General features: G+C 37.2%; 13 protein-coding genes and 3 long non-coding RNA genes across 34 annotated transcripts in view; 8 read left to right on the forward strand and 8 right to left on the reverse strand.

The window, feature by feature from the left end:
* Positions 1-2,943: 2,943 nt before the first annotated feature.
* On the reverse strand, positions 2,944-10,785 carry LOC310720111 (uncharacterized protein). Its single transcript, XM_083530456.1, has 7 exons — positions 10,586-10,785; positions 9,955-10,056; positions 9,742-9,867; positions 4,503-4,539; positions 4,333-4,412; positions 3,409-3,510; positions 2,944-3,306 (listed from the first exon to the last, which is right to left on the reverse strand). The coding sequence occupies exons 1-7, from the start codon at positions 10,655-10,657 to the stop codon at positions 3,175-3,177; spliced, it is 651 nt and encodes a 216-aa protein (XP_083386582.1). The 5' UTR covers positions 10,658-10,785; the 3' UTR covers positions 2,944-3,174.
* Positions 6,480-9,580, forward strand: LOC310719975. The gene is made up of 2 exons (XR_014531617.1): positions 6,480-7,134; positions 9,547-9,580. It is a non-coding gene; the product is annotated as an uncharacterized lncRNA (long non-coding RNA).
* Positions 10,786-12,186: 1,401 nt separating the features above from the next.
* Positions 12,187-21,224, forward strand: LOC310719425 (uncharacterized protein). Its single transcript, XM_083529121.1, has 18 exons — positions 12,187-12,522; positions 12,779-12,822; positions 12,913-12,983; positions 14,023-14,153; positions 14,657-14,714; positions 14,815-15,013; positions 15,100-15,177; positions 15,260-15,328; positions 15,431-15,601; positions 16,024-16,418; positions 16,990-17,271; positions 17,446-18,021; positions 18,256-18,859; positions 18,972-19,042; positions 19,511-19,672; positions 19,795-19,955; positions 20,093-20,183; positions 20,285-21,224. The coding sequence occupies exons 1-18, from the start codon at positions 12,499-12,501 to the stop codon at positions 20,368-20,370; spliced, it is 3,273 nt and encodes a 1,090-aa protein (XP_083385247.1). The 5' UTR covers positions 12,187-12,498; the 3' UTR covers positions 20,371-21,224.
* A 22,568-nt stretch (positions 21,225-43,792) lies between these two features.
* On the forward strand, positions 43,793-87,990 carry vipr1b (vasoactive intestinal peptide receptor 1b). The gene is made up of 13 exons (XM_083530186.1): positions 43,793-44,056; positions 57,820-57,910; positions 59,177-59,290; positions 71,680-71,780; positions 73,603-73,700; positions 78,732-78,867; positions 81,607-81,760; positions 82,362-82,422; positions 82,671-82,743; positions 84,755-84,846; positions 85,347-85,476; positions 85,970-86,011; positions 86,421-87,990. The coding sequence occupies exons 1-13, from the start codon at positions 43,997-43,999 to the stop codon at positions 86,616-86,618; spliced, it is 1,350 nt and encodes a 449-aa protein (XP_083386312.1). The 5' UTR covers positions 43,793-43,996; the 3' UTR covers positions 86,619-87,990.
* A 21,180-nt stretch (positions 87,991-109,170) lies between these two features.
* sec22c (SEC22 homolog C, vesicle trafficking protein) lies at positions 109,171-114,260 on the reverse strand. Of its 2 annotated transcripts, XM_083529661.1 has the most exons (8): positions 114,048-114,260; positions 112,786-112,940; positions 112,380-112,594; positions 112,086-112,249; positions 111,680-111,859; positions 111,170-111,288; positions 109,862-109,927; positions 109,171-109,770 (listed from the first exon to the last, which is right to left on the reverse strand). In XM_083529661.1, exons 3-8 carry the CDS (start codon positions 112,559-112,561, stop codon positions 109,570-109,572), a joined length of 912 nt encoding a protein of 303 aa, XP_083385787.1. In that variant the 5' UTR covers positions 112,562-112,594; positions 112,786-112,940; positions 114,048-114,260; the 3' UTR covers positions 109,171-109,569. The 2 variants fall into 2 exon arrangements, with proteins under 2 accessions (XP_083385787.1, XP_083385786.1); XM_083529660.1 differs by lacking the exon at positions 112,786-112,940 and having other exon boundaries at positions 114,048-114,258.
* An 838-nt stretch (positions 114,261-115,098) lies between these two features.
* On the forward strand, positions 115,099-133,761 carry nktr (natural killer cell triggering receptor). Of its 6 annotated transcripts, XM_083530135.1 has the most exons (17): positions 115,099-115,173; positions 118,917-119,000; positions 120,341-120,415; positions 121,133-121,240; positions 121,756-121,800; positions 123,511-123,598; positions 124,676-124,705; positions 124,812-124,957; positions 125,485-125,701; positions 125,832-125,990; positions 126,482-126,569; positions 126,787-126,935; positions 127,428-130,196; positions 130,336-130,419; positions 131,338-131,394; positions 131,583-131,675; positions 131,770-133,761. In XM_083530135.1, exons 2-17 carry the CDS (start codon positions 118,943-118,945, stop codon positions 131,831-131,833), a joined length of 4,230 nt encoding a protein of 1,409 aa, XP_083386261.1. In that variant the 5' UTR covers positions 115,099-115,173; positions 118,917-118,942; the 3' UTR covers positions 131,834-133,761. The 6 variants fall into 6 exon arrangements, with proteins under 6 accessions (XP_083386261.1, XP_083386262.1, XP_083386265.1 ...); XM_083530136.1 differs by lacking the exons at positions 115,099-115,173; positions 118,917-119,000; positions 120,341-120,415 and adding an exon at positions 120,989-121,052 and having other exon boundaries at positions 121,085-121,240; XM_083530139.1 differs by lacking the exons at positions 115,099-115,173; positions 118,917-119,000; positions 120,341-120,415 and adding an exon at positions 122,096-122,123 and having other exon boundaries at positions 121,194-121,240.
* On the reverse strand, positions 121,925-122,353 carry LOC310719937. The gene is made up of 2 exons (XR_014531611.1): positions 122,314-122,353; positions 121,925-122,274 (listed from the first exon to the last, which is right to left on the reverse strand). It is a non-coding gene; the product is annotated as an uncharacterized lncRNA (long non-coding RNA).
* A 2,747-nt stretch (positions 133,762-136,508) lies between the features above and the next one.
* On the forward strand, positions 136,509-156,911 carry zbtb47b (zinc finger and BTB domain containing 47b). 6 transcript variants are annotated; one of them, XR_014531477.1, is made up of 7 exons: positions 136,509-137,163; positions 147,115-148,111; positions 150,525-150,672; positions 151,343-151,458; positions 151,925-152,069; positions 152,168-153,750; positions 153,813-156,911. XR_014531477.1 is itself a non-coding variant. In XM_083529123.1 (6 exons), exons 2-6 carry the CDS (start codon positions 147,356-147,358, stop codon positions 152,491-152,493), a joined length of 1,491 nt encoding a protein of 496 aa, XP_083385249.1. In that variant the 5' UTR covers positions 136,509-137,163; positions 147,115-147,355; the 3' UTR covers positions 152,494-156,911. The 6 variants fall into 6 exon arrangements, 4 of the variants coding, with proteins under 4 accessions (XP_083385249.1, XP_083385248.1, XP_083385250.1 ...); XR_014531478.1 differs by having other exon boundaries at positions 136,509-136,823; XM_083529123.1 differs by having other exon boundaries at positions 152,168-156,911.
* A 662-nt stretch (positions 156,912-157,573) lies between these two features.
* klhl40b (kelch-like family member 40b) lies at positions 157,574-160,913 on the reverse strand. Its single transcript, XM_083529346.1, has 6 exons — positions 159,531-160,913; positions 159,124-159,284; positions 158,936-159,043; positions 158,661-158,846; positions 158,425-158,574; positions 157,574-157,983 (listed from the first exon to the last, which is right to left on the reverse strand). Exons 1-6 carry the CDS (start codon positions 160,653-160,655, stop codon positions 157,872-157,874), a joined length of 1,842 nt encoding a protein of 613 aa, XP_083385472.1. The 5' UTR covers positions 160,656-160,913; the 3' UTR covers positions 157,574-157,871.
* A 413-nt stretch (positions 160,914-161,326) lies between these two features.
* hhatlb (hedgehog acyltransferase like, b) lies at positions 161,327-169,794 on the reverse strand. Of its 5 annotated transcripts, XM_083529349.1 has the most exons (15): positions 169,676-169,794; positions 169,440-169,603; positions 169,256-169,358; positions 168,602-168,641; positions 167,741-167,879; positions 167,107-167,174; positions 166,902-167,015; positions 166,552-166,746; positions 165,135-165,344; positions 164,778-164,949; positions 164,548-164,692; positions 164,425-164,460; positions 163,514-163,715; positions 162,447-162,588; positions 161,327-162,277 (listed from the first exon to the last, which is right to left on the reverse strand). In XM_083529349.1, the coding sequence occupies exons 5-15, from the start codon at positions 167,844-167,846 to the stop codon at positions 162,075-162,077; spliced, it is 1,593 nt and encodes a 530-aa protein (XP_083385475.1). In that variant the 5' UTR covers positions 167,847-167,879; positions 168,602-168,641; positions 169,256-169,358; positions 169,440-169,603; positions 169,676-169,794; the 3' UTR covers positions 161,327-162,074. The 5 variants fall into 5 exon arrangements, with proteins under 5 accessions (XP_083385475.1, XP_083385476.1, XP_083385473.1 ...); XM_083529350.1 differs by lacking the exon at positions 169,440-169,603 and having other exon boundaries at positions 169,680-169,782; XM_083529347.1 differs by having other exon boundaries at positions 169,440-169,768.
* An 861-nt stretch (positions 169,795-170,655) lies between these two features.
* On the reverse strand, positions 170,656-179,387 carry gars1 (glycyl-tRNA synthetase 1). The gene is made up of 17 exons (XM_083529345.1): positions 179,083-179,387; positions 177,573-177,674; positions 177,253-177,355; positions 177,014-177,155; positions 176,750-176,838; positions 176,040-176,116; positions 175,356-175,501; positions 174,229-174,378; positions 173,992-174,154; positions 172,904-173,068; positions 172,699-172,807; positions 172,464-172,608; positions 172,302-172,387; positions 171,748-171,857; positions 171,573-171,666; positions 171,305-171,495; positions 170,656-171,116 (listed from the first exon to the last, which is right to left on the reverse strand). Exons 1-17 carry the CDS (start codon positions 179,347-179,349, stop codon positions 170,991-170,993), a joined length of 2,265 nt encoding a protein of 754 aa, XP_083385471.1. The 5' UTR covers positions 179,350-179,387; the 3' UTR covers positions 170,656-170,990.
* A 1,659-nt stretch (positions 179,388-181,046) lies between these two features.
* On the reverse strand, positions 181,047-186,444 carry spag6 (sperm associated antigen 6). The gene is made up of 11 exons (XM_083530408.1): positions 186,322-186,444; positions 186,074-186,169; positions 185,703-185,869; positions 184,873-185,056; positions 184,150-184,355; positions 182,961-183,134; positions 182,636-182,788; positions 182,249-182,440; positions 181,754-181,870; positions 181,508-181,653; positions 181,047-181,397 (listed from the first exon to the last, which is right to left on the reverse strand). The coding sequence occupies exons 1-11, from the start codon at positions 186,344-186,346 to the stop codon at positions 181,334-181,336; spliced, it is 1,524 nt and encodes a 507-aa protein (XP_083386534.1). The 5' UTR covers positions 186,347-186,444; the 3' UTR covers positions 181,047-181,333.
* A 4,428-nt stretch (positions 186,445-190,872) lies between these two features.
* Positions 190,873-230,321, forward strand: ctdspla (CTD (carboxy-terminal domain, RNA polymerase II, polypeptide A) small phosphatase-like a). Of its 2 annotated transcripts, XM_083530198.1 has the most exons (8): positions 190,873-191,093; positions 215,327-215,484; positions 216,483-216,515; positions 222,287-222,388; positions 226,328-226,384; positions 227,813-227,905; positions 228,792-228,977; positions 229,731-230,321. In XM_083530198.1, the coding sequence occupies exons 1-8, from the start codon at positions 191,018-191,020 to the stop codon at positions 229,854-229,856; spliced, it is 831 nt and encodes a 276-aa protein (XP_083386324.1). In that variant the 5' UTR covers positions 190,873-191,017; the 3' UTR covers positions 229,857-230,321. The 2 variants fall into 2 exon arrangements, with proteins under 2 accessions (XP_083386324.1, XP_083386325.1); XM_083530199.1 differs by lacking the exon at positions 216,483-216,515 and having other exon boundaries at positions 190,890-191,093.
* A 561-nt stretch (positions 230,322-230,882) lies between these two features.
* On the forward strand, positions 230,883-232,983 carry LOC310719979. The gene is made up of 2 exons (XR_014531621.1): positions 230,883-232,524; positions 232,569-232,983. It is a non-coding gene; the product is annotated as an uncharacterized lncRNA (long non-coding RNA).
* Positions 232,984-234,660: 1,677 nt separating this feature from the next.
* Positions 234,661-244,655, forward strand: vill (villin-like). 2 transcript variants are annotated; one of them, XM_083529756.1, is made up of 20 exons: positions 234,661-234,835; positions 236,300-236,382; positions 236,464-236,538; positions 236,805-236,998; positions 237,087-237,195; positions 238,033-238,143; positions 238,262-238,467; positions 239,633-239,711; positions 239,803-239,901; positions 239,991-240,144; positions 240,223-240,323; positions 240,445-240,582; positions 240,691-240,849; positions 241,314-241,490; positions 241,599-241,744; positions 241,851-241,995; positions 242,362-242,550; positions 242,692-242,760; positions 243,012-243,263; positions 244,327-244,655. In XM_083529756.1, exons 2-20 carry the CDS (start codon positions 236,311-236,313, stop codon positions 244,438-244,440), a joined length of 2,589 nt encoding a protein of 862 aa, XP_083385882.1. In that variant the 5' UTR covers positions 234,661-234,835; positions 236,300-236,310; the 3' UTR covers positions 244,441-244,655. The 2 variants fall into 2 exon arrangements, with proteins under 2 accessions (XP_083385882.1, XP_083385883.1); XM_083529757.1 differs by lacking the exon at positions 244,327-244,655 and adding an exon at positions 243,462-243,829 and having other exon boundaries at positions 234,687-234,835; positions 243,012-243,369.
* Positions 244,656-247,510: 2,855 nt separating this feature from the next.
* The window catches only part of plcd1a (phospholipase C, delta 1a), a 28,961-nt gene continuing 24,943 nt past the window's right edge, over positions 247,511-251,528 (reverse strand). Inside the window, exons 13-16 of one of the 2 annotated variants that reach the window (XM_083530163.1) lie at positions 250,880-251,015; positions 250,635-250,784; positions 248,372-249,291; positions 247,511-248,244 (exon numbers count right to left, since the gene is read on the reverse strand). In XM_083530163.1, the coding sequence (XP_083386289.1) occupies positions 249,194-249,291; positions 250,635-250,784; positions 250,880-251,015 (384 nt within the window). In that variant the 3' untranslated portion in view covers positions 247,511-248,244; positions 248,372-249,193. Of the gene's footprint in view, positions 248,245-248,371; positions 249,292-250,634; positions 250,785-250,879; positions 251,016-251,528 lie in introns of those variants that run through there. The other variant, XM_083530164.1, reaches the window with a different exon arrangement.

A 251,528-nucleotide genomic window follows, 5' to 3' on the forward strand; every position in this document is an offset into this window, starting at 1 on the left:
TAACACTGATTATCTCTTCATCGTGGCACCTGTTAGTGGGTGAGTTTTATTGGGCAGCAAGTAAACATCCCCAAAGTTGACCTATTAGAAGCAGGAAAAATGGGCGAGTGTAAGTATTTTTGTGAGTTTGAACAGGGCCCAATTGTGATGTCAAAACGACTGGGTCAGAACATTTCCAAAAATGCAGCTCTTGTGTGATGTTCTCAGTCTGCATTGCTCAGTCTCTATCAAAAGTGGTCCAAGGAAAGTACAGCGGTGAACTGACGACAGGGTTGTTTGTCTCCGAGGCTCATTGATGCATTTGGAAACTAAGGCTGGTACGTGTGTTCATCCAACAGATGAGCTCCTGTAGTTCAAACTGCTGAAGTAGTTAATGCTGTTTATGCTCGACGAGTCAGAACCGTTTTAGCAGCAAAAGGGGGACCAACACAATATTAGGCAGGTGGTTTAAAATGCCTTTTTCTCCAATACACATTCAAGCACAAAACCTCTCTGTGTGGGTTTCTGTGGTGTCTCAATGAAAGTATTCACTGGGTTCGTCTTGGGCATTGGGTGTCTTTATTCTTCAAAATTCCAGCTGTCTTTCGTCATCTAAAGACTTGTAAAGACTCTGTTGAACATCATCACCACCCTCCAGGACCTGCAAAACAAACTCACCAGTGGCCAAATCATTTAAAGAATAAGGGCTTTATGTGTATTTTGGTGGAGCTAAGTGTGTTTCCTTTGTACCTGACCTACACAACTGTATATTGTAGGATTTAGCAGTGAAGACATTAGTAGTTTTTCTGGCGTTTCCTCCACATTAGTCTTCATCTGCAGTTTTCCCAAACAGTCATTATTATTAATTAATTAATTATTAATAGGATCCCCAAAGTAAACCTCTCCAAACTAAATGCCTTTTCCTGTATAATTACAGCTTACTAAATGCATATGACTTTAAAACCACATGAAAAGTCAAGTGTCCCAACATTTTCATCCATAAAACTAGTAATATAAGAATAATTGGTAAAACGTGAACCTTCCAGAATCTCAGACCAGCCCAGAAACAAACATTGGATTGTTTTATTTTTTTGTTCCTTAAGAAATAGAAAGCAACTTAGGCAAAGAGTGAAATCCTGCAGACATTGCAGGTCCAGTTGGTCAGCGATTATGATGATTTAAGCCTTTTTAATGTGGAAGTGATGTGGAAAAAAACCAAAACACCAGAGCTCAGTTATTTCTTTCACGAGGAGTAATGGCGCATGTTTTTCAACCTTAATTGTTTATCTGTGTGTAATCGTCTTAAACTACACTTCCATTTTTTGTACCACCTGCCAAACACCACATGGTTATGTAGACATGCAAAAACACCATGTGACCATCAAGCAACTGCAATTTGAATTGCAAAGTAACAGCTAAATTTTTTATTATTATTTATTATAGTAAATCCAAAAATAAACAGAGAAGAACAAATTACATCAGTATTCCCAGTAATTTCCACCATGTCTGTTAAAAAATAATCGACTATCTGTAGTCACTCATGACTCATGTTTTCAGTTTTTGTGTTTGTCAGAAAAAAAAACTCAATACTTTTCAGTTCCTTAACTATCACTGAATGCACATTCCGTGATTAATAACACTTTAATAAATAAATAAAGTAAATATATGATATAAATCCAAACCCAATCTCAGAGCCAGAGAATGTTAACGAATCTGTACCAGTTCACTATTCAATCTATTATATATCTTTTTAAATTAAAGCAGATTTGTGACCTTTGACCATCTTTCCTCTGTTGTATGGGGCCGGAGATTCGTACTGTTTTTACTGAAGGTCTGCTACACAAGTGCCTGTGATTAAGTTGTTAGTTTTTCTGATCTTCAGATTATGGAATTCATTGCTGTGGTATAAAGAAATCCTTTATGGATTTACTGAGCAACTTTGGAAACTTTGCTCTCTGTGTTTCCATGAAAATACGATGTTCAAACAACAACAAAAAATGCTGACACAAGTTTGTTGGTAAAGCATGTGGTGATGAGTTATAATGATTTAAGCTGTTTTGGCAGGAGACAGAAGGATGTGGAAAAACCCCTTAAAATACACAAAACCTTTTACAGATTGCTGCAGTGACCACTAACCCTTTCGAGAGCATTATTACTGCCATTATTACTGTAGCTTTTATCAACATGGATTAATAAAAATATTTACAATAAAGCTTTAAGCAAATCTACAGTCAACACACATTTATAGATTATTTGTTATATGTTTCTATGTATTTTTCACAAACACTATCAGGACAAAGGGTATTGTCACACACGACTTTTCCAGTCATATGTGGTTCTTCCCTAAACTGTTACCACAACGTTGGAAGCATACAATTGTATAGAAAGTCTTTGGATGTGGTAGCACTAAACATTTTCTGTCACTTGAACTATAGGAGATCCAATGTCCCTGTGCACAAATGTACATGTTTAAAGTAGAAGTGGCCTGCTATATTTTGATTTCCCTGCTATAGAGCTCTGACCTCAACCCTGTTAAACATGATTGTTGGAACAGTTGGAAGGCTGACTGCACCCTAGGCCTCCTCACTTGTTTGAATGATCACAAATTTCCACAAGCACACTCATACTAGTGGAACATCTTTCCAGAAGAGTGGAGGGTTAATATAACAGAAAATGGGAACTAAATGTGGAATGGGATGTTTAAAAAGCATATACAAATCTTATGGTCATGTGTCTACAAATCTGTTTCTAAAAAGTGTACCAACGTCACCTCTGTGGTGATGGTAAAGTCTTAAAAAGTATTTTTTAATTGGGATAACCTGCACACCCTGGGGTATGGAGTAAACAAATAAAATACACTTAATTATAATATAATTTTCTACTCACAGGATTGAGTTTGTCAACTAAACGTAATTATATTTATTTTCACTTTATTATTTCCAAATGAACACATTCAAACCATGGTCATGTTTTTAAGTGTTTATTTTTAACTTTCAGTTTATTAGTATGGAATTTTTCAAGACACATTTTAGAAACTGAGAAAAAAAAGTTTAGTATAATTTGTAAATGACTGACATTATATGGCTGTAGTTTTATATTTTAAGTGAATCTGATATGTTTTACAAACTCAAACTCATTGGTTGTTTATAAGTGTTAGTGCTGTTTCTATGGTTTCTTTTTCCCTCAATCGTGTATCTATTCGAAGTATTCGATGGGGTCCTGTTCGGATTTCTGTGTCTGTATTCCAGAAAGTTCCAGTTTTTCTCCAGCATGAGGTAACATCTTATAGACACGGAGGTGAACAAATTCCTTATCACCCACGTGGACCTGCAAAAAAAGAATTGGCCAGCAGCTATCAGATATAGAATTGTTTGAATATATATTGCTTCATGTCTATTCAGCAGGAGATTGAGTGGGTTTGTGTCCAACCTTGATGAAGTAGTTTGTTCCAGCTACCACCTGTGTTTTGTAGAATTTAGCAGTGAAGACATCAAAATTTCTTCCAGTTTTTTTCTCTGCATGAGGTTTCATCTGCAATTTGAAATCCATCTTTAGTAATTAGACATTCCAATTTAATTTACAAATCAGTTTCTTGACTTTTAACCTCTAAATATAACCACGCTAATTTATCTATCAGATGCAGAAGTCATGGCACTTTCACTCCTAAAAATCTTTACACAATCAGCATTTACTGAAACATTACAAATCTAAAACACAAGACATGTGGCTTATGTTTACAACAATGATCTTAAAAAACATTTCTTTCTCCCTCTTCTAGAAGTTAATAAGACCAAAGACGCAGCTTGTCATGTTACTAAATAACCAGAAACCAGAAACTTCTGTCTTGAAAACTTTCTCCTGAGGGAAAACGTTCTGAATTTTTCAGTGCTGAGAAATAAATGGCTCCATATGAAAAATGTCAATATATCAAATCTTTTATTGATCTTTGTAAATGAGCAACATGTTCATCAATTTATCATTACATTTTGTAAAACGTCAGACATAGAAGTCCCCCAAAATGAGACGTCTGAACATCACAGACCTGAATCAATCAGCATTGTGGAATAAATGCAGGACAACATACAACTAAAAAATATGAAGATGAATAATGAAGATGGATGATGATGGGTTAAATACTAAGTTTGCCCAAGACTGAAATCCTAAATAGTTTTAATAATATTGTTTTCCTGGTTGATAAGGATCAGAAAACTGACCAAAACTTGCTGGTAAAGCAGATCATTTTTATTGATCTGAGTTGTTGTAGCAATAGAATGGGAGATGTCATTAAATAAATAAATAAATAAATAAATAAATAAATAAATAAATAAATAAATAAATAAATAAAACACTGACCTCATCACAGATTTGCTGCAACTCAGCATTGGCATCGGTCACCTCAGAGAGCCCTCCACAGAAGTCCATTCTTATTGTAGCTGTCAAAAATGACCTCATATTTAATAAAACTGAATTTGACACACAATTTAGCTAAACACAAAGCATAAACCCAAAATAGTAACACTTACCAATATGTCCCAAAGTGCAGAGGATAAAACACAAGCACTTGTATATATATATAACTTATAAGACCCGCCCCTACACCCTGGCCCTGTTATTGGCTTCATTTTACATGTGCTCTTTGGTTCTTCAGCAGCTTAATGCATAAATCATTGATATCATGAAATAATCTGCACAGTGCATTGAGAAAGTAACCAGACCAGGGATTCAGAAGTGAAAACATCAAAAGTTCTTCCAGTTTTTTCCTTTGCACGAGGCTTCATCTGCAATTTGAAATCTATTGTCAGTAATCAAAATTTTCCAATTTAATTTTTAAATCAGTTTCTTGAGGCTATAAGTTAAGAAACTGATGTTCAAATTTAATTGGAATCATAAACGAGGTCCCGCCCCCAAAGATAATTATTAAGGTTGCTTTGTTTCTGAAAGAACGTATAGTCACTGCCACAGCGTGCATTTCACACACATTACATATAAACAAACAAATTAATAAATCAGCTTCATTTTAATCCATCAATTATATTATTGTGTTTTAATTTTAATAACTTCAGTACTTCAGTCTGTGTATTAAATAAAAAGTGTGATTTTGTTCAAAGCAGTATTATTTAAATCTTTTATTTGGAATAAAAACAAAACTTTTTTTTTTTTTAATTGCCGTAAGGTTATTGTACTTGTGAAACATATTTCAGAGTAACAGTCAACTTTTTAATGATTATAACTTTCTTTCGGCTTCTCCCATTAGGGGTCGCTACAGTGGATCATCCGTATTCATGATCCGCATGTTTGATTTGGCACATGTTTTTACGCTGGATGCCTTTCCTAACGCAACACTCCCCATTTATCCGGGCTTGGGACGGGTGTTGTGCCTAATTCAAACCCCCGGTCTGAAATCAACCCCCCTTCGCGTGCACGCGGACAGTACCGTCGTATTTCCTGTAGATGGCACTAAAAACCCGAAAGGTTGGGTCAAATGTTTTCTTGGTCCTAACGCCAAAAGATGAACTTGAAGAAAACGTATACAGCTTCATGTAAATGGCAGAATAAACTCAGGAATGTAATAATTTGCTTTTAAAACCACCTTAGCAGTGAAGACATTAAATGTTCTTCCTGCTTTTTCCTCCACACGGGGCTTCACCTGCAATCCAAAAAATAGTCTTATGTAATCAGGAAATCCATTAACTCTTACGCATCTACTATTTGTGCAAGTCATGGCAGCTTCAATTAATTAATGGGTAATTCACTGCATTTGTTCTGCTATATTATATTCATTCATTCATTCATTTTCTCCCGCTTATCCGTAATTCGGGTCGCGGGAGCAGCAGTCTAAGCAGGCCCCCGCCTTCGACTGCTGCCCAATCCTCTCAGCACCGTCCCTTACGGTCCCTCCTGCAGGTGGTGAGCCCACGGGAAGGCTCATCTCATCTCATCTCATCTTAATCCGTAATTCGGGTCGCGGGGGCAGCAGTCTAAACAGATTCCCCAGACACTTCTCCGTGTCCAGGGATCGGGCTGTCAAGGCCCCCGCCTTCGACTGCTGCCCAATCTTCTCAGCACCGGTCCCTTACGGTCCTTCCTGCAGGTGGTGAGCCCACGGGAAGGCTATATTATATATTTAAAAAAAATTATAATAAAAATAGTTACTTCACAGTTGAATATTAGGACCAATAATATTACTCTATATTGCACATTTTAAAGTGTGTTAAACTACTGAAAACGCTGTATTTTGGTTTCATTTTGGGAATATTGTTTTCTTTCTTTATACACCAGTCACTACTTTGTTTAAAAAAGCCAATGAACTATAATATAAAGTGTCTGCAGTTATATAGACAAATGTGTGAAACGTCCACCTTTACTGTTAAAATAGTATGGTGCTGTGAATAATTAACTCACAATATCACAAAGAATTATTTCGTCATCGACTACAAGAAAAGAAAGAAAGAAGAAAAAAAAGAAAGAGACATACGTTTCAGAGAAGAGTTCCGTTCATTAGACAGAAGCCTCCATTATTAGAAAAAATAACAGCATCTATCCTAACCTTGAGATGGTCCAGAAATAATATAGATATGTTAAAATATTACCTAAAGTCTTATTGCTAGGCAAAAAAACTAATACAATAATTTGATATATCCAGAAACATCTCAGAAATTTTGACATATCACATGTGGTTAATATATAGTTAAGCTGTGACTGTTTATAAATAATGTAGTTGTAGTACCATAAATGAGGTTTAATAGTCTTTAGGAGAACAAACACAAGCCAGGAAGTAACAGTACCGGAAAATGAGTATAGGCCTTAGTAGTACCGGAAACCAGATATAGTCGTTTGTACGGGTAGTTCAGGAATGATCTCCAGAGTGAATTGTAGAACGGACGGTGAGTGAGTGTGAACGGAAGCTTTAAGTGGGGGAGAGATGATGGGAAGTCCAATTACATTTACTTAAAGTTTTATGTTGAAAGAAATATGGTTAAATTAACATATTAATACCAGAGGCCCGGTATCAATGTTTATTTTTTTTACAATACCTTGACATTTAATCTGAAGTATTGCATTTGAAATGAACATACAAACATATAATAAACACATCAGACACCAAATAATCTTTATGTTCTCTTTAATGAGGAATGTGTATGACAAAAAAAAGTAGTTTGAAAATATTTACTTTTCAGTTTATTTGATTATAGAAGCAGATGATTTTTGTCAGTTATAAACGTGTAAGTGTAAGTGGGTGAGATCCAATACATATTAGAAATTTTAAGTAATTGCTTGTTTGAGTGTTAGTGATTTTTCTATGGTTTCTTTTTTCCTCAAGACATTAAATGTTCTTCCTGCTTTTTCCTCCACACGGGGCTTCACCTGCAATCCAAAAAATAGTCTTATATAATCAGGAAATCCATTAACTTTTACTCATCTATCATGTGCAAGTCATGGCAGCTTCAATTACGCAACCCTTAATGAGCCAATACTCACTAAACAACTCACTTTTGTCAATCCGCCCTGATTATGTAATCACTACTACATGTTTATTTTCATTTTTATTACACACACCAGGACCGAAGGTGTACAATATTTCTTGTAAAATCAGAATCGGCACATGGAAAATACATTTATTTTACCTTTAGTATGAATCTTTTTTCTAGAAAGTTGCATGCAAAAAAATAAACCTCCAGCAAAGTTCCAAAACACACCAACCACCTTCCACCATACACCAAACACCAACCTCATCACAGATCTTCTGCACCTCCTCATTGGCAGCCTCCACCGCACTAGGTCCTCCACAAATCACATCCATTTTCTATGTCTGAAGGCAAAAGTGAACTATATTACTTTAAGGTTCCTGAAGCTTTCCACAAGGTAACCAGACACCCTGTAGATCACAAACCACCACTCCCAAAATCATCTGACAGGAAATACGTACCAAACCAAACCAGCTCCAAACCTGCACACGTCCGGCTTTAGTTACCTAAAGCAAGCAAACACAGAGCAACCAATCAACAGTGAGGTTCCGCCTCCAAGTCGTATTATTATTAAAAAAAATTACAGCATCTACCCTAACCCTGAGATGGTCCAGAACATATAATATAGATATGTTTGAATATTACCTAAAGTCTTATTGCCAGGATTAAAACCTAATACAATAATTTGATATATCCAGAAACAACTCAGAAATGTTAAGATATCACATGTGGTTAATATATAATACAGTAAAGATAACTCCAAACCTCTACACTACAACCACAACTGTTCACCTACATCATCTGGAGCAGTTCAGAATCAATATTTGTCTACTAACATGACAAAAACATTCAAATGTAAATAAAATACAACCTACTCACCAGAGATGCAGATTTATAATCTGCACCGCTCCTCAGAGGCTGTAAGTCAGTGGTACCGCTTGTATTCACTGGTTTAGAAGTGGTGAACAAACCCTTTCCTAGGCTGAGACATGCTAGCTAGCTTCTGGGATGGCCGACTTCCTCACGATGTCTAGCTTTTCTTAAAATTCAATTTTTAAGTATGTCCGAGACCAAATCAATTTCTCTTCCTCTGTAATCTTAAAAAAAAATCTAACTTAGGTGTACTAATGTGTGCAGAGGTAAACACGTGTTTTGCCAGTCGAACTTGGCTGTAACAGTTTCACTCTGACCAACCAACAAGAGGACGAAAAAATGCTGATGGTATTCTAGGCCAGCTAGCTGCCCTGTGACGCAAATATGAAATCTAATTGGTTAAAGAAACAGACCTGTTGGTAATATTCTCTATGGTAAAAGGCCAGCAGTACTGACTCTGAAGGCCCTGGGCAGATTAGATTGACATGGCAGCACATAGAGGCTGAAATCTGATTGGACAAAAAATCGAACAACCACATACACGTACTGGAAGCAGTGCAGCCAAGAGAAACGCTACGAAATGAAGAGAATAAAGTGTTGGGAATAAATGAATACAATTTCATGGAACGAATATTAGAATTTAGGTTGTAAATGTAGGTCAGTGGTTCTGATGGTGTTTAGGCCAACAGAGAAGGCTTTGCTGTCCCTGACCTCCCGCCACTGCTGATTATAAATAATGTAGTGATCAGAGTATGAATAATGTGATAAATTCAGTAGTATTCAAAAACTCCTTCAGTTTCACATGTATTTATGAAAATCCAGTACATTTTGGGAATAAATTCTCACATTCTTGGTTTTTTGAATGTGTATTATATCATTTTTGTATATAAATATAGAAATATAATTTGGCAGTTATCCACAGCAACTTACATTTATTTATATAAGTGGGCGTCTGAGGGGTAGCTTGGCAGCTTGGGGATTTGAACTACAATTTAACAATCAGAAGTCCAATGACTTAATCTAGGAAAGTGTAAGTTGGTAAACAAATAACACACTGTAAAATGGATGATTGTGTTACCACAAAGTTTTTTGTTGAAAGAAATATGTAATATGTTGAGATATTGCATTCTTTGAAATGAACATACAAACATATAATAAACACATCAGACACCAAATACTCTTGTATTTATGTTCTCTTTAATGAGGAATATGTATGACAAAAAAATAGTTTGAAAATATTTACTTTTCAGTTTATTTGATTATAGAAGCAGATGATTTTTGTCAGTTCAGGAATTGAGTCAGAATAAACGTGTAAGTGTAAGTGGGTGAGATCCAATACATATTAGAAATTTTAAGTAATTGCTTGTTTAAGTGTTAGTGCTTTTTCTATGGTATATTTTTTCCTCAATAGAGCGTCTGTTTAGAAGTATTCGATAGCATCCTGATGGGATTTCTGTGTCTGTATTCCATGAAGTTCCAGTTTTTCTCCAGCATGAGGTAACATCTTATAGACACGCATGTGAACACATTCCTCATCACCCACCTGGACCTAGAAAACATACATGAAACATTTATATGTATATCAGAGGCTACTGAAAATATTACCTGAGCACATGTAAGTGTGTTTGTGTCCTACTTTGATGAAGTAGTTTGTCCCAGCTACCACCTGTGTTTTGTAGGATTTAGCAGTGAAGACATTAAATGTTCTTCCTGCTTTTTCCTCCACATGGGGCTTCAGCTGCAATCCAAAAAAAAAATAGTCTTGTACAACAATATGATTTATAATTCAATTTGACTGACTGATTGACACATACACACAAAATCATCACTTTAATATTCAGCTGCATTTTTGTTACAAAAAAAATTCCTTTTTGAAGGAAAATCCAATCCAGCAAGTTATTTATTCTCACACACATTTAAATCTCTACGTGATGTTCAATTTAAGTTTCTGTTTTTATTTTTCACTTTATTTGTAGTGAACAGATATGTGATTACAAATAATTATAACGGAATTGACATGAACCAGACCTGATGTACCACATGAAACTTTTGTCAATCCGCCCTGATTATGTAAATCACTACTACATGTTTATTTTCATTTTTATTACACACACCTGGACCTAAGTTGTACGATTTTTCTTGTTAAATCAGAATCAGGACATGGAGAATACATTTATTTTTTTCTAGAAAGTTGCATGCAAAAAAATAAACCTCCAGCAAAGTTCCAAAACACACCAACAACCTTCCACCATCCACCAAACACCAACCTCATCACAGATCTTCTGCACCTCCTCATCGGCGTCCTTCGCCGCGGTGGTTCCTCCGCACAACAAAGGCATTTTCTATGTCTGAAGGCAAAAGTGAACTATATTACTTTAAGGTTCCTAAAGCTTTCCACGAGGTAACCAGGCACCCTGTAGATCACAAACCACCACTCCCAAAATCATCTGACCGGAAATACGTAACAAACCAAACCAGCTCCAAATCTGCACACGTCCAGGTTTAGTTACCTAAAGCAAGCAAACACAGAGCAACCAATCAAGAGCGAGGTTCGGCATCACAAAGAGAAAATCCAGCCAATCAAAAGGCTGCTTCTTGTCCGGGGAAAAAAACAAACGCAATTTCATAGATTTCAAATTAAAGCACATTTTTAACACATCACTTTATAAATAAATAAGTAAATACATAATCAACTTTAAAGTTTAAAGAGGATAAATGTAATAATATATTTCCCCCCCCCCCCCTTTTTTCCCTTTCTTTCTTTTTTATTAGAAATTTAGATTTTTTTTCTTATTTCTGATATAGGTGGCATATGATTATGAATCCTCATTCATGACTTTTACTTAAACCATTTATCATTTTCTCTACTCACACATCTGTTATTTGGAATAAAAGCTAATTTTTTTTTTCAGAAATTGCCATCAGGGTGTTATACTTGTGAGAATATTTCAATGTAATAATCAATTTTTAATTATTGTGATTTTCTTAATCATTATACAATTCCTTACAGGCCTTTGTAACCCATGGGTAATCCATTGTTTTGCCATATTTCAGACTTTACAACAATAAAAATACATACTTATTTTATTTTGCAGTTAAGTATTGTGGCACATAATTTTATTCTATACTATGCTTTATCATTTACACTTTTATAAATTTTTTATTTAAACAAGTTTACAATTTAATAGACTATTGTTTTTTTTATACATTTTTATTTTGTTTAAACAAGTCAATATATTATATAAAGTGTCTGCATTTTTATAGACACTTGTGTGAAATGTCCTCTTTTATATATTTCCTTAAAGTTCAAATACTATTGTGGTGTAATTGATAATACACAATATTAGGGTTTTGAAAAGATTCATTGTGTTTTTATTTTGGTTAATCGCTGGTTTTCAGTGTTATTATAGCAAGAATGGAATTGCATTCCGTCGATGAGCCTTTAGAGGGCGCCAAAAACAAGATATGTGTAAATGTGCTTGTTTTATTAAGGGTTTTAATCCAATATCAGTAGAAACCATTAATGCACCCATTTCCGATTTAAGAGTACAACAAATACAAAAATCTACAGTTCTAAATTAAGATGGAATACACACTGCATTTCCTGGCACAATTAATTTCAGTATATATACTGACCACATTAGTTACTGAAAAAATGCATATATCTTAATTACGTAATTTATTATTTAATTAAAAATATTTTCATTATGTAATCTACCTACCTATCTATCTATCTATCTATCTATCTATCTATCTATCTATCTATCTATCTATCTATCTATCTATCTATCTATCTATCTATCTATCTATCTATCTAACAACTTCCACTCATGTCCGCTAGGTGGCGACAATATGTTATTCGTGTGCGCCAAACCAACAGCGCAGCGAAGAAGAAGAAAGAAGTGGACGCGGGAAATTGTGTTGACAAATGCTTAGCGCGTTAGCTTCTTTATCGTTCATTTAATATTTATTGTCTCTCAGGGGAAAATACGACAATATATTAAGTAAGACTATAGAACCCATTTATAAATAAGGGTTAAAAAAAATGTTAATTTTTATGTTGTGGTTGAGATTTTTTCAAACTGAGCCAGCTAATGTTTGCTAGCTAGCTAGCTAAAAACAACATTGCAGTCCACGGAATAAAGTCGAACCGGCGCTGAGGATTTTCTTCAACCGAAAGATGGAGCGAAAGATGATGAATTTGGTCAGTAGATGGTGTGATGAAAATGGATCTTTAGTTAGCTGTTGTGCTAATTTAAAGCGGGGTTGAAATCGTTAGCTTTGCTTTGAGGCGCTGGAGGAAATACTGATGTAAATGAAACAGTTCAGGATTCTGCAGGAGTAATATTTATTATTATATGATGCCAATTTTTACAGCCATTTGTTGTTTATTTTATTATGATGTTAATGAGCAGGTCATGTATAGATAAAGTGTGATTACTTGCACAATACCGTTTTAGGGACGAGCGAAGAAGAAACTCCGGTACTTTCAGCCAGAGGACAGGTCAGTAATCAACCCTCATTGAGTCTCTCTTTCACACACGCACTCGGTGAAGCTGTTCAATAAAAAAGTCTGTGTGTTTGTGTTTTCCAGCGCTCCATGTCAGCTGAAGATTAAAGATGTCTTTAGTATGCGGGACCTTGACAACATTTTTGACGACTTGGGTAAGTTGTTTTTGTTTCTTCTTCTCCCAAATTGTGATGTCTAGACGACTGGGTCAGAGAATCTCCCAAACTGCAGGTCTTGTGGGTTGTTGCCAGTCTGCAGTGCTCAATATCTATTAAAAGTAGTCCAATGAAAGAACAGTGGTGAACCGGTGACAGGGTCGTGGACGGCTTAGGCTCAGTGATGCACGTGGGGAGAGAAGGCTGGTCTATGGGGTCCGATCCAACAGACGAGCTCCTGTAGCTCAAACTGCTGAAGAGGGTAATGCTTGACGAATCAGGACTGTTTTTTCAGCAAAAGGGGGACCAACACAATAGGCAGCTGGTCATAAAGTTATGCTTTGTGTGTGTGTGTGTGTGTGTGTGTGTAAACAGGACACCAAATTAAACTTTTGCTATGTGTGCATCATGGGGGATTTTGGTGCTTGTTTAGAGACTTGGCACATCAGTAAAACAAATGTTTAGTAAATAAAAAGTATTTTTTAGTGGAGTTTTTATTTATTTATTTATTACTATATATCTGATTAAAGCAAGCACATTGTGAAAAGAATGTGTGCTAAGATTAAGGTTTTAATTTAATTGTTAAAATTGATTAGCTTCAACGTGTTAACGTTTATATATAACGTTTATATAAATATAAATATATATAAAAACATACAGCAGTCCCCAAATTATTCTTTTATTTTTTGCACCACAGACCAGTTTCATGCAGGACAAACACAAATAATATGATATGGACGTTATTGTGAAGTAATCACAATAACATACTTCTTATTACTGGAATACATATTATATCATTTAATTATTAAATATAGAATGAAAATGTAACTCAACTCACCATAATGCAGAATCAAAATGGAAATAAACATTAAATGTTTTTATTTTTTCTATGTGGCCTGGTACCAGTTTGCATCACCGGTGGTTTGGGACTCCTTCTGTAATGCATATGCAACAATTGAAAGTCTTTTTATTTCTTTGTTTTTTTTCTTTCTAATATCACAAGCATCTGTCATTGCCTGAAATCTCTGCCATGTTGTAGATTCAGATCCGGGGACGCCGCTCCTCTCGCCGCTGCCCAAGAGTCCAGAGTTAGACAAACAAAACAAAGGAAGCCAGTCGCCCCCTTTGAAGACAGACTTACATTTCGGAGGGGAGATCAGTCCTCTCAAGGTATGTTCGATTTTATTTGCTGAATTTGATTAGGTGGAAACATACAAGCCCCATTATTGAAAAAATAACAGCATTCACTCTAACCCTGAGATGGCAAAAGAATGAATAATATAATTGGTTTATTACAAATATGTTTGAATATTAGCTCTATAGAATTTAAGATCTTGTGGCCAGGAAGAACAACTGCTACAATGGATATATCCAGAAATATCTCTTTACATGTTATATGATTTAGTTTTTAAGTTAAGATGTGATCAGAGTTTGAATGATGTGATGCATTCAGTAGCACTCTTTCATGTTCATGGGTAATAAAAAAAAAAAAATCCTGAAAATCTGGGGGAAAATACTCATCCTTTTTGCGTTCCTGTGTGTGTTCATTTACGAAGACTAACAAACGACAACCGTATGTTGATAACTAATTATGAGAAACGAACACAGTATGCAAGTGTGCAGTATGTAATATTTGCCTAATGGTCATTTTTTATTTATTTTTTTATTCTCAGTCTTCTGACGTTTTGGCAGCAGAAGTTGGCATCCAGACGGACCATTTAAACTTCAAAGGTAACAGAATTGTTTGAAGCCACAGTTTAAAGGGCTGTAACTTGTCTGTTTGTGTCATATGGTTTTTACTTCTGTACTCATTGTATCTGTCCTTTATCAGGGAGCCCATTAGATGAAATTGCTCCTATTAAGACCTCCAGTCCAATTGAGCTGTTAGCAGTGGAAGTTGTTGCAGAGGATGGAGAAAAGTCAGAAACCTCTCCACTGCTCTTCGGCATTGAGGATGAGGAGCCAGTTGTGGGCGATTTGAGTAAACCACAGATAAATCGGAGATCAGAAAGCACAAATTGTTCTCAAGGGTGAGGATACCAGAAATGGCTTTTTGTAAATATTTGGTTAAACAGCACTTATTTATTAGTTTGTTTTTGTTTGTTTGTTTTTACAGAGACAGTCAATCCTTAGCATCTCCTCCAGCAAGATTGGAGTTTGGAAAGCCCACAAAACAGAATGATCCTTTAATAAGGTTAGTTAAATGATTCATAATACAGACTCAGGGAATTATAGATCTGTGCATGCAACACTTAATTTTATCATTTTTATTGCAGCTCAACACCGATAAAGTCACCAGAAAAGGTGTGTAAGAGATCGGCACCAGAACCTGAGGAGCCCCGAATGTGAGAACTAGATTTTTTTAAAAATGTTTAATTATTAAATAATAAGGTCAGTTTATGGCAGTTACATAACTTTTCTTCTCATAATCATTTTTTTTTTGTCAGGGATGGACACCTCTGTTTATCTCCTGTAGTTTTGATACAAAATTGTCAGCCTGAACCTCTTCCAGAGAAGCAAGCTAACAAACAGGGGCAGGAAGTGGCTGAAGAAGTTGGGGTTAAACAATCATTGTTCCAGAAAAAGCTCAGAAATTCTTTACAGCCAAAAGCCTCAGGGTAAGTTTACAAAGTTGTTGGTTATTTACAGAGAAAGACATTTTGCAGTAGGACTCTCAAATCCAATTTAATAATTTTAAGATTAATCTGAGTAGATATAAAATTTTACAGTATAATGAACAAATGTAAACATTAATGTAGACTCCATCTGAAGTGATTACATGGTGAGCAAATAATTTAAAGAAATCAGTAAACAAGTGTAAAAAAAAATGTTTAATTCTACCAAACAATGAGCTCATCCACATGTTGCAAATGATATGATTACATAATAGTATGTTTACAACAGATGTAACATAAGACCTTGTTGGTTTCTTTGTAATATCTACCATAGAAAAACAGTTTATATCAGAGTACATCACTCAGAAATACTTTTTTTGCCAGTGATATTTGATTTCTTTTGCTGTTTTCTTTTTAATATTTAGTTACAGGAAACAAGAAACTTTGAAGCAACCAGCTCGTGCTCCTTCTCCACATGTTCAGGAGGAAGACTTCATGATCTTGGAGGATGACAGCCCCATTCGCTTCATCATTCCCAGGAAAACTGAGATCAAAGAAAAATCCAAACCGGAGAACGGTCCTGTGGAGATGGATTTAAAAGAAAAAGCTTCTCCAAAGCAGACGAAAGAAGCTGAGAGCCACAAAGATGAACCCAAAAAGAAAACAAAGGCAAAGCGTGGAAAGGCTATTGATATGACTGTTAAAGACACGGTGGTTCAGTCAGTTCCAGAAGAGAGGGAGGATGAAGTCAATGAAGACCTGGCAGGTGGAGAACAGATCTGTCTTTCTCCAGACACCAATCAAGATGCTGATAAACCTGGTATGTGTGACTGTGTGATAGTCATCATCTACACTGCAAAAATATCCATCCCACACAGTTTTATTGTACAGTATGCAAATTGCCCCAAAACTATACCACTAGGGTAAGTGCCTAAGGAGTGTTTAAGGACACCTGAATTTGATAAGCTTAGATTGGGTTTATGGTGTGTATGAAAATAGTGTGGCTGAAATATGATCTTTTTTGTGTTCTGAAAAACGGGAACAAATTTCTGTAGAAATCAGGAAACGAGCAGCCAACACAGAGCCACAGTTCTATAAAAATGATTAAATTGTATTAGAAATAATTACATAATATTATGTTGTAATAATGTTGTAAATAATTTGACACAAATGCTCACAGCAAGTCTTAACACCTGTCCTCCCTCAAAAGGAAAGGCTGATATTATATTATCCAGTCTCAGTGCGTCATTCTACTAATTTTTGTGTGTGTATTAATTACACAGAATTCATAGCAACTTGTTTGACAGCTCACCTTTTTAGATGCCTGGTGACCACCTACTTAATAGGAAGGGTTTTTGTCATCTTTAGTCTTTATCAATTTTTCTTTATAGTTACAGGTAAACAAAGACCAAAAGGCAAAACCTTCAAGCCTCACCAGTATGGCAGCAAAGATGAAAATGATGAGCATACCAAAATTCCTGCTGAAAAGCCTACAGCTAAAAGGGGAACATATGATAAATTGACCACTGAAACAAATACAGGAGAAGAAGAACCTGTTTTGACTGTGCAGAAGAAACAGGCTAAAGAGCACAAGCAGGTATCCGAGGTGCAAAATCACACTGATATACCACCGGACCCTGCTGAACAATCAGAGGCTCAGAGCAAAAACACAGGTACGGGCAAAGAAAACAATAATATATATGTATTGTATCTTTGTTGTAAATTCACCAATATCTGTCCTTTTTAGTCTAAAGAGATTTATTGTCAATTTTATATAATGGCACGATGTAGACCGATTTCAAACCTTTTTTTAATATTTAGTGTTTTTTTTTTTTTTGCTGTTCTAGTTACTAAAGCAAATAAAGAGCCTGCATCTAAGCAGCGTGGTCCAAGAAAACCAGCGAAGGAGAAGATGACGGGGAAAACTAAAGAAGTCTTAAAGAAAAAGGAACTTCCTGTGCCTGAAGTTAAAGTATCTGAAGAGGCTTCTGCAACTTGCAAGAGAAAAAGAAAACCACCTGGGGATTGGTGGCTCACACAGCAGAATGAAAACAACATGCAGGAGCAACAAGAGGCCATTTGGTCATTACAAGAACTTAAAAAGAACAGGAAAACCCAGAGGAAATCTCCAGTTTTAACAGACTCAACTGGGCAAGAGTCATCTTTTGCTGCTCAAGTAATACAGAACGAGACGATTACTGTTAAAAAACTGCCCAAAAAAGGAAAGAAGTCTAATCCTGCTGATTCATGTAAAAAAAATAAATCAGCGGGTGGTCGTCGGAAACCAAAGTCAGGATCTAGAGAGCAGCATGAAATGATGCCAGTTCCACTGGTTGAAGAAGAGGCAATATATAATGAGGCTTCAGGGCAGCTCAGTCCAGTGATCTGTAGTCGATCTCCTCGACAGCATAGTTTAACTCCAGGTGAATGCACACAATGAAACATCTATAATTTTTTTTATACATATCTCAGATTAAGATATAAATGATGAATGCATGCTACATAATTTTAACATTTAGTTTTGAAGATTTGCTTCAGCCTGTCTCCATTTAACAAATTCCCTCATACTGATCTCTTGTTTAGTGTGGTTCCATGACTCGGTTTATCTTTATTTATACATTTCTATTAATGAAAACATATTGAATATTTTCTCACAGGAAATAAAAGGGTGTTTGACAAAATCTACACACGAGAAGGTCAAAGTGGATCGGCTCAGAAATGTCCTCCACGGTTATGTGATGAGACAGAGAGGGTTCCAGTAAAACGCCAGAGAAAACCACCCAGAAACTGGTGGGAGGTTCCACAGTCTCAGGAACATGCTGAAAGCTCTCAGTCTCCACGAAATTCTCCACAAACATCCAGGCCACAGATGGATCCTCTACAAAGTGCGTTTCATGGAATGTACAGTTTACAAAAGATGGTGGGGCGTGGCCAGAATAAAAAGAGAATGAACATGATCAACACACCAAAATCAGTCAGAGGATCGTTGGCCACATTTAATGCGATATATGACTCTGGGAAACCGGGCCCCTCTACAGAGAGCGGGCAAGGAGTCTGGCAGCAGGGTCGCAGAAACTTGCTGCACTCTCTGGAGGACCAGTCAGAGCATTCCAGTGAGCACCTTCACAATGACGATCAGCAGCAGGCTAGCGGCCATGCTACTTTTGACGTGTGTGTGAGTGGTGTTGTTCCAGAGTCCAGTGCTCTTTTGAGAAAAACTAATACTCGAGCATTAAGTGGATCCAACAGAGCATCGGATTAGTAAGTTGCCTTAAATCTAACAAATACCAAATACAGTGATGTTAAATAGTCTGTAATGAGGCTCATCTGAAATGTTTTTTTGTTTGTTTTTTTAAATCCCTCTGTGATTTAGTGACTTTACTTACAAAAGTGGTCCTTCATCACTAATCGAGCTGGAGCGATATGAAGAGCATGATGATGTTGGTAAGTGGTGAATAATAAGCCTGAATATTTATTTCACAAATCAGAGGTTATTAAAATATGGAATATGTTTGAGGAATGAAAAGGAAAAATTGTGGAAAAGGTCACGTTAGAACTGTCAACTTTTAAAATTTTTTTGTGTTTTCTGCTTCCAAAATCTTGACATGGGAACATCCTGTAATATACTTCTAAACAACTGTGTTTGAAAAAAAGCAGATGTGCCAATCAATTCCCCAATCTAACACTAGAATGTTTCAGCTTGTACTCGAATTGCTTGGCGCTGTCTGAGCTGTCTGAGTTTAGTTTACTGAAACCTTTTGGGCCAAAGATTTTTTTTTTAATGATAAATTTTGACCATTTAGAGCATGCGCTCCGAAAACTGTAAAGTTGGCCTGTTTACTTTGCGCTGAATGTTTCACCTAGGCTTATAATCTTTTTTTTTTTTATTAATGCATTATGCCCTGATTTCAGATTTGCCATCATCTCGTATAACTCCTGAAACGCGGTACACACCCCGTGTTCTCGCAGACTGTGATCTATGTGGTCCTCCACTGAAGCCCATTGTTCTAGATAATGAAGACTGGGATAACCTCTGTGTTTGGTTTACTCATATTTGGCCAACCACATCAAAAGGTAAATGTATGCATGTATTAATAATGCACTTTTGTTGGAACTGTTAGTGAATATATTATTTTTGTTACATGTTAATTCTCTTATAGTGGTTATTCTAACACAAGTGTGTTTTGCTCTACTAGATAGTAAAGGCATTAGTCCAGACGACTTCCATTGGCACTGTCATGCTGGACGAGCTATGGGTCATATGATCGACCTTCAAAACAACACATTCTCAAGTGGCAAGATTTTATTGGGCTCGTATATGAAAAAACCTGCGCAGTTGGATCTTAATGTAATTACTGTAAGTAGTGTGTGTGTGTGTGTGTGTGTGTGTGTGTGTGTGTGTGTGTGTGTGAAAGCGCTCATTAATAATGTTAACATACACAGAGTATGTTTGAGTATCTGGTAGAAAACAAAGTTTTCATTTTTTTTTTTAAGGTATTTAACGTGGCATCAAGTTGTGTGCGGGTGGAAATCGACGGCACCCAGAAGGTCTACAACTCGGGCTTAACATTTATGACACCTTGTGGTAATAAACAATAAAATCATTAATTAAGTTGTCCTTATAAACTTTTTTCTTTGTTTTTGTTTATATGCTGTTATCATATTTTTCTCATGTCTCTTCACCAGGGCAATCCTATAGCATTCACAACATGTGCCAAGAGCCTGCAGTTTTGTGGTACCACAGGATGTTAACAAATCGCACAACACGCTGACATGGAGGAAGCATCACTGCAGGAAATCATGTCCTTTGGTACTGGATATGATAAGACTAAGATATTGATATTGTAAAATGATGTAAATATATTGTTTTAAAAATCTTATCGATTTGATAAAGCCTAAAAGGCTTTGTGTTTTGTCATTAGAGGGACAGTTTTTGCTTGTCGCATTAAAAAAAAAATGTAAGTAGCATTGTTGCACCGTGATAGATTGAAAAGACGACATGTCTTTCATTGTTAAACTTGTTATTTAAACCATTGTGTCCTGTTTTCAGTGAAAGGCATACACTTTGGAGCGGTGTCCCTTAAAAAGTCAAATAAATAAACTTGTCAGTAGGGGGCATTGTATCATAATGCATGTCACCCACAGTACTTGTTTAAAAAAAAAAAAATACTCAAGATTTCTGGATATTTAGAGCCGTGCGTTGTGGTTGAACTTACAGTGGAGGAATCCTGATTACACACTGAAATCAATATTTGAAATGTCCTCACAACCTCACATGAACATTAGTATTTATCTCTAACATTATGCCTGTGATGAATCTTTATTGATGCATTCTATCAGAACTGATTGGAGCTCCACAGTCTGCTTTCTGTACTTGAGAACTGTCCATGTTCCATGGATCCATTGGGCAGAATGTGGTGTCTGCCTTTTTTTTTTTTCTTGATCATTGTGATTCACCTGCCATATGCTTTAATTACATAACATGCTTACCATTATACAACTTGCAAACCCAGCAATCAACGATAACATTTTGATCATCTTATTTACAAATAATTTAAATTTTGATGTAGGATGCATTTGCTGCTACTTCTGTTCACAAGTAATACAGATGTTTTCCAAAACTTCAGTTTTGTATGCACAGAGATATTCAGTCCTGTTATGGTCATGTTCAGCTGATTTCAACACTTTGTTTATGCTGACATTAAGCATGCTTAGAGATTGTTTGCTGTTCACAAGTGTTCAGACAAACATTGTTGAAAAGTCTTCTGCATCCAAAACTGATGGTGTGAGATGTAATACTGACACGCGTTATGGGATTTAAGTTAAGGTAAGCACACTATCAATCAGTGTCCATTTATTAGATTAAGATATGCAGAGTTGTTTATCATGTAAGACTTTTTGGTTCGGAAAAAAAAAACTCAATTCCACTTTTTGGCATTGTTGCAATTTAACACAAATCCTATGATTAATTGATGCATTTTTTTTTGTGTGAGCTAAATTGGACATACCATGCTGTTTCTTTAAATTTTAGTTATAATTATTTAAATATAAACTTGTTAGCCAATGGTATGTTTTTATAATATTTTTTTTTAAATCTATTTATAGTTACTTTTATGCAGATCTGTGACGTTTTTCTTTTAGCACTTTTGTGATAACATTTTGTCCCTCACAGACAAGTGCAGATTATCATGTTACCAAGAAAGCACAAAACCTTCTGCCTAAGACTTTTTTTTTTGTACTAGAAAAATTAAAAGGTAATATTTTTACAGCTGACACTGACGTTTAAAAAAAAAAAAAAAAAAAAAAAAAAAACCTATCGACAGATACACCATTTATGTGGCATGTCCACAATTTAAGTCCATGTATAAGTTGTTACCATAGAAACAATAAAAATGTTAGAGTAAGTTATACGAACATGGAAATTGATTTACTGCTGTCAGAGCTGCTGCTGTGCAAAATTAACAAAATCTGAACAATCAGAATTGAGAATTTTAAATCTAAAGTAATATCATGGTGAAGCACAATGTGTTCAAATGGTTTCCTATTAATTATAAGGAAATTATAAGTACTCTAATAATAAATTGTGAGTACTGATGAGTTTGGTTATGATATTTAGCATTCTGGCATTTATCGGGTTGAGTAAAAGGGATCAGAAAGATACGATCAGCTTGTGTCATTGATGCGTGTTATCTTGAAGCCTTCCTGGGTTATAGAGAAAGCTAGGCTTAGAACAGATCAGAGCCAAAGAAGGAGTAAATCTCTTCTCTTAAGTGAGTGCCAACTGGCAGCCTGGAGTCAGATACCGAATTGACTGAGCACTGATTTTACAGACTTTGTCTCCTGCCAGTCTGGATAAAGCTGATGCCAGTACAAACAGCTAACCTTTGAACCTCATTTGTTCACTCTAACCATGGAGTATTTCAAAGGTCATGTTGAAAATAATTTTGTAAACCGAAAAAAAGACCTTTTTGGACCTACGTGGTTACAAATACCTGCAGCTCATGCCATCTTGTTACATTCAGCTGGTCTGCATCTATGTTCAGGGAATAGTTTTGCTGTCTGTAATAGAGCACTTGAGCTCTTGATCAAGAGATCAGAGAAAAAAGAACGTATAATTTACTAAATCGATTTCATGACACAAACCTTAGCTGAAGTGTGTTCTTTGAGGTAAAGCAAAGCAGCATATTGCATTAAGTTACAGGCCCCTAGAAGCACTGATTAGTGTGTTCTCATTTTTAGAGAATGTGGCAGGAGGGAGTTCAGTGTGGATGAAAGCGATGGTAGCGGAGGATGAGAAAGTGGCTTAGTAAAGCAGTCGAGAAGTAAAAAAAAAATCACACCTCTTAAAAGAAGACACCACTTCTTTATCCTCCCTCATACTTTTCCATCTGTCTTTTGTGAGATCAAACCCAGGTACTCGGGCAGTAATGGAAAACATTATCATTTCATCCCAGGCTGAAAATAGTTACACTGAAAAAAAAATGCAGTTAATGTGTGGTAGGAAAATGACAAAAAATTTGGTCACGTCGATGTTTCCTACCATTATAAATGTGTCATGGTTCTGATTTTGACGGTTTCCTGACAATTTGGCATCAACACAGAAATATTCGAATGCTTATTATAAGGCTGCCGAGAGTTCTACACTATACAGCCAGAAATTTGACGACACCTAACCATCACTTAACACTTAAACACTTTGAAAAAAAAAAAAAAAAAAATATATATATATATATATATATATATATATATATATATATATATATATATATATATCTTTGTTGAGTTTGGTTTCATTAATAAGCATACAATTGCTTGAAGCATCTATAGTTGTTCATGCCCATGCTGATTAGAGTATTTAAAACTTGAAAAGTATTCATTCAAGGTAGATTTATAGCAGATAAAAATTGAGGTCCAGTTACCAGCGTGACAATTAAACAGTTAGTAGTCAGTGGCGGGCCTGCATTTGGTACCTGGGCCTTCAGTGGGGACCTACCCAACTTAATGCACCTCTTAATACCACCACTATCAAGTCACAATTATAGAAACCATCAATATTATACACGCAATATAACAACGTGTGTCATTACAGAGAGAGAGGCATTTCACATAAGAAGGGTGAATAAAATTTTATTAAAGCAAGAAACTCTCTTCCTCTGTAGGCGTAAAAAAGTCTAACTCGGATGTTATAATGTGTGCAGAGCTACACACGTGTGTTGCCAGTCGAACTTGGCTGTAACAGTTTCAATCTAACCAACCAATCAGAGGACGGAAAAAGCTGCCGCTATTCTGGGCCAGCTAGCTGCCCTGTGACGCGAATATGAAATCTTATTGGTTCAAGAAACAGACCTGTTGGTAATATTCTCTGTGGTAAAAGGCCAGCAGTACTGACTCTGAAGGCCCTGGGCAGATTAGATTGACATGGCAGCACATAGAGGCTGAAATCTAATCTAAAATGTAACTTCCACATACACGTACTGGAAGCAGTGCAGCCAAGAGAAACGCTACGAAATGAAGAGAATAAAGTGTTGGGAATAAATGAATACAATTTCATGGAACGAATATTAGAATTTAGGTTGTAAATGTAGGTCAGTGTTTCTGAAAGTGTTGAGGCCAGCAGAGAAGGCTTTGCTGCCCTGTAAAAAAGTGTAGTCAGCACTTCGACTTTTACCAGTCTCTTAAAACATGAGTGTGTATTTTTTCTATCTCTGCAAACTTTTAGCCATGCAGTTTGTCATTTTGTGTGACTTACACGTGTATACATGCATTATAAATTCCCGCCCTCGTTACTGTGAAGCAGCAGTGCGTTGGCATCTCCAAATGTAAATGTTATCACGCAAAACTGAACTTGACTGAAGTGTGCTTTGTGAGTTCCCTTTATTGTTTACCTTCGCCTTAAAGCCTCAGCCTGCAGCAGCCCCAGTCTATCACCCTGCTCGGAACTCATTAAAAGCATGTTAAGTATGTATGGACTCATTCCACTTATATATCAGATGTAAACAGCACAGCTCAGAACAAACAAAGGAAACGGGTAGGCTCATACCATAAACAGAGTTCATATGTTACAACGCTTGAAGCTTTTCTTAAAGGTGTGGTGAGAACTACAAAGGAAATCTGTTTCTCACATTAATAAATGACATGCAAGTATTCGGCCTGCCTTTAATGCCTCACTATTCTTTAGTTTTCGGCAATGTTCAGATATGCAGGTTTTGTAGCACTAACGCATCTTTGAATGCCATCTGTTACGTCTGTAGAGCGGACATGAATGTATATCTGGAGGTGATATACATAAGGTTGTACATGCTGGCAATAAGAGGCAAACTTCATTCAGAACTGTGTCCTTCCATGAAGGTCTTATTAGGCAGAAAGCTCACACGGTGTATTGAACATAGCCGTTAACTAATTAAAGCCGATTTTTCATTCATCTCATATACACAGTTTTATTTATTTTTTATTTTTTGTTGCTGGAATTACCACTCAGTTCTACAACTGCTATCACTTAATAAATGACAGGATTGGGAATTATGAAAATTAGACATTTTGGACTGTTGTTAATGAGCAATGCAAAAGGGCGTCTTTATCCCATGGCACTAGTGCAAACATTTCGACTGTAATTTGGACTCATTAAAATCACAAACAGCAGTGAGTGAGGATGAATATTCCCTCAGGTGTTTAAGTACTTTTCTACAGGACTTTGACGGAATTTCTAAGGAGATTAAAAGAGCACAGGGTATTTGTTAACCAAGGAACAGGCTGTATTACTTCCCCAGTATGACACTGAAAATATAAATGAAGCAAAGATTTGCGTAACATTTTCCACTCACACCCATAATAAGCGTTTCTTTGTCTATGTATGATCATCTAAAATGCGTTCTCCCATGCTCCTCAGTGTTCCATTATTAATGCTGTGCTGGAGGTGGTGCTTCTGAAGGAAGTGACTTTCTGGGCTAATCTCTGTTTTTTTTCCAAGGCTCTGGTGACAATCGATTTCCTTTAGCTGTCAGTTTCAAGCCTGCTGCTCAAAACCAGTGTGAAAGTCATGCTTGCGTTTGCTCTGACAGGCTTTGCATGTCAGAATCTCCCCAATTTGTTAACACGCTTCTTTTTTTTTTTCTTTCAGTAATCTCTACTGCTCCTCCTGATAAATTGTTTTCCAGAGCCTGTTTAGATTACTGGTCTGTCTGATACTGGGCGAGCACTTAGAGCCTGATAATGGGCACTCAAGATTTGTGTACTGCGACATGCCGGGGGTGATGAGACGTCTGACATGAACTGTCACTTTCATTAGCAGCACTCCAACCGTGGGTCCAGAGAACTTGGAGGACAGATGCATCTACTAGTATCCGCTTTGCCTGCTTCAGCGATCCCATCAAATGAAACGTCTGCTGTGATGTATGACTAGCCACAGGGGCAGCCGGGAAATGAGCATGTGCAGAGCAGGTCCTAAGGTTGGAGGAAGCACGTCCAGAATGTACAAACACACAATTATGGATTGGAAGTGTCACTGGATATGAGAGAACCACTCAAGAACATTTCTTCAAGTTTTGTTATTTTATTAGAAGTCAAACGTCTTTGAACCGAGTCATGTCAAGTCAAGTTTGTTTCTATAGTGCTTTTCAAAATGGACATTGACTCAAAGCCGCTTTACAGAATTTAAGAAAATAAATTTCTTCAAGAACTGAATTTAAAAAAAAAACCCAAATTTTTTTTTTAAAGTGAAATGTCATTGCACCATATTGCTTTTCATTTATCAGTAGAAGAAAACATGTGACACTGAAAAGCAAGAGCTTCATTGTATGTTGCTATGAAAATGGTCTTCATCTTGTCCATTAATCGGAAGTTATTGTTTTACAGTAACACAATAATTAGTGGAATATAACCTTTCATAGATTGACTGTTCATTTACATTTGATCATTTGGTGAAAAAACAAGTGTGGCAGAACATTCGGACTGTTCTTCCAGTAATTTAGATCAGGAGTAGGGAGTGTAGCCAATTCCAACCCTTGCAATATATGTCCAGTATAACAAACGTAGAGGTGCAAAGGTGGCTCAAGATCCTCTTGTTAAACAAACTCCTACACTTTTCTCTTTTTTTTTTCTTCTTCTTCCAAATGCCACATGTTTCAATACAGAGCAGTTGTACATGACCTGCCAGATGCGCTGCTCATTATTCAGCCATCCACAAATATTAGAATCCAACCTGACATCCAGCAAGATCTTATTCATGGAACATTTTTATCACACCTCCCCTGAGACCTGGGACATGACAGTATGACAGTTTTCATACATTCAGAGCTATTGCGTATTAGCATATCATTATAATTAAGATGTGTGTAAAACACAAAACCGAGATAACCCTGCATTCACACAGAAATTGTTTTTTTCTTGTGTCAGAAAGGATGATCACTTTTATGCATTTCTGATGTAATTATGGTTCTGCTAATAAATAGTGCAATGGATGCAATCTTTTCTGCTATAGGTGCATTTTTGCAGTATAGCTAATGCAGTATGTCTATAATAATTAGCCCATCTCTACGCCATCAGAATTTTCCCAACGATGCCGCACCAGATTCTAAACTAAGCCAATTAAATCCTATTGTATAATAGCCAATTCACTGATAACATCAGATATCAAACTCATCTTATGAATCATAATGGCTCTTATGGCTCTCATATAAGCGTCAGGATGGTATGAACTTTGCAGCTGTTTTTAAAAATAAGTCTTAGTTTATTTTTTGTGTACTAATGCTGAATTTAATGGTTTGGTCATGCTGAGTAATGGGTTAAGTAATGTCAGTTAATGGAACCTTGATCTCACACACTTTATATCATTAATCAATCAGAGGCAATGGGATTATCATTCGCTAATGAAGGACTCTTCCTGACTTATTGTCTCTTGTTAGAGCTCTTTATTGAAGGAGCTGTGATCATTATGGGAAACAGTGATCTGATTCCCACAAACACAGCCTGATATCTTTCCCCATCTGAATTTTTTATTAATAGTGAAATGTTATAAAGCCTCTGAGTCAGAAGGCTAGTGGTCAAAGGAAAGCTTAGAAAGCTCTGTTATTGAAGAAGTCCAGTATATCCCATGATACAATCTCTGCCTGTGCCCCCCCCCCCCTATATTTAATTTGTTTCTTGTCTCATTTAATTCCAGTGATGAGTTCAAGCAAGGAATCTAATTAACACACTTTTAAAGGAATTCATTTAAAGAGATAGACAGAATGTACAGGTGAGGCCTGAAGACTTTGAAGACCACACAAAGGCACATACCAGAGGGAATAAAATCAAATTCTAGACATCCATATCCAAGGAAACTTCTTTAAGGAAGTAATTTGTAAGTATTAGAGCTGTCTCATGTCTTCGAGGGAAAACTGCAACTGCTAATAGATCACTGACAAGCCATTTTCTGGCCTCCTCTGCTTTAAAGAAAACAGACAGAACTAAGCAGCTCTGTATGGTCTGGGGGTGGAGCTTCTGGGTCAGAAAATTGTAAACAGGAGTTCAATGTTGTGTTTTTTTGTGCACTTGTTTTTTGTTTTTACTTTCCAGTTGCGATGACCACTGTAGCCTCAGGTACCAAGAATGGAAGTTTTTTGTTATGGTGGTTATAAACATGGGTTATTTAAGGTACCATAGCCTTCCACTAATACTTCTCTGGCCTCTTTCTTTAACCAGACGTTTTCACCCTCCAGAACTTCTGCTCACTGGATGTGTTTTGTTAGCACTGTTCTGTGTAAGTTCTAGATCCTGTTGTGTGTGAAAATCCCAGGAGATCAGTGGCTTATAAAATATCCAGAACAGCCAGACAGTGTCTGACAGAAGCCAGTCACTGAGACCCCCCCCCCCCCCCCTTAACTCCTCTATCCTAATCTAACAGTGGATGTGAACTGAAGCTCTTCATCTGCATGATGTAATTTATTTCTCTGCTTTCACATGATTGGCTGCCTAGATTATCGCCGAAATGTGCAGGTGTTCTTAGTAAAGAGGATGGTGGTGCTTTACTTCTGCATATGGAAATGCATCGGTAGAAGACCGTATTTTAAAGGTAGTGTCTTTTTATTTGTTGTATTATACCTTTCCAACCCTTTGCCACATGCAAGCAGTCGATTTTTTATTGTCAAAGTGGCTAAATTTTGTATGCTGGCTGGGTGCCGTGTTCCTAATGCATTCAGCAGTCGATCTGGGAGCCTCTCAGACCTTAAACTGCACGTCCAATATCCTGTGTTCTTTGTGATCAAGCAGCCAATTAATGTAAAAGGTTTAGGGAACTTCTCACTGCAGTGAAAGTGACATCTTGCAGTGCGAAATGGAACACAGCCCATTATTGTGTTGAACAAGAGCCATGGGGCTTTTAAAGTGTTTCCTAAACTGATGAAAAGTAATGTGTGTGTGTGTGTGTGTGTGTGTGTGTGTGTGTGTGTGTGTGTGTGTGTGTGTGTGTGTGTGTGTGGTGACCGAGCCTCAGGTGGTACCTCAGCTGTGTTTGGATGTATGATGCAAGAGCTGATCCCACTCTCCACTAGTCTGGGATGAACGCGCCAGTTACTATTGCTCAATATATAGTAAAATACTTTAGGCTTAGTCTTGTTTTTGAGAGGGCAATAGTTGTTTTATATGTGCTTAAGATCAGTCATTAGTCTGGCGGCACTGTTTCCAAGAATAGCACTTCAAAATCCTTTCTAGTCCCGAAAAAGCGAGGGATTCACAGCTGGGTGGCAGAGGAACACATGCATTTTGTCAACCTAACAAGGCAGAAAAGACAAACAGCGACCTGATGTGGAACCGCCTTTACCTAAATCTTCCTGAGCCCCACGAGCTGGTGTTTGGCCCACTATCTGGAAACAGCAAGAGGTGAATCAAACATATTGTTCATCATCTATAATGCATGCAACCGAGGCCACCGCAGTATCAGGATGAAATAGCACATCTGGAAATATTGCTGATAAAGGAAACACAAAGTCGTAAATATTACCGCTGTGTCATTTTCAGAGGACTAAATTTAGCTCCAGCAGCTCCAGCACAGCATGTATCTGAAAATATCAGCATATTACTCAGCATAATCCCACAGCAGCGATGTTATCAGATTTCAGACGAGAGTGGAAAGAACGGAGATAAACATTCTGCCTGAGCAGACGGGACGTAGGATAAGATGAATGAAACATGTGCCCGGGGTGATTTTCTTTCCCAGATTTCAGCTTAACACCTTCCAAATGAATGTGTTGATAGTGGATCATGTCCTTTCTGAACTGAACTAAAGAAGTGCTGTAGTTTTTGGCTCTTGGTTCAGATATGAGGCAGCCTCAGATATAGAATTATAGAATAAATCTTCCGCCTGATTTTTCAGTTACTTGCAAGAGTTGCTTTGATTACCATTCGGGTCTTTTTTTAAGCTGTAGGGTCTTAAGAGTAACCTTGAGAGGAACCAGACTCAAAGAGGAACCAATCCTCAACTGAGTGACACCGAATATCCTTCGCTGTTGAGGCTATTAGCTGTTCAATGTGAGCAAATCTGTCCATGGAAATTGTAGCCCCAAACTATTCTTATTAATTACAGTCCAATGCCATCTTTATGGGTTCTCAGTGGAACCATCCACAGCAATATTGTGTGTTTTATGACTGTCCATCTTCAGCAGCATCAATTGGTTCACAAATAATGAGAATGCCATCCAGAGGTAGGGCATCAGTAGGCATCAGGCCTGGAGAGGGGACAGGACCACTGGGATCTCAGAAGCACGTGCAGCTCAACAGAGAAAAACAAGAGAGAGAGAAACACAGTTCATAGGGTATACTTGTGAAGATGCTTGTGAAGATGCGATTTTCCCTTACACATATACTTAACAAAAAATGCTGTGAATTCGAAAGCAAAATAAATCTTTTAAATTAGTTTTCATTGAAAGGTTGAAATTTTGGGGATAAAGTTTCATTAAGAGTACAAACAGAAATCTTTTTTTTTTGTCTACTGTAAGAATTCTTGAGCAATTCCAAAATAGATGAATCAGTCTGCACAACAGCTGAAAATTGCTAAATGTGATTTACTGGTAGATTTTCTTTTTCTGATGTTCACAGCACACTCCCGAATACAGAGTATGAAGATGAAAGCTTAACTGATAAAAATGAGTAAAAACACTGATTAGAACTATAATTTTTTTGAAATAAAAATCTCTACCAGCATGGTTCCCAGTGTGTCTAAGCCTTGCTGGGTTTCACATGATCTTGTCCTCCTTTTGAACTTTTGCTCTCTGCCCTTGAACCTGACCGTTCTTCATATCGCTAAACGTGCCCTAAAGCTCCCTTGCAAATCTCCAGTCTCCTTGACTTATTGATGTTATTTAACATGCCGAGAAAACAAACTGTCCTCCACCCTGTTCTGATGTATATGTCTTTTACGGTGGCATCTGGAGTTGTCAATAAAGTGGGGACATGCCCTAAGGAGAGGACACGCACTCTAGACGTTAAACCGGCTTGATTTGCAGCCAATGGCTTCCTTTCAATACTGGTAATGTACAGAGGTGAGGAAAGCACTCTACAAAAGGATTGTGCACCATAAATTCCAAGTTTATAATATACAGCAGTACACACACAGGCCATGTTTACACTATAAGCAATAAGTTGCTTTTCACATTAGTATGCAGTGAAAGACAACCGGAATATTTTGACTTCTCCTGACTATTTGAGGTTAGAAAAAATAGAATCCATTCGGAAAAATAGGATTGATAATATGGCTATGTAAATATAGAAACAGAAAAACACATTACTATACTTTGTTTTTATTTCTTTCAATACAAATACAGGCAAGAGTCCAAATATTTGAAATCATGAAAACATGTCCGAATGGAAACAGTCCAATTCCAATTCAGTCATGAATGCAGCATAATTGTGAAAGGATTATGAAAGAGAACTGCGACTGTGTACTATTTCAAGCATGAAATTATGCAAACCCCCTAGAAATAGGTTTTAATAAACGTGCACTAGATGGGCAAATGTTTATAGACACCTGACCATGCTTTTGCATTTTAGTTTTATAATAACTTCCATTGTTATGCGAGGATTTGGGAGTGTGGTTGTGGAGATTTGTGCTCATTCATGAGGAGACTTGGGGGCAGTCAGATTTCCAATTCATCCCAAAGGAGCTGAGGTCAGAGCTCTGTAGCAGGACCACTCAAGCTCTTCCATTTCAACCCATGTAAAATATCTTCATGGAGCTGGCTTTGTGCACAGGGGCATGGTCATGCTGCCTTCAAGAAAAGGGAAAATGTAATGTTACTGCATCCAAAGACATCCTACACAAATGTGTGTATTTACACTTGTGTGTATTTGTATTTGGTACCAGCTTGAAGAAGGAACTTGAGAGTCAGGTGTCTCTAAACTATTCCATATAGTCCATATAATGTACTGCATGTTTGCTCTATTGTCATTTTATAACAGGAAATATTAGAGCCATGTGATTTATTAGAATTAATCTCCCTTGCTTTGATGACAAATTTTGCAATAAATAGATTTAGTATGAAAAAGAAAAAAATGTAGACTTAGGATAACTTTCACCTGTTGTGGAAAACCTTTTCCTTTCAGGCCACAGTGTATCTAATATGTTTTGTACACTTTTCTGGATACAAGTTTCAGAATCCTGAAGGTTGTTGCAATCTTATGCATTTGCACTGTGACACTGAGCTTTTCCGTGCCATCGTGTCTTTAAAGGTTATTCCAGAGTTTTGCATGAAACAGTTAGTAGTGAGTAAATGTGGTTCTTTTTCATGTTGGTGGTGGAATGGTCCCTTCTTGTTAAAGCAGACGGTTCACCAAAATGTTTAGAAATGAAGGACTAGACTCTATTTTAAGCTAGACCGCTGTGAAACTAGCTGCGTAAAGTCATTCATACTAGTAAGTAGTCCTAGAACTGCCTATAATATGTAATAAATATACTTTTATTATAATCAGGTTTGATTTTAAAGTGCTACATACAGAGAATCATGATCCAATGTTTTAGACTACTGAATTTCCAATATTTGCTAACTGAGTCTATCTAACCTCAGCAGGCCCTTGGTCAATCAAACACCACTTCACCCTGACTAGCACATTTCTGACCTCATACAGATCTCATCTAACATCTAGCTTAGGTCCATAATTTATTCCAGCTCTCTCTGAAGTGCACAAACACCTATAAGTGCACATCTCTTGTCTGTAGTTTGAGAGATCTCTATGTTTTTTGGTTTTAGTGATGGATCGGACACTCGTGCTAATCTCAAAGTGCAGACAGGAACAATACATGCAATCTATTTTGGCTGATACACTTCCTAAAGCCATTCACTAGACCCATTTGTTTGTGAGCATTTGTGCATGTAAGCGAAGCCTGGATTGTTTCCTGGAACATCTTTTCTCAGAGGAATCAGCTCATCTCGGTGGACTTAATACGACACGTGTAATTCCACATTGATAACAGCAATCATAGCTGTATTTTGTTGCTCACGCCAGGTGACAATAGAGCTAAAATGATACTCCAGATGAGAGATTGATCATGACAGAGAGATTTGAAAAGAGACGCCGTCCTCAAGGTAGCGCCATTTTAATCACAGTTTTGGCCAAATCGACAAAAGACTCTTTATACTGATGAAGGGCTGCTAGCCAAAACTCCTCTTGTAAACAGTTGTGTTGCACTGTTGTATAATTTCAGGAAATGTTTTTTTAAAGATCTTTGTTCTACACCATGGCTCATTTTAGAATACATGCGAATTGTCAAATGAAACATTAATTATATCTGATATCCGAAATAATTATATCTTTCTTTGGCACAGTAATGCTCAGTAATAATCTACAATATAATATATATTAAATATATAATAATCTACAAATCTCTTTCACACTCTAACACACCTTTATTTATTTAACTAATGTGGTTGAACACATGTTCAGGATTTCTACACAGGTAAGAAGGCATGTTCTTCGATTGCTGATCATGCTCATGTTATAGAGCACGCTGTAGAGGCATGCTTGAATTAATGCTGATTGTCTTGGATTGTTCTGAACGACAGGTGAGAGAGAACAACACCCCCACACCCAGGAACGAATCAAATTTTACTCTCTAGACTCCTGGCTGTGGTGTCTATTGTATTCAAACTTGACATCTTCTGATGATGGGTTAATGCTTTTCTGTTGTGCCATGTAGGAGCTCCTACACCTAGTTTGTTAGTTCAACTGCTGTAGCCTTGTTACAAATATGCCACCAGGTTTGTTCCAGGTTGAAATGGGTCAGGCACATTCCTGTGGAAGATCTTCTGGAGAGATCTCACATAGGGCTTGAAAACCTCTGGGCTGAAGAGACAAAGTAAATGAATGAATGGGTTATGGTATTTTCTTTACATTTTCTTATTACTGGAGAATACAAATTCTGTCTAGTATTTTTAGTTCTCCTGAAATTTAAACCCGGCTTATATTAGACATTTATTTTTTACAGAATTGGTGAAAAATCTCTCATGATTTCTTTTTAAAAAGTAAGACACTGCAGTTCTCTGACATTTTGTCTAACAAGTCAAAGGGATGTGATGACACTTTGATTACTGTTGTGTTGTTGTTCTACACTAATATTTCAAATAAGAAACTGCCTCATATAAAGGTGTTTAATAATCTACTCTACTGAAGACATATTCATTATTGTCTGTCAAAAGATTTCCCTATCTATCTAAAGTAATATATAATGGTAATAGTAACCTTTCAACATCTAAATTACATAAAAGTCCGGTCGAATGCTTGAATCCGTTTGGTCAGGAGGTGTTGATTACATTTTTTAACAGCGGTAATGCGGCCTGTAATTATTATTTTCTTTGCTCACATTGCATAATGTCTATTCTTGCGTTAAAAAGCTGGACACATACCGATCTCGCATAGAAGCACCGTGGAACATCCATAGGATTAGTTAATATATACATTAAAATACATTCCACAGCTTGACAGCTGGTGGACATGGACCTCCCACCATGTCTATCTGTCTCTGGTGTTTCTCTAGAATAAATTGAAAACAGCACCGTCCACCCTTGTAGATTATCCACATGCAAATGAGCAAAGAAACATGACGTGCATTTGATTTATAGTAACAGACACTTTATAGCTAAAGAGGGCTGGGTTGGGAACGAGGAATAAAACATTCTAATGAATGCAAGCCTACTGTCACACATAGAGGTACAGCCTGAGAATATTGGAATATAGAAGGAGCAGTTAAGGAGAGATGTGACGTTTACTGTCCCAAAAAAAACAATCTTTCTAGAAGCTTTTTCTTGGGCAGACATCAAAAAGTTGATCAAACTATATGATATGGAAGAAAATAACTTTTGACCGAGTTGAGTGCTTGTTCTTATTATTGTTATAGTTCAATTTCAGTGTGGAAATGAGAAGAGATTACGTGCACACACCACGCACAAGGGAAAAATCCTGCTTCAGAATATGTTGGATTTGTTTCGTAGAATTCAACCGATACGTATTTAAAACCTGCAAACCCGTAAACAAATCCATCTCATTATCCAGAGCGCACTTGTCTAGGCAGTAATGTTGGATGGAAATAATGGCTAATCGTGTTTTGGAATAGATTAACTGCATCTATTGTGTTTGAAATGAAATGCATGGCTAATGAGGTGGCTAAAGAAGATTAAAAGATCAATTTCAGTGGGTTTTAGCTTTCAATTTATTGTTCCCATTGATGTTCTTAATATTAGCTTTAAATTGCTTTCCAATTTAAGACTGGCAGCTTTAATGGGGAACAAATTATATATCCAAGCAAAAGGCATTTTGTATGGCGTTATCTTATAAAGCATAATGCGTTTTCTCTCTCAGTACAGAATGCTTTGAAAGTTTGTTAATTATTATTAAGTCAGTAAGCACTTCTAATACATATCCAGTGCAGTGTTTTAAACATGAAAACATGTCAATGAGAACCTATAAGGCCACTGATGGGTTTTACTTAGATTTTGATTTAGAATAGAACTGCAGTATTATATTGTTCATTCTGTCATATAACATAGTCTTGGTGTGGACTTTTCAGTGTTACTTTTTTCGTGAAATTAATCCAACTCCCCTTTGCGTCTCGCTTAGTCACACTTAGTTACACGGACCACAGGGTGTCTGGCTGAGACGATTATGAACTGGAGAGAAGTGCAGTTAAAGTAAGTTCAGTAGCTTAATAAAGATATGTTCCACAAATGTATATATTTTTTTGTTATAATTGGTGAATGAAAAGGTAATTTTCAGCAGCATAAGGTTAGGGTTTACAAAAAGCTTTCTGGTGTGAACCACGTCTATTTCTGAACATGCCTAGTATGTGTGTATGCAATGTGCTGGGTTTTGGGCTGTTGTCGATTGAGGCAGCACAATTGTGTTTTGGATTGAGCAAGAAAATATCGAATACTACAAATACAGCAAGTACTACAAGTTCTTTAGCCAGACACAAGCTAAACAGCTTTAGGAAATATAACAATATTCTATTTGTGCTTTACAAACCCTATAAATCTGTGCCGTGTCCTTGAAAGTTTTTTCCCCCCATGTTCTGGATTCAGACAACAGATTTTCTGCTCTATTACAGCAGATGACTCACTTGGACTGAGACCCAACTGTGACTCCTTCACTCCCCTAGACAAACCCGTTTGTGTGCTGAATCTTTTACTTCTGTTGGACGTAAAACGGACTCAGTCTTTTTTTAAATTGGCGATTATTTTTTGTATGAATTTTATTTCGTAGTGCAAATTCAAGACCTTAACTGTTGTTTCCTCAGCTCAGCATCACATTCTCATGCCAGACATTCGTGGGCTTTATGTAAAGGTTGTCACCATGAGGGAGCATCAAGGTGAGCTGCCTGAAGAGCTTACAGTGGGGTTGTGATTGCTGAATCTCGTTATCAAAACACAGTTGCATTAAAATCATTCTGGTTGTCCATGATAGCACATCACAAGGCTATTTCATGGAGTATGTTATTTTTTATCGCATGCAGGAAGTCACACAAGACCTGCACTACTCTGGCAAAACTGTGTGACATTATTGGACACTGTGCCTTTGGAGGAAGGTGTATGTATAGTGCAAATGAAAAAAAAACACAACTAGATTTCAGTAATATTGAGGAATATTGGAGATATTTTTTAATTTTTTGCTGACCATTCCTTTGAACTTAACAGCACCACCATTTTGCTTGAGGATAAGTGACTTAGCTGTTAGCTCTATAAAGTGTCCCTGCACCGCACTCAACTTGTCAAGAGCAAACCTAATAGACTGAAGGCTTCAGGAACTACAGGGCTTGTACCCCTCTGTTAGCCTATTTATGGGCCTGCAAACTGCAAGGTTTTTCTTGTCGATCTCATAGATCCTTATATATGCAAAATATTTATACACTTATGAAAGATCAATGAACAAAATTCCTCTACATGAAAACTGTATGTCACTTATAGCCTGATGTCTCACACAATCCCTGACATCTTATTATCCATAATAGAAGGAGATCGTGGTTAAAATGTAACACATAAAACGTTTCTAATTGGTTGGTCCAGAGAGCAATATGTCATCTAAAGGGCGAGCTCAGCAGCAGGTGGTGAAGTATTAATTTGGTGTGATTCTATCAACCTTTATCATATTGGTGGGAAAATGGGCTTTTTATTCTTTGCTTTGAGATCTTATTAAAGAGCCATAAAAATAGGTTGTTTTTAAAGTGTACAGTCTGTTCATACACTCCTGCTGTCTACCTATCCTCACAAATCTCCCTAAGCCTCCGCATGTGAGCCCCCACTGTCCCTCCCTGTCATGCAGATCTGACCATATGCAGCCTCCAGCAGACCCAGGGTGGAAATCAACACAAAGTCATCTTAGATCACTCCAATCTGTGTGTTTCATGATGAAGGGAAGGACAAACATTTAAATTCAGTGAAAAGCAGAAAGGATATTTGAAAGGAGTAATGTATCATAGGATGTGAACCCATGAGCCATGGGAATGACTTTAAAGCCAATGAGGGATCAAACAAGCTTTGCCCTTTTGTGTAACGAAAATATTTTCGAGTGCTCTGTTCAAGATCACACTGAAAAGGTATGAGTAAGCACTTAATCATTTGCAGCCTGGGGGTCCTGCAGGGTGGGAAAGCCCTGATGAATGATGAGACTTGAGTTAAAAATGTGCATGTGTTTGAGATTTTGTATGTAGTAATGTGTTCACGCTTTAAGCCTCGGTTACTAGACAGGCTATGGACCTACTTTTTTGTCAATCAAAGTTTTGCTTGATGCTTGAACTGAAAATCGCAGCGAAAAATTACAAATGTTTTAGTAACAGTGATTTGCTTCACACTTACGTTTGTGTATTGATAAATGCCTCAATATGTCTCAGATTATACATTAATAAGCAAAATATTGATCATGTCATCAAATAGATTGTAACTAAAGTAACGAGTCTGGTTTGAAAATGTAAGAAGTAGAAAGTACAGATATTTGTGTAAATAATTTAGAGTGAAAGTAAAAATTTGTCCTAACAATAAATAGTGATGTAAAATACTGATACCAGAAAAATCTACTTGAGTATTTGTGTGAAAATTACAAATTAATATGAAAAAGTGTATTTTCATACACATTTTTTCACATTTGCAGAAGAATTTTGTCTTCAACAGCTACTTTTCTTTTAAACTGATAAAGATTTTTTTTTATATTTGCAGATCTTTAAATCATCTACCTTACGGATTGTAAGGTAAGCACGTTAGTGAATAGTAATGAGAAGGTCACTTCTCTTCTAACATATTAGCTTCAGCTTATACAGCTCCAATAATACCTGGGAAATTGAATTGTGTGAGACCTCTTCTCAGTCAATTGATGTCCTAATCTTCTTGAAATTTTGCCATGTATTTACCCTTGCTGATTAATAATTATCATTGACGTCTCATGTGTTCCTCAGAGGTTTGTCTTGCCACCAATCATCTCCCTTTAATATCTTAATGACGGATGACAACTTTTGAGAGATTAAGGTTATCGATGCTGATGAATATATGGATCCCACCACAGTTTAATGATTTTCCTGATTTAACCTCCCAGAAATTAACGACCACGTACAATCCAACCTCTGTGGATTTCAAAGCTGGAACATTTTCCCGCATGGTTAGATCTCAGCAAATTTTAAATCCTCATCTACCACTTTGTACATTTTAAATAATAATGAAAAACTAATAGCCCCTTGTAAGTAGCCAACCACATTGCCCCATTTAAAAGAGATTTTAGCGCACCTAGTGGTTAGAAACGGGAACTACATCAAGCTATGCGCTACATTCATTAGCTGCTCATGTATAGAATGCTAACCACAAATCCCATAGCAGAAAGAAAGACGTGCTATATCATGTGAATCCATAAAAAGTGTGGACGCAAATATTTATCACAAGACAAGTCAAATACAGTTGAAAGATTGACTGTGTTTGGGTCTCTTGAAGGTTACAATGCTTAACATGTTAATGACATAATAAATCCAGAGAAGAAGACACAAACATGAGATCATCTTTTTTCAAAGCCTGGTCAAAATTTGAACGTACAGTATATTTAGAAAAGAAAGACGTATTAAATGCACCTTGAGTATCATGTACTACAGTGGGAATTATAGTTAGTGAATAGATAAATGAGCTCTGGTCAGCTCTGCAGGAATTTCCAATTGCTTGTGGATTCCCATTATAAAGTATAAAATGAAGTTGGCACAGCAGGAGCCCAAGATATTTTTTGTTCCGCGTCCTCTCTTGCATGGTTTATAATGTCTCCTGTGTGGCCCGTCATTCCTCGGCCACATTTCCGTAAATAAACCCACTTTATTATGGTTACCTGATTGCCCTCTAAGCTCTGAATCGTGTGTACCTACTGCAAATAAAATGGCTGCCAGAAATAGGCATTGCAGACATGCTGTGTGGGTGCTGTGGTTGATTCCTGGAGGGTGAAATTGCTCACAATGTGTGTGTGTGTGTGTGTGTGTGTGTGTGTGTGTGTGTGTGTGTGTGTGTGTGTGTGTGTGTGTGTGTGTGTGTGTGTGTGTATCTGTGTGTGTGTGTGTTCCATGTTGCTGTATCTATACACTTGGGTTGTGTGATAGATACTTGTGTCTTTTGCTGTAGTGTCCGAGGTCCAGATGAGCAAACAGATGTTCTCTGCTCTGTGCCAGAATTAGGATATAAAACCTTATATGTGTTTTGTTATTGTGTTCACATGGCTGTGGTCTCAGAAGTGTAAAAAGCGGTAAAAGGTGGATGGATTATTTAAAGAGTAGCCTAAGGGGGCTGTTTTTGCCAGCTCTTTGTCTGTCAGAGTGGCAATTCTGGCTCTAGCCTATGAAGCAAAGCAGAAATCCCAGAGCATGGTATAACTTCACTAAAGCTTCCCATATCAACTGAAAGTGTCTGAATTTGATAAACTGTCACCAAAAAAACCCCATAAAAACTACCAGTTTTTGACATGTCTATGTTATTCCACTGCTATTTTTTAGTCTGTTACAATGTCTGTTATGATTTCTCTTAAAAAAATATGAAAGTAAAGTGGCATTTTTCAAAATCAGCTGCTATGATTTTTACGCACGGCATCATGTGACTGAAACATGACAGTAATGTATGCAAAAACTAGTTGTATCAACCTGCACCTGCACCATTTCCCTTATGGCATTAATAAGTCATTGGAACTATTTTTCCCCTCTTCCTTCCACTGAGACAGCCATATATTTTCAGCGATTAGCAAGACACAGAATAGAAAAACGCAGCCAAATCCTTCAAGCTGTAATTTCAGATTGGCTGTTTGCTATGGCAGGTTCAACAAAACTCCCAATAAATTGGTGCATATTTACATTTTTCACTTATTCATTCAGCATTAGTAAGCATTTTACCCTAGTTCCCATATAGTCACAGGAACACTGGCTGCGAGGTGGGAATACACCCTGAGAATGTGTAACAGGGCACCCTGTACACACACATTCACATGCTCATTTACACCTAGTGCTAGTTTACAGTAGCTAGCAGCCATGCTTGTGGATTGTGGGTAGAGTACACGGAACTCTTCACGGACAATGTAAAAGCATAAATTGCATAACATTTATATAATACAATTGTCAACTGCAGTCTATGAATTTAGAGTAAAATCCAGACCAGTTACTGTATCTTATATTCTTAAGTGAAAAGCAAACTTCAGAAAAGTGTATTTACTTAACATTGTACATATGGCGTGAAAGTAAAGTCTAAAATGTGTACAAGCATTATAAGCTGTTAATAGTTGAAATACTGTCAGACAGACATTAATCAAACCCTATGCTGAGAGAAGCCGCAGCAAACCGTTACTTTCTTGTTGTTCGGTTGGGTTTTTCGTTTATGGAAAGGGACACAGGATGTGACTCAAAATGTAATATTTAACGTGACATTTTTTTCTTTGAAAAAGTATATAATATCGGTTTATTTGTAAATACAAGTTAATGCTAGCTTGATTAAAACAAAGCTAATTTGTTATTGGTGGTCGAAAATATAGCCGTTCTTTAGTGGGGTAACCTAGCAAGTTAGTAAATGTACCGCTTCTCACATTTACCCTAAAATAAGAGTGTGACCATGTAGGTAGATATAACAGTCATAAAATCCATTAAATCTGCAATAATGAAAAGTATGAAATAACTATGAAATAATTAGGTGCTAATTATGCTAATTATGGAATTTATATGATAAACATTTTTTTAAGTATGTTCACAATATGTAAAGGGGTAACATGTATTGATAAACTTAAATGATACCTTTAAACCCCATGTGCATTAAATACATTATTCAGTAAAAATAGACTAAAGCTTTCTCAGTAAAACATGGGTTTGCAAAAAATTGCTTCAGTTCCATTGCCTTCTACACTATTTTGTAAACTTTGGGTTCCTAAGCTCTTAAGTTTAGCGGGTTATTTGTCTGTATCGGAATATCTGCTTAGGAAGACTGTGGAACTGGGGGAAATGGACTACTAAGACATTTATCTTTTGCCAGGGGCATCTGTCAGCCATGGTGCATCGGTTTGTGCTTGTGTAAGTGTGTGCTTCATTGCCCCTACTTATGACAAGCCTGAGGACACCCACCCCAACCATGAGAGACTAATGGAGCAAGGGAAAAAATCAGGAAACTGATGCTGACAGACCTGTCAAATCTGAGACAAAAACATGCATTCACAATGGAATAGAGTATCGCTTAATGATTAATACATTAATTCATCCGAGGCACTGATTGTCAAGATTGTCTCTTCAGACTACCCAAATTTATAGACAGATAAATTTCTGCTGACGTTCTGTCTTGGAGTTTTTTTGGAGCTCTCACTGTTTGATTTTATAGGGAGAATAAAAGAATATTCAAAAAGCTGATTAATTTTAGCCCAGAACAGGCAACCGCATTATTATAACATGCAGTTGGTCAGACGTTCTGTATTTATGTAGACAAAATAGTCATAACTGGATTGCTTTGTTGAGGTAACGTTTTCTGTACAAGTGATTCATTTACTCTTTTTTCTGTTTTTTTTTTTTTTTTCTTAAAAAAATTTAGTCCCAAAAACATGCACAGCCACATCGAAAGTCAGGTGATATAAATCAAACAGCAGGATTGAGCAGGATTATTAGACCATGACAGCATAAATATTTTGCAGAATAGTATTCTGTTGAATTGTGATATTCATCTGAACATTGTGTTTAAAATTCCTGTTCAGGGATACAGATTATTTATTGCCACGTTTGCTTTGGCCGGGCTCGCTTACAGAGCGTCTGTTTCATCTGGAATCATTATTGTTTGAGATTAATTTAAAAGAGAAATGCTTGCCCTTCTGAACAGAGAAGATTCTTTGCAGAGGTACTAAATCCACATGAATTTCTAAGGAAGCTGTTTGCAGTGTTTGAGTATTACAGACCCACTTTATAAAGGTCAGTGCTCCTACTGAAGCTGGATCTAAATGGACAGTTCTAGGGAGGGATACATACTAACAAATAAATGGCAAAAAAACAAAAAAACAATTGAGTTTGACAGAATCAACAATGCTGAAGTGCATCCAAGAGAATTGGTATTGTGGACACACACATCTTAAAAAGTGAAACACATCATTTCCAATGGAGACACAGGGCATCTTACTGCCTAAACTGGTATGGTAATGATTTAATTTATATTAATTATTTTCACTTTATCTAAAAGAAGAATTCATTTTAATTAGGAATATGTGGGAATAATCCTAGCTTGGGAAACCTTTTGCTTATATAATTGCAAACGATAAGAAGAAAAAACAGGACCTTGTATGAGTGTATTTGTGAATTGTCAAGTTAAAAAGCTTGAGAATGTCACTTACCTCTCTCTACACCCCTGTGAAATCTAATCGATTGGATTTTTACTATTGTACTCTTAAAATGAATTTGCAGGACTAAATCTCCAACACATTATTTTTATACCAAAATATTATTACTTATAGTATTGTATAGTATAGTATGGTTAGGTCGGTGGTTAAGACCTTCTTCTGACCTGGTCGTGAGTTTCAATCCCAGCACCATCAATCTGCCACTGCTGAGTCTCTGAGCAAGGCCCTTATATGTAAGTCACAGATATGAGCGCCTGCCATATTGCATTATTGTAAATGATAGAAATGCAATAAATCTTTTATACCATTGTGAAATTCATGACTGCCATTGACTTTCTATGCCATGTGTGTATTCTGATTTCTTATCCATCTGATTAAAGGTAATGAAAATGTCAATATTTAAATAGCTTATAGATTATCGCTGTTTTGTGTCAATTTGTGAGAATTTTGATGAATTAGTGCATGCATGTAAACAAGATGATGTTACAACTGTATAGAATGTATGCTATTTTATTTATCACTCTTATTATCTCAATACAACAACAGAAACGGTACAGCTTGGGCACTGCCTTTTTCTCTCTTTTTCACAGTTTTCCCTTGTATTTATGGACTAAAAAAATGAAACATTGCATTAAAATGTTTTATTACTATATAGCTTTTTATTAGTCACTGCTATCAACATGGCGGCTGTGGCACCGCAACGCATCCCAAGCTACGGTGGGGAGGGGGCGGTGTGCGCGAGCTGCAGGCGCGTTCGAGCGCTAGCGATTCGAACGCACGCGAAAGCTCGCTCCGCCGTGCTCTGATTGGCCGCCGCGATGTGCGCTCGCGCTCGGGCCAGCCTATGAAAATGCCACGCGGAGGGAGACCTGGCAGAGTTGAAACGGCGCCGTGCGAGATGCCGCGCTCGCGCGCCCGAGTTCCACCGCGCGAGGACAGTAACTGACGCCCAGCGGGTTTTCCTGAGGTGGTTGATATTTTATTTTTTTGAGAAAAACTCGAGGAGAAAACTTGGAGTTTTTGTTTTTGGGGGTTGTTAAAATAAATAAATACAAATTATATAAATCTTCATCTTTCCCGGTCATGGATGTTTTCAATACATTTCTGATGTTTGTTTCAAGTCTGAGCTTCTTTCTCTCCACGGTAAGTTCTTCTCATATGCAACTTGTCTGACACAGTTTTTTTTTTTATCTGGTATGCATTATATTTATCGTGTTATTTATTCATTTAAATATGTTAATATCATAATTACAGCCTGTTTATTAGTTCAGCTTGTGGTTTTGCATAATGGGGTCTATAAAACTTTATGTTAAAATACATTCACTTATGGGCTAATTACTGAATTATTTGGACATTTGACAAGTTTGTAATTTGTATTTCGATAGATAGATAGATAGATAGATAGATAGATAGATAGATAGATAGATAGATAGATAGATAGATAGATAGATAGAGTACTTTATTAATCCCAAAGGGAAGTTGTGATGTTACAGCAGCCAGTTCATAGAGGTACAACAAAGTACAATCAACAAGATGTAATTGAATATTGATATTAGGTTCAATTAAAAGGTAACAATAAGATCTTATAGGTTATTAATTAAAATAAACCTATGATACACTGTTTACAGTAGTGCAGTTGCTGTAAAAAGAAATGGTAAAAGGAAATTCCTGCACATTAAGTTGCATTTATGAGGTAAAAACGTTGCAAAATAATAAGATACTGTTTCCATGTACCTGATAATTGGTACAGTTGTTTGGCACAGCCAGGCATCTACCACCTCTGAAATTTATCATGCCACCCTGTTTATCACCATAAATATGAATTATTTATTTAAAATCATTGTAGTAGCACTGTACTTTTCTTTTTTGCACAAATGCCAGTTCTAAAGCAAGTACACTTGTTCAGTACAATTATAAAACCAGTACAATCTGCCACCCTGTTCACACACTTTGTATTAAAACTTTTAACTTCATATACATTAAACATATACATATATGAGAGGGACCTAAACATATTTGGCACAAAAGCACAATATTTATAATTATTGAGGCCATAAGTTTTTGTATATAAACAGAATTTATCCAAAATGTATAAAGCATTTAGGTTATATAGCAATCCTCTTTATTTACAGTTCATACAATATTGAATATGCCGAATATTATACAATTGAATTGTGATTTAAGGAGGTGTGTCTGCCATACATACTATTCATTTCTCATTTTATTATCTTAACATTGTGCAATTTCAACACTGCAATACCGTTGAATATATGCAAATGATCCATCTGATCAGTCCCTAAATATGTTATTGTGATGCAGTTCCCACCTGGGTTTGTTATTATGAAGTCAGAGAGCAGTAAGTGATTTGTAGGGTTACAGAGAAGTGCAATTTGCTCTCAAACAATTATGCTGTTCGAAGTGCTAGATTGAAAGAAATCCTTTCAGAGCCAGCCTAAAGCTGTTTAACTCTTTATAGCTATTGGGGTTAAGGTTTGCAGTGATAGTTTGATCAAAGCATTTTTGAAGCTCAAAGATTTTAAGAGTTCTGCAATATATATTTAGAAACTGGTTGGTATTCTGGACAGTTGACTCTTTGTCAAGGTTAGACCCTCTTGGCAGATCTTACTTTTAGTTCAACTGGATCCTGACACCAAAGACTTGCACATCAGATTGAGGAATGCTTTGAATTCTTATTGTTTAAAAGCAAGCATGCTGGTTTTAAAATGAAGCTGTTTTGAGCATAGTGGTATTTATTTTAAGAGGAACAAGCTTGACTTATCTGTCAGTGTGTCTTTCACAATGCAAGTCATGTATGGTTAGTTTCCTAACTAAAACCTCAGTCATTTTATTATGAGAACAAGTGTATGTCTCATAGTACATGGTGTGGAAACATGTCAGTTGAAAAGTATTTGTATGCTGGTTTGCATATGTGTGGAGAATACACTAGGTTATACATTAACTTGTAATTATTAAATGAAATGCCTACATGCAAAATTTTGTTCTTTTTAAAACATATCTCACTGCATCAGTCTGTTCGATCTACACAAACATGAATCTGCCAGTAGTACACTTACTCAACATTTTTACACCGAACCTGTATCTAGTATATATCTTCCTTTCTTTTCTGATAAGCATGTGTCTGAAATAATGCTCATCTGGACCAAACTGGCCTTGAAGAAGTTGATACATTAATTTAAGCCAACTGTGGAAACCAATTTCGTTGTATATATGAAATAAAATAAAAAATCGTGGCAAACTATTTAACAACTATAATGAGATATAATTAGAAAATAGATGCATTTATTGTAGTGTTAAAATCCCCCAACAAAAAACAATATTTAAGGGCTCAGAAAAAAAGCAGAGCTCCTTCAAATAAATATTTTAATACTTGCATTGTCCCTTATACAATGCAACACTTTATGTCATCCACTTAAAAAGTTTAAAGAGATAACGCTCATTATATAATGACGTTTCAATTTTGGATGCTGTTGAAAATAAAAAGGGCAGCTGATCATACTTTATTCACTTTAACACAGGACTGGCCCAGCACAGTGTCTTTTTGCCACCTTATACCAGCACATTGACACTTTAAGGACAAATCACACTGGATTACTTTAATCTGTACTTCTGTCTTCTGTGATATTATTCTTAAACTTATTTTCACACTTTTTAGTTATACATATACTTTTAATATACTTTTTCTAATATACTTTATACTTTTTTTTTTATTCTTATATTCTATTTTTGATGTTTACATGTTGGACAGTCGTAAAAAAAAGCATTTCACTACATGTCGTACTGTGCATGAATACGTATGTGACAAATAAAATTGAATTTGAATTTAAAGCACAGAATACCGGATGCACCATTTTGTTATTTGGACTGGAATAAAAGTTTCTAGAAGTATAAATTGTCTGTGAGTTCTTGTTACTGGTTTTTTGTTGAAGTTTCCAGCCTAGAGAGGATGAGTTTCTTTAAATTGCCTGTAGAGGTGAGTCATTGTGCAGATGTATTGGCCTGCTGCTTAGGGTGTACTTCCTCTTCCCACATGCAGTGCTTTGGGAATAGAATTCAAATACTGCTGTCTGTGTTTATAAGACCTCACACATTCACACTTACTTCTGTACACAATACCTGGATGAAGATTAGAAATAACAAAGTAGCTATTGCTACTGTTTATTGATGTGTTTTGCTGAAATCCAAAAAGTAATGTCATAGGTCAGCGCCAGGCTATTGTACTAAAGTTATCTAAAGAGCATTGCTTCCTTATTTGTGTTTCAATACGGATCACATGTACAGTATATAACCTGTTATGCTTGTAGATGAGTGGTTAAGTTCAGAACACAGACATAATGTAAGTCATAGAGCTGGGCGATATAAACTGTTTGGAATTTTTGCACTGTGCCATTATAAGTAATAGACAATAATTTACAGTCATTTTTTTTTTCAAAAATACATGTTCAGAGTAAGAATGTGCTTTTTTTGTGAGTGCTTGCACAATAAAAACACGTTATAAAATTCTCATTAATTAAAAAGTATCACGCGATTAAATCCGTAGCAGCATATACATTTACTTATATTTTTATTAATAGAGCAGACTTAGGCACTTTATTACCTTGCATAATCATAATAATTTATATTTGGCAGCTATTCCTTTGATTATGAGAGAGATCTGCACAGGATTTACATTTTTTGCCTGTGTGAACTTTAAGCTTGCACTAGTGTAGCAGTTCCTCATGCATGAAATGAAGCCTGTGCTGGTCATTATTCTACAAACCCAATGGTGTTGTTCTTCAGGTCCTTAAAATTGGCTCCAGCTAAACTAGAAAAGTAAGCAGCATAAATTCCATTTATTTGTTTTGCACAAGGGGGAATTATACTGCGAATTCAGTCACACCCTCAGGTGTAAAAACGTCTGGTGGAGATTTTTTGCACTGCTTACTAAAATGAAGTTCAAAAATTAAGATATGGCTTTCTGGAATTCATTACAAAGCTAATAAAACAACATTTGCTTTCTGTTCAGTATTTTAATACGTTTCCCGGTAATAATAAACATCATAAATCTTTGCCTGTCTACAGAATTTAGGACTAATAAATGAATACATTATGGAAATACCTTTCTCTCTTCTCTCCATTCATTATTGTCTACTCATTCTATTTTAGGTATGGTAGGATATTAAATTTTCTAACCACAATAATACCCCTAACATCACAATAATGCATTTAATGTTCTTTTTTTGGTGTGGAAAACAGAATTTCCTTCATGTTGACGGGTGGTATTCTGAAATGTAATAACTTGATGCAGCACCGGGTGGGTTGTGATTAGAGGCATGACCATATGATCATATGTACAATGTTCTAATTTTTAGGTTTATAAACTGCTGCTGCACCTCTTAATGCAAATAATTGCCATCCTACATACCTAAAAATTCCATGTGTGTATCTGAGAAGCTGCAAGAAATTTTAAAGGTGGAATGATGGTGTGTACTTGAGCCTAACCTGCTTCTAAGTTAATGTGTGCTCCCTAATAGCTTTAAGTGATTTCTAACCGGGAAACATGTTAATGACCTGAAATAATGAGGCATGACATGTACCACACCACATTGGTCAAGAAATGTGTTCAGGTTAAATCCGATATCAAGATCTAATTGTGTTAGTTTAAGAAGGCATTTGTACACCTTTTTTTCTTAAAGCTGCTTGTAAAAGTGTAAAATACTGTAAAGCAGGATATATTGAATGATTATAGAATGATAAAGTCCTGTGTGTTAAATTAGCATGTCATCCCTTGTTGGTTTTAAGGCGGTTCATAGTTGGAAAAGTTAGAAAAGACAATCTATAACTTTAAAAACTGTAATTAGCAAAGCTGAAGTCGACACTGATGCCCACACTTTCCATAATTAACCTGCTTAATCCAAGAGAATCACATGAGTGTATTTAAAGGCCAGATGTATTCACTCATTCCTACAAGACTCATTATCTAGCTATTTCACACAGTCTTCAGAAAGATAACAGCAGTTTCTGAAAGACAGTTACAGTATCTCTGTGAATAATACACTTTTATGCAGGTATTATACTGAAATATGAAAAGAAAATATATGCATTTACACTATCACACTTTTCTTAGAATGAAGTTGTTTTAGTAACATTCTCAAGAATTTTGCAAATTTTGTTCAACTATTTATATATTTATAATCTTTATAAAAATTCATTAAATAATTAATCACAAATTATTATTTTTTATTCAGAAGAATAATCAGTGCAAAACAATGTGTATATTTGTCTGTATTAAACTTACTAAATAAAAAATTGCTGCAAACAGAGGTTTAATTTTAAATGATACAACAGGATATTTTGAACTAAAAAAACTTTAGTACAGGTTCATCTTAAAAAAAAAAAAAAAAAAAAAAAAAAAAAATTGGTAAATTTCCCAAACAATACAGAATAAATGACAATGAAATAGAGCTCCAAAGTCGTCTAATTTAACGGATTTTTGCACCTCTTTCTCATGTGGTTGTGTAACTGTAGAACATATAATTTTGTGTCTGCCATTGTGGTCCATATCGATCACTTATCAATATGTATCACATACGAAGATAAATAACGATAAATGTGCAGGCTCCTCAAGAAAGAATGCAATCATGTGACCACATAATTTTTTATACATTTTAACTCACATATTAGGACCTCTGGTGTTCAAACAGTTCATTTTCATTAGCTGTATAATTAATCCTATGCTAATTTCCACGTTCTGAGTTACATAGTTCCACTATGCACATCAACCCTGTTTCTGAGGCAATGTATATTTTCTCTATATATGGAAACAGCAGCTGTCTCTATGGTATATTCTGAAAGGGTAATATATTTTGTCTCCCTGAAAATCTTGCTTACCTCAGCAGTTTCCTCCTAAATTATTATTACTTACACTCTTCTAATTGTGATGTTAAGCCCATGCGCATGCCCAAAAATAACTTACTTTAATATCTGATAAAAATATATTTCTGCTTTGGGAATTTTCTTATAAATTTTAATAGTGAGTGGGTTATTATGGTGCGACCCTTAATTCCAAATGAAGCTAAGAAATTGTAATTTTTTTTTGTTGCACCCTTGAGCAGGCTGTTTATCGTAAATCGCTTAGGTTTATACATCGGATTCTGAATCACTTGGCTCCAGACAGTCCTTCTATACCGTTCCAGTTCCAGAAACTTTAATAAAAGGAAAAGTCAGTATTTTTAATAGAGTTAGAGGACAATGGAATTTTGTCTTTAATTCATGATTTGGAGCAGAGATTTAATTGATTTTATTGATTTATAGCATTACTCTCTCACCCATCAGTCAGAAGGACACTAACCATGTACGTGTCTGTGTGCTTTTGTCTGAAGAAGGTGGATAGTGACTTCAGTGTTTCTTCAAATGATTTACTTTTCCTCGTAAAATGTATTAATGAAGCAAAACAACAATCTTAAATGTTTTTGTTGCACTGCCATATACTTTGCATTAAGGCCATCTTTTGTAACTGTATCTGCAATCACTACAACATACTCCAAAGTTACCATCACACACCCTCACTCTCTCTTTCGTTTTCTCTTTCTCTCTCTCTTTTTTTCTCTTTCTCTTTACATTACCACCCTCTCTTCACTGATTTCCCCTGTCTGGCCTCCTCTGTTGACATTTTTCTGTGGCGTGTTAAGGGCATTAACGTGAAGGGCAGTTAAACAGCTGCATGGTGTATCTCAGTCGTCTGCCTTAAACAACCATCCTATACATGGACTTTACTCCAACAGCACAGTATGTATTACTTGTGAACTCATCAAGTCTGTTTTGCTTTCAGGAGTACTAAAAATGTTAAGTTGAAATAAACTCTCAGTGTCACACTGACTGTAAACCCTGAAACATCTTCATCAAATATCAGTCAATGCAGTCTTGTAGTTAGAAAAACACCACTTTAAAAAAAATCAAATAAAAATCACTCTTAAATTTGTATGTAGATTTGATTCAAGTATAAGTTGCAAAAATGCTTGATCAGCTTCTGCAATTTATTAGTTGGATAAATACTGCAGAATGACATCTGGATGACATATGTTCTTCCCTACAGGAAAATAACTGTGTAATTAAAAAAGAAAGCACCGTAGGCTTCTCAGAGACTCAAAGACATCATAACTCCTGTGTACTCGCTCTCTCTCTCTCTCTCTCTCTCTCTCTCTCTCTCTCTCTCTCTCTCTCTCTCTCTCTCTCTCTCTCTCTCTCTATCATGCTCTCTCTCTCTCTCTCTCTCTCTCTCTCTCTCTCTCTCTCTCTCTCTCTCTCTCTCTCCTCTTTCATGTCTGTCAAACTGCCAGAGTGTCTGTGTAGCAGCAAAATTAAGCCTTAAAGATAAAGAAGTGTACAGAGGCTGCGTTTTTCACTCCTCCTCCGCTTGCAAACGTGCTCTAATTTGCTTGGTCTGATCTTTGCTTCAGAAGCATCAGCTTCATCAGGCTTATCACTCACGACTGCATTCATGCGTGTAGGTCTTGTGCTATGGTAGCATTTATTCAGCTTTCAGTGAACACTGCCCATAATTAAAAAATTTCTATAGTCAATATCTAAAAGCAAAAATAAGATTATAATATTATATGACTGGCAAAAGAAATGTACAATGTACATTTTCATATTCTGCTTGAGAATATCTGATCCTTAATGTTATCTAAGAATGTCACAAATGGCAAAAATGTCACAAAAAAATGTGTATTAAAGTGCTCCAATATAAAATATTGTTTTATGTTGTAAAAACACAGCTATAATATCGTGTTGTAATAAGTTCTGAAAGACGTAATACCATATTAGTTTGTTCCACTGTACTCAGTATTGGAACCTTTGCAATTGACAAGCAAAACTGTCTCCTCTATCAATAGAAAAACTGAAATGTTTTTCAATTTCTGCTTAAAATACTGTGCTTAAAATATTTTCTGCTACTATAAGGACATAAATGGGATGTGAAACCAAGAAAAGATGAATAAACAACCCAGGTATAAGTTTACAAACAGCCCCCTTCAGGCCCAGGAATAACGTTAATCACTGTTTTTCATGTTGGACACAGCTAGTGATGATACAAGATAACTGTACAAGTATGTATTTGCTCTTCAAGGTACAATCAATGCAAATTAATTCCATTAACCGTGAGGATGCACACTCCTTATTATCAAAATACACCTTGCAAATGAGCATGACAAACACTCTCATCTTAGAAAATGTACGGATAACAAAGAGTGTACAAATGGCATAACAAGTAAAAAGACATGACAAATTATTTGCCTCGATGCTTCATTTAGTCCAAATAACTACACATGGAGGATTGCGTTTCCCCACGGACTATTATTTCTGATGCACCACCCACTAAACTCTGGACTGCTCTGCGGTATTATTTTTTAACGTGGCGTACTCACAAAACTGGGCTTGAAAGCTTGCGTGGAAAATGGCGTACGCACGTTTCCAGCCTGTTTTTGTGCATGTGCCATGTTTATAAATGAGACCCCCAGACAGGTAACACTGAAGATGCTGCAGAATGAAAAATGGAGGAACAGAGAAAAAACAGCGAGGGGCGAGAAGAAGATTTAGGCCAAAGAATACAACATAAAGTTTCCAAAGTTTGGGATCATTTTAAACTAAAACTAAGAAAATACCATTCAGTGCGTTTACCTATTTTTTTTTTTTATTTGAAATTGATTTTTAGATTTTTATTTATAATGCGTTGTTTTTTTTAGTTTGCAATTTCAGTCATAAAAATTTCATATTTTTCAAAAAGTGAACAAATCACTTGTTCATTTAATTTCCTGTCTTATTTTCTCTTGTATATTCAGTATTGCGCTTTAATAAAGAAAAAGTACTTCTTATCCAATTACTCGAATAATGGACTACTGGCAAAAATACTCGATTATTATAATAATTAATAGCTGCAGCTCTATATAGTATATATTTGAAAAAAGAGAGAGAGAGAGAGAGAGAGAGAGAGAGAGAGAGAGAGATGTGATGACTCTTGACTTCAGGAGCAGAATCTTAAGTATTGTTAATAACAGCTGGCTAAGTATATAACCTGATCACTCCATACACAGTTCCAAGGAATAATCAATAACTAACTGTTCTGACTGTTCATTTGCTCTCAAGGTTGGACCAGTAAACGGAAGGTGTGGTAGAAACCATACTGATGAATTTGAGATTAGTTTTAATGCTATCTTTCTCGTGTTCTCAGTAACAAACAGTGTTCCTTTTATTTTAAGTGCTCATATACAGATGGCATGTGTTCTGATTAACATCCTGAGTCATTCTTCACTGCTTCGTTCATATACATTTTATCCAATTTAAAAGCGAGTCAGTGCTTAATTTGCAGGGCTAAAGTGTTTTGTGTAGAAACAGTGTTTGTGAGCCGTCTTGTACAATAATTAATTAGTGCCTTCATGACCACAGGCCAGTCCTTAGAGAAAAGACACACAGAATGAATGATGGCGTCTGATTCTTCAGACTTCAGCATATTAAGTGCCCTGGTGAGGGATGAGCTTGTAAATGCAAGGCTCTATGGCAAAGAAACAAAAAAAGTTGCCTGTGTGTGAGATAGAAAAGCAGTGTCCAGTGTGCTGAGTCATCCTACAGCACTTGTATATTTCTTGTGCAGTGTAAATAGAAATGTAAGGCCAAAGAGAGCCAAATGAATGTTTTCCTCTGGAGTAGACCAACTTTCTCGAAGTATCCAGTGGTGTAAGAGTCGGATTGTTAGTGACTGTGTTTGGAAATGACCTGGACTATATGAGGAGTAAATGTCAAAACACAAGGTATGTTGTATGGTTTAGAGACAGTGGCATTGACTAAAAGACAGGAGGTGGAGCTGGAGGTAGCAGAGCTGAAGATGTTGAGATTTTCATTGGGAGTGATGAAGATAAACAGGATTAGAAACGGGTTTATTAGAGGGACAGCGCATGTAGGACGTTTTGGGGACAAAGTGAGAGAGGCCCGATTGAGATGGTTTGGACAGGTGCAGAGGAGGGACATGGGGTGTATCGGTAGGAGAATGCTGAGGATGGAGTCACAAGGAAGGAGGAAAGGAGGAAGACTAAGAAGGAAGTTTATAGATGTGGTGAGGAAAGACATGCAGGTAGTTGGTTTGAAAGAGGCAGATGTAGAGGACAGAGGGGTATGGAGACGGATGATCCACTGTGGCGACTCCTAATGGGAGCAGCTAAAAGAAGAAGAAGAAGAAGGAGAAGAAGATGTCAAAACACAAGGATTGCATTAATTGATTTAAAGAAATAAATTCCAGCAAATTATTGGACTAAGAACACAAAAGTATGTGGACTTTATCAGCTCTGCAAATATCTTGCTTTCTGAGCTGATGTGTTCCTTGAGGAAGATGTAAAAATCACATCATAATGATATAAGGAGTGTGAGAGATTTGGAATGCAGTGCATAGTCCGAAAAGGAAACACGCTATGATCTAGTAATTAAAATGGATTTGATATACAGTGAAGAAAATAAGTATTTGAACACCCTGCTATTTTGCAAGTTCTCCCACTTAGAAATCATTGAGGGGTCTGAAATTGTCATCGTAGGTGCATGTCCACTGTGAGAAACATAATCTAAAAAAAAAATCCAGAAATCACAATGTATGATTTTTAAACTATTTATTTGTATGATACAGCTGCAAATAAGTATTTGAACACCTGAGAAAGTCAATGTTAATATTTGGTACAGTAGCCTTTGTTTGCAATTACAGAGGTCAAAAGTTTCCTGTAGTTTTTCACCAGGTTTGCACACACTGCAGGAGGGATTTTGGCCCACTCCTCCACACAGATCTTCTCTAGATCAGTCAGGTTTCTGGCCTGTCGCTGAGAAACACAGAGTTTGAGCTCCCTTCAAAGATTCTCTATTGGGTTTAGGTCTGGAGACTGGCTAGGCCACACCAGAACCTTGATATGCTTCTTACAGAGCCACTCCTTGGTTATCCTGGCTGTGCGCTTCGGGTCATTGTCATGTTGGAAGACCCAGCCTCGACCCATCTTCAAAGCTCTAACAGAGGGAAGGAGGTTGTTCCCCAAAATCCCATCCCATCTGACCACATGACTTTCTCCCATGACTCCTCTTGATCATCCAAATGGTCATTGGCAAACTTAAGACGTGCCTGGACATGTGCTGGTTTAAGCAGGGGAACCTTCCGTGCCATGCATGATTTCAAACCATGACGTCTTAGTGTATTACCAACAGTAACCTTGGAAACAGTGGTCCCAGCTCTTTTCAGGTCATTGACCAGCTCCTCCAGTGTAGTTCTGGGCTGATTTCTCACCTTTCTTAGGGTCATTGAGACCCCACGAGGTGAGATCTTGCATGGAGCCCCAGTCTGAGGGAGGTTGACAGTCATGTTTAGCTTCTTCCATTTTCTAATGATTGCTCCAACAGTGGACCTTTTTTTCACCAAGCTGCTTGGCAATTTCCCCGTAGCCCTTTCCAGCCTTGTGGAGGTGTACAATTTTGTCTCTAGTGTCTTTGGACAGTTCTTTGATCTTGGCCATGTTAGTAGTTGGATTCTTACTGATTGTATGGGGTGGACAGGTGTCTTTATGCAGCTAACGACCTCAAACAGGTGCATCTAATTTAGGATAATAAATGTAGTGGAGGTGGACATTTTAAAGGCAGACTAACAGGTCTTTGAGGGTCAGAATTCTAGCTGATAGACAGGTGTTCAAATACTTATTTGCAGCTGTATCATACAAATAAATAGTTAAAAAATCATATGTTGTGATTTCTGGATTTTTCTTTTAGATTATGTCTCTCACAGTGGACATGCACCTACGATGACAATTTCAGACCCCTCCATGATTTCTAAGTGGGAGAACTTGCAAAATAGCAGGGTGTTCAAATACTTATTTTCCTCACTGTATAACATTCTAATAGCAATGTATTCATTAATACCCATTAATTAGAAATTAAGCGTCTTACTGAAATTCTATGAGCAGATAATTAGTCGTAGGCTAAAGGTCATTAACGAGAACTCGCTGGTATTTACATTTACGGTAAATCGTTGAAACACAAAAGCATAGTGCTTCGTTTCCCTTATAGCCAGACAGCTAACATTCTGTGGTATTAAGTCAAGTGCAAACACGCTGATTGATGAATAATCTTTACTTGGCTTGATCTACTTTGTCATCGAAATAGGCGCTTTGTTAGGGTGCTCTGTTTTGTTTATAAAATCACAGTTTGTTTGCATTATAAGAATGTTTTTTAGATGTATTGAAATTATAATCTTATGATCTTCAGTTAAACATGACTGTTGGCAGGCTGAGAGTGTTTGAAAGTGCTTTACAAATATTAAATATAGTAAATTAAATATAGCAACATAACCACATGTGACAGTTTTGCAAAAGTTGGTTAGTTGTATTGTACACTGTGTGTGTCAGTATCTTTAATTTTAAACTAAAACACAAACTAACGACTGATTGTGTTTGGATGCCTAGCATAAACACACATGAGATGAAGAAGACATTATTTTTGTAGGCTTGGAATTAGGCAGTTTATTATAAATAAATATTGGGCTCCGCATGTTTGGAATATGTGGACACGACATTTTTTGAACGGCTGGAAATGAGGCTATATCGCACCCGAACGAAGTCTAATTTTTATATATTTTAAATTAGCCAAAAAGCGCAGTGCTTTTTGGGTGTCCGCCATGACATCAGTGGTGTAGCAGAAAAGAAGATCTAATTATAGTTTGTAGTCTTTTCAACGTTTGGTTTTATATATTAGGAACCATAATAACCTTTTTCTTGGCATGTACAGATTGGAAGTTATATAACAAGCTGAGTTATTTATATTATTTGACATGCAGCTTACATGTACTATGACGTCCATGGTTTGGTTAACGCAAGTCACAAATCACCATATTCAAGAAGGCCAAGTAACATTTTTCTGGGCCATTCATGGGATTGAAAAAGTATTTGCAGTTCACCAAGCATACAGAACTCTGGAGTCCATAAAGACTTCAGGTTAAAACGATCAGAATGTTTGTCCTTTCGTCAAAAGGCTGTCAGATGGAATCTCAACAATGCCACAACCATGGGTCCAAAAGAGAATAATTGACCCTGCTCTCTGAGTGGAAGGCATACTGTAACCTTCAACAATTGACTGAAGATCTGAAAAAATATCAACTAATCTGACGACCCTTTGAGCTCATGAGTTCTGCAAATGGCAGTTAGCATCTCCTTCACGTATGTTTAGCTGCCCTGTGTTGCATAACAATATTTTGTCCACTTGCATTTCTTTTTGGTAACTGTTGTGTGATAGACAAGAATAAGTTGCCTTTCTCAGAAGAGTGTATACATACTCTCTCTCTGTTTATTTCTTCTTCCCTCTCTCTTCCTTTCTCTCCCAAGTAAATTCTCACTCAACTCTCTTTAGCTCTCTTTTTTAAAGACACACATCATCTTCCATGACATTCATGACTTGTTTTGTGCTTTCTTGGTCATTCCCATCCTCTTAGACATTCAATCTATGGGCCAGTTACTGTCACTATGTATTTGTCATCTCTGATTATTCTTCCCACTGGCCTTCACTTGTTCAAAGCATTATTTTATCTTGCTGCATTTCATCACTCATTCTGTGTCTATTGGAAGGCTGAAATTGTGTAAAAAGCATAGCGTTACACTGATTTTACATAAAATATGAAGTTCATGGTGAACGAGACTGTATATTATAGTGAACTGCACAATTTCACACTCATGATGTGATTTAGTTTTATGCCTATTATGAATGCTATCAGAAAGTGTCCTTCTAACCTTAAAACATCTGCAATGTATTGCACCATATAAAGACACTGTAGATTAAACAATAAGGTGATTTCCATCATCAGCATATTGAAGCCTTATCCTCTCCTGTTGTCTCTCACACAGAGCATTGCAGTCCATATGTGTGATGTGGCAAATGAAATCGAGTTGGAGAGGGAGCGATGTGAAAACAGAACTTCTGGAAATATAACATCAGGTAAAGTTTACATAACCCAGGATTCTGAAGGTCACCCTACTGATAGTGATGCGTTTTCAACATTGTAATAGTCTGTGGGCATTTTTCTTTCAAACCACTGAGGCAATGCCGGTTGGTGAATAAAAAAAAAAACTTTTTTTTGCCCCAGCCTTCACAAAGCCAGCTTCAAGGGCTTCTGAAAGTTCTTTGAGCTCTGAAATTATTTGTCCTCCCGTGACTCATTCTTTGCAGTGACAACCAGTGTGTAATTCCATTTCTCTGAAGTGAAAGCCATGCTCACATTGTAGGAAGATAACAAGAGGAGTAGGGGTCTCACAGACCACGCTCATCCAACTGAGTGGTTTGAAGAGATAGTTGTATATTTCCACTTCTGTTTCAGATAGTCTCGAGATCCTCTGAAAAACTCATCACAGGAAAAGTACACCTTCCTGCACGCTTCCTATCTGATTTTTTTCTGAACTTTGGTAGGAAATACCAGATTTTGACCCTGTGTAGATATTCATTTCTATGGATTGTTTTTCTAGAATCACCCTAAAAGCTCGACAGTACAACATAGGAGACTGGACCATAAAAAGAGTTAATTGGTTTTTTTTTTTTTTTATCGTTACAATGACGATGAATATATCAATATAGTCTAAAGGTGTACATAATCCGAATAAATACAGAAGCTTCGTCAGAAGATTTTTTAAATGAGATAATCAGAAAGCAAAAAATGATCTTCTAAGTTAACAATAGTTAACAAAAGCAGATTCAGTGCCGGGAGGGGAGGGTTGCGTTAGGAAGGGCATCCAGCATAAAAACGTGCCAAATCAAACATGCGGATGATCCGCTGTGGCGACCCCTAATGGGAGAAGCCGAAAGAAAGTTTAACAAAAGCAGATTATAATGGTCTCCCATTATAAAACACACTCGCTTGTTGATAAAATTACAGCTAAAGTCTTATAAGTTCTTTGCCCTGTTCATAATTTAACGACTTTAAAGGGACGGTGAGATGAGATGTTCGGGACGTCTCAATAGAGATCCAGTGAAGTAAGGACTTTTGACCATAACTAACATAAATTATTTTAGTTAATTTTATTGTAACGACTTTGTTTGGTGCAAATATTGTGTGCATTTGAAACAAAAAAAGATAAATTAAATCTTGTAAAATACCAGTTCCTCTTCACTGTGTGTGTGTGTTATGCTGGAAAAACAGTTGTTAAATGCTCATTAGGGACAATTAATGTGCACTGTGATTGAGTGGTAAATCCTCCCTTGTGTTACCAGGCTGCAAAGGAATGTGGGACATCATCACCTGCTGGCCGTCAGCCAAAGTCGGAGAGCTGGTGGTAATTCCCTGTCCGAACTACTTCAGGCACTTCAGCGAGCACCAGAGTGGAGGTGAGGCACAAAAGGATTTTGTGAGCAGCTGAGTGGACTTTAAAATAAAATTAAAACATGAACTGTTTGTTGTATCCGGTCTTTCAGCAGTCCTATTAGGCAACAGAAATGTAGTTTAGAACAAAGTTTAGACCTGTAGGAATGTGTTTTTCCTCCCCTGAACCAGCCTGAGATTCCACAACGAAAGTGATTCATTACATAACAGACTTTTGAAGAGGCTGTTTTGTTGTCTGAGCTTTAATGGCTGCTGGCAGAAATGGTGTGGTGAGAAATCTCTGTAATGGGATGTGGAGATTTCAAAATCGAATTGTTTCTTTTAGCTATTTGTTATTGCAATGTATTTATACCTCCAACCTCCAGCTTTTTTTACTGTAATGGTGTTTTGGGAAAAAATTGACTTCAAATCTAATATTAGCTTGCTTTAATAACTAGTGTGTATCAACATACACACTCCATTAAACAAAAAATCAAAGCCATGGGGCATACGTGTATAATATTTTAGCCGTAACTATATTTAAGGCATAAGAGTTGGAAGAATTTTGCGATTATTTGGTAAGACCATGTTAAAATGCACAATATAAGCCTGTTGAGTTTCAATTTTTATGTTGTGATGATGATGTAAACAGAAAATCGACCAGAGGGCTATTGACTGTAATAGCCTCAAGCAGATGGAGTTTTTATGCATTAGAAAAATCCCAGTTTGTAAATATATAGGGAACTGAATATGTTTTTTTTTTTTTTTTTGTGTGTGTGTGTGCCTTGTTGGCTCTCTTGATCCCTATGACTTATTACAATATGAAAAGCTTTAGTAGAAAGCTATTTCAGTGCACTAGCAAGGGTTCAATAGGTAAAAGTTGTTAGAGTGCCATACACATACAAATGCATTACGCTGTTTCTTTTACATGAAAGGTTCAGTGTTCCTAAAAGAATGCTCGTATAGAGCAATACATTGAACTCTTCCTCAGTGATTGATGCATATCTGTAGCATAGTGGCACTCTGAGAGAATTCAGAGAAAGTGCTAGACTGAGTACTGAATTGCTGAGAGTTTAAGAGGACAGCCAAATTGCATAGTGGAGCTGAAAGAGTGTTATGGCAGTACTGCCACATTCATGCCCATGTGAAGAGTGGAATTAGTGTTAATGTCTAACATAGGAAAATGTGCAGAGGTGGTGGGAGGGAAATCATTTTTCTTTATTTTTATGGTAATGCAGGTGGCCTGTGGAAGGTTGCCATCTGGTGGATCAGCTTCTTGTAATGGTAGCACATAGTTGACTGCCCTCGTTCTTGTAGTATGCAAGTTTCCAAGTGTCCATCCTTGCCTTTAATGTATTTTAAATTAAAATTTCCTGCTCCTTATTCTTAATATGTACCTGATTTGTACAAAGGGCCAGTATTGTCATGATTTTGTAAAAGAAAAGTTGAAGAAAAGTTAAACTTTTTTTTTTTTAAGTCTTTCACCTACTTGCTCATGTTGTGTGCAGTCTTTTTGATGAGAGGACTGAATAAACACTATCTGGTCGCTGAAAAGGAGCTCATGCTTCCTAGCTGAACCTTGGCATCTAGCTGCAATATCTCTCTTGCACTCTCATTCTCTTTCTGCCTGGGGATTTAGGACTGTCAGAACCAATTTACGAATTGAAGGGTTCAAAACATCGAACAAATGCTTCACTTTTGCAGTTGACTAATTCTTTTTTCTTTCTTTTTTTTTATTTATAAAGTACCAATAATTTCGATGTAGAGGTCTTGAATAAATGTGCCATTAATTTCATAGTTTAATTTTAAATATAAAAAATTTGATGTTGTAGACTTATATAACCAGCATGCTTTTAGAATAGTAATTTGAATGAATTATATGTTTGAAGGGATCCATTTAATTTAATCCAAAATTGAAATCTAAAATTATGTAATTACTTATCTGCAGAATCTTAAAAGCAATATTAATAACCTGTGTTAAAGCTGTGAATAAAGCTTTCTGTTAAGGTACGTCCTTACATACCCATTAGGCTTTGTAAGTGTGTAGGCTGTGGGCTTCATTCACATCTTCACTTATAATGTATAAATCACAGCCAATTTAGTGTGTATGTGTCCATGTATATTATGGTGTGGGTGTGCTTTGACCTTACTGCTTCCTTTGTTTCTTTGTGTTTGTTCCTTCTGAGCTGGCATGTTCTTCCACGTCACTCACATCTCATTGCTCTTCCTTAGACAGAAATCCATCCACATTCAGGGCTGCCTGTGTGGCACGTCTTTATTCGAGTCTGACTCACAAGACATGCTGCTGGGTTTTGATAATGCTGTTCTCTGATGGACAGATCAGTGATTCATCACCCTTTTCACTTAGGTTGTGTAAATGGAGTGATTTCTAAAAGAGCAAGAATGTGATAGCATTGCAGAACCGCTGTTTATTTCAGTGCTGAGCAGCATTTAAGGAGCACAGCAATTCAGCATGACATATTTTCCAAAATCAAAACAAAGCTATTAAATACTGGCTTGTAAAAAGTGTTTATTTTCTAGAGGTTCTACAGTAAATATTTTAGTATTCTGTTAGGAAACCATAGATTTTACACAAGCTCTGGATATATTTGTTAGAAATAGAAAACAACATTTCCAAAGACAAATACATTTAAAATATTTTGTATTTGGGAGGATAGTGGCATACGATTAAAAATTGTAAACAATCTATGCATGTTGGATAATTGATTTTTAGTGAGAAACACATACTTCTGCTGGGTCTGTTTAGTCTGTAGTTCTGACAGCTGGAGCCCCAGCCGTCTTGTTTGTGGAGGTCTTGCTCCAGTTTACAGACCGACTCTATAGAGCATCTGTGCAGCTGTGTCACTGTCTGCTACCCGTTACGGTCCTGTACTGTAGCAGTAGATTGATCTTGTTCTTCACATTTTAATAGATGGGTTTCTAATTAGAGATTGCAACCCTGTATGGGGTCATTAGAAATATTTATAATTGCTTGTTTTGTTTGTATTAATTTATATAACAAATTATATAATAATAGAAACATCGATCTAACTATGAAACGATCTTCTCTAAACACACTAGCATTGCATACTTATATGCAATGCTACACCAAGTTTGAATGATAAAAACCTCCCACTTAGCCAAAATCTGTTTTGCATACCAGTCTTCTGGATTTTATAGATTAGTAAATACTTTTAAATTTGAGGTCATAGTTTCTGATATGAGACGCAGTTCATGACACAATTAAGCCAGCGGCGAAAACTTTTAAATCTGTGCTTGTTTGATGTCACCGTGCATGAAATTGCTAAACATTTTACTGTTGGCTTGGGGACCAACAGAGAGGAAAGTTTTGGCTCTGAGTTCCAACTACAAAAGAAGAAACTTCCAGGTGTATACAAGATAGGCAGGCGAGTGTGTGAATAATCCTGCTTGTGTTGGCACAGCTTGTACACACAGGCTTCTCTACATCATGTCATACTATTTCAACAATATTTTATTTCATATATATATTTCGAAGATGGATATGACAGTGGAAAGAGACACATCCTGTAAAACACAGCTCCTGACTTTTTAAGACCTTTTTAAGACCTTTTAAAAGTGATGAAAGCTCACTTTTAAAACTAGGCTGGTAAGACAATGCTAGGAATATCCCTTTGGTTTTATGTTACTTATGGCAAAAGGAAATGTTCAAATGTTGTAGTGTTGTCAAAATGTTGTGAAATGCTACGTTGATTGCATTTGGTGTTGTTTGCAATGACTTGCTTGTTTTGCCTTGGCCATGAAAGAGTGTGCATGACTAAGACATGTGGCGGTTTAGAAATGATAATCAGTTAGAAAACATTTTCATGCAGGAAAATTAAAGTAATAAATTCTGAATCAAGAAATTAAACAATTCATTCATTCATTCATTCATTCATTCATTCATTCATTTATTTATATTTGTTGAACAAATCTGGTTATAAACTCCACTGCCATCTCTCCTAAACATCTCCACGCTTCTACTGGTATGTCATCGAGTCCAACTGACTTTACACTCTTCATCCTCTTAATAGCTGCTCTCACTTTCTCCTTACTAATCCTTTCCACTTCCTGCTTAGTGTCCAACTTCACATACAGCTCCTCATATGCCTTTTCCTTTGCTTTAGCCACATCCCTCTTTACCTGCTGCCTCATTTTGTACTCCTGCCTACTTTTTTCATCTCTCTGTCGAAACCAATCCCATTTTTCCAACCTCTTTCTCCTTATTCTCTCCTGCACTTCCTCATTCCACCACCACATCTCTTTGTCATCCTTTCTATATTCAGATGTCACACTAATAACCTTGCTAGCCGTCTCCCTTATAACTTCTGCAGTAGTTACCCAATCATCCAGCACCTCTTCAGCACCACCGAACCTCTGTCTGACCTCTTCCCTGAATCTCAAACTACAGTCCTCACTTTTCTCCTCTTTTTCTTTACCTCCAAAACCACCTCCAGGTGCATCCTACAGACCACCACCCTGATGCTGTTTAGCTACACTGTCCCTTGCCAACAACTAACAGTCTCCAATCTCCTTTAGGTTGCATCTCCTGCATAGAACATAGTCCACTTGTGTGCACCTTCCTCCACTCTTATACATCACCCTATGATCCTTTTTCTTCTTAAAATAAGTATTTACCACTGCCATTTCCATTCTTTTAGCAAATCTACCACAATCTGCCCTTCCACATTACTCTCCTTAAGGCCATACCTACCCATCACCTCCTCATCACTCTGTTCCCTTCACCTACATGCCCACTGAAATCTGCCCCAATCACCAATCGTTCATTCCTAAGTACACCTTGTACCACTTCATCTAACACACTCCAGAATTTTTCCTACTCCTTCAAGAGTAGCTATCACTAAGAGGAACCCTAGTGGCTGGGTTCATTTATTCATTCATTCATGACAATTTTAATAAACCAATGAAAATAGCTTTCATCATCAACACAAACATGAAATTTAAATGTAATTTTATTTAATTATTTTTTGCAATAGTTTAGTTAGAAAATATAGGGTGAATGATAACCCCTTCTGTGGTGCCCAAAATGAATTTCAAAACTGAAACTTATTCAAAACAGAAACGCATTCACCCTGTTTAAACGTGCAGCTTTCCAACATTTGTCCATTGTAGATGGTAGGGGTGTAACAGTACACAAATTCAGGGTTCAATACGTACCTCGGTTTTTAATTGTATTTTGTAATGTGTGTTTTTTTAAGTTTAATAATAAATATAATAAAAAAAATAAATAAAAAAATGCGCTCAAACTTGTTAAAATACGTTCAGAACTCAGATTGCATTGCATTGCATTCGGTACACATGTGAACTGAACCGAAAGCCCTGTACCAAACAAATTTGGTACTAATACGTGTACCATTACACCTTTAGTATATGGGAGGAATGGCATTATCTCTCTCTCTCTCTCTCTCTCTCTCTCTCTCTCTCTCTCTCTCTCTCTCTCTCTCTCTCTCTCTATCATTCTCTCTCTCTCTCTCTCTCTCTCTCTATCATGCTCTCTCTCTCTCTTTCTCTCTCTCTCTCTCTCTCTCTCTCTCTCTCTCTCTCTCTCTCTCTCTCTCTCTCTCTCTCTCTCTCTCTCTCTCTTCACTCTGTAATTACAGAAACACTGGCCGAGTGTGGACATCTTGTATGTGCAGAAAAGGAGAGATAATAATAGGTCTAATATAGAAATAGTAATCCTAATTGACACACAGTGACCTGACCTTTTATAAAAAAAAGACAGGTTTTAGTTGAAATATCACATTAATGCCATATGCAGTATATTTAAATGTCAGTGAATAAAAAAGTGAGATTTTAGTGTTAAATGCCATTATCAGTTTAATTCCCATAATCAGCGTGACACTGGTGCAATTCTAATATTGATTTCATATCCTGGTTTCCGCTTTGTTGCAGGATCCTATGTTTTTCTATTGCGATTGATTTGTAATAAATGTGCTCAGACGAAGCAGCTAGGCTAAAATTATTGTCGAAATGTCATTCTGTCTTGTGAAGGATCAGTGTTCTGAAGTGGTAGTTTAAGAGCAGACTGAGTCAAGTGTACTGAATCATAGATGAGGGTTCGATTAAGCGACAGATGTGAAGTTTTTCTCTTTAGGTTAAAAGGACATTGGTGACTTGAGGGATTTGAAATGTGGCTTGAGATGAAGAGACCAAGGCGATGAGTCAGCTGTTAATCAGAGCTGTGAACCCGCTTCAGGGTAAACTTTATCCTTAACAGCTTAAAAAAGCAAAGCAAGTGCCTGACCAAATATGAGAATTTTAAGCGCTTTATAGAGATTGTTTGATTTATTTTATAATGTCAGTGAAACTCTACATCTACAGTTATGAATGACAAAGCCTAAAATAGGAAGTGTGTGATTGTGATTCCGGGAAAAAAGAATAATTATAGCACAGCAAGATTGGACGCCTGATTCTGATTGGTCAGCAGGTGTGCAAAATATTCATAATAGCGGTAACATAATCAGCAGTTTAATATTTAACTTCTATATGTTATTGTTTCTATATTAACAGTTAATACACTCAACGTACACTCAATGGCATCTTCTTCTTCTTCTTCTTTCGGCTGCTCCCATTAGGGGTCGCCACAGCGGATCATCTGTCTCCATACCACCCTGTCCTCTACATCTGCCTCTTTTACACCAACTACCTGCATGTCTTCCCTCACCACATCCATGAACCTCCTCCTTGGCCTTCCTCTTTTTCTCCTACCTGGTGGCTCCATCCTCAGCATTCTTCTACCAATATAATTCATGTCCCTCCTCTGCACATGTCCAAACCATCTTAATCTCGCCTCCCTCACCTTGTCACCAAAACATCCTACATGCGCTGTCCCTCTAATAAACTCATTTCTGATCTTATCCATCCTCGTCACTCCCAACGAAAACCTCAACATCTTCAGCTCTGCTACCTCCAGCTCCACCTCCTGTCTTTTACTCAATGCCACTGTCTCTAAACCATACAACATCGCAGGTCTTCGCAGGTCATCACAAATCACTCCTGTCACTCTTCTCCACCCACTCCACCCTGCCTGCACTATTTTCTTCACTTCTCTAACACACTCTCCATTACTTTGCACTGTTGAACCCAGGTACCTGAATTCCTCCACCTTCTCCAGCTCTTCTCCCTGCAACCGCACAACTCCACTGCCCTCCCTCTCATTCACACACATGTACTCTGTCTTACTCCTACTGACTTTCATTCCCCTTCTCTCCAGCGCATATCTCCACCTCTCCAGGCTCTTCTCAACCTGCTCCCTACTCTCACAACAAATCACAATATCATCCGCAAACATCATAGTCCAGGGAGACTCCTGTCTGACCTCGTCCGTCAATCTGTCCATCACCACTGCAAACAGGAAGGGGCTCAGGGCCGATCCTTGATGCAGTCCAACCTTCACCCTGAACCAGTCTGTCGTTCCTACTGCACACTTCACTGCCGTCACACTGTCCTCATACATGTCCTGCACCACCCTCACATACTTCTCTGACACACCTGACTTTCTCATACAATACCACAACTCCTCTCTTGGCACTCTGTCGTACGCCTTCTCTAAATCCACAAATACACAATGCAATTCCTTCTGTCCTTCTCTATACTTTTCCATCAACATTCTTAATGCAAATAAGGCATCTGTGGTGCTCTTCCTCGGCATGAAACCATACTGATGCTCACAGATGGTCACCTCTTCTCTCAGCCTGGCTTCCACTACTCTTTCCCATAACTTCATGGTGTGACTGATCAGCTTAATTGCCCTGTAGTTACTACAAGACTGCACATCTCCTTTATGCTTAAAGATCGGTACCAGCACACTTCTTCTCCATTCCTCAGGCATCTTCTTACCTTCCCAAATCCTGTTAAACAATCTGGTCAAAAACTCCACTGCCATCTCTCCTAAACATCTCCACGCTTCTACCGGTATGTCATCTGGTCCAACCGACTTTCCACTCTTCATCCTCTTAATCGCTGCTCTCACTTCCTCCTTACTAATCCTATCCACATCCTGCTTCACCAACTCCACATCATCCAACCTTCTCTCTCTCTGATTTTCCTCATTCATCAGCTGCTACACTCAATGGCATCAAAGATGAAAATAAACAGACATAAAAGTTCACTAATTATTATTCACATACATAAAAAATTTTAAACGTATTCTTATTGTTATTATGGGGCATTTATTTATTGTTTATGGAATGAACACGGCTGTATTTTTTGACAGAGAAAGAGAGAGTGATGACTGTTTATCACAGTTTTAATGTATGTGAGAACTACTACTAATTCATTAAACAATCCATTACTATTAGTATTATCCTCTCTTACATAACATTAAAGAACATTTCTGATATTGATGATAGCATCTTATGTTATATGTCTGGTTAATCATCACTGCTCTGTCCTTGTTTTTGTCCTGCTACCTCTTCATTAAGTCGTGTGTATCTCTGAATGATGGTCCACAGTGCGCTATTAGCTCATTAATTCGACCGTGTACACAACTGCACTCAAGCACAGAAAGTTGTCAGAAAGTTATAAATAACTATTACTTAAGTATGAATAAAATTGATCAGAATCCGTCGTTTAAATGTAGCACAAATGCAGTTGCCTAAGCAAAATAACTCTGCTTATGCATACACGTGGAATAGTCTTTGTTGAGTATTGCATTTTAGAAATGCTGAAATTTGGTGCTCAGATTCTGTGTTTAAAAAAATATGACAGTGTAATTACCAGAAATTCACTTTGAACAAGGGTTTTACGCAGCGTATCTGTTGATTGATCTTTGAACATTTTTTAACATAGGCCTGTCATGATTATTTATTGATTTATTTAATAATTGTTTTTACTATTTCTTTCTTATTTAATGTACAACTAAAATTTACTTTGTAATATTTCAGATTAAAAGCAGCCAGATGAGATGTCTAGATAAGATCATATTAAAAATGCTGCATTATATCAGAAAAATAATAGTTTTTTCTAAAGTTTGTACAAAGTTTTATTTTTAAAGTTTTCAAATGCTTCGCTTTGCACTTTAAGAACGTCATTGTTGATTTGCTTAATGGGTCGGTGTGTTTGACTTTGAAGTATGCAAACTATAAATTGTTGTCTCGTACCATAGCTATAATGAGTTTCATTGAATAACTCACAGCAATAACAAACCACATAATCAGAATTTCTTTATCATATGCAAGATATGTCAGGGACATTTAATGAAAATGATAATGATAAGGCTCAACACAAAAATCACCTCTAGCGGCTACGCACCAATTGTGCATCGACGCTCTATTTTAATCTTATGTTTTTCTTTAATTCTATTTGTATTTTTATGCAGCCCACCGAGTGTGTCTCATGCATTTTATGAAATGTAGCACATTGTATTTTCCTGCTGAGGTTCTTTTTTACAACAGTTTACTATAGAACAAGACAGTGATACAGAACTATTATGCAACCCACCAACTGTAATAAAGGTCATCTATTGTATAGAGAGCTGTTGGAGGAGATATTAGGGGGCAAAAAGTGCTTGGTCCCCTATAAAAGCTCTGTCTATATTCCGTAATAATAATAAAAATTTAACATTTATAATTAGAGTTTTCCCGTGGGCTCACCACCTGCAGGAGGGACCGTAAGGGACGGTGCTGTGAGGATTGGGCAGCAGTCGAAGGCGGGGGTCTGCTTAGACTGCTGCCCCCACGACCCGAATTACGGATAAGCGGGAGAGAATGAATGAATGAGGATGAATAATTAGAGTTTATAATAAAAGCATGATTTAACAAAAATGATGTGTATTTTGTATATGTGCATGGACTGTGGTCTGTAAATGTCTGTCAGTGGTTTGTTAGTCAGGACTTTTGAATTGAAGGATCTCTTTGGCTTCAGAGAGAAAAATAGTAAAGAAAATAAAGAAAATAAATGAAAGGAGTTTCATGCATGTAGGAAGAATTTACTTCCACATTGAATAGAGTATGTTGAGAAGAAATGCTCATATTTGTTCAGCTAAATTTGTAGTTTTGCTTAATAATGTTGTGGGTGTTTGGTAGATTTGTTTTTTTTTGTTCCTGTGAATGATTTATTTTTCACTTCTATTCATAATGGTTTAATTGTGTTGAAACATCTACAAGCTTGTAATTTATTTCAGAAAGCACAAATTCTGCCATAAGTACAGATTTAGAAATATGTTAAAGGGAATGGGATTGAGAGAAAATAACAGAGAGAAGGATGATACTTTCTGAAGAATAGAGAAAATTAAAAGGATCAAATATTTAAATGATGAATGCTTTCGCAGATCTTCTTCCGTGCACATCTAAAAATCATGACCTGTTCTGATCCATTTTATTATATAACGGGACTGGACTTCAGCAAAACAGGTTCACTTAAGTCATAACACACTCATGGATATTCAGATGTCGCTTCTAAAATTACTTTTCATTTCTCGCGTAGCGTTCAAAATAAATGGTTCCTGTTTGGAATAAGTGATCAACGTTCACAGTGTTCATCACACACAAATTAGTAATTTGGTGTTAAAGGATATTTTCTTGCAGTAGTGTGTGTGTGTGTGTGTGTGTGTGTGTGTGTGTGTGTGTGTGTGTGTGTGTGTGTGTGTGTGTGTGTGTGTGTGCCTGCCTGTGCCCATGTTTGTGCATGTGTCTGTGTTGTCTGTTTATGGCCACTGATCATGCTTGTTGTCGGTTTGAAAATTAGCCCTGACATTTTAATCAAGTTGTATTTTCCATTCTATTGACCGCCTTTTTATAAAACTAGTTCCAAGTAGGAAAAAATTGTTTATCAATATCCAGACTGAAAAAATCATTAAACATTGCAGCAGATTTCTATTCTTGGAAACTTTTTTTTTCGATCAGTAACAAAAGATTATTAATCAAAAGATGTGCATTATTTTTGTATATAATAAGTAATATTATTTCCACAAAAAAAACAAATTTTAATTACCTTCTTATAACAAATGTAAAATGTTAAAATATTGGACTAAAATCTCGTATGTAATGGAAGGCTTGTGTTGTCTTGTCTTGTCTGATGGTATATTAGTTTAAGGTACTTTTCTGTAATTCTTTCTCTTATGCAGCACAAAATTAAAGCTCACAACATTAAATAAAATGTTGCTTTATCAGCATTATTAGTCTGTATTTTATCACCCAGTTTTTCTTGTTAAATATGGCTGTGGTTTAACGTTTTATGGGTGGCTTTTGTCTGAATAATACATGAAGGTTTTAAACTGTGCTTAATTTCATAACATTTGTCTTTTTTTTCTCCTTGTTTAATTTTTACTAACGTACTTCTCTCTCACTATCACTTGCCAAGACAATCCAGCAAATGATTAACACTAGCATATTGGTCATCACATCTGCATTAAGACTGTCTCTGCTTTTCTTCATTATTTGGCTCAGCTAATGTTAAGTGCTTGGTCAGGAACAATAAAACAGAGCACACCCAGTTTTCATATTTCCACTGATCCATAGCTGACATCATTGCGACAGTGCACCCAAAACCCGGGTTAATGTTTATGTTACTATATATTATTAAAAAAAATTGACTGTTCAGGCAGGATATTGCATCACATGTTTGGACAAATTCCCATTGTTCTGGATAAACAACTGTTATAACAACATCCATTTATTTGGAATGTTCTCTTTTGAGTAAACTTGATGTAATTTACTCAAAAAGCCCAACTGCTCATTAGTGTGACTCAAAGAACAGGAAGCTTGGACATGTTAGTCCAGTCTGGAAGTGAAACAATAAAGCTGTTTTACTATGACTCATTTAGTCAAATCTTAGATGTAATCTGAATCCTGTCTTGAGTTTTATCACAGACTCTAGCATAAAGGAAGTACTGAAGACTAGCAAAAGCCAAAAACAGCATGTAGAATTGAAGAGGTTTAAACCCAATACCGATTCAATTAAAAGAGGACATTTTCGATATCGGGATAGATTCAAAAGACATAATTGCACAGAACCTGACTGCTACAATTCAAAAGAATGCATTTTATAGAATTGGACTGCTTCAATTAGTAAAACACCTTACAGACTCAAACTCTTTTCAAATGAGGACAGCTGATTCGTTTTAGTTGAAGACATTTCAAGAACAAAACTGTTTCAGTTCAAAAGAAGACACTGTCCAGAAACAGACTGATTCTTTCCAGTAGAAGACATTGTACAGTATAGAACTTAATCAGTTTGGTTGAACACATTGTCCAGAACAGGACTGATTCAGTTCAAAAGAAGACAATGTCCAGAACACAACTGACTCAGTTTAGTAGAGGACATGGACACAGTGTACTTTAGAAAACATCCTGTCTTCAGTTTCTGTTCACATTTCTGGTTGTGTGTATCTCGATGTTCAGTGTTGTTTATGTCTTCCACTTTGTTTCTGTCACAGGTAATCTCTCCAAGACTTGTACAGCAGATGGCTGGACTGAAGTGCACCCCATAATGATTGCTGTGAATTGTGGGTATAATCTCAATGACACTACTGATGCTGTAAGTCTGAATGTCTGTCATACTTTTTTTTTTTTTTTTTATAAAGTGGGTGTAGTGTGTACATTTAGAGAAAGGTTTTTAGGAAATATTCAATACTTATACATGAAATTCATTGTTGCCTCTTGAAGCTTGAGATTTTATGCTGAGAGCACACACACACACACAGACCCACACACACAGACACACAGAGCTTGGAAATTATTTCTTCTTCTTTACATATTCATTGCCTGATCGTGCCTTTCACCTCAGCAGCTATGTTTTAATATTCCTTTATTCTGACTCAGCAGTTCATCTCCTGTTCTTTATCTGTCTGTCATTCTCCTGGCAGTGACCAAAGTAACACATTAGACTCCATTACACTGAGCACTTGACATCAAAGCATTCTCAAGAAATATTTCAACACCGCCAGGTGCTCTGTGGTGAAGCATCTCACAGAGTCATACAGCACTGCAACAGCAGTTGTCAATGACCATTTTATGCCAAAACCATCTATATCTGTATATATTTTGCTATATTGATGTTTCCTCAGCAGATATACAGCTAACAGCAAACGTTTGAATAACCCATATGTTTTAAATAGTAAAAAATGCAGTGTATTTGTATTTTGGCATTTGATCATTGAATGAATTACCAGCCTGTACATATGTAAATATTTTACACTGCTACCAATACACTTCTGGTTAAATGCTAACTGTATTTTATTGCCTTGTACCGTAACTTGTGCAATGAAAATAAAGTTTAGCGTCATCTAATCTAAACATAAATTGTGGATATAAACTCGAAACGAAGTCAATTGTAAAGTAGGTTATAAAATCAGACCACGACCCCTGACCGACTTGATCTGAGAAAGGCAGAGGACAATGATAATGACCTCCGTTACCACATAATGAGTACCATTTCTATCCTGATGGGAGTGGTCTCTTTCAGGACGGCACCACTACCATCCAATTATTAGAGAATATGTGCCTCTCATTCAGAAGCGTTTGGTACCACTCAAGGAAGCCTTCACAACAAACTACAGCCTGGGTAATTTAAACATGATTACGCTAAATCTTGCATTTCATGCAAGACACAGCGATGGATCATATATCCGCACACAAGGGAAATAATAACACATTTATTACTTAGGTGAGTAAGAAAGACCTCGAGGGAGAAAATATAATAGGAAGGCGTATTGAATGATGGATGAAGATAATAGTGGTATCTCAGGTTGCAGCAGGAAAAGGTGGTATTTACTACCGAATGTGTTCTGACCCTGATATTGTCAGTGGAGTTGACCTTAGTGTTCTTATTTAAACAAACAAACAAACAAACAAAAAAAATCTACTACACGTAGCCATCTTTCACGCAAACTTTTAATTCATTTTCATTTTTAAAAGTAGTTTTTTTATTGAAATGAGGTTCATCATTTCAGTTACTGTTGGGTGTGCAAAGCTTAAATAATAAAATACTTTTACTCAGTTAAATGAACAAATCTAAAATGTAAGTGTTTAATTAGCTAAACTATGTAATCGGCTGGAATTCGGCTTCTCTCTAATTATAAGTAATGGTACAGTTATTCATTGATTGTCCACAAAAAGCCTGCAGGTTACTTAAGTGGCTAATCATTAAGTTCTACCTTAATATAATATAACACCCAGAGTTAGGCGTCAAAAAATAAAGTGGATTGACATAAAATGTTTTTTATGGCCTTAAATGTAACTCCAGTCTTTCACTGGGTTGTTGACACAATCCTGTTATAATGTACAGTTAGTTTAAACCCAACAGCTACAGAGGTATATGTAAGTAATGCACTGTGTGTTCTTTTTACCTCTCGTTTAAGGATAATTTCTTCCGGTCGGTAAAGATCGGCTACACAATCGGACACAGCACTTCTCTTATCTCTCTAACTACGGCCATAATCATCCTGTGCATTTTCAGGTAAGGAATTGCTTCAGAAATCGGAAACAAATGCTCTGCATAAGCTTCTGTGACAGTTTCCGCAGTGATATGTATTGAATTTGAATTTATAGTGTATGATTATTCTCAGATTTTTTTCCTGGTATGTTGGATGGAAAGAATAGAATCAAACAAATATCAAACACTTTTAGGAACTCTCCATTTAAAATGAGAACTAATAATCCAAAGTAAGAAGAATGCCTTCAGAGGAGTTTTTAACTTTGTCATGTTTTACCTATCTATAAAATTTGCACTTTTTTTGTTTAACAATGTCATTAAGGATTATCAACAATGCTGTGTACACATGATACGAATGTAAATATTTATCTTGTACGCAGCAATGAATTATCAGTAGGACAACTTTTGTTAGGGATCGTGAGAAAAAGCGTTTCTGCAGAATAAAAGAATACACTCGCTATTTATTTTGCGATTTTAATGCATGACTGTTATGACGAATGTATTTGTTCTGTTCTGTTTTTCTGTCCCTTTATATCTACATGATTATAAAACTGTGAACACTTTCCTGAGGTCAGGAGACTCACTTTCTGAGATCCTATGCCAATTAGCTGTTGTTTGTGTGACTTTAAACCACATTTCTCAGCTCAGTCAATCGTAATGATGTCTATTATCACCTCCAGTGCATGGGCGGGAGGCTAATGCAGCCTTAACATGTCATGGATCAGCTGAATGGCGAGTTTGTGTGGCCTACAGGGAGATTTTAAGTATAAATTTGCAAAACACTGTTTACGGTGTCTGCCGGCTCATCACCTAGACACTACAGGATGACAGTGTTCATCCCAGTCTCTCATTTTGATGATTAGGTTTGAGCTGTGTAATTTAACACAACAGAGCTGAACCAGAGCTGTGTTGGAGGAGATTACACGCCCCAGCAAAGCTGTAAATGTAATCATTTGTAGACTTGGTTTAACGTGCAAAATGCTGTGTGTTGTTGTTTGACTTCACTAGTTTGATTTGCCCACAGAGAATCATTCCGTGGGCTTTTAAGGAGACTATTGGGAGATAAGCAAAATTCAGCAAATTAGCCAGTCTTCAAAGTAAACAGTCTTTTAAGTACCAAACTTAGTGTGAGGATATTGGAAGATTGATGTTCAATACTGCCTATGCCTTTTATCTGAATTTTTATATTGAAAAACAGAAATAAAATCAGGTATAAACAAACAGATAGACAATGTTAAAAAAGGATAATTAATGTTCGGACAAGAAAGTATACAACAATTTAAAGCTATCCACAGAAACATGATGCTAAAACTATGCAATGAGAAACAAGAAAGAATAAATAACCAAACAGGAATATACAGAACAGGTGAGCACAGTCAGCCGATGACAGGATATTTCATGACATTAGGGAATGCTGTTTATAGAGAGGACAATTTATAGGCTGTCGCAATATTTCTCATGAAACTAAAGTGATGCTAGAAGATGAAATCACAATCATAATGCATTCATATCTTCACATATATATATATATAATATATATATATATATATATATATATATATATATATTATCAAACAAATGCGGGGAAAATATGGGGGAGTAACCAAGCTTGCTTATAATAAGATTTATACGTGAATAAGAATAAGAATTATATCAGAAGCAATGTGAATAATTCTGTTGTTAATGTAGCATTAATGCCAAACAGATGCACACTTGTGTTACAAAATTATTGATTAAACCAACCCACAGCTCTTTTTATATCAGACTTCTGTCATACCTTTCTATCCCAATTTGGTCTAGAGAATGTGTTTGTGGGATGATTCATACCTGCCCTTTTTTATACTGGTGAGCTGGAAGGTCACCGAATGTTCTGTAATGAAGAACCCCAGTGATATTTGAGAACTATAAATATAAGGCTTGCTCATTGTGCAAATATACAGAGACTCTGAACAGTCTAGCTCTACATACTAGTAATTGGTTGCAAGTCAGTCGCATGAACTCCGGTGCACATGAGTGATCAGAGTATACAGGTCTGGAGTTCAAAAGGAGTTTGTGTATCTTCTTATATAAGCATATTTGGATGGTATTTGTTTTAAATGGAAGGGGGCCACGGTAATTCAAGCTTTCTTATTCCTATCTGGATTGGATGTTGTTTTCATCAACCTCTTGTTTTCATCCTCGGCTAAACAAAGCCCAGCCACAAAATACCTCAGACAAATGCATAGGTATAAACATTTAAACCAGATAAACATTTAGGGATGATACAAGCAGATGTTGTCTTTTGCCTTGCAAAAGGGCTTGACAGCAACCAAAATAACAGCTGCTTCTGGACAATCTTAAATTTTTTTCTTGTTTAATTTAGGCCGTATTATCTAATTTCTATACAGCCTTTACTTAGAGCTTGTTAGAAGTGAAGCAATTAAGAATCCTGCATTCCTGCATCTTGCATTTTGATTCAGTTGGCCAGTGTTGTGAATCTTCTGTAATCTAAAAAGGCTCAATGTATATTATAAAATAGTCTATACTACACTATACTATAATCATCATGGTTCAGTGATGTGTCATTGTGTGTTATTTAAACATCTGGACTCATAGGAAAAGAAAACATATAAAAAGTTAATTGGCATCCAGATACAAGAGTTTTGTCACAGAGGTGAAAGGCAAATATTTGGTTATACAGTACAGACCAAAAGTTTGGACACACCTTCTCATTCAAAGAGTTTTCTTTATTTTCATGACTATGAAAATTGTAAATTCACACTGAAGGCATCAAAACTATGAATTAACACATGTGGAATTATATATGGAATTATATACATAACAAAAAAGTGTGAAACAACTGAAAAATGTCATATTGTAGGTTCTTCAAAGTAGCCACCTTTTGCTTTGATTACTGCTTTGCACACTCTTGGCATTCTCTTGATGAGCTTCAAGAGGTAGTCACCTGAAATGGTCTTCCAACAGTCTTGAAGGAGTTCCCCGAGAGATGCTTGGCACTTGTTGGCCCTTTTGCCTTCACTCTGCGGTCCAGCTCACCCCTAAACCATCTCGATTGGGTTCAGGTCCGGTGACTGTGGAGGCCAGGTCATCTGGCGCAGCACCCCATCACTCTCCTTCTTGGTCAAATAGCCCTTGATGCCTTCAGTGTGACTCTACAATTTTCATAGTCATGAAAATAAAGAAAACTCTTTGAATGAGAAGGTGTGTCCAAACTTTTGGTCTGTACTGTATAGATGTAGTTTGAACAGTGTTGTAATGTAGGTAATAGGAGCAAGAATTGTTTGCAGTCACAGAAAAATGTGATATGGTTAATGTACCTGCAAGCAGGATAGAGTGTGTAGCTCCACAGCCAGATGTCAGAAACAGAGAATTGGTCTAGGCTAACTCTTGCCATCGTTCTGATTGTCAGGGGAAAGACAATATACCCTTCCTACCCAAAGACCACAGCCAATTTTGCTTTCTTGGACTCCTGCCCACGGATGGTTCTGGCATCCTCAGGATTTGAACTCGTGATCTTCCGAAAGCACTCAGGAGCAAGAACAGTGACATCAAGATATTAGAAATCAAGACTGGAATTTACTGATCAATTTATGTTCCACCACAGTTATGACCTTGTAAAGAATACAGAAAAAATAAAAGACGTAACATATATCGGGCCAAAGGCCAATGAGGAGCAAGAAGATGAATCCAACTTTAATATCCTGCATGTCTGAGCCAAGCTAATTTATTTATATAAAATCTAATCAAGATGGCAGAGCTTAATTTGCACTGTAGGGTTTCTTAATACAAGTGTGTTATATTAGGAAATCTTTCCCTGCTTTGTCTTGGCTTTTATAACATGAGCAACTGTTTTTTTGGGGGTTTTTTTATTTATTTATTTATTTATTTATTTTTTACTTGGGTATATTTAAATGATCAGAGAATGTAAAATGAAAAACTAAATATCTATTTACTAATAAGGAGTCTGTCTGAAATATTTCTTGGATCTTTTTGTGTCTTTTTTATTATGTAGCATTATATACAAAACCCTAAACATTTATAGTGAGTTCATTTGTAACAGAGTTCTAAATGTCTTTTGTTAAGCAAAAGGCTGTGTTTTGTCATAAAACAATTCACACATCAGTAAGAAGGCAGATGATAAATACTGTATAAGCTTCTTTTCAGATAAATAAATGGTGATCAAGTTATCATTTGTTGTCTGCACTTTGTGGACTGAAGTCCACTGGAGCCTGAGCTGACTCGGAATAAGAGTTGTTGATAAAACTTTCTTTAAATTCTTGCATGCAATCTTTTATTCCTAAAAGTTCTCACTTCATTTGCTTTAATGTAAACTGTGATTATAATAAAGCCTTTATTATCTAAGCTCCATAATTCTCCCTAGCATGCTTCATTTATTGGTTAATGACTACCAAAAAGTGCTTGTCTATATGTGTTGTATTTCAAAGTCGATTATATCGGCAGAGAGCCTGTTTTTTTATGTTCTTATTGTTGTTTGGTTTTTTAGGGTTTTTTTTTTACCAGCTAAGGTACAAAATACACAGTGTATACTCTAAATACACGAAGATACACAGTGTTTACTCTAAATACACAAAAATACACATAATGTTTTCCCCAAACACAGATTAGATGACAATCAAAAACATGGTCCTAAAAAACTTTATGACTCTGACTGATTATATATGTTATATAGCTTTATGATTTTTTTAAAGCATAATGTATGTAAACATAACTAAAAACTGTAATTATAAATATTCTGTATAATATAATTTCTCTTTTTTATAGAAGTTATCATTTAAAAAGAATGGTGCTTGCTTTGATCTTGTTTTTTATTTTTTATTTTTTTTATATTAACTAATATTCTATAATATAATATAATATTATATTATATTATATTATCTAAAATTGTAAATATTTTAGGCTAAACTGTAATAAAATTCTGTAATTCTGTAAGTGTCTGACAGTAATATGACACACAACTTGGCATTACAATAAACAGTGATGTTAATAAAGATTTATGTGCGTTTCAAGTGTACATTTATGGTCCTATTTCCCCAGGAAACTTCACTGCACAAGGAATTACATTCACCTGCACCTGTTTGTAGCCTTCATCTTGAAAGCCATTGCAGTGCTCATTAAAGACGTCGTCCTTTATGATGTCATTCAGGAGTCGGACAACTGCTCCACTGGCTCCGTAAGTCCATTACTGCATTTCTCACATTCACTGTTCATCCAGTCACCTGTGGTCATCCATCACAAATCATGCAGCATGTCTAACTTTGCATTTAGATTCAAATGATTAATTATATCTTCTTCTGAGGCATATATGGTACTGATTCTAATCACTTACTTTTACTCATGACTTGAGTAAGACTGTCCTATGATCTACACTGGTTGTATTACAGTATTTAGATTTTGAATTAGAGTTTTATACAGTCATATTATAACTGTTAATTTTCGTTCACCTCTTTTACTCTCTCATGTTTTAGTATCTTAAACAGATTTAATAAAGCATTTTATTTTAAGCTTAAAAATATTTGAATACACAAATGCATTATTTCAAACTTGCTGATGTTATTGTGTTCTGTAAAGTCCACACAATGTCACAGAACACTGATTTACTCCGATTTTTGGAATATTTCACAGCATTTATTATTTTAATTATTCTACATTCCTCTCAATAATTTCCCATCACTTGATTTAACTTTATTCAAGTTCCACTTAATTGCACGTACCGGTATGTGAGTTGACATTGAGGTCGAGTTTGGAACACTAACACCAAGTAACACCAAGTTTTGCTTAACGCCGCCCAAACAAAAAGCTGTATTTAGAAATGTGTCTTAATGTTTAACAATGAACCTGCATTTGTAAACAACCTTTTAAACATGGCTGCCAGGACAGAGAAAGTGACACGGGAGACCGATGATGAGAGGATTCGGCTGCTTATGCAAATCTTTCAAATAAACAAACTCGACTAAGGAAACACAAGCTTTCTTATCTCTGGAATGCATGTTCAAGCGGTTTTCTTCAATCTAACAATGTCAGAATAAAGATAAAGTAAGAGCAAGGCCAAATACATCTGTTTAATTTTCCACTTCTATTTTAATTTGTCCACAAGTTACATTTAATATTGTAGAATGCAGCGCTGTGGAAATATTATTAAGAGAATGAAATATCAGAGAACTGACAGGCTACAGGTTGCGTGTTGAACTATCAGTGCCTTAAACGTTAAGCCTGAAGCTTAGGAGGGCGACAGATCATTACCCAAAAAGTATAATAAAATAATCCATTATGCAGTGATTTGCTGCATGGGGTCATATTAAGCACATGATAAAAAGCTGCTATGAGGCTGATTCATCGTGTTTTTACTCGGTCCCTGGCCTCGCCTCCAGCCAAAGCTTTTTAAATCCATTTCCGGAAGAGGACCTGAAGCAGGAGGCCATGTTTCTGCTTTGCTTTGGGAGCAATTTTAGATGATGTGGGTGCATTAGAACTACAGACAGAGCCCATTTGTATCACGTTCTCTATGCAGAAAGCATCAATCAGTTTCCACACTCCAAACCCCCGAGTGTTCTTTTCCCCGGTTAAAAGTTTTTTACGTTGCGATGTGAGAGATTCATTATTAAAACAGGAACGACGCTCAGAGCTGTGGGTGTTTGAGTGCTGTATGATTTGGCTTGATTTTGCAGCACCTCAGGGAGAGAGAATTAGAGACAGTCACGATTGTTCGACTCAAAAATAATAAATCACAAGTCATGTCCTGTAGTATTTTGGAGTTTCTGCTCTGGAGATGTATTTGTTCTTATTTGTTATTTCGAATTTTATGGAAAGAAGTCGAGAGTCATCATGTTTTATTACATATATAAGCTGTCTGTGCAGTGTCTCCACATACTCAACCTGCTTGTGTTTTGCGTTTTTGTTTCTACTCTCTGATGTCTGTTTCCTTTTTATTGGTTTTATTTAACAGTTGCTGGTGTACAGTCTTTTGGTTTTTGTATTTTACCCTGTTCCTTCTAATACCTTTCTTCTTAAAAAAATGTTTTGCAGCTGAAGTCTGTTTAACGTTGTCTGAGTTTTGGATGCTGCTAATGATTAATGACAGTTTATTTCGTTTCAAAGTCTTTTCAACATTTTAAATCATAAACAAATGTTATCTAAAACTTTTAGAACGCGGCCCTGGTAAGGTCTCAAATTCTATTGGTCCGAAGGTGTTGATTAAAAAAAAATTGCTGGTGACTAAAAGACTAATTATAGCTATTATAATGTAATTAATATAAGGAATTAATTTGTATTGTATTGTGTTTTATCCTTATTATAAGATTAAATGAATGACGGGTTGTTTTTGCTTTAAATTTAATTCAAGCAATGTTGTTTCTTGTGGAACCTGCCACAGTAGTCCTGTATTTCTACGCAGAGAAACAATGTGACAACTATGTGATGATAAAGCCGTCACCACTGGTGTTAATTATTATTATTATAATAATTTTTTTTTACAGCACATAGTTTATGTAGTAATTATTTAGAGCGCAGTTGGAAGTTTGAAAGTTTAACGAAAGTGAAGCTTTATTCATTTGCATACTCTTGATTGTGTGATATGTAATTCTTTGAAAATGTGTCAAATTCTTTGATGAAGAAAGTTTTAGTGGTGTTGCTGTTAGAGGGTGTTCAGGTGTTCATTCAAATTGTTGTACATACATACACACACATATGTTGTCACCACATATGTTTGAAAGGTTTATACAGACCTGAATGTAATTAATTTGAAGCTTTATTTTATTTTTTATGTTAATATATAGGCAGGATTATTTGTAAAATGTTTCTAAAGTAACGTTTTTTTTTCATGAGTAGTTAACATGGTGTCATAATTATTAAATAAGGATTTCTTTAAGAACTGATTCTTGATTGTAAATGAATTTCTTGTGTTTCTTTTCAGGTTGGCTGCAAAGCTGTCATCATCTTCTTCCAATATTGCATTATGGCCAGTTTCTTCTGGCTTTTGGTAGAGGGCCTGTACCTCCATGCTCTATTGGCAGTTTCTTTCTTCTCAGAGAGGAAATACTTCTGGTGGTACATCCTGATTGGCTGGGGTGGGTATTCACACTTGTGATTCTGTTTGAATTTAAAATGTTTGGAAGGCATTGTTCTGTCTTCTACGGTTTTTAGTTTTGAACTGTTTAAATAAGCATTAGAATTTTGTATATTCTGTTGTTTTGATGTAATATTATTTAAATGTTTGACACAGCTTAGCTTTTGCTCATTAGGGTTACGCGATATTCAAGCATAATTTTAGGTATTGTGTCCATTAGTTAATGTTGGTAAAAGGTGGTAGTAATTAGCTATTTTTGTCACAGTTACTACAAACACCTCATTTTAATACACGCAAATTGTTTAGACATTTATTGTTAACACTCTGTCTGCACAAGTTGATTATTAGTAGGTCGCAATACTCGGTTTTGATTTGGTCTCACTGGGAGACGATCAAAAGGGCGAGTGCAACTGGAGGGCTTTATACTGAATAAAAAACACAAACCCTTTTCCACACATGATTCAATGGAGTCTTTACCAGCACAATAATTTGGATGGGATTAATATTATGCTTGGTATTACAATGGGCCATTTTATTTATAAAGAAAATGAGAATAAAATTCAGGAAATTACTGAAATCCTTTGTTGTCTTCCGGTTTTTAGGAGGGCCGATGATTTTTATTACAGCCTGGAGCTTTGCCAAAGCCTACTTCAATGATGTCGGGTATGTCGTATTCAGCACCACACAGCAAAAAGCCCATAAGGTTAAATTGTCCTACAGGGTTAAACCTGAAGCTAATTCAAACCGACAAACTCACAGCGAGTTACTGAGAGTAAGTCAACACTGGTAATTGAACCGAGTGCCTCTAGAAATGTATGTTATTAAATATCGTAGCTGATAGTGGAAAACCTCTGAGGTTATGTTAAATCATCCATATATAAACTGCATTTCGTTTTTTTCCCCTCCATCAGGTGCTGGGATATTATCGAGAACTCAGACCTGTTCTGGTGGATCATCAAAACACCCATATTAGCCTCAATACTGGTGAGATGATTTAGTTTCGAGTTTGGAGTAAAAATCAATTTGTAGCTCAATCAAAGGTTATACAGCGACCTTGATGATAATAATTGAACAACCTTAAGGTGTTTTTTAAATTGAATTATATGTCACTGACTTTAAATACCTGACTATCTCAGTGTATTGTTACTTTAATCTCGTGTATTAGATATAAGTCAAAGATTTTAGTTCCATATTTCCCTAAGGACGAAAATTTTTAAACTGTTTATTGATTTCAGTGCAGCCATAATGGTAGTCAAACTGGATTAATATAGTGCAGGGATGGGCAGTATTTATGATACATGTATTTCAAATATTAAATAGGATATTGTAATTTGTATTTGATAGGGTTGATAAAAATGGCTTCATATTTTCTATCGAAATACTTTTTTGTGTTTTTGTATTTTTGTAGTTTTAAAATACTGTAAAGTACCTTGTGAGAAGTCTGCTTTATGACATGATATAAATGCGGCCTCTGATTGGTGCCTGCTCAGTAGTTTGCCCAGGTACTGGCACTGACACGGGACAGATGGAGATGTTGAAAATGACACCTGGCTTTATATCATAATCATAAGCATATGCATTGCGCTCCTGCTACAAGATTGGCTGATTAAATAGTTGCACTAATGAGCAGTTCTACACTCTATACTACATCACTACATTCTATAAATGTATATGAAAAATTACTATTAATATAATTAACTTATAATTTATTATCAATATCATGAGTGTTGTTCATTTCAATACATTTTCAATCTGCACAATATTACATTTGTGATTTTTGTATGTTTAATGTTTGCATCCAGTAGTGGAAGAATAAAAACAAGATTAAAATGACTAGATGTGGCTTTAGATTTTTAAAAGTCTCAGAAGATGAATACAATTTAATGAAGAGCTATTGTAGTAATTTCACCTTTCTGCAGAAAGTCTGTTTTTATTCTTCCAAATGAAGTTGATTTTTCTGAAACAGTTTGTCCTGTTCAGTGAGTTTTGATTATTATTTTTTAATTACACTGATGTCGTGCTAATCCAGGTAATTTATTATGAAAAATGTAATAATACAATTTTTTAAATGAAACACTTTACATATACTGCACTCACCAATCAATCTGATTGAGTTCCAAGCAGCATTTATCGACCGACATTGCAAGCTGACAAAATCAGTGCCTATTGACTGAAAATATTGACCATGTTCTGAGTTTCTGTGGTCTGGCCATGTGGCCTACAGATAGGACTGAAAAAGAAAACAGGACGTGTCCTCAAATTAACAGGGAATCAAAGATGGATCCGCACTTCCTGACAGCAGGAGAAATATGATACCATTAGGATTCACTCAGCAAGAAAATATTTTATATTTAAGGAAAAAAAGTGCTGCAGATTTTAAAGTCATTAATGGGTACAGTAAAAGGGGAGGAGCAGGATATCATTTTACAAAAATCTATTTTGGGATTAATAACATACTTTTTATGATAAAAGCCTATAACTACATTAATCATCCCCTCCAGTGGGAGAGAGAAGGGGATTGTGGGGGATGTGCGTAACCACTGTTGGAAAATCTGTTTCCCTAGTTAAATGTTAATGCAAATTTTATGATGTCTGGGATTTGCACTCTCCAGCAAGCATGTGATCTGTAACTGTAGTATACAAGGACAGAGTAGACACTTCTCACTTACGACCACCCACCCACTCATCCCCTCATCAGAGTGTAGCAGAGAAACAGCTGTTCCATGCACAGTGTACATTTGAGTTTTCCACAAACATTATTGAACAAGAATCCATTAGTCCTGTTTTCTCTCTGTATGGCCTGCTGTTTTAGGCTTCCTGTATCTCTACTAATAGACTGCAGCTTTAGTTTCTGTGACAAATCAACACTTTGTGCTTCGGGTAATAGATTAGTTTAATGGAATTGCATCAGTTATGAAACCTGGCAATGAGTTAAAGAGCCCATAGATCATGCTGTTGGTTTTTTTTGTTTGTTTTGTTTGTTTTTGGATGACAGATGAACTTCATCCTATTCATTTGTATCATACGTATACTGCGGCAGAAGATCAACTGCCCCGACATCGGGAGAAACGAATCAAATCAATATTCGTGAGTGTCTTATTTGCATTTTGAATTTTTTTGCTTGTGTTTTCTATGTTGTTTAATGTTCACAGATCAAGTATGTTTATTTTGGGGATTTTTTTTTCTAAAGAGCCACACTGTACACAGTATTATGAAGGTGTACGTAGAAAGCACTTTATCTCATGTAATTTTAATGCAAGTCACAAAACGCTTGTGTCCTTCCCCAGTGGCCAGCAGCAAAGCAAAGCTTTTTGCATTACAGTCTCATCTTCATAAATGTCAGTAGTTAATGCCAGCTCTAGCCACGTGACTTAATGTTTGTCCTCACGTAGCGGTTTACGATGCAGGACGAGCCTGTCTTAAAACCCTCAAAGTTTCATCCCATTGTTGCTGTTGTTATTTTCCGATTTTGTGATAACACCATACTTCGGTTTCAAAAGTGTTCCCCAGCCTCCTGATGCTTCAAGAAAAACGGAAAAAAATATATTCACCCTAAGCTGTTTGTTTGTTTTGCTTTCACTCTGCAGGAGGCTGGCTAAATCAACGCTGTTGTTGATTCCACTCTTTGGGATAAACTACATCATATTTGCATTTATTCCAGATCACATCAAAACAGAGCTGAGGCTGGTGTTTGACCTCATCCTGGGTTCCTTCCAGGTATGAACTTTTTTTTTTTTTTTTTTTTTTAAATCAGGGGCTTTTTGTGTCACGAATCTAAAATAATGAGAAAAAGTGCATATAAAACTATGCCCAGGTTCCGATTCAATATCTCAATGCCACACAGTTTGGCAGGTTTTCAGCAAAGCTTGTTTCCTAATTTCACCCTCTGTTTCTGGTTTAACTAAGCCTCTCAGCTAGAGGCATTTTCACATGATTAAGGCAGCGCCCCCAGGGTGCTGCAGTCTGAGAGACCATGATGTTTTAGCTTTCCATATTGTTTTCTACATAAATTAGAAAGGATTGACCTCCCACATACTAATTACATTGTCACAGTCACGTTCCATGAATAAATGAACTGACAGGCATCCCTAGTCATACAGTTCAGTTTAATTAATGTTTCATTCTCAGGAGGATGTATTGAATGAATGAGCATATAAAAATCCTCCCTTGTGTGTGTGTGTGTGTATATTAAAAATATCTTTACTTACAGGGCTTTGTGGTAGCTGTCCTTTACTGCTTCTTAAATGGAGAGGTAGGTAGCTTTTAAAATAATTGCACTTATATTATTTTATTTTTGAAATATGTGGTCATAAATTTATTGTAAGGCTTCAGCTTGTCTTAACTTTAGGTTGCCTTAACTCTTTTCGAAAAACCCGGCCTGGATCATATAAGACTCCAGTTTTGTGCTTATTTGCTATTTGATTTGCACATTTTGCATACTGAGCTGCACTGGGAAACCAAACAAATGTGTTCTAGAGTGAAACTGAAAAAGAAACCTATGCTTGGATGCATTTAGATAAAATAATTGTATCTAACCTTTTGATCTGCCTAATACGAGTAATTGTGGAATCAGTTTTGGTAATATTTATAATGTATCTATATAAATCTATATCTATAAATAGATATAGACACATAGTGATCACTGTCTCATTATTTTTCAGGTTCAAGGTGAGATCAAGAGGAAATGGAGAAGGTGGCACCTGGAGAGGTTCCTAGGCTCTGGCACTAAGTACCAGCATCCGTCGATGGGCAGCAATGGCAACAACTTTGCCACTCAGATCTCCATGCTGACACGTTGCAGCCCTAAAACTCAGCGAGCTTCATCTTGCCACGACGATTCCGTGACAATCACCATATAACTCAGAAGAGTCACCTGACACAGGACAATTAAAGTCTGTAGATCCAGTCATGCTGTATGTTGTATGCATCAGGATACAGGTGCAAGATTCTGTGAAGTTCCTCTCAAATCATATGGCATGAGGGTACCACAAGCACTCCACATCACATTCTCTTGAGATATACGCTACACATGGCTTAAAAACAGTATTTCTATGTAATAGAATCACATATATAACCACATCATTGACAATGTGCTATAATCACATGTTGCCATTGTGTGAAAAGGCAGCAAATCAGTGAAACCTTTGGCCTTTTTCAATACTCGTTTAGTAAAATTGTGTGTACACCAAACTAAAATAAACAAATAGTTTTTTGGTAAAAAAAAAAAAATATTTTTAAGTAGTAAAAACAACATGAACACCATAACTACTGGCCCCATGTAGATGCATATAGGCTCAAAAATCTAAACTGGTTATAATAGTAAGTGCAAATAAAAAAAGTTATTTATTAAAGATGATCAAACATTGTGCAAGCATATTACCAGAGCATTTGTTTATTTCAGAATTTACTTAAAATGCAAGAGCAGCTGTTTAATTATAATGTTTAGGTAAATAATGTATTGTTGCAGGCCACAGTCATGAAATCTTTAGTTACAGGTGTGTGTTAATTTGCAGAATTAATCGTTTAAGGGATGCTGATGCTCTCTGATGTTTCAGAAAGAAAACAGGTTTTGTTGATATGAGTAGAAATCAAATAGCCTGTTGGAAAGTCTTTGTTTTTCTCCAGTGTTAAAGTGTTAAATACAAATTTGTTTTGAAAATGAATTAAAATAATAGTAATAGCCTACAGAGTACAATACACAGAAAAATATATAATCTTTTTTTTATTAATTTTTAATTAAGTTTTACTTTTTATAAGACATTTGACAAATCTTATATTCTTACATTTTAGGCTGCTTTTGCACATTTTTTACAACCATTAAAAAAATAAAAAAACAGTTATGAAAAATAACTTCATTATATCAGGACTCATAACATCACAGCTGCTTCATTTTGTCAGTGCTGTGTTGCTCTTAATTCGGAATATGCTGTAATATGTTTTTTTTGAAGAAAATACACAGTGTCATACGTTAAGTATGACGAATTACTTCTCTGCTTCACAGTTGTGTCTCTGAATGTGAATGTGTTGTGCTTGCGGGTCCCGCTATGTTATAGAGCAGTGTTTCCCACAACAACTGCCCTAATTAGTACATTTTAGTGTGTTCTTGCTGGAACAAATTTCTCAATGAGCAGACAGAGAGGCTAATTCACAATTTCTTTTAAAATACAGAATATATTTTATATCAAATGTAAACATACAATTGTGAAAAAAAAAACTGAGACCACTGTAAAATTACCAGTTGCTCTGGTTTTACTATTTATAGGTTTGTTCATTCATTCATTTTCTCCCGCTTATCCGTAATTCGGGTCGCGGGGGCAGCAGTCTAAGCAGGCCCCCGCCTTCGACTGCTGCCCAATCCTCACAGCACCGTCCCTTACGGTCCCTCCTGCAGGTGGTGAGCCCACGGGAAGGCGGCCCCCGGAGCATAGAGGGTTAAGGGCCTTGCTCAAGGGCCCAAGAGTGGCAGCTTGGCGAATCCGGGGCTTGAACCCCAGACCTTCCGATCGGCAACCCAGCGCCTTAACCGCTGGAGCCACCACTCCAGTAAAATTAATGTTTTTGTTTGATAAACTACTGACGCCATTTCGCCCAAATTCCAAATAAACATATTGTCATTCAGAGCATTAATTTGCATAAAATGATGCAATGTTTTTTTTAGACCACAAATAATTCATTTTTTAACAACACAGTACTAATGTTTTGTGTTTTAGTGTTAAGAAATTAGTATTTAATGAAATAACCCTGATTTTCAAATACAGCTTTCATGCCTCTTTGGCATGCTCTCCACCAGTCGTTTACATTGCTGTTGGACGACTTTATGGCACTCCTGGCGCAAAAATTCAAGCAGATGGTGATCTTTCTCTGGCTCACATTTCAGAGGTTTTCAGTAGATTTCAGGTCTGGAGATTGGCCTGGCCATGACAGGCTTTTGATCTGGTGGTCTTCCATCCACACATTGATTGGTGGATGTGTGGCATGGAGCATTGTCCTGCTGGGAAAAAAATCTTTGAGTTGGAGAACATTGTTAGAGCATAAAGTTTTTTTGTTGTTGTTTTTTTTATGTTAAAGTGAAATAGGGCATTGGTAATATGCCAGTTTAAACACTGCTTAATTTCAATAGTCATATAAAGTCATAAAATAGTGCTTCAAAATAGGTTTCATGATTTTTATCTCTACCTCAAGTCACACCAGCTTGTACATTTGTATTTGTTTGCTTTTAATTAGTCTAAGTGAGCAGCGGCTCCTGAATAAAACTGGTGGCAGAGTCGCATGAATTTTTGTCGTTTGGTCTGTTATTAAAATAAGACACTTGTCCGTGTCTTTGTATAACGATAAAAAAAGAGCTTTTGAAAAATGACATTTAGCCGTAATCCCCTTTGGATAGAGGGAGGCCATAGCATTGATTCTCTAAGAATGAACTTCAGCCAGTGTCTACTAAGAATGCATGAATGGATTTCTAGTGTTTGGGACATAAATAAGATTTGTGTTAAAGATGGGAACATTCTAAAATGTGCAATTCAACAGCAGCAGGACAAGGAAACACTGTTGTATAAACATGATTTAGATAAACACCACTAATTTATACGAATCAGAGGAAACAGCACTGAATGTCTAGATTGTAGAGATTGCAGAAGGCTTATTTTCTTTTCTTATGTGAAAAAATAGCAACCAAAAGTGGATTGTTGACTATCCAAAATCTAAATGGAGATACACTGTAGAGAGAAAATGTGACATTTCTCCCAGACACTTGACGTATTTTGTGGATGATTTTTCAAACTACACAGTATGCGTGTTTGGTTTGTGTGTATGTGTGTGTGTGTTTGTGAGTGAGAGAGAGAGAGATAGAAGTGAGAGGAAGAAGTGATGTATTTGTAAGCTGAATGCCCTTCTCTGCACTATCATTATCATTCCCATAAGGCATCATTCCTTGTCATACAATCAGAGTCTGTCGTCTTTGCGATTGTGTTAGCGTGGTTGGTTTATCACTTAAAGCTGTAGCATGACGGGACATTTTTACGGCTCATCGTCAGATCCCATTCAGAGATAAATAGGGAATGCATGATGAAAGTTTACACGCAAGAATCTGAGCAAAACTGTAAAAAATGGATCCAAGATGATAATATTTAGTGAGGATCAAATTCCAGGTTCAGAAAAAACATTTCTTATGGTACATTAAAGAAGGGACATTAATAACGTTGTTGTATTTTTAAGATGATTCCTTGCCTATTTGTTCTTATCTATTTTTCGAACACAGCCAAACCACATGCAGCACATAAAGCACATACTAAAGAACACTATATTTGAAGGCAAACTACATGCATTAATATTGAATAACATGTTTACAGAATAATGCATGAGCACATATGTAAGGCTTGAGTCAGTTGTTGTTTTTTGAGCTATAGAGCATGCATTCTGTTTAAATTTGTAACGTAATCGATAATCTTTTATTACTTTCAACAAAAACAGGTCACTGACATAATGTCAAGTATTTCACATAATTCTGATGGAATCTACTAAATGATTTATTTAGTGATTGTCATTTTCTTCAAACCGTTTTTCCTTTTTTGGCTAAATACTAACACCAGCCTTGTATAAATACCAATGTATTATTAAATATCCCTCAGTGCTTACAAAAATGAAGATCCATATATCAGTAGCCTTCAAATAAAGTGTTTTTACGTATAAGTATTTGTGTATGACCGTCATCTCTGAGCTCATCCCAAACAGAATTATGAAGTAATGATTTACTGTAGTTTCTTTCTGCTTCTTTTGTGGCTTGGAGTTAATAAGTGGAAAGTATTTGATGTAAAGTAGAAGTATTTCAGTTCAGGAATGAAAGTTGGTATATTGAATTAGCCATTAGTTTGGGTCACGGAAACCAGCTCATTCGCCGTAAGTGTCGAGAGATCTCTAGGTATAAAAATAATTTATTTACCTTGTGTTCTAAAGCCATTTGTGTACTGAAGGTACAGTGTAAAATCAATTGAACTTCCATACGATCCGTCAGAATGACATTTCATTTCATAGCTTTTTAATGATAAGTGAGATTTCCTCGATATCATTGTCCTGAAGTGTTTGTCACTGTTTAAACAACACAAACGACCTCTCATTCATTGCCAAGAAGAATGTACACCCTTACAAAGTATAAAGTTAATGTTGACTGTGCTCAAGTTTTATTTTGGTTTCGTTCAGATCCATGTCGTGTACTTGGCCGTGTAAAAAGTTTTTCATCTGTGGTGCTTTAAAGGTTTTCATAAAAACTCATAAAAAAATTTATCAAATTGGCTTTTTAACACATTTTACCATTTAAACACATGGAAAGCTTTAGAACTGGATGCTGTGTAAATTTTTCTGTGTTTGTGTATATCGTCGAAGTGAAGCAAACAGTTCCGTGCATTCTGCATGCTGCACACACAATATCCAGGACACAGCACGTCACAGCTCTGTACATGACTAGCGCAAATTTATCCAACCATATGTGAAAAGACGCATTATTTTTGTACTCATGCTTAAATGTGCTCACTTGTGTCGCCGCTACATGGTATTTTTGTAAGATAAAAAAAAATATATTTCAGTTTTGTCTTACACTGTTTACCACTATACCATTGCCAATAAACTACTTGAATTACTCGACTCTGTTTTGTGCAATGTCTTTATCAACTGCATCTGAAATTACATGACAGTCCTTAATTGTCTTTTATTTTTGTATTTTAACAATATGTCAGAGCCTGTATTTCAACTGAGTTTAATATTTTTTCTCTCGCCTTTCAAGATACTATCAGCTTTGAACAGGTCTAATAATTATGCGATCCAGAGAGTTCTCGCTTCATGGGGCTGCCTTCTGCATTTTCCCTGTAGAGAAAACTACTGATACTCATCCTCATTGGTTAGACGTGCTGATAAACCGTGTGAAGATGATATTCAGGTAGGAATCAATTGCAAATGGATATAAGAATATAGTGTATAAACTTTTCAATATCAAAAAAAGGAAGCAGACGCAAAAAAAAAAGCTATTGGTATGCCCTGCAACAAATATTTTCTTTATTCTGTTTGAAATTTGTCTTTGTACTGTAGGTTGACATAAACCAAGCTGTGTTTTTAAATCATTCATGTTTTCTTGTGTTTAATTCTCTTTTGGATTGTATAAATACTTTCAGGTGCAGGTATACCTGTAAAATCCTTCCTTCTCTATTACAGAAGACATATTTAACATTGGGTCCTGCTTATAGAGTTCAGCATCTGCAGCTTATGGCACAGCAAAAACCTTAAGGTCACTGTCATCATCTCACTATCATCAAACACCACCTGATCAGCTTGAACTAGCTTTGTCTTAAGAGGTAAAGCCAACTGGTCCTGGCTACAGGCAACACACCACTGATCAGACCGTTTATATGTACTTGGTAGAGTTTACACAGCTTCCCAAAAGTCAAGCACTTAACCTGTAGTGTGATATTTTTTAAATGGTCTGATCCAACTCCCCAGTTTAAGTCTCTTTTTTAGAGTGCAGATAGGAGCAGTATTAAGATGTCAATCCGTCCATGTCATTGTTTGCATCTTTGGAGCATCTAACACTCCAGGATTGGAGAACATATCAAATGAATCTACAAAGTATGTATAGTAAAACCTTATTTGGGTGTGGGGTCAGTTAAAATCTTTAAAGCTTAAAGCTTTTTTAACACCCTTAAGGACAATACAAATATCAGGTCATGCCAAAAGGGCTCACCAATGCCCCATGGTGCGACAGGGTTATGGCCGTGTGTCACGGCCGTGTGGTCCGATCCAACAGACGTGCTCCTGTAACTCAAACTGCTGAAGAAGTTAATGCTCAATAAGTCATCCCTGTTTTGGCAGCTAATGGGGGACCAACACAATATTAGGCAGGTGGTCATAAAGTTATGCCTAATCAATGACCATTAAGTTATGCCTGGTCAGTGTATATGCTTTAGGTTTTCATAAATGTTACTTGCTCAGTAAATTATTCAGAGACATATATACACTACAATACTCTGGAGAAGTGTGTAAGCCATGTGAAGGTGGTACTATCAAGGTTATTCTAAAACACATTGATTGTCACTGCTCAGATGTGTTGATTTGACCTGGCTTCTTTAACCTTGCTCCACAAAGATGCTCTACACAGACTCCCCTGGAGAAGATGTATCGACCAACAAGACCATGCTTCAATCAGTGTCCTTTTAGTTCTAATCGTAATCCTATCCTGTCAGTTGTTGGTGGAGTTATTGGAGTTTGAGTCATGCTATCAAAAAATCACTTCCAGCTCTCCTTGGTCACATCCTTCTCCAAAAATCTCATGTTTACAGAGGGGAACTGTAGTGTTGGCAAAATAGAGCTCCTTTCTATCATGCTGGCCCTTGAAAAGTGATTACTGGTTTGGATGATACCCTTCACATCGAGTAATTCATAGATTTGGTATTTGATAGTGTAGTGATTCTCACTTGTTTCATTATTCACATTTCCTAAAAAAAAAAAAAAAAAAAAAAAAAGTTTAGAATGCAGGCGTATGATTTACAAACAGAACCCTGTTTTTTTTTTTTTTGTTTTTTTTTTTTTAGTTTTTTTAGAGTTAACAAGACCAAAGTCTATGCTCTTGTTATCTTTCAAAGTAGGTGCTATAGTCACAGCATGTGCAGCAGTATGTTCTGGCGTAGTATGTAATCAGGACTTCTCAACAACTTCCAGACTGCTCCTTGGAGCCTCTTTTGGTCTGTCGTGATCCCATTACTCAGAGACTTTGTCAGTTGCTAGTGCTTCGTGGAACAGTTTTACTATGAGTTTGACATTTGGGTAAGATCCTAAATCAAATGAGCAACATGAAATTTTTTTTAATGTTATATACACACACACACACACACACACACACACACACACACACACACACACACACACACACATATACAGCATATATATATATATATATGCTGTATATTATATACAACAGAATGAAGAGTTAAGGAGATGGAGATACAAAATATTATATTTGTTCTAAAATATATATGGTAAAATATACAGTGGTGGACAGTAACGAAATAAATGTAATTCGTTACTGTAGGTAAGTAGATTTTTTCGTAAGTATTTCCAATTGGTAAGACGTTTAGTTTAACTTTACTACATTTCAAAGTCAAATATCTTACTCAACTACATTTTGCCTAAATCAGTCGTTCCTTTTTATTTGAGTAAATAAAAATTGTATTACTATTAATTGTATAATTTTACTAATATTGTAGCGACCGAACAACAACCCCAAAAATGGCACCCCACGATTTGGAGTCGCAGGACAAATGAAATTGGCACAAATGTAACTGATTACATCAAATTTAATAAATAAAACAATGAAATTAAATAGTTTACATTTGTTAGACCCTATTTGAATAATACAGATGTGTATGTGTGTGTTTTACATTTAATATCGAATTTTCTAAAGATATGATCTGCTTAACTGTTCTACCTATTTCAGTATACTTTAACAAATTAACATTTAACACTTCGTGGTTAGCGGCTAGAGCTAGCACTATGGATTCCTTATCATTTTCATGCATGTGTACTTCGTCCACCACTGAAAATATATATACGTACATAAAATGTACATATTGTGGATAATATACCATTAAAATACCATAAATACCTTCTAACCTTTATAAACATATACTGTATTAGATAAGCCTTCAGTGTTTCAAACATGACTCAAGTGCAGTTGCAAGCAGTGACGACCTTGATGCAGGAAGCAACTTGTGCCTTGTTTCATTTTGCTCTTTAATGAGGCCACATTTCTACCCGCTGTCCTTGGAGTCAATGCTACATTCTGGTGACCTTTCAGTATACCAGTGTAACAGGAACGGTGACGCACTGCAAAATGAATCAGAGAAAAGCTTTTTTTTTTCTTTCAACCATTTCGCATAAAGGCAAACAGGACGGAAACTCAAAAAACATGCAGCCTTCATGAAAGCACATCATTGTGTTGCTTTTAAGGGCCACTCCAAAGCTGAAACAGGTGTCCTCCCTTAAAGCATTTTGCAGTATTCATGTGGACTGAAACATTTATGCAGCAAAGAGCGCTATGAAACAACTTCCTCTGTTCAACAAGTCTGAAAGCTCGGCAATGGACCAAATCGATATATCTGTTTATTTAAAATTGTCAGCATCCTGGCAATAATATCAAAGAATATCAAATGAAAATACATTAAAGAAAATGGAAATAAATTTGCCAATTTATGTTTTCACTGTGGCACTGTTCATGGTGACCCCCTAAAATCCATAGAATCAATATTAATGGTGAACACAGAGAATTAATTCAAGTAATACAATTTCATTATTACCCACCCTGTTTCCCTCTGAGCTAAATCTATTATTACAGAATTTTTTTTTTTCTTCTCATTTCAGAACAGATGATTCATGTGGTGTATGAGTATGATCAGGTCATACTGGTTGCCCTCAGGATTGGCCAGGTCTGGATTAGTTTTATTTTAGGTGAAACAATGAGACTACAGGCTGATATCGTCTGTGCACTTTCCTGTAGTGGATGTGATTGTTTTACACCTCCCCTGGACAGTCTTATTGTTGCTCCGATGCACTTGCCTATTTCTTTCCTGTGATTTATTCCCAAAAGAGCTAAGTTTTTTGGGGGAGTTTTTTGGTGGTGGACAAAGGACAAATTGTATCCAAGTAAGAAAGTATAATTGCGATATTACTGTGCAGTTTTCAAGCACCTGTACTCTATTTGGATTTTTGTTCTTTTGAGACTTTTGACTTGAACTCCACCACATTTTAAATCTCTATATGAGACAAGGCAGTAAATGTATTAGTAGTTCAGCTATAGATTTTTAAACATGTGCACCACATGATCCAAAGACAAAAACTTTGATCGATCATTTTTTCCTCTGCCTCATCTATAAATCTTCAATTAAAGCAGCTTCTGCACCTGATACACAGCACGAGGATTTGACTTCTTTGATAGACCCTTGCGAAGCCTGTCCAGAGTGGAATCTGTCTTGGAAAACCTCTGTATGCCCCTGGCCACTGTACTGTAACTTTGGGTGTTACTGATCTTCTTATAGCCTCGGCATCTTTGTGGAGAGCAACAATTCTAATTCTCAAATGTTGAACATCCAGTGTTAACATCCAATTTTACCTGCTCTAATACAAGATACACAAATTTGTATAGTCCTGTCAATCAGCCAAAAACATTAACATGATGAATCAGATATGTGGCTTTTCATGGTTAAACAAACATACTGTACAGATGTTATCACTGAGGGTGTACTCACTTTTGTTGCCAGTTATTTAGACAATAATGGCTTTATGTTGAGTTATTTTCATAGGACAGTAAATCTGTACTGCTATACAAGCTGCACACTGACTACTGAAATGTTAGGGGTGCACTCACTTTTGTGAGCTACTGTGTGTGTGTGTGTGTGTGTGTGTGTGTGTGTGTGTGTGTGTGTGTGTGTGTGTGTGTGTGTGTGTGTGTGTGTGTGTCTGTGTATTTACTTTGAGGATTATTGTGTAAAAATCAGATCTGATAAGCAGTTTATGCAGTAAGTCATCATGTCAGCGTTTGCAAAGTATATTCTCACTAACTGTAATGTCTGTCTACTACTGGCTGCTTTAATCAGTTTATTATGAATCTCACCTTTGATAAGGTTTGGCAAAGGCAATGTTCAAAACCTATTAAATTAGCTTTCATCAGGTGAGAAAATGTTTCCACTTAAATTCAATCTACACAACCCAAAGAAGAACTGCTGCTGGTTTAGTATTTTACTGTGACTAATTCTAGAAAATTGCACTTCCCTCTGTGCACCTTTGATTCTTGCACATTCCCCCTCTCGAAATATAGAAATCAGGGAGTCACACATGCTGATAAAATATGACGAGGTAGTGACTTTACATTTTAAAAAATCTACATATTCGGCCCGTTTTTATTCCGCAGTGCACAGTGATAGGAAAAGGAGAAATGTTCAAAGTCCATCTTTGAGGCAGAGGCTGAACACAGAAAGACCCCTCGACTGTAAAACTCTAAACTTTAACTGTTTTAAATTTTATATTCTTACAGGCAACAGTTTTCTTTACACATTTAATATCTTCTCTTTACAGTATTAAGTGTTATCAGTTTTTTGCTAAAATGGCAACCAGATTGAATGATTGGTTGCAGAAAGTAGCAGCAATAAAAGCAAAGACGTTTATAGCACACATGCAGAGACACCAGAAGTGAACAGTCATGAAGTAAATGTAATTCCTTACTGTGCTTCAGTAGCTTTTTCGCATATCTGTACTTTACTGAATTATTTCTATTTGAGGAGACCTTTACTTTAACTTCACTACATTTCAAAGTCAAATATCAGCCTTTTTACTCAATTACATTTTGTGAACTCAGTCGTTCCTTTTTTATTAATGAGCGGATAAAAACTTAACTGGTCAAACTCACAGCAATCCAGCAATCGGGGTCGAGCATGCGTGCAGTTTTAAACTTGTTTTGATCAAAAACATACGGTTCAACAGAACATTTTGAGAGGAATAATTGATGGAAGAAGCTTTCAACTCATGATCATTGTAATAGATCTCAATCAGTGTTTAATATCATTCTATTAATAGATCATTAGAGTCCCCCATAATGGGGTATATCGGTAGGAGAATGCTGAGGATGGAGCCGCCAGGAAGGAGGAAAGAGGAAGACCAAGAAGTAGGTTTATGGATGTGGTGAGGGAAGACATGCAAGTAGATGGTTTAAAAGAGGCAGATGTAAAAGACAGGGGATATGGAGATGGATAATCCGCTGTGGCGACCCCTAATAGAGGAAGCCAAAAGAAGAAGAAGAAGATTATAATAAACCACTTTACTTCGGATACGTAAGTACATTTTAAAGGTAAATACTTTAATACTGTTACTTTAGTGAAAGTTTAAAAGGAGTACATTTACATTTACTGGAGTCATATTTCACTGAGTGTGTTTCTAATTTTATATCTAACTACATGGTTTGTGTACTTAATCCACCACTGAACGACACTAAATCTACTAAGATCATAAAAAAATGTTTGATTGCAGTCAAACATTTGTTTTTTTTTTTAAATCTAGCTACACTAAATGTGCAGGTTTATTTTCTAGTTTAATTTGTAGAAACAAACCTAAGATGGATGTTAGGGAAGCAGTTAACAAGAATCAATTTGTCGGGTGTGTGTTCCTTCCCCCCCATGTCATTTGAAGTTGACTTTAGTTTCTTAGCAGGATTGTAAATTTCCAAGAGGTAACAAGAGAGCGAGTTGTTTGCTGCATTGCCTACACCGAAACACTGATTCAACTATAATGAAGTAATTAGCATACGCAATTAAGGGAAGATTAAAGATGTCGCTGTAGCAAGCACACTAATGCTTCTTGTCATCTTCAGGCTTTTTTGCACTTTGTGTTCTGCAGGTACGTCTCAGACATGCCAGTCTTCATTATACTAATCTATTGGTGGTTTGTGTGTTTAGCAGTCCTTCTTTCTATTTGTATAAAACCTTGTAATCTGCATTACTAAGCAGGTGCTTTGCTAATCCTGGGTCCTGTGTTTTTGTTTTATCATCTACTATCCTTTCTCTTTTATTGTTTATGTTGATTCACCCTTGAGTAATCTGCTGGAACGTAAATAGAAATTAGACTAAACACGTTCACTGATCACACCAATGCAGTTAACTGTATGGAAGGATTGGGAGCCTTACATTCTCCTTCATTTGAACTAGGAGCCCCAAAACTGTTTCAGCATGACAATGCCCCTATGAACAAAGCCATCTCCATGAAGATATGTTTTAAATGGGGTGGAGTGGAAGATCTCCTGCTATAGAGCTCTGACCTCAACCCTATTAAACACCTTTAAGCTGATTTGGAACGCTGACTGCACAACAGTCCTTCTTACCCTAAATCAATACTGATACATACTGATACCCTTGTGGCTGAATGAGCACAAATCTCCACAAGCAAAATCTAGTGGAATATCTTCCCAGAAGAGTGGAGGTTATTATAACAGTAAAAAGAGACTAAATGTTGGAAGGGGTGTTCAAAAAGCACATATGAATCTTTTGGTGAGGTGTCCACAAACCTTTGTCCATATCGTATAGTTTAAGATAGTTAGTGTTTTTAAAATCATTAAAATAATCTTATGTAGAATAATAAATTGTTTAATGAGTTCCTGTTCTAAAAATGGGCTCTGAACACCTTGACAGTGAACCTCCACCCTCATTAAATGTGCATAACGGTGATCTTTAAATATGCATAAATATGTTAAACCTCCCCATGTCCACCTGGACATTATAAATAATTTATGATTAACCTTTCTACAAAAAAATTAAATAAATAAAAAATGGAGCAGTCTGTTATAATGTAAGATTTTTAGTAAAAGTCAGACACAAAGTAAAATCATACCATTGGGTGTTGGGTTCTTCCTTCTGATTGGTCAGAAGTTTACTTATTAAGCGAAGAAATGATCGCACTGGTTCTAATACATTGTTGGTTCTAATATTATTGTTTGTATATAACAGCTCATTCACGGGGGCGTAGTATAATAGTATAGTATAGAATACATGATAAACAATCTGTATCTAATAAAGTGCTATTTGACAAATACAAACGTATTAAAAATTACAATGACATTCACTTTAGAGGAAGTAGTTCCAGTCATCTTCAGTTTAATAATATCCGTTTCAGGTCTATTTAAGATCTAATAAACATATAAAAAGGAAAAGTAAGCTTAATTTGGTGATACATCAAATTCACTCGCATAGCTATAGTAGATTTTAAAGATCATTGTAGCAAGCTGGTGGAACATTAGAGGCACCGAGGCTTATGGCTTTGCAGCCTAATTGTCAGTCTTTAGTCTGTGCTCTCATCGGCTCTGCTTTAGTCTTTGCAAAGCATCGTTTGAGGTTGAGCATCACTGAGCTGTTGAGTTCTTGCTCACTGTATTTTCTGGTACTGCTAAAGTTTCCTCTGTTCCAAACACCTGGATGAATCCATTTAAAATCACTTTAGCATACATTTAATTATCTCAGCTCGGTTATCAGCTTAAGAATCGCATCCGCACCAAGAGACATCCTGATTTATTTTCCTGCATATACAGTCATCTAACCACTACTGTTGCATCTAATAAATCCTCATGACTCTACTAACATGACAGTTTTTAGATTGCTAAATTAGAGGCTGAAAAGCTTTTTTTAAATAGTCTATGTATTCTGTGTTAGTGTTTAAACGGGAACATTGTAAATGTAAAATGTAGTCTAAATGTTAGTCAAGTTGTTATGACTCTAAACTGGAGTATCTTTATTGTTCTGAACACTCACAGCGCCAGAACAGCTGCTTCCTCCAGACTAAAAGCCATAGCTTCCAGAAATATTATACCCATAGGAGAGACTCTGGGTTGAGGAGTGGAAAGGATTTTAATAGGCTTATGTGCTGGAATCTTTCCAAGGAGGAGAATTTTACACAACATTTCAAGATCAAATGCCTTCAGAACGCATCGACGAAGGATTTTACCTCCACGCACATCAAGGGAAGAAACAACTGCATTCATCTCTTTCCCTCACTTGGACACTAAAAATCACTTTTTTGTTCATTTGGCAACCTGCTAATCCTGATAGCATCACCTAAAAGAGTCGTGCTGTGCTGTAAAACTTTAAACATGTCTGTTTTTCTCACGTGGCATCGAGCCTGACGTGAGCCGAGCGCTGGGGATAACTGACGTGCTTGGAATTCAGCTCAGCACGGCACTGGCATGAGCTGTGAACCAAAGCAATAGATTAAATGCATAAGCAGCGCGCGACAGGTCCAGACTGAGTCACTTTGATTAAATTGGGTGACTCACTTCGCCGTATTAAATTCCCAACTACACTATTCTTCAGTGGGGCATTTCCAGCACAATGATGGCTGAAGATGGCTCTATAATGTTAGGGCCAATCAACACAAATTATAATCATTCTGCACACAGTCAAAGCTTCTATGGTGTGAGGTCATTTTGGTGCCAGGTAGACATGCACCGATAAATGGTTATAGGATATATTGGAGTGGTTGCACTTCTGAGCGGATGAAGTACACAAACCAGGTATTTGAGTTAAAGTAGAGATACAGTAGATAAAACATTACTTCAAAAAGTAAATGTGCTCCCTTTAAACTTTCACTTGAATAAAAGTACAAAAGTATTTGAATTCAAATATACTAGTATCCAAAGTACTATGATTTAGCACCAAAGGGCAATCAAAACAAGGTAAAAAACAGAGCACTCTACCCTGATTGGTGGCTTGCTGTGTGCTTGACCAGATTTTATCCACTCTTACATAAAAGGGAATGACTGATTTTACAGATACGTGTAAAATACGTTTTCAGATACGTGAAAAAGCAAAAAACATTGTTTAGGTGCCTTCCAACTAAAATACATTTTAGAATTTTTTTCCGAGCATTACAGTCTATTTTACACCAATATTTATCGATATTTATTCCAATTTGGATAAATCTTTCATTTCTATGCCGTTACAAAACCCTTACACTCAAAACTCCTTTCATAAAAATGTATTCATCTGAATGTTATCTTTTAAAAAAACTTCATCATATAAACAGTTACACACTTTTCCAATTAGCCTGATTAAAGGTGTATTAATTAAACTCCATTAAACAGTGCTGGGATGCAAACCTTAATTATAAACCTATTTAAACGAACCTTCTACTAACATTCTCCATTATAACATTCTCTATTAATGTCTTGTAAATCGGTTTGTTTAAAATCCCAGACACTCGTCAAAATCTATGGCCTGGGTGTTTTGTTTTTAATTCAAAAGTTAACGTGACGTGAATTTAATCTCGCCACATGACTAGTGCCAAGATTTCAGTATGAGGAAAAAGTGCTTTCTAGACAGGGCACCTATCGATTGAGCGTAATGAAGGGTTTGATATTAAACGAGCAGTTCAGCGACCATCTCTTTAGAGAAAACGAAGTGCTCGCCAAAAGCATCCCATGAGCATCCACAGCGACAGAAGACCTATAAAGAAGACTTCATTTTGAATTATTTAGAGACAAGTTATTCATAGTCACAAGATGCCATTTCAAAAATAGCCCTGGTGTATACTGTGTGTGTGTGTGTTTGGAGGGGGGGAAGTGAAGTGAAGTGCATGAAGGGATGATTTAATATGAGAAGGAATAATCTTCCCTAGAAGCAGTACACAAGACAGATTGCTGACTTGAATGGCCAAAGAGCTCATAAAACATTATTGTCAGTATGGGATTGTCATTTGCATATGTTTTCAGTGCATTCCAATTACATTTACTTTCTTTTCTTTTTTCTTTTTTCCAAGAAAACAATATACCAGGTCTAAATATAAAATGATCAAAAAACCACATCATCAGAAATTACCAAAATGAATATGCAAATTTAATTTGACTTTGTGGCACCTTTTATGAATATGCATTAAGAAAAATATCCCATGCAACGTCATATGTAAAGAAAAATAATCCGCACAATATATATATATTTTTTTACCACAGCAATTTGTCAAAAATGGAACTGCGATGAATGAACATTCAGAGCCACCCAGATAAGGATCAGTTACCTTTTGAGTCTGGTTCCTCAAGTTTTCTTCCTCATGCCATCTCAGGAAGTTTTTCCTTTTCACTGTCACCACTGGCTCGCTCATCAGAGATAAACAATTATAAAGGAACAAAGGTATAAGCAATACACTTTGTTCACATTCCTTTATACATCCTTATAAGCAGATAATCTGTGTAAAGCTGCTTTGAGATAATGTTCTATACAAATAAAACTGAATTGAAATTAATTTAATGTTACAGTTTGGATCGTCTTCAAGACAAGTTTCTGTTATCAATTATGTTGTGGCACCTGTAAACAGTAGTTCCCTCACCAGCCTCTCTTTTCTCTCTGTGTTAAAGTTAATATAAAAATGATAAGCATTTTGTCACATTACCGAGAACCACAAAATGTATCTGACAAACTTCTGACACTTGAGACTCCTTCCAAAAATCGAACATGAACCTATAAAAAAAAATCTTATTTCACACGTATACTGTACATGACAGTACACTGAAATTCTTTCTTCACATTGTCAGTCATACAGGGCCCCTGGAGCAGAGAGAGTTAAGGGTCCTGCTCCAGGCCCCAACAGTGGCAGCTGGGTGGTTTTAGAGCTTCATCCCCCAACCTTCAAATGAGTAACACAAAGCCTTAATCACAGAACAACTACAAATGATTAAATGCTTTGTCCAGGCAGATTCAAGAGAAGCCATTAGTATTGTGATACTATTGTTATAACACTTTTTCCCTTTGACCTTTTATGAGAAATTATTAGCTAGTGTAAATTGAAGCATTACATTTAAAGGCCGCCTAATAAATAAAAGCTGATGTCTAGACGTGAACACAGTTCAACAGGTTGTGTGCAAAATTCCCTGAACTCGATGGATAAGTCATTAGTCACAGTCACTTTGGCTACGTTTAATCCCACACTCTTCTAAATGCTGCTCTAAAATTAGCTGTTAGTTGTCAGAGCGTGTTTAGACTAGCCTCAGGACACATTGTCAGACGTTAGCCAGTTGCACACTCCAGATTTAAGGAGAAGGTTTATGTCTTGGCTTATTTCTGCTCTGAGAGTCTAATCATAGAGGTGAGGATTTATAAGATCATTCCAGCTCACGAAAATCCACATTTATTACGATGCAGCATGGCTCAGTCATGAACGTATTGCTTATGGGAATGTTCAGTACAACTGAGCAAAACTTAAAGCTTTCACATTTAAGAATATTACAACCACTGAGTCATCAGTCGTCTTCGTTCGTAGTCTTTGTGTTTTATTTAAAATTGTTTTATTGATCTGATCTAATCTGTGGGTGGGGGATCTGAGTAACAAAGAAAGAGACAGACCAGTTCATGTTTATGACCTTTATCCTATAAAATCTACACATACCTATTCAGTAGTCAAGAAAGAAAGGTGCTATTTGCTTGTCAGAGGTTTAAGGGCCTTGCTCATGGGCCCAAGAGTGGCAGCTTGGGGATACCAGAGCTTGCACCCCTGACCTTCTGATCAGTAACCCAGAGCCTTAACCACTAAGCTGCATGTAAGTCAAGTGTAATAGTGAAATATATCTGCACACAAGTATAGGATTGGCTCTTTTTTTTTCATTTCTAATACAATCCTCACAGCTAGCTCATTTATATGGCATCACTGATGATTGCTTCTTATATTTAATATACACCGATCACCGATTATCTCTTTATCATGGCACCTGTTAGTAGGTGGATATATTTATTAGGCAGCAAGTAAACATTTTCTCCTCAAAGTTGATGTTAGAAGCAGAAAAAACGTACAAGCGTAAAGAGTTTGAGGGCCAAATTGTGACGTCTAGACAACTGGGTCGGAGCATCTCCAAAACTGCAGCTCTTGTGGGATGTTCCTGGTCTGCAGTGGGCAGTATCAAACAAAGGTGGTCCCAGGAAGGAACAGTGGTGAACCGGCGACAGGGTCATGGGAGGCCGAGGCTCATTGGTGCACGTGGGGAGCGGAATTATTTATTTTACATAACAAATACTATATAGAGTGAACGTCTTGTTTTTATGTTGCAAGAGCTTTACAGGTGTAGAAATGTTCATATCTGTAGAGAAGTTTCAGAATTTCTTTAGGGGAAAGTCCGAGATTTTTTAATGATCCAAAGTCCATGCTGTAGTAACACTTCACAACAATCCTACTGTATCTCTCTGACCACCAGAGTTCATCTGTTCCTCAAAGCATGGTGTACCAAAGCTGACCTGCATGAGGCAAGGACTTCTATAGGATCCTCTATAAGCTGGTGTCTTTTTTTGACTTCTCTGCTCTAAGACTATACAATAATCAGCTCTGAGGGTTTTGCGTGCTGAGGAGGTGAAAAGTGCATGCAGCTATAGCATCAAACCCACCCACTAATTCCATCTCAGCTCAGCGATAAAAGCAAGCCTGTCCAAATCCTCACTTCGGATTAGATCAAGTGAGAGCCAAGAGTCAGGGGATAGAAGTCTTAATCACAGTATCGTCTGGTCAAAATGTTTCTAGGGGACAGGATGATTAAATTATGGACAGGAATATATCAAATACCAAAATCAATGCATTTAATCAGCTACAAATTGTATTTTTGGAAAAATGACTCTACTTTATTATGCATCTGTCAAATATTTTAAACAAAATCTTTTAGAGGAAGTGTTGTGAATTTGTCATGTCGCCTAACAGCAGTGTTGCACGTTGAAACTGTGTATTCAGAGCGCCCTCTAGTGTTTAAACACAAAAAACTCTTTAGATCAATTTAATTCTGTTTAACTTTACAGATTTTAACAACAGAGATTGTCATAAAGGAGCTGTAACAGAAACCCGAATGTAGATCGGGCAAAGAAAGGAAAAACCCTGAAATGGAACAAAGAAGAAACTTTATTCAATTCATTTCAAGAAAAAGCGTTTGCGTCTTTGTAAACAAAACTGCAGGCCCCGTTATAACTATGTACACACTTCAGGTGGCTTTGAAAACTCTAATAAGAAGTCCTCGAGTGCAGTGGGTAAATCAGAAAAATATATATTTTTTCAAGGACACTTTTATTTCTACAGATATTTCAGTGGACAATTTTAGTTGGACAGAATGGAAAGAATGACACTGTGACACTTGACATTTTTTTTGTAATTGAATTCATAAAGTAGGATCCAATCACTGACAAATTCTTCCTGTATAAAATCTGTTTATAGCTCATGATAAAATTATTTCAGTTATGGCAGCTGTATCATTCGTTTGGTCAGGAAAATTCACAAATCAGTGACCATATTTCTATTAGAAAAAAAAAAGCAGTTATAGAGCAACATATACTGTTTAAGTATAATGGGAATAAAATGGCAAAAAAAAAAAAACCTGCACATTTCATTTAAAAGATATTTTAAAAAATCTACATTTGCAACCAAATTTATGATGCATATTAATTCATTATTTTCATTATTATCATCTGTAACATTTTGCCTGTAGGTAAAATAGGTTTATCGCACATCAGTAAACTTCCACACATGGTTAAATACTCAGAAGAATATTCATTTATATAATGATATGTCATGTGAAATATAGCTGGACAATCCTGATTCTCTGTAATGCTGTTTTTGGTAGATTTGATGTAACAGAACTGAATGCTTAATGAGACTAATTTTTATTCACATTTCAATAAATGAAATTTCTTGGCTGTTGGAATGTTTATAAGCATGTACTAAAGCTGCTTCTTCACTGTTAGTGGCAACTCAGTTCAAAAAGCAGGAGAGCCACTGCTGAGTGCTTGAGCAAAACCCTGAGGACAAACTGAATGTCTGTCCATATATATATATATATATATATATTTTATATACACACACACACAAATCTGAGTTACCTCGGAAACATACTAAGTGGCAGACTGCAAGTTTGTTTAGTCTCAGCCTTGAGAGCATTTTTTAAATCATTAGTAAACATAAAAACATACACAACAAAGCTGAAGACAGTAAATCTGCTATACGTGCTGGACATTAACTAAAATTAATCAACATTTTATTTCTATAGTTTCTTCCCTTGAGAAGATACTAAAATGGTTGCTGAAATCTGAGGGGTGCACTCACTTTTGTGAGATACTGTATATAAATATAAAACACATTAAACAGAATTATACATGTGACAAACAGTTTTATATCACACAAATAGAAAACTGTTCAGTAAAATTTTCGGTTCCGCCTCTGCAAAACTCCATCACATGGGAAAGAGAAGAAAAAAAAAAGGTTAAACTTAAAACCCTTTAAGGTTTGCGGGTTGTGTTTTATTACAACCCAGACTCCACCAGAAACCAATCTATAACTCTTTTCAGAAGCAAAGAAACCTTAAGAACACACACACACACACACACACACACACACACACACACACACACAAAAGGATCTTTACTCTTTCATTCATCTTCAGAGGGTTTTGTTCAAGGGTCCAGCTGTGGCATTCGAGCAGCTCTGGGATTTGAACTCAAAGAGCCAGAAGAGTACGCTGTGGTTCCAATATGGTCACGGACTTCCTGCCTCTGTTTGCTATTTTATACTGATTAGATGTGTATTTACCCTTTACCTTCAGTTCAACCTTCTATACAAGGCCCTATACTTCTGCTTGCCATTTGGTCCTGAAATGTTTTAGACAAAAATTCCTTGTCTTCATGGAGCTCAGCTCAGGGGAGTCAAACTAATAACCTTTGCGTCTCTGATACACAACCTACCACCAACTGATTCGTGACTCCATGTTTAAGTCAGTCTGATGTATTAAACTGTATAAGTGATGAACACGGCACTCCTTTTTCATGTCAGTGGTTGTTTGGTTTCTGTTAACTCAAACATACTGCATAAGAACACACAGGTAATTTATATCCGCGGATATAAACAGTACAATCTCAGCTCCTTCAATAAATAACAGACTTTGTACATCATGTAAACCCGCAGGAACATTCTATACATTTGCTGTCTAAATGGGGGGAGGGGGGGGGGTTGACATTTGCAATCATTTTCATGAAATACATATTACTACAGCTCAAACTTCTACTTTATACAAGTCGCCTCGCGATATTAGGAATGTAAAAATATAAAAATATGTTTTAATAAACTGGCATCTACAGTAAATTTCAAACGGAGATCACAGGGAAATGTGCGTTTGTAAAAATGTACTTCGCAGTCGCCTCAGCGTTCAGTAGGTTTACGAGCTTAAAGTCAAAGCGAGAGCGCGAGTGCCATTTGAGTTCAAAGTTACTCCAACGGTTTGTCAGTAAAAATGGAGCCCTTGAGGTTTTTGATTCCCAGGCCCGCCATATAACAAGATGTTAAATCGTTATTCAAATATAATCACACGCAATTGTTATCAAATGCTACAAAATGTACCTCTATATATAAAAGACGTGCTACGTGAAAAGACTGACGCATGTAGTATAAGACTTTTAACTGTTACCAAAACATATGGGATTAAAGATTTATTACAAAGCTTCTATATATCCACAAAATTACTGGGACACCTGACCTGTCCAGCCGTACGTGCACCTTCCCCGAACTGTTACCACAAACATATGTGATTTGATTTAAATGGGTTGAAGTGGAAGATCTCCTGCTATGGAGCTTTAACCTCAACCCTGTTGAACAACTTTGGGATGAATGTAAACGCTGACTGCACCGCAGGTCTCCTCACCTTCTCACCTACATCAGTAGCTGGCTTTACTAACACCCTGGTGTCTGAATGAATCTCACACAAATCTCCACAATCCCACTCCAAAATCTAGTGGAACATCTTCCCAGAAGAGTGGAGGTTATTGTAACACAAACAGGGACTAAATATAGAATGGGGTGTTACGAAAACTAATCAGGTGTCCACAAACACGTTTTTTAAAGTGTAGCACAAACGGTTTTCATACACCTGAAGGTTGCGTATGTAGGTTTACTGGTTTTAAATGAAATCTGTGAAACGTAGAATAAAATAACGTTACTGAAAAGTGTTTGCACTTGCAGTCATGACAGTGTGTGTAAGTAATTAGCTAGCTTAATTGGCTAGTCATGTTTGTCAGCTTGGTCTATGATACAACAGTCACCTGGGTAATGGTTAGTTATGTTAGCTGAAAATCTACTGGAAAAGATTTTCAAATATTTTTTCAGAGCAAACATAAAAACATAATAAACAGGTATTCAATGACTTAAACATAATACAGTTAAACTTTACTTTTCATTGAAAAGACCTCCTTTAGCTAAACAACAGCATGGAGGCTTCTTTCTGACCTTGTGATCCAATTCATCCCAGAGCAGTTTAATAGGATTTAGATACGGTGACTATGAAGGTCATTCCATGATAGATATCACTCCAGTCGAATGTTCGCTCTCTAAAGAACATACAGAGTTTAGTTGTACACTTCGGCTTAGAGGCTTGCAAAGATCTCCAGATCCTCTCACCTGGACCTTTGGTTTCCGTGTTACTATCGTAATAATTAGAAGAAGACGACTGGGTAATGCCAGGATTATAGCATTTTATACTTTTTGGAGGTTGGGTTGGATAAGGAGAGGAAAACCAACTTGCTGTAGATTCCAGAAAATACGGTAGCAATGAAAACCTTTAGTCAACATTAAACATACCACTTATACCGCCAGCTACAACATCAGCCTATTATCTTATCATTACACCTAAAGAAACGCCATTTTTACAAATTTCTTTGTAAACAATTAATTAGTGCAAACCTTTTTTTTTTTTACATTGTAATATGTCAATGGGAATTTGGACAATCTGTGATGACAGGCCCAATGAATTTAGCTTAACCTTAATCCAAAAGCCAAACTAGACACAGCTAGATCTTTTATAATACAAAAGTAATTAAATACCTGACACAAAAATGACATCCAACATTTTTCTTTTGGATTATTTCTCTAATCATTTTACACAACCCCTACAATGGACCATAGTTTGTCCTTAAAGTCCCTTTTAATAATCTCTGAACCTTATTACATTCAGAATGTGTTCTACACAAGTATAGCGATATGTGAAGAGTGAGAAAAAAAAAAAACCCTTAAAAATAATTTGTGTGATTTAAAACAACTGATACAAACTAATAGCATCTGTAAATCATTTAAATATACAAAAACGATAAAACTGTCCCACTGTTCATCAAGGTCAGTGGAATTTGGTCGTCTGTTGAAAACGGAGCATTTTGCTGAGTCAATCATGTGTCATGTCCTACCTGTGTATTGTATTTTCAGAAACAGCTGAAGACACCAGTGTGTGCGTTTGTGTGTGTGTGTTTAAGCTCACACGGCACAGTCCAAGCTCCTGTCCTGTAGCTTGCGGTTGAGGATGAGGAGGGTTGAGATGAAGGCCACAGACATGTGGAAGGCCAGCTGCCATATGTTCCTCAGGCCAAACAGGAATCCGTTACAGAGAACGATCACGGTGAGGAGTGTTAATGACTTAATCTTCTTCCGGGACGAGTGGAATAAATAAAGCTGGCACTGTGTAATAGAGAAAAAACGTGTGTCTGATTTTAAAACGCTACTCCACCGATTTCTTACTTTTTAAACACAGAAATCTAAAGCGAGATACCTGGCAAACGCAGCACACGAACGCCACGAGAAATGCCACGACATTCCATAATCCGTCGAAATCATCCTGCGAAAAAACATTGAAACTTGTTCAGTTCAAATGTATTTTATTTGATTAGTTCTATTTTATTTGTATTGCGATTTAACGATGGACACTGTCACAAATCAGCTCAATTAAAATCACTTTTTTTTTTTTTGTCCTATGTTTTATTTTTATTCTAACATTACGTGAAGATTGAGAAAATAAAATACAGTATGTGTGAAGTGAAAATACCCAGAACGTAGTTGTTTATCTAGTTTTCTCTATTTTTATAACATTTTTATACATCAAATATAAGATTATTTTTCTTCTTTCAGCCTCTCCCATTAGGGGGCACCACAGCAGATCATCCGTCTCCATACCCCCCTGTCCTCTACATCTGCCTCTTTTAAACCAACTACCTGCATGTCTTCCCTCACCACGTCCATGAACCCCTTCTTTGGTCTTTTCCTTCTTCCTGGTGGCTCCATCCTCAGCATTCTTCTACTGATATACCCCATGTCCCTCCTCTGCACATTTCCAACCCATCGCCTCTCTCACCTCATCTCCAAAACGTCCTACATGCGCTGTCCCTCTAATAAACTCATTCCTAATCCTGTCCATCGTCGTCACTCCCAATGAAAACCTCAACATCTTCAGCTCTGCTACCTCCAGCTCCACCTCATGTCTTTTACTCAATGCCACTGTCTCTAAACCAGACAACATCTCAGGTCTCACCACAGTCCTATAAATTTTCCCTTTTACTCTCACAGATACTCTTCTATCACAAATCAAAATGATTAAACTTATTAATTAACATAATAAATAATTAATTAAACATTTCCTTATTTTAAGCTTAAATTTTATTTTTGTGTTTTTGTTTCTACAAAGACACAATAGGATAAATGTTACTAGATTCTGGATATTGTAGATTGCAGAACAATTATAATCACAGTTTGACCAGAGCATATATATACATTTTATATTGTGTTCAATAATGAATGTATAATGATGCCCTTTTTAAGAAAACTGGGATTATAAAAATAGGTTAAACTTTGATTACAAAAAAAAAAAAATACACCAACCCAATAGAACCCAAAATATTACATTTCATTTATTTCAATCTTACAAGATACAAGATGTGACTAGATTCTGGATATCTTCACTTGCTGTCGCCGTTATTTGTCCTGTGATGTTAATAATGTGGCGCGCATGTAACAAAGTTTGTCCTAATTCGTGTATGGAGCTTCGATAACTCTATGAGGTGTGAGAGGTAAAATAGTTGTTTACCTTAAAGGTATACTCGATGAGGTGAATGCCCCGGATTAGATTGAGAGCAGCACACATGATGTTGAGGGTGAGTGAGAGGATTCCAGGAGCGGACACCGGCTCCAGCCTCTGCGTCTGACCTGTGGTGTATCACATTTCAGACATGATGTAAATAGTTTGCTGTAGTACAACTACAAGGATGCTATTGATTTGCTTGTTGTAATACTGATTCTATAGTAACATTTTATTCAGCAAAACTTCAAAATCGAGGAGTTGTGCAGCTTTTATTTTTTTTTTTTTTGCATTAATGGAAGGAGTCTCCAGTGTTAGAGGTTTTTTAACAGTTCATTTTTTTTCCACAGGAGTTTACTCTTCTTTGTGGCTGCTCGATACAATGATGGACTAGATTATTATTTTTTTTGTTTACAATGTGCTTCAATTATATCTCTATTTTTATGAACAGACATAGTGATCATTGGTTCCCTACGTCATCGTTATTTGCTGGGGAAAATGTAACAACGCGAGGCGAACCTGACGAGGCGGTCTGCTCAGCGTGGCCGTTCGCGACTCCGTTCCCGAGCTGTATCCCATCCATGGTGAGGACGTGGGGAGGACTGAGGCTGAGCTCCTCCTGCACTGTGGTCAGAGTAACTCCAAGAGCAGGACCTCCACTCTGGTTATAGTGCTGCTGTAGCTTCTGAATCACGCCGTCTGAGCAAGAAAAAATAAAAATAAAAACATTGTACACAAAGACATAAGACTTCATCACCTGACAATAATATTTTAACCAGACAAATTTTATATTGTTCACTAATGGTTGTATAATGAGAAGGTATTTCATTTGAAATATGTTCAGCTTTGCTTAAATAAGGGTATTTTATAAAAACGCTTCATGTGGGGCAGATGTTTTCTCCTGAGCATGCATCTTTACACTAACCAAAGTCCAGGAAAGGATATGGTCGGCACGCCTGGGCCACCGCTAAACCGTCGAAGGTGGATGTGAACTGCCAGCGAAGATCTTCCAGGAAGCTGAATGCCACAGCAGCAGATACACTGCACAAACACACACTCAGGTAGGCCACGTCATCTGACGTGAAGAAGCTACAACACACATGCACAAACTGTTTGAACAAAAATTTCAGTTTTTTTAATTATTATTATTATACACTGCATTACTATATTGATATCCATTTTTTTTATACTCTTAAAAAATAGTCTATTTAGTCCTCACTAGATATAGAGCTCATGGCCTGTGATGATCCCTCTCTCAGGAAGCGAGCTCAGCGATTTTGATATTGTGCGGATCTGCTGCTTTCTCTCCTGCAGCTCTCTGCTGTGCTGGAAGTCGGTGGAGGCGGACAGAGGGAGTCCATCCCTGAGTCTCGCCACCAACACAAAGACGATCAGTGACATGCTCGTTCACACACACCTGCTGCAAGACTCATCCTGATAAACAGAGCGATAGCAGGAAAAACATCAATCATTAGATTTAAGATTATTCCCTAATAACAATACATACTGTAGTCTTTTATTCGTCTTGTGTCACATTTTATGGTTACGTTCAACGTTGTGGAACGTTATTACATTATACACAGATCAGGCATAACATAATGACCACCTGGCAAAACAGTTCTGACCCGTCGACCATAAACAGCATTAACTTGTCTGTTGGATCGGACCACACGGACCAGCCTTCACTCCCCACGTGCATCAATGAGCCTCGGCCGCCCACGACCCTGACCCCGGTTTACCACTGTTCCTTCCTTGGAGGACTTTTTATAGATTCTGACCACTGCAGACCAGGAACATCACACAAGAGCTGCAGTTCTGGAGATGCTCTGACTCAGTCGTCTAGACGTCACAGTTTGTTCAATTTGCTTAAATCCTTACGCTCGCCCATTTTTCCTGCTTCTGACTTCTGACTTTGAAGACTTGCTGCATATTAAATATATTCACCCACTAACAGGTGCCATGATGATTAGATAATCAGTGTTCTTCACTTCACCGCTTATAATTTTATAATGTCATGTTATGCCTGATCGGTGTAGCAGGTATAAACCATCATTCCGTCACCATTTCCGCTTTTTTACTTTTCGAATGAAGTTAAAAGGACAAAACGACACAGCTTGTTATGATACTGAAAATCCTGAATGCCTTCAGTCCTTAATGGAAAGTTTGATGGCTTTTGGAGACTCCTTCTTTAAAAAAGAAAAGACGTCGTCTACGTCTCTCCGTCATGTCCCTGTGAATGAGTTGTCACTAGAGAAACTTTAATATAAACATTAATATGAACCTGTGATATGAGAAGCTGCTTCTATAGTTAATTAACCATATAAATACATTAATAATAAATTGGTCAATAAATAAATTAATTCTGAAATCAGAATCGTGTATCTCCCAATTGCTTACATGTTTCTTTTAATAATTACAAGAATAATGTAAGAATATTAAAGAAAACAAGTGCTGTTTCTTATTCTTTCTCTCGTTCAACTCAGCCGCTAAACGAAATATCGCGATACTTACTGTGCACCATTATCAAATATCGCGAGATCTTAGACAGCCGCACAAACGCTTGTGCAAAACAGGATACACAAACGAAGCACTGCAAGGGATTTTTTATTATTCCTATTAAAACATAAAACTAATACATTTACATTAGGGAACAGTACATGTAGAATATAGAGAAAGTCTGATAACACATGACAGACTATAATATTTGTTAAAATGCTGCCATATGTCATTGTTTTACTGTTGAATTATTTCTAGTTGTATTTTATTTATAATGATTTCTCACTCACGTATTTAGACAGTTACAGATGTGTATTAATTTATATGAATACAAATAGATCAACCTGCATCTTAGGTATCAGGTGCATGGATAAAGCTTAGTGTCTCTTACCTTAGGCATTTATTTCACTCCTTTAGCATGACAATAATCATAATAATAAAAATACAATGCTGCAGAATGTTGTATGGGTTAGTTTTAAGATGTTGATAATTCGTTTTTTTATGTTATACAGTGTAACATGTCTGCTCTTTGACAACCACCAGCTTTTTTTGTATTTCTCTCTGCGTTGTGGGGAGAAACTTGAACAAACACACGCCGTATCCCAAATAACTCGATATTAAATATAAGTGCACTACACTGCAGGGTGCAACAGCCGTTATTATACACGGCATACAAAGGGCTCTTATTGAGGGAGTAGGAAGGGGATTGAAACTTAACACTTTGTAACTTCCTGTTAGGACGGAAGATGTTTTGCCAATTTTAATATAAAAGGCGCATATAAGGCGTGAGAAGTAAGTATTTTTATTATGACGTTAAAGATAAAAAAAAAAAAATAAATAAAAGTAAATAAATATAATATATATAAAGACATGTCAAGAAAAGCGTTTACTTTTTTTATTTTGTATTTTAAGACAAGGCTGAACATGAAGATAGCGTGAGTTTTTAAAACATTTGAAACATCATAAAAATATTTTTTAAATGTAAACAAAACATTATATAGAACAATATATAATTATAAACACTAACTCATTGTGATTTTTTTAGCTGGGTTGTGACGCCGTTTTTATATCGAGCGGGCGGGACAAACTTTTTTATTTATTTATTTATTATTATTATTATTATTATTATTATTATTATTATTATTATTATTATTATTACTTCAATAAAGGGGGCAGTATTTAAAACAAAAAATGAATAAAAATATCATTTCAACACAAAGTTAAAAAATAATAATATTAAAAAAATTAACCCTGTAATGTTTTATCCTACAAACAAATTTTTTTCTTAATCATTTATTTAAAAAAATATGATCACATTAAATTTAACTATTAAAAAAATACTATTTGAGTGGAATGTATTAGAAATGAAACCCTGCGTTTGTCTCTGGATTATACAGCATGTGGTGTAATTAGATTGGGAAACTGCGCCCTCGAGTGGCGACATGCGGTACAACAACAGAACACAACAGAACAGAACGGAACGGAACAGAGCTGCTGCAGCTCGCGTCGCTCCTCAGGTAAGACAGAGAGGATTTTCTGGTGTTACATCACACATTATTTAATCGTGATTAATAACGATACGAATAATATTTTTTTGCCATTATAATTAACCCAGAACATTGAGAATAAAGGTGAAGAATGCAGAATGTGAAATGTTGCTAGCTGTGCTAACGGCTAATTAAAGCGAAAGGAAACTCACCGTAGATAAAATTCTTACATTCTAAATGAGGATAAAACCAAATAAATATATGGATAAAGCAGTATTAATGTATTGTATTATAGTTGCAAAAGGTGAAAATCGGTCTTATTGTGATGTCCTGGGCAGCTCGCTCCTGGAGTAGTGATAACTCCGTCTTTTCGCTGCACCAAAACAGATTTAATAACAAAAACTCGACAGATATAATTATGAGTTTTTATATTTGTTAAACACTATCAAAAAGTTTCATCTAAAAACCCAAATCAGGAGAAATGAGCGCCGGAAATTAGGGTGGAAGTCCGTGTCCGTCACCTGCAGGTCAGAGCTGAGTTCCTCTAACGGCTCCTGTCCACCATGAATCTGTAGATCATACACATGTTTCACAAGTCTTCATTAATGTATGTGTCTATAAGATCTATAGAGGTTTAAATTCCTTTTTCTGAAATGTTCCACCTACAGAAAAGGTTCAGTGGGATCTCAGGGCTTTGAGCTGATGAGTTCCTGTGTGTTCCTCAGCTTCAGGTTTAAGCTCCAAGTCTGGAACCTCAACTAATAATAATAATAATAATAAATAAATAAATAACACATCGAACAGCATTAATACACTTATTATAGAACATTAAACGAGGTGGCATCAAACCGTTTCGAGACTAGTTTTGTAACCCGCCAACAGATGGCAGCACTGCGCTGCACGCATAGTCGCAGGCAGCACCGACTTTTATAAGTCAGTGTGTGTAAAGACATTGTACTGTGTATATCAACACCAGCAACTGGTGCTATTCTCTGGTGCTATTCGCACACCCTGTCACAGAACTTTCCTCACACGTGAGTTTCTCACCGGAAACAACACGATCTCACATTATGCCCCCACGCAATGCGCCAGATGTGGCAGGAACTCTGGGGAGCGCTGTATTGCTGTGCAAAGGCACTGTTTTGAAGGAGAACGTGTGAAAACGTGAATAAATAAAGTACATTCTTGTAAACATAGCCGGTCACGAAACATTTCGATAACTTGTGTGTGTGTGTGTGTGTGTGTGTGTGTGTGTGTGTGTGTGTATATACACACATGGCTATGGAAGAGTACTAATTAATTAGATGCAGTAGGGCTTTTTAAAAGGTAGCAGATCTCATCAGATTGTTCACTTTTTTCCTTTAGACAATATAATTTTTTTTCCCCCATGTCTTCACTAGATTCTCCACGCTATAATTTGATGCTGGAAGCCTAATTGTAGACGCAACATCCTGGCTGTAATTAAACTTCATGCAAGCCGCTTGTTTTGGCAGGAATTACATTTAAATCTGAATAGTTTTTGATGATACATGTTCTTCCTCATATGTCCACCTGAAAGCCTTTAGAATAAGTTTAGGATTCCTGCAGCTGGACCGCATGCATCATCTCTTCCTGTGATCATGTTGTTTTAGCAGATTCGGCATGAAGCGGCACGCCGTCATGCCAACGTATCTGCATTCCTCTTTTACTTTTCTCCGAGAGAATCGGCATTCTGAGCTCGTTCCGGTCGTAGAAAACGACTTTCGTTTCGCCAATCTGCATCATATAATGCTATTAGGGCTTCATGAACCAGTCATGTTAATCTGATTATACCGATGCTGACCTGATTATTGAGATAAGAGTCTGACCTGCTGAGTGCTGCTGGCGCTTTTAAACACCCTCACACCATTATTGAATGGGAAGGTTTTCCTGTGTCTCAGCAGGTTTTTTTTAACTAGTAACGATTAAAACACACCCTGGTATGCAGTAATGGAAGAATAATGAACAACCGTGTGGCGTAATACAAAGCAAAAAGGTCGTCACCCTGCTCTTACACTACAGCGTTTTAAACACAGACTACACTTAATAAACGAATGATGCGTGTTACAGCTAATTAATGCTGTGGAATGTCCCCATTCTGCATTGGTTTCTATTCTCTCAGTCATTATAGGAGCTATAAACATCATTCCCTCACCAGCATCTTTGTTCTTTACTTTCAAAAAAATGCAGCTTGTTGCTGAGAAATAGCAATATGAACATTTTCCTGTCCTGAAGAATTTCTTATAGACTTCTATAAAAGTTTGTTTGACACCCACCATGTTGAAGATGATTATCTTTCTGAAATAAAATCAGATCTCTGTACACTTGTATACAGCTCTGCTCTCTGCCTGCTCTCACATTTATTCTTTTCTTTTCTAAATGTGGAAGATGAGAATTCACTGGAATAACGGAAGAAAACGACACCAAGATCAAAGCGACAGACTTTTAACTAAGATTTAGGAGCATATATGCTATGCATAAGAAAGGATTCCTATTCAGTTGTATTTCCACGTTTCACCATTAGAGGCAGACATACAGTTTACCAAACAATGACGAGCTACCCGTGACATCACAGTGCACCGTCCTCCACCTAAAGTAAAAAGGCCAGAACACCGAGCAGCAGCACATATACGTACTACTAAGCAGTCATCATTGATTAGTGGCCATTCGACACCGTGCAACCTGTCACTCAGCACTGATCATTCAGCAGTGGACTTTTCACGCATACATTCTGCATCACGCAACCTACCGAACAGCAACTAACAGAAGATAGCAGGAATCACCCCATATACCATCTATTCTATACCCAGTAAAGTTGAGTGTTCTGAATCCTGTACCATGTTTTTACTGACACGCTGGGGTGAGTACAATCCCCTGATCAGCGCACACCAGATAGTAAAAATCCTTATATGGTCCTTCGTGCTAGATAGGAAAAACTTTCTAACATTTCAGATTCGAGAATTCCACAGCTTTAATCTCACTAAAAGTCTTGCAAAGTTTGATGTCCCAAAGTGCATCCTGTCTTACTGACGTGTTAATGTGAATTCCCACACGCACCCTCATGCCCCCGGTGTTCCACCTGGCGTTTTCCGAACTGGATTTCATGTCCTGCTCACCGCAGCAGCTGGTGAGCAGCAGAGATCCTATTTGGACAGAAACCCGGTATGAAAATCTGAAGAGCTGACGTGAAGCAAACACCTGTCGCGTTATCTCTAATGATAGCTTTAGTGTGTAGTTGGGCACACACACACACACACACACACGCACAGGATTGCTTGCATGCCTCATCTCTCTTCAGATTGGCACCGAACATTTGACCCTGCTGTGTGTATCAAGTGTTTGTGTGTGTTTTGAAGAATGTATTTTTGCTGCGAGATCGAGGGAATGTTTATGAACGCCTGACAACGTTCTGAAAGCCTAACAAACTCGTTTTTCTACCTATCAGTTTAGTTTGACGTGGATTGCTCGGAGTGGGACTTTTTTATTTTTTTGCTCAGTGTAAATGGTTGAAGATCATGTGTCTATCTGAGAACACTCGAGCCGGACTGATGGGTGTTGAGGATTTGCATTGCACCTTTTTCATACAGGAAAACATCCCTGATGCCAATCTTTATTATTTCCATTGCTTCCTGCAGGCACACTCCGCACTTTGTTTCGCTTGTAGATCGGACACACGCTTTTAGATCGGAAATTAACAGTCATTTGGTACTTAGAAAAAAAAAAAAATCATTCATTCATTTATTTTTTTGCTTCAGCCTGATAGCCAACTGCTTGGTTCAGAATGGGGGTGAAAGATCGGCCTCAGTGCTACTTTGATGTAGAAATCAACAGAGAACCAGGTAAGAACTTACTGCGCTTTATTAACGTCGAAGAAGGGCTTTATGACAAAATCTTATATTATAATATCAGCATATTGTAACATCATTAATCAACAATTCTTCATAACGATGATTTAGTTTTATGTAAAACGATTGTCTGTAGTGTGTGTGTGAGAGAAAGTATTCTCTTTACCTGAAGACATTTGTAGTCGTTGTCAAACCCTTCCACACACCCGGTGGGAAAAGGAATTTAGCTGATCCACAAAGTAAACACCTGAGTTTTTTTTTTTTTTTTTTTTTTTTTTAAATAAATAAGATTTGTGTGCTCTTTTTAAACATCTCTTTCAACATTCAGTCCCAATTTGCTCTTATAATATCCTTCACTATTCTTGGAAGATGTTCCACTAGATATTGGACTCTGCTTGTGGAGATTTGAGATTTATTCAGCTTCAGTGAGGAGGCCTGGGGTGTGCAGTCAGCATTTGGGGTTGAGGTCAGAGCTCTTTAGCAGGAGATCTGGCTTTGTTCTTATGCTGGAACAATTTTGGGTTTTAAAGTTCAATCGAATGGAAATTTCAATGCTCCCACATCCAAAGACGTCCTGTGCAATTGTAGTATGGCTGGAAAAGTCAGGTGTCCCAATCCTTTTGTCCATACAGTGTATGTTTAAGGTTGCATGTGCCGAGGCATCTCGCAAATGAACGTCCGCTCTCTACCGCAGCTCCCTCATAATGATGCACTTTGTGTCAAAGTCAAAAGCATGCATAATTGGTCTAATTTTCGGATTAGACACCTGTGCCATTCGTCTAATAGCAGGGATTTTCGCTGAGCTGCTGCTTGCGCTGGTTCGTTTTGTCACTTCAGGGCGATTATCGCACGATGAGCGTATTTGTGCTCAGTGTTATTTTTAAGACGCTTATTAAAGTTGCATCTATTTTTCCTGACTTTGTGTTGATTGCATTTAAAAAGAAAATAAAACAAATAATAAAAAAAAAAAAGCATTGTTTCGACCCTCTGTAGTAAACTTATAGAGCGAATGGTAACCGTTTATTAAAGTTGGAAATTGTATAGATATTTAAATCTGTAAAATCTGAGAGCTGTAACTGTACTGCTACGGAGCGTCAACGTTACGTCTTTATCAATAATATCCTACTGCCGTTTTAACAGCGTTCGATACTAAGCATATTTCTTTATTAGAAAAAGCAGCTGATTATTTATTTTCTGTAAATAATCGAGACACTGCTTTGAATAATATTATCTGTAGGGGTTAGTTATAAGCCTGAAACGTTTGTCGTGATAAATAATAAAGGTGTTTTATATGTTCAGAATGTGTGTAAATAACGGTTTCTCTGTTGTTACAGTTGGACGCATTGTCTTTCAACTGTTCTCCGATGTTTGTCCCAAGACAAGCAAAAATTTCCTCTGTCTCTGTACCGGTGAGTAAAAAAGATATTGTTGGACTATAAAGTTGATGTAGTCCTGAAGTTCTAATGTTATCCAGAAATCTTTCAAAAATGTCCGTGTTTCTGATGAACCCAAGAAACCACAAGATCCAGCAAGCATTCTTTTTTTTTTTCAGACTTGTAATAGCATTTCAGTCCTGCTCTTAATGGCTTCTTTGGAGTTTTGTTATAACTGGATTACTGGCTTTAAATACTGCTTTGTGAATTGTAAAAAAAAAAAAAAAAAAAAAAAAAAACCCTTTCTGTGCATGAGTAACTTTTTGTTTCAGGCTTTGCACAGCAGGATAAACAAACCACAGGAATTTTCCTACTTTACGTGTGTTATGAGCAGAGACTGTGTTTGATATCTGTGCAATATCCTGATGTTCTGGTTTAATTATTATCTACTTATCAGGTAACAAATTGGATTATGACCAGATGGTGTTTATACTGAGTTAATGTGTGGGTCGGAATTCCAAATACAGCTGCAGATTGAATACACAGATCTTTTATTTTCTTTGAAGAAGGCAAAGAAACTGCCTTCTAAAAATAGCATCAGTATCTCTGCTGATATGATCTGAGATGCATCGTGTGTGTGTGTGTGTGTGTGTGTGTGTGTGTGTGTGTGTGTGTGTGTGTGTGTGTGTGTGTGTGTGTGTTTAGGGATCGTCGAGTGTTTTCACGAATGTCAACCTTTTGTTTTCCTCACAGGTGAAAAGGGCGTTGGTAAAACCACAGGGAAAAAATTGTGCTATAAAGGTTCTGTATTCCATCGAGTAGTTAAGAACTTCATGATTCAAGGAGGAGATTTCATTGAAGGTATGCTGCATTCTGGAACAGGTTTGGGCCTCCATTTTTGGAGTCACGATTTAGGAAAGAGACACACGTGGCTGGGAAAGTCAGAGGTCTCAATACTTTTTGTCCGTATATTGTATCTTTTAATCGAATCACAGATGAGCCAAGATAACGTCTGCTCTGTATCACAGCTCATAACGATGTGTCAAAGTCATGAGCACCAAAATAATTGGTTTAAATTTTAGATTAGGCACATGTGGGATTCCTCTAATAGCAGGGATTTTCACAAACTTCTAATTGTGGTGTTTCGCTGTGTCACTTCAGGGCGATTAGACAGTAGCAAAGACCCAATATTTTTGCTCATACGTTTTATTAATCCAATAAGGTCCATTTCACATCTGGATTTATCACTACAAACAAGTTCAAAGAGGGGTGGATATTTAATACTTTGAATCTATGTTTGTGAATTTATTTATTTATTTATTTATTTATTATTTTTAAGTACATATGTTTGATATGTTATTTTTTTCCTAACACAGGCAATGGAAGAGGAGGAGAGTCCATATTCGGAGGCTACTTTCAAGGTGAACAGCTATAAAGCCTTCTTTATTTAATTACTCCATAACCAGAAAGTTGCATGAGCAGTTCACGCATGGATAACTGGGCAATATTTTTATTTATTTCTACGCTTTTATTGTTTTGATGTCCTTCTTTATTGTACAGACTTCCTACTTGTTTTTTTTGTTTTTGTTTGTTTTTTTCCTTCCTGTTATTTTTAGCGGTTTGTTTCAGACTCAGCATGGAGGTTAGAGCTATTTCTTTATTGAACAATCCAGAATCTACGTGCCTAAATATTTAAACGTATTCTTTTATTTGTAGAGATTGTGGTCTTTTGCAAAATGAAAAGGTAAGCGATGTGCACAGTGCAGTAACACAAATCTAAACACTGTCCCCCACCTTGTGTGCATAACATGACCGAGTGTTTTAGTGTCTGCAATGTGCTTGTGAACATCTGGGTCTCGAATTTGATTGGATTTCACTGTTTTGCTTGCTCTTTCCTGAACACAAGGATAGTTCTGTTACGAACAATTCAGTACAGTCTCCTTCTTGAATCATTCTGGAAACAACGATGAAACATCACTTTTTAAAAAAAAATGTAGTTGGAGAAATAATTTTAATTATTTTGTTTTAGATATAATTGGTCTTCCCCTTATAGTCTGATAGTCTAGCCTCAGGTTATTTATTTTATTATTCGTTTATCATAAGATCATTATATCTTGTATTAGGATAGAAGTTATCCTCCCTCACAAACTCATCAGCAGGTCAAGATCTCTGGTAGAGTTTGTCTACGATTAAAAAACAATCAATTGATTACAATAATATAATTATGCTATAATAATAATCAACACTTGGATTTACACTCTATGGCCAAAAACACAAGAACGTCACAATCATGTGCTTGTGGAAAATTCCATTCTAGACCTTCTTCCATTTTTGCTGTTATAATAACCTTCAGGTTTCAGAAAAAAAAAATTTCCACTCGATTTCGGGCCGTGGTTGTCATTTAGTCACGAGAGTTAGTGAGGTCAGTCATCGATGCTAGGTGAGGAGGTCAGGGGTGCAGTCAGCATTCGAATTCATCTCAAAGGTGTTCAGTGGGGTTGAGACACTCGAGTTTGCTTTGTGGCAGCAGTTTTGAAAAGAACTTTATTTCTGTATATGGTATAAAATTCATATCCACACCTGTACATTTGATGTATTTTGTGTAGAAGCTCTACATTTTCACACTGGGATCTGTTACTTAAAATTGTTATTAATGACTTATAATTCTCTCTCTATTTTTTTTTTCCCCGGCCAATCATATGACTATAGAATGGCCGACAGTTTTTTTTTTTTTATGTGAACTCCTTGTAAGCCACGCCTCAATTAATTTAGCTTAAGGAATTTCTTTCTTCTTGGAGATGTTTGTAAGAGGCATGTTTATGTAGAGTCCTCAATTTCTGTTAAATCAAAATGTTTTATGTTTATTAACACATGATATTTTCTGCCTAATGACAATGTAAGTCCAGGCACCCTGGCACTGTGCAGGTCTGCACATTACCTCCTATAACAAGTCAGGAAATTATAATTCAGGATTCATAATTAGTCGCACTTATGCAGATCCTTAGCCAGTGATTGAAATGGGGACTGCAGAGGAAAGCCAGCTCTTTAAATCTCTTTCCTCTTCATCGCATGTCACGTAACAGATGGCCAGCACTCAGTTTGTTCTTTGTGTCCGTGTCTCTTTCCAACAGATGAGAACTTTATTCTCAAACACGACAGAGCCTTCCTCTTGTCAATGGCCAACCGAGGCAAGAACACCAACGGCTCCCAGTTTTTCATGTGAGTACAGTTAAATCTGTTGGAGGGGAGAGAGTGTGTGTGTGTGAGGTTCAAACATCATTCATATGAATGTGCATCACCAGGTTGTCTGCTTGCCATTTCACACCACTGGTCAAAATTAAATGCCACTTTTTTTTTTTTATCTGTGTGAATTATTGAATTTACTGAATATGGAAAACTCCACTTTTACCTGATTTACTTTTACTGTCTTAAAGTGTAGTGTTTCATAATAACACCATTATCATTCCATTATCTCACACACGGTTTCATCTAACCAGGATCCACTTCTTTTTTTTTTTTTTTTGCTTTTAATTAACTATAATATGACAGCTGTAAGAAGCTGTTTGTAGTTTTTCCACCATTCATTTCTGTAATCTTGCTTTCCTCAAGCATCAGTGTATCCAAAGATCTTGTCTTTTTGCTCCCTCCCACCCAATCATTTAAATCGGAGACACTGCATACGGTATTTATGTGTGATGCAGGTGCCTCAACACGCTCATCTCTTCTTTCCCTTCTCAGTGTACATGTAGAAATATATTACAAAGAAAACTTGGACTCCTTTTTTGCCTACAAATGTATTACAATTTTTCTCTTGCCGTTTTTGTGTAAAATTTGCAGAAACTCTAGCATCCTGCTCTACCAAGGTAATGTGTCTCTCCAAGGCTGTGCTTCTCTCTCCTGACTATTTCTGATTGTTGTAGCTAGACTTTGCGACTTATACATTTTTATTTATTTTTTAAAAAGTGGTCTGTATTTAAGTTTGTGAACTGTATATTTTGTGCAAGTTGGTCTTTTTTTTTTTTTTAGTAGTTCAGTATTTAAGAGACCTCTGAAAGCAGTGATGCTATTAATCTGTTAAGACTGAGATCACTGGCACTGATTATTACTGATGTGAATCTACCTTATCATAAATTATGTTGAAAGAGACTTGTTTTTTATGCCTGTTGTGTGTGAAGCCAATTTTCCACTTGATTTGACCGCATGTGAGACTGCGAGTTTTAAATCGCCCTCCATTCTCTGTCCCTTTCTTTACATGTGTCGGCTGATCTGCTGTGGATGCCTTTGTACCTCGAACAGAACTACGAAGACGGCGCCACATCTGGATGGGTAGGTTTCTCGTTCTCTAATATGTTTTTCATGGCATGGCCTATGATAACGTGTGGTCCAGGATGTAGTCTGCCTTCTCATGCACCTTTCACATGTTTGAATGCAGCGTTCATGTCGTGTTCGGGTTGGTCATCTCTGGTTTCGAAGTGATAAAGAAAATCGAGGGGCTGAAGACCGACACTGCCAGCAGACCCTACGCTGATGTCAGAGTGATTGACTGCGGGCAGCTGATTACAAAATCTGCTAAAGATGGTAATTTCATCCCTCGAACACGACACTTTTTTAACTAGGGGGCAAAAATCACAAAGACGTCGATTTTATGACACTCTAGCGATATTCTTTTGCATTTTATGTCCAGCTTCAAGAATTTCTCTTCAAAGGCAATTCAGTTAATTCACTTTTTTGCGCCACAGACCGGTTTGATGTCAGACAATATTTTGACGGACCGGCCTTTAAGGTGTGGTGAATAAATACAACAAAATTAAATGATACGACCATCTCATATATTTTTTTTTCCTTTTGTATTTAAACCAAGCAGGCATTTTATTTAAAAATGGTTTTTTTTCTTTGTTTTGTTTTTTTAATGTAAACATGTGTTTACATGTTAATAATCATAAACGACAAACAATTTTATGCATTTTTTCCTTCTAACCGCACCGAAATTGAACCGAACCGTGAATTTTGTGTACTCTAATTGCGTTCGTTATATCTGATTAACAAGAATTAAATGAAAACATTTGCTTGTGTGTAAAATCTGGCTGTTTCTCGCTGTTTTGAAGTACTTGAAGGAAGGAAGAGGAAAACCTTCTATTCTGAAGATGACTCTCAGAGCTCTTCGGAGTCACCGCTCTCCTCTTTGGAGTCTGGAGAAGAATCGAATGAACAGTATTCACGCCGGCGTAAAAAGACGACAGCGAAGAGCAAGCGTTCAAAGAGGAGAAGAAAAGAATTCTCGAGGAGAGAGAGACACCATGAGAAATCAGTTGTTGAAGTGGGGTGGGTGATCAGCTCTAGCACTTTGTGCTAACTATGTAGTAAATTTCTATGCATTGTCCACATCGTCTGTTATGTTCAGAATGTAGCATTTGTCCGTCTTAGTGGTGACTAATTCCAGGCTTTTCTGCAGAACCTCGGAGCAGGAAAAGGTAGAGGACCAGAATCTACAGAAAGAACATAATGTAAAGAGGGAGAAGCCTATGGTGCGCCCAGAGGAGATCCCTCCTGTGCCAGAGAACCGCTTCCTGCTCCGCAGAGACCTGCCAGCACAGGAAGAGATAACAAATGTGTACGTCTGTTCAGTACAATTTTAAACTTACATGAAGGCAGTAAAAAGACAAAGTGAGGTGCATAAATATGTTAAACATGGGTGGTATGGGCTAGACCATTTCTGCTATCTGGTAAACAGATCATGGTGTTCAGTGACCATTTAAATACACTACCAGAGGTCGAAAATGTGACAAAAGTAGTTTAAAACCTGTAAAAAAAAAAAGAAATCTAAATCTAATGAGAATAAACCCACATGACTCATTGAGTCCTGTTTGTTCAGTCTTTGGTTCCAAGACAATTATTTTTTGCTACTAGTTTACTTGAAAGTAATTTAGGCTAACTCTAATTATGACAGATAGGCCATATAGCTGAGTTACAGTCTATAATAGCAGTTACGGTGGAGCAGAGATGATCTTAATTTGAACAACTGTCAAAACAAATGCTGACTGTCTGATATTTAAAAGTTTTCCCTGTTCTAAAAGTTCTGTTTATCTACTTGCCTCTTTTTAGCACTGTACAGGACACAGCCAAAGTGCTGAATGACCCCAAGCCAGCTGTCACAAAATCTGGGCGGAAACTCAAAGGCCGTGGCACAATGGTACGAACTGTGAAGTCGAACAGTTGTGTGTAATGCATACAGATATTCTGCAGAGAAACTAGGAACTGGGATCGTTGAGTTTCTACCAATATGTAGATACTTTTACAATCTACAAGAGCAAAGGGATATTTATTACTGATCCTAGTTTTGGTAATTGAAGCCTTTTCTGCTGTACTGAGAGAATAAAGAATAAAACTAGTATCATTCCTTACTGCAGAGATACCATACCCCTACTCGTTCGCTATCTCGTTCTGAGTCTGAGGAGGAAAGAGGAAGCAGTGAGACTCCTCCACACTGGAAAGAGGAGATGCAAAGAACGAAGATGTACCAGCCTCCTAGCGTAGCGAGATGGAGCAAAGGAGAAAGGTAAGACCTTATTTTATAGAGAAGTATTGCAGTATTGCAAATTACTGCATTTTTTTTATATATATATTTATATATTTACCACCAATTATGTTTGTTCTCATTAGTGTACTTGGTTTTATTTAGATGGTAAGTAGTTCATTTTTCCAACAAGAGTTCATATGCAAATTCATTAAGACATGCTAAAACAAATTCCATTTTGGCTAAGCAAAATGTGTTAGCTAGCATTACTAGCTGCAATAAGCAATAACACATCTTTTTCACATGCTAAATGAAAAGTCAAGCTATTGCCCAATGTTTTGGTATACAGTAGAACAAAAATGTTATTCTGTACAGCCTGGCTAGCATTTTCTCTTAATATATAAGTTGGAGTTATCTCGGGTGTTGGTTTAGTGATTGGAATTGGATTAGTTCACCACTAATATGACAAACACATGAACTTGTTTAATGGGTAAACAGACACTAATGATGAAACCACGTTGAATGGTTTAACAGATTGGATGACAGAAGTGGCAGCCCCATGTCAAGGTCCCGAGAATGCTCTTCAGATCGGGTCTCTGATCACTCCAGTCAGCATCACTATCACGGGAAAGAAAAGAAAAAGGCCAAACGCAAGAAGAAAGCAAAGAAACGGAAACATGCAAAAAAGCAAAAGAAAAACAAATACATAGAGGCCTCGCTTTCAGAAGGAGAGGTGTCCATGTCATCCAGCAAAAGATCAAAACTCTCCAACCAGCCTGAGAGGAGATCTTATTCATGCTCTTGCACCCATTCTTCTCCACACCACTCACGCAGGTCATATAGGTCAAGGTCAGACCGGAGGAGATCCACATCCTCTTCATCAAGAGAGTCAAGATCTTACTCTATGTCAAGAGATGGATCCTATTCCACAAGTCGTTCTAGATCTGGCAGTAGGTTTAGGTCCTACTCAAGGTCAAGTGAGTCCAGGCGTTCTATTACACTATCTAGGTCTAATTCCCACTCCAGATCTAGATACAGGACAAGATCTACAACCAGATCTAGGTCCAGGTACAAGTCACAGTCCCCATATTACAGAAAAAAAAAGGCATCAAAGCTTTCCGAGGGCAGTGCACAGAAGGTTAAGAATCCTGTATCCACCACTGCTCAAGCTGTAGAACCCAAAGCGCCTCCATCTAGTGAAAGTGTCCCAGTGCTTCCTTTGAGTGACAGCCCACCACCTTCTCGATGGAAACCAGGACAAAAGCCTTGGAAGCCATCTTATGTTCGCATCCAGGAGATAAAAGCAAAGAAAGACTCGCCCTCTCACGCTCTTATATGTCGAACTCCAGTCATGCCACTGGAAACATCAAATGTTCAGGGCCAATTTGAGGAATCAAATAATCATAAGGGCCTCAGCAGTAGCAGCCAGTACAGTGGAAAAACCAAGCGAACTGAAGGCCTCCGAAAAGGTTCGTCTAGGAGCCGATATTCCAGCCATTCAAGAAGCAGAAGCCGCACTAGTTATCAGTCCGTGTCACCTGGTCAGTACAGCAGGTCTTCCTCGGCTACTTCCTCTAGCAGGTCAGGCTCTTATTATTCATATAGAAGAACATCCTCAGAAAGAAAAGAAAAACATCGTAGTGCTCACCGAAGGGACCATAAGAGGACCAAGAATGTGATATGTATCCCTGTCAAAGAAGATGCATCTGCCTCCCATTCAGATGATGAAACTGACTCCACACATGGTCCTATTGAGAAACGCATTATTTTAAGGGATCAGGTTGCACTTGATGCTGTGCCTGATTTTCAGAACAAGACAGAAAAGAAACTGAAAACTAACAATGCTGCAGTAGTGGCTGGCACCAGTGGTAAATCTGGATCTGGATGGGAAAGTGATGGCGAACATTTCACTAAGCTGGCGTCTGCTGATGAAAGTAAACCACCTCGAATTTCTGTTAAAGGGGAGAGTGAACTTTCTGAAATCAAAAAGATTTCGTCTCATTGCTGGGACTCCGAAAGTGAGTCTGAAGTGCCAGGAGTGAAGAATGTCCAAAGTGAAAATAAAGCTTCATCAGAAAAGGAAGAGGGGGAAGCCAGTTCAGAATCTGAAAGTCAAGAACTTTCTAGGCTCTCCAGTAAACCAGACCATCTCTCCAAGGATTCAGAAGAATTTAAAAACGATTCCGGTGATTGCAAAAAAAGCGAAAAGCCCAAAAGCAAGAAGGCCAAGCGTAAACACAAGCATAAGAGGAGAAATTCTGACCGCGCTGGCTCAAAAAGAGAGAAGTCAAAAACAAAAAGGTCTAAGAAGAAACACCAGAAACCCAAGGAGACATTTCATTGGCAGCCTCCACTTGAGTTTGGTGATGAAGGTGAGGAGGATGATTCACTTGCTCAAGGAAAAAATACTGATCCTGCACAGCAAATTGCTAGAAATGAAGGATTTTCAGAACTGGTAAAGGGCACAAAGCTGAAATCTCAACGTGCTGAAAGCAAGAACTTCTCCCAAATAATTTGTGATTCATCACAAGAAAGTTGCTCAGCCACAGAGATCTCCAAAAGTGGTGATGAGTCGACAAACTTGGGGAAAAAACAGCAATTAAAGCTGAATAGCGAAGCAGCAAAGAAAAGTCCAGCAAAAAAACAACAGTCAAGTGTTAATGTGATACATGCCAAAGACAAAGCAAAAGAACAAGACGATATGGAAATATGTACTCCAGAGCACAACGCAGACACCAACACTGAACCACCTGAACCTGGTGTAATTGACCGTTCAGCAAAAAAAGATATTGTCAAGAACGGCGAACAACTTCTGCTACCTCAGGTGGATCAAAAGGCCTCAGAATCAGGTCCATCTTTCTTAACTCCTGCCAACCAAGCTGAGGAAACCGCACCTGGAGGTGTTGGGGTACCAGGCGATCCCAAATGGAAACCTTTGAAAGGTATGACTGTCGTGTCAGCGGTCAGTGCAACACCTCTGGAAATCAAATTGAACAGAGCACAAGAACTGGAAGAAGGTAAAGTTCAAGGCCTCAAGATTAAGATCAAAAGCAAAAACAGGGTGCGACCGGGATCCCTGTTTGACGAGGTGCGGAAGACAGCTCGGCTAAACCAGCGTCCCAGAAACCAGGACAGTTCCAGTGAAGAGGATTTACCTGCTGCAACCGGAGAGCAGGCCGAATCCCAGAAGAACTCGCAAAGCAAGTCTCGCTCGGTGTCCAGTTCCAGGGTCCGACATAGAGACAGGTCTCGGTCATACACCTACTCCAGGAGCAGGTCCAGAAGCTCTAGCTTTTCTTCGAGGTACTTAAATTTACATGCAGATTATAATTTGAATAATACAGCATGTTAAACATTCACTCTGTGTTTCTAGCATTAATCGTTTTTTGTTTTTTGTTTTTTTGGAAAAAATAAAATGAATTTTCCCCATCCTGGTCCACAGGAGCTACAGTCGAAGTAGAAGCAGACGGAGCTACAGTAGAGAACGTTCAAGATCTCTAACTAGTAGTTCCCATAGCTATCGCAGGTGAGTGTGAATGGTGTTGGGAAGTTTAACCTCAAATGCGTGTTTGCATTTTCTTAGCCTTATATATACCGGTTGTGCATCCCGATGTTTTGCGTATATGGCCTTTATTTCACACAGCGGTGAAGAAGAAGGTCTTCCGTGTTGTTTAATTATAATAATGACGCATTGAATTCATCATAAAGAGATACATCAGCGCATATATCAAGTTATCCAATCATGTCTCTCACATCCTGGGGTACAAGGAGAGTAGGCAATATCTATCAATTCTTCTGACAGATCCTGTTATGTTCTAATTATCCCAAGACCTGAAATGTTACACATGACTCGTTATGGCTTGAAGAAATGAAGTATCATTTAGAAATAGAAAACCTGCAGTCCCTTGCAGAAGATATAAACTACCTTTTTTTTTCCTGTGCTTTTCTTAACACCGAATTGATTTCCCACAAGGGTCGGTATTGAGCTCCTTAGAGATGCACCGCCACCAAAAAGCTCAGCTTCCACACCCGTTTTGTTCCTCATACCTTCCAGCAATAACGTCCCTACAAATTCATGCTGTTGCTTGATTCAGACACTTAACTTAAAAATAGCGAGCATAAGAGATCTTAGAACTCCATGTTGACAGGAATAAAAGTCGGCAAACGGGACTTAGGCTAACGTGCGCATTCCACAAAGTCATTCCGATCGAAAGTGTCGGCACGTGTAAACACCATATCGGATTAGATAAAGTCTTGTAAACACTCCAACGAGTATTTCGGGTTTAAAAAAAAAAAAAAAAAAAAAGTGTACATGTAAACGTGGCTATTGTTTGTTGTAAAATTCTGTAAAGTGTAAAGTGATTTTTCTCCCTGGTCATCAAACTTGACCATCTATTGGTACCCATTTTCGGTTTGATATGTTTGTTGTGGGGTTTTTTTTCAGTCGCACATACAGTCGAAGTCGTTCCAGAAGTTGGTCCAGAGGACGTCATAGGTCAAGGTTCGTTTTTTCTTCTCATTGGTTAAACTGTAGTATTTATTGTTGTTAAGTCATATTTATGAGCTTGTCTACTTTAGCATTTACAGAAACTTGAAGGAAGTCGACAGAAAGGTTGTTTATAATGTTTTTGGTCGCTTATACATAAAAATACATAAAAATAAATATTTTTTTACCTCGTCCCCCAACAGATCGTACACTTATGACAGCTGCTCAAGCCGTAGGAGCAGTCATAGCAGAAGAAGGCGACACAGACGAAGTGTTAGTTATGATCGCAGGTCCAGGTGAGGAGTTTAAACAGAATTCGTTCCGTTTGTATTTGCGGTGTATTAAAGAAGTATAAAATGTACTCATATTTTCTCCCCCCCCCTCCCTCAGATCATATCGTTCCTACAGTCGCAGTTCATCAAGGCATAGAAGTCGTAGCAGTCGATACAGCTGAGACCACTTTAGCGAGATTTCCTCTTGCTTTTTTCTGTCCACTTGTTATTGAAGCTGGACCCGAGCCTCACTGATCTTCTTTTCTTGTCCATAAAGATTGTTTCTTTCAAGTCAGGTGACATGAACCTCTTCGATCTGTAAATGTATTACTCTTGTACTGTATTCTGTATACTGTTTAACTGTTGTGGGGTTGTTGTTTTTTTTTAAAGCAGTTTATTTTTATTTTCCAAAATGACCTATATGAATGTATGAGAGCTATTTTATGTGGCCCTGTTTTGGTTTTGTATGGAGTTTTTATATATTTCAAGAAGATCATGCCGGTTCAGAATGGATGTAATACGTTCACATGTTTTCAAATGACGAGACCTCAGATGCCGTAAAAGTGGGTTTTAGCACAATATGACGGTGTTTTAAATCCAGTGGGGAGTTTTTTGTACCGTAATTTCCGGACTATTAAACGCACCCAAATATAAGCCGCACGCACTGAATTTGACAAAGATTTTTATTTTGAACATAAATAAGCTGCAGGTGTCTACACTGAACTAATGAACTTTACACAGGCTTTAATGAAAGACAGTGTCTGTTACACGGCTTGTATCTAAACAGTAGCCTACCAAGAAAGTCATTGTTCACTGTCTTCCTCCTTCCTTCTACAACTATTTCGCTCTGGAGTTTTTCTTTTGGAATCGTCGTGCGTTTAAAAATCACCATCGGTAAAGCTTTTCTCCCGATGCCGTGCAGCTCAGAACACAGGTGAAGTGTGTTTTCATGCCCGGTTGTTTTCAACGTGGCGAATGATTCACATTTCCTGTAGACAGTCCGAGTGAGCGGCAGGTCAAACGTCAGAGGAACCGCATCCATATTTATTATGTGGTGCGGCCCGATTCAGTGGGAGCGCATCTGATTTCATATAAAGATTTTCATTGGTTCATCTTGACCTGTTCGGCAATTTCATTGGTCTAATGTTCTGGGGCTCGTTTTTTTTGGCTTGAAGCTTGTGAAACCGGGAAAAACCCAGGAAAAATCCATTAATTAGGCGCTTCATTGTTTAAGCCGTGGGATTCAAAGCGTGGGGGAAAAAGTAGCAGCTTAGTCCGGAAAATACGGTACTTTCAGAAATTTAAAAAGGTGCCAGGTGTCTATTTCGCTGTTACGGGAAAAGAATCAACTCCTACCACCTTAAAATAGACTTTTTCCCATTACACTATACTACATACCACAGCAGTTTGCCAATGATTACAATAGTTTTAACTTATTAAACAATATATTTCACACTTATTTATAGTTACTGTAGTGGAAAAGCTGAGATTTTTTTTTTTTGTGATCACTTATGTTATAGCAGCTACAAACGTTCATTCACCACCCTCGCTTTAATGAAAAAGCTCAAACTGCAAAGTCCTTCATTCTGAAAACTTGTTTACCTCTGACTGACTTCTGAACTGAAAACTTCACGATATATTTGAGCATTTTTTTTATGTTCCTGTTTAGCGTTTGCTGTACGAGTCTTTGCGTAAGCTGTCAAAACAAGTGCGTTATCACAAACCTTGCAGACAAAACTATTGTCATATGTTTACACTAAAAAGAGTGGGTGGGGATTTTTTTTTTTTTTTTTTTTCTAACTCTTTACAGAAATATTGTCTGGTTAACAGAATGATGGGATTGTGGTCTGTAATTTTTTTTTATATAAGGATGTTTTTATAAATGTAAATGAGTTGCGAGGTGAAATCATCTAGGTTGCAGAAACCCTGCCAGCTGCCGGATGAACATCTGCAGTAGTGGAAATTAATTGCAAAGTGTCCACAGGATAAATAACAAAGTTTATATTTATTCAGTATCAGCACAAAGCTCGTCTTTCTCACATAGCATCAGAACTCTACTTCTTCACCACTGATACAATATAAAGTAATAAACTATTATCACTTCAGTACATGCTCTTTGTCTAATTTGCTCTTTCTTATGCTGAGAATTGTCACTGAGCTCTTAAATTTTTTATACATTACATATACCTGTTTTTTTGTTGTTGTTTTTAAATTTATATTATATGAGCTTGAAAACTAAACTTTTAAGCAGCGTATGTACATTTATATATACAGTGTATATATATAATATATATATAATTTTTTTCCAATAAGTCAGGTCTCTTTAAAATCCACGGCCAAGAAAGCCCATCTGATCCCTGAGCTCCAATCACTTCCTCTTCATGCGAAGGCAGCTTCGCAACGCTCCCGCCGGGGTTGCCAGATTGAAGGGATTCCATCATCGAGGTTTATGTTTTCATCGGATTAAAATAGAGAATGATTTTTGTGTTATTAGATTATGAATCTTAAGTGGAATTAACTTTAATTTTTACTGGTTGATACAGATAATGGACAAAGGTTTGTGAAAACCTGGATTTTTGTGAAATATAAATTCCAGATCCGAAACGTAGTGGAAAGCTTATTATAACAGTAAAAATTAAATAAATCTGGAATGAGATGTGTCCACAAACATTTGGCCAAAAAGGTTTGATAATTCCTTATGATTTGGAGAAACAATCATAAACTGATTATTTTAAAGTTTTCAAAAAGGCTACTATGACCAGTACCATTACCAGTCTAAAGTTTTCACAGCTTTTCTTTAGTAGATTTTCTTTTTTTATTATTATTATTATTATGTTCAACATTTATACCAAAGACATCTAAACTATAAAAGAACACGTATGGAATAGGCAGTAGATGTACTGTATTAAACAACCCATATTGTGTTTTAGATTTTAAATTGTCCAAAGTAGCTACATTTAGCTTTGTAGACAATTCAGCAAACTCATGACATTCTCTTATCTGATTCACAAGGTAGTCACCTGGAATGGTTTTCAGTTCACAGCTGTGCTATGTCAAGGGCTTATCTGATATTTCTTGCCTTCTTAATGTGCTTTAGACCTTCAGTTGTCTAGTGCGGAAGAAAGAATGAGTACAGAGTCGATAGCCCTATTAGTGCTACTACAACTACTGTACAAATACATCTTATGACATAAAAAACACTCGGTTAAGTAAAGAGAAGAGACAGACTATCATTACTTTAAGAAATAAAGGTCAGTCGATTTGAAAAATCGTAAGAAATTTAAATGTAGCGATAAGTGTAGTCGCTAAAACCAAAACAAGTTGGACAAGAAGCTACCTCTGCTGCAGAGGATTAGTTTATTCGATTTACCACCATCAGAAATCGCTGATTTTAATCAATGCTTTTCAGAGTTGCAGACATATTTCAAGATCCGCTGTCAAATTGCAGCAAAGAAACGATTTATGAAGAAGAACAACAAGCAGAAAAAATGGACATTAGATCAGCGGAAAACTGTCCTTTGTTCTGAGTCCAAATTTGACTTCTAGAAAGTGATATATATATATATATATATATATATATATATATAATTTCTGTTGTTTATGTTTTTGTAATTTTCTTAGTTAAAATATACATTTATATATCTTGTATATTCATATACAGGCTGATATGTTATATGTTTATATAGGTTATATATTTTATACAGATATATGCTGATCTACAGTACAGACCAAAAGTTTGGACACACCTTCTCATTCAAAGAGTTTTCTTTACTTTCATGACTATGAAAATTGTATATTCACACTGAAGGCATCAAAACTATGAATTAACACATGTGGAATTATATATGGAATTATATACATAACAAAAAAGTGTGAAACAACTGAAAAATGTCATATTCTAGGTTTCTTCAAAGTAGCCACCTTTTGCTTTGATTACTGCTTTGCACACTCTTGGCATTCTCTTGATGAGCTTCAAGAGGTAGTCACCTGAAATGGTCTTCCAACAGTCTTGAAGGAGTTCCCCGAGAGATGCTTGGCACTTGTTGGCCCTTTTGCCTTCACTCTGCGGTCCAGCTCACCCCTAAACCATCTCGATTGGGTTCAGGTCCGGTGACTGTGGAGGCCAGATCATCTGGCGCAGCACCCCATCACTCTCCTTCTTGGTCAAATAGCCCTTGATGCCTTCAGTGTGACTCTACAATTTTCATAGTCATGAAAATAAAGAAAACTCTTTGAATGAGAAGGTGTGTCCAAACTTTTGGTCTGTACTGTATATAGGTTATATATATATATATATATATATATATATATATATATATATATATATATATATATATATATATATATATATATATATATATATATCCCTTGATGTTTAATGTCTGTTGATATGTTTGCATATGTAGCACTGTGGTCTGTGAGACAATTAAACTCAACCTGAACTTAAACGACTCTAATATTAATAATAATAATAAAAATTATAATAATAATAATAATAGCTATTATTATTATTGTTATGTTATGTATATTATTATATATAATTATATTATTTATTAATAATAATCATAATAATAGCTATTAATATTATTATTATTATGATCATGAGTAATAGTAGTAGTAGTAATAATTATGATGCTGATGACGATTATAATAATAAAAATAATAATAGTTATTATTATCATCACCATTCTTATTATTATTATTACTATTATTAGTAGTAGTATTAGTCGTAATAATAATGATACTTTTATTATTATTATTTTATTATTATTGTTGTTGTATATACAAAGTATAATTTAACAATCATAAGAACTATAATAATTATTATTGACATCATTTACACCTCGGACCTGGTTCATTGTTATTTTCATTGTTTTATTTTAGGGTGGAGTTTGAACCCGGGACGCAGTGAAATCAGTTGCTCCAATCTGGCAACCCGTGCTGAGTGAGAGGGAGAAAGCAGGAGAAATGTGAGAAATCCGTGTCTCGGTGTTTCATGGCGCGCGCGGAGGCCTGGGCGCTGCGAGCGGAGGAGCGGATCAGCGGCGCCGTGAAAACACCCCGAGCTTCTTCTTCTTCACGCCCGTCACTCGTCCTTTATTCACATCCGCTGACCTGCACACAGCGACGGAAGCGGCTGCAGTCTGTGCACTTTGTGCTCTGAGCTGATCGGTGCGTTTCCCCCGCACGATTTTGCGCTTTAACTAAAAGTTTGAGTCGCAAAAAAAAAAATAAAAAATCTTTTGAGGAACGCAACTGGATTCACGAGCCTCAGACGTGCACATGAAGAGTCACATTTCTCTCAGGTCTGGACTGGAGATGTTCGGTGTGCATGTGCACATTTACTGCAAATATAATGTTATTTTAAGTGCATAAAGCGGAATTTAATAGCGGAGATTTTATAGATCATTTTTCTGCCCATACATTCAGAATTGCGGTTTGGTGAACAAGTGCACAAGAGTCTGCCTGTGGATGGCCTTTAACCAGGCTTACTGTGTTTCTTCATCTGCATGTGTGAGGAAAAAGTTTTCAACTTTGCAGATTTTTTAAATATGTGAATGAAGAGCTTTTGCACTTTTTTTTTTGCAGTGAGCAGTCCAGCTGCGGCGGCATGATCAAAAGAACTTTGTGTGTCATTGATCTTTTCTGCTTCAGCATCTGCATACTTCAGTTTGGTGTTGCATGATTCTTATGGCTCCAACTGCATGTTAATGTGGTTTCTTTATGCTTCTCAGATGAATTGCATCCCTGACCTCTGACCCCTTAGAACAACAATGTTCAGCTTCTCAGTCACTGATGCTTCCTGCGTCGCCATTAGTTACGTTTGTGCATCTTTCTGGCAGTTGTGCATCGCACGGGGTTGGGACGTGAAGTCTACTCATTGGTTTTTGCATTATGTCCTGTGAGCTTCCAGAGCGATATCAGATGTGCCAGATGTTTTACTGAGTTGTTCGCTTTATTCGTGTGGACTCACAAAACAAATCCAAACAATTTCGATCAAAATATTTCACATCATTTAACCATTAACATCAAAGCTCGAGGTTAAACAGAAGGAGCAGAAGGATATTTTACAGCTCTAAGAGTTAACTGTGGCCTGTGAGCTATCACAGTGAAGGGGGTGTGGCCTCTCAGGTGGTAGTTTTGTAAACAAGGTGTGGCCTCAGGTGGTAGTTTTGTAAAAAGGGTGTGGCCCCTGAGCAGGTCGTTTTAAAAGGGGGTGTGGCCTATGAGCTGTCAATCTCAGTAAAAGGGTTGTGTGGTCTCTCAGTCGTCAGTTTTGTAAAGGGGGTGTGGCCTTTAAGATGTCAGTTTTTATAAGGAGGTGTGGCCTCTGAGCTGTCAGTTTTGTAAAGCGGTGTGGCCTTTGAGACATCAGTTTTGTAAAGACAGTGTGGACTTAGCTGTCAGTTTCAGTAAAGGGGGTGCTGTCTCTGAGTTGTCAGTCTCAGTTAAGAAGGTGTGGCTTCTATGCGGGCAGTTTTAGTCAAGAGGGTGTGGCCTCTGAGCTGTCAGCCCTAGTGATAGGGGTGTGGCCTCTGAGCTCTTACTTTTGTAAAGGGGGTGTGGTCTCTGAGCTGTCAGCCCTAGGGATGGGGTGTGGCCTCTGAGAAGTCAGTCTCCTAAAGAAAATGTGCCTAAAGTGTCAGTTTCACTGAAGGAAGTTTGTCCTCTATGTCCATCACTTTTTATAAAGGGGGTGTGGCCACAGTGTGTGTCCTTCCCAGTGAAGCAATTATGCTCGTCTTTTTTTATTATAGTAAAGCCAGTTCAAGTGAAAGGAGCATGGCTGCTGTGTGTGTTTGTGTGTGTGTGTCAGTTCTAGATTAGACTAAATTATTTGAGGTGTGTGAAACATATTGTACGATCAGTTACAATTTCCACATTAGATCAATGTACTAGTTTATCGAAGTGATGTGTGATATGTGATTCTGAATGAGTCCCGTCAACAAACCACTTTTTCATATGGTAAAATATTAAGAAAAACTGATGAAATTTGATGACCACTTCAAAATTGTAATCACTGCATGCCCAATGAAATGCAGTATTTTTGTTTAACCATGTAATCGGCATCTTTCACTTATTAAACACGACTCATCTGAGAGGGTTTATGGCTTTGGGGTCAGTTCAGGATCCTCCCCAGTAGAAGTGGTGCATTGGTGCAGTAATCCTGTCTTCAGCTCACATTTGGATGCAGGGGTTAATATCTGGGTCGGGTCAGTACTGCAGCAGTCTAAGTCCACTCTCTTTAGCCTCTGGTTGGGAGCCTGTGTGTTTTGCGTCTGGGTGTTATGAACATCTGGGGCTCGGAAGCAGGAGTTGCAATCCTTTTTCAGCACACTGGAATGGGACTGGAGAGAGTTTCAGGTTTCTGGAAGCTTTTTGTTGAATAGCATGCCATAAAAGGTCTTGAATAGTCTTTAAAAAGAAGAGGTAGAGACATCATACAATCATACAATCATACAAGTCATAAAATGGGAATAAAATATAAATCATTACTTTATACTGAGAAGCAGTTGATATTTTTTGTTAATTTATATATACACATGCTTAAATTAAAAACCTACATTTTCTCACTTATCCTGTAAAATAGTTCGCATTTACATTTTTGCAATTTGGCAGACACCGTTATCCAAACTTACAATTATCTGAGTTATACAACTGAGGAATTAAGGTTTAAGGGCCTTTCTCAAGGGCCCTTTAGTGTTAGCTTTTAAATTTTGAACCACTGAGCTACCACTTATAAAACATTATGTAGGATTCATTTAAAACCACTGTGCTGGATTTTTGTTTTATTTTATAATAACTATCATTATGAAATACCAGAAATATAGCGTAATACCAATATCTTACCCAAATGCTTTCAGGGTTGTAGAGGAATATTCCAAAAAATAATTTTTTTTATTTTATATGTGTGTAAAAGATGCAAAATATTTTATTCTGCTTATACAACAGAAATTTATTAGTCGCAATTTTAATTCTGAAAACAACACGTTTTTTTTATGGTTAAACGTAATGTTATGGAACATCAATAAAACAAGTTAGTTCCTGTTATCACTTACATTATAATAGTGCTAAACGGTAATTTTCTCCCCTTTATCTTACTTTCTTTTAATGTTAATAAGACCCTTAGTTTTGCCCCTCAGCCCTCTGTCCTGTAAACTCTCAGGAAACAGTGACGGCTTAAACAACTGGATGTTACGAAAGCATTAACACTGAAGACTCCTCACATAGAAGTTGAATACACATCTCCTTACAAAAATACCTCATAATATCAAACATGACTCACATTTTAAAGCAGGTAATGTGGAGCGTTCGATCTGCACTCCCATTGCATTAATATAAACTTCAAACCTATCATTGATGTGGCAAAAGGAAATTATATCAAATCTGATCATGTAGATTATAAGACGATAATAAAGAACTTTGTGTGCTGTTAAAATAGTGTAATATATTATCTGGTTATGATACAGATGGAGAGTTCGCATTCTTATTGGTCGATCTGTGCAGTTTTTGTCTGTTTGTAAAAAATGCTTTAGAGGTTCAGCTCCTCACACAGCTGTTCAGTGAAATCAGTCTCTCCTTGAGGGTCGTGTTGGCATGCAGTGTAACTGGGCGGCGTTTGTGATCGTGTTTTATGTGTCCGGAAAGTGCCAGCTTCATAGACTCTCCTTCTGGCAAGAAGTCCTGACTCAGCTCCTGTTGGCTAAGGACACTGTAACCTCTCACACACACACACACACACACACACACACACACACACACACACACACACACACACACACACACAGTATGGTCTGACTGGAGGTCATGATGATTATTAGAGCTAAAACTCTGGCTTCTTTAGAATCAGGATAACAGGATATGGCCAAAGAGTCCTTTAAGTTAAAAGTCATGTATTTTTGTAGAGATTTTAAGTGGAGTTAATTATATATGCAGGTGTACTGCAAAATTAATCTCTGTGCCGAATTCTATATATTGGTTCAGTTGATTATACGTAACAGATCAGAGGTATCATATCTAATATCATATCTCATACCTGACCAGGCTGATCACTTCCATTCAGGTTCCCTGTGAAATGTATTTGTCATTGGTTCTCAGGAGGAGTTTCCTGAGCAGAGTTCATTTGAACGGATGGAAAAATTAACATGAACTCGCTCTACGTTCCACTGCTTGGCTTAAATCCGCAAGAAAAGTGAATCATCACGAGTTTTGTTTCTGCTAAATCCAAATTTTAATCTCCACTGTAAACTCCACTGAAGGTGTTACTAGGATTTGCACATTACAGAGCTCTGTTGTATAATTTGACTTGAGAACTGTGCTGAGAGTAACACACAAATACTTAATTCTGCACTGGATTTTGCCTCATTTAGCTGAAAATGGACTTCAGTGTGATCATGGACAGGATTTGGAGTCTCGAACATAAATCACATTCTCAGTAGCTTGTGGTATTTTAATTTTATAATACTTAGGACCCAGAGGCAGTCACACAGCATTTCAGATTCATGTAGAATTAATTAATTGTGCACCAATTCCGATCATCATCCACACCAGAAGCCAGAGTGAACACAGGGTTAGCGTAAACAGATCTGCAAATGATAGTCAGCAGGATCGAGTCGACTTGGACTTCTCGAATTCTTAAATGAATGACTTGTTTATAAGTACCATGTGACTCAAGTTAACTTTTTCAACTCATTTTTTTAATCATATTTTTCTCTTGTCAGTTTTCTGCATTACCCACAATGCTGGAAGAATGCACAATTGTCTGTCCAGCACTCGCACCGCTTCATCTGAACACCCTGCTCAAACACATCTGAACTTCTAAAACTTCATCCTTGATGCTAATATCACTGCTAATGCCGTCGATCGGTTGGTTGGTTTTTCTTTTACTTGCTATTTTGGAGTTCACATTGATATGACTTCTGAATATGAGAAAAAGCTCTCGCATTTTGTTTTTCCAGGAGCTAACAGGGAAACCTTACAATTACCTCTATGCTGATTTTAAACTCCAGTTAACCTCCATTGTACCTGAGCTAGCAAAAACAGCGTCCTCCTGTAAATACATCACGACACATAACTGCTAACACATCACAAATATTTCATTAGAAATACATTTAATTCATATATATATTTCTAGGTGGGAGGGATGGCATTATATCTACACTAGTAATGTAATGTAAAGTAACATAACATAATAAAAATTAGAATGTAATAGAATAGAATTGAGTAGAATAAAACCTAAAATAATATAACAATGTAATGTAAAGGTATAGAATATAATAGAATGTAATAAAAGTATAATAGAATTGAACTGAAATCTAAATCATTATTAATGTAATGTAACATAATAGAATAAATGTAATAGAATTCAATAGCATAGAAACATTTTATAAAAGCAATGCAATGTAATATAATTTAATGTAATGAATTGTAGCGTCTGTGTAGGATCATTTATTGATTAGTTGGATCTCATGTCCCAGACACCCCTTTTAACCCTTAACATCTGCATATAAATTACAGACTGGGTCTCAACCTCTACAGTTTTATATATTATAATATAATATATCTTAAGTACTCCCATGCCATGAGGCGCTTTGGGTGGCAGGGGCCTGATGGCTTACTTGCCGTTTTCGTAGCAGTTTTGTTACGGGGTTGGGTTGCTACCCTAATGCCCCCCCTTTCTTCATTCGCAGCTGGGTTTGGGACCTGGGCAGCCTGGTATGGCTGGGACTCGCACCCACAACCCCACGGATCCAAAAGCCAATGCCTTAACAACTAGGCTACAACCTCCCCCTATATTTAGATTAGGGTGAACATTTACTTTAATCTGTTACCCTCCCAGGAAATGCCAGTGGCTCCAGACTCCAACCAAGTTACCCACAGACTAAAAAGTAAAAAAATCTTCAAACCTCTGAATAGATATAATGGGGAGACTTGAGTGTGTCTAATGTAAAGAATATGGGAGTTGAAGTCATACCAGAGCAGACACTAAAGAAATGTTTCCAGTGTGTAGTTTTATATTAATCAGTGAAACCTATGGCTGTATTTGCTGTGTATAATAACTCAGAGTTTGTGTTTGGAACGTTTCAGCCAAAACGTCTCTGCTGTGTGTCATTGTGACTACTTCGAATTGTGAGCTGTGTGTGCTTGAAGGAGAAGAGTACAAACTCGGTGACCTCAGCAGCAGGACAGAAGGGTTTAGAATTTGTTATTAGCATTTTGTTGCTGTTGTTGTTGTTGTCGTAGCTTTTATAACTGCAGCTCTTTGGTAGCGTCTGAAGTGTTTATGGCCGCCTGCTGGTCCTCACACACGTTCACCCTGTTCGCAAAATTTATAGGAGCTCAAAATTACAGCTCTCTCTCTGTGTTTCAGTCTTTTCCTTTCCCTCAGCACACACAATAACACTAGCAAAGTACGGGTGTAATAAAGGCTGTGTAGTTTCTGTGTTACCTGAAATGGCCTCTTTGGGGTGGGAGAGTGAGGATAGAAAGAAAGAAAGAGAGAGAGAGAGAGAGAGAGAGAGAGAGAGAGAGAGAGAGAGAGAGAGAGAGAGAGGTGTAAGCCATGTCTACCAAGGTCAGGACAAAATGTCTCCAGAATGTATTTTGAAAGGTGTTTCGAACAGGACTACACACACACATACACACAATCTATTTTCTTTCTCTACCACACTTCTTTTTCTTTCTGCTCTTTCACCTTGGCCAAGAAGACACTGGAGTAGCCCTAGTGCACCGAGGATTGTACACAAATAATCACAACTGGGTATAATCATAATTGCTAGCTTCACGGAATTAGAGGAGTCTGTACATCATGCTCCAGTGTAATTAGTATTTAAATTGCTGTGCCATGAAGGAAAACACTGGTGGCAATTTAAAGGATAATATGGTGTACTGTACCTCGCATGCTGTAGGGGGCATTTATTTATTTTCTTAGCATGACTTGGTTTTACTGGTCCCTTTAAAGTGATCAGATTTTCAGACTGATTATTTTTATGTAGCTTCTCTAATGTGGATTGGATCACTGTTTTGTTTTTAATGTGTTGCCACAGAGATGTTACAGGACATTTTATAAGGGTTCAACAAAACATCTGGTTTAAAGCCTGACGTGTGTGCATTGGATTAGTAGTAGAGGTCAAACGATATGGGTTTTTCTGTGGTGAATGCCAGTATTTAAAAAAAATAAATCAGGGCAGTTGATGTCCAATATATGTTTGGCCGATTTTCATAACTTCTCATAAAATCTAACAGTTAATTAATAAGATGTGCAGAAAATGGCTTAAATTAAACATTTATTGAACAACACAAGACTCTTCAATCAGTGCACTTGTTACCATGCCTACCTGTAGCCTAAACTACAGCTGGCTGAAAACTCACTAACAATATAAGCATTTCCAAGCTGCAACTCTTGGGCCCTTGAGCGAGGCCCTTAACACTCTGTGGACTTTGCGACTTAGATTATGGAAAAAAAGCCACACAAATCCGTTAGTAATGATCGGAGCAGGTGTAAACACTGCTTGCTTTATTTTCACAGTTGTAGCTTTTCCGTTTTTCTTGTTTGGACGCCGAATACACACTACTGCCACCTACTGTCCACCTATTAGCACTAGGAGTTTACTACTACCACTACGCTTTATTCTGGTCTAAATCAACAGATGTGCATAAATCAACGTTGTAATGCTGTCATCTTGTTTGGCTTGAAAGCAGAGAACAGGAGGATGAGGATTACTCATATCATTCATGGTTCAAATGTGAGGACCTGCACTTAGTCAAAATGTAGTTTGTTCACTGGAATTACATCACTACTAGACAAAATTACATTTCTCACATTTATTTTATTATACTGTGTTGAGAGACTGTGTGTGTGTGTGTGTGTGTGTGTGTGTGTGTGTGTGTGTGTGTGTGTGTGTGTGTGTGTGTGTGTGTGTGTGTGTGTGTGCACTCACTTGCCTTGTCTGTTGAAAAAGATGAAGTCTGATTCTGTGCCCAGTCCAGTTATCTGGGATGTCACTCAAGTCACTTCCCAGATTCCATCATGAGCAAAAAATTTGGAGCACTGAATTGAATTTTTACTTCTTTTTTTTTTACCTTCATGACATCATGGTTGGTTGTTTGGCAGAAACTAGTTTTCATCTCATTTTTTTGTGATTTGTTAAGTTCTGTTGTCTTAAGTACAAGATAACTCATAAAATCACTGCTAGATTTGATTCCAGACTCCATGTCAGTTTATACGATGAATCTCCTCTAACGATAGTTCTGTGATAAATAAACACAATCTACTACTGTATGCTAACATCATTGATTAGCATGATTCTTGTTTGTGTAGTTTGTGTTTGCTATTGCTTGCACCTGTTTCGTAACTTTCGGGTCGTCGTTCCCACATTACACTTATTATACTTCAGAAATATTGTCATCAGAAATCTTAGTAATGACACTAAGTTGATGTTTAGCTCAGGGTCCAAGCAGGCAGATTAAGAGGTAGAAGATAGTCAAACATTATCAGTGATGGATTTTGTGTGATATTACATTTATTGTGTACAAAAGGACAACTTGATATTTAACCAGTTTAAAGAGAAAAGGACTGTAAACTCAACAGCTGTTACTGGAGGACAGGATTTGGCTAAATGCTAACATGGCTGAGTGTGAGAGTAAAGTTGAACACTTAATGCTAACAAAACTCTTTGAATGAATGTATTCGGTACAAGTGTTGGTTTGTTTGGTCTTGAGCCAAAACATGCTTATATTTCGGTGCAAGCTGAAAACAGTGGCATTGGTCAGGACTGCTTGTTTTTACCATTTCAGACACAACGTTCTTTATAAGCACAGCCACAGGAGCAAAAGCTTTTAACAGAGGAACCATGGCATGAATGTGAGCAGCTTTCGGGCATGCCATGGGAGCAGACGCTTTCACCCGAGCAAAAGTCATTCAGCAAGGGGAGATCTCATTCCCTCCTTCTTTTGCACTCATTGGCATTCCTCCGCTTTGCATGGAGTTACATGCCATTGGCCAAGTGCATTCCAGTCTGGAGGAGATTCGCAATACAATATGCTTAAGCCTTGAGCCTGATATTGTAATGTTTCATTTTGGAAGTAAAAAAGCCTCATGGATAAAAAGTGCTCTGTACAATAAATCTTCTCAAGCCTTTTTGTTAAAGCATAATATTTTATAACAACAATCCCAGCCTTTTAAAAGAGAAATAAAGCAACCTGTGTTAGCAGATGAATTCGAGGGGATTTGATGTGTTTTACTGTCTGACGCTACGTCCTGGTTCACATCCATTCTCTTATAAATAACGCAGGCTGAAATTATCTTGAGTCACGATTGGGCTTGTGGTTGGGGTGACTTTATTTTTCTGTGTGAGAATGTGAAGTTGCGTTGACAGCTGAACACAAATGGTGAGAGGATGCTGGCATGACATTGGAACTTCTTTCCAATTAATACAAAAAGGCAATTTTTTTACTTTTCTCAGTACTTCGTGTGAGCTCATTAAAAACTCTTTGACCAAATTGTGAAAAAATATATATTTTCTCTTTTATTTCCAAAGGCGAGCAGGTCTGGCTAATGTTAACATACTCGCCATTGTTTAGCTGTGACAGTCCGAAATTGCTTGCTCTCGAATAGACAAACAAATAAATGACATGAGCATTGCAAAACAATGATTTTGACATTTCATTTTTATTTCCTGTATTCTGCATAGATCCTTTGTAAAGTTTACATGCAAAATGATTAGTGAGTTTTTTATTTCAGTTATCCTTTAGCAACTTTAAAAGATATCCAACTGTCCTTTCTCAGCTAGGTTTGGTCCCGCTTGACATTTTAAAAGGCCTTATGTTGTCTCTTAATCTCGATAAATTAAAGGACCCCCCAGTGACAAGTGACATTATAACAAGCACTTTTTGCATTCATTCCTGTGGCAGTTAGTCGCAGTAAAAAAGTCTGCATAATGAATCTGGGTAATTGTTTGGAGAGGCTGGTATTTACACTCACGACTCTGCCTAATTGGATATTGCCTGTGTTTGTCTCCTGCATCATGATGACTATGGTGAGACAGGACAGAGAGGTGGAGGAGAGAGCTGATGGGTTGAGTGTAGATCTGAATATCAATGTGGCTCTCAAACTCTCATCATTCACATTGTCTGGTGCGTAGAGTAAGCTCAGCGAGGACAGCATGTGGCTGTGGGGTCTGTAAGGTCTTTGTTCGATGGCCTTTTATACGTGTATATGGTCATGTTTAAAATGTAGACAAATTATTATTATTTTTTTTTCAAAAAGGAACATTTCCTTGAGGTTAATGTCTCCTTCATTGATGCATTCTGTAATATTCTAAAACATATTTAGCATTAAATGGAAGTTTAATGCACATGTTTATGTATATTGGAAATTTTTCTGGTTCCAATAGCTAATTATTTTGTCTATATTGATTGATAAACATTTTTAATATCTACTCTTTCTTTTTTTTTTTTTTAGTTAATGTGTACCAGCTCTAGATTTTATCGGAGAAGATTGCCGACTACACAACAGTTGTGCTCCGCCTGTTAAAGGATGTGGTGCCACACAACCTTTTAATGCACATGCTACACAAAGGGGGGCATCACCTTTTACAGCCCAGCGTGTTTAATGTGGACTTTGCAGGGCACCTACGAGGTGGGCAATCGAGAAGAGCACAGATACGCCGCTTTGCAGCAAAACCCAAGAGAAAGAAAGCAAAATGGATGCCTTTTCCATTCAGGTGGTAGACAAAGCAACAGGCAGGCTAGAACATCATGCTAGCTCTCAGGCCCAGGCCAAACACCTGTACGAAATAGACGATGGTGCAGGAAGTGGGAGGGGTTTGTGCAAAGCAGAGAGTAGCACCAGCCCTGAAGAGGCGGCAACTCAAGAAAGCCCTACCTCGTTTAACAGAGATCAAATCATTGTGGAAGTCAACCTTAACAACCAGACACTAAATGTTTCCACGGGGTCAGAGGGCAAGAGCAGAGAGCGAGATCAGACTCATCACTGCACATCCAGCGATGAAGATAAAGCCTATGAGCAGAGGCAGGACGAGATGGAAATAACCACAGAGGAGGAAAAAGATGACGAAGAAGATGAAGATGATGACGATGACGACGATGACGATGAGGAAAACGATCTAAGAATTCCAGAGGTTCCACATTCTATAATGGAGAGAACACGGCATGGGACAAGAGCCAGTGGTGTCCCTTTGTGCCAGGGTCTGGGCAGTGGTATGCTGGCACAGGGGAAGAAGGAGCAGGAGAGTCTGGGCCAGAAGGTCAAGCTAGAGGAGAAGCAGCACTTCGCCTGTAAGAAATGCCCACGTGTATTTAACAATCGCTGGTACCTGGAGAAACACACCAACGTCACACACAATCGCATGCAAATTTGCAACAAGTGTGGCAAACGCTTCCTTCTGGAGAGTGAGCTTCTGCTGCACCATCAGACCAGCTGTGAGAAGAGCATACAGGTACTGTACAGCCTCACACACACTCTTTCTTTGTCGTGTGAAGCATACTTTCTGGTAACTTGCGCTCTATCTATTACATCTGTATTGTACGTTTGATCTGTTTTATTTGAATACATTGTGATATTGTTTATATGACGTTCTTTTGGATTTTGCGTAATTCTATTCTATTTTACATTACATTACTATTGTTGCTATGATACCAATCTATCCCACCTGGAAATTATACTATTCTATTCTATTCTATTCTATTCTATTCTATTCAATAACATTGTTACATTATTTCAGATTATACTTTATTCTATAGTGAATTTAGCTCACAAAAAGGCAAATTTTATGATTATTATAACAGGCTATAATTAATTATAATTATTTAAATTTAAATCTCAGAATTATCGGTAATAGAATCAAAGTTACAATTATTTGATCTGTTCATCCAGCGAGCAGAAAGTATAATCTTTTATCAATTCTAGGAAAGGTTATCTCCCCGGCCAAGAAAGAAACAACTCATTACTTTATATACAAGTTCTAATGTAGCATGTAGCAGAAATCGTTATTCAGTGACTTCGAATTTTGAGCAGCATTTGGAGTCAATCACCTGTGAACATAAGGCGTTGAACAAATGGGACTACACGTAACACAGGACTAAACTAAACACAAATACATACGGAAAGAGAAATTAGGAAAATGGAGAGGGATAAGAGAAGAAAGGAACAGAAAGGAATAGCAAGTTTAACCTCAAATTGACCACAACCTAATGATAATCACCAAGGAATCAAAATTCACCTTAATAAAGGGGCTCGAACTTAAACACGCATCTAGATAGTTGGTGAATGGTTACTTGCATTGGCTTTGTTGCTGAACAAGAGTCCGGATACGGTGTATAAAGGAGATTCTTGATGAGTCCGTTAGGAGGAAGTTCTTAGGAGGCAAAGTTGCCGGAAGTTCAGTCACAAATAGTTTGATTCCCGTCTCAAAGGGTGTTTAGGACGTTTAAAGGTACAAACTAATCAACAATACAACACAACAGCATCACATATTTAGGAATTAGAATTAAACAGGATTAAAACAGAAGCCAAAGCAAACACTGCCACATGGTGCCTGTGAAGATCGGCACTATGATTCATTTTGCATATTTGTGACAAGAATGCTGCAATAGTCCTATTGAAATTGACCAACAATATTACATAATATAACATTCAACATAACCAACAACGAAATGCATTCAGGAATTAGTAGGATTAGTAGCATTAGTAGGAAAACTCTGGGTCTTAATAATGAAAATACATAATTCAGTTATATGTATATATTTAATGTAAAATTGAATGTAAAATAATTTATGGAAATGATGTAAACATTAAACAAATGTTCCTTTTTCACTATCCACAAGATCTCAGAAAAAGTGTATTTGTATATTTTGTAATTTGTCACAATATTAAATTTCTGTGTCGGAAATGTTTCATTATAAAATTCAAACAGGAATGTGTGTGGATGTAGTGAAGCTTAAAGCATTGTGAATTAGTACTGCCTTGAATTATACACCAATCAAGCATAACTTTATGACCAACTGCCTGATATTGTTTTGGTCCCACTTTCGCTGCCAAAACAGTTCTGACCCGCCGATCATTAACAGCATTAACATCTTTAGCAGTTTGAGCTATAGGAACATCCCACAAAAGCTGCAGTTTTGGAAATTCTCTGAGTGCTTGACCATTTTTTGTGTTTTTTACACGTCAATTTTGAGGACAAAATGTTCAGTTGCTGCCTAAAATATCCCACAAACTAACAGATGCCATGATGAAGAGATGATCAGTGTTATTACTTTACTGGTCATAATGTAATAATGTCATAGTGTTATGCCTGTTTGGTGTGTGTGTGTGTGTATATATGTTTATATATTATATTATATTATATTATATATATATATATATATATATATATATATATATATATATATATATATATATATATATATATATATATATATATATATCTCACCCTTTGTGTATATGTCAGAAGCAAACTCAGACCTGTGTATGTGATGTGAGATGAGATGAGATGTGAATGATCTGTATGCATGTGTTGTCTCTGGGATGGAGAGAACAGCTGGATGGTGCCATTAATGTGCCAGAGTGCCGAGTCATTTCCTGTTTGAACTCCCCTGTGGAAATGCTTAGACAGCACATAGTGGCCCATATATTATTTCCCTCCTGCATCTCTGGTGCCATTTAGAAAATTGCATACTTTATTATTATAAATTATTATTATTTCAAATTTTACATTTGATCTCATTTTAAAGTGCATTCATTATTGATTGATTGGCGCCGATGTATTTTTGTTACAGAGAAGGTGCCCTTGATGAATGGACGAATACGGCCTGAGTTTTTATTTTGATTTATTTTTTTGCGACTTGCAGTGTGTGACCTGTGGCAAGGCCTTTAAGAAATTATGGTCCCTTCATGAGCACAACAAGGTCGTCCATGGCTACGCCGAGAAGAAGTTCTCCTGCGAGGTGTGTGAGAAGAAGTTCTACACGATGGCGCATGTCCGGAAGCACATGGTGGGTGAGTATTCTGGCCTGCTAATATAGGGTTAGTTAAAGGGGGCAATATGCGATTTTTTTATATTCCGCTACTTGTGTGGCAAATTGCGAAATATTTAGAAGCTTCACTTTTGCTTCTGATGAATTCATGGGCTGCCTTTTTAAAGGAAAGAACCTATACTTAGGTGTGGAGGCAATTTCAGGGCCAGTAAAAAGAAATTAAAGTGTTTTTTTAATCATATCATTATTAAATGGTCTTGAAACAAAACAAAACAAAATTCACAAAATAAACAGAACAAACTTCCTGGACTCTGCTAGGTAGGAGCAATTGCTCCCCACACAATGATGCATGATAGCAGCATCATTATATACTGTAAAGCCCTGGGCATATACCGTACGTTCCTTTCATCCTCTTAAGCCTGATCTGGTCTCCGCTAAAGCATCCCGCTGGGGGGAAAAGAGGAAAACTCCACATTTCTCCTTAACGTCTGAGAGTTCAGTATAATTCTAATATGGTACAATAATGATTACATTTTCTGGACAACCTCAAAGTTATCCGCGTGTAAACATGGCCCTGTTCGCTGCCGGAGCTTGATCGTTTATCAGACTTTTATTGTACATTTCCTGTGCTATGAACATGATCTACAGTAGACGTGTATAAGATGTGTGAGTCCTTGTGTCTTTATCTGCAGCCCACACGAAGGACATGCCGTTCACGTGTGAGACGTGTGGGAAGTCATTTAAACGCAGCATGTCTCTGAAGGTGCACTCTCTACAGCACTCGGGGGAAAAACCCTTCAGGTGTGAGGTGAGTTTTGAGTTTTACACGTGAACATGACGCATCACAACACTACGTAGGCCGAGGCGTGTCCTGAGAGTCACATAGAATGTGGAATAACATGGCAGAGGTAGACCTGCATCTTCCTGGAGACAGAAAAGGAAAAGAAATGTTGATTTTATTTAACATTGAAGAAGACAGAAGGCGCTTAATTAAATCGATGATTTGCTGAAAATAAATACAAATAAATAAAAGCGAACTATCTGTACCATATTGCGTAGCATCATATTTTTTTCTGTTGCATCATATTGAGTAGAATCACATCTGTAGCTGCTTTATATGTATCTTTAATCTGTCATATTGTTGGTTATTCATTGAGATGCGAATCTCATCAGCCTCAGTTATTGAGCTGAACATCACTAGACCATACTTTTAGAGGCTTTTATTCTCTTGGTTTTTTTTTACAATCTGACCAATGAATCCTTTCCTGATGCAGAACTGCAGTGAGCGGTTTCAGTATAAGTACCAGCTTCGCTCTCACATGAGTATCCACATCGGCCACAAGCAGTTCATGTGCCAGTGGTGTGGCAAAGACTTCAACATGAAGCAGTACTTCGATGAGCACATGAAAACCCACACTGGTAAAACTCTTGAATGTTTTATGTATAAAGGAATCTGAAACTAATCTTAAATAAATTCTGTTTTCCTTTAAAAAAAAAAATTCGTTTTTTTTTTCCAGGCGAGAAGCCGTATATCTGTGAGATCTGCGGGAAGAGCTTCACCAGCCGACCGAACATGAAGCGGCATCGGCGCACACACACGGGAGAGAAGCCGTACCCATGTGACGTGTGTGGCCAGCGCTTCCGTTTCTCCAACATGCTCAAAGCGCACAAGGAGAAGTGTTTCAGACTCAGCAGCTCTTTAGGAGACGACAGCAGCGTGACCTCGAGGGGTGAAGGGTCACACCCTTCCTCTCTTCCTCTCCACCACTCTATCAGTGGCCTTCCTCCTCCTTCGTCACCTTCATCTCCTCCTCCTCTTTTCTCCAACTCGAGTAAAGACTAATGGCTTTAAGTGGAAACCTGGAACTTTTTTTTTTTTAAGTGTTGAACCAAAAGCAGTAGGTCATTCAAAATGAAGGTTGGCTCCTTATTTTACTAAAAAATGTGTTCTTAAATAATGCATCATTTGGTTGAGTTCTCATTAACAGCTGATAACACAGCTGCGTGAATCACATTTTCATTTAGAATGTCTTTATAGACTGTACGTCCTCTACCTTGTGCCAGTGTGTGTGTAGGTGCTGGAAACGAGCTTTGGTTTCTATGCTGTTGTATGCTCTGTATCCAGCCAGCAGAGGGAGCCATGTGACCGAGCAGCAACTCGAAAGAGCTTTTTCACAAGAATGTGTGATGCCAATAACCAAATCTCTGTGCTCCCGCAGTAACCAAACCCTGTGTGTGCTTATTAATAAGGTATGATGCGTTTATAATTACTCCTGCACCTTATTTCTAACTTAAACCATTGATTGAATTGATCCGATGTGATGTTAGCTTGTCTCTGGCTCACGTGCTGAGGAAAGGGGACGGAGTTATACGGAAGGTTCTCCAAAAAATGTGCAGATGTCAGATATTTTATATTAAATTGCACTTTAATAAAATCAGTCTGCATATCGGCCATAAACAGGACTGAAATATCAGTATCGGAAGCCTCTGATTCTGAAGAGATATCGCGTTAGAGCAATATATTCAACTAAAGATGCTTGCTGTTTTGTTTTTACCTGAAAGTTATGGTACAGTCATCTTTTGGAAAATGTAGCTTTTTTTATGAATTGACTTATTCTATTGTTACACATAGGTTTTAATCGTTTTTTTTTCTCAATGTCATTATTGATGTCATATTTCAAATTAGAAATTGAATTGGGATTTAGCTGGAAAGTGATTTTCTTCCTGCCAATTAGCCTGTGTGCACACTGTGTACATCAATCTATTCATTTTCACTGCAGTAAAAAGTTTTCGTTCCTGAGATATTTGCTTAATGTCCATTATAATGTAATAGAGTTAATAAAATAGATTAATATGAATAGATCTAAAATGTTACTTTAGCGAGTAAAAGCTTGTGGCTATCTCATATCTCAAACTCGGACAAATATCGCAGAATTTCTCAACATTCAAACACAATATTTGTGACACTAGAATTGGTTGTTTGAATACATTTGAAGTCAAATTAATTCATATTTAATCAAATGAGACATTTAAAAGCACTGTTCAAATTCTGTGAATGAAATTAAGATTCATTACCTGACTGATATTCAACTGACTGACTGTTATATAATTAAATAACTAAAACTACTTTTATTATAAGTACTAGTGGCACAATAAAAACAGAATAAGGTTAAACTGTTTGTACAATATGAACACGCATAATAGTCGACTAAGCCAGAGTTCACCTTAATTTTAATAAATAGGTTAGAAAATTAACAATTTAGAAAATCAAGTAAAAATTAATAGAAATATAATCAAATCTAAAAACTTTTATTTTTTTTCATTTGTGGTCATTTAAAGTCTTTATAGAGAAAATTGTGTAAAATCCTAATAAAGAAATGAGATTTACAGCTTTTAGAGATGATCTGAGTCACATAATAGACATCAAATATTAGACAGATTGTTGCATATAAAATATTGAACTCAGTATAATATAGTTTCAATAACAGCTATATCAAACATTATATAACCCCTGTTAATGTACAGTACACACTGTGTATAAGCTGTAAATAAGTAGCGTACTTCATGTCATTGCCTGTGTGAGCAGTTTTCTGTTTTGTTTTTTTGTTTACATTGTCCTGGGAGTCAGTTAAATGTGATGATGTGTGATGTAGCAGACAGACATTTGTAGATGTTGCTAGAAGGTAAAAGTAGATGAAGTTGAAGGGAAAAATTTGGAAGGAAAAACTGCGAAATTCTGAAGCACCTTATATTTTAGAGTTGCACATATTGATGTGCAAATTCTTTTTTCTTTTTTGTTTTATTCCCTTGTTAAATCTGATCAATATTTCTACACAACACTATAGAAACTACGCACTGTAGAAACTAAAACCCTTAATCACCCATATCTTTTCAAACATTTTATTTAACATTAAATTCATTTTGTACAAACACTGAATATATACATCTGGTTTTAATTAAGGCCTATGAATGACAATTTCCCAGTTTGTAATCTCTTTTTGGTTCATATTTCCAATATATATCCAGTATTTATTGTTCCATGTTACATTCATACATTTTTATTTATACATTTAGGAGATGCTTTTATCCAAAATAAGACCGAATGCAATATGAGAAATGGGAATAAACTCTGCACAGTAGGTCCTGGTGTGCAAAATTGTAAAGCTACTTATCGAAAACGCCTTCTGTATCAAGAGAAGTGATTAACGAATGTGTTAATGAAAATAGCAAGGCAGGAATGCTGCTACTGATCAGTGCACTTTGGTTAGGAGAAGACTTATGCATCTTATGTTTTTGATGCATTTTTTATTGTTACACACTCCTAGTTGCACCTTATCCTTAAGAGTAATCAGTTGTAAAAGCAAGGAGTTTCAGGAGATTTTCTTAACCCTAAAATGAAACGCACCATGAAAAGATTTAAGCATGTGTTGATAATGTGTTATTTTCAACAAGGACATGTCAAAATATCATCACCACCCTTACATTCCATTATAAAGGCTGCCATATTAGAGCCAGTGCTACTGCTGCTAAGATAAAGTATGTCTCATTCAGACAGCAGCATTTTGTTTGGGTTTTTTTAGACAGAAATATGAAGGAGCATCAGATGTATCCTTCTCACAGAGGGCAATCCTAAAATCCCTGCATATTAGATGAGAGTTTCCTTACAAAGGACAAAAAAACATGGTTTCCTTAAAAGCAGAGTTGCTTGAAGTCATAAAATATATATATATACAATTTTAAATATCATTCACTTAAAAATTCCAAGGAAAAGTTCCAAGACTATATACTCTAAATTTATTACTATAATGTTAAGCTTTTGGACTGTTGATTACCCGCTTGCTAACATTAAATAGTTATTCCTTTCTGCCAGTTTTTCTAAATATAATCTCAGAAGTAGAACAACTGAATGATGATTTTTTTTTTTTTGCCTGGCATAACATTTATACCATGGGTTAATAACTTGCAAGTTTTTTTACCAAAGTCATGTAAGATATACTAAGCTTAAATCATGATCTTAAATATCCAGTTATAGTGCAAAAATCAATTTTACAACCTGAAGATGTTTGAAATTTGCTGTGCAAACCATATATTCCTTATAATTATTAAATAAATTACATTTGTGGTCATTTTGATTAATAGTAGACAGAAGTTTTAAAGTATTGACACAAGCTTATTTCTGTTTAGTCTCTAGGTTCATGATTTGGTATCCAAAAACTTAAACAAATTCTTTAGTTGGTTCTTTCCCACTAGACTAGAAAAAAAAGACTAATGCTAAAATAGATTCCTATACTGTATAGTTTTAAACACTAAACTTTTTTTTTATTTTAAAAGAAAAGCTCACAAATCTCTTCAAGGTCATGCACTTACAAATGATTCAAATTGAAAAGGTGACTTTTCATAAAGCTTTTTTTTGCACTTTATAGGGTTTTTCTTTTTTAAAGAAATAATTGTCTTTAAATTTCGAATTTATTTCTATTAAGAATTCTTGTTTTTAAAACGTTGGCGAATCTTACTGTTTTACTGTATTATTCCTAATTCTTAAGGATTGCTTTTTTTACTTTCTTGAATATCAGAAATATATATATATATTATAATCATGTTTGGATTTGCTGCTAGTTATGTGTAAATTAGCAATTTGTGGCCTTTAAAATTCATATTTTATAATACCTAAAATGGTTTCATGACATTGCATACATTTATATGCCAATAGAGAGCATTTACATGGGAGTTTATTTTGCGGGGGTAAAGTTTACTTTTTTTTTTTTTAACCTAGTTTTACCTGTATTGGTCATCAGTGGGTTTTTTTTGTTGTTGTTGTTACAGCATGAAACGGGAGAAAAAAAGAATTTGCACTTTGAATTTGGTTCCAAGATCAGTGTAGGATTTATGCAGAACTCCACCATGTGACTCATTATAGCCAAATCAAAAAATTTAATCACTTTTTAAAAAAAGCTAAACTAATTCTAATATCTTATAATATAACCTAATATGTATTCTCGATCGACTGTTCCTGCATAATTTTCTACTTTTACCATGTAAACCCAATATCTTAGTAAGCGGTGTGTGTGTGTGTAAAAGTCACATGTATGCAGTAGTCATGTTGGTTTTGAAAACTTGGTAATAAAAATGATACAAAGACGCTAGTGTCTAGAGGTGCTAATACATTATACTGCATTCTGTGTTGTTTATCTTGTCTGTAACTGAGCAAAAATAAGGTTAATTTTATTAGCAAACAAAATTAAATGCTATACTTAAAACCTCTATGTGCATATTTTTATTTATATATATATATATATATTGTGTGTGTGTGTGTGTGTGTGTGTATACATCTGTACATCCTCTCTCTGCACTTTCAGAGATTTCAACAGTACATTTTAAGTTCTGAAAATACAGGAATTTAATAAAAATTTATGCAAAATGTCCATAATATAGTAGAAAAGTCTGTTTTTGCATAATTGATCAAAATAATCATGTTAAATTAAACCAAACTAATCATAACACTAAATTGAAATAAAAAATCTATATCAATGTCTTGCAGTTGCATTCTAATTAACGTAGATGGTGTATATTGTTAACAATAATGGCAATAACAAATAATAAATAAAAAAAAAAGGTTACTTCTTTAACTTATTTTAATGGATTTTCCCACCAAATATATAAGAGCCAGAACTCAATCAAGTTGACTGATTGATAGTTTTTACATTTTTGTTATAAAACCAGTCTAGATTATGATTAAATAACCCATCAATATAGAAAATCTGAAATAAGCAGAGACTTTTTTCATTTAGACCCTCTGTATTTTCAGGCAACTGTTTCTAAAGATGGCGATTACACTTTAATGGTCTACACTAATTATTTCAGCTAGTATGCTTTGCTTTCTTTTGGAAAGAGGAAACATGCAGATTGATGAAATGTACACCTGATTATTTTTGGGTTTGCATTCGTTTATTTAGCTTTTGGTCTGATATGGTAAGCACAACCAATCAGCAATAAACACTGCTAATATCTGTGCTTTCAGGTACTCGTTGGTGCCAAAAAGTAGTTGATATAAAAAAATTGATCTAAAAACTAGTCAATGGAAAAAGCAGGTTTTTTTTGTTGTGATTCTATTTTTATAAAATCACAGCTGCTATCTAATGAAGCCAAACTTAAAAAAAAATACAAATGGAAAAAAAGAAACAAAATAAAATGCTGGGACTCCAGTGAACACAAACAATTGTTTTACATTTTAGTGAGTCTCAGTGTGTTTAGACGAACACCCAACACTGTGGCACCTGAAGCGTAGCGAATCTCTCTCAGGATGCCGTTCCACTTATTCTCGCTTTCGTCATACCTGTGGGTAAACAAATGACGTCAGATTTCACTCTTATATAATATGGACATATTAAATATGTTTAATGTCGCTCTTTTGCTATTAAAATGATAATAGTAATGTCAGAGGTGTCCATGGATGTTGCCTGGGACTCGATGATTTAAAACAAAAAAATGTTTAAATAAATAATGCATGTTTATTCAATGATCCCAACAACATTATACCCCATAAACATATGCATATACAATATATATAAGCTCCATGTCTTCATCGTGATTAAAGTGTGTTCTAGTTGTAGGTGTTTGTAGGTTGGTGGTCTATTTCATTTGGATTTTTTCCCTTTGAAAAGTCTGAGGCACTGGGGTTTCTTCTTGGTACATATTTTATTTGCAGTTGTTGCACCAATTCTAAAAAATCTTTGACGCAACTTTAGAAATGTAGAAATTCGTCCCAGTACTTTACCTCCAAATGTCACTCATCTCTCTTGGTGTGAGCTCTTCACTGTTTTCACTGGGAAACATAGCAAAGCCACCAACAGCGTAGATGCTATTACCCACAGTGATCAGGCTGAGTGAGCTGCGCTCCTGAGGGAACTCCACAAACTCAGACCACCTGCAAAAAAAATCTTATTTAGTCAATCAAACTACATATATATGGATTTATATATAGTTTTTCTAACGATATTGTGTGTCACTGACTTGTTCGATTTTATGTCGTAAACCTCCACGGTGTCAGTGAGGCCGTTCTCTGTAACACCTCCAGCCACATAGATCTTGTCCTTATAAACAGTGACACCAAACAGCGATCGCGCCGTCTTCAGGGGTGCAAGATCCTTCCATTTAGCGTTCTTCACATCATAAGCACAAACACTGTTCAAGCACTGTCTACAAGTAGGACAAGAAGAATTCAAGTGTGAATACAATAGATGTCAGAATTTTCCAAATTTCAGGAGTTTTATTCAGGAAAAACTTACTTGCTGTCTCCTTTTCCTCCTATTACGTACACTATTCCATCGTGAGACACCGTTCCATGGCCATATACCGCATAGGAAAGTGGAACAGACTCTTCCCATTTTAAATTTCTTAATTGAAAAGAAAATTAATGATAACTTCCTTCAGTAATCGCATTATGATCCATGTTTCTGCAATGTTAAATACTTACTGTCTGTCATAAACCAGGACCGAGCATAAAGTTTGCTCTCCCTCGTTTAACTCCTTCCCACCGATTGCAAAGATGCAGTTTTCTGCTTCACCCATGCCAAACAGAAAGCGCGGTGAGGGCATGGGGGGCATTCCAATCCAATCTAAACTTGCAGAGTCAAACTGTTAGGGGTAAAATGTGATTCTCAGGTCAACACGTATAAAATATAATTGTACAAAATATAGAAATAATTGCAATTATATTGCAATTTTATATGTGCCTCCAGGTATATATATTGGTTGAATAAATAAGCAGCTTGAAGAAACAGAAGAAAGAAGTGTTGGGGACAGCAGGGATGTCTTAAACATGTTCTACATTTTCTAAGCAAAACTTAAAAAGGACTAGATTGAATGTTATTGGGTTTGTACCTGTAAGAAGTATGAGCTAAGCTGTTCCTCTTCATTCTCTTCATTGAAGAAAAGTCCACCTACCACAAAAATCTGGTTCTCTTTGGTTACAATGCTGCAGTGATTTTTTGGAACCTGGTTGGATATTGTTGCCATATAGCAGTCGTTTCCAGTTGGGTCATAAGCCACTGAACTGACATCAGTTATCATAAATATTAAGTCTCTGAGGAACATGCCAAACCTTAAATTATCATTCAGGATTCCAGGAAGTAACTCTACCTGATCTTCCTCTTCCTCTTCACCATCTTCTTCTGTCTTCTTCTCTTTGAGTTTTTTATTTGTCTTCTTAACCTCTGGAAGTTTTCCAGCATAAGCGTTTTTAACCAGCTGCAGCTTCTTGGTAATTTCAGGGTCAGATCTCAGCCACTCGTGTTGCTCCACCTGTTCTGCGAAAAAGTCCTCAGGAACGAGTCGGAAGCGCACACAGTCTAGAAGTTTTGGGAGTTCCTCAAAACGCTTGTCCTTGTCATGGCCCACCCACTTGATCACAGCCTCAAATACGGCCTGCTCTGTTTCCACATTCAGTGAGTCTGAGGCCAAGATTGCCCCTAATTCACTGGAACTGAGCTGTAGGAATTCCTCATCTCGTGATATCAGCTGAAAACGCTCACAGGCAAAATTCCGCGCTGAAACAGCCAACCGAGGGCAGTCAAGCATCAGTCCCAGGCGAAAGATTGCCAGGCAGTTGCTCAAACTCAAACGCTTCTGAAGGAATGAGACGCATACTGTAAAAATTGAAGGGATTTGGAGCATGTTGGCGAGTGCGAAGATATCTTGGACGTTTTGCTCGGTCACATTGATGCTTGACGTGTAGAGGTATTTTAGAATCATACCCATGACGCCAGGTTCAACATCCTCCAGGACAATCTCATGCTGTTTGCTTGCTTCTACGCCTGATTTAAAAAACGCCCGGAAGTAGGAGCTACAAGCAGCCAGCACCAGGCGATGGCAGGGAAACTCCTTGTCCTTGATCTTTAGCACGCAGTCTACCATGGTGTCATTTTCCAGCAGGTCGCAGAGGCCATCCTGCAGCAGCGTCTGCTGGTATAGCCGAGGCTCCTCCATGGGGTCTATCGGCAGAGCCATGGCTTCTTCACTTCTGTTCTAACCTAGGTTCTCTTTAGTTCTTCAGGCAGTATTTACACCAGCTCCCCTTGTGTCAGCGTCCAATTCAGAAAAATGAGGCAGGGCCTGGTAAGCAGACTTCCTCAGCTGTCCCAACATTTCAACCAAACTCTATCTAGAAGCCTATATATAGGTTAAGCCCTCAACGAGTGTGAAGGCTATTCTGGTACATGAGATAAAAGCACAACAGCTGACACACTGCCTCCTATGAGGCAGCAGCTTTTCCTGAGTCATACGGACATAGGGCACAGGTGAGATCAGTAGTTTAAACTGTTAATACTACAATCTCATTTATCTGGGGTAGCACTGCGATCACATGCATTCATTTTAATGCCATTCTCAATACGGATCTCTGGAAGGTTCCATATACTACTTTGCAGGTGTCTTTTCTTTTTTCCTCTTTGTGAGAGCCCTCTGTAGGAGTCATATGTTCCACAACATAATCACCATTCCAATTAGTTTTTTAGTTTAATTAGTACTTACTAAATATTGTGCTTTAAATTCTTTAAACTTCTGAATCTTAGTTTCTCTCATCTTGAGGATTAGTTTATTATCATTTGTGTTTTATTTAGGAAAGATTTCTCCTTTTTTGTTATTAGAATGTGGAACTTCTTAAATCCTACTACAACACATTTTATTCTAATGTGAAACATTTATTTTTAATGTATAAATCATCTCAATGTTAATCAGCATGTATAATGATTTTAGTTTATGAGATAAGGAAACTAGTGAAAGTGAAATTATACAAATCTATATTATACCCACAAAGTTAGCAGAAATCTAATTTAAAAAATTGCTCTTTGTCCAAAATCTTACAATAATAATAAATCAAAATTATATATAAAAAAAAAAAAAAACATACCTAGAATATATCAATTTTACACACAACTCTAAAACCTGTGTTTATCCAATTTCACAAATGTGCAAATTTTAGTTGTGAACTTACACAAAAATCCTTATGCACATCACATATTGTACATAAAAATATAAATGTATATATGTACAAAGATTGACATTTGACACAAGATTTTCATGCAAAACTTTAGAGCAGATTAAACACAAATAGAGATTCCACCCTGTATAAAGAGTGTAACAATAAAAATCATAACTTAGAGTCAATATGTGAATCAATAAATTATTATTAGAGCAGCTTTTTGTCGCATTCTACTAATGGGAACTTGTACACAGTAAAACACAATGCTCAGTCATAAATTTAGGCACTTGGAAATATTGTTTTGTTTTTTTGTTTTGTTTTTTCATAGACCAAGATAGAGTTTATATACTGTATTATTGACCCTTCAAATACAATCTATCAATCTGCAATCTTCAAATAAAGGTGTGTAATTCTGTATTGTTGTTGTTGGGTTTTTTTTTGTCGTCCTACTCTGATTTTTCTTTGTTGGGATCCACAGCAGTGGCTGAGGCCTCAGTTTGGGGCGTGATAGTGGTTAGAGGTGGCACAGGGGCAGGATGAGGTATAGGATCAGGATCATCAATCAGAGCCTGCTTCCTCTCTCTCTCTTTTATGACCTGCACCAGGCAATAGGTCACAAACATCACGGTGATGGTGGATAAGGGGAAACCTATAAGAAGCAGAAAGGTTAAATTTTAACTTTAGGTGCACTACAATTAAAAGTAAGGCAGTATATAAACATTTTTATATTGCAAATTTTGTTTCTGTTATAATTGAAAAATAAATAAAAAATGACTTTTATATGAATTATCTTTATATAAATATAAAGCTACTTTTACCTTTTAGGAGTAATCTCTTGGCAACAAGCTTCACAAAGTCAAGACTGTTGAGGATTAGGAGGTTGTACAGAACAATACACCAGAAGTTGAAGGCATTAAACACAGCTCTAATTCTGCGAGACATAGATTCAGACATCGCCGTCTGGAGCAGAAAAATAAAATAATACATTTAACCCCAATCAGATTAACACAGGTCAAATTAGAGATACATGAGAACGGATAAAGAAACGTGTTTTTTTTCATCTATTAATTTACCTATTTAGCTAATTTGGTGCAAACTAAACAAATAGTTTATCAATTTATACTTCATTAAGTGAATAAATCACTCTAAGACATTATCCATAAACAATCCAAACCAGAGGTCCCCAATTACCGGGTTGTGACCGAGTACCAGGTCATGGTAGAGTTGCTACCGGGTTAAAAGTACGTTCTCTGGAACATGTCTATAAAAATGGCACTATATTATTTATATTAGATTTTTTTTTATTATATTATTATTATCTTATTATTTTGTATTTTTGTTTATTGTATGCAGTTGCTATGGAGACCCAATTTAACGATTTCATGCAAATTAAATGTAAAAAAAATAAACGAATTAATGATTGTTCTGATCTGAAATATATATTTGTGATCCAAAACAAAACAAGTTTTTCTTACAATGTCTGTTAAAAATAAATAAATAAATGTGTATTTAGTTCCCCAGTATCATAAGAATTAGTCATTTTATTACAGTTATGATTAGGATTGAAATATAAAGGATTTGGGATATTTTATTATTTGTTGAAAAAATAGAAATAAACAGTAAACTCACAGAAATAGTAAAAGTACTAAACTAAAGACAATGTTTTTATTTTTAAGTAAATATTAAATGCAAGAAAATTTATTAATTAAATTACTATGCACAAGTTTAAATAAAAACATTACGTTTTCAATGCTGTGGCTGCTTGTGATAAATAATAAATCTGTAATCCAGCCTTGATTGATGTTTCAGAGCTTCTTTAAATGAATTTACTCCAAGTGCATGTGTCTTTCAGTGATTCTTCTCTCCACTTGCTCCTTGTTCTTACCTCAATGGTAAAGAAGGGCTCCATCGAGAAGAACTTTGCCATCCACAGCTCAAGGTTGAGGCCGAAACAGTTGAAGAAAGCCCAGATAAAGATGACCCAGCCAGGCCCGAGCCACAGCGCCACGATGGCATACGTGCAGAGTGAAGCGATCAACTCATCCAGCAAATTTTCATGTTTACCGCCGAGGTAATTATACACATACCTGCGAAGTTCACTTTCAGCTGAGTGCTGCAGTTTTACACACATTATCACTGCAAAGTAATTTGAACAGCCGATTCTGTATACACAGTAGATTGCAAAAATTGGAACACCCTGAAAAATGAAATTCGATACTGGTGGTTCAGGTTTGAGGACCATTAGAGTCAAGGTAAACATTTTATAGAATACTAAGTCTAATTTAAGGGCAAAGCCAATAGGCACTGTATTGTTATTCTAGCTTTTCTTCTTCATCTTCATATACATCTTCTTCATCTTCTGGACAAAAACTGTGACAAAAAGTCTAATCAAACTTAAGCCAGACATGCCAAATTTAAACCTAATTTGTTGTTGTGAACCTTGTTTTGAACCCTGGAGTGTTCCTGGTCTTGAAATGCTTGCAATGTACCCAACGATGTCTATTTCTATTAATGTTGATTTTGTCATGTTACTAAAAATGATGAGCTGCAAATTTTGTCCTAGTGGGAAAATCTATATCTATATTATATAATCTATGCCCAAAATCTAGATCAAATTAAGTGTTGTGTATTTCAGCATGGCAACTCTTAAATAAATAAAATACATTTTATATTCCTTTCAATTTTACATAATCATTTCTCAAATAGATAGAATCTTTTATTCTTATGGTCTTATGGACCCTGTGGTAATTTAAAAACACATTACACAGATGAAGAAGAGAATTTTCTGAAACTTACTTGCAAAGCCACTCATTGATTCCTCGGTCAAAGTGCCTTTAGAAAAAGAGTCAACTTTCATGAGTTTATATTTAGTGAACACATTATAGTGAGTAAATAAAATACAATGAGCTATATACTGACGTTTCAGAGAAGACGTAAAGCATCGTGATGCATTTTGGGGGTTTGGGAGGATCTAGGTGGTCCAGTCTAGACACAGTGTTTATAACGCCAAACATCACCGCAGCCTTCACCCAGTCATACACCAAATTCATATACGCCAGACCAGCTGAGACGGGAGACACGACAAAAGTAATAATGTTCGGGAAATGATTATTTGAAACAGGAAATACATTAGAATTGTTCGCACATACCTATAGCCCAGTCTGAGAGATGTTTCAGCAGCTTCATGTCATTAGGAAGGGTCAGAATATACATGAAGTGAAAGATGATGGCCACCATTATAATAGCTCCTAAGTGTAATAAAGCCTGGATGGAAATATTCCACATCTCCCACTCTTTACGGCTCAGGTCTGGATTATTAGCCTGGTTGGGACAAGAAGACATGATCTTCTGGTGCAGTGACTGAAATTGCAACTAAACATGCATTCAGATACATTAAACTGTGTAAAACTTGTGAAAATAATCATCTAAGTTCCATAAACTGAGCTGGCATATGTGTGAGGTGGTGCAACAGCATAATAGGATCTTTTGTGTGTTTCCATAAAAACCTGGATATGGAACTTATCGAAGGTCATGATGGGTCCGAAGTAGAAGAAGGGGAGGTAGAAGTTGTACTTGAGCAGCTCCAGGATGCTGTAGTGACCCTCTTTCCTTTCACAGTTCTCCAGAGCAAAGCTTATGCAGCGCATGATGGTGAAGCCGCAGCCACCATAAAAGAGCACCGAGCGCAGGGCAAAGTCTCCGCTCACAAACCCAGCCTGGGATCAATGACAGGCATGATTAAAGAACTTCCTGCTGAGAGTTCACTAGAAGCTAGGATTTAGGAAAGTTGGGATCTGATGCACTGTGCAATGTGAAAAACTCTAATGAGAAACACACAAGACACTACAACATGTAATGGTGCCCTATGGTATCTCTACAATACCTCTATATTACCTGTAATACTTATTCTATACCCATTATTACCTATAGTACACATACTGCTTTATAGAACATATACTATACCACTATATTACCTATACAATATTTCTATATTACCTTTAGTACCAATACTGTATAGTATAGTAACCTATACTATACCCCTTATTAACTTTAGTATCAATACTGCTTTATAGAACATATACTATACCCCTATAGTACCTATACAATATTTCTATATTACCTTTAGTACCAATACTGTATAGTATAGTAATCTATACTATACCCCTTATTAACTTTAGTATCAATACTGCTTTATAGAACATATACTATACCCCTATAGTACCTATACAATATTTCTATATTACCTTTAGTACCAATACTGTTCTACAAAATAATACTATAACCCATATATTATTTACATAGTACCAAAACTGCTCTACAGAACCTATACTATACCCCATATTACCTATAGTACCAGTCCTGCTGTCCAGGACCTATACTATACCCCTATATTACATATAGTACTGATACTGTCCTATAGTACCTATACAATGCCATTATATCACTTACAGTACCAATACTGCTCTACAGAAACTATACTATATCCCTATATTACCTAAAGTACCAATATTACTTTATATTATCTATACAATACCTCTTTATTACCTATAGTACCAATACTGTCCTCTAGTACCTATACCTGTATATTAAATACAGTACATTTACTATTGGATATGGTTTACTGATCAAAAGGGCGGGGGTTTAAACCTCAGTACTTCTAAGCTGTCATTGTTAGGCCCTTGAGCAAAACCCTTAACCCTATCTGCTCCAGGAGTGCACTAACATGGCTGACTCTGAGCTTTGGCCCTGTTTTCTTAAAAAGCTGTGATTCGCAGAGAATATTTCATTGTGCTGCAATATATATTATGTATGTGACAAAACAAAGGCTACTTTTGCAGCTGCCCTATATTATACATAGCATAGGTACTATAACATATAAAAATACATATAATACTAAAGATTTTTGATGTTTGCGATCTCTACCTGCCAGGAAACAAATGGGTCCATCTTAAAAGTGGCAAGCGTGATGAGTCCGGCGGTAAAACAGAGCCAGCGGAGTTTGACTAGTGAGATGCTGTAGAGCAGCACGCAGTGTGAGAGGATGAGCATCACATAGGTCCAGCCCATACACGTGAGAACGGCAAGAAGACCGTACACCATGAAGACCAGAGACCGGTACTGTACGGTTGAAGAGATTGATAGTGAGGGTGTGTGTTTTATTTATTTACATTGTCCTTTCATCCCCCACTCATCATCCCCCCCCATACATTAATTATTGCTTTATACTGTGTAAATCAGAGCCTGTACAAAGAACATGGATGCTTGAGACACACCTGAGGAGCCAGCATTGAGCAGATCTTGGCGAATAAAACATGGCCAGACAAAGCAAAGACGATGTGCACGCGGAACGTAGAGAACCACATCATCCACTCAGAATCAGCCACGTCCTGAAACAAAGAGGTGATTGATTTTTCACCAGATTTAAATTTCTATAAATCTGACTGGCATAACTAGAGCTAGAACGTGATTGAATCTCACCATTTTTCTGCCAAAGTAGTACCATCCGGGCTGGATGTTGGACCTGAAAGACTTTCGGGTTGCATTGGCTTAAAAGAACATCAAAATAAATAAACGAACGAACAAATATGATTTTAACATATTATCAACAACGCAACATTTCATTGATGCCCCCGTCATTGTAATATTAGCAATGCAAATGTAACATCTGGAACATCAATAGCAGTTTAAGATTTTGACATTTACTTTGTCACCTTGAATACATACAATTTCTCTCATTGATTTTGCTGTTGCCTTTGAATGCTTTTGAATGGTTTAATTCAGGACCTAAAACCAAGCAAACAGTGTTACTATTCTATTTTTTATTCTCTGCCTTGTGTATTAATACTGACACATGATCCGAGCTGCATGGCTTGCATAGCTCTCAGCACCTGGCCCTACTCCACTGCCCTGGCCTTTCAGACAATACAACAGCTCACTGTATCCTTCTGGATGGAGAAATAAATAACTGTATGGAAGGGGGAGGAAGGTGCAGGACGATGGCTGACCTGTTGTAGTGGCTAAAAAAAGGTTATACTACATACAGAATGATTTTGCTCAGGTTGGATTGGTCTGATCTGAAAAGTGTGTGTCTGTGTGTGTTTTTCAGACTTACAGCTGGACACCTCAAAAATCCAACTGGCAGCCCAGAGCATTGCCACGGACAGCACCACATAATAAAAATAGAGCTCATATTTGGGAAGAGCTGCTTTGATCCTCATCGTGGCCCAAGCAGAAAGAACACACACCAGGCACTTAAACACAAACAAATAAATAATACATCTCACTTTACAGAATGGAGATATATTGATGTTAAAACACTAAGCATTTTGTAAAAATAATATTAATTAAACGACATTTCAATATTTTATTACTAAAATCTCTAGAAAGCTAGAAAGTTGATTGAGAAATAATATATTTATTAGGAATTATACAACATTTCCAAGAACAGAGAAACATGCACTTTTTTCAGTAAATGCTTATAATAAATATATCAAAAACATTGCTCCAGAAAAGCTGATTTCATTGAAAATTGTTAAAATGTACATTCAGTCAATAAATATCAAGTCACAATTATTCTGCAGATCCACTAAACTAAAACTTTGCAGGAAGTTGCACTTATTTTACTAGCATGGAGTGTGGAGATATTGTCAAGGTTTGCAGTTGGATTGCAAAATCCAGAAAAAAAAAGTCCTTGAGCATTAACAGAGGAAGAAAAAGTCATCTGTCACACCGAAGACTATGCAGCACTCCCTATTTATAACCGCAGCTTTTTTTGTCTTCACAATTGTTCCGATTTAAACATCAGAATCTTTCCATTATGTGTGTTTTGAAATTTACCTTCAAAATGTACATTTTTGTTATTGCCTTGATGCATGCATGTAAAAATGAAATAATGGTTAAGTTTATTCTATTGTCTAATGATGAAAATGTATGTAATCTGTTAGTAGTTAAAAGTAGCACCTGTTGTACTAACCTTGAGCAACCTTGCAAGTAATCTCCTTTAAACGCAAAAACTACAATACATAAAAAAAGAGTCAAGGATAAATCTCTAACACATCCAGAGCTGGTCAGGGGAAACACTGTGGCTCAAGCTGTCAAGCAGTGATAGTTAAAGGTGAACAGTGTTGTGAGACCGGACAGTTTCCCTCCCATTTGAGCTATTTTTACTCTCACTAAGATTTTAATTACAAAAAAAAATTTTTGAAATATGAAGATTATGACTGATATCGTAATTGGTGCCATTCTACTTAAAAAAGACATTTACATTAAGATTTAGTCATCTTAAGTATAATAAAATAGTATAGTAAAAATCTATTCTTTTGGTTAGGGCGAGATGGGGGGTTAAGTTCAATCTGGCAACTATGAAGATAAACTGGGTTGTAAATCATTTATATGATTACATTTTCAAAAAGCTTGTGGTCAACATGAATCACAAAATTGAAAATGATTCTTTTGATTCATTTATGAATGTTAATATCACAGTGTTTAGATCTCGTTAACTCGACTTCATAACATTGCTATAATCATACAAAGTATAACTCGGCATTATGAAAGTGATCGGATAGTCCAATCTGAAACATTGTCAGCAGGCATGAGAACAATAAGTAACATTAGCTGCAGGACTCACCATCTATTAGATATCAACCCAAAGCATATCTGGTTTTCCTCACATGCTGAGAGGTACCTGCATATCAGTCTCAATCCATCGACATGAATCTACTGTAAATCTACTGTACCAATGAATAAAAGAAAACCAGCTGTATATAATTACACTTAAACAATATCTGTAAACGTATACAAAAAATTCTTACGTTTATACTTCACATTTCCAATAAATTAAAAGAACGTCTGATGTTCGGCTTGACATGTTTCACCAAGAACAAGTTTCACCTGAATGTCAGAGGCGTGCTACACCTTAAAATAACTACGTAACTCATGGGAGCTACCTTAAGTTCAACCGTAACGTTTCTAATTCCTTGTAAAATATTTCATCTGTTAGATTTGTTTTGATGAACAAAGCTCTTAAATCAATTTTCACCAAACCCACTGACCTCCTGCCATGGTTGTAATGATTGATCTTGGAGGTTAAACTTGGAGGCATAAGAAGCAGCAGCTCCAATTCTACTTAAAGTTGTTGTTCAGGAATTACGAGTCACTCCTGGATCTGGATCCCATCAACTATACACGTATATCCCTCACACTTCAAATAGCTCTTGTTCCTCCTCCATATGATCTAGTCTAGTTGACCCACAGGGCAATTAAACATTTTAAACCTTATGTAGATAAACTACAAAAATAACACCAACATTGACAGATGAGGTTACTAATCAATGTATTGTTAAATATAACAAAAAAAAATGATGCCATGTTGTGTTTGACCTGTTTTGTGATTAGAAATTGTATTTCAAATTTATTATCTAGAGATTTAGATCAGATACAGGATAATAGTGATGGAAAGTTTGTACTTTTTAACTTTTAATTTTTCAAGTATCATAACATTTTACAGATACTTTACTATTTTCTGTTTGGAAATCTACATTTTAAGGTTAAATTCCTTACGCCTGACTTGTCTACACTCTAAAATACCTGACACAATTTGTGTTAAAGATATGAAAGTTTGGTTTCCATACTTATATCCATATATCAGTGAAATAATAAAAAAATACACAAGTAATTTTGTGCTTTTACTGGAGTAACATTTAAGCACGTTTGCATTTTTTATCATTCTAGTTCACCACTTATGTGCAGAACCAATTGTTAAAATTTGGAATAAAATGTTTAAAATATTAACAAATACTTGAGTATATAGTTTTTAAATTCCTATCAACAGCATAATGATGTATTTTATAAATTAGAACTTAAAAAGCTATTACTACAGAACTTCTGAAAAATAAGACCCTGAATGGACATCCTTGGACACCTTGGTGCCTTTAAGCCACTTCAATCTGGTATGTGTACAACATGAATCAAGGTCAGGTCATCAGGTCCCATATTTATATTAAAAATAAAAAATCCACCACACAAAGATTTAGAGGTCCAGAAAGTGCTGGCACTGATTTATTGAACCAAACATTAACTTCAGTTTGCGAGCAATTTCAGTGAAATCCACAAAACTTCCAGTTTTCCCTAAACATGCCCTTTTACTGAAGCGTGGCCATTAACAACGTTTGTCTCGGTGACTATATAAAGACATCTTTTTAACGATTTGATAAGATTGATGTAATTAGAACGATAACAGAGTGCATCATTCACGATGACAATATTATACAGGAGCATTTAAATTGTTCCTATTGGTGCAAGTGTAAAAAATGTGCATGGTTGCTCTGTGTGTAGGAGGCAGGATGAGGTAAGGCAGCTTTAATCTACTCTTCTGGTGTGTCCTTCTTGCTGGTCTCCTGACCCTCAAAGATGGGGTACTTGCTCTCAATCTCAGCCCATGTGGTGGTTCCGTTGGCGAGGTCTCGCACGATCTCGGGTAATTCGCGAACCTGAGGATATTGAGCGAAGTGTCAAACTAAAGTTCTAAATCTAAAACTTGTTTTTAAGATATTGTGCTGATGAGGATCGCAGGCAGACGACCAGTAAACCATAACGCCTCCACCACCTAGTGGTAATGCTCACTAAGGATTTTATCGAACAAAACAGGCTTTAACTATTAGCTGTGCAGTCACATTACCTCAGCTCTGATCTGCCTCATAGTGTCGCGGTCTCTCAGAGTGGCCGTGTGTGGAGTCTTGTTCACGGTGTCAAAATCGATAGTGATTCCGAACGCCACGCCGATTTCATCCGTTCTGGCGTAGCGCCTCCCGATCGAGCCCGAGGAGTCGTCCACTTTATGGGACACGCCAAATTTGGTCATGGCTTCAGCTGTGGAGAGGCCACAAGGTCAACCGATTCCGTTCACTTTAAATGATAATATAATGAAAAATTCAGCGTATACTCACATAATTCACGCACAAATGGTATGAATTCCTGATTCTGGCTCAGAGGGAGCACGGAACATTTGTAAGGTGCTACGACAGCCGGGAAGCAGAAATACTGAGCAGAGAAACGGCCACGTTAGTAATAAGGAATACAAAGGATACGCAATAAAGGAACATCTCAGCGAAACGTACTTACCGTTCTCTGCTCATCCCCCTCTCTGATGTGGAATGTGTGCTCGAAAATGCAGTACATGATTCTGCCAATACCGAAGGATGGCTCGATGACGTTGGGGGTGATGTCTTCAACTGAGGAGAATCACAAACTCTTTTTTTAGAATTCGAAAACTGGGAAAATCTCACAATCGGATATTTAGTTTATACCTGGTTCCCCTTATGGGTTTTATTCATTGTGTGCTCATATGACACAGTATGCTAAAACTCTATGCTGACAAAAGTCTGAACATCCCATTTCACATCTTAGGGTTCCACCACATTTTTTATTTCAAAGTTTCCTATTTTTCCAGACTCAAATATGCCTAAGACAATATTTAACATCTGAAATGAAGTGGGGATGAAAAATTAAAAAGGAGACAACGAATGTTTGTGTACCTTTAGATTGTTGCATATTTAAGTGAGTTTCTGTTGTTTAAATAAAAAAAAGGTTAAAAAAAAAAAAAAAAAAAAAAAGCGCTTATAACAAACAGGCTTTAACACCACATCGTTTGAATTTTATAGTTTTTTTTTTCTCACCATAAAGTGTCTTCTGGAACCTCTTGATGCTCACCATGTCCTTTGTGAGTTTGAAGGTCTTGCCTTCGGTCTCGATGGTGAACTCGCTGCACAAAGCAACAACACACTTAGAGGACATCGTAACCCGTTTACTTATTACATCGACGTGAAATGGATTCTCACCCGTTCTCGCTGAGAAGCTTCTCCTGATCGGTGATGTAACACTCGTCGCAGATGGCGAGGTATTCCATGACCAGCTTTGCATCTTTCTTGTATTCTTTGCCGATGACTCCCTTGTTCGGCTCAAACTGTACCACGTTGACGACTTTGTGTGAAGCCGTTAAGGACAGAACCGATTCAATAAACCTAAACCTGACTGAACAAATCCCATAATGTGCAATGCTTTAATTCAAGGATATGGGTTCCTTCAGAGGTTTCTCAGCTACCAGTGGGACCTTGGTAGCCCGTGCGTGACATGTGAGGTCATAGCAAGAGCGGTCGGCACAGCCCACTATTTCGATCCAGCCCTGCAAGCCAAGACACACAATAAACCAAGACGCTTCGGGGTAATGATTTTGAATGCACAAGAATATTTTCACAGTTTAGGAAGTTTATTTTCTTACGTAGGAGGTTTTGGCTTCAGCGTCCCAGCAGTCGCAGGCATAGTGGGCCATCTCGTTGTCCATGTGCTGACGGAAACGCACTTTGTCTTTTGCCAAACCAACTCTGGTCAGGTAGAGGTAGATCCTCCCGATGAAGTAGCCCAGGACAGAGTTGTTGATAACACCCTGAAAACAAAATAAAAAAATTAAAAAAGGTAAAAGCTTTTTAAAAGACACTTGACACTAAGGAATTTACAGATGGGGTCTAAACGCGGCCTACATCTTTTACAACAGGAAACTTTTTTTTTTTTCTTTTTTATTTGGTACAACTGTGCATCAGAAAAATAGACGCCATCTGTTAAAAGTCAGTGTCCAGGCTTGGAGAAGGAACCACTGTGCCAAGAGTAACTGGATAAACCCACAACTTGGACAAAGAAGCTGATCATAAAGCTGAAGCCTTCACAACCCTGGGCTGTATGGAAAAATCTGAGTGCCTCGAGTTGCACAGTGGTACATTTGGCAGAAGCCTAACAACCACTAAACATTATTCTGACAGTGAAGCATGGTGGTGGTCGCATTATACTGATTAAAACAATTTCCTGTAATGGCTAATGGATGTTCAGACTTCGGGAAAAAAAAAAAAAAAAAAAAAGAAAAAAAAAAAAAAAAAAAAAAAAAAACAACATTGTTTCATACTTTAATTATGTGACTTGTGATGACAACTGGTTTTATTTGTCAAATAAGTGAAGTTAAACTGTAAGAGTTTTTATTTAGAATACAATATGCTAAATATATAGAACTCCAAGTAATACCAGCTCATCTTAAAACACAGCAGCTAAAATATTTTAAATGGAAAAGTGTATTATGTAATGTTGTGTATGTTTTTTGATATCAATGTTAATAAATAAATAAAGTTTAAGAACAACCCACCCATAAGCGATCAGCATTACAAATAAGCATTATTTCTCTTTTGAGGCAATTCAATTCAATTCACCTCACATTGAATTACAGAAGCTGGCGCACGCAGAGGGAAAAAAAAATACATCAAAGGAGAAACAGGAAGTGACTGAACATTTAATCCAGTAGTTTTCTTAAAACAAACACCTCACCTGCTCCACTGCATCCCCCAGCTTCATAATCTGGGCTGACTGACCACTGGTCTGTGCTTTGGACGAGTATAGCAAGATCTCCAGATCGGCGACGTTGGAGAATTTGGAATGCACCTTTTCATTTGGGTCGACGAAGTGCTCGATCTCAGCCATCGTAAACTCCCTATAAAAGGTTGAAATGTAGATAAGGTCCTTTACTCACAAAATGAAGTTGGTAATGAATCGCAGCTCACCTACCTGACACGAATAAGACCTGAGCGAGGAGAGATCTCGTTTCTGAAAGAGTTTCCAATCTGAGCAGCAGCAAATGGCAGCTTGCCCTGGTTAAACTCCAACAGGCGTTTGAAGTTGAGGAAGATTCCCTGAGCAGTTTCAGGCCTCAGATAGCTGCAGAAATCAAAATAGTATAATATAGAGACGAGTAAGTAGAGGGATAAAACACGTATAGGTTTGCTCTTATAGGAAAATAATCAACAACAGGTTGTTGTTAAATAATGGAGCTATTCTTTCCAGGTCCAAAAATGTTTATTTCATTACAACTACACCAATTTTTAGCAATAATCAGTGTAATATTCACATTATAAAACTGATAATGTGCTGACAATGAAGACTTCTACCATAAACACTAAATTATATACGAGTTGTTATCAAAATGTTGAGACGAGCTCCATTTACAAGAGATTTGCACAGCAATACAGCGCCCCCTGTGTTCCTGCCACCTCGGGAATGTGTTCTGGAAGTCTTCTTTTTGAAGCGTGTCAATCACCTTCTGCTATTCACACAGGATCTCTGCAATGGTGTCAAAATGGCGACATTTGTGCCCTGGATCTTAATTTTCAGGAAGAGAGCGAAGTCCACAGGAACCAAATCTGGCGAGTAGGGTGAGGGTGGCAGTGAGAACATGTTTCCAGTGAGAAGCTCACGTGTGAGAAGAGCTCGGTGACAGGGTGCATTGTTTGATGTAACCTGCAGTCCCTGATGAAATCGCAGACGTGGTAACGCACGTGGTCAGAATAGCTCTAGTTGCACAGGTCCAGATGTCACAGGATGATGTCTTTGGCACACTGACTTATGAAGGTCAGTGCTTCCTGTTACTGTGCATGCAGCCTTGTGCATCTGTTGGCATGTTACAAAACGAGTCTCGAAACTCTTTGATACCAGCTCGTTCGTGTGTGTGTGTGTATATATATATATATATATATATATATATATGGTGGTCCACAGGTGATGCTCCATGGACTGTGGACCACCATAGAGCTACAGTCAAACCTACTGCAATAGAAACGTAACCTACTCCTTCCAGCCATTTAGAAAGGTAGCTGTATTTGGTGCTCTTTGCACATTGGGCAGTGAGCTTAACTTACCCTGGCATGTTCCCTCCAGGACCAATGGACGTCTGAAACATCAGGTTAAATGAGATGGGTGGTGTGAGGTCATTTCCTGTGCTGGGTGACTTCACTTTGTATGTCACAAACAGATTAGCTAGCTCCTGCTGAGTGTAGTTGTCCATCTGAAGAGAAAAAAAAAATTTTATTTGCAAAACCATGGTGAAGAACAATGCAGAGTCCTGATAATGGGTCGACAAAGTGCAGTACACTCGGTAGAAACTGAATTGTGTATACAAAGTTTTAAATAACTATTGAGTAGATATCCAGTGATAGTTTTTCCAGGTTGCGTTATACGGTACGAAAACGGGCTCTACAGACGAATCACTGATGCCACGTGTTTTTTATTTGAAGTCCCCCCTCCTCCTCTGGTGCATGTTATTACATTATTTAGCCTGCAGATTTACACCAGCACATTTACCACAAAAACAAACGCCACTGCTTATTTTAAATGATTACATTTCTGAGAAACAAAGATTAGCCACAGCAACTAGCAAACAAGTTCATATTCAGACCACAGCACTACGTAGGAGATTTGTAACGTCAACACAGTGTTTATTGCAGATTTATTGTATTCACTCGTGTTCTACATCTCAAACCTGCCTATTAAATACTTTAACAAACAATTAGGCAGTAAGGAGAAATGGAAAATGCAGGACTCACCTGAGTGATGACTTCTTCCATTTCACTCTTCTTTTCTTGTGTGCACTTCTTGTCGCTCATCAGCTTCTGAAGGTGAGCTATAAAAACACCACACACGATTAACTATTCATTACGGTTCTTTCAAACATCTGGGCAATGCTAATAAAGAAATAACCAGGGCTATAAATATCAATTCATTTACACATCATACACATAAGGATTCCCTTGAATTGCTGACTGAACAAGCAAAACTCATTCCATACCTCAAATATAAACCACATCATAAACATCAGGGTTTCTGCAGGTTTCTAATACTAAGGTACTTATTAACCGTTTACTGAAAAAGAAGACAATCGTGGCCGTTTCATCCTGCCAAATACAAATGCTCATTTAATGTGTGCAGGGACATTCTGAAGTAAAAATAGGGAAGGACGCAGCAGAGATCGGTGACGCATCTGGTGAATGCATGAAGCTAGAAAGATCACGTTGCTTTGCTCATCAGGAAATGAAATTTGTGCACAGCCTGGCATTAAGGTGCACAATAAACTTTTAACTAAATACGTGCATATAAATCAAGTAGTAGGCTGAAGATTTTGATCTACAATCACCACTTGTTAGCAAGAGCAGAAGAAAATCAGCCAGAAACCAATGCACATCAGTGTGGGTGTGATTTTGGCCTCACTGCAGACGTAACATTCACAAGTCTTACTGAGAAAACTGCAGACACAAACCCTTTAAGAGATGATCGGCACGAAAGCACTCTCCGTTCTTCACGTCTTTCACCATGTAGTCGGCGAATTTGTCCACGTGCCCTGATGTCCTAGATCAAGGCGGAGAATGAATGATGAAACATTTACCATCAGTGAATTAAACTATATGGACAAAAGTAGGTGAAAACCTGACCATAGGGTTTGTGTATAAAAGTTCCTTAAAAAAAACCAAAAAAAAAACAGCCCAGACAACAAGAAAATAACGTGGGGTTTACAAGTACTCACTTGAGGACGGGTTCAGGTGTGAGCATCGTGCAGTCGATCTCCAGAATCTGCTCCTCGTGGATAAAGTGCTGCCTCCAAGCCTGCAGGATGTTGTTCTTCAGAGCGCAGCCGACCGGCCCGAAATCATACAGACCACTCACCCCTTACACACACACACACACACACAGACACACATTCATCACAACACTTATACAGTACAGAGGGTGTAGAGTGTGTTAGGTAGCATGAGGTAACATTACCTCCATAGATGGCGAACGCTTGGTCGTAAAAGAAGCGTCTCTTCAGCGTGTCCTCCATCTTGACTCTGTCCACGATGTCATCTTTGGCCTGCAGTGAGAGCTCCTGGGACAAGGCGAGAGCAAACAGCATGTTGATGCAAGCATGATCCGATCCGATTAGAACTAATGAACACTTGAAAGATGAACTTAATTCTTTCTGTCCCACGTGAAAGTTTGACATTTTTTTAAAGCATGTGGTAAATGAATATCCGGAAAGAAATTTCTTTTTTAAAGTTGACATCCACCAGCGACGACACATGATGATAAATAACGGCCCACACCTTTGCCTCCAGGATCTTCTTCCTCGCTTTGAGCTCCGCCACAGCTTTAGTGACGTCCACGTCAGGAGCACCGTCGACTTTCATCTGACGCACCAGGTCGCCCTGCGCACGGGGAGAACACGTGACGGTGAACAGGAGATTGTGTGAGAAGCAAAAATGAGCATCACCACAGATGAAATTCAACTGTTGTGGTGGTTATTATAACATCTCATTAGAGCTGAATCTCAAACCAGAGTAGTGTAGCTTCATACACTGTGGGGTCCTGTTAGAGTTGTGTAGTGTAGAGTTGTGTAGAATTGTGTAGTGCCCTGCACTCTGGTGTTCTGTAGAGTAGTTGTGTAGTTTAGTGTACTGTAGTGTACAGATGTGTAGTGTAGAGTTGCGTAGTTTAGTGTAGTGTAGAGTTGTGTAGTTTAGTGTATTCTAGAGTTGTGTAGTGTAGGGTTGTGTAGTGTACTGTGTTGTAGATTTGTTTACTGTACTGTAGAGTTGTGTAGTTTAGTGTATTCTAGAGTTGTGTAGTGTACTGTAGTGTAGAGTTGTGTAGTTTAGTGTATTCTAGAGTTGTGTAGTGTAGGGTTGTGTAGTGTACTGTGTTGTAGATTTGTTTACTGTACTGTAGAGTTGTGTAGTTTAGTGTATTTTAGAGTTGTGAAGTGTACTGTAGTGTAGAGTTGTGTAGTTTAGTGTGGTGCAGAGTTATGTAACCCTGATTCACATTGCATCCTGTATAAACATCACAGTTTTCCTCATGGTACAAACAATGTTATTAAGATCTCCCTATTCATCATGTTCCTTACATTCTCTCACACACACACACACACACACACACACACACACACACACACACACACAGCCCAACGTTTCCATCACTTCACCAAGATGACGTGAAATTTTATGAAGGGATATATTTTGAAAACATTGGCTTTTTCCTGTAACTCATTCCTTTAGTAACAGAATTTTGTTATCGAGACACCGTGATCTTTTCTCCACCTGGTTATCACACCGCCTAGTGTCAGACCGGAGCAGCCCTACAGAGCAGCGAGTGAGGTTGAGATGAGATGAGATGAGATGAGACACAGTCGGTCAAACTGATGCTCAAACGTGGCAATGCAGCAGTAAGAGGAAATAAAATGAAAGTGTTCAGAAGAGGGAAATACATTTGTTAGAATTTAATCCGGATTGTGATTCAGATTAGAATCCAGATTAAATGGAGAAATGAGGAATTTGGCACACAGCCCGTGATAAACGTGGCAGCTCCTGGATAACAAGTCCAACAGAGCTGCTTGATGCAAATCTGAAACTGTTGCATATATCTACTTCCGGCTCCCCTAAACCTGAGCTTGGTGCATTTATTGCACTTCCGGTAAGTGGACATTTAATATTACAGTGAACCTCCCCTATAAATTAAACGGAAGTGATTCACTGATCATCATCACAATTATGACGTCATGTGCAAATCATGTTACTGATGCATGTTGATGAATGAATGAGACTCATGTTCTCAGACCTGCTCCTTCACTGCTTGTCTCAGTGGAGCCAGAATCTCCTCGATGTTGACGTTCATATTTTGTCCTTCACGTTGCTGCTCCAACCACAAACTTCTCTGCTGCTGCTTCTTCTTCTTCCCCAAGCAGGTCGACACAGAGAAAGGTCTAATTACACGTGAAGCACAGAGCGCCTGAGGCTTGGTTGTAGTCCACGGAAGGATGAACCGGACGCCGGCTGAAATCTGCGCTCCGCACCGCAGCGCTGATGATGTCGCTCTGCGCAGCATGTGGAAACCGAGCGTCCGAACCGCCCTGTTTTTCCCCCTACCCGTATTCTGTAGGAAATCCCGCCTCCAACAAGCAGATTGGCCAGGTCCCTCTTTAGTCCTGCGTTACGATTGGTCTTTAGGATTTAGTTAAAACCCGCCTCCTTGATAGAATTGACTTTTTTTGTGAAGTCGTTTAAATCACTATGGCCAAGTAAATAAAAAATAAATACATACATTCATACAAAATACATACATTTTTATCTTCACCTTCGCGTTTCCCGGCTGTCCAATCACTAAACAGATCGTAATTATGACCTTTAAACCAATTATATGAGAGGGGCGGAGTTTGTCAGAATGCGGGTAGGCAAAGAAATCAACCGAAACCGTATGATGAAATAGTTGGAAAAAGGTACACATGTCGTCTGCATTCACTGCAGCACTTTCGCCATTCTTAAAATATATTGCTTTATTTTTAGATTAGTATCCGCAGATTCGTAGCACACGCGGAACATAATAAACGAGAGAAAGCATTTATGTTTTATATTTTAAAATGTCCAAAGTAGCCACATTTAGCTTTGATAGCAGATTCGGTAGCCACCTGGAATGGTTTCCATTTCACAGCTATGCCTTGTCAACAGTTCATTTGTGAGACATTTTTTGCCTTGTGTTTTAGACCATCAGTTGTCTTGTGCTACTACAACTACTGTACAAAGCCATATTATGACAAGAAACACTCAGTTAAGGCAGTCAAATATTAATTTAAGAAATGAAGATCAGTTAAGCCGAAAAATGTTTAAGCCCCAAGAGCTACCTCTGCTGCAGAGGATTCGGTTATCAGATTTACCAGCCTCACAACTCGTTGATTCATGTAAACTTCACTGATTTCAAGTGGTAAACACATTTCATTATCCCTGTTCAGAGGAGACTACGGGAGTCAGGTTTTTGTAGTCGAATTGTGGCAAAGAAACTATTACATTGGGAGAACAGCTAGCAAAAGGCCAAGAAATACAATAAATAGATAGACATTAGATCGGTGGAAACTGTCCTTTGTACTGAGAAATTTGGTCGGAAAATATTTGACATTTTTGTCAACTTTCATGTCTTTGTTAGACAGAGGGTAAACAAACAGTCCCTGAATGTGTGGTTTCCATTGTGAATTATAGAGGGGGGGTAGGGATGTGGGGGTGCTTTGCTGGTGAAACTATTGGTGATTTAGTCAAAACTGAGGGCACACTTAACCCGCATTGCTCCAACAGCATTTTGCTGTAACATGCCAAGCTATCTGAATTGCATGTAATGGGGGGGCCATCATTTGTTTTCCAACAGGACAATGAGCCCAAGCACACCTCTAGGTTATGTGACAGCAAATTGTTCAAGGAGAATTATATACTGCGACAACAGATGACCAGGCCTCCACAATCACCCAATCTAAATCCAGTTGAGATGGTTTAGGATGAGTTGGACCAAAGAGTGAAGGAAAAGTAGTCAACAAGCACTCAACACCTCTGGGAACTCTTCAAGATTGTTGGAAACCCATTCTAGATGACTATCTCATGAGGCTGACTGAGAGAATGCCAAGAATATGCTAAGCTGTCATCGAAGCAAAAGACTACTTGGAAGAATGTGTTCTTTCATAGTTTGAATGTCTCAAGTATTAACGCACAATGTTTAAAAATAAATAAATAAATGACTGTCTTAAAAAAAAACAATAAGCAAAATAAAAAATAGTATTTAATAAAAATTACATACTGGGATTTTAAATGCGTTCTCTATTGATAATTATCAATAAAAAACATTACATTTTATAAGCAACAAAATAATGTGTGTACTTTTTATTTTGATCTATAGTGGATAATATCATAATACAGACAGTATACTACATGCAATGGCTTAACAAGGGATCAATAATCAGATGCAAACACTTATTATCACAGTGCCCTGAATTTATTGGGTATATAATAAAGTAGCAAAGAGTGCTAATCTTGAAGATAAGCTTCCTGCCCTAAACAGGCTGATAGTTCTCGATCCTTTCTAGTAGTTCTTCTGAGTATCCAGGTGAGTAGTACCTGTCAAAGAAAGAATATCTAGTAAATACTTTCTCTTATTACACATCAGTAGAATTTGATCATTCTGATTATGTTATTTTTCCTTAAGATGTTCAAGAACAGTTATAAACCTGACTATCTCCTCAGGGTAGCAAGTGATAATAGTGTTGATGTGCTCCTGCAGAGGGGATCCAGGCTCAGCTTTAATTTCCTGTACTTTCTTCAGTCCTCCACTGGTTACAAACAACCTCCGTGCTTTACTGTCATGTGGAAGAACCTGCAGAACACGAAACCAAGAGGACCGGTGATTACATAGGCAACCTTCAACATGAAACGTAACGGAGAAAAACGTTTCTTAGACAAAACATGGAGTTGACCTTGCTGAACTGGCAGAGGACATGTTTGAGAACGTTGCTTGGAGCGTCGTAGAGGAGTGGCTCTAGTGCTGGAAGGTAAGTGCACTTCTGAAGGATGCTCTTTAAAGACTTCTTCGCCTGCATCAAGGGAGAAATTATGTTTGCATTTCTTGAGACTATATAAGCAGGGCTCTATATTTGTGTGTACTATCTAGGACCTTTTATTCCTAGATACTATATTTCTAGGAAATACATTTCCATGGACATAGATTCCTAGGGAGTATGTTTTCAGGATCCCATATTTCTATGAACAACATAGTCAGGAGCCTACATTCATCGGGACTAGATACCCAGTAGCCTACATTTTCTATATTAATTTGCCTAGGACCTTATATTGCTAAGAATACATAACCAGGACCCTATATTACTAAAAGGTACATAACTAGGGACCAGTATATCAGATCAGAGTCTATTACTTAAACTGAGTTACATTAATTTTTTGGTCAATCTTTGTACCTTGACTTGCAGGTCCTCAGAGCTCTGTGTGTCCAGGTAAAGATTCAGCAGTTTGGGGAGCAAGTTGGACAATGCCACAACTCTTGCATGCTCAGGTGTGTGATGGCCGATCTGCCCCAGTGCCCAGACTGTTGCAGCCTTCATGTGGTCCTCTGTCTCCTCGGCCAGGCAGATAGCCAGCTGTGGTACACCCTGGTGGAGAGTTCAGTTGAGTAGTGCTGATTAAGTAATTTGCCTAATAACTCATGCTGATAATCAGTAGTGACTTATTGCTTAAGATTCTGCAGAGGTGATTGTAAGGCTGCAAGTTTACATCTCACTCCTGTATCTACTCATATACCGTGTAAGAATCTGATAAACTCCAAAACAGAGCATATAGCAGCAGACCTTAGATACAATGACAGCCATGGCGAGGTTCTCCGAGTGTGCGGCCACGTAGCCGAGCATCATGATACCAGGCAATCGTACATTCCCTCTGGAGTCCCCTAGATAATCAATCACAGCTGCCACACCTCCAGCGTTCACAATCATCTGGGATAACTGGAGGGCAGAAAACACACATACACACACACACACACACACACACACACACACACACACACACACACACACACACACACACACACACACACACACACACAAATGCAGCCAATTGCAGGAATACACCGGTGCTTTACAGTTGTTCTCTGCTTGAAGAGGCCATGTTAGGTACCTCAGGGGTGTGCTTTGTGATCTCTCGCATCAGCGTGCTGATGTTTTTCCTCACATATTCATCTGGATCTTTAAGGCTGGGAAGTGCATTTGGAAAGATTTCAGCCTCCACCACCATCTCTGCCAGATCCACAGAATGCCTGGAGATTTGGCCTAGAGTTGAGTACACATGTCTCTATAGAAAAAAGTAAACAAGGTTATAAAAGACCAGTCTATATCATGATTATAACTTACTGACCGTTTCAAATCGCTAACACTGGAGACTCCTAACATAAATGTTAAATAAACATCTCCTTACAGAAAACCTCAGCATATCAAACACTTATCAAGTATTTCCATTGTTGAATAACAACTAATTTTATATTAGTTTATAATAAGGATTTGAAGCATTTATTTATCTTAATGAGTTACCATAGAATTTATAACAGAGGTGCTTTTTAAATATATAATAATAATAAAGACCAACACCTTCTGACCAATCAAGAATCGAGAATTTCACAATGCTGGAATATTATCTACACCATGTCTTATATTTATTACCACCTTTAGCTGTATAAAGCCGCAGTGGATATGAAAAGTTACATACATTTTTATTTGTAGACAGCTTTTAACAATGCACATTGTCTTAAAGCAGCTTTACACAGATTAAGCCGAAATAAAAGAATGTTTGAGTTTGTTCCATATAATTGTATGTTTATCCCTTTTAGTGGCGACTTTGGCAAGGAAAAACTCTCAAAAATGGCATGAGGAAAAAACCTTGAGAGGAACCAGACTTAAAAATGAACCCATCCTTATCTGGGTGGCACCGAATGTCCATTCGTAAGAGTTCATCATTGTTAAGGTGTGCAGTGATTACATGCAACCTGTGGTCCTGAGCTTTTGTAGTAGATTTTGATATTAATATTTAAATGTTTGATTTAAATTTGAATTTGAATATTTTTTCCTCTGGATTTTTGTTTGTTGGAAGATCACATTAAACACGTATCAAGTCTGACATTTATGTTGTTATTTCATCTTTATATTTAAAAAACCTGCAATTTCATAAGGGTGTGTAGACTTTTTTATATCCACTGTAGCTGCTGTGTGTGTGTGTGTGCGAAGGTGGACAAGAAAATACACATTCTCACTAGTATTGAAAAAAAAGAACACAAACCTTGGCTTTGCGTTACAGATTACGTCGTTACACTGACCTTTAGTTTGGCATCTGAGGATAAAGTCATCCGCGCCAGATGCGCAATGGCTCCGGTGTCCACCACAGATTGTGCGAGCTCTGGTGAGTGTTTGCAGATGTCGCTCAACGTCGAAGCAGAGATCCTCTTCAAGGCAATCTCAGGCTCTTGGAGGCAAAGAACGAGTAGAGGAACAGCGCCTGCATCCACCACAGCCTGAGCCAACGCTGCGTTTGCGAAAACATCAGAAATAAAGCTTTGTGTTGTTGTTTATGGTTTTAAATGAGTGCAGGTATCAAGGCAGATTTAAATTTTATTTTAAAAAGGAAATGTATTTAAATTAAATCAATTAAAATATAAAATTCAGCAACAAATATTTTTTACCAATGAGTTAACCTTATAATAAAGGGTCACATAATATAAGAGGACTTTACCAAAGATCTACAGTATGTCTGTTTTTATTATTATTATTATTATTATTATTATTATTATTATTATTATTATTATTATTATTATTATTGTGCTTTTTATCTGCTTTTTATATGTGCTAAAATCTTTGTCCGTGCTAATTTTTTCCAGAACTGTCACAGTGACTCATCGAATCATCAGTTTTGTCTAGTTATTGTGAATGATAAAACTGAATCATTTTATGGCCTATTTATATAGAAACGTACTTGTATTCGGTCAAACTTATCCAACATGAATATTCTACCTCGCCTACCGCTTTAAAATCTTCAGACTTACAGTCATTATGGCGAGCAATGTAACCCAGCGCCCATGCAGCAGCCTCTTTCACCCCAGGATCGAACTCTTCCAGACAGATGACGAGAGAATCGAGGCCTCCACAGTCTACCACGGCTTGTGCCAGCTCAGGTGAGTGCTTCGCCACGGCACGGAGAACAAATGCCGCTGCCTTCTTGTAGAAGAGCTGCGAAAAACGTATTCACATTTAAAGTGGAACGTTAGAGAACATTTTATTTTAAAGTCCTTTTATAAACTGATGGAGGTTCCAGTGTTGTTGCTCTGATTTGGTTTCAGTAAAGTTAAAGAAGCAAATTGTAATTCCAGTGATCCATGCTGCCAATAAGATATGTTTAACCTGCAAATAAAGCAGTGAAAAGCCTTTTTTCCTCATTTAAACACCACCAATAATTTCTTTTTAAAGAAAACCAATCATTTTAGTTGCAGCAATGGCAGTGAGGATTATTTTTGGGCCAGAAAAAAAAATGCTTGAATCTAGATATATGATCATTATATGTTCAAACAATAGAGTTTACTAAGAAATTTAGTATTCATAAAATAATCCATCTAAAATATAACAACCAGTTACCAGTTTTTGTATCAATGGTGTCATCCGTTGGAAAATCCTGTAAACCAGGCTGAACTCTTTTAGTATTTTTGATTACACTCTTATTGTTTTCCTGCCATGTGGACTGAGGAAGTTTTATAGAACCCTATTCATTGCATTATTTCTCAATTCTTATAGTATCAGGATCAGGATAAATAACTTTGCCACGACTCTACAAGTACATGCCCAATTCCTCACTAGTAAATCCTTCATTTTAGATTCTTACGTTCTTATCGCCCAGCGAGTCAATAAGCTGAGGCAGAATGCCTCCCTTCACCACGGCCTCTGCCAGGTCATCGTTGTAGCTGGCCAGTCTTCCAATTGCCAAAGCTGCCGACTGCTGGATCGATGGGACTGCGTCCAGGAGGAGAGGCCTCAGGAGGGACATCACACCTTAAATGATAGATAGATAGATAGATAGATAGATAGATAGATAGATAGATAGATAGATAGATAGATAGATAGATAGATAGATAGATAGATAGATAGATAGATAGATAGATTTACATATCATATTGGATGAAAATTGCTGTATAAGAAAAATGGTTGCTATAAACATCCAATTCAAGACATCACCAGGCCAAAGTGATCGCTTACCTGCATTTTGTAGTGTTTCGATGTTCTGATGTCTTGTTGCGAGCTCTGCAACTGTTTGCGCGAACTTCATCCTTTCTCTCTGGTACTGCTCAAAAGCTGTAACAAATGAAATTATCAGATTTTAGAAAAACACGTCATGGTACATAATAAGATCTTAAAAGAAAACTTATTATGCAAACATGAAACAAGCTTAAATAAACATAATGCTTCATCAGATAAAAATCGAACACCTCTAAAATTATTCTCACCCTGTAAAATTTGCTTCTGACTCATTTTTTCAATTCCGAAACAATCAAATTAGACAGGAGAGACGCAAACATAGGCGCGAATAGAAGCCCGTGATCACTTTGTTGTGCTGTTGGCATGGCAACAAACCGGAAGTAGTGCGCGGCGTGCAGCTGGAATGGTGATGGTTGGCGTTGAAGTGCACTAAGTAGGAAATAAGTAGAAGCCCGACATTTGGGATTCCGCCTTAAATTACGTGTATCAATAATATATATGACATACATCAGTTATCTTATTACGTATAATAATTCATGCAATAATATTAATAATGTCATCAAGGCCAATAAAAGTGAACTTTTCCATTCCATTTTGCTTTTCCCATAATTACTGAGGCTTTTTTTAAATAAGAAAAATAATACTTTTAGTTTGAGAAATGGCAAAAAAGATTTTATTTAGTAACATGATCATCATGTACTATTAAACAGTTAATAGAAAGGGTTCTAAGTAGAACCCTAAGTAGCATTATTTTAGTATGTGTACCCAAATAACCAGGTTTTCTCAGAATGTAGACTTACTTAGAAATATTGCAATATTAATTGTAATTTAGATTTTGTTTCACATTCAAATATTTTGTATGTAATAAAATGCAATAAGTAGTATATACTGAATCTGTTTAACAGTCCAAGCTTTAGAAAGGTTATGATAGTTATACAGCAAGGACAAACATAACATCTAGAAATATTTTTCTACTTCAACAAATAAATAAAATAAAGAAAGAAATCCCTTGTTCTGAGTGTTTCTAAATTATTCCATATAACAAATAACAACCATCGTATCAACTAATATTACTTCAGATCCACAAGGTGGCAGTATAAGCGCGGAAAAACTAAAGGGCCCATTCACTTTATTAGGAACATCTGCACACTGTATATACATGACAATCACTTGGCAGGAGTGTGACGCATGAATAATGTAGATAATAATTAACAAGGAAAAGAATCACCAGAATTGGACAGTGGGTGACTGGAGGAAAGATGAATCCAAATACGACATTTCTGGCTCTAACAGAATAATTTATGTAAGGTGGAGAACAGGAGAGATGTTTATCAGTCAGCCTCACCCCCACAGTCAAACTTGGAGGTGCAGGTTTAATGTTATGTTTTTTTTTTTTTTTTAGGTTGAAGACTTATTCCAGGTGAAAGGAACCAACATGGCTACCATTCCATATTTCAGTGTCATGGAATTACATCTGGACTGTGGTTAATTGTCATCGACTTTACTATACATCAAGACAACGAGCTGAAACCTACATCCAACCTGTAAAGGTTATTTAGAGAGTGAACAGTGGGCTGGAGTGTTATCAATCATGGAATGGTCTGCCCAGTCTCTGCACCTAAATCATGTTGAATTTCCCTTGGGATGAACTCCATCACAAGGTCAGAGAGAAATATCCAACTAGTAAAGAAGACATTTAGCAGGTTTTACAAGAGACAAGGCAAAGTCTTTCAGTCTTCAAGTATAAGTACATAAATTATATATACACACACACACACACACACACACACACACACACACACACACACACACACACAAACACACATATATATATATATATATATATATATATATATATATATATATATATATATATATTTATTTTTTATATTTATATAGTATAAATATATAAAAATGTTCATGTACATATAATAATAGAAACAAAAGGAACATGCATATGTCTCTCAAAATCTATAAAAGAGTAGATGTTTGAATGAATGAATGAATGAATGAATGTATGTTTACACGGTTGCACTAAACTTTTCTTAAATTAGCCCCAGAGGGAAATAGGTTTCGGTTCCTCAATAATAATGTTTGAGACATAAAATATTGATAACATTCTACTTACCCCAGCTAAAATGCTATAGTTCTGCACAGACAGGCATGTATGCATTATGTATAATTAAGCAGAAGACATTTCTCGAATTTTACACTTCTATTTCTATTTAATTTTGGTTCACCTTCAAAAGGTAAATATATTTCTAGAGGGGAAAAAGAAAATCCACAAAATGTTGAAACCGGTGTAAGAGCATGACCTGAGGCTCAGATTGGATCCACTGTGTACAGAATTGTGACTGGACAATGCTACAGAGCAGCTGTGTAATCCTGTTAACAGTCCATGGCTGAGGTGAAATACAGAGAGCATGCAGTAATAAACCATTTTGATTTACTTGTTGAGCCCATAAAAGATTGAAAGTGCTCACTACACACGGCCCACACCACCAACAGACAGCGAGCGTATTGGAGCACGCCGGGTGATGTTTTCTAAGGATCTTTTTCCTTGAGTCATATTTGCTTAACAAGAAATTCAGTAGCACACCATAATCACAGGATGCTGGAGTTTATCATGATTTAGCTTCGGCTTAATAGAAGCACTCGAGTGTAAGCAGGAATAAAGAGCTAAAGGGACCTGATTGAATAGGCAGCGCTAAAGAGATAAAACCCTAATGCAGTTATGTAATACAGTATATTATAAAATAAATCTACACACAAAACCAACAGAAGCTGTTCAATGTACAGTAAAACTCGTTTTTAGTTTTTTCATGTTAATGCAAGCTAGCATAAATATGAATGGAAATAATGGGCTAGTACATCTTGCATAAGGTGGCATGGTGGCACAGCAGGTAGTTTGCCCCCTCACACCTCCAGTGTATCCTGTATCCAGTGTATCCAGTGTATCCAGTGTATCCAGTGTATCCAGTGCCCCCTCACACCTGTATGATCCTGAGTTCAGCTTATTGTATGTGTGCCGTTTCATCTGTTCTGTTAGTGTCCAAATGGTTTTCTTAGGTTTCTTCAGTTTTCTTTAACATTCTAAAAAACATGCACCTGTTTTCTTTCAGGTGTGCGTCTCAGCATGCTGCGCTCCACAGCGGATCATCCGTCTCCATACCCCTCTGTCCTCTACATCTGCCTCTTTCACACCAACTACCTGCATGTCTTCCTTCACCACATCCATAAACCTCCTCCTTGACCTTCCTCTTTTCCTCCTTCCTGGTGTCTCCATCCTCAGCATTCTCCTAACGATATACCCCATGTCCCTCCTCTGCACATGTCCAAACCATCTCAATCGGGCCTCTCTCACTTTGTCCCCAAAACGTCCTACATGTTCTGTCTCTCTAATAGACTCGTTTCTAATCCTGTCCATCGTCGTCACTCCCAACGAAAACCCTCAACATCTTGTCTTTTACTCAATGACACTGAATCTAAACAATACAACATGGCAGGTCTCACCACAGTCCTATAAACTTTCCCTTTCACTCTCACAGATCCCCTTTTATCACACATCACTCCTGCTATCACTCTTCTCCACCCACTCCACCCTGCCTGTACTCTTTTCTTCACTTCTCTAACACACTCTCCATTACTTTGCACTGTTGAAAATCTTGAGTGTACCAATTATGCAAATGACAGTAAACAAATGGGTTACAAAGCCTAAATCTGCCTCTAAACAATTCGATGCAAGTCTAACTTCGAAGTTGAGCTACAACAGTTAAAGACAGCATCAGGTTCCCCTTCTAGATCCTGAAGAACAGGAATCTGATGCTACAATGGGCACAAACTTACAAAAAAAAAAGACAACAAATGGTCAGGTCAATGTTCTTTCAACATTTTATCAACCCAATTTGTTTCCTGAAAACGTGTGTAACTGGTCGACGATGAGCCACAAATAATACAGCGTACGCGTGGAATTGGGAGCTCTGTGGTGTTGAGCAAGATGCTTGACTTCTGATTAAAAGGTCATGAGTTCCAGCACCAGAAAGCTGCCATTTGCTGGGCCCTTCGAGCAAGGCTCTTAACCCTTAACGGCTCTGTATAAAATGACAGCTTTGAATAAGGGTGTCTGCCAAATGCCATATAATGTGTATTGTTGCACCACAAACGTTTTTTTTTAACTGTATTTTTGTTTTTTAGTAAAATGAGTTTTAGTCATGAGTGAACCAATTATGCAAATACTGCAACAGTAAACAAATGTGCCATCTATAGGGAGAAGCTGGTACTGCACCCAAACACACAGCAAATGTTAATTAGCAAATGTAATATATATATATATATATATATATATATATATATATATATATATATATATATATATATATATATATATATATATATATATATATATGTGTATATATATATATATATATATATATATATATATATATATATATATATATATATATATTCATTCATTCATTCATTCATTCATCTTCTCCCGCTTATCCGTAATTCGGGTCGCGGGGGCAGCAGTCTAAGCGGATTCCCCAGACACTTCTCCGTGTCCAGGGATCGGGCTGTCAAGGCCCCCGCCTTCGACTGCTGCCCAATCCTCTCAGCACCGGTCCCTTACGGTCCCTCCTGCAGGTGGTGAGCCCACGGGAAATATATATATATATAAATAAAACACATGATTTTGCACTAATACAATAATGGACTTTGATGTGAGAGTTCTGTGTGTGTGTGTGTGTGTGTGTGTGTGTGTGTGTGTGTGTGTGTGTGCGTGCGTGCGTGCGAGTGTGTGTGTGTGTGTGTGTGTTTTACATCGGGACAGTCTTGGCTAGCTCGCTAGCAGGCAGGGCTAGCTGCTACATATTCCAGTGAAGAAGAAGGCGACTGAAAGCGAGGACTTGCTCTCGGAAATAACCAGAAAATAATTCGGTTTCCATGGACAACACGTCCATCATTACCCAGGTAGCAAATCCAAAGGAGGAGGAAATAATTTCTTCGAGCCAAGAAAAAGGTGAGAGATGTTTACACACACACACACGCACGCACACACACACACGCACACACGGCTGATGGGGCTGTTGTTGATCATGATATTATGATGATGAGGATGATGATAGGGTTTGGTTTGTTAGAGGTGCACCACTGTTGCATCACCGCTTTTCTAATTAAAGCAGAGATCCGGCAGCTCGCGCGCGCCTAAAATTCACGCCGCAATTCCATTCAATTCGATGCAAATTCATTGGGAAGGGAAGCGCGAGCTTTAATTAACGCACGCAACTGCCACATTTATATAATGGACAATAGCAGCAGCAGCAGCAGCAGAAGTGTCTGTGCACAGCATCCGATACGCACAGAAACACAACCGGACCTGTACACAAACACAGACACCCAGCCGTCCTTTTTTATTTATTTATTTATTTATTTATTTATTTATTTATTTATTTATTTATTTATTTATTTATTTAGAAATGAATCTGTAATCAGCAGCGGAGTGTAAATAAGATCTCCATCACTGCGCCACGCGTCGCATCCACAGGATCCAGTGCAGTTCAATAACAATAAAAATGATTTACACATTTCAATCTGGAAGTATATATGGAGAAGGATTATATATTATTGCCATAAATAAAACATAATAATTATAAAACATAACTTAATAAAACATTAAACTTCCACTTCCACTTCTTCTTCTTCTTCTTCTTCTTCTTCTTCTTCTTCTTCTTCTTCTTCTTGTATTTCTTCTTCTTGTATTTCTTCTTCTTTTTAGAATTATAAATACCAACATCCCTGCTATTAATATTGCTACTAAGAATTGTTATTACTACAACAACAACAACAACAACAACAACGATGATGATGATGATGATGATGATGATGAAGGGTGTTTGAAAGTGTGAAATTTGTGGAGAGATTTTGTATTATGGCTTTGTTTTGGATGCATTATTATTATTATTATTATAATAATAATTATTATTATTATTATTATTATTATTATTATTATTATTATTATTATTATTATTATTATAACATTGATATTATAAAGTTATAAACACCAACATCAGTACTGCTACTACTATTTATAATAATTGTTGTTACCATAATAATAATAATAATATTAATAATAATAAAAATGACGATGATGATGATGATGATGATGATGAAGGGTGTCTGGAAGTCTGAAATTTGTGGAAAAAGATTTTGTATTATGGCTTTGTTTTGAATTAATTATTATTATTATATAATAATTATATATATATTATTAAATTTTGACTATTATTATTGTTATTATAATTATTATGACATTAATATTATACAATAATAAACACCGACATCAGTACTGCTACTACTAGTAATAATAATTGATTTTACAATAATAATAATAATAATAATGGGCAGTATTGTGGCATTTATCTGGTAACTCCAGGTTCTGGGTTTGATCTTAAGCTCATGGTTTCCCTCAAGGTTCTCTGGTTTCCTTCAGCTTCATCTCAGTATGTGCACTGGCTGTGCTGTCTTGACCCTGGGGTTGTGTGTGTGCGTGTGCCACCGTGTGACAGATTGGCATCTTATTGAAGATGTATTCCTGCCACATGCCAAGGATCTACTGTGACCCTGATTAGGATAAAGCAGAAAGAGCAGATGAATTACAAATAATAACAATAAAAAGATCACAATAATAATAATAAAAATAATATTAATAATGCAGACGAATATACACTATGCGGCATACTGTGTGATTTAAATGGACTCTGGTATTACAGGATATACTCTACACTAAAAAAAAAGGTTCCTACTGGTTCTTTGGTTCTTCTATTTCTTGGGTTCTACAATCCTGCACAAACAAGTTGGCCAAAATGAACTTATAATTAATGATCAGGAAATTAGCAAGTACTAAACGAATTCCACCATCGGTGGGCCTTTGATTAAGGTCTTTAACCCTAAACTGCTCAAATGTATAAATGAGATAAATATAATTCACTGTGGGAACGGGCGTCTGCCAGATGCCATAAACGTAAACCCTGTAGACCTCTTCTTGATCTATCAATCCTGCCTCCATCAACAAGCTTGTTATCAGGCTCTTTACAGGCTGTCAGATGTGGCAGATAACCAAATAATGACTAATTCCTTATGAAGACAAACATCCAAGAAGAGTTTTTACACAACCTTGCATGTGTCACTTTGATTTTGAATCAAACATTTGGATCGTGAATCATGAAGGTAATTTCACCTGTTTGGAGCTTTTCTTCAAACAGGAGAATCATAGGATATGCATTGTTTTTATACAAATTTTCTACATAATTTGAAATAATTGTGTTGAGATCAATAAAAGCTTCATATTTTTCCATCTTGAACTTTTTTGCCCAGGAGTGTAAATAGAACATAATTTAAAAAATGCCTTGCCTTTAAAGTTCTGGACCAGCAGCTGACATAACAGGAAAGGGGTGTAACGATACACTCCGGTCCCGATTCAGATTGCTTCCTAATACTGTCTTCATGATTTTTGGAATCGGATTTGATTTGACAAAATGCATTTATTATCTCAAGCTCAATTTGAAAAATGGTTCAGTTTATGTAAGCATGCGTTCCACTCGGTCCCAGATCATGCCGATTGATGATGCAAGCAGTTGTCTTTCATCACAGCTCTATCATCAGCTGATATATTGTACAATCAGAGAAGCAAAGCAAACATCTCACAGTGTGATGTAGCATTAAGTCCTCTGTTTATTGGGATCTTATTACAGAGTAGATGCTGTTATCGGAAATGAAGTGAAGCAACATCTAATAAAACTCACACTTGTTCATCCGATGGTGAAAAATCCTGATCAATGTTCTCTTATTGACTGTTCGGCAGTTGTGGGATTTAATTTTTAATTTAGCTTTCCAGCTGCTATATTCATATGTGTCTTTTGAACATCCCATTCCACGTGTAGTCCCCATTTGCTGCTAGAATAACCACCACTCTTCTGGGAAGATGTTCCACTAGATTAGTCAGGCACTAACATAGGTGAGGTGAGGAGGCCTGGGTGTGCAGTCAGCGTTCCAATTTATCCCAAAATGTGTTTAATAGGGTTGAGGTCAGAGCTCTATAGCAGACCTCTAAAGATCTTACACTCCAACCCCTGTACACCATACAATCTTTACGTAGCTGGCTTTGTGCACGGGGGCATTGTCATGCTGGGTTTTCTATTTCAATTGAAGAGAAAATTCAGTACTTACGCATCCGAAAACATTGTATTCAATTGTGTGCCTCCAACTTTTTGGAAAGGTCTTGGGAAAGTACCACATATGCATGGAAAAGTCCAGTGTCCCAGTACTTTTACCCATACAGAGTAGTGTAATACACAACAAGCCTGTTATTTGTAATGTATGGGAGTTTAAAACTTTTTCTTTTGTGTTAAGCATTTGGAGCCAACATGAGCAAAATTAAATGTTATATTCGGATAGAATGAGATTCCTTTACTTTAAAGTGTTCAAAAAAACAGATGGCAGTGCATATGGCATGAGGTTATAGTCGAGGACAGGGGGAGCCTGGGAACGTAGACTGACCTCTGAGTCTCAGTGTGTGTCCAGTGGATGGACAAAAAGACGGATTAGAGGATTCCCCAACCATGAACAGAGGGCCATGTGACAAAGCAGAGCTCAACCCTCAGTATGTGTTTGTTTGTGAGAGAGAGTGAGACAGACCGAGAGAGAGAGAGAGAGAGAGAGAGAGAGAGAGAGAGAGACACCTATGTTGTTTTCTGTCACTTCTTGTTTTCATACTCTAAAACCAATTGGACATACCATTATGTTTGAACTCACTTGTGGCGATGAAACTATTTAGTTTTGTTTTGTAGGAGCTTCATCTGTTTTTTTTTTTGTTTTCTTTTTTTTGTTTTTTTCTCACAGGACAAAAACAAATCTGTTTTTTACTTTTGTCCTTGACTTCTGATGGCTTGGTAATCCTCAACTACCTTTCTTGAATCAATACTCTTGCAGGATCATGTTGCAGTTGCTGTGTACTGGACACACACACACACACACACACACACACACACACACACACACACACACACACACAGACATGCATGCGCAAACACAATGAGACCAAGTTGAATACAGCTGCCCTAATTAATTGGAGTAAAGGGGCCTCGGTGGTTATATATAGTATGAGTTGTGATAATTGCCTGCCAAAAATCTTTTTATGAAATTGTTGATAAAAATCAATAAACTCTGACGGTCCTGCTGGGCATTTCAGTTACAGGATGAGATATATCACTTGCATCAGCGTTTGCCCATTAAAGGTACAATCGGTGATTCAGGAAACTCTTAATATATCCGTAAATATCCTATAATTTTAATGGTATGATTCCCAGTATACGCTGTGGCGACCCCTAACGGGAGCAGCCGAAAGAAGAAGATTCCCAGTAATAAGTGCTGTGATTTATTGTAATGGCTTGTTTCTTTTTTTTTAGATTTTTGAAATTTCTTTCTGGACCTGAACTAACCTTTTCACCAGAGCTACACCAGAGAGATCCAGCATTAATAATTATTTTACAAATTTATATTCATGTAGTTCACTTTGCATTGCATTCAGCTAAAGTGGACCAAAAAAAAAGGCTGAGGTGGGACCTAAGGTTACATACTTAGGTTTTTCAGTCATGGTTTGGTTCAATTTTGATGCAGTTGAGGGAAGAAATGCAAAACATACAATTGTTAGTTTTTTATTAACGTTGTAAATGTAAATAAAATGCCTGCTTGATTTGCTAGACATAATACAGATTTGTATATAAGTGTGTGTGTGTGTGTGTGTGTGTTTTATATTTAACATTTAATTTTCTAAAAATATGTTTTACTTAACTGTTCGACTTAATTGAGCATTCCAAAATATCTGCATTTAAGAAACACAGAAGATATTTATTTATTTATAAATAAATTCATTCTCTCCATCCTTCATTGACTTATTCATTCACTTAATCGATATGCAGAATTGTAAAGACTTTCTCCTTTTAAGAGAAATTCTTAAAGCTGTACATAAAAACGCAAAAAAAGAATGACAGAAAGTTGCAGCGATTTTGCACATGCACAGAAGAAAATCAGAGATTTCGCACATGCTCAGTACAAATCGTGTTTCCGGTACAGATCGAGTAGCCACAGTGACACGAGGTGGAGACTAAACAAACTTGCGGTTCACCACTTAATACGTTTTTAAGGGATTGCATTCAGTACACATGTGCACCGTATCGAAAGTCCTGTATCGAAACGGTTCGGTACGTATAATTGTATCGTTACACCCCTAGTCAGTTCTCATCAGTTCATCTAAGTGCATACTCTAAAGTTTGGAGCTGTACAAAACCCAAGGTGTGATTCGTATACAGCCTGATCAGGCAATGCTTGTTACATCTCAGTCACAGCGATTTGTCTTACTACGTGAAATGCGATGCGCTGGACCTTATACCATGACGGTCCTAATCCTCTCGAACCCTGGCTTTTTAAAATCCCTAAACATTTCTGAACCGCCACGGGGCTATTTTCAGAACCGTATCACTGTCGTTGTAAATGCCCAGCATGACTACTAGATACGAGGCGTGTATTTAAACACCTTCCCGTGTCAATGTTTATAGATTTTTCTCTACATGCATTATGTATGGGGTTTAATGAGGTTAACATCGGGAAGTCATCGTTCAGGGTTTTTCAAACATGTGCTCCAGGGATACCACTGGCAATAAATATCGATCTGTATGGAGGACAAGATGAGCTCAGGGAAATGGACACACGTTGTTAATATCCAGTTTATTTTTGTGCCGTCATGTGCAGCGTCGTAAAATAGTTTGGGTTGTGCTTTATTTGCTGTTTAATTTTTTCCCCTTGTGTGACAGAGACAAGCTTCAGTTTATTCATTTATTCTCTTTTATTCAAATATGGAATGACATTGAAATAAGTCATGTAAGTCCATGAACAGGGTTACACATGTTCTTATTAAAGTGGCTGGTTAGAGTATATAGCAATTTTGGAATTTATGAAGCCCCTTTTCCACAGTGTGTGTTTTTTCTTCACCCACTACAAAATATCATTTTCTGAATTTCTTCCACCGTGCGAAGTTTTTATCTTTAGCAGTTTAAAACCATAATGAATTCTGGCCATCTTGCATCTGCTACCTGTAACACCACATGTACACGTCCAATGTGAGCTGGACACTAAGAGAGAAAAAAAGTGAGAAAGCAGCACGTTTTATAACTTAATGAGACTAAATATAATCTGGTTTAGCACATTGGCTTCGTATCACATTACAGCCAAACTGGACGACTTGTGCTCGGATATCTTTTAATCACGTAGGTATCATTGGGTGAGCCGTTTACTCTAACCAGATTATTTCATGTCTGAGCTGGGATGTGTTTATCCCACCGCAGTGCTTTCTGACCGCCTGTTAGGCTTCGCCTGGTACGTCCTGCTGAATTTTGCTGAGGAAATCACTTCACTAGTGCTTTCTATCATTTCTGCTTTCTGAAACCAATCATTGTCCAGTATAAATTCATCTCACTTCTATAATGCCCAATTCTACAGTTAGGCAGTTTTTCATCATTCAGAAGAAAAGTATTCTTATTCATATAGTTTTGCTCTTCTTACTCTTCTTATTGCATACATTTTAACTATATTTCTTTCTCTTTCTCTCTCACTCTCTTTTTAAATGAATACCACAATAGGCAGTGGTTGTATTCCTCCCAATCCTGTCCCATTTTATTTTGTTTCGTTTGTCTTTTTGAAACTTTTCTGTTGCCTTTCTCTCATTTCAAACTCCCCTGCCTCCACTGATTATTGCTGAAGGTTGACCAAATTGAAGCACTGACCGATTTGTTTCTGAGCTTCCCCATAGTGCAGCTGAAATTATTCGCTTTCATTGGGAAAGGCAGCCATTATTGGAATTGAGCTGTTTTGGAAACAGTTGCCTGACTGATGTCTTACAGCATAAGCTCCCACTCAAGTGACTGTACACTTGTTTTTTTGTTTTTTTTACACCAAACATTTAGCGGCCTTTCTGAAATTAACGTGTGTTGTACACTTTTCTTTCCAATAGGTTGGGTGCATGAATAACAATCCAGTTATTACAATTCATACTATATGATTCAACTGTTGTTTGCGAATTGATTCAGTGTGATTCTGAATAGTTTCTTGCATTTAAATATTTTTACTGCAGTTTCCACCTCCTTCATTTTGACTGACAGCTGCAGAGGCCACACCTCCTTTACTCTGACAGACAGCAGCAGAGGCCACACCTCCTTCACTCTGACTGACAGCTGTAAAGGCCACACCTCCTTTACTCTGACTGACAGCAGCAGAGGCCACACCTCCTTCACTCTGACTGACAGCTGTAAAGGCCACACCTCCTTTACTCTGACTGACAGCAGCAGAGGCCACACCTCCACTCTGACTGACAGCTGTAGAGGCCACACCTCCTTCACATGACTGACACTAAATTAAACTAGCAGTGCCTGATAGGCAGCAAAGCTACACCCATTTAATTCAACTGACTGTATTTATATTTACACAATTATCACATTCTTCCAACTGAGCAGTTGAAGGTTAAGGGCCTTGTTCAAGGGCCCTGCGGTAGCAGCGTAGGTGGTAGTGAGATTTGACCTTGTGATCAGAAGTCCAACATCTTATCCACTGAGCTACCCCAGCTACCCCCCTCAGTTACTAGCATTGTGAATGACCATCAGACCCTGAATAAATGCATCCTGAACACAAATACAAACTAAACCATCTAACAAGCTGAAGGGAGAGAATTTATATGTTAGCCACTGGAATGTCCATAGTTTAAGCCAATTATTTCTGAGTCCAACATATCCAGCAGAACGCGAGTGAGCGAATACCACTTGTTACCTCACAGGCAGTTAAAGTAAAGAAGACAATTAGAGAGAACACAGTGGTGTGTGAAGACTTTTGGGTGCTCACTGATTAGTGCTGGTGGAAAACACAACCCTCAGTTTTCAATCCAATCAACCAGGGCCGAATGGAGTGCATGGTCTCTTTATCCGTGTCTGCTCAGAGCGAAAGAAATGACTTGTGTTTGCTTAAAAAAAAACCCTTTTTCAAAAAGCATGTGTAGGTTCTTGCAAGAGTGTGTAGGTGTGAGTAGGCCTCTATGGCCATTCAGCAACGAATGTTTGTCAATTAAATGTCCATTTGCTGAGATGAGGCACCTATAGTACCGTCTTATTTTGACTTTTCGAAGCAATCTAAAACCACAGTGTAATGTACTGTATATGTGCGTATCAAGGCCAGGATCTTCAATACATTTTCTTCTTTCAATGAGAAATATACAGACCTGTCAATCTGTTTATGTGCAACATGTAAAATACCTATTTGGCGAAATACGAACTTTGGAGACACTTGTAAAAGTTGAGTGTGGTATCTTAGTGTTTAAGGAACTGGAATTTGGATCTGAAGGTCATGAATTCAAATCCCAGGCACACCATGTATCCACTCCTGAAAAGTAGATAAAAAAACACCATCCAAGCTCACCTAAATGACCCCAAATGTTAATTTGGGCAGAATTCTATAAGATATCTTCAGTACAAAAACGACAAGCTTATAAACCAAAGAACACCATTCCAATGGTGAAGCATGATGGTGGGAGCATCATGTCGGAGAGCTGCTTCTCTTTAGCTGGGACAAGGGTTAAAATCAAGATAGAGGGAGTCATGGATAGCTCCGAATACCAGTCTATTTTGTCACAAACCTATACGTCTCTGTAAGTCATCTGAAAGTGAATACAAAGTTCATGTTTAAACAGCATATGAACCAAAAGAAAAAGTCAACATGTCAACAAAGGAACATCTTAACAAAAAAGATGATTTGGAATGACCCCTATTAAAAACCTGTGGATATTTGAAGAACAGTGGACAGAAGATCCCCTTTGCAATCAGAGACTGAAGTGGAATAAAATATCAATATACTGTATTAGTTTTAATATTAGGGCTGCAACAACTAATCGATAAAATCGGTAATAATCGAAAATCAAATGAATGCCGTTATCGATTAGTTAGGCTGCTTAAATTTATTATTATAATACTTAATATTAATATGATATATTAAAAGTATATACATTTTTTTTTCAATTTTAAAAATGCTGTATAGACTTTTTCAAAATATCTGTGATGATGCTACACTAAGCGCAAACTCCTTAAAAAAAAAAACTGTTCAAATTCATACATTTCAGAATGATGGTTCCAGGATGTTAGTGGGGCAGACAGAGGTGCTGAATTTTTCCTCCAGCTCTGCAGGATGGCTGTTTACTATCAGGCCAATCGGACGGGTTTTCGGTCCAGAGGCTTCACATCATTATGGCCTCCAGTCCCATCCCTGCTCCCTATGTTTAATTTCCTTCCATAGGGTTCTTAACTTGTATTCAATGGCAGCGCTCAGCAAGAACAATCGCTCTCTCTGGCAGCTGAGGATTAATTGTGTGGTGAGCAGGAGATTGCCAAAACAGATCAATAACCCAGCTGGTGTGCTCAAGGCTGAAAGCTTCCTGAGACATGGTGTAGCGAGGTTCTCTCTGTGGAGAGCCGAACTGAGGAGGCCTGTACAGATGAGACTGCGTTTTCTGGGTGTATAAATCTGTTTTGCCTGTGAAGAATTTACCCAATTCAGGATACATTCAATTCAGGGTATTTTGACTATATTACCACTCTGTATTAGTTTGTCCTTCTGTGTAGAACCCTTAACGATTCAGTGGAAGCTTGAGGAACCGATTTTTTTTCATTCAAACACACTTGTTATTCAGAGAATGAAAACGTTTCTGGATTGTAAATTTTTCAATGTATATAATTCCAGGGCTACGGGTCTAGAGCGTATCGTTTTGTCTATGTTTTGGCATATTGTCCACACCGAGGAGACATTTTTGTCCAGTCATAAATGCTGTTTAAAAAAAATGCACAATTGTCCTCCCAGGTCGATCAATTTGAAAATGCTGCTTTCGCACCACAATGTGGATTGTGGCATTTTGAGTCATATGACACAGTCAGGTGAAGAGGTTGACTGATTTTACAGATGCAGATAGCTAGGTTGGATCGTACTTGCCGATAACCGATAAATCAACTGATCGTTTTTAAAATAGTACCAAACTTTATAAAATAAATTATAATAAAAAAAGCGTCTGAATCATAAAAATGTTCTAAAGGAAATAAATATGAATATTTTAATTAAGAAATATATATTTTTTTATCATTTATAAATAATAAACATAATAAAGCGCTCTCCGTGCAGCGCGCGCCTGGAAAACGTTTGAAAACGCCAGTGTGGACAAAAAAACTTTTAAAAGAAAAAAACACATTCAGATCAATCTGGAAAAATGTGGACTTAGCTAGGGTTATGTCTGTGAAGAATACGTTTACATTTTAAAATGTCTCTTTACAAGAAAACACATTTATTTAGCAAGATTTATCAAGTAAGGTATACAACATTTGAGCTCTTACAAGTAATGAATCTAGTGACGTGATGACACATTGATGCAAATGTTCCTGTAACAACATATCCCCACGCGTTTTTTTTTTTCATCTAATAATTTGATTGTAGTTCTAATTGTCTAAAGGAAGTGATAGGTCAGTGATGGATGTGTCTGCCTTTGGATCAGAAGGTCATGAGCTCAAATCCCTGCACCACTAACTTCCAAATAGGGTCCCTGAGCAATGCACTTAACACTTAACTGCTCAGGTATATAAAAATGTAAGTCGCTCTGGATAGGGGTTTCTGCCAAATAATGTAAAGGATCAACCCTCTATGCATCTCCATGTTCACTGGATTGAAAGCTAAATCAGAATTGATAACTTTAATTGATTATTACGCTTTATTATTGTAAACTTTAATGTTGGTTATCAACCTTCTGACTAATTGAATTCGAAATGTCAGTGTAGTGGTATGCTGTATTATTGTATATTGATGTATTTTTGTCATGTACTGTATGTGTGTGAGAGAGAGATAGAGCCACTATCATCATGCTAACACATTTTTTCAAAATGGCTTGCTCTATGGGGATTTAGGAGTTATCTTTAGAGTTTAGGGTGAACTCCATTTAATGGTGAGTGTGTCTCCAGGGAGAGTCTCTAAATGGGACAAAAAGTATGTGTGCGTATGTAGGTGTGTATATGTGTGTGTGTGTGTGTGTGAGTGATCAATGAGTGGCTCCTTTCTTTTGTGGTTCGGAGAAGCTTCACTGAATTCACTGCTTCACCTGTTTTGAATCCAAAACACATGCTCTTCCAAGAATCAGTCAAACAAACATCAAATGCTATTGTAAGCATAAGCCGGAGTTTAGCTCATATAAACCTGATATGGTGTGTCCTTTCCACTCTGAGTGAGAAAAGGATCTTCATACTTTACTTCTGGCCTTAGCACCTGTCCCTGTCCAGTCAGATTACAGGTTTCATGAAAGTGGATAGAGTTCTCAGGAAGTACTGGTGTGATCATTTTAGTCCATTACTGTTTATAATATCACAATTTAGGAAGCCATTTTCTATACCTGGTACTCACACCTTGGGCTACATCACATAAATATTCGGCTCATCTTCTCGCTTCACGACTCTCGGATTAGTTTTCATGGCACGGCACCGTACACTTTCTCATATCAATCCACAGCTATTCGTATTCGGGTTGAGTACCGGTCTCAGTGCCACATCACACACCATGAAAGCAGGAGTTTTTCACGACTTTAGATTGTTTCATAGTGACTTGTAGTTGACAATCTGTTTTAGTTTTTATTATGTTTTTATTTACTCATTCATTCAGCACCCATTCTATCCTGGACAGTACCGGGTACCAGGGCCTGGTACACTGTGGATTGCTTGGCAGTGGAAATAGTGACAAAAAGTGGGATTTGATATCGCCTCATGTGTTGCCAGACCATCTGTTGGAACAGCTTTTTTTTAATATTTTAATAACACTCTCTGTTCTCATAGTAACACCATATGTGCCATTTGACATAAGTACTTGTTAATTTATCAGCCTGCAGCTCGAGACGAGGTGTTTGCAAGAGGCGTGTATGCATTCTAATGTATCATATGTGTGTAACATATATTTACTATGAAGGTGTGGAGATTTATATGGAGTTTCTGTTGAATGGTTACCCGGGGTGCACTATAAACTATTAAAAAATTTATTAAATTGATATTTACGCATGTACGCATTCATACACATTGATTACTAACTGATATTTTATAATGCAAGTGTGCATACCAATGTAGTGTATGCAAGGACTGTATGCATACTCTACATACGCTCCTATTTTTTTTTTTATAATGCAAGTATTCAAAAGGTTTGAAGTCAGAGCTCAATTGCAGGAGTATCTGAAGAAGGTGAATCTTCCACTCCAACCCATTTAAACCATATTTTCATGGTGCTGGCTTTGTGCACAGTGGCATTGTGATGCTGAAACAGGTTTGGGTCTCCTAGTGTAAAATATAATGCTACCACATGCAAAGACATCCTACACCACAATCTATACAAATGTGTTCCTCCAGTGTTGCGGTTACAGTTTGGGGAAGAACCACAAATGGCTGGAAAGGCCATATGTCCCAATACCTTTTTCCATATAGTTTATTTAGTGTGTATTATGGTTCAGAGACAGTGGCATTGAGTAAAAGACAGGAGGTGGAGCTGGAGGAAGCAGAGCTAAAGATGTTGAGGTTTCATTGGGAGTGACGGCGATGGACAGGATTAGAAACGAGTTTATTAGAGGGACGGCGCATGTAGGATATTTTGGAGACAAGGTGAGGGAGGTGAGATTGAGATGGTTTGGACATGTGTAGATGAGGGACATGGGGTATATCGGTAGGTGAATGATGAGGATGGAGCTACAAGGAAGGAGGAAAAGAGGAAGACCAAGGAGAGGTTTATGGATGTGGTGAGGGAAGACATGCAGGTAGTTGGTTTGAAAGAGGCAGATGTAGAGGACAGAGGGTTATGGAGACGGATGATCCGCTGTGGCGACCCCTAATGGAAGCAGCCTAAAGAGGAAGAAGAAAAAGAAGAAGTGTGTATTATGCAGTTTGGGACTTAGATTGATTTCTATTGCAAGTGGATTTTAATAAATTTTTTTACATCCTATCTTTTAGGGATTAAGGTCAATGAAAAATATCTGTGTGGAGCATTGATCTGTTGATCCCACAAGAGCTGCACTTTTGGAGATGCTCTGACCCAGTCGTTTAGACGTCACAATTTATCTCTCGTCAAACTCACTCAAATCCTTACACTTGCCCATTTTTCCTGCTTCTAGCACGTCAACATTGAAGTCAAAATGTTCACTTTCTTCCTTCCTTTTGGATTGATTCTGCTCATTCCAACCTTTCAGAGTTATTACATTTAAATATGAGTACATTTTAAATCCATTTGTTATGTTTAACCAGTAGAGGAATGGGCCAGGATACACACTTTATTTTAAGACGTTCAGTTCAGCAGTCTAAAGTTCTTATAGCATTGAAAATCTTTTTGTGAATTCCAGTGAAATTCAACTCCCAGCAACCATCGTGGCCTCCTAATTAGGCTGCTGTGAATGCCAACTTCCAGAACACACACATGCACACACACACACACACACACACACACACACACACACACACACACACACACACACACACACACACACACTTTAAAAGAGACATTCATTCAAGCTCAGTGCAAAGTATTGCTCATTGTCACTTGCTCCCTTGACAATTTGCCAATTCAAGTTTTGCCCCTGTAAGTGTGTGTTTGTGTGTTTGTGTGAGTGTGTGTGTGTGTGTGTGTGTGTGTGTGTGTGTGTGTGTGTGTGTGTGTGTTTTCTGTGAGTTTGTTTTCACATTATATAGTTGCTGGGATCTGGATTTTTTCAAATGACTAAGATGTAACAAATATGTTTACTGTTTTATTAGCTTTTTTTTGTTCGATTAGATCAACTAACCATTTATCTACTGGTCTTTTTATTATGGATGTCATATTAATGCTGATCTTTTAAAAGTCCTTTTAAAATTGTTCCAAGACAAATGTTGTTAATTGTTAGGTTGGTAGATGGGAATCTAGAGTTTCACTCGTGCTGTAAAATGTTCTGTCAGGTTCTTACATGTTACTCTTGCTGTTTTTGATTCTGACATGGCGTTTGAGCATTTCCTCAAATTCACTCTGAACTTTTTTTTCAGTTTTTTTAAAAAGGGATTTATAAATATATCAATTAAATGCTTTGGAAAAAAAACCTATAAGTTTCAGATTAAAAGGAGTTTGTTTGCAAACAGAAAACTGATTTTTAAGAAAAAATCGAATTGAACTCCAAATAGCGCTCGTATCAGTCCAAAACAAATGGAATGAAAATGATAATCAATCAGCAGAACTGCACCTTGAGTTATTCAGAGAATTGGACTTTACTGTTATAAATGAAATTGTTGGCGGTGTGGGAGGGTTTTCATTTCGTACTTCAGCACAACATCATTCGTGCTTGTTGAAATGTGTTTGTTCGAGATTTTAATTAACAAATTTTTGCCTCTGGAGGTCATTCCTGGATTCCACATATGCTCCTATAAAAGAGAAAACCAGAGCATAAGTAATTGTGGGTGACATTTATTTGCTGGATTTTCTGCTGGTCCCTTTCTATTATCTGTTCATTTTCTCTCTCTCTCTCTCTCTCTCTCTCTCTCTCTCTCTCTCTCTCTCTCTCTCTCTCCCTCTCTCTCTCTCTGCCTCTGCAAATCTCTTTCCTCTCTAAACCTCAAGGGCCATAGGTTGCTGCTGTGTTACGTAACATGCCTCGCTACTCGGCTCTCTCACGTCGTGGTTGGCCCAGCTCTCTGCACTTAATCCTGCCATGCCCGTCTTTCATCCTGCCACTCTGGAGCTGTGGCTCTGTGACCTCGGGGTGAAAAGATATCCATTCACTAGCAAAGGATGAAAGCATAGATACAGACAGGCTCCAGCTATCCACTAAATTCACAGTGTGTTTATGGTCTCGCTCAGCGCTCGGCTGCACGAAGCGAGATGAAACAACACTGAGATTGTTTCTCGCATTGTGCTCCTCATACAAACTGCTTAGCACCTGAGACCCTCAATCTACTGCTTTATAAAGAAAGCACCTCTATAAAGCTGTAAAAACGTGTCGATTAAAAGTCTTATTTTGCCTTAATAGATGCATAAAATAATAAGATATTTTGGCATTTGAAAAATGAAATAAAGCTAAATAAATAAACAAATAAATAATAATAATAATAATAATAATAATAATAATAATAATAAAAAAAAAAAACTATTTGTTTATAATTAAGTCAATACTTGTTTGATTTATTCAGGAATATAATACAGCAATTATATTAATAAAACATTTATTTAGTCTTTTTTTTAATATAAATATATTTAAAAAAAATAGTAAAACATTATTTCAATGATATTTATAAGTACCTAATATACTGGCAGCCCAGCGTATTGCGTCTTTTCACCTTTTCTTTCTTTTTAACGCCGTATTAAAGTGAGGGTTTGCGCAAAGAGGCGAAGCTGGAATGCTGAATTATAGGTTTGCGTCTCGCCTCGTCTCCCCTCAGAAGTAACTGTGAGCGTGTGAAACGCCCCGGCTGCCTTGTTTGTGCAGCTCTGTTGAGACAAGAAAATGTCTCCGTGCTCTCGATTAAAGTCACGCTCCATGCTATTAAAACCAGAAGTGTTATCTCCAAAACAGTTCTGCTGATAAATTAGCTTCAAACAAGTGCTCACTCGATATACTGAACAACGAATATATATATATAAATAATACATGAAATGAAAGACAGCTTGTTTAACTCTGCAACGTCGTCCTTATGGTATTATTTACCGAGGGGTTAATGATTGCTTAGTGTTGGTCAGATATATGGTGGAAAATGTTCGAATGCAGTCGTTCAAAACCAATAAAATTTGTCTTAGAAGCAAGAAATACTTTCTGTTCTTTAAGGTGAACATGCATTCGTATGAATTTCAGTAAACATATCCTTTAGATCAACTTGTTAGAAAAGTGAAGAAGTTTTTTCCTAAAATTCTTGGTGTCTGTAACATGCGTATCTGATCATAAAGGATTGATTTGTGAGCGTTTACTATACAGCCTGAGCTCTGATGAAGTAGATGACCTCCTCAGCATTATGCTCTCCGGGGTGTTTACACAGGAGCAGTGCTCTTTCCATCTGAATTATTTAAACTGCAGCAGAGCTTTTGCATTTCCTCCTCACCTTTAGCCCCACCTACTATGTTTTCCTGCCTCTATTTCTGTTTCTCTCAAGCCTCCCGTTTCTCCACCTGTCTTTTTGTATCTCTGTGAACATCTACTATCTCAGAAGTTTTTGTTTCTGGTGGCTTTTTTTGGTGGGAAACTTATAATCTCTTCCTGTCAGGAATGCAGGGGACTTCCTGCGTTTCCTTTCTTTCCGGCTCCCGGAGAGGCCCTGTCCGTGCATGTGACAGCCCATCAACACATCACTTCAGTGTTTCAGTGTGAAACGTTCTCTTTTCACTAACACGACACATTTAAACGTTGTTTCCCGTCTGACTGAAACATGAAATCAGAACTCTTAGGAATAGCGAGATGTTTTTCTTGGTCACTGAAGTGTAGCTGTCGGCCAACCATAGCTTTTTAACACATTTTCAGCATGTCTTTTCGTATTTTCTCTCGCCATACTGGCCTATAGGAGTTCTGCTTCCCCACTGTGGGCTGATTTGATGGAAATAAATTGCCCAGCTTGCTTCACTTCGTAGTCTCATTTACAGCATTCAAATATACCATAACGTATAAAATATCGACAAGCTGGTTTTAAAGAAGCAGCCTCGAATAAGTTTCACACAAGATGGTGCTTGATGTGTACATATGTTCTGTGTTTGTGCAAGAAGAAAGAAATCCTCAAACCATGACGGACCTGTACTTATGAACCAATAAAAAAAAATCCTTCATCCTCGAAAAACTGTACATTGCATGTAAAGTACTGTGCAATATAGTGTGTTTTTTTGTGGTGTACAACAGTCATTGGACATCCATTTGTTATTATCTACGCATGGTAGCTGAGAGTGTCCATGTGGCTTATATGCTTAAAAAGGAAATACCTCTCTACACCAAAAGGGGGCAGTAATCTTTATTTGCTCAAAACAATTCTTGCAATGTAAACAAACATCATAGTTTTAATGCTATAATTTATACAGCGGTTATACAGTGCATTTAAAAAGTATTCAGACCTCCTTCACTTTTTTTCAACTTTGTTATGTTGCAGCCTGATAATACAATTGTTCAAATATTTTTTTTTTTATTAAGCTACACTCAAGTACCCCATAACGACAAGAAATGGGGTACTTGGGGTACTCGTTATGGGGTACTTGAGTGTAGCTTAATAAAAATTGTTTTATTTGAACGATTTGTGGTAAAAACAGGATACTGGCTAGTGTTAGCACACCACTGGGAACCTCTCCCTGTTTAGCCATCAATATAAAGCAAAAAAGAAAATCATCGATAAGTTATTTTTCTTACATTTCCAAGCATCTTGGAAACATCAGGATGATTTCACATCTGGAATGACCTCTTTTTTCACTTTTTAATCTTTGTCCTAGTCGCAGTCCACATCAGATCAGCAACGGATTCCTCTGTCGTCCTTTAATAAGAGTGACATTGATGTAGGATTAATGACTATGTATCTGAGTGGACAACATGGCACCATTCACTACCACTATATGTTTTTGAGATGGGGGCCACTAAATCATGCTCAGAAGAAAATGCAGGGTGGACAGTGGGTCTGCCTTCCATCTGCCACTAATTTCAGAGTGGACAGGGTTTTGAAATCAGGACAGGATGGAAAAATAATTATTTATTAGAGCGACAGTGCATGTAGGACGTTTTGTGGACAAAGTAAGAGAGGCCCAATTGAGATGGTTTGGGCATGTGCAGAGGAGAGACATGGGGTATATCGGTAGGAAAATGCTAAATATGGAGCTGCCAGGAAGGAGTAAAAGAGGAAGACCAAGGAGGAGGTTTATGGATGTGGTGAAAAAAAACATGCAGGTAGTTGGTTTGAAAGAGGCAGATGTAGAGGACAGAGGGGTATGGAGCTGAAAAGGAGAAGAAGAAGAAGACTACAGCCAGCCATTAAAGGGAAACATTTTAACTTCACTTTGGAATCGCGGTCACTTTGGCAAGTCATGATTTTACACTTGTAGGTCGGTTTCAAGGTGCAGCAACAGCGTTTTTTTGTGTATTGTAATGACTTTGTAAAAAAAGATTCTATTTTGAAAAACACTCTGGTACAGAATTATACATAAAACCTTTAGGAGATTCCCCCGCTGGAGGGATAAACTAATAAATTTGACATTTCGATTTGAGAGCACTTGAACTTAGATACTGAGGGTGTAGCACAATGACATTTCCCCACACTTATCCCCCAGTGTTTCTGGTAAAGGATTGCGCAGATGTTGGTTTGAAGCTTCAAATATCCATATCTGTATCTGAAGCCAGATAAAAAACCAAAGGTCATCACATAAAAACTTCCAGAAAGACTGGAAATAAAAACTGGTGGAAATGGCCGCACTGTCACAATGGCTTTTTGGAATTCAGGTTCTCACACTTCCTCAACCTCACCTATTTAATTTATCGTTTCTACCTGCTTTTGATATTTTTCAACAAATTGGAATGTCTAATAGTTTCTTTGGGTTTCCCAGAATATAAACAAAATAGTATCCTGATTTACATCCTCCATGACCCTGACCAGGAGTACTGAGGGCTACTAAGAGTAACTAAGGATGTTGTAAAAGCTTTGAACATTGCCATGTATTAATTTCCACCCCATGAATGTTCACGCCAATGCACCTGCGAGTTCTGACCAATTGCTCCTAATATTTATAATGGTTTAGAATGCATTATGTATTATTTATTCAGAATAAATAACAGATGATGCATTCGTATTTCCATATTTAACAAAAATTAAAGGTGCTTTCTACTTAAATGTGTACTTGAAAATTCTTATTTTGCATATCCTTCGTGATGTTAGGAAGCTGGGGTCAGAGCGCAGGGTCTGCCATAATACACCATCCCTGACGCACAGAGGGTTAAGGGCCTTGCTCAAGAGCCCCCAAAAGCGGCAGCTTAGCGATTTTTGGGATTGAACTTCAAATCAGTAACCTAAACCCCCCCCCCCCCCAAAAAAAAAAAAAACACTGATCTACAGAAGCATTTCCCTTATAAAGATCTGGCTGGCTAGTTTGCATTAATTAGCTCGGTTACTACCGAGAGAGTCTCATCATGTGCTAAATGCATGCATGCTGGTGGAATTGGATGCAATTACTGTGTAAGAAAATTTATTAACGTAATTAGCAAACAGATTAAAATCGTCAGGCAATCTCGGGCATATAGCAAACAACACAAGGGTACAAGAACGTGTAACGAGTAACAGAAACGATCTTTTTAAAAATGGCAACACATGAAACAGTGAACGAAATGTCTTGTTAATCACTAAACTAGACGAGTTACCTCGACTACAGAAACAACGGAGTATATATACACCCATGAATGAGTTACACGTGAACATGAAGCAGCGATGAGACAGGGGTGGAGACATGTTAGAAAGGGAAACAAACGGATACACAAGAGACACGAGACCAAAACAAACACATTGGTGCATAAACATGGAAGCGAATGCTCGTGCTAAAGTATGAGCGGGACGCGCTTCGCTCTGCCATGAACAGAACGAGGGGACTATCGAACGAAGAGGTAAAAAAAACCTGTCCATTTTGGTTAATCCTTCTAGTCTTTTCATTATTATTTTTATTATTGTGATTGTTTTTATTATCAGATTTCTGCAAATGTATACCATATGCAGTTCTTCTGCACGTCTTGCACATGATTGTGAAGTAATACTTTGTGCTTAAATTGGATTAAGCCTCGTGTTAGATTTAAGTAGCTACCAGACAACATACGTTATGTACATAAATGTGTGTTTCGGATGATAAACAGCTCCATGTTGACAGTGTTGCTGTTTCTGCGGGTTTAACTTGTTTGTTCAGTGGCTTTAGAGGAAAACGCTGCAGTTAAACATTCAGCAACGAGGCATAATCTTCTGGATGAGACAGGGAGCGGAGAATTGCATTGCCATGCAGCCCGACTCCAGACACATTCCTGTGGGCAACCAGAGAATATGTTTTTTAGGCGCATGTGTATGTATGTGTGTGTGTGTGTGTGTGTGTGTGTGTGTGTGTGTGTGTGTGTGTGTGTGTGTGTGTGTGTGTGTGTGTGTGTGTCTGCCAGTCTCCAACCCTCTGCAGTGTTGTTTGTGACAGGGAGAAAGCACAGTTTGTATGCTGTGGTTAGGAGGCAGGATTCAGGCGAGGCATTTCCACACTGGCTGCTCTGCTCCCCGCCTTCCCCTCCTCACGCCCTCCCACTTCCATATGCTTACTTCATATCAAATATCAGCGTTAAAGCTGGAGAAACAGTGTACACATTTCTTCATTTTGCCAGACACAGACTGGGGCGTAGAATGCAGTTTTGGACCTTGGGCAACATCTGAATTGTAAAAAAAAAACCCAGAGTGCCAAAGAATAATTGTCTAAATATGGTCCAAAAACCTGGAACTAATAATTTTTTCATTTCTAAAGCAGCTTTATATGTTGTATAGTCAAATTCCACAAATATCACAGTGCTGTGCTGTTTTTTGAGCTTTAAAAAAACAACAACCTTAAAACAAGGATTTCTAAATTATGTTCTCAATGTTCTCACACGTCCCAGGGTCCTAGGTTTAAACCTTAGCTGGTCACGGTTTTGTGTGTGTTTCCTCTGGGTTCCTTCCACCTCAGAAAATCATGGCCAAAGGTGAATTTTGAGCTCTTGGTGTGTATAAATGTATACTGCAAACCACCGCATGTAGTAAAGCAACTAACCAATAAGCAGGACGAGGCTTTCGATGAAGCAGTAGTAGTGGAAATTCACTCACAAACACAGCGTATGGGTTCTTGCACAAAAGTCATCTTTTTGCATCAAAACACTTTTTCTGGTTGAAGTATACCACCAGGTTCAGGTCTGAGACCTTACTCATTTTTGTAAGCCCAGCAGTATTCCAAACAGCTTGGCAATTTTCTCCCAACAAATGTTTTACATCCCCTGGGAAGCTGTACCTCAGCTTTCAAAAAGCATCTTGTGTTGAGAAGGTCAGTTGTCTTGAGTTTATTATTCTTCAGTGTTCTGTAAAAAATGTTTGTGTCGAGGATCCGCTTACATAAATGTATTATTACGTACAGTACTGTGGAAATACGTAAATAATGCATGTTACTGAGACCCTTAAATATTTATCATTATTAATAAATTTATTAATAATAATAATCACAATAACAAAAATAATACTAATTGTTATTGTTATTTGTATTGTTATTTTAATTTAATTCTGTCTCCGAAGAAAGTAAATCGTTCCAAATATCATAAAATATATATATTTTTATTTATTTAAAAAAATCCTTTTTTTTTATATATATATATATATAGAGAAAAATGTAATAAACAAGATGTAAAAAACCTCCACAATGGCTCATAACAATGCTTCTGATCAATGATGTCCTTCATTCGGTATCTAATACAAAAACGAGGTAAAGACCACGTACATTTGCCGTCACCTCGTAAATGTGGAAAACGTGAACAGTGTACAGTGAACGCTGCAGGTAATGAGTTGATTACTCATTGACTCAAGAGACTGTTATCGACTGGCTATCGAGCGTTCGGTCATCAGCGCAATCTGTAACACGATCTGCATGAGGTGAACTCAACCCTCTATGTGTAGCTGTGATGTGGTGAAAGCCTGCTGTTGTGTTCGTCTGAGGAATATGGAACGTGTGTCATCTGTGAACCAAGCCGTATTGGTATGGCATGTATACGCCAGGAGGCAACGGGACTTAAGTTATTACAAAAACAAAAGATTTTAATAGTTTTTGTGACTTTTTTCTGATTGTATTTATATTTTGTTGGATCTGGAAGCCAGTATTAAAAGCATGTAATGCGAATGTGCACAAACGTGGATCTGTTAATGTTTTTCACGGTGTCACGTTGAAAATATCAGCGCTGTCCAATATTTATTGCAGATGTGATTTTAATGCGATTTTTTCCGCCTGTCTGTATGCTCTAATGCCTGTCTGTTGATCTTCAGTTAAAATCTGTCTGTCTTGCACTGGTTCTTTATTATTAGACTGGATGTCTACTTGCTGGTATGTCTGCCTGCCTGATGGTCTGTCCATTCATTGTTTTTTTCTGTCTGTCTTTGATGGCTGATAATTCAACATTAAACGTGATACAAAGTGAAATTAGTTTGTATGCCAGTTTCTGTTTGACTGTCAGTTTATCAGGAAGATATTTATCCGTCTGTTTATCCGTCTTGGTCGGACTGTTTTCCTGTTTATCCATTTACTGAACCTGTACCTGTCTGCTGGTCTTATTGTCAAACTGTCTATCTGTCTGTACAATTCAGCAGAAACAGACAGCTTTTAACATTTAAAAAAAATCTTGATGCAGATTTATTGTTAAAAGAAGGAATAGATGAAAATTAGTTATTTTCTATACAGTGTCCCACTTTTCCCAATAGAAAATTAGTACATAATACATTGTGGCCCCGAAGAGCCCCTGTTTTACACGCTTCACTGTAAGATGTGGCAGAGCAATTAGAAATGCGCTCATTTCAGTCTGGAGATCACTTCATAATATTTTCCCTATAATTGATAATAGGGTTATTAATGCTGTCAGATGGAAGGATTTTTTTTTGCCGAACGGGAGGTGACTCATACTGAGCTGGGAAATGTGGATTAGGGGCTGTTGACATCAGCCTGCTCCGAGTTTTATAACAGCTCAATGATCCAATTTAGACTTCAGGTCATTTTTGACCTGCAACATGTTTTACATTTGAAGCACAAACCTGTCAGCTGAATAAGAACATGAATTTATTCGAATTCTAATGATATACAGTGTTAAATGAAATGAATATAAAACAATTGATCGTTTCTTTCTTTCATTACTTTTATTCTCAAGTGTAAATACATAAATGTACATTTTTCCAGTATTTTTTTCTTTTTCTTTTTTTTTTTTGTTGTAAGAACTAAAACTTCAGCAACATCTCAAAACTACAAATTTCAAAACTCCAAAAACTTAAAAAAATAAAAATAAATTTAAACTTTGACAAACAAAACAATTAAAGGAAGAAAAAAATAAAAATTTAAACTCTCAAAAATTCCAGTTTGCCAAAAATGGGGCCCCAGTAGTGTTTAAACATAATTATTTTATAAAATTCTCTTGGCGAAATGTCTAAGCATTGGGTAGAATAAATAAAATTTTAATATGCTACTAAAAATTATTATTATTATTATTATTATTATTTTTTTTACACTTAATCACATCTATATTTATGCTATAAATTTTTTTTTTGGAAAGCAAATCTGCTGAATTTTAGTCAATACTTGGGCAAAAAAATCCATTATGATGTACAGTACAGCAAAGAAATAAAAGTTATGTATCTACAAATCTGTCTAAAATTCACATACTATGTAAATACGGTGAATACAAATGCATCATGTTCATCAAAAGCGTGACAAATCTACTTTTTTATTCCATTACAGGGAAAAAAAAAGACATACTTATACTGTATGTTCGAAATTTTTGTGCTGTGTATCAACTGTATCTGCACAGTGTCCATTTTAGAGGAGGGTTTGGAGAGTAGACTTTTTCTTTTTCTTTTTTTTACTTCTCCGCGAGTTGCGTAACTTCTTTTTCTCCGAAATCCATTACTGTTGACTAATGACATGCACGTATGAGCCACAGCTCAGGCAGAACTGCATACGAGCGAACGGGGCAAAGGTAACATGGAAACCATGGTAACGTGTTCTGTATACATTAATACAGGAGGTCCTGAATGGCCTCTGACTAACAGACAACTTTTCCATTTTTTTTTCCCTCTTTCTCTCTCTCTCTCTCTCTCTCTCTCTCTCTCTCTCTCTCTCTCTCTCTCTCTCTCTCTCTCTCTCTCTCTCCCTTTCCCTCTCTCTCTCTCTCTCTCTCTCTCTCTCTCTCTCTCTCTCTCTCTCTCTCTCCCTTTCCCTCTCTCTCTCTCTCTCTCTCTCTCTCTCTCTCTCTCTCTCTCTCTCTCTCTTTCCCTCTCTCTCTTTGCTCCGACCTCTTACAGATGTGAGGCAACAGTGTTCCGAGTTACAGGGCAGGGTAGGTGAATGTGCAGATGTTGCAGTGACTGCTCTTCTTTTTTTTTTTTTTCTTCTCGGTTGCAGTTTCGCAGTCGAATAGCAGCTTAAAGAAGCACCGGAGCAGGAGCATCTTCAGCCCGTTTTTCTGCTGCTTCCGTAACTACAATGTGGACCCTCCACTTCAGAACAACAAGACGTGTTCGCTGCCTCCACCTACCGAGGAGAACGTCGGCTCTACTAAGGTGAGTGCGTGTTTGTGCTTAATGCATGCGCTGGATCTATAAAATACACACATATACAGCAGCTGAAGATTTGTTTGTCGTCTCGCCTCAATCCTCGCTTGTGTACACTCTGTACGCTCTGCCTCTCCATCTTCACCGCAAAGTGTTCCAGCTGTTTCAAACCCAGTGAACTCACCCTGATGTTTACCATCCAGCTTCAGAAATGATGGGCATGCTTCCCCACTCACACATTTTTTTAAATCCGCCCCCTCCACACACACAGACACAGACACAGACACACACACACACACACATTTTTCCACTTCTCCAGTGCACATGAAATGGCCCTTGTGTCTCCGGTGATCGATTGCTCAGTGCCCTCTTACTCTGTTTTTTCTCTTTTCCTCTGTCCCACCACATACACACACACACACACACACACACACACACACACACACACACACAAACACACACACACACACACACATATACACAACCAGAGCACACGGAGTAACCCTGTACCCAGGGTAACGCTAGCAATTCCTCCACAAACATGTTCGTAAACTGCCAAGGCAGGTACACACAACTATAAATGGGCACGAGCAGGATCACGTTACCGAGAGACGTTTACTCGCAAAAGCCTCGCGTTCGGCAGCGGAATGTCCCAGCGATTTACAAGTGCACGCGCTCTGAGCTAACCTAGCGCGTTTCAGACCACCTTCCCTTTATTAAAAAATAAATAAATAAAGGAGTGCATAAATTTGCACGTACTCGCTGAACCTTGAAACAGAGCGAATCAGTTTACACTCCAGTTACAGGGAGTCTGTTTATGGCCTGTTTGCGGTCTCCAGAAGCAGCGTAATGTTGTTTTGCTGTGTACATTCTTCAAGTGTCTATGTTGATGTTTTCTCTTTCTTTCTTTCTCTCTCTCTCTCTCTCTCTCTCTCTCTCTCTCTCTCTCTCTCTCTCTCTCTCTCTCTCTCTCTCTCTCTCTCTCTCTCTCTCTTTTTGTTTCTCAGTGTGATCAGGTCCAGGTCATCCCTATCCCCAGTGTATGTATATTTTATTCACTATGCCTGTTTGCCTGTATGTTGCCTGCATCTGTTTTTTATTATGGTCATTTTCACCAGTATACACACCAATCTCTATTCATATTTTTTCATATTAAGCCATTCTCTGGGTTTTAAATGAGTTATTACGACATGGGAGATCTGGTTTCTGGTTGACTACAGATTCACCTTTCAAGGAACCTTTCAAAAGTCACTGTTTTGCTCGTAGATTGTTTGCGGTATTTACGCAAGAAATTTGGTTGTTCGAAAAATCAAAACATTGCATAAAAGTTCACACCGACCAGGCATGACATTATAACATTATGAATGGTGAAGTAAATAACACTGATTATCTATTCATCACGGCACCTGTTAGTGGGTGGATATATTTATTAGGCATATGAGTCCTGACAGTTAGAAAATAAACAAGGATGAAACGAATGAACTTTGCAGACCTCCACTGCCACCATTTGCTTGGCTTGGCCCATTTTTTGATTACTAGGATTACTAGGAAGGGGTTCAAGCCCCAGTATCGCCAATCTTCCACTCTTGGGGCCTCTGAGCAAGGCCCCCAACCCTTACTTGTTTAGAGGCGCGGTATCATATCTGACCCCCGCTCCTAACATCGCTGGGATATGCGAAGAAAGAATTTCACTGTTCTGTAATGCACATGTGATAAAGCATATAAATAGCATAAAGCACTTTTCGTTTTCTTTCTTGTGTGAATGTGGCATCAGTGTGTCAGTCTCCTTCCTTAGCGAGGACAGTGGTCACAGATAGACGATTGCTCATCATGACCGTTTGACTTCGCACCTCATACCGATGTTAGAACTGAATTCCTCCATTCTTACTACATCATCTCTGAATTCTTCGGCTTGCCTTCAGCCTCTGGACTGTACACTGGGTGTGTCTGCAACAGAAGGTCTTCAAGGCGTGGGAATAAGAATGAAAAGAAGTTGAATAAAAATATAAAAACTTATTCATTTAAATAAAATAGTTGAATTGGAATTCTCAAAACTTTCGAACGACCTTGTACACAGAGGGCCTTTTCTTACTGTGTCTCAAAAAGTGTACAAATCTTTTTTATATTATTTTTTTATTTAACCATTAACAAGACCATGTATTTTTTCCAGAATTTTAGTTTGTATTTAATAAAAAATATTTATAAAAGGAAAGTAACGGGAAGGTGTATCTGATAAAAGAACAGGCCGATGCAATTTGGTTCAGACAAACAGCAAATCATACATTTACTTGCCTTACTAATAATATAAGAAATTCCGTATACCCAATATTCTGATTTTAAGCAGCAGTTCAGAATATTATTTTTATTTTTTATTTTTGTACTGCATTCTGTTCAATCCACGTTATTGACAGCAGTTTTCCCCTTTAGATCAACTCGCTTTGCCCCAAAGAAAAAAAACACGTACAGCTTATATACTAACAAGATAATGTTAAACAGATGTTTGTAATATTTCGTATTTAAAGGTAATCAAGCTTGACAAAATAATAGAAGAGCAATTTAATATAGAATAAGGACCACTCCTTGCTTTTTACACAAACCCAATCTGCATTCTGTAGGTAACGTTTGACATGAGAGCGACAATATAAACGTTATAACCTCTAACATCATTTTAGGCGACCAGTGTGTGTTTCCTAGTGCTGAAGTAACTGTTAAGGTCCAGCCAAGTTAAAAGGAATGCATGCACTCATGCCTGTAGAGTTTGTCAGGTCTGTAAATATTTCCAATATGATCTACTATGCAGTATGTAGAGATATTATTCGATTATACAGATCTCTCCCGAGACACGGCATATGATTTGCATGCGAGCTTTTTATTTGGGACATTGGGATGTAATGTCAGTTTCGAAATCTATTTCAACACAAAGGCAAAAAAAAAGTCTTTCGAAATTCAATCACATCACATTGTGACCAAAACAGAGAAATAGACAAAGATCACATAAATATACATATCTCGTGTGTGCACACGTTAAACACCGCGCCGTTTCATGTAGCCGCTCGGAACATTGTTTTATCACGTTATACGTTAAGACACTTGACTTGACTTGTTTTACGTGATGGTACGTTCACACATGCAGTGATTTTATCGCTGTAATTTGTCGGGTTGCAAAGGGGTAGACAATTTCCGGAAACTTTCTATAGGAACTTACCGTAAATTTTTGGGAATGAATTCAAAATTTGGGGAAATTTATATAAACTGTATAATACACGCACGTGTACAAAGGACACGCCCACATCTACTTGCCAAAGAAGACAGCTAGCTCTTGTTGAAAGCGAACATCTCTAGTTGCTTTTTTTGCTGTGACTTGTGTAAACGCATCAGTCATGACCCTTCCAAACACCTACATAGTACATAAACATGCCAAGCTACAGTACACCCTCTACCAGGTACCATGTTATTAAGGTGATTTTCTTAATCTCTTGCTGTTTATCCAAAATGTTACAGAACCCCAGTTTTGTACATAACTAGCTATTCATTAATCGTTATTTAGTGTTTGACATTGATTGAGGTGACTGGGCTTCTAACAACAACAACAAAATGGTTGAATCATTTGTCATTATTAGTATACATTTAAATTAATAGCCATTAATAACCAAGTAGTAAACAGGACACTGTGGACAAAATAGATAGAGAATCAGTAATGGTTTGACAAATGCATTTTGTGCAGACCTCAGGCTTTCGCGTGTCCTAAGCTAAAACCGGTATGCTAACTATTGCATGCGGTGGGGAAGGACCCCCCCACTGTCATCATTGCTGGCACAGACGCATCACACAGCACGCAGTTTGTCCTTCATTGCCTTTGTTCTTAGACCCAATGACGTACTTGTGTATACAAATAGAGACACACAGGTACAGCAGTATTTTATACAAGTACAAGACACATCCTTGAGGAAACAATACTGCTAGTAATAATTCATTGGAGTACAAAATACTGAAGGACAAATAAATGTCATATGTTGAGAAGAATTTTGAGGAATTGCTTGACAAAAGACACATTGCACATCTACCTAAAATGTGTGTAATTACTTACCTGTGCCGAAAATACCTTTTTTAGACCTGTGTCTAAAATACATTAGCTGAAAGTAAATCATTCATGTCAGGCTTTGCTACTAACCGTTTGGAGTTTGACTTGAAGCTGCGCCATTGGGTCTCAAAACAAAATTATTTTGATAAGTTCAGATTTAAGCATGAAATTGTTTGCAACTTGGGAAAACATTTAGATCTCATTCATGCTCCAGGTCATCCCTATCCCCAGTGTATGTATATTTTATTCACTATGCCTGTTTGCCTGTATGTTGCCTGCATCTGTTTTTTATTATGGTCATTTTCACCAGTATACACACCAATCTCTATTCATATTTATTCATATTAAGCCATTCTCTGGGTTTTAAATGAGTTATTACGACATGGGAGATCTGGTTTCTGGTTGACTACAGATTCACCTTTCAAGGAACCTTTCAAAAGTCACTGTTTTGCTCGTAGATTGTTTGCGGTATTTACGCAAGAAATTTGGTTGTTCGAAAAATCAAAACATTGCATAAAAGTTCACACCGACCAGGCATGACATTATAACATTATGAATGGTGAAGTAAATAACACTGATTATCTATTCATCACGGCACCTGTTAGTGGGTGGATATATTTATTAGGCATATGAGTCCTGACAGTTAGAAAATAAACAAGGATGAAACGAATGAACTTTGCAGACCTCCACTGCCACCATTTGCTTGGCTTGGCCCATTTTTTGATTACTAGGATTACTAGGAAGGGGTTCAAGCCCCAGTATCGCCAATCTTCCACTCTTGGGGCCCCTGAGCAAGGCCCCCAACCCTTACTTGTTTAGAGGCGCGGTATCATATCTGACCCCCGCTCCTAACATCGCTGGGATATGCGAAGAAAGAATTTCACTGTTCTGTAATGCACATGTGATAAAGCATATAAATAGCATAAAGCACTTTTCGTTTTCTTTCTTGCTTTTAGATCTCATTCATGCTCCTAAATATATGTAAATGAAAGCATATAAAGTGCACTATATGGACAGTCAGATTGATTTGTGCTTTTTGAACATCCCATTGTACATTTAGTCCTTATTTGTTGATTTATTAACCTCCACTCTTTTGGGAAAATATTCCACTAGATTTTGGAGTGTGTTCGTGAACATTCGTGCTCATTCAGTTATAAGGGTTTTAGTAAAATCAGGTACTGATGTAGGTGAGGTGTGGAGCCCTGGGTTGCAGTCAAAGTTCACATTCATCCCAAAGGTGTTCAATATGGTTGAATTCAGAGCTTTAAAACAGGCCACTCAAGTTTCTTTACTCCATTCCATGTAAAGCAGCTCTTCATGGAGCTGGCTTTGTGCACAGAGCATTGTAATGCTGGAACAGGTTTTGGTCTCCTAGTTCAAGTAAGGGAAAAGTTTAATACTACCACCTTCAAAGACATTCTTTTTCTATCTATAGATAGATAGTGTGCCTTCATTTATGTGGTAACAGAAAGAAGAAAGAATGGGGAAGAACCACAAATGGCTGAAAAAAAAGCAAGTGTCCCAATACTTTTATTTCAATAGTAACTAATATAAACCTTGTGATTAACTTCGTTATATATTTTGCATGTATTTTTATATTTTGTTTATAAGAAAAATGGCATCTAGAAATAAGAGCACCATCACAAACATATGCAAAAAATAAAATGTTTGTATATTTGACTAAATATATTGCTAAAGCATATTAAAAGTCAAAACAAAGCCATGAAGAAATAAACCTAATCATGAAGAATTGTGACAAAAGTAATGGCGCCACATAAACGGAGGACGGTGTATTGTACTGGCATAGAAGTGAGTCAAAACGTTCCACATCTGTTTTTCAGACTTCACTCGGATTCATTACAGTTCCTTTCATGCCCCCAGCTGAGTTTCATGGGTGCTGCTAAATTCAAATCAGCTGTGTGCAGAAACACACTCTGTACTTTGTTTATGCAAATATTTACACACATAACTTAGAAATGATAAATTAGGCATAAAAAGTATTTTTTAAAGTACTTTTTTTTTTTTTAAACCTTGGTATGATTTAATCCTACTTTTAAAAAACGTTTACAAAGACGCATTTGCACGGGTACAGTAATGAGAGCAGTTCGTTACTTTACACCCCTGCTATTAGCGTGAGAGAACACGTGTTCGATGTGTGTGTGTGTGTGTGTGTGTGTGTGTGTGTGTGTGTGTGGTGTGTGTGTGTTCACCCCCTCAGGTGAAGCCATCTGTGTGCTTTTCTTACCAGAGGATATCCTCACATTCGAGCTAGCTGTCACATCTCTCTTTCTTTCGCTCTCTCTTTCATTCCCATGTACACTTTTCTTTTTAATTATACATCCAGATTGTGCTTAATCACCAACACTTGGCCAAGGAGCCAAGAAGTTGAGGGAACACCATTATCATAATCTTCTTGATTAGGCTGGACCTGAAAGCCTCCAGACCGCCCTTGATTATTTTTTTTAAACACCAATCACGGACAAATCGCAGCAGGAAACAGCAGGCCAATGTCGAGCTCGGCCTGGACCTGAAATCAAAGCTATAAAGCTGTCACGGTTTGCGCAGTGGACAGCCTTCAATTTCTCACATCTCCCGCAGTAATGACACTAACCCGAATTCTTTGTTCCTTACAAATCATTGTTTTTCTCTCTGTCTTCTTCTTCTTCTTCTTCTTCTCTTTTCTCCTCACACCATCCTTTGGGTCCTGAATGTTTCGTTTGCTCTCTTCAGTCTCCTGCCAAATACCTCCTACCTGAAGTCAGCATCACAGACTACGGCAAGAACTGTGTGGTGATTGACCTTGATGAGACCCTGGTGCACAGCTCCTTTAAGGTACACCACACACCCTGGAACTCATTATGAGGTGTTTTTGTGTTCAGGTTTCACACTCAAGTCCTTTTCCCGAAACAACCAGCACTGATTTTACACACCATATATTAGGAATGAAAGAAATCAGACAGGAAGAAAGAAAGAATATGTGAAGAGTGATTTTATTAATTTTTTTGTATTGACTTATTTATTAAATACTGATGTATTTGTTCTGGATTTTGGTGAACTAGAGGATAGTCCAATCTTTAACATTGCTCAGTTGTGGGGTTAGAGAACCAACAATGAGGTATTTGTCTTGTTTCTTTTCTTTCTTTTTTTTTTTTTTTTCAAATAAAATATAGAAATAATATAATAACCTGTATAGAAGTTATCACACAAACATGGTACTAAAAGATGTATGGCATTTTGCAGATACCCTTATACAACTTACATTTGCTAAGCAGTCCACCAGTGGCAGCTTAGCAGCATTGGGATTTGAACTCACCACCTTCTGACTAGAAACCCAACATCTTAACTACTGAGCTACCACATATACACAGCTGAACCAGTCAAATGTTTTATAAACTGTATTTTAGATAGATAGCTAGCGTTAGCAGGCTAGTTTTGTATTTATCGGCTTCAGAAGTGTCTGTTTTGTAAGTTTTAAAGTCATAGCTGTCTATTTAGAATGTTGCGCTACTACTTACTACTTTTGAAAGTCAAGTCAAGTCAAGTTTATTTCTATAGCGCTTTTTACAACAGACATTGTCTCAAAGCAGCTTTACAGAATTAAGGTGAATGGTGTGTATTTATCCCTAATGAGCAGCCATGGCGACTGTGGCAGGGAAAACTCCCTTAGATGTTATGAGGAAGAAACCTTGAGAGGAACCAGACTCAAAAGGGGAACCCATCGTCATTTGGGTGACATCAAGAGTGTGATTATAGTCTTTAAACAATACAGAACACTGGAGAGTGAGAACTAACATGAGCACTGGAGTATAAGATTATGAGTAATGTTCAGTGAAACTAACCTGTTGTTCTGTATGCCATCTGTGTAATTTTTATTACCCCTACTTACCAGTTTTCCCACCATATTTGGTTCAGGACGTTCCCTTGAGCTCGTTTTAAAATGTATTTACAAAAAACGAATACAGAATGTTGTTCCGCAAGGAGCCTGAATCATCGTCATCGTTGCCGATCGCACATTGTTACAAAAACTTGCATTAAAAAATCATGTGCAGAGTTTGCACACCCTAAAAACGGTGCTTCGTACCAAAAGCATTCAATGTTCCTTCATTATAATAAACAGGGTCAACCGAACAGTTGTTTAATTATAATAACAGTGAAAATAATATAGATATTTACTTCAGACAGTAAAACAGTGATATTTTTCTTTTTCTTTTGCCCGATCAGGACCCAGGGGGAGGTAAACTCATGGACTTTGATATATCTAAATAGGAATGCAAGCGATGAGCTCATCACTGAGTTACTGTAAAGAATTGCACAATCGCTCTTAATCCGGTGAGAGCTCCGAGGCTCTGTCGCAGAAGACGGTGTGTGTTTTGCGCTCAGAGTGGGATTAAAACTGCGAGCTGAAAAAAATCCTCTACTGAGATTTACTGCCAGCATAGGGCCTAAAATGGTTCCCTATAGGAGGTGCCTGTTTACCCCACTGACCTGTTACACTGTGTTTTGCAATAACATATCACTCACACACACACACACACACACACACACACACACACACACACACACACACACACACACACAGCCATAAACATACACACATACACTCAAACACGTACACTGATGTGTACATACACACACAAACACACACACAAATGCATACATATAAATGCACATACACATATGCATAAGCATGTACACAGACACATAGATACACATGTCAAAAACACGCACAAACATATGCATGTAGACACATACACACACAAACACACATGCATATGTACATACTGTACATACGTCGTCATGCAAACACATGCACATACACAAACACACACACACGTAACTTTTAAACACGACATTTTACTTGAATTCCTATTTACACAAAAATGAAAAAATGTAAAAAAGGTTTTCCCCATCACCAGCTCTGTACCCACTCTAGCCTCAAATTTAATCTCATGGCTGACAGGAGTGGATCCAGATGTTGTCGTCTGCTATTGAAGAGCCATCCACCTCAAGTTTTAAAGTGTTGTGCATTCTGAGATGCTTTTCTGCTCAGCACGACTGAGGTTCCACAGCCTTTCAGTCAGATGCAGACCTGTCGCTCGCTGTACGATTTTCAGCAGCATTCTGTGTAGACTGTTTTTATTTAACTGGTCCAGTGAGTAGTGCAAATGTGTGTATGATCGAGACAGTTGAAAGACAGTGTGTCTGCACTTACTTGGGCAAAAAAGCAGGAAGTTGGCGATAGCGTCTCATGTTAGTGAGTTCAAACATGGACACAAATATTCACACCCATACAGACACACACTATGTAAACACACACACTCTCTTCACAGAGATACACAATTATACAAACCGCCACACAAACTTGCACAAGCAATACGTAATTGCTGTTTTTTGTTTGCTTTATAGGGATTATAGGGGAGGATGTGAGTGAAAGTAAAGATCGTTTTTCGTACAGCAGCACGTTCTTTAAAATGTCTGGCAACTCGTCTCGCTGCTTAGGAAAGAGCAGGGAGGCGCTGGCTGAAAGAGAGAGGCCCGGAGAAAGGGAAGGAGTGAGGGATGCATGCCTTTGTGTGCGCACACATGCTTACTCGCGCCCTTACACAAGCACACATACCCCCACACACACACACACACACACACACACACACACACACACACACACACACCACATGTACAAATACGCCCATTCTGCCACCCACACACATTACATGAGTGCAGAGGATCTTACCCAAGGGCGTGCCCCTGAGGTGTACCTACACAGGCATGTGAGGAAACGTTCCTACAGCTCTAAACACCACCACACACAAAAAAAACCCCCACAGTGATTATTTGTTTTTTTTCCATCGACTAAAGTATGAGATGTGTGTCAGGTTTTGCTGATTAATTGCCTGTCAAGGGCCACATATTGAATAGATTTTGGTGCCTGTTCACATGAAAGTCGAGTGGAAGCGCAACACTTTCAGAGAGAGTAATCAATGCAGAGAAGTAGAAAAGCTTGCAAGGATGCGAATTAATTAAAGTGCGCATTGTAGGGTGTTTTTTTTTTTTTTTTTATAAGTAATTTAAATGTTATTATTATAGTTATTAATGTTTGACACTGTCAATATGAAGCTGGGTATCAGCGTGAGCTTTTCAAGACTGTAATAGAGCACATACTGTACAGAAATGTTGGACGAATTGACACCCATCCAGAAATAAGGAATGTCCTGTTTTAGGTTGGAATTTCTTGGAAGGTTAAATTTCAGGAAGGCCATATAGATGCGTAGAGCTCATGCACCCTCTACTGGAGGTTTTGTCATCCCTCTTGTTGACGTATGACTGGATCGCATTGTTAAATAGTTGTGCGAGCATCACAGTGAACAATGGGTTAAACCCGCAAATTTAATCTTCGCTCTGCATCACTTTCACGAGTTTCACTGTAGTGTGAATTTTGGTGTGAAACAATGGGTCACTTAATGCTGAGTTAGCGAAGAAAATATATAAAATCTGTAGCACACAGGTAGACTTTATATATTGTTGGTTCCCTTTGTAGATTTTTCTAGAAGCTTAAATCCATTCTTGATACAATACTAATATTCAGTCTGGTGAATCAGCTAACATTCACGCATCATTTGAGTATAAGAGCTATTAACTGCGTACGATACATAAATGTTAACGTTTGGAAAAAAATATGTTAAATGAAGACTGAAATAAGATCGCCATGAAGTCCTCGTCTCTCTCTGTTCTGTCAGCCATTTTAATCCGAATCTCTGTGTTCTGCCTCCGCAGCCCATCAGCAATGCAGATTTTATCGTTCCTGTGGAAATCGATGGAACAGTCCATCAGGTAATGTGAAGTCCACAGGTCCGGCCACTGAAAATGTCAGGAACGATTCTGTGCATATTCACTGTAATGCAGTGTGGTGCCTTCACATGGTATCTGAACCTACTGCTTTGTTTTATAATAAAAACATTAGGTCTGGTGATGTTTGGTAGCACATACCACCATATGTCCCTTTTTACTATAAAATACCCAATTAAATTTTTATTTATGAGGAAAAAAATCCTTTAGATGGTCCATCTTTTACACACAGAATCGATAAGCTAATCTATCTAGCTAACTTTGCTGATGTTAGGGATGGTGTATTTTATTTAGGCTAATCTTAAAATTGCTTACATAGCTATTAGTACATAGCTGTTAAATTGAGTCTTAAGTATTAAAAATATGAGCTAGCATACTAGTGAACTAGCCGACTAGGCTAGCAAGGGGTTTCAGGGAAGATAGGGCTTAAATTAGCATATCTTGCATATTTATGCATCCTGGCATTTTTCTTCAGAATGAAAATCCTATGAAACAATTTTAATAATAATAAAATAAAAAAAACAGTGAAACAAATTTTTAAACAATTTCTTCATTAAATACCTGAAATGGATTAAATGTACAATGTTTGGGTGACTTTAACATATTTGCTAATAGATTGCTATTCTGTTTACTAGCTTTACGGGTCTTTGTTATTAAGCATATCAACGTACAGACAGTATATGGACAAAAGTATTGGGACACCTGACGTTTCCAGGCGTATGTGGTTCTTTCCCAAACTGTTGCGACAAAAAGTTGGAGGCACACAATTAAATAGGACATCCTTGGATGGTTCCTTCAATTAAACTATGAGCACAAATCTCTACACCACCACTCTAAAATCAAGTGGAACATGTTCCCAGAAGAGTAAATCTTATCATTACAGCACATTGGGGCTAAATGTGGAAAACGTGTTCAGAAAACATGTACCAATCTTAAAGTCAGGTGTCCACAAACTTTATATATATATATATATATATATATATATATATATATATATATATATATATATATATATATATATATATATATATATATATATGGTATGAAGGCAGTAGCATGTAGGAGGGAAATGAGGAGGAGGCATTCTAAAGAGGCATCAGCTTCAGACAGTTTGCTTTAGACCAGTCTGGCTTGAAAATGAGAGTTTGAATGCAAGCTGGTGAATAAGAAGAGAAGTACAGTGCACCAGAACTCTCCTGCACCATGTCTCGTCAATGTCGTGTCGAAGGCTGTTACCTGGTTCAAGTAATCCAGGATAGGCTCTGTGTATTGTGGTCAGCCTGTTCTCGATTACTTGTACTGGGTTGCAGCGATTAAGCACCTTGGACGTGAGAAGAAAGAAGAAGAGAAGAGTGTATTGGTAAAACATTTGTGTGTGATGCTGAACTGCAGCGGTGTGACATGTCTACGCAGGTCTACGTGTTGAAGAGACCCCATGTGGACGAGTTTCTGCAGAAGATGGGGGAACTGTTCGAATGTGTGCTCTTCACAGCCAGCTTAGCTAAGGTTAGACGCATTAACCCACATACACACCGCAGGAGAGTGTAATTCAGTGCGAGTTTTATTTGCTGTTGTATTGAATAGTTGCTACTAATGATGGACATGATTGGTAAAAAAAATTACTTTCTGTTAGCTTGATATGAACTAAAATCCAGAATTTGGTCATGTGTAATAGAATCTTTGTTCTAGTTGTTTATTTCTAGTTGTAAATTAGACTCATGGCAAGAATGTAATTTATGACATTTGGCTTAATATGAAAAAAATGTCTACAAAATTTTTTAATGAAGAGAATTATGCTCAGGTTGAATTAATTAAGTGTTAAATGAACGTACTGGACAGATGCAAGTGAAATGTAACTTTAACCACAACAATATCAAACAGCCCAAAACAAGACCCATTTAAAAAAGCCAGAGAATGAAGACTAATCAAATCTAGACAACATGCAAACGTAAATGTGAACTAAAAACAGGCCAAGAAATTGATAGGTATTAATCAAGGTAGTAAGATTTGGTGCTGATGGAGCATAAAGCGACTGAGCAAAGTTCACAAAGAATCAAAGTCCTTTTGCAAGTGTGGCTTTGGGTGTAATTGGAAATAGGTGTGCCTAATCAGGAGGAGGAAGATTGCAAAAGCTGGAGATGTGGGAGTTGGAGTCCATACGTGCCATGTTTAAAGGCTACGTTCTATCTGATGGGAAATCAGATGGGTCTGAGTCCAGAGTCTGGGTTCAGGGTTAGTGGTCAGAAACCAATTGAGACACAATTGAGTTTGGGGGTCGTCAGAGCGCCAATACTTTTAGTGACTCTACTTAATATTAGTGGCAGTAGAGTGCAGTAGACATTAGAATGAAAAACAAATTCAAAAGTTTTCTATTTTAAAAATGTGTGTGCAGTATGCTGACCCCGTGGCAGATCTGCTGGATCAGTGGGGCGTGTTTCGTACGCGCCTCTTCAGGGAATCCTGCGTGTTTTACAGAGGGAACTACGTTAAAGACCTCAGCCGGCTGGGCCGACAACTCAGCAAAGTCATCATCGTGGACAACTCGCCCGCCTCGTACATCTTCCACCCGGAGAATGCCGTACGTCTCGACCTGAAGCTTTGTTTTTCAAACAGAGCAGTTTGATATGCAAATGAGTATTTATTGATGTGTAAAGTCTCTTCCAAATTGTTTTTCAAATAGTTTACTTGAAATCAGTATTAAGGAATACATTTCTATGAGACGTATCTATATTATTGTTTGTGGTAAATAATGTAACAAGAGTTTTTGGTAGTTGTCTCAGAGTATCAGACTTTATAGTTCAAATCTCCTGCTTTCTACTGCTCTCATACTGAAAACCTTTGTAACGCTTGTCCTCGCAGCGTTCATCATATAATCAACACTGATCAACAGCGCCGTGTCTGAGTGCAGGAATCCAATCTTGAGAGTTTATTATTTAGAACCCACAGTAAGGCCATGCCAAGGTCACTCTCACTGTTCAGTGTTTCAGTTTTTCTATGTCCTTATACACAGCATGCCAAAGAGTCACAGGAACTCAGATTTCGGTTCAAATTAATCTAATTTGAAGATGTTTTTTTTTTTCACAGAATAATATACAGGTATTGCAGTAGCTTTGGGAAACAAATTATATGATTAGTGACTGTTCTTTTATGCATCTAAATAGATTGATTCTTGAAAAGCACTGACACTGGAGACTCCTTTAAAATAAGCACCAGAAGGCTCCATACAGAACGATTGACCATGTAAATTATAATACAAAATAATATATATATATATTTTATCCTGACTTGTTTTTAACTCCTGTGTGGTATATGGGCTCTGTGTGTGTTTTAGGTCCCGGTGCAGTCATGGTTTGACGACATGACAGACACGGAGCTGCTGGACTTGCTGCCTCTGTTTGAGGGTCTGAGCCGAGAGCAGGAAGTTTACAGCGTGTTACAGAGCCTGAGGGCCAGGTAGCACCAGCACACCGTTTAAACACACAGGCTGCGCAGCTTCTACCAGATACTCACTCTCTGGCAACGCTGATCAGGCGAAGCTATGGCCTCTAGACGGCGCTACTGTCTCACACAAGGGAGAAAGGATGGACTTCACGCACCTCCAGTGGAGAAATGTTTAGTGTGGTCTGACCGAAGTGTATGGGATGCTGTGCCACCCAGAGACAAGTGCACAGAAAATATAGTGTACATAGCGTATGTTTTTAGAAGAAGAACATCTGTATATAGTGCCTGTCAAAAGTTTGGAAACACTTTTATGGTTATGGAGAGAGACATGCATGATCCTTTAATTTACTTACAATTTCATTTTAAAGATTTGAATACATTTTTTGCCACCTTAAGCAGAAGGTTCAGGATCAAACACATGCATATGTCAAGCTCCACTTTACAAGATTCTGTTTTATAATTTAGAAATGTTTTTTAAATACATACAGTACAGACCAAAAGTTTGGACACACCTTCTCATTCAAAGAGTTTTCTTTATTTTCATGACTATGAAAATTGTAGATTCACACTGAAGGCATCAAAACTATGAATTAACACATGTGGAATTATATATGGAATTATATACATAACAAAAAAGTGTGAAACAACTGAAAAATGTCATATTCTAGGTTCTTCAAAGTAGCCACCTTTTGCTTTGATTACTGCTTTGCACACTCTTGGCATTCTCTTGATGAGCTTCAAGAGGTAGTCACCTGAAATGGTCTTCCAACAGTTTTGAAGGAGTTCCCCGAGAGATGCTTGGCACTTGTTGGCCCTTTTGCCTTCACTCTGCGGTCCAGCTCACCCCTAAACCATCTCGATTGTGTTCAGGTCCGGTGACTGTGGAGGCCAGGTCATCTGGCGCAGCACCCCATCACTCTCCTTCTTGGTCAAATAGCCCTTGATGCCTTCAGTGTGACTCTACAATTTACATAGTCATGAAAATAAAGAAAACTCTTTGAATGAGAAGGTGTGTCCAAACTTTTGGTCTGTACTGTACATACAATCAATTATTATATACATCTGTAGTGTGTGACAGGAATACTAACCCAACATGGCTGCCATTCCATACTTCAACACCATGCAATTCCGTCTGGACTGCAGCTCATTAAAAAGCGACTTCACCATTCAAGACAAAGACCTGAAGCGTACGTCCAAGCTCCGTAATTTAGAGAGCAAACAGTCTTTCATGGAATCATGGAATGGCCTGCCCAGTCACGCCCCTAAATCCTATTGAACTGCTCTGGGATCAACTGGATCACAAGGTCAGAAAGAAACCTTCAATGGCAAAGTATTTTACCTGAACGTTTGGAGAAACGAACTGTCCGGAGTGTGTAAAGCTGTATTTCGTGCTATAGTAGGAATTTTTGAATGGAAATAAAGTGGAACATCTGTACATTTATTCATTTGTTTGGTGAAAGTAAATCTGTATACCATAAACATGCAGGTGTCTTCCTAAAAACCATAAAATACTCTGTATTTCCACACTTTTGACAGGCACTGTATATCAGAAAACAAGAAGAAAGATTGCAGAAGGTATATAGATATATGATATAGAAGATTTGGAAGATGCTGTAACGACTCAACCCTTCACCTCACGCTATGCATAAAAAGTGCCTTTGGAACATTTTTTACAAACATATATATAAGCGACATTTTTATATGCTGCGTATTTCCGGACCTTTAAATGAATATTTGCTGTAAACCTGAGTGAACAGACGAGCCTTTATTTTAACACTGTTTGTTTATTTTTTCCCAGTGATTTCCTTGCCAGCTTTCATTGAGCTAAATGAACTGTGTATCGATAAAAACAAACCTTTCTCTGGTTTTATTTTTGTTAGAAAAAAAAAAAAAAGAACGAAAAAGGATAGAAGCATTGTGTTAAAAAAATACTGATTAGCATCTCAATGCAATTTGAGGAAATGACATGGAAATTGTTAAATCAGTACTTGAATACAGTACAGTATGAACATTTATGAGCATTTATCAAAATCAAAATAAACATTTCAGTCGATATCGGATTTGTCTCGAGAGTTATTTTGTTTTCAAAAGTCCTTTGCACCTTTTACACATCTGCCATGTTCTCTGCTGGCAAACTCTTTCATTCTGCTAAAAAATACAAGTTTTAAACTGAGATATCTTTATTTGTTTGCTTATATTTAAGTAGAGTATATGTTTGTTTTGTTTTTTTTCTTTTTTTCTTTATCCCCTCATTTCTGAATGACAGTTTTTGTTTGTTTGTTTGTTAGTTTGTTTATCCCTCAATCTCTGAGTGCCAGATTGTTTTGCCTGTTTGTCCTTCTTTAAGTGACAGTTGTTTGTGTTTATCCCTTCATTTTTGAATGACATTGTGTTTGTTTGTTTGTTTGTTTATCCATCTCTGAGTGACAGTCATTTGTTTTTGTTTTATTTGTATCCCTCCATCTCTGAGTGCCAGATTGTTTTGTTTGTTTGTTTTTCCCTTCATCTATGAGTGCCTGATTGTTTTGTTTGTTTGTTTATCCCTCCATCTCTGTGTGCCAGATTGTTTTGTTTGTTTGTTTATCCCTCCATCTCTGAGTGCCTGATTGTTTTGTTTGTTTGTTTATCCCTCCATCTTTGAGTGCCTAATTGTTTTGTTTGTTTGTTTATCCCTCCATCTCTGAGTGCCTGATTGTTTTGTTTGTTTGTTTATCCCTTCATCTTTGAGTGCCAGATTGTTTTGTTTGTTTGTTTATCCCTCCATCTCTGAGTGCCTGATTGTTTTGTTTGTTTGTTTATCCTGAGTGAGTGAGTTTTCTGTTCGGTTGTTTATCCCTTTGTATAAGATTTTTTGCTTGTTTGTTTATTTTATTGTTTGTTTATTTGTTTACCCCTCCATCTAGAGTGAAAGTTTTTGTTTGCTTGTTTGTTTATCAATTTTTGAGTGACATTGTTTTGGTGTGTTTGTTTGCTTATCCCTTTATCTTTAAGTGACATTGTTTTGCTTGTTCATTTGTTTACCCCTGTCTGAGTGAGTGTTTTGTTTGTTAGTTGTTTGTTTATCCCTCCATCTCTACATTTCACATATACATTTGCGGCATTTAGCAGACGCCCGTGTCCAGATCGACGTACAAAAGTGCTTTGAGTCTCTAGCAATGAATAAATCTACACTGATACGCAAGATTACAAACTTAATATAAATATAACTCTTGAATTCCACAAAGCAAACTTGGAAAGTGTTAATTTAAGTGTTTCAGGAAGAAGTAGGTCTTCAACCGTCGCTTTAAGATAGCCAAGGTGGTGAACATCTAGGGGAAGTTCACCACCTCGGTGCCAGAACAGAGAAGAGACTTGCCTCTCTCCAAAAATGGACGAGCGCCATCTTACCTCAGTGACCCTTATAACTCCTCGCCATGCACCATGCTGTCTGAGATCCTCCAGCACTGCTCCCTTCACTGGCTTCCAATAGCTGGAGCGCAGCAGTGGGGTGGTGTGGGAGAACTTGGGCAGATTGAACACACGTCGTGCAGCTGCGTTTTTAGATCATTTGCTCTGAGTCACATTGTTTGGTTTCTTTGTTGATCTATATCTGAGTGACAGTCCTTTTTTCGTTTGTTTGTTTGTTTATCCTGCCAACAACTGTATGTTGTTTGGTGTTTTTAAACTAAACACTACATGCTTTAAAAAAAAAAAAAAAAAAAAAAAAAAAAGATTGTTAAAGCGACATAAAAATAAAGTTGTATTGTTGGCATGCTTCAGGGATTTCCTCTGGGTACACCAGTTTTCTCCTTAAGTCCACAGGTGTGAGCTATTGACTGATTGGGATTTCCATATTGTCTGGTGTGTGTGTGTGTGTTTGTGTGTGTGTGTGTGTGTAAAAGTTTAGGATATGTTTATTTTGTTTCCAGTTTGTACACTGAATTCTGAATTTGTAATCATGTCAAAAAAAAAGTCATGTCCCAAAAGCCTAGTTTCTCAAATTGTAAACATTCCCCCCCAAAAAAATGGAGAACTACCTTTAATGGAAATTCCCATTGAGATAAATATAAATCTAATATAAATATGAATATAATAATAAATAAATATAATCTATCTATCTATCTATCTATCTATCTATCTATCTATCTATCTATCTATCTATCTATCTATCTATCTATCTATCTATCTATCTATCTATCTATCTATCTATCTATCTATCTATCTATCTATCTATCTATCTATCTATCTTATCTGCCTGTCTGTCTGTCTGTCTGTCTGTCTGTCTGCCTGTCTGCCTGTCTGTCTGTCTGTCTGTCTGTCTGTCTGTCTGTCTGTCTGTCTGTCTGTCTGTCTGTCTGTCTGTCTGTCTGTAGGCAAATTTTCATGTCATAGTAAATACATAACAAATGTAAAACTAAAAATAAATATAATCTATCTATCTGTCTGTCTGTCTGTCTGTCTGTCTGTCTGTCTGTCTGTCTGTCTGTCTGTCTGTCTGTCTGTCTGTCTGTCTGTCTGTCTGTCTGTCTGTTGGCAAATTTTTATGTCGTAGTAAATACATAATAAATGTATTACAAAATGGCAGTGAAAAACCCACAGACCAACAACAAAAAAAGCATCTTATTCAGTTGTCTATACTCAGAATTGTAGCCTGGAAAAAAAACAGTGCAAACCTTTTTTTTTTTTAATATTCTTTTTCACTTCACTTTTTGTCACTGTATAATAATCAGATGCTGAATATTTTATGGTGATGTGTGGAAGCTTGATTCATGGATGCCCTACGCATGTGCACTACCTTTTATACGACAGAGGACAATAGGGCTTCAGTCTGTAGTCCATATAAAGACATTTAAGCGAGCTGTGTGTGTTTGTGGTGTGTGTGTGCTCACCTGGGTGGAGTGATGGACAGATACACACCCAGGTTTGCACACAGAGAGCGGGACACGGCCACAGAGAGGATACGATTGTACACACTGGTTAGTACGAAGAAAGCTAAAGCGAGCAGCGTTTAAAAAGGTAAGAAATGGTGTGAGATATAAAATAATATTGACATTAAAAGAGGGCGTGGCCTCACACTGATCGGTATGTTCAGTTAGAATGAGATCGATGAGAGAAAGGATCGAGGGCTATTTTCATGCCTGCTGATGCGCATATGTTGAAATTGCATAAACCACATGTCTGTGTTGTGTTTTAACCTCTAAAGTGTTTTACTGATTTGACTTTATAATGGTCTGCTGTGGGTTTGTATTCAAAAAGGTTGCGTCTAGCCAAATTTGACACCAAACTCTTGTAATACCATTTATTTAAATCTTTGTGTAATTGTTGAATAATGAGTAATTATTCTAGTAATCTTGAGTAACTACTCAGAGTTTGAGCACACGAACAACGATATTCTTCTAAAGCGAAGTTTATATGATACCAAGTTTATATGATATTTGTTACGCATGTAAATGCATGTAAATGTTATTGTCCAGCTCTGTGTCAATATGCACTGTTGACTAATTGAAACGCAAAACCAGTCTTTCTAGGCTCGGTATACAAAAGAACATCAGAAAGAACCCGTTTGAAAAGAGCATGAACGGGAAAGAAGTGTTTGTCGAGTTGTGTGTTTAACGAAATACGACACATATTGGAGAGGAGCACTTCGTTTTAGTCAAAAAGTTTAATTAAAGATGACATAATTCTAATCAAAATAAAAGTCGTCATCATTGATATGTTTGATACTGATTTTTTTTTAAAGAAATAAAGAATGGGTGGTGCACATTTTAGACCAGAAGGTACTATGTGTTATTCTTATAGAAATATAATGTGCAATACTTTTTATGATTGGCTATTCATTGGCAAAACATATAAGCCAAACATCTCTGTTAGAACTCACTATATTAGTGGAATACCAATTATTAGTCATTTTTTTTCTAAAGCTTTGTTTGTTCTTTGTGAGTAAACGCTTTATCTACACTGGGCCTTACAGTGAACATTGGGGCGGTGTTTCTTACATCCTGTTAGAGGTGCTGGGTTGCATATTATTAACCACACATCCAGCTCTGTTAAGCATTAATTAATAGGTTGCTTGCCAATCCAAAATATTCCTGTCTTTATAAGTCAACCATTGAATGTGAACTTTTACCATTTTAATATGAGCGTTTTGACTAAGAGCATGGGGTCATGGCCTTCCTGAGTGCTTCTATGTCAAAGATTCTAGACGTTATTCAGATAAAATGACTTGTATTTTAATCAACCAGTAGGGAGGTTGTAGCTCTGGAGTTATGGCATTGGATTTCTGATGGGCCCCTGAGCAAGGCCCTTAACCTTCAACTGCTCTGTTGTACAAATGGGATGACTAAGTCGCTCTGATTAGAAAGAACAAGATTGAACATGTACATTATGTACATTAATATGTATTTAGATCAAAGCGAATCACTTTGCAGCATTTTTATTTGTTTTATTTGTATACCGTTTGAACTTTGGACCTTCTCTCAGGGTGCAGCAAAATGACCGAAAAAGTACCGGACACCTTTAAGGACATCAGATACAAGCCTGGCCTACAGATATGGACTATAAATGTGAGAGAAGCTTTTACTTTCTAATGGTTATTATTTTTCTTTTTATTTGTGATGCTCATTTGTTTTTCTGTCTCACCCAAGGACATGAAAATGGTCCCTGTGCCAGAGCAAGCATTCGGGAATTTCTTTGAAGGAGACTGCTATATAGTTCTCTTTGTAAGTATGTGTAAACATTGTACATATATAAATATCATCTGTATTTCATCTGTAGAAAATGCTTTGCCGATACAGCTCTGAGACTGGCATAGAGGCTTTGAACTGAAGCTAAATGTATGATGCAATACTAAAAAACGACTTTAGAACTTTGGAACTCCTCTGAATACTCCAATTAGAATAAATTCTTTCAGATCTCTGTCTAAGACTGTGTGTGTGTGTGTGTGTGTGTGTGTGTGTGTGTGTGTGTGTGTGTTTGTGTGATTTAGGGAGGCCCAGAAAACGTTCGCTCCATTGACCTCCATTACTGGATAGGGAGCAGCTCGTCTCAGGATGAGCAGGGTGCCGCGGCCATCTATGTGACTCAGCTGGACGAATGTTTGGGGGGCAGCCCGGTGCAGCATCGAGAGGTTCAGGACTGTGAATCAGCCAAATTCAAAGGTTACTTCAAAAATGGCATAATGTGAGTAAGATTTTGAGAGGAGGATGAGGGTCTGCAGGCTAGATGTTCACTTTCTACATTGAGTCCATGCTTTCATGTTTTTCCTCAGATATAAAAAAGGAGGTGTGAGCTCAGGGTTCAAACACATCGAGACCAACGTCTACGACATTTTGCGTCTTTTGCACATCAAAGGCCGGAAGAACGTCACTGCTATGGAGGTTTGCTAATGCTGCTAATGCGGTGTTTGCAGTTTTAATGATTTATAATCACAATCTTGGTGTCGACCAATTGAAAGAAAACATTTTGAGCCTGGTTTCTCTCAAAGTACATTGTTAAAAAGTGCCATAGAAATAGACTAGAATTTAATTCAATTAAATGCTGGCTTTTTAAAAATCTTTTTGTTTTAGATAGATAGATAGATAGATAGATAGATAGATAGATAGATAGATAGATAGATAGATAGATAGATAGATAGATAGATAGATAGATAGATAGATAGATAGATAGATAGATAGATCGATCGATCGGCCGGCAGACAGACAGACAGACAGACAGACAGACAGACAGACAGACAGACAGACAGACAGACAGACAGACAGACATCTTTCTGATTGATGATTCATTACTCAAATCAAATTGTAATTTCATATTTTTAATAACTATTTCTAGAAACACTTTTTGTCCCTCAAATTTCAGCTAGCATGATATTTGACTAAAATGTATCCTTTGCACAATTCATTGCACAAAGTTGGAACTCCCACAAGCATAGAAACCCCAGCATGTTCCACCATCATAGGCTCAGTCGCCAAACAATTCTGAAAACTTTACACAAAACAATACAGAGAAATTAATTTTCCGTGTTTGTGTATTTTGCCCCCTGGCTATGGAACCTGTGAGTCAGTTAATCCATATCAACTGTAAAACATTAATTACTGTACTGGCTTTGGGAAATAAAAAAGAAGTAGATTGCACTTTATTGTAATTGTACAAGGAATTCAAAATTGATCGTACAGTATTTGAGCTCTTTTTTAATTCTGTGGGTTTTCCCTTCGTAGGTGGATGTGTCGTGGTCGAGCTTCAACACTGGAGATGTCTTTCTGTTGGACATGGGAAAAAACATGGTGCAGTGGAACGGCCCTCAGAGCAACAGACAGGAGAGATTAAAGGTAAAGAGACAATCATTTCACTACTTTAATTTATTAATTTGACCAGGTTTCAACTTTTTTGATGAATTTATAAACATAACATGAGGGCAATTTTTTTTTTGCCCATTTACCTTCATAGGCATGCATGCTAGCTCAGGACATCAGGGATAGAGAGAGAGGGGGGCGAGCACAGATTGGAATAATAGAAGGGGAAAAAGAAGAAGCCTCACCTGAACTCATGAAGGTCATGATATCTGTACTGGGCCAGAGAACTGGACAAATAAGGGATGCCATTCCTGACAACACACCAAACCAGCTCCAGACTTCTAATGTCAAACTTTACCAGTAAGCATTTGTGTTATTGCTGTGGATTTTTAGATTTCTAGATTTTCTAGTTTTGTTGCTGGAATTGAGAGGATATGGCATGCGGTGTCTGTTGTGGAATAGCGCAACACTTCAGGTTACATGCATTAGATTTCTTTTTCCTGCTCTTTCACAAGGTTATATCCCCTTTCTTACACAATGCTGCATTCCTTCTCCTACACAAACTTATCTCTCATCATTTCCACAAGTATATGTGTAAATCCTTCTACAATGGTATATACACAATCTCTTGAACACAGGATCTTTTTCATAATTTTATATCCTATTTCTCCCTCACGAAATAATTTATTATTATTATTATTATTATTAAGGCATATGCCATTTCTTCCCCAAGGCAATGTTTTGTTTCCACAACAATACTGTATATTCACTCTCTCCCATAAGGCGGTATCTAATCTCAACACTTCCCCATATGCCTCATTTCATCTACAATTATACATCGTTTCAATGGTGTGTTTCATATGTTTCTTAGTGGTATATCTCATCTCATCCAGAACTGTATATTCCATGTCTTCCTCAGTGGTATATCCGATCTCTTCCACATAGTTATGCCCCATCTTTTCTACACAGGCATATTTAAGCCCTTCCATCACTTCATGCCATCTCTTTGTCAAGGGATATATCACTTGTCTACAATCAAGAGTAAACCCCTGATCTTCTATAAGGATGTCTTTCTGGTCTTCCACCAGGGCGTATAAAATATCTCTGCTCTTTCTGAAGTGTGGTCTTCCACTTTGGACAACTGTGCTAAGGTCGAACAAAAGAGAAAGAGACTCAAACTAAGAAACCCCTTTGATCAGGGTTCCAATATTATCCACGAAAGGCAGGTTTTTATTTCAGCCAAGCTGAATAGAAGGATTTTAAAAATGGACCAATGCTATGTCAAACTTTCCCAGTGAACATACTCAGTGATTTATTAGAAAATATGCTTCGAAAAGAAAATGTTTTATTGATGGAAAACATTATGTATTAAACATTATAGGACCAGGATTACAGTTTCCCTGCTCTTCCACAGAGGTATATCCTGGTGGTTCAGATAGAGTACCACACCTCTGCTCTACAGCTGCGGTTATTTCTGCCTCTTGTTTGTGTTCTGTTATTGTCTAATTATGTGCAATGTTTGCAGGGTATCAGATGGCAGTGGTAAGCTGGTAGTACAGGAGGTGGCCAGTAGTCCACTGACCCAAAACCTTCTGCATTCTGACGTAAGCAAATGTATATCTCTCTTTGTATCTTACTCACTATTCAACTATTCTGTGTGCCATGGGAACGAAGCATGGATTATCTCTCTTTTAGGATTGCTATATTGCAGATATAGGAGGTGTGGCTTTGGCAGTGTGGAAAGGGAAGAAGGCTACTAAACAGGAGCGGTCTTTAGCCCTGCAGCATGCAGTGGTACTCTCGCTATGTGTAAAGATTTTAAATAAATACATACAGCATTTTACAATTTTACATTTGAACTCATCTAAATTATTCCCATTCAGGGATTTATAAAAGCCAAAAACTATCCCCCTACAACTCACGTCGAAGTGATCAGTGAAGGTGCAGAATCTGCCATGTTCAAACAACTCTTTAAGTCCTGGAAAGAGACAGAACAAATCCAGGGCCTGGGGAAAACCTACTCCAGGGGAAAGATAGGTATGCACATGCTATTGTCAAGCATCTGTTACAAATGTAGTGCAATGTGTGGCTGTGCGCTTATTTAATATTTTATAGCCAAAGTAGACCAGGTGAAGTTTAACGTCATGGAACTTCATGCTGAACCCAAACTGGCTGCGCAAGAGCGCATGGTGGATGATGCTTCTGGAGAAGTACAGGTGAAGACAAATAGACCCCAACACATACACATACACAATGCTTAAACGATCCGTTTGCATAATGTTTACTATATGCAAAACGTAATATTATTAATAGTTGCAATATTTAACATTCACTCAGATTTGGCGTATAGAGCACTTAGAGCTTCAGGAGGTTCCACAGAGTACTTACGGGCAGTTTTATGGAGGAGATTGTTATCTAGTGCTCTATACCTACAACAAAGCCAACAAACCGCAGTACCTCCTCTACATGTGGCTGGTGAGCGACTGGAAATAATATACCAAGCTTTGGTCAAATGGACAAACGTAAAACCTTGACTGTGGAGAATATATATATAAAATGTGCATGCGTTCATGTATTGTCCAGGGTCGTCATGCCACACAGGACGAGATAACAGCATGTGCTTACCAGGCAGTCAATGTAGACAACAAATACAATGGCGCTCCTGTTCAGGTCAGGGTGACCATGGGCAAAGAGCCACGCCATTTTCTGGCCATCTTCAAGGGAAAACTCATCATCTTTGAGGTAAAGTAGATGTACATATGGTTATATATGAATGAATTGTCATGTACAAAATATGTGTTGTTTGTCCATGTTTGCCTTATTTACAATTTCAATAAATTTTTTGTGTGTAACATTTTTAAACAATGGACATAGTCACGAAGAAGCTTCAAAGAAATAATTGGAGAACACATTTTTAAACCCTAAGTTTATCCCTAATGAGCAAACCAGAGGCGACAGTGATAAGCAAAATCTCTCTGAGGTTATATTAGGAAGAAACCCTGAGAGGAACCAGATGAAAAAATTAAAACCCATCCTGATGTTAAATTGCATTCCAATGCAAGTGTGAACCTTTTTCTGGAAAAAAATATACTGCAGTTGAAAAAGTACCTGAAAATAGCCTTGATGTAGAAGTAGAATTACACACAAAAAGTTACTCAGTTATTTTTTCCTGCATACGTTCTAATGGCATGTCGATTTGACTTAAGGGTGGGACCGGAAAACCAGGCGTGGTCAACCCTGATCCCGGTGCCAGGCTTTTCCAGGTTCGAGGTGCAGATGAAATGAACACTAAAGCTACAGAAGTACCAGCCAGAGCCTCTTCTCTCAACAGCAATGATGTCTTTCTACTGAAAACGAATGTGACTTATATGTGGTACGGCAAGGCAAGTATAGATATCTCCTGATGAATCCAATTCGAGCATTGAACAAGATAGTAATGTAAAAGGTAATAAGTGTGGTGGGATGTAAGCTGTTTTTGTGTGGATGAATAGGGCTGCAGTGGTGATGAGCGTGAGATGGGGAAAACTGTGGCTGATGTTCTTTCAAAGGAGGACAAGCAGATTGTAATGGAAGGCCAAGAGCCAGCACAGTTCTGGGTGGCCCTTGGTGGAAAAGCGCCATACGCAAACGACAAGAGGTACCTAATGACATTAGATACTGTAACGCGGTCATGTATGCAGCCTTGAAGGCCTAAACGTCAGGTGATGCATGAATCCTCTTTGCATATCCTTTACCTCCACCAGGTTTGAGAAAGCGGTGACATCGCACAATCCGCGCCTTTTCGAGTGTTCTAACCAGACAGGCCAATTCCGGATGAGCGAGGTGGCTCATTTTGCCCAGGACGACTTGGATGAAGATGATGTCATGCTGCTGGACACCTGGGATGAGGTTGGTTTGGGTGATGCCATGATTGGAGTTTAAGTTCCCACATTTTTACAGCTCGTACATGCAGCATATTCCACATGAATAAAAAAAACAGAAACACAAATTTGTGACTGATCATCTTTATTGCCAGGTATGATAGGTTGCATTTACAAGAAATTTGTCATTGTGGGCTGGTGCTATAAAAATATGAAAAACCTGGTAAAAAAAAAAAAAAATAATAATAAATGGTCATTTTTCCCGAATTAGTCCAAGGTGCAGGGTTGCAATATAGTAGTCCTACAATATTTAATACAAAACAGATAATACTGATAAATTGTAACTTAACCTGTCAGGAGATGATTGTCATTGCACTCATCATATTCTTTACAGATTTTCCTGTGGATTGGCAACTCTGCCAACCAGTACGAGATCCAGGAGTCTCAAAACAGTGCAATAGAATATCTGAGGACCCATCCAGCGGGCCGTGACATTCATACCCCCATCATCTCAGTGAAACAGGGCCATGAGCCGCCTACATTCACAGGATGGTTCAATGCTTGGGACACTCATAAGTGGAGTGTAAGTGGGTGGAAAATTAATGGAACCTATCACTAGAGGGCGCTGAAATTGCCATGCGTATTGACCTTGAAGATCGTGATTGAGGTATTGTACTGTATGCCACATTTCCAGAATGGTTGAATTTGTATTTGTATTTTTCAGGGAGGTTTGTCGTATGAGGAGATGAAGAGTAAACTGTCGGCCTCGGGATCGGTTTCACAGATCACAGTGGTATGTTTTGTATGTTCTCAGAGCAACACACAACTGCTTTGAAGAATCAGAATTCTCAGATGCAAAAGTTGATAAACACTAGTGTTGCTTATCCCTGAATCCAATCAAAATTACTGCTAAACTGAAAAATCTAATGTTCTGACTTGTTGTAAGAACTTAAATGTTGTTCTACATATTAGAGCTCATAACAACTTGTTCAACTCCTTCGCTGTTCTTTCTGTCTGCTTCATATAAACCAAATTTCCTCGCAGAATCCGAACAACACGGTCCTGAACAGGAAGTCAACCCGTGGAGAAGTGCTCATCAGCGCCCCTGGAGGACCCACCACTGAAATCTCTTCTCAGAACTCTAAATCCGAATCTCGCCCCTCCAAGAGCAATGTCAACCCACGTACTGATGCACCTTCTTTTAAAGCTCAAAGCTCAGCAAATTTAAGTCTTGAGCAGCTGATCAATAAGAGCTCCAGCGAGCTTCCTCAGGGAGTGGACCCCAGCAAGCGAGAGGTGGGTCATGAGCAAAAGAAAGTTCTAGAGAGTGAGGTAGTACACCAGCTTTTCAGGAATTTAGGGTTTTTACTGTAGTATAAGTTTGAAAATTATTTCACCAAAAGTATATTTTATGTCAAAATAAAAAAATTAAACCCACCAAAAAATATACCTAAATAATGTCAAACTTATGGGTGAAAAATAGTAAAAAAACAGAACAAAATTGGCACCTCATCCAAAAGTTAGTTTGTAATGGAGACAAACCAAGAAACTTCAACAATGCTTGGGCTGAAACCTCTAAAACTAGATCTACCTTCTACACATTTATTATCTGAATTTGCAGGCAAAAATCATGTATTGTACTGTAAATAAAACCTGGTTCAGACGATCTTTTTACTAGCAGCTAAATCATAAAAATTGGGAAACAATTATCTGAACATTGTGGTTTTCTTTCTTCATCAGAATAATGTGAATAATACCTATAATCTATAATGTGAATAATAATAATCTCCATGTGAGCATTACGCTTGCAGTGCTCATCTGAAAGTAACCAGTATTGTGTAGAATTACACAAAATTTACTGATGGCGAAATATAAACACATTCTAATGAAATGAAAAAAACATTACTTCAAGCTCACTTGAGAACTATTGGTTTTTATGTGAACGTGGTTTCTTTATAAGCCCAGAAACAATACAGTGTGCACAAAGTTTCATGTGTGTGTATCGGTGTGTGATTTGGAAATTTGTAGGAACATGTCAGGTCTCTGATGTGCCTTCGTTTAGTATCCGGATTGCCTGAGGGTAGAAACTCCTCCTAGAGCAGGAGCATTTGACCTGGAGAAAAGATTGTAAATGCACAGTCTATTAGAGAATTCAAGTCTGTATTAGGTGATATTTTCAAATGCTGTCATTGCAAAGTTTAGAACTATAAAATTCAAGCAAAACTATCACCTTTTTTATTTTGTATCTTCCCACATTCCAGGTTTGAATAGACTTTCCAAACAAAATGTCCCATCCTACAGAGGCATCTTCTCACCCTCCTTTAATTCTGTTTCTTTCCTTTGTTAATGTATGTTTCAGGAATATCTGAATGATGCCGACTTTGAGAGTCTCCTGGGCTGCTCCAGGAATGATTTCCAGCGCTTGCCGAAGTGGCGTCAGAGCGACCTGAAAAAGAAAGCAGGGCTTTTATAATTTATAAAAAAACTTTCCTAATAGGCATAACTGGCTACAAAAATACAGAATACAGTATGATAAAAAATTTTCAAAAATACTTATTACACAAACATCTTTGAATTAATACTTATAATAGAATCAAATATGTTTTTGTCGCTTAAAGAAATGCCTTTTATATGATTTTAAATATCTATGATGTATTTATGCCTGACAATAAACATTCGCTCTGGAAACCATCGTTGTTGCATCTTCGCTGGGTATAAATGACTGTATATTTAGACCAGTTTGAAATCAGTATTCAGGAGGTGGATGCAAGCACACATCCAATTATTCACAAAGCAAAATTTTTAAATACAATAAAACAATGGATAGAATCATTAAATCCTGGAATGTGGACCATGATACAAGGAAAATCTGGAGGCGAAACGCATGGAAAGACAAACGAGGGACTAAGAGTGGAGTGCAAGCTGAAGCTTTATACACATGTCAATTATCTGAATGGAAATCATTCATTCATTCATTCATTCATTCATTTTCTCCCGCTTATCCGTAATTCGGGTCGCGGGGGCAGCAGTCTAAGCAGGCCCCCACCTTCGACTTCTGCCCAATCCTCACAGCACCGTCCCTTACGGTCCCTCCTGCAGGTGGTGAGCCCACGGGAAGGCGGCCCCACGTCACTCCGACGTCACAGACCTTGATATTTCCCTCGTAAGGGACCCCCGTTGCATAGAGGGTTAAGGGCCTTGCTCGAGGGCCCAAGAGCGGCAGCTTGGCGATCCCGGGGCTTGAACCCCAGACCATCCGATCGGCAACCCAGCGCCTTAACCGCTGGAGCCACCACTCCCCCTCTGAATGGAAATCAGGTGCAGAAATCATGTGGCATGGTAAAGTGGCCTGTGGGAAACATAGTCCAGGGTCTCTAATGGCATAATCCTGGCAACAATGTATAGATAAAGTGGCAGTTGTGTAAATGATTTAAGTTAAATGTACTAAATTAATGCACTTAAGTAGTTTTTCGGCTACTTACTAGTTTTACTGAGTATCAATGATATAATTTTCTCTTTGTCTCAAACTACATTTATGATTAAATGCATTGTTTTTACTCCACTATATTTTCATTGACTATGACCTTTACCAATTATATTTTTCACCTCTGTTAAAGACGGCATTAAAGTTCAACATTCTCCTACCCGCATCTGCTGCCTGTTTAGCACCACTGGCCTCATTTTCAGTCAGAGCTCAGAAAAAAGTCCAAAAACTTTGAGAAGCAGCTTTTGTTAAAGTTGAATAAAAATATTGCCCGAATCTGAGGTGCTTCAAATCACATTCAGCTCTCAATATTTATTTTTACTTTATCCAAAATTATTTACTTTCATTTTATTTGTCCGTCATATAATAATGGTTTTTCCTCTTTGTGATTCTTTGTGACATTCTTGTGATACCTTCATTCTGTTGTTAATTAAAAATACCTTTCTGAAAGATTGCTTTACTTCTTTGTCTTTTTTCTTTTCATTCTGGCACGTTGCAAAGGTTGTTGCTGTTGAGTTGATCTTTGGTTAATGCAGTGTTGAGGTGTAAAATCAGATTTGCATTTTAGGAAATAAAACCTCACAACTATTCTTGGCTTTTCACTAACGTCTCGGTGTTGAGGACTAGTGCGTCTTTAAATCCGTGTTCAATATGAGTCAAATATTCAAGTGCTGTTTAAATTAGGACTTTTACTCATATTCATTCATTCATTTTCTCCCGCTTATCCGTAATTCGGGTCGCGGGGGCAGCAGTCTAAGCAGGCCCCCGCCTTCTGCCCAATCCTCACAGCACCGTCCCTTACGGTCCCTCCTGCAGGTGGTGAGCCCACGGGAAGGCGGCCCCACATCACTCTGACGTCACGGACCTTGATATTTCCCTCGGAAGGGACCCCCGGAGCATAGAGGGTTAAGGGCCCAAGAGTGGCAGCTTGGCGATACCGGGGCTTGAACCCCAGACCTTCCGATCGGCAACCCAGCGCCTTAACCGCTGGAGCCACCACTCCCCTCCTTTTACTCATATTGGTATTGTTTAACTTTTAATTTGTTTTGCCGTAAGGGATCTATACTTTTACTCAAGTATGATTTTTCAGGGAATCTTTACACCTCTGCAAATACTACAGATATGCGAAAATTTCATATTTCATATTTTCATATTTCATATAACTGAGAAATGATGTAAAGAAGGAGAACATACATGACATTCGACATTTTTTACATTTCTGCGTTTAGAGTTCGATTTCATTTTCTGTTCCAAGTTTCAAATAAAGTATCAAATGTGTTTTCCATCACTCATCAATTTTTTTATTCCTAATGCGACATGCAGAAACGTAGTCCGCTGTTTGTCTGCGGTTGCTCAGTGGTTGAGATGTTGGACTTCTGATCAGGAACAGGAATTCAAGTCCCAGCAATACCAAGCCACCAATAATAAGAGATGTGCTAGCTCAGTGGTTAAGGCTCTGGGGTACTGATTGGATTCAAGCACTGAGATTGCCAAGCTGCCACTCCTGGGGCCCTTGACCAGGGCCCCTAATCCTTTGTACTCCAGGGATGCTGTATCATGTGTTACTCTAGCTTCCTAAAGTGCTGGGATATTTGAAAGAATTTCACTGTGCTGTAAAGTACATGTGACAAGTAGAAAGCACTTTTACCAATTGGGCCCCTGAGCAAGTTTTTTAACCTTTAACCGCTCAGTGTATAAAAGATCATTGCAAGTTCCTCTGAATGATAATGTTTACCAAATGGTTTACATGCAAATGCAGTAGTGACAATCTTTTGTTCCCTTTTTTGGAAAAGTGTCCTACACACTTGTATACCACCAGCCTTTGCTATTACCATAGTATCAAATAAGGGATGCAAACTTTCCATAAAAAAAGCGAAAAAAAATTAATGAAAAAGTATAAATAAATTACCCAGTAACCAGAAAATTATAATTTTTCTTTATTATACGTTATCTTATGTATTGTAGTTACATTTAATACATAAAATTATGTTTTAATGATAATATCCTGGACACTGTGACACTGAAGAATACAGAACCAAAAAACCCATCATACACACCATACTATTTAAATATGTTTTATTTAGACGTCAAACAGCAGCAATATTTCATTAGCATCAAAGAAGCTTACTTACTTGGTCCTGATTACAACAAGAAGAAACATTGACAGGTCAAACATTCACAATCAATAGATAATCACTTCATCTAGCAGGAAAAAAAAATGACCATATTTCGAAAGGTCAAGTAGTAATACAAGCATTACACAAACGACCTTGTATGACCATGTTATAACCTTTAAGACTTTAACCTTAAACTGAATGCAGAAAACACACGCTTCCTCGTAATCATCAAAAAATACGAAACAGATATTGGCCCCTGTTAACTATAAAAAAAATCATGTGTATATAACAAACAGGGGGATTTATAGATAAATTACGTCACCGAAAGAAACCATAGAAAACGAACATGATTTTTAGTTGTTTTTAAAAAGCAAATGGTTCATATACTAAGAATGATAAAAAAAAAGAAATTGCATACAAGACCCGATGTCAAAAACATTTTTATACAGCACCTGTCCAAAGTGTGCAGTCTTTTATGGTTTTTGAGAGGCATAAATGTTCCTTAAGGCTGTAAAAGGCAAAAACACACACGAATTAAGACAGTGAATGACTGGAAGAAAGATCTGGAAAAATGTCCAAATTGGAAATTTTTGTCTCTAACAGAAGAACTTGTGTAAGACAGAGTACAGGAAGGAAGATGTTATTAGAGTTGTTTTGGAGCAGGTGAATTTGAAAACTTTTTCCAGAAGAAAGGAACCAACATGGCAACCGTTCCATACTTCAACACCATGCAATTCATCGAAACCGACTTCACCAACAACAAGGCGATGAGTTAAAAAAAAAACGTCCGAGTTCATCGTCACTCAGCTGGAGTGATATCGGTCATGGCCTGTGCAGTCACTGCACCTAAATCCTATTGAACTGCTCTAGAATCAACTCTATCACAAGAACTGCTAAAGAACAACTTTTCCAAGTTTTACAAGAGGAATGGGAAAATATTTCAGCTGATTGTTTGGAGACACGAACTGTCCGGATGTCAAGAGTGCAAAGCTGTTATTCATGCTAAGGAAGGATTTTTACGCTAAAAATAAAGTCGAGCTTCTGTACATTTATACATTTGGCTGAAGTAAATCTTTACACCGTGACATGAGTTTGTCGGATAGAAACAAAAGGAACATGCGTGTGTCTCAACATAAAAGGAAAACTAAAATTTTGACAGGCACTGCTCTTCCTCTAAATATATATGAATAGTTTGGTGTAAACCAGTTTTCTACTCATGCACCTCTGTGCTGTACAACAGTAGGGACAGCATAGATGTTGTTGTGGTGTGTGTTTATTTTTGTACAGTCACACTGAAACATAATTCATAAGGCAAAATAAAAGCTTTTCAACTGCACATGTGCACTAACACACACTCACCTCAGAGGTATTTCATACTAGATCTAATGCAAATTGTCTTTTGCGGATTGCAAATGATTTTTTTCATAAAAAGGTAAAAAATAAACTCTGTTTAAACAAAAAAGCGTACATAGTGACCATTTCCCTCATGTTTAGCTCTCCATAAATATATTCTAAACAATTCCTTGAACAATCACGTGGTCTCGCACAGCGTCCCTGTCTTTCCTCACATGTTTGTTCTCTAGTAAAAGGGTCTGCTTTTGGCCCTGTGGTACTGATCCTCGTTCTCAGCACTGTTCCGAGTCCATAACCATGACGTGGACGAACAATTTGGCTGAAGGGATGACGTCACCGTTTTTTGTGAGCAGGGGGATGTGGCGGTATCCTGAAATCGAAATGAAAAAAGGTGTTTTGCGAGTTCAAATTCCAAATTACGCTCACAATGACAAAACAAACGTATACAATGTGAACGAAGAAAAGCAATAATCGTCAAAAATCGAATTCAAATAAACACCATTTCTTTGTTATCCTAGTTTTCTTTTCCCAAATCGTGGGTTGTCACTGTGTAAAGCGAGGCTTTACTCTAATTGGCTAGTGAGAGTCGGCATGAAAGCTCATGAAACGTAGTATATTACTTAGCATATTTGTTGGCAATTAATATTCAACGTTCAGCTAGTTTAATACGACTCGGTACTTATTTGTTATTATTCATTATTAATTCATATTAATTATTAATAAATTATTAATTTTTCGCCTTCAGAATGCTCTCTAAAACTTGCAATACTTCTAGTTAGCTGTTCAGTAAGTGGTTTACCTTTAAGTAATACTGAAAAAGTATTGAATAAGTAATGATCCAAACCATTTTTCACTACAACGCACAAACACCGTCACAGAGTCGCATCCAGGTTGCTTTTCAAAATAATAATAAAAAAAGCTCACCAGCCAATGATAGTGAAGTGACAATTAACCCCACCCCTTACTATTGGCAATAATAGCAGATATAAAATTTTTAATTTATAAATTCATTACTAGTTAAAAGTAGGAAAAAAAGAGAAATCTGTTAACAAAGAATGCAGTTTATTTGAGGACAATGTCCATTTTTCCCCCAATAAGTTGAAGTGAAACTGAAGTGTTTTCAGTTTCAGAGCAACTTCTTCCTCTCGTTGTATATTTTTGTTCTTTTCTTGAGTAGTTATCTTTCGAAATAATCTCATTCCATACACACTTGATGTGCCAGAGCATTGACAGAATATGTTAAATGTTAAAGAATCGGTTTGTTCATTGATCACTGTGAGGAAATCACTAAGAGGTGCTGAGGGTGGAGGTAATTTCAGAGCCAGAAACTGTATATTGGTGGTTAGCATGGGATTTGTTTTGTGAAATCTAGAAACACTTTCAAATGTCAGAAACTGCATTGTGATACATGAGGGCCCTTTCTGGGCCATTAAAACAGATTTTGACTTCAATGTGGAAGTATTTTACCTCAGAATTTTGTGGAGGACCACTTAAGCGTATAACCCTTGTTTCCATTTTTCCATCTTTCATTTTTCGTTATTTGCCAATAACTCTGGAGCTCAATATGCAGTATATAACATTAGTCAAATACTAAGAATGATATCTACATTTGATATAATAATGGTTATTAAAATATTAAAAAATAATGGGAAAATAATACAAAAAACAAGCAAAGGTCAACATTCTGGGTCAAAACATGAAATTATCCATTACCGTTCTGCACGCTAGTAAACGGTAGCGTGTACTGCCCAATGAAGTCGTTGTGTGATGCAGCGTCATAATCCTCCACCAGGAAGCGCACTATGGCCAGATCAGGAACATTAACATTAAACTTGAAGCTTTTATTCCACTCCGGATTGAAGCCTGCAGACAGGAAAGATGACACAGGAAGTTAAATGACGCTGATAAATGCAACATATGCAGCACAGTGAGCATTCATCAGTCTCATTTCGACTTGCCGTTGTCAGTGATGTAGGCCGTCTGTGCGCTGGCTTGGTCTGCCGGCACGCCGAAGATCTCCACCTTCACGAAAGGATCCACTATGGACTTGGGCTTGTCTTTGTTGAGTTTGGGAAGCTGCTGTGCTGAGATGACCTTAAAGAAAGCAAGACACATTCATACTCTATTAAAATACAACTAAAACAAACCAGCGCTTGTTTTATTTTAATTTTTGTTTTTACTTTGCCATTCTGGTTATGAACTCAGTTTGCTTGTCCTGTTTGCAGGTTCTAAAACAAAAATCTGTTGCTCTTTTGGTCTCCTAAATCCGAAAGCCATGTAGTGCCAGTGAAAACATAAAAAAACCAAAAATTCAAATTCCTAAAATATATCATGAGCTCATTGATTAAAAATAAAATGAAGAAAGAGTTTGTAAAACTGTCTCAAAACAGGAAATAATTCACATTTGCAATAAAACACTTCTAAGCACTTTTAAGCAGCTTGAAACTGAATTATATATATATATATATATATATATATATATATATATATATATATATATATGTATATATATATATATGTATATATATATATATGTATATATATATATATATATATATATATATATATATATATATATATATATATATATATATATATATATATATA

Source organism: Silurus aristotelis, assembly GCF_946808225.1.
Source record: "Silurus aristotelis genome assembly, chromosome: 25".
In the NCBI taxonomy this organism is placed as follows: Eukaryota; Metazoa; Chordata; class Actinopteri; order Siluriformes; family Siluridae; genus Silurus; species Silurus aristotelis.

Bases quoted from the DNA above. Each gene is read 5' to 3' on its own strand.
- sec22c (XM_083529661.1), bottom strand. From the start codon at position 112,561: ATGTCACTGATCGTCTTTGTGTTGGTGGCGAGACTCAGGGATGGACTC. The intron at 111,860-112,085 runs GTTAGTGTAAAG...TTTCTTGCTCAG, and splicing joins ATATCCTTTCCTGGACTTTG to ACGGCGTGATTCAGAAGCTA. The intron at 109,928-111,169 runs GTAAACAACTAT...GTTTTTTCGCAG, and splicing joins TCATCGAGTATACCTTTAAG to GATGATTTCGACGGATTATG.
- gars1 (XM_083529345.1), bottom strand. From the start codon at position 179,349: ATGCTGCGCAGAGCGACATCATCAGCGCTGCGGTGCGGAGCGCAGATT. The intron at 176,117-176,749 runs GTTTGTGTCTGC...GTGTTTTTATAG, and splicing joins TGCCGATCATCTCTTAAAGG to CTCACCTTCAGAAGCTGATG. The intron at 172,609-172,698 runs TATCCTTGAATT...CGGCTTCACACA, and splicing joins GAAACCTCTGAAGGAACCCA to AAGTCGTCAACGTGGTACAG.
- LOC310720111 (XM_083530456.1), bottom strand. From the start codon at position 10,657: ATGCCTTTGTTGTGCGGAGGAACCACCGCGGCGAAGGACGCCGATGAG. The intron at 4,413-4,502 runs GTAAGTGTTACT...CATTTTTGACAG, and splicing joins CTGCACTTTGGGACATATTG to CTACAATAAGAATGGACTTC. The intron at 3,307-3,408 runs GTTGGACACAAA...CTTTTTTTGCAG, and splicing joins GAACAAACTACTTCATCAAG to GTCCACGTGGGTGATAAGGA.
- LOC310719425 (XM_083529121.1), top strand. From the start codon at position 12,499: ATGGAGCGAAAGATGATGAATTTG. The intron at 15,014-15,099 runs GTGAGGATACCA...TTGTTTTTACAG, and splicing joins AGCACAAATTGTTCTCAAGG to AGACAGTCAATCCTTAGCAT. The intron at 15,602-16,023 runs GTAAGTTTACAA...TTTAATATTTAG, and splicing joins TTACAGCCAAAAGCCTCAGG to TTACAGGAAACAAGAAACTT.
- vill (XM_083529756.1), top strand. From the start codon at position 236,311: ATGACCGAAAAAGTACCGGACACCTTTAAGGACATCAGATACAAGCCT. The intron at 239,712-239,802 runs GTAAGCAAATGT...TCTCTCTTTTAG, and splicing joins AAAACCTTCTGCATTCTGAC to GATTGCTATATTGCAGATAT. The intron at 239,902-239,990 runs GTACTCTCGCTA...ATTCCCATTCAG, and splicing joins TAGCCCTGCAGCATGCAGTG to GGATTTATAAAAGCCAAAAA.
- vipr1b (XM_083530186.1), top strand. From the start codon at position 43,997: ATGGATGTTTTCAATACATTTCTGATGTTTGTTTCAAGTCTGAGCTTC. The intron at 44,057-57,819 runs GTAAGTTCTTCT...TCTCTCACACAG, and splicing joins TGAGCTTCTTTCTCTCCACG to AGCATTGCAGTCCATATGTG. The intron at 82,423-82,670 runs GTATGTCGTATT...CCCCTCCATCAG, and splicing joins GCCTACTTCAATGATGTCGG to GTGCTGGGATATTATCGAGA.
- ctdspla (XM_083530198.1), top strand. From the start codon at position 191,018: ATGGACAACACGTCCATCATTACCCAGGTAGCAAATCCAAAGGAGGAG. The intron at 215,485-216,482 runs GTGAGTGCGTGT...TTTGTTTCTCAG, and splicing joins AGAACGTCGGCTCTACTAAG to TGTGATCAGGTCCAGGTCAT. The intron at 216,516-222,286 runs GTATGTATATTT...TGCTCTCTTCAG, and splicing joins AGGTCATCCCTATCCCCAGT to TCTCCTGCCAAATACCTCCT.
- spag6 (XM_083530408.1), bottom strand. From the start codon at position 186,346: ATGAGTCAGAAGCAAATTTTACAGG. The intron at 184,356-184,872 runs GTAAGTCTGAAG...TCGCAAACGCAG, and splicing joins CATTGCTCGCCATAATGACT to CGTTGGCTCAGGCTGTGGTG. The intron at 182,441-182,635 runs GTCTGCTGCTAT...ACTCTCCACCAG, and splicing joins TGGCTGTCATTGTATCTAAG to GGTGTACCACAGCTGGCTAT.
- zbtb47b (XM_083529123.1), top strand. From the start codon at position 147,356: ATGGATGCCTTTTCCATTCAGGTGGTAGACAAAGCAACAGGCAGGCTA. The intron at 151,459-151,924 runs GTGAGTTTTGAG...TTCCTGATGCAG, and splicing joins AAAAACCCTTCAGGTGTGAG to AACTGCAGTGAGCGGTTTCA. The intron at 152,070-152,167 runs GTAAAACTCTTG...TTTTTTTTCCAG, and splicing joins GCACATGAAAACCCACACTG to GCGAGAAGCCGTATATCTGT.
- nktr (XM_083530135.1), top strand. From the start codon at position 118,943: ATGGGGGTGAAAGATCGGCCTCAGTGCTACTTTGATGTAGAAATCAAC. The intron at 120,416-121,132 runs GTGAGTAAAAAA...TTTTCCTCACAG, and splicing joins TTTCCTCTGTCTCTGTACCG to GTGAAAAGGGCGTTGGTAAA. The intron at 130,197-130,335 runs GTACTTAAATTT...CCTGGTCCACAG, and splicing joins AGCTCTAGCTTTTCTTCGAG to GAGCTACAGTCGAAGTAGAA.
- klhl40b (XM_083529346.1), bottom strand. From the start codon at position 160,655: ATGGCTCTGCCGATAGACCCCATGGAGGAGCCTCGGCTATACCAGCAG. The intron at 159,285-159,530 runs GTACAAACCCAA...TACCCCTAACAG, and splicing joins TTAGCTCATACTTCTTACAG to TTTGACTCTGCAAGTTTAGA. The intron at 157,984-158,424 runs GTAAAGTACTGG...GTTTACCCACAG, and splicing joins GAGATGAGTGACATTTGGAG to GTATGACGAAAGCGAGAATA.
- hhatlb (XM_083529349.1), bottom strand. From the start codon at position 167,846: ATGAGGATCAAAGCAGCTCTTCCCAAATATGAGCTCTATTTTTATTAT. The intron at 167,016-167,106 runs GTGAGATTCAAT...TCTTTGTTTCAG, and splicing joins ACTACTTTGGCAGAAAAATG to GACGTGGCTGATTCTGAGTG. The intron at 162,278-162,446 runs GTAAAAGTAGCT...TGCTTCTTATAG, and splicing joins CAAGAGATTACTCCTAAAAG to GTTTCCCCTTATCCACCATC.